Raw genomic sequence first — 244,971 nt, 5'->3', positions numbered from 1 at the left:
AATCCAAAGAGGAACTTCCCCATTAGGTAATACTTAAGCCTGATGGAGTTGATGCCAGCTTTTTTATATTCCTGCTCATGCAAATAGCTTGAGCAGCCATAAATCTGCTGTGTTATCTTTCCTTCCTCATTTCCACACACCCGCACGCATCTCACACACACACAGTTCACGGCACACAGTGGGCCCAGCAGGTGGGATGCATTCTCTTGTCCAGTCAAGTGCAATAAGCTGTTTATTGAACACCTACTGTATGCAAAACAGTCCTCATAGCTTTCGAGTGTGGAGAGATGAGGAAGGCATGGTCCTGCCTCGGAAGCTTAGGGTTTTAATAAAGCTAATTTACTCTGTAGCTAAGCCTAAAATAAGCTTAGCTCACCATCTTGGCATTTTATGAAAGTCATAATTGTTCAATAAATTTAAAATAAAACAAAGGGATCTGAACCAAGTGCGCAGTTCCTTCTCCCGCACCAGTGCCACTCCCCAGAGGAAACCACTGTAAACAGTTTGCATATGTGATCCCAATTTTTCCATCTCCATATAAGTAGATTTAGAGAAACCAAGGCAGAATGGCACTGACGTATTTTGTAGTCTCTGACTCAACAATAAGGACCTCTTTCCATTTTAGCGTCTGCAGATTTGCCTCATTCTTTTTAGAGGCAGAAGAATGTGCGTGTTGTGTCGTACTCAGCCGTTCTCCTCGTTAAGGACCTGCGGTTTTCCCAGCTTGCTGTTATTATAAACAATGCCACACTGAACAATCTAATAACTTTGCTGACGTGTGGTAGAATCTTGCGGGGATAGATTCCTAGAAGTGGGATTTCAGAATCAAATAGTGGAAATATTTACGTGGAATAAATATGGCCACATTTTTTTTTCAGGGGTCGGGGGGGGGGGGGGTGGAATCTGACCATTTTATTTATTTTTAATATATTTTTTATTGTTGATAGTATTACAGATACCTCCCATCCCTCTCCCCTTTGCCTCCCTTCTTCCAGCCCCTACCCACCCCCTTCCCAGGTCTTCATTACCCTATTGTCCATGTCCACTGGCTATGCATATAAGCATATAAATTCTTTGGTTTATCTCTTCTCGTCCCCCCAACCCCACATCAAGGTATGTCAGTCTGTTCCATGCCTCCATGCTTCGGGTCTTATTTTGTTGGTCAATTCATTTTGTTCATTAGATTCCACAAATAAGTGAGATCATGTGATATTTATTTGTCTTTCTCAGTTTGGCTTATTTCAGTGAGCATAATATTTTCCAGGTCCATCCATGTTGTCCCAAAGGGTAAGAGGTCCCTCTTTTTTACAGCTGCATAGTATTCCATAGTGTAAATGTCCCACAGTTTTTTTTACCCATGTATCTACTGATGGGCACTTGGGCTGTTTCCGAATCTTAGCTATTGTAAATAACGCTGTTATGAACATAGGGGTGTGTATATTCTTTCTGGTTGGTGTTTTGGGATTTTTTGGATATATTCCCAGAACTGGGATCACTGAGTCAAACGGAAGTTCCACTCTTTATTTTTTTGAGGAAACGCCATACTGTTTTCCATAGTGGCTGCACCAATTTGCATTCCCATCAGCAGTGTACCAGTGTTTCCTTTTCTCCACGTGCTTGCCAGAACTTGTTTGTTGATTCGTTGATGATAGCCATTCTGACAGGTGTGAGGTGATATCTCATTCTGACAGGTGTGAGGTGGTTTTAATTTGCATTTCTCTGATGATTAGTGACTTTGAGAATTTTTTTCATGTGTCTCTAGATCATTTGTATGTCCTTGTTGGAGAAATGTTTATTCAGGTCTTCAACCCATTTTTTTATTTGGATTGTTTGTCTGTTGTTGAGTTGTACGAGTACTTTATATACTTTGGATATTAACCCCTTATCAGATGTGTCATTGGCAAATATGTTCTCCCATACAGTGGGTTCCCTTTTCCTTTTGATGGTGGTTTCTTTTGCTGTGCAGAAGCTTTTTATTTTGATGTAGTCCCATTTGTTTATTTTCTCCTTAGTTTCCTTTGCCCTAGGAGATGTACCCGTAAACATATTGCTACGTGAGATGGCTGAGATTTTACTGCCTTTGTTCTCCTCTAAGATTTTTATGGTTTCATGCCTTACATGTTAAGTCTTTTATCCATCTTGAGTTTATTTTTTTGTATGGTGTAAGTTGGTGGTTTAGTTTCATCTTTTTGCATGTGTCGGTCCACCTTTCCCAGTGCCATTTGTTGAAGAGACTGTCTTTATTGTATGTTATGGCCTCTTTTGTCAAATATTAATTGACCATAATGGTGTGGGTCAATTTTTGGGGTCTCTGTTCTATTCCATTGGTCTATATGCCTGTTCTTGTGCCAGTACCAGGCTGTTTGGGTTATAATGGCTTTGTATTATGGTTTGATATCTGGTATTGTGATCTCTCCTACTTTGTTCTTCTTTCTCAAGATTGCTGCAGCTATTCGGAGTCTTTTATGGTTCCATGTAAACTTTTAGAGTATTTGTTGCCATATTTTCTTTCTAAAAAACTATCAGGTGCCAGTAGGATATAGTATTTGTAGTATTTGTTTTCCTCTACCCTCCTAACACAGTACTATTAAAAACTTTTTTTTGCCAATCTACTGTGTGAAATACTTTCTTTTATATGCATTTATTAACGAGATTGGGTACTTTCTCATCCACCTAGGAATTGTGTTTCTTCTCTGAGTTGTTATTTATGGCAGTTGCCGATTTTGCTATTCGTGTCTTTCATTATAATTTATAAGAGCTCAATGTGTATTGGGATATTAGTTCTTTGTCCTGTACTGACAATGGTTCCTCTGGTTGTCCATTAACTTTATTTTTTAAAAGTGTTCTTATTGATTTGCAAGAGAGAGGAAGAGAGAGGGAGATACACCAGTGTGAAAGAGAAACATCATTTGGCTGCCTCCTGCATGCCCCCTACTGGGGATCGAGCCCACAACCCAGGCATGTGCCTGACCCAGAATTGAACCAGTGGCCTTTAGGTGCATGGGATGATGCTCAACCACAGAGCAACACCAGCCAGGGCCATTCACTTTAGTTTTCATGACACTTCTGAACCCAAGTAGATTGTTTGCATCTTGAAATAAAGAAAAGAAATAAAGCCATTTTTCCAATGTAAGTCTTTGCTCTATCTGGAATTGTGTTAATAGAAATCTGATGGTACTATTTAAAAAATTTTAATGTTCACAATTGCTAGCTACTTATGCTAGCATCATTTATTGAATGGTTTATTTTCCCCTGCTGATTTGAAATGTTCTCATTCCCATAAGACTTCGGCTTATTTCTATACTAAATCATCCCATTGATTTGCCAGTAAAATATTAATTTTTGTTGCACTCTAAAACTTTTAGTATCCACTGGAGCTAATCTGTTGTGTTCTCTTGGATTTTTCTAACCATTATCCTATGTTTAACCCTCCCAAGTACTTGAGAGTCCTCTCTTGGCCTTTCCCCACCTCCCATCTCCAAAAAGGCTGTTGTGATATGAGAATTGCTTTGGAGTCAGCGATACACAGAGAAATGACCTCTTCTATCCAATAATGTAGTGTTTACCAATTTGTGTATGTTTTGCCTCAAAAGGGCTTAGTTATGTTTATGTAGGTAGTACACATTCCCCTTAACACCTAGATTTAATGTTTCTATAGCTACTATGAATCAGCTTTTCTTCCATTATGTTTCGTAACTGGTAAGTCTGACAAGTTCTCCCCATTTATTTTTATTAAAGAAAATAAAATGTGAAATCTCAAAATAGGCATGTTTGAGCCTGTTTTTGTCACTTTACTGCATATTTGTATTTAATATATTTCTTTTATTATCTTACATTTTTAAAAAAAGTTTCTTCTCCAGCTCTGTTTGGAGATAGAGGTCTACTAGTGTTTTCTAAATTATATAAAACCACTTTTTCTGTTTATCAACCAAAGAAAGAAAACAGTCTATTTACCCCGTCCATGAGAGAGAAAACAGATTAGAGTGTGTACCTGTTCTCTTGCCGTCTACCGGACTTCTCTCCATTTTCATTGGCATTCTGTCTTTTAAAAATAGTACGTGGCTTTTCTTTCAAGAACTATTGTTTTGTCGTCACAGTCAACATATACAGAGATTTGTACGTTTAACGGGACATGTGCCACCTCCTTTCACCCTCGCTTACATTCTTCTCATTGTCATCATGTGAACCACGCTGGGACCTATGTAGGTGAACAGTAACTGGTCTAGTGCCAGGGCTGTACATGGGTTACTCCCAGCCGCGGTGCCGTCGCCCTGGTATGTATCAAAGCCCCATAGTGTCGGCCCTCATCACCAGGGTTCATTGTGTGCGTCTATGGCAGCTGGTGGGCTGGAAATAATAAGGGTGGGGCCGCCGCCTTCACGCTAGCGATGAGTTGTGCTGCTCTTAATAACGTTGAAAGACAGAAACTACAAGCTGGGTCTTGTCTGGCAGCCTGGTGCCTGTCTTGTGCAGGTGCACACTTGGGGTCTGGGTACATGGCAGTTGGGGGAAGGGACCAGGCGCCCCATGAGGGTCATCACAGCATTTGTGAGAAGGCTCCGTTTCCGTGTCGCCTTCGCTCCCTCTGCCTAGCGATCATCCCACTCAGATATTTTTTCCAACAGTGACGACTCTGGAAATAGCAAACTAATTAGTGTGACCAAGTTATACAGGAATAAAACGTGGGTAGAAATAAATGGGTGTTAGAACACTGAAAAGTAGATGTTCTCAGGCCTTTGAAAATAACCCTAGACGAGATGGCTGCTTTCGACAAAAAGCGAACACACATAGTACAGAAGAGAGAAAACGCAACTGTTTTTCTCTGGGGGGGAAAAAAAAGTTTATTGCATATGTAAATCAATAGATATCTTTTATAAAAAAAAAAAGGTTAGAATAAAGATCTCACATTTGTAAAGGCACATATGAAACATTTCACAGCCATGACACGGGCAGTGAGAACATAAACAATAGGCAACTAGGACCAGTATCGAAATAAGACGTTATAAAAACAGATAGGAAACAGTGCAAAAAATACTGTCAAAAGTCAGTTTTATACACCGCATAACTGTGTACAAAACTGCCAAGCATAAGCTTATTTACTGATATAAAAAAGCACATAGAATAGCATGCATAGTTTTATTTAAGGCTTTTAATATTATTAAATTGAGAGGGAGTGTAGAACAAAGTCGAGTTGACATGAACATTGATAAACCACTTCCCCACTTAGGGAATGTCCTATGAACTCCTCACTCCCTCTCTCCCCTTACAAGTCGGTAATAGAGAGACTGGGCTTCCATTTGTAAGGCGGCAACTCAGGATCCCAAGTCCCAACCTGGAATGCATTTCTCACAGCAACAGCCTATCAGGCGGCTACATTTCCAGGTCAGCCCTGGAAAGAATAATAGCCAACCAGCTCTGGCTGACCCAACCCGAGATTTCAGCTGCGCTGGAAGCCAGGCTTCTGTGGGCTGACCCACACACCTTCAGAACCAACTGGTTTCTAAGCTGGGGACGTGTCTCTACATCCTTCGGACTTGAAACCTATTCAGTGTCAAGTGGTTTGGAGGATACCACAATGCACAACATTTTATAAAACACAGACCAAGGAAAGCATCAAAATACTGAACGAAGTCACGGAACAACAGTCCAGTGAAACAAACTAGATAATAAGCCTGTTATCTGAAGCAACACAAGTTACATAAGGTTATAGAGTCAAGAGTCATCTGCATATGTAACCCTTTCTTTTTCCACTTAAGACTCCTCGAAGGAGTGAGCTATTAGAGGAACAAAGGAAACCCCAGGGAACCATCTCTACTGAAGAGGAACCTCACTCCTGAAAGGATCCAGTAGGATTTTGAAGATTCCAAGCAGTGGCAAGAAAGTTCAGCGAAAGGGACCGGCAGTCATATTTTACAACGTTCAAGTTGGGGGGGAAAAATGGCTCTGAATGACAGCTTTCAGCTCTCAGCTGAAGGTAACTAATTAGCTACCCCGCAGTCGCAGTCGAGGGAGGAGGGAGGCCCCTGAGGAGTGCCCAGAACGCCGGGCACCCCGGCCCTGAGAGCCACCTCCCTAAACTCAAAGCAGGATTCCTGAGATTTCAGCAAAACAGCACCACCCCGGCGCACACAGAGACCCCAGGCTGATCTTGGCAGCTTTCTCCTTGAAACCGTGTCAGGTGAGGGGGCGTGTGGGTTTCTCTGGAGGAGGAGGTTGGGGGAGAAGAACGGGGTTAAGGCAGAGAGTGGATGAGCAGCGTGCCCTGCCCCTCCCTGGGTGACAGGTCACACATACGTTTTGTGGAAGTGCCTGGGGAGCCCGGCGCCGCCCCTGACTCTGGCTAGGATGGAGGGAGCATGGGTGCAAGGAGGAAGCTAGAAACAAATGCATCGGACCACACACACCATGTGCCAAGTGCAGCCGCTGGGAACCCATGTAGGTTACCTTGAAAGGAATAGCGGGTGCTGCTGCAATCATCACTGTACCTAGGGCCGGCCATCGAATCCATCCTTGCTTTCATCTCTAGTGCTGAGAGGCGAGGGTGGGGGGTAGGGGGGGGAATCGCCAAGTGGGAAAGAGTGGGTGGGTCGGGCAGCGTCCTGGCTGCTGACAGCTTCCTAGCTGTTTCCATTCAGGTTATTTCCATCTGCCAGATCTTATACTCCTTGAAACGACGTAACGTTTAAAAATTAAAATCCGATTTCCTAATTACACCGTTCGGAGAGGTTTAAGAGTGGTTCTCTATGACCAGATTAAACCATTATGTAGGGGTCACCCTGACAGGGTAGGGGAAGAAATGGTGTGCTGGTGACAGCAGTGGAGAGCAAGCCGAGGTCCGCACAGCCCTGGGTGAGGGAGGTGCTCTTGGGATGAAGAGGGTGACATCACAAGGTAGTCCCCCCAGGCCCCCCAACAAGACAAGGAACAATTGCAGTCACTGTGCTGACACCTCCCAGTTCTGGGGCCCTGATCATAAACACTTGCACAAAGGACAGGAAAGAGGAATGAAGCTGCCCGGGAGCTGCAATGGCTAACCCTGGGAGCCCCGTGGAGGAGCAGAACCACCCCCCTGCTCGTCAGGCTGCCGGGAAAGGATCCGTTACCAGCAGCCAGGGGAGGCGGGATTCCTGAGCAGCAAACGCAGGCACCACCCGAACCCACGGCACCATCGAGCTCTATGCCAACAATGAAGACGCGGTTTAAAACCACAAACAAGGATGAAACCGACGCCAGGGTGGCCGCCTGGCCTTCCCCAGGGAAAGGGAGGTAGGGAGCAGGACAGACGTTCCCGGGTCCGGAAAATGATTTGTGAATGTTCTGATAACTTCAGGGCTGATCTAAACGCCTCCCCCTCCTCTCCCCATCCCTAGCTCCTCTCTGGGCACGCTTAAGGCACTTTCTGGACAGAAGGATCCTGACGGCCCAAAGGGTGGCAGAAGGAGCAGTGACTTCCAAGCAGCTGCTTGTCCAACCCGGGCTGCACTTCAGCTCCAGCCCTGCCGCCTTACAATGCCATGCCCTTGAATGTGCTGTTCGGATGGGAGGGCTGGCGGGAGTGCTGGACAGGAGGACCTGATGTGCATCCTCCCTTTTACGGCACCAAACCGCACAATCCCAGGCTCGTGGGCATTTTTACAGAGAACCCTTTGGTGTGGCCTTGAGAGCAGCTTGCAGCTGTATGAAACCTACCAGACCTGAGGCCCTGAACCGAACGGTCCCCTATACCTGGGCTCCTGAGCATTAAAGAGAAAAAAATCAACATGATATAGATAAATGTTAGTTACATTCAAACAAGTGGTTAGAATGAGATGGAACTTGGAGACATTGTAGAAAAATAGGTCTAGGCAAAGTACCAAAAATTAGGTACAGCGATATAGCGGCAGATTCGGAAATGACCGAAAAATCGGTACAGCGGTCTGATAGGGTGAAGCTGGAAAAGATAAGAAAGGTGGTCTTGTCTGGATAAAAATGCTGACCCACTCGAGTTGATGGGTTGGCCGAATTGGAATGGATACACCTCACATTTCTCCCAGGCACGTTGCTGCTACGTACAACAGATGGTCACGCAGGCCTTTTGCCCCTCCAGGACCTTATAAACAGAGGCAAAGCAGAACCATCCTGCTTTCTCGCTTGGAGCTCAAGGGAAGTGTCAAACACAACTGAGCGCCCTAGCGATTCCCCACCCCACAGGGCCAACCAGTTTGTGAGTCACAGAGCTGTGGGCCACTGGGAAAGGTGTACAGTGTCCGTGGAAAACCCCAACTTCTCCACTTGGAGGTAGTGCTAGATGGGTTGTTGCTTTGCTCACAAAAAAGGAATCACTACCTAAGAGCATGAGAAGTGTCTGATAAAAACCACAGGCAATGATACAAAACAGCAGCAGCACAATCTTTGGTAAAACAAGAGAAAGCTGAATTCCCACCCAGGACCACCCCAAGAGCCCGACAGTGACCGTTGGGTGCCCCTGGAAATGTCCTACAGCTATCCCTGACACTGAGGTGGAATGAAAGATAGAGGAACGTGGGTCTGACCCAATCCCAGTCCTTGAATCTAAGCTCCCTGCACCTGCCTCCTACCCCAAGTGGTTGACTACCTGCCCCAAAAGCATCACTAGACCCGTTTTCCCCGCCAAACACGCAGTGGAAGTCGGAGAGAGATTAGAAAACATTCTGGAGTCAGCTGGAGGCAGCCAGAGACAGCAGCCTCCAGAAGCCAGGACTGTGTGACCTGAGGGGCTGCAGGCAGCACGGGACAAGGGGAGCCTCGAGGCGGACATGGGCCTGGGGGCGGCGAGGGGGCCCTGAGGCGGCTGAGCCCGCGGGGAGGAGCCGTGCCGGCGACCTCAGAGGGCAGCCCCGTGGGGAGAAGTGCTCACTGCGGGGAGTCAGTCAGCTTCTGCGGGAAGATGGCAAGTGGGGGCCTCGGGGCACCTGGGGCGCGGGCTGAGGACCGGCCCCGCTCGGGCTCCGGGTCCTCTGAGCGTTGGGCCCCACTCTGCTGCTCCAGCGGCCGGCCGAGGGGGTGCCTTCTGAGTCAGGTTTTGTTTGTGAGAAAGACTCCTCCGCACAGGCCAGGCCGCCCTCCCTGCAGAGGGCAATGGAGCCCGGCGACTGCTCTACCCTGCGTGGGCCTCGCTCAGAGAGCTGCTCCAGAGCGTTCCCGGCCCAAGGCCTCCGGTGTCGGACCCGGATCCTCCTCAGCCCAAGGGTTGGGCTCAGACAGAAAGTCACCGGCGGGAAGTAAAAGCCATGGACCCGACCACCTGCTGCAGGTCAGGCGTCCACTGGACGTGGGCCCAGGAGGTCATTGTCCTCTGGGCCCTTCAGCCTTCCCCACGGCGGGACGGACACCGGAAATGACGCCAGGGGCGCCATGGAGCTCCAGGTCTGTGGTGCCAGGAGCGTCCTCTTGGGACCCAGAGTGTCACAAGCCCAAGGTTCCTCACGGAGCTGCACCTGCTCATTTGTCCATCAGACATCAGGTCTCTGCAGATCTGTGTGTAAGTCCCGCCGGAATTACTGTGTGTGCTCACATAACTTCAGCAACATGGATGATTCTCTCTTTGGGAGAAACCAAGATGGCAGCATAGGTAAACACCTAAACTGCTGCTTCACACAACAGTATCAAAACTACAACTAAAAGACAAAACGGACACCATCCAGAACCACAGGAAAGCTGGCTGAGTGGAAATTCTACAACCAAAAGAAAAGAGGAAAGCACACTGAGACTCAGAGGAGATGCAAAAGGCTGAGGTACGGAGACGCGCACGCGGAGAGAACGGGCGACTGTGTGCACGGGCGGCTGAGTGCGCGGCTGGCTTTCTAAAGCGGTAGGGAGACAGGGGCTCCCAACTGTGAACTCCAGTTCCGGGCGAGTTTCTGGGTACCCCGACTCATTCAGGGAGAATCTGGACTGCCTGGCAGCGGTCCAAACTTGAGGGCGGCTTTCTCTCAGAGGTGCTTGCAGCGATTACCAAGGTACACTGAGACCCAGGGGCTGTCTGCTCCACCCTGAAACTCTGCCCCATCCAAGCTGAGCACAGAGGCTTTTGCATTTTTCAAGTCTTGTCTCATAAGAGTGTCTCCAGCACAGAAGTTCTTCCAGCATAGACACAGCTGATCCTCACAGCCAGCTGGCCTGGAGGTCAACTCCTCCCAGTGATACCAACAACAATCAAGACTTAACTACAAAAAGGCACACAGTCCACAAAGGGGTGCACCAAGAGTGTCCACCTCAGGTAACTGGGGAGGCTGAGCCACTATGCCCTATAGGACACCTGGCACACAAAACGACTCTACCAGCTCAGGGAAGCAGCGAAAATGTGGAGACAAAGAAAAAGATCACAAATGAAAGAAATGGAGGAAAGCAAATGACTAGATATAGAATTCAAAACCACAGTTATAAGGTTTTTCAAGAATTTCCTAGAAAATGCCGATAAATTTAGCTAGACCCTTGAAGATATGAAAAAGGACCAACTAGAAATTAAACATACACTGACTGAAATAAAAAATATCATAAAGCGACCTAACAGCAGACTAGAGGACCACAAGAATCAAGTCAAAGATTTGAAATACAAAGAAGCAAAAAACACTCAGCCAGGAAAGCAAAAAGAAAAAGAATCCAAAAATTTGAAGATAGTGTAAGGAGCCTCTGGGACAACTTCAAGCATACCAACATCCAAATTATGGGGGTGCCAGAAGAAGAGAGAGAGCAAGATACTGAAAACCTATTTGAAGAAATTATGACCGAAAACTTCCCCCACCTGGTTAAAGAAATAGACTTACAAGTCAAGGAAGCACACAGAACCCCAAACAAAAGGAATGCAAAGAGGACCACACCAAGACACATCATAATTAAAATGCCAAGAGCAAAAGACAAAGAGAGAATATTAAAAGCAGCAAGAGAAAAACAGTTCCCTACAAGGGAGCACCCATACGATTGTCAGCTGATTTCTCAACAGAAACTATACAGGCCAGAAGGGAGTGGCAAGAAATATTCAAAGTGATGAATAGCAAGAACCTACAACCAAGATTACCCAGCAAAGCTATCATTCAAAATTGAAGGTCAGATAAAGAGCTTCACATATAAGAAAATGCTAAAGGAGTTCATCACCACCAAACCAGTATTATATGAAATGCTGAAAGGTATTCTTTAATAAGAGGAAGAAGAAGAAAAAGGTAAAGAGAAAAATTATGAATAACAAATACATGTCTATCAACAAGTGAATCTAAAAATCAAGTGAATAAAAAATCCGATGAACAGAATAAACTGGTGAATATAATAGAATCAGGGGCATAGAAAGGGAGTGGACTGACAATTCTCGGGGGGTGTGGGAAGAGACTGGACAAAAAGCATACACCTATGGATGAGGACAGTTGGGGGAGGTAAGGGTAGAGGATGGGGTTGGAACTGGGTCGAGGGGAGCTATTCGGGGGGGAAAAGGGGGAACAATTGTAATAATCTGAACAATAAAGATTTATTAAATTTAAAAAAAAGAAAAGAAAACATTCTGTGCTCTGACAGGCCACCTTCGGGGGTCGCATATCACGTTCCCTAACCACTGGGCTGAGGACAGCTAATACTGATGGCACAGCCAGGAAAGACAGCAGCGGAAAAACCCAGGGTGACGCCCCTGATGGCCAAGCCCGCCCATCAGAATCAACATGTACTGACATCTCTGCAGTAACTCCCAAGCCCCACGAGATGGCCCACTCACCGAGTGAGGCAGCAATCACCAGAGCAAGACGGTGCGTCCGCACAGGGCCACGCTGCCCACAGCACAGGCCTCCGTGAGCTACAGCACTTGTTTGAAAAAACGCCATCTTTTTGTGTGTTGGGAGCTATACTGTGTTGGGGGAAGAAACACACTACAGATTAGGTTGATCCATGTAAGTAAAATATGGTCCAACTATTGGAAATTTCATATGGGTCCTGTAGTAAGCTGGGAAAGATAAGAAAAGGAAGCAACTGGAGAAAAACGCTGACCTGCCGTTACCCACTGGAGCTTATAACTGAACCACAGAAGCTGAGGGCAAACAGGATGAAGGTGAGGTGAGCACTGGGCGAGCCCATGGTTAAATCTCAGAGAACAGCCCACAAGGAAGGAGCCGACGGACAAGTGACTCCCTAGGCAAACAAGGACATTGATTACAGTTAAAAATGTAGTTCCTCTTCTCAGTCTAGGAACACAAAAAAGTATGAAAGTGAAATTACCTGTATTTGGGCTCCTCGGAAGTCTATTACTCCAAGTATTCCATGTGGAGAAGTTTTCCCCTCCCCTGATCTTACTGCTCCCCTCCAACGGAGGGGAGCAGCTCATTCCTCTTTGTTCTCCTACGAAGAAATCAATGTGCGCTACTTCCTGTCCAGGGAAAGAGGTGTCAGTAAATAGAAATGCTACTGAAAGGTGGTGTCTCCTTGGAGAAACCAATGAAGCTCACGGGCTCAGCTCAGCTCCAGGATGAAGACATCAAACTCCTCCCCCACAATCCAGCGACCGTACTGAACAAAGACAAACACGGGGCCAAGGCATCCAAATGAGTGTGGATTAAAAAAACAAAACATGTCACCTGGAGAACTTCAGAACCAGAGGCCTGGATGTGTTTGAGGGCTTGGTGTTGAGAAATTTTTTTAATTTTCTCTTTTCAAACCCAAACCACAGCAACAGACTCCAACAGCCCCGGCTTCAGACTTGGTACATCATCAGGAACTCATTCCAAATGCTCTAACTAGATAACTAATTTAATACACTTTGCTTCAAGGTTTATTCCTTGGCAGGCGTCCCAGATACAAAGCATCTCTGGGCAATGATTATGCAGATGCCACTGAAAGAACTTTAAGTGGCGGCCGCTAATTGAACAGGAGAGGGGCTGGCATTTGCTGGGAGAGGTGAAAAGGAATGCAAAATGTGCTGAAGGACCCAAAGCACTTGTTTTTCAAAAGGAAAGATGGGGCATAACGTTCAATGTTTGCCTTTGGGTTTCAACATAAACTTTGGCTAGGAAGCTGGATATTAAACCCATTTATTTCCTGCATTCATGAATACTCCTGGAGCACAAGGTGGCAACCGTGGACAGGTTGAAGAGGGGACCATAAGTGATGAGCTCAAAGAGACAGCAGATCTACGGGCTGCCCACACGAGACCTGTCAATGGCGCCCACGCTGGGGCCCATGAGATGAAAGAGACATACTGACAGTTCATCAAACAATAAAGCAGGAAATTGCAGACCCACTGTTCAGACATCCAAGGATGGACTATATCTAAGGAAAGGAAACCAATACCTCTCTGCCTGTTGATGATCCAAGTCCTGAGCGCCTGAGTGAGGGCTGTGAGCTCTGTTCCGCTGAAAATACATGGCATGCTAATGGCTTTCTTTTTCAGAATCTAGACCAAAATCCCGGAACCTATAGAGCTCAGCTGAAGTTATTAGACTCCTAGACTGATTCTTTAGACCTTGGGGTAGAAGACAGAAGGCCCTCCATCACCAGAGACTCTTGAATCTAAAGAAGAGAAAAATCATACCATCTGGCCAGATGTGAAACTGAGTTGATTCCTATGCCAAAGCAGTTCATGGGGACCTGCATCCACACCCATCCGTTGGTGTGTGGTGACCGAAGTTACAGAGGCACACTCTTCTTCCTGGTTGATTTGAGGCCTTCTTTCCTTGTATTTCCAGCCCAGGAATAGACAAAGAAGAAAATAAAAGCAGCAGTGGAAGAAGGCATGGCAGAATACCACAGTGATCAATTCAGAGAACAAAACAAATTTAAAAGTTACATTCAAGAAAAACTAGAGAAGACAATCCCCCCAAATTCAGCAAGATGGAAAGTGCGTGGACTATCTGTGTACTAACCTAAGAAGTTCCGAAGCACAGGGGCCAGTGCAGGCCCAGGAAGAGACAAAGTGGGGACCGAGCTTCACTGAAGGCAGCGTTGACAGCACAAATGACCAGAGTGGGTTGTATGGAGAAAGGAGGGACCCCCACAGGGCTCTGTGCGTGATGAACTCCACCAAGTTCATCATGGGGGCCAGGCCTACGATGATAGAGCCCCGAGCGGGCCGAGTTCTACTCTTACAGACCAAAGTCTGGAGACGGCATTAGCACAGTGGGGTCACACTTGGTGTGGCTCCTGGCCAGGACCCCTGCTGAGAGTCAGCGCCCCCGCCCCGCCATAAATCAGCATTCTCAACTGTCTCCTTTATAACCTTTCCGATGACTTGGTGGCTCATGGACAGACAGAACACCCCCAGCACCTTGACCTTCAGGCCCCTGTCCAGCACACCCATCCTAAATAAACATAAGATCAAGGGCCTTCCTGTCTCCTCTCTCTTCTCACTCTGGTCCATTAGCTTCTCTCAATCAGGCAAGAGGCCGAGCTGCACAGATGGCCTGGCCCAGGGCCTCCAAGGCCACCAGCCTGGCACCCACCGAGCAAATGAGGAGAAGCTGCAAATACTGAGGGTGCAGCCCCCGGCGAGGAAACACAACCTCCAGAGCCCAGATCAATGGGTGGTCGAGAAAGATGCAAACAAAGCTCCCCATTCAGCCTGGGCAAGGATTACTGCACCGTAAATGCAGCCTTTCCACTAGCTGCTCCGGCTGTCACTCAAGGTTGGAGGAGGGACTGGGGGAAGACTACTGAGAATGAGGACAGAAGGAAGAAGGGAGGAATCTGTCCATCAAGGCTCCCGAGCCCAAAATATAAGAGAAGAGCGTTTCTTTTCCTTCAGAAAAAAGGGGATTGGCCCTAATCTTTACATTTTAGGATACATTCATTTTCTTGCCATCTTTGATTTGGACATGAGCAATTAAGCTGATGAATTTCAGGGTTGGTTACCCATCTGGCTGCAACTTCACCAGAGATGTGTTCCCTTCTGCCTCTGTCCCCCAAATGACCCACCAGGCGACCTTTTCCTACCAACATGTTACAATGCAGATCAGTCAAAATGTGGTTCCAATGAAAAGCACTACATTACCGTGAAAACTGCAATTACAATGATTCACACACGTTATTCCAAAGGGGGGAAAAAATAAATTATCTCATATAAAATAATACATGATGTTTATGAAGAATCTTGGCTCCCGTGATGAGGGAGCCCGTGTCCTGCCGGCTCCAGCCATCTGTGCCCCGCTGGGGGAGCAGGCTGCGTCTGGAGGTGCCTCCCCATCTGCCAGATGGAGCTGGGTCCCTCTTCCCAGGGGCTGGGTCCGGGGGTTAAATGAGTCTGGAGTTTTGGAGGAACTGAATGAGGACCTGGTAGACAAACTTGTACTGAGCGATGGTCTGGATCATGAACATCCTTTGCTCCCGGAGGAGTCTCAGCATCATGGGCACTTCCACTTTCTGCAAGAGAAAAAGCACAAGGTCCTGAGAGGGGGGGCTTCCCCTGGGTAGCTCCTCATTCCTTCGTCCACGAAGCATTCCCTCACTGTCCATGCGCAGGTACAGGAGACAGCAAAGGACTCAGCTCCCTGTAGATCTTCCCAATCAAAGACTTGATACCAGCAGTTGGAGAACCTGGTTGGCATGTGCCACTGATGTGCTATTGTATTTTACTTTTAATATGTTTTTATTGACTTCAAAGAGAGGAAGGAAGAGGGAGAGAGAGAGAGATGGAAACATCAAGGATGAGAGAGAATCATTGATCGGCTGCCTCCTGCACAACACCCCATATTGGGGAATGAGCCTACAACCCGGGCATGTGCCCTGACTGGGAATAGAACTGTGAACTCCTGGTTCATAGGTCAACGCTCAACCACTGAGCCACACTGGCCAGGGATGTGCTATTTAAAATACAGACCAGTGTGTTAGAGAATACAGAGAGGCTGGAGTTAAACCCGACTGTTATCCTCAACTCTATCGTGGCCCAACGGTAGGATTTATGCCATCTCTTGATCTTGGTTTCTTCACCTGTAGATAAGGATAATGGTGCTTTCCTCCACTCAGATGCCCACTTCCAATGGCACAGTGGCCCTGCCCAGGTTAGTGACTGACATGGGGTAGAAGCTCCTGGATCACATAAAGTACCCACCTCCTGGATCATAATAAAGACATGCATGTAAAGCACTGAGCACAATGTCTGCACACAGTTCTTAAAGACCACACATGATCGTTTTATAATGTTATGAAATGAACCATCACCTGCTGAAGCACCAAGCACCACTCTACTTCCTAGGTGTGGGATATGGACCCATTCCTCCTTCATTACCTGTGTTACACAAGGGTGCGAATAAGACCCTTCCCACAGAGTTAACTGTAAAGGCTTCTCGAGTTGGGAAAACTGTTAGAATAGTGCCGGCACATGTAAACACGAAATACAGGTTAGCTGTTGTTATTGCGTTTTCATTGTTGTCATCATCATCACCATCACCTCCACTTCCATCTCTGCCACCACCATCACCATCATACTACCTCCACCACCACCCCCTCCACCACCTCCACTTACATCCCAACCAGCACCACCACCACCATCTCAAGAGCCTGTGAGACTCAGCCCCAAGGACAGATTATCTGATAAGGTGCAGTTTGGAGATAAGACAAAGAAGGGTCCCTTGGTCCTCAAGGTAAGAGTCCCCGTTGCCTTGAAGATTCACTCTCACAGGCTCTGAGGTCCACTGGCCCTAACCCGAGGAATTATGAGGCAGCTGATGCTTGCTCAGTCTTGCCTGGAAGGCATTTTCTCCTCCCTACTCTCTGAAGGAGGGATAACCAACTCAGAAAAGCAGGGAGACCAAGCCACCTTGCTACTTGGCTGGTGATAACCTGGTCGTTTGTAATTAACTCCAGGGGCCAAGAGAGAGTATTATAAACCATAAAATGCGTGGGCATTAAAACGTGACAGGTAAACATTCTGTGACCAAAAGCAACGGGCCACCAAGAGGCTTTCTGGAACAGCCTGGGTGAGTCCCCTCCCATCCCTACCTCACAGGTGCGCTGACCTCACACATCTTTGTTTCAGGGAAAAGAAAAGGCATTTCACTGACAAAATTAAAACTGCATGGACTAGAGAAGAAAACATAAAGGGAGTTAATCCAGAAGCCATGGAAAGGAGGCAGGAAAGTTTAGACAGGAAAATAATAGGACATGCAATTTCATATTTGTCCAAAAAAACACACCCAAATGAACGAACTAAACGTGTTCCACTCGTCTCCCAAAATAAGGGCTTGGAGCTTACTCGTCAGGCCTGAAGCAGCACAAAGCGGAGAACTTTTTTCTCCCTCACCATCTACCAATAGCACTGATGGGAAACGGGCAGATAAGGCCAGCTATATTTGTGCTGGGGAAGGGAAGTGAAAAATGAGTCATCCAGCTATCTTTGAATATCAATGGGAACAGAAGTCCCTTTTGGACTGACCACGTTCCGGCAAAGAATGTTCTGGCGTGCGACTGGGCATGGAGGAAATCCGCTCTGTTTGGCCACACCAGAGAGAATTTAATCGCCCGCGCCCTCATCAAGTCCACGCGAGGCCCCGGTGGCCGGGTCCCGCCCCCGGTGCCAGGCTGGCTCTGACATGTGCTGTGTACGTTCTACTGGGCCAGGAACATCTGGTGATCAATGAGCCTTCGTGCCATCGCCTCACTGAGGCTTGGCCTTGGATGGGTCTCCAAAGAGCTCAAAACGGAACCATCGTTCATGTCAGACAAGACGGGCAGAATAGCTTCTCAGGTTAAAAAGGAGGACAGGGGAGCAGAGGTGTGCACAGGGAATAGAGAAGGGGAAGAAAGTGATAGGAGTAGGGAGAAAGAGACATGGGTGGGTGGGGGGCAGGAGATGATGAGGCCCTTCCTTCACCCCTGGAGCCCACAGCACCCCAGTGGAGCCCACGGTACCCCAGGGGAGCCCACCGTATTCTCAAGCCATGGGTCCCCTGGTTCCATTCCATCTTATCCCATCTCCCAGTGCTGAGTGGATTTGGGACTTGGTGGCAAGCTCTCCACTCTACTAGAGACTTCCAATAGTGACAGAAATAAACAATCCAGAACCCTCATGTGAGACACAAGGATACAAACTCCTAGAAGATGGCGAAACCTCTGTGACGCAGTCTCAACTGATTCCATGAGGGGCATTTTGCTCCTCAACAGAACGTTCGGTGTTTTCCAACACTAGGCCACATTATTCCGGACTCCTCTCCTCCCCAGCAGCACAAGCATGCACCCTACAGACTGGAAGCTTCCAAAATGAACTTTTATAGGCAGGGAGGGAGTTTACAACCCTTTGAACATGTTTAAACTTCGCATTTATTGTTTTCCTGCAAGTTACACTATAACCAATTTCGTGGGGTGGTACTCTGATCTTCAAACCACGGATGGTAATGAGTAAATACGTGCATTACTATATAAATTCCTTTGCAGAACGTGTGTTGTAACTTTCCCGAAAAGCTACCGAACCACTTGGAAAGTGTCCTCAGATCCTCCGAGCTGTGTAATTTGGAAAAATGAACAAGAACCTAAGGACACTTGAAGCTGGAGGCAGAGTGGAGAAGGAAATAACGGACCCGGGGCGGGGCAGGGGGGGTAAGAAGATCTCGTTTCTCACCGTGGCACCACTGCTTCGGAGCCACGTGGCTCCGGACAAGCCACTGAACAGTGTCTGGGCCTCGGTTTCCCCATCTATAAGGCAGGAGGACTGGCACATGCCCAGCCCCTCTACGTGGCTGCTATGAGGACCCCACTAAGACAAAAAACACGACAGCCATCCTAAGGCCCATATAAATAAACAGCGGGCGGTCTCTGGCCCCCATTGCTGCTTGTTTCATCTTGAGGAAATCTAAAGCCCCGCAGAGGAAAGAGCTGGCTGGAGCGGGAAGGGGATGCCACGCACCATGTGGGCACCACATTGGCCACAGCCCCTGCTTCAGGGAGAGGAGCTGGGCGTGACCTCGGCAAAGGCACTCAGATGCCCACTTCGCTCTGTCACTCCAGCCACTGCCAGTCTAGACCGGAGCCAACAACAACCCCCTTTAGAGAAACCCCCCTCTGAAGGATGCCAAAGCTCTGTACACTACACGCGTTTTCACATAGGCTGGAGGCCAACACATCCCACACACGCCAGACGCATCGAAACTACATGTGACCAAACCACGCACCACAGGAAAGTCCCCACAAGGAAGCCAGACTGCCTACACAACACTGCCGACTTCTGGAAGTCCATGCCGACGAAGATCAGACTTTCTAACGGGCCCCTATGGCACACGCCGACCTCTCTATATGATACGGGTGTCAGCACAGGGCAGTGAAAGACGACAGATACCCGGGGCTGGGAAGGTCAGGGCCAGAGCAGGGATCAGGGCTGTGGAAAGCTCTTGTCAGGACAGAGGGAATCGGGCCCGGGAAAGAAGGCGCAGGCCTGGCCAGGGCGCAGCTCTGTCCCCAGGTGGAGGGCTCGGGAGGCCCCGGGTGACTCACTTCATTGTGCTCCAGGCAGTAGATCATCAGCTCGGAGAGGATGACCACGCCGGTGCGGCCCACGCCCGCGGTGCAGTGGACCACGATGGGCGGGTGCCGGCTCTGGGTGCCCTCCAGCATGCTGTTGGTGTGCCGGCGCACCGACTGGATCTCCTCCAAGTAGGCTGCAAGACAAAGGGCACGTCCGTCATGGGAGCCCCACGTGGCTTTGCATCCAGGAGATGGGGGAAGCCAAAACTGACGGGGAATCTTTCTTTCTTTCTTTCTTTCTTTTTTTTTTTTAAGTGACAATGATTTACAGTTCTTACAAGACACTAATTATTTGGCTGGTACCCACGGTACAGTCCCGGAGCCAGAAAGGACCAGCTGGGAGTCAATTAGTCCATGGGAGAATTTGTCCTTTGAATTAAATAGTTCTTTTTTAAAAATTAAATTCGGTTTTCCCCTCTGCAAATCCCCAAGTCCCCCAAGCAGATGAGTCTCGACATTACTTACAGCAATTCCTCCCATTAACAGACGGGGATCAGAGCACCAGCGAGGTCCCCTTGAAACGCCCGCCTGGCAGCGCCAGTGTCTGGTGGGAAGAGCCTCCATCTGCCCTCTCCCTTCCCCTCACTGAATGAGCGAATGTCAACCGAGGCTCGACTTCATTTTTAGATTTTAAAATAGACATGGGGGGGGGGCTGCTTTACAGCTTGGATTCCAACTGGTTGAGTAGCTCAAGGTAAGCCACCCCCCTGCCCCACTTCTGGAGGCCACATGTTTGGGGGGAGTCGTGCCACCTTCCCCATCCCTCCCAGCATCTGCCTAGCTCAGCAGGGCTAGGGGGAGAGAGGTCTGTTCACTACTCCATTGGGGCACAAGTGAAAAATTACACTGTCCTTCATGACCGTAAAAAAAATAAGGGTATAAATGTACTTCTCGAACTGTCCAGGAAGTGGAGAAAGTCGATTAATGAATGAGATTTTGTAGCCGCTGGCTCAGGGAGAAGCAGGTCGGAAGGCCTGGGCACTCAGAAAAGAAAAGCTCACCCTGATGGAGCTACATACACGGGACTCGGGGAGACGCTCCAAATGGCGAAGAGGAAAAAGGGCATGGCACCCGGTCTGGCTCATCTAGAAGCATCTGTTTTACATACAGTCAGTGAGAACTGTTTTCCTTATCCGCTTATCTCATTACAGAGTCATTTAGTTTACCAAATAAACAACTATTCCTGCCTGGTTGGCGTGGCTCAGTGATGGAGCGTTGACTTATGAACTAGGTCACTGGTTTGATTCCTGGTCAGGGCACATGCCTGGGTTTCAGGCTTGGTCCCCAGTGTGGGACGTGCAGGATGTTTCTATCTCTCGCCCTCTCTCTCTAAAATCAACAAATACATGGAAAGAAACACAACACCTATTACTACTAGCACCACCAGCCGTCATGTAAAATGTGAGAGAACAAAACAAACAAACCAAAAAAACAAAAACAAAAAACAGCCGAAACCGGTTTGGCTCAGTGGATAGAGCGTCGGCCTGCGGACTGAGGGGTCCCAGGTTCGATTCCGGTCAGGGGCATGTGCCTTGGTTGCGGGCACATCCCCAGTGGGGGGTGCGCAGGAGGCAGCTGATTGATGTTTCTCTCTCATCGATGTTTCTAGCTCTCTATCCCTCTCCCTTCCTCTCTGTAAAAAATCAATAAAATATATTTTTTTAAAAACCCACAAAAAACAACAGAGGGAAGACAACCTGAGATGACTAGACTGGTTGCTACTGGGTACCAGCATGAGCTACACTGTGCATGGCATTCTCTTCCCAGTGTTTCTGTGAGGGGGAAGGGATACTGGGCAACTGAGCATTCTGTCTGACAAAAGGCAATGTTCCCGAACAAGAGACAAGGGTTTTCTTGTGCTAAATTATAAAGTGAAAGAAATGATCAATATGGCGGATGCTACCATCTAATGGTGTTTCATAAAACACAGAGGAACTGGATTTGAATGGATGCTTCCTCTAGCACTTGTACTAACACCTGTGAAGACCTCTGGAGGCTGGCCCTCGGCCCTCTGTATCCAGGAAATCGGATGGAAACACGGGCAGAAATCTTTTCGCGTTCTCAAAAAACTTGAGAGAGAGCCAACATTTCTAGGACCCAACTCGACACACTTATCTGGAGTCCCTTAGACATGTAAATGAACACACTCAAACTGTTTAAAAATATTTTATATATTTTCTTCAGTAATTTAGATTGGCCTTCCCTCAGTTGGTTCTGATTTTAAAGATTTGGTTATCATTTTAACCACCTTATAGACTCAACCTTATGTTATCAGGGCTGTTAGTCAATCATCAAACTGGTCTACATTTTTTTTTTTTTAACTGATCTACTTTTATTGTTCCCACGTTCTGTGTCTTGGAGAAAATTCTAATTAGTCAATTAGGGAAGGATTACTAGAAAGGAACCAAGAGAATACTATTGTGAGGAAAGCGAGTTCTGCGGAGGTCTGTGCCCTCCCTTATTAATATCTGAGCTACAGGAAACTGACCTCAGCAAATCACAAACCCTCTCGATCACGCTCTAGATTCTTTGATTCCAATCATCTTTCTCTTTCTCTTCTCTACTTTCAGTGTCCAATTCTCTACTTTCAGTGTCCAATTCCAGTACCATCATCGCTTTAGTGGGAAATTAAACGCCTTTATCAATGTATAAGTATGCATAGAAATCTTTCTGTTGGAATTTGTGAAATGGTACATTTAGATATTTAAAAACCTATCTTCTCTCTCTTCTCCCCCCTCCCCCCGCCCCCCGCTTCCCATTTTAAATGAATATCAAAATGAACTCAAGGTGTTGACATGGCTCAACATCCCGATGATGGGCCCTTCGCAGTGGTCACAGGCACTCCACCAGCTGGAGGGCCAACAACACAACAGGTGTAACACTAAACCTGCAGAGAGCCCCAGGCCTCTTCCCAGCTGCGTCAGGGAGGAATGGGGTTTCCCCTCAGGGGCAGGACATTGAGGCAAGGAAGGAAGGGGGAGCCCTGCAGCCGTCACCACAAAGCAGATGACTGTACTGATCTCACCCCTGGACTGGAATCCCTGGCCTGCTGTTCTCATGGGACCTGGAGTACCTTTCACATAAAGACCACTACATGCATGTCTGCGTTCTCAGAGCCTGACCCAGGGCCTGGCGCGTGGGGAGCACACACCCAGCGTCTGGCCTTGCAAATAAAGTACTGCACGTAACCTGGGTGACTTCGCTTCCAAGATAAGCGTCTCCTGGAAAAACATAAGTGAATGAAGCCCAAATTAAGAGTTTCAAAGCTACGAGTTGATTTCCAGAACTCTTCGTGTCTTAATCACCGTTCCTGACTGAAACTTACTGCTATCGGGAAATACAGGGCGTGTGAGAGCAATAAATAAAAAAATAAAGGTCTCTGTAAAAATGTTACCGTGGTGTTGTGTTTTTTTTTTGTGGTAAAATATACATAACATTTACCATTTTAGTCATTTCTAAGTGTACCATTCAGTGGCACTAAGTATGTTCACAATATTGTGCAAGCATCCCCACTATCTATTCCAGAATATTTTTTGTTGTCCCACACAAACGTTGTACCAGTCACATAATAATTTCTTATTCCCTTCCCCGTAACTCCTGGTAACATCTTCAATACTTTCTATCTCTTTGAAGCTGCCCTTTCTGGGTACCTCATGGAAGTGAGTCATACAATATTTGTCCTTTTGTGTCTGCTTTGTTTGACTTAGCATCTATGTTTTCTTTTTCTTGAAGATTTCTTATTGATTTTTTTCTACGAAGTGAAGGGAGATGGGGAGAGAGAGAGAGAAACATCGACCTGAGAGCCAAATATCAATCAGCAGCCTCCTGCATGCTCCCTACCGGGGATCGAGCCCACAACCCGAGCGTGTGCCCCGACCGGAAATGGAACCAGCAACCTTTCGGTGCAGGGGACGATGCCCAACCAACTGAGCCACACCAGCCAGGGCTTACTTAGCATGTTTTCAAGGTTCAAACATGTGTCAGAATAATGATTCATTCACGAGGAAAGTTCTAAATCAAGGTGGAATCAATTAGTTTACCACAGTTTTAGCTTACTTGCATAAAAGGTAAAGAGAATAAGGTAAGTGACCTACAGTATATTTGTCTTCTCTGTCCCGCATAAGAAGGGATGGATACGTCCCTCTTATAATACTTTTGCCACTTAATAGAAAGCGTCCTCTCTTTCCATTTCACCTCCCAACAGATCAGACCACTGACTCAGTTGGTAAAACCCTGGCTGGGAAGGGAACACTTACACAAAAACCCTTGGACATCCTCGGGGCAGCCGTGATCTGGCCAGTCAGTATACTGCAAATGCCACACCGTCCTTTCCTGCCCAGACAAAAGGTGCTTGACCTTCAAGCCGGTGGTTGCATAGCAACCAGAATCTGTCCGGAACTTCGTGGTGACCTTGAACTTGCCATAGGTGGCTGAGCTGTGCTTGGAACCCAGCTTGGGCCAGTAGCGGTGGCTCTTGGTGCGTCCGCCCTCCTGAATCACAACACAAAAGTAAAGTTGGAAGTTAGTCAGGGGAAGCAAGCGCTTATCCTCTTAATCTTAAAATCTGAGCGTAGGGGAGAACGTGAATAGCTTCTAAGTCACTAACTCAGTAGCACCGTGCAGTGTCTATCGCAGATTAGATCCTACAAATCTTAGCTAAGACCCATAAGGAGATGTACAATGGTAGCTACGGCAACGGAAAATTTAAAAGATTCACAACTGAGCTGCAGTTGAATGTTCGAGAGAGAAGAGCCAGAGCGGCGGAGGCTAGAGGTGAGAACACGCTTGGGGTGTTAAAGAAACAGGAGGAAGGTGGTGGGAGGAGGTCGGAAAGGCCTCCTGGTCCATGGGAGGCAGTTTGGATTTCACTCCACGGACAGTGGGAAGCTGCCCAAGGGGATGGGGCCACCTTAGGCAGGGGAGTGACAGCGTCTTAGTGGTCAATCTGGGTCACACTCTGCATTTCCGATGTTCAGCCCAGGGCTCTCTCTCTTAGACCACACTGAGAGAGAGAGAGAGAGAGAGAGAGAGAGAGAGAGAGAGACATCTATGTAAGAGAGAAACACCAATCGGTTGCCTCCTGTATGTGCCCCAAATGGAGATCAAACCCTCAACCTAGGTATGTGCCCTGACTGGGAATCGAACCCGCAAACCTGGTGTACAGGACGACGCTCCAACTGAGCCACCCAGCCAGGGCCACCACTATCTTCCAATGGGCCGTTCTGGAAAGCAACTGCTCGGAACAGTCCATGTGACTTTTTTCAATTATCTCTGTTCCCCACCTTTAAAAATTATTAGCAAGGGGGCAACACCATAAGTATTGGTAAAAACCACATGAAGCTATTCCCTTAAATGACTTCAAAACGTAAGTTAAAATGGATCGAAAGGAACAAAAGGAAGTGGTTAAGATAAAACACTGAGAATCTGACAAGAAAAGAAACATAAAACATCTTCCCCCCCAAAGACAGCAGCTCCCGGTGAACTGCTTGGTGGTGTGTGCCCATTTTCATAACGGAGACGTCTCTAGTTACAACAGAACAACTGTGTGACTTGGCAAAGGAAGAGAACACATTTTTTTCTCTCCTAAAGCATAAAGAACCTCTACAGGACCCACAGCTCCCGTCTCCTTCTGCGATAAGCGTGACGGACGTCAGCTGGCCATGGCCGTGGTTGGAACAAGTGCCGATGCACCCACAGCAGCCCAGGTTCTCGAGTCCCAGGGCAAAGACTATGGATGGTGTTGTCTGGCACACAAAAGTGAGCTGGTTCTGTCTGGTTTAATTTCCTTTCATGGCAATGCAGGGAAAAGAGTGAAAAGCTGATGAAAACGGGAGCCAACAGGTTATCTTTGGGAAACGAAACCCATCTACATGGAAGTGAGAAGAGGAGACACGTGCAATGCCCACGGAAGAGGATTTGCAGAGAAATGGTGCCGCAGGAAGCAGTACGGCGCAGCCAAGTCCCCGGCACAAAGCACATTCTCTGGCCACCCCTCCCCTCCCCCTGGGACAGGGGGCTGCCGGCCACGCCCTTACCTCCTCCGCGGTGACCATGGCGATCACGTTGGCTCCCTGCTCCCACACCATCTGCCAGAAGTCGTGGCACGTGTGCGGCAGGGGCCCCTGCGTGGCGATGTAGTGCCATTCGGCCCCGCCAACCACCACCTACAAACCAAGGAAAGCATCGGTGAGGCAGCCCCCAATCCAGGACGGCGTTACCTGCTGACCACGGGGCGGCCACATGGCTCTGTGCCAACATCAAAACCCCCGAGGCCACAGGGGGCTACGGAGACATTCTCACATGAAAATGCTATCAACCCTTTTTTCTTACTGCAACCCCCAGGAGTTAGGTACAAACCAGTGCGTTTTTTAAAAGCACACATATACATAAACATATCCACACACACGTTAGATGAATATGCATGTGTGTGTGAGTGTGTGTGTAGCCTAACAGAATTTATTACAAAAACAAGAGTTATGCTTGTGTGCCATGCACTTTGATCATTTCCATTCTTTTCTCTATTCTTCTATTTACAAAAAAAACCACCAACAACACCCAAACTGGTCCTGACTCTAAGTCAGTGGTTCTCAACCTTTCTAGTGCCGCGACCCTTTAATACAGTTCCTCATGTTGTGGTGACCCCCAACCATAAAATTATTTTCGTTGCTACTTCCTAACTGTAATTTTGCTACTGTTAATGAATCGTAATGCAAATATCTGTGTTTTCCGATGGTCTTAGGCTCTACAGCAGCGGTTCTCAACCTGTCGCGACCCACAGGTTGAGAACCGCTAGCAGGGTCGCCTAAGACCATCGGAAAACACAGTTATTTACATTACGATTCATTAACAGTAGCAAAATTACAGTTAGGAAGTAGCAACGAAAATAATTTTATGGTTGGGGGTCACCACAACATGAGGAACTGTATTAAAGGGTCGCGGCATTAGAAAGGTTGAGAACCACTGCTCTAAGTGGACTCTTCACCCCACTGCTATACCGTGACCCCCCCAGTTTGAGAAACAGTGCTCCGCGGCGTCCTGTCAAGCAATGACGACGTCCACTGTGGAATAAGACCCTCCCGGAGGAATGTCGTCCTGCTACTGCAGGCCTGATAAGAAGAGTGTCATGCACCTCGGCTGTACCCACCCCTCCCGGTACCACACACAGTGGAGGCGTCATGAAGGCACTTAAGTCAACCACACATGATATTTTGCCATTCCCAGCGTCCAGCCAAGCTCAGGAGCCGTGAGATGGTTTTAGAAACTAAAATCGCTACCCCATACAGCTCAGAGCGGCCTTGGGAGGAGAGTTGTGCAGCTGTAAATTCCAGCGGCGGACAGCCATAAGTAAGTTGTGAGCTGAGTGCTGAAGGCCGTGCCATCCGGGGGAGATGGCGGCCTTTGCAAGGATTCTTCCACGTCCCCTCCCATCCCTGCGCCTTGGCATTGCCAAGTCAGGCCCCTCCCACCCCACCAGGGCAGATCCCTACCTAGTTCTAGGAGCAATGAAGTGGTCATGGTTTGAAACTTTCCCCCCTCATTTGTTTTATGAAACTAGATGCTAACTTGATTCAAACAAAAACAGTGTCAGTGAACTGCCTCATTACACAAGGCATGTTTAGGTCAATGCTGGCAAGCCAGATCCGTAGTCCAAGTTCCGGGGGGAGATAACATCCATACAGCTGCTGGCTGGCCAGGCGCCGGGTTATCTGTGGAGCTGTGGCTTTAAACATTAGCCTCCCTGGCATCCGACATATAGGAACCGTAAATACTTGCAGAGCCTGCTGCCGCTGCCTGGGGCCTTCCAGCAAATTCCAAGTATTGACAGGAGGGTATTGAAAACTGCATTAAAAACACAACCACCACTGCTCCGGAGGTAGATTTCACAGATGTGGTTCCACCTCTGGAGCAAATAAATCTGCTCTGTGTTAACGGCTGCTCGGAACCCAGGGAGCAAACGCTGGCAAGGTACACCGCTCGCTTCCAACAGCACGGACAAGTTCTTGCAAGCTCTGCGGGTCTATTAAACGCACCCATGTCTAACCCAGATCCACAAGATGGAACGTGGGCCCCGGAGAGCACCGAGGAAGGGAATGCCTCTGCTCAGTACACCCCGTGGGCACGGCTGATGCGCGGGGACAGCTTTTTCCAGACAGCAGATGGGAAATGGGAGAGGAGACTGGGCCACAGACGAAGACAGTGTAACATCGCCACAGAAGATTTCCATAGACTTGCTATCAAGAAGCAGCTGTGGGAGAGGCATCCTTGCGTGACTACATTATTCTGGCCATGGTTTGTCAAGCCAGACGAAGCCCATGGCACGCACCATCGTCAGTTTACTTAAGACTGGTTTCCTGGGGCTCGTTTTTTTTTTTATTGTTTTCGTTCTCATTCTCAAAAATGAGAGCAAAATATGCAACCTGATCCAGGATAATACTCCTTTGTATTTCTTTTGACAGTACTTCCTGATACATTAAAAAAATATATGTGTTTATCTATGCCCTGTGTGCAAAAACACTTACACACCCCACCCTGGTTCACTTTTCATATTTTGATTCAAAACTGTTAGAACCGATACAGGAGCCAGACATCTGGTTGTGTTTTGGAGGCTCAAAGGAATCTACCAAGGATCTGGCTATACAGTTGAAAAGTCCAATGAAGAAAGGAAATAACTCTGGACAAAGCCAGAAACAGGTTTCTAAGGTTACCGATCATACCAGACTCATAATGTGAACCTTCTCCTGTTTAAAAACGTCCTGTAACAACGGCTCTAACAGCCGCACGTGAATAAATTCTTCTATTTCAGATGGGAGAGCAAATGGTGACGATCTAAACACATATGTTCTGTTATCAGGGACACGGAGGAAGGTAAGCGATTTAGGAAACATCTAACACGAGCATCCTTATCTCTGAATTCCAACTGGCGCCAAACTAAGCTGACTAATTTTAAAGTCTATGAAATACTGAGATAAAAAGGTTTACGTTTCTGAAATATTAACAAAAATGTAATGACCCTAACGCAGTGGTCGGCAAACTCATTAGTCCACAGAGCCAAACATCAACAGTACAACGATTGAAATTTCTTCAGAGAGCCAAATTTTTTAAACTTGAACTTCTTCTAACGTCACTTCTTCAAAACAGACTCGCCCAGGCCTTGGTGTTTTGTGGAAGAGCCACACTCAAGGGGCCAAAGAGCCGCAGTTTGCCGACCACGGCCCTAACACCCTGGATAAGGAGGCAAATCTTGCAAGAGTCACTAGCAAGCTCACCTCCATGGTTTATGATTACATTCGCCCACTCTTCTAAATATCATGAAATTTGGGACGTCAGGTGTTAAACGCATCACCTGTCGTATTACCAGGGAGAATGCTAAGTTTTGTGACTCCTGAGCATCATAAAAGCGTCAGTGACAGTAAGATAATGCCTGTGACTTCCAAAATCTCCACCGTCTGCTCATTACAAATGGAAAAGGACAGTCCTCAGGTTCTCCTGAGTTTGGGGGAGAGTTATAACCCACAGAGAGAAGGAAAAGTTAAATCCTCTGTAAAGAGCAAACTTCTGTAAAGACCCGAGGTTTTGCCAAGGCCGCCAGCTTCCTTCTGTCTGCAGAGCTGGGCCTGCCCTTCCAGTTGAGTCAGAAAAGCCCAGAAGTTCAAAAACATTCCCTCGGGGTCTGGGGACAAGCCAAGATGCACAGTGGCAGCCGTCCTACATCTTTTTCTCTCTACATTTTTACCTTTAACCCCGGCATCGTCGACAAACCCTCCCAGCACGCTCCCCGCTCACCTTGATGTGGGAGGCGTTGATGTAACCTGTGTTATTTTCTTTGGTTGGGATCAGCTCCACGCGATTCTCCTCGTAGGGGACAACCTCGCGGATCCGGCTGCGCTCGGCATTTTCTGGCAGAGCCGCTGTGCTGAAAATGCCGTTCGCCTTTTTCTTTGGGATTTGCTCGTATTCTGTGAACACCATTCCCTCTTCCAGCTTCTTCTTCAGGGTCCTGAACTGCAACAGAAATGAACCTTCAGCTCACTGAACGATCTCCCCCCCCCGCCCCCAAAATCCCAACAAAACCTCCGGGTTTCTTTAAATAGTGACAGGGAGGCTGCTAGTGTTAAGATGCCCAAAGAATGCTTGATTATTTGGTCTCATTAGTAACCACAGTGCTAGTTTCTGCTGTCCAACCACCAATTTCCTTTTCATTCACAGCTTCAACAGGACAAATCTGCGAAGCCAGGCAAGGGGTGAAGTTCAAAATTGGTATTTGTGTTACTAACACACTCTGTTTAAAGTCTTAATGTGAGGAGATTGTTATTCCTAATTATCCAAACCCCCTTTTCTCCACCTATACAGCCCATTTTACTGAGATGAATATTAAGAGGATGCTGGTCCATAGTCCTGCAGTTCTGGGGATTTATACCCCACCCCTCTCGATTTATTTTTCCTACGGCCAAACTACCAATTACAATAATAGGTACTGATTGGATTAAATCAGTGGTCGGCAAACTCATTAGTCAACAGAGTCAAATATCAACAGTACAACGACTGAAATTTCTTTTGAGAGCCAAATTTTTTAAACTTAAACTTCTTCTAACGCCACTTCTTCAAAACAGACTCGCCCAGGCCGTGGTATTCTGTGGAAGAGCCACACTCAAGGGGCCAAAGAGCCGCAGTTTGCCGACCACGGGATTAAATCATTCCTCTAAAGTCCCTTCTGGCTTTAAAAACATCCTAATACTTCATATATACCGACAGGAATCTAAAACCTGGATGTTATGAGCACTTGAAGCCTGCTTCTTTAACCTCTGATTGCAATTTCAGGAGCTAAAGGAACACACTCTCCACCTCGAAAACACTAACATGCACCTTATTCTGACCGTGGGTAGAGGGGATGGCGTTACAGAGAATTCTATAAATGCTAATCATTCATAAAAATCACAGACACCGAGAGCCACAGCAATCATTTTGCAACTTTCTCGGGTTTGCAAAAAGGGAAAGGGGCCTGAAGAAAATGAGCGGCTTGACCCAGGCCACATGGCCCGTGAGGGGCGTCAGGGGCTGGTCTCTCGGTCAGTCATCACTGCGCCACCTTGACAAAGAAACAGTAGGTACTTGGAAAGGGACCCACTGAATACAACACAGTGAGACCACGTCTTGCTAATCTCAACCTGAAGAATTAATTCATCACCTAAACCTCGGAGCTGGCATGTTGGGGCAAGGAGAGCGCTCAGGAATCCGAAGAGCACAGGGAATGAATCACATGCTTGACAAGCCCAGGGCTTACCCTCTCGTCCATGAGAATCCGGGTGCCATCAACTCGGCTGTCTTCCCGCCCCGAGACCCGCGCCACCGAGAGGCCATTCAACGCTGCCAACATCAGAGGCCGCTTCTGCGCCTCCAGGCCTGCCATCTTCTGCTTCTCTAGATTCTTGCGGCAAGAAAAGGCATGTTCTCATTGTTTACAATACCGGCAGAATGCTGGAATGTGTTTTAATCTCCCCAAATCTGTGACTCCCCAGCCAAGGAATGCAGACAACCACCATTAGTAGGGCGAATTCAAACACAGCCTGCCCATTACTTCCCACAGTGTGCCTGAGGAAGCCCGTCCCTCAGGACTCCTGTGCTTTTGGTTTAAAGCAGACGAATAAACGAACACACAACAAACGAATAACAGCAAAGGCTGTGCCTAGCCCAGCCGGCACGGCTCAGTGATTGAGTGTCGACCTATGAACCGGGAGGTCACGGTTCGATTGCTGGTCAGGGCACATGCCTGGGTTGTGGGCTCGGTCCCCAGTGTGGGGCCTGTAGGGGGCAGTCAATCAATGATTCTCTCTCATCATTGAGTTTCTCTCTCTCTCCCTCTCCGAGATCAATAACACGTTTTAAAAAAGATAAATAAATAAAGCATACAAACAGATGAGGGTTCCAGTTTGAGATTTTGATCCAAACGGAAGTGAAACCAATCTGCAGACTCTTTTGGCCACCACAGGTGAGGGGACCACCTTACCCTTGGTTTCTTTTCAAGCCTTTTAGGTATTTTCTTTCCTAGTCTATCATTTATAAATGTATTCCCCAGAGAGCAGTGTCTTGCTAGAACCGCGGTGCTAGCAGATGGCACGGAGTTGGAGGAATATCCTGACCGTGGGTGCAGGGGATGGCATCACGCTCATCCCCTCAGTGGCCGCCGCGGTCGGAGTGGAGCCCGGGTTTGTGAAGTTAGGACACTTCCACCAGGGCCGACCCCTCAGGCCTACAAACGGAGGGTCTCAGAGGAGGATTAACTGCGACAAAGTGAGAAGAGGACCCAGGAATGTCAGCCACAGGGCTAAGACTCTGACAAATAGTGACCCTGGTTTCTCTAGCCCAGGAAGATTTGAAGAGGTTGAATTTAAATCTGGGGATTTTTTTTATTTGTTGGCTTCCAAGTTTGTTTTTGTGAGAGAGAAAAACTGTTCTCCTGTTCTCTCTTTAGCTGGGAATTGGTTTCACAATTCTGCAAAGTTTTGAGAGGACAATAATTGGGGCCTTCCCAATGGTTCTGCTTCTGTCCCGGACGGGGCCTACGGCAAATGGTCAGGAACTCACCTAGTGAGAAACAAAAGCCCTGTGGAAAACTGTATCTCTCAGCCTCTTCTCACTTATCGTGTCAGCTTATTGCCAGAGATTTTAAAAAATAATAATAACTCAAAGATCTGAGGAAGCCTTTGCGCTTCCCTGCAGCTGATTCCTGGTTCCGGGGCTACAGATGTGAAATGTCCTTAAGCAGCAGTAGGAGCCAGAAAGAGGAGCTATGGAGACAGCAGGCCTGAGTCAACCACTCAACACACCAGCAGCTCCTGAAATATGGAGAGTTGGCTGCAGGGCAAATTCTCACCATGCCTGTCCCCTCGGGTTCCCATCGGGTGTAACTTTCTCATTGCTCTTACCCTGGCGAGGCCCAGGCAGCCTCCTCTTCTTATCTATCCCTGAGAAGCCCAGCAAAAGCTGCCCATCGGTGCGGAGGGCAGAGAAGCACCCGAGACGTGGGGAGGAGGTTGGGGTGGTTTCTTCATAAAAAGCCAGGTGCAGAACCGCCTGGCCCTGTCGCCATCGTGCCTGGCACACTGGTTTGCTGACGAACCTCCTAACCCTGCTCTGAGGTCCGGACCCCAGCCCGGGGAAGAGTCCTTGAGCTCCTGAGTGGACAGGTTTTGGAAAAAAGTTCAACAGTAGGGATGGGGTCACGATGTTCCTGAACTACGAGTTAAGGGGTAAAATCCGCTATTCACGATGAGCCCCCCGGACGGGATGGGACAGCACGTGGGACACACAGCGGAAACCCCGCTCCTCGGTGTTATGCAGGAAGCTCCAGGCAGGGAACCAGCGCGTGGGTTTGGCTGCAGGCTTTTGTTTAATGCAGGTAACGAGAGAAGTGGAGGAATTCGGCCAAAATGAGGCAACGGGACCGTGGAGGCAGCAATAAGGATCAAGTGAGCAAAGTTTAGACTGACAGGCTGAGGTGTGTTACAGGAGTCTGGGGCCAAGAAGTGCCGAAAACCCTTTTCTACCAATAAGTCCCTTTTTCCAAGCTGGGAAAGCGCTCCCCTGAGGCGGCCACCCTCGCACTTCCTCTCCCAGCCCGCAGGTTGTACTGCCAGAGGCCCAAGCACCTCTCCCACCATTTCCCTCTGGGTTTGCCGACCGTGGGAACAGTTACACCTGGGCCATTCCACGGATGGCCATCCTGAGAGGCTGGGGATGCTCGAAGGTTTGTCTGAAGTAGCGAAGTTGTTGCGGATTAGATTCTGAACCCCGGAACGTGGCTGCCTTAAACACTGGCCCTTGACGGTTCTTTCCAGGTTGATTCCCACTGTGCATGGGTGTGTGTGTGTGTGTGCATGTGTGTGTGTGTGTGCATTCACATACATGTATCTGAATTCTTAATAGACTAAGCTTAACGGGGAATTGCAGCTCAACAGTAAACTTCCAAGTTTACTGTAACTCTCTTGGCTTTGTGTTAACCGTCTATTGAAAAAAAAAATCTGAAACTCAAGCTGACTCGCTGCACGCAGGCCGGTCAATATTGGCGAGCCATCCTGACATGTAGATTGACAGACACGGAAAACTCCCAGGAGATGTTGTTCTTTTAATATCTAACTGGGGGGGGGGGGTAAGCTTTCCCCTGGGGAGGGGGAAACACAAATAAAACCCCAACAGGTGCAGGAAGGTGAACCCCTCGCAGCTCACACAGAAAGTCGGATCCTGAATAAACAGCAAAACACTGGCCACGACCCCAACCTCAGCTCCACCAGCCGGGAACATCCTAACTCCATGACTGCACTTTGTACCAAGCGTACCCACTGGCATCCGTGCAGGAGAAGGGAAGATGTATTTGAAGGGGCAAGCACGACGTTTTGTGAAATAAACTGCCACCTGTTTAAATGCCAGGTGACCCTCTACATCCCTAACCTGTCCCTGAACGCGCCTCGCACCTTCTTCAGTGTCTGCAACCCGTGCTTCCGCCGTGAACGTTCTCAGGGACAAGGAGCAGAGGAGGCTGCGGGGGAGGCCAGCGTGTGAACCGTCCCCCCCAAATGGCCCGGGAGGGGGCGGACACTTACCCGGATCATCATCTCTCTTTCTATAATGCTGTCCTCCAGGGAAAACATTTCGGACACCGGCCTCTCCTTCACGGGCTCCTTCTTGACCCGCTCCTTCACACTGGTCAGGTCGGGCTCCGAGATGGACGGCCCAAGGGAGGGCCCGTTGGTGGCCAGCTGGTCGGCTCGGGAGACGCTGACGGCCTTGGCCGGCCCGTGCCTCAGCACCCTGGCTCTGGCGATGGCCGGGGGGACGCTGACCTGGTCCTGCCTCAGCGCCCCGTTGCTGACACTCTTCCTGGGGCCGGGGTACTCGGGCGGGGGCTTCTTGGGGATCCGCGCCAAGGCCGCCTGCAGCTGGGCGCTGTACCCCATGTTCTCGCGGAGCCCGGGGATGCGGGGCGCGGGCTCGGCGGGCTCCTCCTCCTCCTCGCTCTCACTGCTGTGGATCAGCATCGTGGCGTCCGAGAAGGTCTTCTTGTGGTGATACTGGGGCAGCTGGGGGACCTCGTGGCCCCCGGGCACCTCCTTGGGGGCCCCCTGCTCCCGGAGCGTGTTGCGGCGAGCCATGGGGATGTTGAGCGACTTGAGCGTCATGGCCTCCATGCCCCGCACCATGCTGCTCATCACCTCCAGGCTGTGGCGCTTGTTGGCCGCGCCGTGGTGCTTGGTGGCCGTGAGCGGCTCGCTCACCTCCTGCAGGGACTGGTGCACCACCGGGGCGCTGTCCTCCTGGAAGGTCTTCACCGACAGCTGCACTTTGCGGGTCACCAGGTCGGGGCTGCTGCCGCTGACGTACTTGTGGCGGTGGCTGGCCAGGTCCGGGGTGCTGGTGGCGGGGCGGGGCCGCGGGTAGGGGGGCGGCGGCCGGAAGAGGTGGTTTTTGAGCATGTGGGCCGCGTTGTAGCTGTGCGTGCCCTGCAGCTGCATGTTGGCCAGCTCTGGGGTGCTCACCGTGTGGGAGATGGCGCTGGCCCCCGGCTTGCTGGGCACCGAGTTGTTCTTCGGGTTCATCTGGTCGGTCGGGCCCACCAGTTTGTTGCCGTAGCCCCCCTGTGGCCCATAGGGGACGGTGTAGGGGTGCCTCTCCCGCATCTCGGGCTGGCTGTACACCAGGTCCTCCGGCTGATTGTAGGCATGGGTGTTGAGGATGTTGAGGTTCCTCAGGGACTGGCTCTGGCTGTCCGTGTGCACGACCCCCCGCTTCATCTGACGCATGACCGTGTCGTAATCTGGGGTCGGCCGGTACGACGGCACGATGATGGCGCTGTGCCGGTGGCTAGGGATGTAGTCGGCCCGCATGATGTCGCTCCCGGGGATGCTGAGGTTGGAAGAGACGGGCGATGCCTGAATGAAGCTCTGGGAGCAGTTCAGGGAGTTGATGCTGTGGACGCTGCACACGCTGCCGTTGGTGATGGTGCCGTTTAAGTAATTTAAGTCCAGGCTGTTGTGAGAGTTGCAGTAGAAGGCATCTTCGTTCCCATGGAAAATGCTGTCTGCAAGAGGTCAAACAAAGGCACGTGAGCCTCCACGCCATCCTGCTTCGATCAAGTCTACCCTCACCTAAATCATAGCTTAGGTTATATGACATTCGACCTAAAGAAGACATAGAAAGTGCACAACCATGGGCTCCACCCACATTCCATCAAACCTGGACATTTCCTGGATGAGACGCTAATGTACAAAAGGGACATTCTAAAGCATCCTGAGCCCTAGCTGGTTTGGCTCAGTGGATAGAGCGTCAGCCTGTGGACTGAAGGGTCCCAGGTTCAATTCCAGCCAAGGGCACATGCCTGGGGTTGCCAGCTCGATCCCCAGTAGGGGGCGTGCAGAAGGCAGCCAATCAATGATTCTCTTTCATCATTGACGTTTCTTTCTCTCCCTTCTCCCTTCCTCTCTGAAATCAATACAAATATATATATGTATATATATATTTAAAAAAATAAAGCATCCTGAGAAGGAAAAGCGAATCTAAACAAAGAAAGCAATGAACGTTGGGAATAGATGGCCCCTTGGTAATTTCTCGATTTTGCCATGAGCGTTGAAATCAGGCAGGAAGTGTGGCCTCCGTGTTGGGTTGACCTGTTCTCTTGTTCAGGGCTCAGCTTCGGGATGGCTATCTGGGCCAAGAAGCCAAGAACTTTAACCATTTGTACGCCATTAGTGTCTATAGACGCAAGCGGCGGACCTTTTTCAATTAAATTCAAAATACCGTGCCAGTTAACTGGTTAACAGGGCAGTAGATCTGAAGTTACTGTGTGCTTGGAGCTGATCTACAATGAGAAAGGTCCCTTTACCAACCAGAGGGACTGCTAAGCCATCATAAAGACACAAGACAGATAATGTAGCCCGGAGATCAGCATGCATGGCCGACACCTGATCAGCAATCAACTGAGGGCAAAATGGAAACCAAGAGTTCTCTCAGCCACTGCCAAACACTCTCCCCTAGACCTGATCTCATCACCGAGCCCAAGCCACATAAAACTTACTCATGGTTTAAGGAGGTACCCAAAGAGCTAAAACACAGGTTCGTAAAGTAAGAACCATTTGAGGTGTCCAATGCTCCTTACACACACACACACACACACACACACACACACACACACACACAGCCTAGGGAGGCAACTTCTTATCAAAACTTTTCTGTGAGCAAACTACATGCATTGTTTACCCCACAGATTTAAGCATGAGCCAAGTAGAGAAACCAAGGCAGAAAAGGTGGCTGTAAATGCTCAGCCGCCTGAGGAGGAGGGGTGAGGTCACAGACCAGGTGGGATGAGACAGTCGAGATAAACCAGGCGACCAGAGACACAAAGGCTGTGTTTCTCTGCCTCTACTGGTAGGTGGGGGCTGGTGCCTGCCCAGGGAAGCAGGGTTACTGTGCTAGTCTGCTTATACACAGTAATGTTTTATTACATTAGATAGTCTCTTAATTATCTTTGTATTCATGCTCATACTGACAGTGCAGAGAGATTAAAAATAGCCAGCATACGATAACGTAGAAAGAAATTTTCCATTTCACGCTGTCAATATTCAACACCTAATACCATTCCTTCTTTGAGATGCAGTTGGTGTCATGATCAAGAGCACCGGCTTGAGGGTCAAGACACTGATTTTCGTATTCAAGCCCCTCCCATACCCTTCCTGCATCCCAATCCTATATTTGTAAATTGGAAATAATAGTAATCCCTATCTCATCTCCTAGGTTTATTTTGAAGATTATTGAAGGTGCTGAGAACAGTGCCGAAGGAGAGGACTTCCTCTATAAAAGTTAATTATTATTATTGCAATAATTATTGGAATGGTTTTTTCCCTCACATATTTTGCATGTGAGTTACAAGAGAGGAATCCTAATATATAAAAACCCTGGGTCGTAACGACCAGTAATGACCAGAGGCTGACCAACCGGAAGTCAGTGCTGGCCCCGCCCCCAAGCAAGCGGTAAGGGGCAATCAGGCAGGCAGACCAATGGTAAGGGGTGATCAGGTAGGCTGGCAAGCAGTTAGGGGAGATCAGGTAGGCAGACAGCCCCTCGCTGGGCTGGCCCCGCCTCCAAGCAAGTGGTTAGGGGCAATCAGGCAGGCAAAGTAGTTAGGGGTGATCAGGTGGGCAGACCAGCAGTTAGGGGTGATCAGGTAGGCAGACAGCCCCTTGCCAGGCTGGCCCCGCCCCCAAGCAAGCGGTTAGGGGCAATCAGGCAGGCAGGCAGAGTGGTTAGGGGTGATCAGGTAGGCAGACCAGCGGTTAGGGGTGATCAGGTAGGCAGGCCAGCGGTTAGGGGTGAACAGGTAGGCAGACGGCCCCTTGCAGGGCTGGCCCTGCCCCCCAGCAAAGAAAGAGGGAGGCCCAGGCCAGCCAAGCCATTGCACCCCAGCCTGTCACCTGCAGAGGGAAGCCACCGGTGGCAGGGGAGAAGGCAGTGCTGCACAGAAGGCAAGCAGTGGCAGCGGCGGGGGTGGGGCCAGCTGCCTGCAGCCCGGGGAAGGAAAGCCCTGATAGGCCCTGATCTCAGGCCAGGCCTAGGGACCCTACCTGAGGGGTCCCGGATTGTGAGAGGGTGCAGGCTGGGCTGAGGGACACCCCCCGCCCCCGAGTACATGAATTTTTGTGCACCGGGCCTCTAGTATAACAGATTTCCTTTATAAGTGCTAGGAGAGAGGGGCTGGTGGGAGAGACAGGAAGCAACAGCTAATGTGAAGGGTTGAGATTATTTATATATTTCTTTCAATTATTCTGGATGCCTGTATTCTCTGTCAGCACGAAAGCCTGACCGACTATGACGGGCTTTGTGATACTGGCAGTGAGGGTCAAGGGTACCCCGATGGGCCTTGCTGCCACTCCTTCTGCGAGCCCGCTCATGAGAGGGAGGAGAAGAGAGCCCTGCTCGCCGCCTTCTCCAACTCCCTTTTGCAGCCAATTCTGGGGCAATTCCTCTCTCCGGGGTAAACGATAGTCTATGCTTTTCACAAATCGAAGCTGCTGCTTGCTGCCATTCGGACAACGACAAGATTAGAAATGAAAGCATCACTATCATCTAACAAAGAAAAGTCTTCTTTACTGCTTCCCCGTCCTCACCCGTTCACCCGAGGAAGGGAAAATGGCAGGCCGGAGTTACCTTGCGAAGTGTGTGTTTCCGAGTAGTGTTCTCCACACTGGACGTGCATGGGAGGCAAGATGTACGGCTGCTGCCGGGGCTGAAACAGAGAACGGCACAGGTGGGCAGGCCTCTCACCAAGGACCCTCCGCTGTCACGGAGAACCAGCCGCGCACACGACAGTCTCCGGCGTCTGCAGGGGAGCAGGCTGGGGCTGCTCTGCCGTCTACCCTTGACCCACCCCCCTTCTCATCCGTACCCGTTCCTCATCACTATGTCAGGACTGAAGACACAAGATGGCCGGTTCAACGTGAGAAAGACAAAGAGGCTACAATCAACATGAACACATCTATTTATAATCTATTTTCTAATACACTTGCAAAGCTCCCAATGCCTCTTTTTAATAGAATAAAAGTTTACGTGTGAGTAAAATACCTCAAACATGATCCATTTTATTTTTATATTGGGGTTCCAGATGAGAGTTCGTTTGAAGAAAGAGTTCTGATGCTAAAAATTTTAAACTTTAAAGTTGTAAATCACCAAAAAGGATGATCTCTTATATTTCAATTTGATTCCTTTTAAATTAGCCTTATTAGATATTCATTGAAATATGACAACTTAGGAGAAAAGCTCAGATCAGGCCAAAAAAAAGCCAAAGCCAGTAGGGGCCACACTTTCTCAATGTTTCTCAACAGAAGATGAGCACTTCCCAAAATTTGAAATTGGATAAATAACTTATCATTTCCTCTGCTACAAATAACGCTTCAGCATCAAATGGGCAAATAAAGGAGGTAACGAAGACAAGGATCCAAAAACTAAGAAGAATCAGGGAGAAGAAAAATAGAACAGAAATCAATGTAGTGAAGTTCATGGTACCAAAGAAAAGGTGTAATATCAGCTCTCCAAAATATTTCCAGATCTCCCTTTGACTGGGCTTTGAGTTGCAATTTTAAAATATTTTTAAATAAAAATATTTTTTTGTTGCCTCTTCTTAGTTATACATAATTCAACTCGATTTTTCCAGGGTAGGACAACCAGGTTTGAGACTTAAAAAAAAACCAACCCTGGAGAGGGGTTCATACCAGGGAATAGAAATGAACGGCAGGCAATGTTGGCTCACTGCCTTTGTCTTGCTCTTTAAAAAAAAAAAATCCAGTAAGTATGGGACTGTTTATGAACTGGCATGAGTATACAGGCAAAGGACAATGATAAGGAATCTTCCTGACACCACTTCAGGATTACCTTACTTATTCCATCTCTTACATATTCTAATACATTATCCTATTTCTTTCCAGACCGGCTCACACAAAAAGCAATTAGCTGCCATGACACAGGCAGCAGACGGGCAAGAGAAGAGGAATCAGGCCTCCTGGTATCAGCGAGGAAGCCGGAGGAGACAGAGTTATCTGGCTTTCCTCCTACGCAGCCCAAGGAACTCGTGGTGAGATGGTTTAATCCTAAAGAGGAAACAGAAGCCTCGGCACCTTCTCCAGAGACTCAGAGTGAGATCAGCCCACAAGGAAGCCTCAGAACTCTGCCCCCCATGGTGCCCCATGGACCTAGAGGAAAAACGATCTCACTGATAAAGACATGTGGAATCTAAAGAAGGGAAAAGAAAAATAGTATGAACCAAGGAAAACAAAACCACGAACAAGGGAAGGGTTCAAAGGGATCCCCCTCAATCTCCAAATCACGGGCCACTTGTGAGATATTGTGCATCATGTCAAGATCAGTAACAGTCACATGGATACTCAGAACTTTTATGTGATAATGGCCCAACGCTAGAATTCTATGAGTTTAGGTCTATATATTTTCCAATAATAATAACAATAATTAATTAATTAAAAGATATACAATTCATGTATACCCTATATAGATGATGATAAAGAAAAATTCCATTTTATTTTCCTACCAACTCAAAGGAACTGTTCACCTAGAAAAATTAAAAGGGCACATGTTTATTTTAATTACGTATAAAAAATCATGACCTTAATAAGGAATTATGACTTTAAACAAGTAGAAAACCTTAAAGGAAATCAATTCTTCAACACCTTTTTGTTATATCAGCCTTAAGTAATCCTCAGAATAAAACACAGCCTAAGACAAAATACATGTAATGAAATCAGAGCTGTGTTTCCTTATTCACATGATGAGAAGAGCAATTAAAAAAAATAAAAGTTTGTTGCCCTGAAAATCAGAAAATGTACAATTAATCTTCCCTATCAAGAACTTTACCTGAGAACATCAACTAGAACTATTCCATTTCTGATCATTTAAAAAGCATTTTCTGCCCTGGCCAGTGTGGCTGAGTTGGTTGGAGTATCGTCCCATGCACCAAAAGGTGGTGGGTTCAATTCCCAGTCAGGGCATATAACCAGGTTTCTGGTTCAATTCCCGGTCGCGGCATGTGTGGGAAGCAATCAATCGATGCTTCTCTTTCACATCAATGTTTCTCTCTCTCCCTCTATCTCTCTGTCTCTCTCTCTTTAAAACAAATTAGTAAAAAAAAAAAAATTGAAAAGCATTTTCTGATTAGTTTATTAAGCTCTATCTATGGCAATGAATACCGAAGAACTTGTGGAGCTGATATCTGAAGGCATGCCTACATGTAACAAGCAAAAACGGTGATAAAACAACAGATGAGAACAAGCGGATTGAAATAGTAGGTTACATGCTGAAGGAACACGGTCTCATCCCCCTGACTAAGACTTCCTCACGGGGCTGAACCTTCAGCCTCACTTAGAGAAGCGATGGACATCGTGGGCACAATGGGGCAAAACGGATACGCGTCACACCTACTCGGAAGACTTACACCCTTCTGCATTCTCACCTGACCTCACCTGGTCATAATGCCCTCATCATCTCACCTCTCAAATTAGCAACAAAAGGACCCTCTATCCCCAGCACACAGACTACTTTCACCCCGAATGCTGAGTATTTTATACATACCAGAGAGGATCGGCTCCAGGTGGGCTGGCGTCTGATGGGGGGTGGAGAATTTGATTGTCTACATAAAAAGGTGCAAAGTAAGAAGGGTTATTATTTCCTAGATACAAGACAGACAAGAGAGGGAGAAAAGGGGAAAGGAGATAAGACGGTAAGATTCACGGCAAAACATCAATACTATTTCTGAGTGGTAACACTAAAAACAATTACGATTCCCTTTTTTATTCTTTTCTGTATTTTCAAAATGTTTGGGACCTAATGTACTTTTACAAACAGTTTTACAAAGCACTGCTAGAAGAATAAGGCTTATTTCTAAAGAAACATTATGAGGGAAATACAAGAAGCAGCCACTGTATTTTTTGTCCCTTTGTGTATGTGTAAAATCTTTCATAATAAAAAAGAACAAAAATATTTTTAAATACTGTCAGTAGAGTGAAAAAAAATAAAAATCCAAAATAAATATTTTTGAGGTATAAAGGTATTTTTTCATTAAGATCAGACGTATTGCAAATATTCATCTAATCAGATCCTTTCCAGACTGAGACTCAACATAATTTTTTTTTTAATGTAGACTAAAAATGAGCGGGGACTAAGAATATCATCAAACTCTTAAGAACTGGAATAAAAGGTGCCTTTGAGAAACAAGTCCCAAATTCCAGAATTACATTTTCCATTGTCCTCAATGAAAAATGCAATTCATTAAAAGCAAACAACAACAACAAAAAAAAAACAGGACACGTACAGTTGGCCATCAAGCTAAAATTCTTCAATTTAAAGCACTCTCCTTATTCTGATATTTCATTTTTTTCTACCATTTTGGTGATGAGTTTTTTAATGAAATGATGGAAACAATATAATAATGTTGGACTTTATTTAACTGGCCAAATACATTATTATTAGAACCTTCTCTCTCTCCCCTCTACATTTTTCATCCCCAAAGTCAAGAAATATGGGAACCACTCTCTAGGCTGTATCAGAGGTGACAAGCAGTAACTGTGAGAGAGTTAGAAGTCAGAGAGCGGAGAAGGATGGTGTTAACATGATGCTAGTTTCGTAAAACTACAGAGGAATGTCCCGGGGTGGACTCGGCAACTGTATTCAGAATGTACTGTGTAGGTGGCGGGGGGGGACGGGGGGGGCGGGGTGTACTTTTAAGAGAGTCCCAATTTTTATCAGATATGAAGTGAGGAACCTCCCATAACTGGTTAGGAAGAAGAAAGGCATGGTTATTAACAAAAGTAGAAAAGGAAAATATGATTTCTTTAGCTTTCAGTCTGATAGGTGATGTCTGCCGATATCCTAAGAGCACAAAAGAAATACAAATAATCGGTAAAGTTTATAGTAAATCCGCTTGCTGAGAAAATGGTCAGACCAGAATTTTATTACAGTAGAATTCACTTCTCCACAGGCTTTTTCATTCGCCCCACAGAAGCTGACCACAGGACTCTTGTTAATGTCAAGGACAACCCCCACAAATGGACGGCAACAGCAAAGAAGAACTGCAAAGAGCGAGCGAGCGGGGATCCCAGCCCCGGAGGAGAGCGAGTGTGCGCACGTGGCCGGGAGGCAGCTCTGGCTGCTGACTCTGCCGCCCCTTGGCCCACGCTCCTGTGATTTACATCTGCAAACTTGGCCGGCAGACCTGATGCTATCCACTACCCTCCCAGGCCCCGACAGCGGCCAATTGCAGCGGCTGCTGTGCAAGAGCCTCCGTCGTGCAGAGAAGAGTCTGCAGGCTCCGGCGATGCTTTTCTAAAAACACACGCTCTTCAGCAGCCGCTGCGTCAGGACCACACTCGCACGCTCGGGGACGTGTCCACTGGGGCAGGGGGAAGGCAGCCCTCCTCTTGCATTTACATCCCTCACGCTCTTTGAGACAAAATTAAACATGTTGGGCGCCCCAACCGCAGACGCACTCCGCGGAGGAGCCCCTTTTGAAGGCAATCAAGGTAAAGGCAACGCGAGCGTGAGCCCCCAGCACGCGGTATCCAAGGTCAGGTCACATTTAAGTTCCCTCATCAGACTTCCCTTTATCATCTTTATTTCCAAATTAAGTGTAAAACACACGCGCGCGGATGGGTGACATCCATTAGTGTCCTCCAAGTCCTCCCCTAATTACCCTGGCCCCTCGTTTACAGGGAGATGACATGACCCGCAGGCACACGCGGGGTTGCCCAACTGTGTCAGCGAAACGGGGCTGAGGATGACAGGCGCGCCTTCTCTTTCAAGCGGGCTCGTCACTGTGCCACACGCTTCTGAACATCCTCTGCGCCTGACACGAAGGGGCGCCCCGGCAAATTGGGAACAGCTCAGCTCCTCCAAACTCATCGCAGAGGTTGGGAAGGCACTAATGGTCGCAGTGCGCCGAGCCATCCAGGCAGTCCGACACTCACAAGTCAATTTGTGAACGATTTGCTCTCCAGGCACAGGCACTAACTACACCACACAGTCCTCATCATTAAAGCGCCCTCAGGCCCGCCTGGCGCTCCTTTAGCTTCTACAAGGAATGAGGGGAAGAGAGGGAATGGGAAAAGCCATCTACCACATCCCCAAAGCACATGCACTTAATCGGACCAAGCCATCCATTCGGAGGGCAGACGGGACGTTTACTTACTCGGTGCAGATTTTGTTTTGTTTGTAAAACTTGTGCCGTGTAGCAAACAACCGGGAGATATACTTGGCATTTTCAATATCATCCTTGGAAAAGACAGAGAAAAAAAATAAACATTCCTTTGATTATAGACGCATATGACAAGGATTCCCTAAACAGGGACACATCCCTTCCTCCCTTCCTGTCGATCACAAAGTAACACCCTGAGCCACACACCAACGTGCTGAGATTCAGTGGCAGCCACAGGCATGAAGCCCGTCAAAGGACAACGAGACAAGACTGTCTGCTAAAGAATCCTTTATGCCCAAGGCCTTGGGGGCGCGGTGATGAACTGGCATGTCTTCACATCATTCCAAACTAAGTGCTTTAAAAAAATGAATGAATGGCCCTCGCTGGTTTGGCTCAGTGGATAGAGCGTCTGCCTATGGACTGAAGGGCCCCAGGTTCGATTCCGGTCAAGGGCATATGCCCAGGTTGTGGGCTCAGTTCCCAATAGGAGGCGCGTGCAGGAGGCAGCCAATCGATGATTCTCTCTCATCATTGATGTTTCGATCGCTTTCTCCTTCTCTCTTCCTCTCTGAAATCAATGAAAATATATTTAAAAAAATAATTTAAAAAAATGAATGAATGAAGGCAGAACGTGGAATGAGCACCAAGCATCATTAAATGAGAGGCGGGGAGCTGCACGAACAGCCGTGGCTCTGGAGGAGGCCCTCAACGGAAGGGCCATCGCTCAGCTGACTTCAGACGAGGCTTGGGCGATGCTGGGAAAGAAAACCCAGGTCAGCCGGCAAAAGAAAGTGCCAGGCGACAGACTCAGAGGTTGCTTGATGAGGGCTGTCACTCGAGGGCCGAGGAACGTGGCCGGCCAGACAGACAATGCGATCCATCACACAGAAGGCAGGGGGAGGAACCCCAACCCGAGGGTCCAACCTCAGCTGGGAAAGCAGGGGTTTTGAATGTGAAATCACTACCAATATCCTGGAGTGCGCAATGACAGCATTGGGCCAGGGCTGGAAGTTTCGGTTCAATAGAATATTTATTTATTCGCTCAAGGTACGGGGAGCAAGGAAGGACACTACGAGTTGAGAAGGCAAGGGGCCAAGCTGCCGGCCGGACCCTGCCTTCGTGCGTTCTGCTTACCGTGTGAAAGAGCACGGTCTCCTCCTTGTTGATGAGCTCCACCAGAATGGTCGACTTGTTGTGAGTGATATTCCCCATGTCATTCCACCTGGGCAAAACAAAGGCAACCGTGTTGGCCCCGAGGCAGCCCATGCATTTATGAATCCTCACAGGCGGGTCACTGGCTGATGTTATAAAGGATGACTTAGCTATATTTTCAAAAGCAAACTGTTCCTTCTCTCAAGGCGGAAAGGAAAGAAAATGCAACACGAATCTACTGAAATAGCTAAAAAATCCTATGCAAACGATATCTAGATACTGTTGTCTAGTTAGGGGGGGACAGTTGCAAGGGACTTCGGCTGCCTTGTTAATCCCAGTTCCAAACTGACAAAGGATTCCCCACGATCCTGGCTTTAAAGGATGGAGGAACACATTATTGGAAAGGCCAATGTTCTGGAATCGAGGCGAAGAATCCACGTGGAATCTAGGCAAAGAATCCACGTGGATTCTGTGCTGTCATGTACATGTCATGTGCTGTCATTAATGATACATCACCTAGGAAACATGCCTGGAAGGCGAGTATCCAATGTGCCTACATTTCTGTGAACTACACGCACACAATCCTTCTCTTTCCTCGTGGAGACCTTATCTAAAGTGAGATACACAGAAATGACCACCAGACAAGGGGAGGTAAGCTACTGCTTCCCATTCTACTTGGAGCCCATTTCTAACCGGCTCTCACTACTGCCTACCCGTCACCCTGTGCCCCAACCTAGAATGCCTGCCCAATGACTGCTCTCCATCGTGCTTTTCCTCGTCACCCTTCGCCCTCTGCCTGGATGATCCGTATAACTCAGCTCAGGAGTCGCCTTCTCTAGGCAGCCCTTCCTCATCCCCAACCACCCACGTGCTGGGAAAGAGCCTGGTGTCGCCCTCTACCAGTTACCACGTTGCATCATGACTGCTTACTTCTGTGACTAGCTCCCTGACGAAACCAAACTAGACCATAAGCTCCATGCCCCGGGTAGATGCTGCTTTCCGCATCTCTGTATTCCAAGCACGGAGCCACATACCTGGCACACAGCATGCGCTACATGTTTGCTGAAAGCATTGAAAGTAATAATATTGCCGCCCATCTGTACAGAGTACGGCTCCTTGATCAACTCTCTACAGTAGAAAAGCCAGCGATTATTGCTTCTACTTTGGTGATGAGGCAATTTAGGCGCATGTGAGTACATGACTTCGCCACATTCACTCTGCTCACCAGGGATGGGTGACTTCTATACCTGGGGCTTCCAGATGTTCCTCCAATCACCTTTCCGTGACACCAGTACCAACTGTGTTTATGTACATCTGCTGGGGCCATACCGGCTCCAGGTGCCCAGCACAGCTGTCTGCCAACCTACCATCCCATCAGATCACATCTACCTGGACACAAAGCTAGCCGCTTCCCAGTGAAGGTCTCTAGAGAAAAGAGTATTTGGTTTCCTCTGGCTCCATTCCTTCAAGGCCACTGCCAAAACTCCAATCCACTCCTCACTCCACCATATGACTTCACCTATGGCATGACTCATGTGGCATTATCACAGGAATAAATTCCCGCCTTGTGAGGAGTGTCGCGGTAAGTGCTAAAGGAAGAGGTCTGGAAGCAGTTCCCGAGACTGAACACATCCTGTGTGTGGCTCGTGACCAGCCAACTTTCAAATTGCTGTTTTCTTCTATTTAACCTCGCTAGCTGTAAGGCAAGACTTGTCTACTTCTCCAGGCTCAAGGAAAAAAAATAAAATAAAGCATTGATTTAGCAATGGAGAACTCAGCACCACTATCTTGAAGTGAGCACTCGGCAAGTATTGGAAAGTTTCCAGTTCAATAATCTTTATTCTCTCATGCTATGGAGAACTGTGTGGGACAAAATACCTGGATAGCTTTAGATATGCCTAAAATGTTACAGTTACAACTCTGCACGTACAGTATTTCTATATTTTACTCAATTAATTTATAATTTCTTGTCGGTGTATGGGGTTGACTAAGTATATCCAGAAATCAAATTTACTCAGTAGCCCCAAAGATCTCTCTCCCTACTCATGCTTCAATGATGTCTCTAATTAAATAAAGAGCAAGAGAAAATAAAGGACAAAAGTAATGGCAGAGTGGAGACCTAGGGGACAAAAAAGCATATTAGGGAGCCTTTGGTAGGAAAAGTGTCTCAAAATGACCTGTAGCAACCACTGACCGAGAGAGTAGGTGGCTGGCCCAGGCTCACCTCCAGGGCTTCAATAGAATATTTATTCTCTACGTGTTTCCCTCTAAGACCCATCTTTGATCCTCTACCCTCATGCGCAGCTATGCCTGCCAGATGCACACACAGGAAAGCTGTTCTTCCAAAAAATAACAGGCCACATCTATTCCCTTGTAAATAAAAGCGAGCATGCGATTGTTTTAGATTGTTGACACTACATGGGATCTATGGCCATGGATACAAAGCAAGCTCAATAGTATGTAATTGAGGGGACACTCGGACATACTCCTATATTAGTTCTATGCATGTTAAATGGAAAAGGAGTTAAAGGGTCAAAATAGCAAAAAAGTTCCAATGCCCCTTAATTTGTAACAAATTGGTTGCTTTTTCAAAATATACCTTCGCAACTAACCCTCTTTTGTGAGTCTAGAAACCAGTTAGCGCTCTTCTAGCACCTGTGGTTAGGACAAGGGGGAGAAGCCAGTCTGAATGGAATGACTGGTCATGGAGATTCCAGCAAAGGGAATCAGCAAGAGACAACTGGAGAGCCTGTCTCCAGACAGACTCATAAAGTTTAGTTCCCATTCTCCTGGGTCAGTGGGGTTCAACAATGCACTTCCTGGGTCAGGTGAGAAGAAGGCCTCCCCCACCCCCATCCCCCGCTCCCAAACAGGCCTCCAGGAAAAGTGAGCTAAGTTTCCCCACAACCACTTAAATCCCACAAAGGGCTGATCTTAACTGAGTTAAGAAGAGCTCAACTCTGATCCACACTGGGATTCAATCATTTGTATAACTTTTCTATGTAGTTGGTTTTTGTCTAGTTCCTCAATGAAATAAAGGACAAGGCGGGGGGGAGGGGGGGCGAGGAGGGGGAAGAAGGCAAACAAGACTACCTGTGTATTACTGCTTGTCTTCCAATTCTGTTTCTCACGAAAATCCCCATGAAGAAAATGCCCAGGTGCACACTGTTTCCATGATTGTCCTGCAGGAGGTCAAGGAAAGATAGTGGTGATGAAACAGATGCCCAGCGGTCCAGCAGCACCCAGCCCTGGGCCTCAGCAACCCGTGGGGGGGCGACGCCCCGTTTCTCGCCCATAAATAAAAACGAGTCACAGCAGCATCATGGCAATCAGGCAACTAGATCCTGAAGGAATGCGCCCCACTGCACACCCTAACGTATGAGGTATCTGTTTTTCTCAATTTGTCACGACACCTTTCCTGATTGAAATAATTTTAGGGTTTTCTCAGATTTGTTGGCAGTTCGGACGTTCTCTTTTGGGAACACCTATGAGTATCTATGTTTACCTTGGTTTCTGTTTTTTAAACTAAGATTTTACATGCACATGGCTTGATTATATATGCACATTACATACATGTGATTATACATGCACACAGTTTGAAGAATTGAATATTCTTTAGAGCTTGTTTAAAAGAAGCCAACAGCAGGCCTGGATGGACTCCCAGTTTCCTCTCCCTTGGAGGCACCAACTTACATCAGTTAAAGCCCTACTGTGTATCTTATATGGACCCACTAAGCTTAGCTTTTTACTTCAGAACCTCACGTTCATCAGTTCTGGGATGTTTTCTCGAACTATTACTTCGTGCTTCCTCTGTTTACTCCCTGTAGAACTCCTATTATTCAGATGTTGGACATCCTACGCTGGCCCTCTAATTTTATCTTCTGCCTTCCCACGTTCCATTACTTTGCTTTTTGGTGAGATTTCCTTAATTTTATCTTCTAACCTATTACATTTTCCATGTCTGATATCACACTTTTAATTTCTGAGAGATGTTTTATTTTCTGAATGTTCCTTTTTAAAAGCAATCTATTCCTATAAAGAGGCAATAAATACGTGTGTGTGTGTGTGTGTGTGTGTGTGTGTGTGTGTGTGTGTGACAGGATGGTATTTTGGGCAGGGGGTTCTTCGCCCTACAGAATCTCTGTCTTCTAGGCTTTGCTCTCACCAAGTTGGCCACTGGGGTTCCTATTAGGGCATCATGTAAGGTGCTGCTTCACTATCTATTCACGGTCCAGCGTGGGATGCTCAACGCTGGCTGAGCACTTTATAAACATGGAAGAGGCACATGGACTGTGACTTCACTGCATATAATCTGCTTGGCCCCGTGTCCCCTCCCAGTGATCTCGTCTCAACCCACCCACCAAAGCTAACACTGAACAGGAGTCTTCTCACAGGGACGGAGAAAGGTGAGACCCTGCTGGTGGACAAAGCAGAAAGAGTCGGGAGAGAAAGAACTGGGAAGGGAAAAGGGGGCCTTGTCCTTATGAGAAATGAAGAGGGAAGTTATCCGACAGGAAAACATGTGGGAAAAGAAGGCAGGTGAAGTGGAGGTGGGAGGAGAAAGGAAAATCCTGGGGAAAGCGGCCCCGGGCACTCTGCCAGCAGATCGACCAGAGCCTGGTGGGGACGGGGACTCAGAAAGAGCAGGTCACCGGGTGGGAAAATCTCAGAACGGACGCCTGAGGCACCGCACTGGGCAGAACCGCAGGGCTCGACCTTGAACTTCGCCAAGGACCAAGGCTCAGACTCTGACTCATTCCAGAGCACCCTCCCCTTGCCATGTGCTCTGACTGTACAGGAGCCACTGAGGCAGCCGCCACACCTGTGTCTGTGGAGAGGCGGGCAGACCTGCTGGGAACTGGACTCACCCTCCTCCAGCCTTGAGGATCTTTGAGGAACCGCACATGGAAAAGCCCTCGCGAAATGGAAATGTCCTCCCCTAGGACTCCATCACAGGGTTTTATACTTTACTTGGTCAATAGGACCTGTACTAACCCAAAGGGACTGCCTCCCCACAGTCCGTCCGTCCCTGCATGCTGTCCTGTCTGCTTTTCCACCGTCTCAGCGCTGACCACATCCCTGCCCCCACTGGTCCCGCTGACCCGCCCATCATCCCTGCACCGGGCTGCCAGGAACCCTGTGGTGTGTAGGTGGTCCCCTTAGTCATGAACAGATATGTGGGGGGAAAGGAAAGAGGAAAAAGAAGCCCGGCTCGTTGACGCCCACAGGCAGTGAGTCAGCAATGCCTGTCGGCCCACGCAGGGTAAGGCCCAGTGTCCCCCTTGGGCTTCGTGCACTAAGGAACATACTAGAACCAAGCACAGTGGATTTCACATACTATCTCCGCTGCCCCTCCCTCCCACAATTCGGAAGCACGAAAAACAAAACAAGCAAATGACCACCACGACAAAACGCCCGACGTGCAGGGACTGGAAGTCAGCCTTCTGGAAGTGGAGAACAGCGCACTCTATTTCCGTGACCCCAAACATCGGGCTGCTGAAATGTAAGCGGGATGCAGATGGCGTCTAAGGCATTATGGCAAGGAAAATGGATTCCAGCCCTGCGAAGGGCGGCCATGAGAGAAGCGAAAGAAAATTAAACAAATCCAAAAAGGAGCCATTTAGCCCTTTCCACAAGCCGCGGCCACCCCGCCGCATTCCACTCGGTGCACGCGGGCAGGTCTCACTACGGCAGACTGCAACCGCGCAGCAGCGGGGACCGAACACTTAGGGCGCAGCCAGCGGAGCCAGCCTGGAGCGAAACGTTTATGCCGAAATGGCAGGCGTCTCCCAAACGGCTGAAATGTGCCAGTTGCTTTAGGTTTCTGATTAAAAAAATAAAAAACCTCCATCTTTTGCAAAGTTGGTCAGCAGAGAGAGGAACATGAGTTTGGCCTATGGGCTCAGCTGTATAAACGCCCATGCTCCATGACCTCCCCCCTGCCCCCGACAACCACACCCACTCAGGAGGTGGATTTTTTTTTTTTTTTTTTTGCAAAAGAGGTGACATGCTGTAACAGTTTCCTGTGCACAGTTTCCAGAGAACACCAGGGGGACTGGACACCCACAATGGAGGCTCTCTCGGACAGGAGAGAGAAAGCATGGGTGCATAAAGGACATGTTTCCATGGACGCCAGAAACCATGGGTGTCAGCTTAAAGAGGAGGCGAGAGAATACGGATGGGGAAGAGACCGAGACCGAGACCGAGACCGAGACCGAAGGGGGAGGGTCTTTATTAAGGCGCATGCGACCTTAGCTCCTTGTTCCGGGGCGAGACTGGATTTGGGCCTTGCACCTTTCGCTGTGCAGGATGGGCTGGTGTTTGGTACTCACTCTTATCAGATAAATGGGATATTCTTCTCCTGAAATCCATCCAATCAAAATCTCTCAGTTACAAAAAAAAATAAAAATCTTTGCTTTAGTAAACTAAACCGGACTTGCCAACTACTGCCACGTGGCAGAGAGAAAGCCAGGCCGTTCTGCCTGCTACTATCAACACCCGTTTCCCAAATGCCTGTCCCCGTCTCCGAAGGCTGACGCAAGGCCAGGCCAGCAGACGCTACCTTCACGGGGAAGATTTCCTGCCCGAATCCATCCAAGCGCTCCACTTCGTTGATGTACAGAAGCTCAGCTTCGGCGGGCAGGATCCCACTGCAAGCAAAAGGCACGGGAGGGGGACACGGTTAAGGGCGAACCCAGTCGGCGGGAGATCCTGCCTTCCCCGTGGCACATTCCAGAGCTGGGGTTCAGCTGCAATTCTGGGAAGAGGAATCACCACCCACCCAACCGTGAGGGCAGGTGCATTCAGTAATGCATTAACAGATTTCCCAGGAGTCTGTATTCACCAGGGAATAGTAAGAGGAAGGTGAAGTATTCAATAAAGAGCCGCGCCCCTAGAGAGCCTAAGTCATTATTCCAGACATCCCTAAGAATAATGCTGCTTGCTTCAAAAAAAGCTTTTCTCCCACCTGGGGAAAAAATCACAACGATTAAAAAGGAAAAAAAAAAACAATAAAGAGTTTATGAGGATGGCATTTTGGGAGCCACGCGGCCAAGAGCAGAGACCCTAGGACCCCTACCTGGGTCCTATGAGGGGGGAGGGAAGGGCGTGGTTTTCCTTTGCTCCCAAAGCGCTCCCAGGAGCCCTGGTCCCAAGCGCTCAGGACTTCCTTACTGTAAAGGCGCCCTCCTCTCCCCTTGTGATCTTGACTCTCCCACCCAAAGCAGCTCTTTTCTGTCTTCACTCCTAGTACAGGCAAGCACCAGGCTTCCCGGGCCGGGCAACAGGCTTTTAGGAAGGCGCCGGAGAGGAACTCTCCAGGCCACCAACTCCACATCTGTGCAGGCTTGCTGGTATGGAAGAAAAATTGGGGGTAGGAGCCCAGGTGGTTCAGTGGTTGAACACTGACCTGTGAACCAGGAGTTCACTGGTTCTATTCCCGGTCAGAGCACATGCCTGGCCCCAGTAGGAGCGTGCAGGAGGCAGCCGATCAATGATTCCCTCATCATTGATGTTTCTATATCTCTCCCCCTTACTTTATGAAATCAATAAAAATATATTTTTTAAAAGGGAGAAAGAGATAAGAAAACAAAGGGGAGGGAGGAGGGAAAAGAAAGGAAAGGGGAAGAGAGTGGGGAGAAGAGAGGGGGGGAGAGAGAGGGAGAAGGGGAGAGAGAGGGAGGGGGGACAAGTAGCCCAGTCTACACACACCTCTGAGAGCAGCGCTGACTCAGGCTGGAAGCCATAAAACTGTGTGGACTCCAGCCAGGGGTGGGGGTAGGGGCCCAAAGCCTCCGGCCGCGGACAGGATAGCGCTGGCACCGGGCCCAGCCGGCAGCCCTCCTGCCTTACCTGTGGGCTTTGTGCTCTTGGGCCACCTTCTGTGTCAGCTCCTCCAGAACAGCCTCTTCCAGGGCCAAATCCTATGAAAACAGACGGCAGCCACGGTCATTTACCAGCCTGCTCCCAGCATCTCCCGACGTCCTCATTCGCCTCCCTTCCTCCGTCTCCCCTTTGCGCCTTCCAACTCAAAGTTGTAGTTTTCAGGACTGGGGGTTCCTGATTACTTTTCTAACATGGCTCCCCATTATAACTTAAGACTATTTTAAGACACATTTAGGGTTGCCACGTAAACTAGGGTCCAGGAATAGCTCTTTTTTCATGAACATTCTTCTTCCCTATCAAACTCACTTTTATTAAAAACTAGAGGCCCAGTGCATGACATTCATGCACTGGGGGCGGGGAAGGGGGGTCCCCTCAGCCTGGCCTGTGCCCTCTCTCAGTCCGGGACCTCTCGGTGGACATTCCCCGAGGGGTCCTTAGCACTGCTGCGGAGGCAGGAGAGGCTCCCGCCAGGCTGCTGCACTCGCCAGCCTGAGCACAGCGGTGGTGGTGGGATCCTCTCCCGCCTCCCAGGCAGCGCCAAGGAGCAACAAGCCCAATGGGAGCGCACTGACCACCAGGGGGCAGCTCCTGCGTTGAGCATCTGCCCCCTGGTGGTCAGTGCACGTCATAGAGACCGGGCGTTCCACTGTTCAGTCAATTTGCATATTAGGATTTTATTATACAGGATGCTTTCTAAGAATTTACACGTTTTTAACCATCAGGGATAAGGCAGATGAGTGTCCAGGCCATCACCCCCTCAAAAGCTGAGCGAGGAAGGGACTGTGCCTGGCCTTTCTGTGCACCACCACCACCACCACCACCAGCAGCAAACCAAGTCAGAGCCACCTGCTCATCCCGAGCTCCCTGATGGAGCCTTGGGAGCCAAAGAGGCCTGGACGGCTAACAGGCCGCAAGAGAACTCTGGAAGATAACAGCCGGTGTCCCGACCTCCTGAAACCCAGGCCCCCTGGGACGGGTGGTGAGCCAGCTCCCAGGGGATTAGAGCCGATTACTCACATCTCGTCCCAGCTCCCTCCGACGCTGGAGGGAGCATTTACAGGGCTTGTTAAACATTTACCAGCGACGCCTTGTCTGCGATGGAGAGATGAAGTCTGGAGGAGGAAATCCCAGACAGGGAGACCAGGGCAATTGGTTCCTGAGACACTGACAGACAGTGATTCTCAAGCTTGTGGGGCCTGGGGAGGCTCAGGTGGTGGGGTCTGGGGAGGCTCAAGCTATAGGGCCAGCTGCCTCCACCCTTCCCAGCACCCCGGAGGGCACAGATGTGCACCCCTCTCCGCTGGGCTCCAGAGGGGGCGTCAGAAGGGGCCCTGGGCTGTGTGTCCTGGTGAGGCCCTCTGGGGCTCCTGCAAACACTGGGGGTGGGGGGTTTGTGGGCGATGTTTAGGCAGAAAACCTCCTTGATTCTAATATACCTCTTATATAGAGATCACCTCCAATTTAATAACTCTGCATCGATGAAACACTAACCCCAAAAAGGTACCCCTCAAAACTATCTCAAATTATGAAAGTGTGGCAACTCAGCGTTTTTTAGAGCTGAAGAATGGCAGTACGACCATCTCCTGGAAATCCTTTAGCGCTGCAGACGCTCGTGAGAAACCTTAGAGAAGATGAAGGGGATGCCTAGCAGTTCTTATTTTTCACGTGTTCCCTGGTGAATTTACTGTTTCCTGTTTAGCCGTCCATTGAACTGACTCCAGGCTACGGTCGGAAACCAGGCTCCACATTTTCAGTTTGAGGCTGTGGAATCACAAAGACACCACGTGGCTCAGACTCAGCTCTGTGTGTGCATCTGGGCATTGAGCAGTAGTAGTAACCCCATCCTAATTTCGAAACGCTGAGAAAAGGCATGAGGCAACAGAATAAAATAAAGATTAAGTGAAGATCAAAAAGGGCTCCATTGAGCCTCCGCTTCCTCCTTTGAAAGGAGGACACGTCCACAGGTACCCTCTGCTATTGTGCTCACTCAACAGCCTCCGCCTGGGCCCCGGCCTCCCTGAGGGGTGGGCCCCGCACCAATGACAAATGGCAGCATGCATGCCTGTACACAGCCGCACACCTGTGGAGCGCCCTTGTGTACTTAACTTTGTTCTTTTCTCTGCTGCAGAAATGCCATTTGACAAATTCGGTTGCTCTCTCAGATCAAACACAGCCATTCATCCCATCTGCCCTCCCCCACCAAAGGAATGCGTCCTTCCCTTTGAAAGCTCTGGTGGAACCAAGCGGGACGTTTACAACCTGCCGTGGCTCCCCATGGCCTGCTCAATTAGGTCAACACCTGGGCCTGGCATTCAGGCCTCCTCTCCCAAGGGCTCAGGGCTCAGGCAAACCCCCCTTTTACATCTCCGCTCGCGCTCGGGGCCAACCCTTCCTGGGAGAACCAGCCTGGCCCATCACATCACATCCTGGGAAATGTCACCCCGGCCTTCAGGACCCCTCTCAGCCATCACTCCCGGGGCAGGGCTTCCACATTCCCCGGGCTGGACGTCAGCTTCTCCTCCTCTGGGCCACCTCTTCCGCCCTGTGTCTCTCGTGGAGCCCTCACCTCGCCTGCCTACGTCTTCCTTACAGTGATTCAAACCCATCTCATGCCCTGACTCTGGGCAATAACTGCAGCCTAACTTCTCCCAAAACCTTTGTCAACAGACACCCGACTTTCTCCCAGATGCCACAACCGGTGAGAAGCCAAGTTCTACCCGTTTTACTTCTAAAATCTCTCTCTTGCTTTACTTTCTTGGTTTTATCTTCCCTGCTCACACCTACTTCGTATCTCTTGCCAGGAACACACCAGGTTCTCATCTCACCTGCTCCCACAGAACCATCTCACTGGTCTACACCAGCAGCTCTCAAATTCAGGGTCTGCCGGCCCTGGACGGAGCCCACGCGGTCTCATTCCTCAGACGCTTCGGTCTCATATGCCACCTTCAGGTCCCCTCCTGCACCCCTGAGTGACAGTCCGACTGGCCAGCGGACTCTTGTCCACCTGCCTCTGCTCCTTATCTCTGTCTGGGTCATTCCTTGCTCCCCTCCTCTCTGCAATCCTGCCCGTCCCTTAAGATGCAGCTCATGCAACCCTCTCTCCCCACATAAAACCCTGATGTACTTTAATACGCTTGACCTTGCCTTTGGATTTTGCAAACTCCCGATTGACTCAACCGCTCCGTGGTCTGCCTGAGAACAGGCCCTGTTTCTTGTATAACTCCATCCCCCGGGGGTGAGTTACCCAGGTCAGTGCTTTGGGCCAAACAGTGAATCAAAACAATCAGTGTTGACTGATTATGATTTCCAGACTCAGAGCCACAACGTGGGACTGGGCAGAGCTCCTCCCTAGCAGGGCTCTTCTGCTGTCTTAATCCTTCCTCGTTAAAACCCTTCTCATCTACCCCAAAGCTACCAAAAAACAAACCATCAGAAACTCCCCAGCCATTAAAACCTAGCCTCCCCCTAATCTGACCCAGGAACTGACATTTTATTTCACAACTCATTCAATGAGCCTTTATGAGCACCGGCCCAATGCCAGACGACAGTGGACAAGACAGAGAGGGTTCCAGGTTGAGGACCATGGAGCTGACATTCTAGGTGGAGACAGAGACAGGGGGAGAGACAGAGACGGGGGAGAGGGAGAGACAGGGGGAGAGACAGGAGGAGAGGGAGAGACAGGAGGAGAGGGAGAGGGAGAGGGAGAGGGAGAGGGAGAGGGGAGAGGGGAGAGGGAGAGGGGAGAGGGGAGAGGGAGAGAGAGAGGGAGAGAAGCAGTTCAGATACTGAGATCTCTGAAGTGCACACAGCAAAGGTGATCTAGCAGGATGTGGCTTGTGGCTGAAGTGCATCACACAGGTGGTCAGGGACAAACCAGTCCTGTCTAAGGAGGAGGTATTTCAGTCAGGATCCGAATGACAAGTCAGAGGAATATCTAGGGCAGAGCATTCCAGGCAGAGGGACCCACGTGCAACCAATCTAGTTTGGGAATAAGGTCTATGTGTCCAGAAAGGCAGAAGGCCATGGCATTGGCAGCAGCAGCGGTGGCACTGGCAGGTAGTGGTGGTGGTGGTGGCAGTGTGTGTATCTGTGTCACGAGGGAGAGGGGCGGGGAGAGAGGGCAGATAAGTGCCTTGAAGAGGTGGGAAGAGGCATCTTTCCTTGTTCATCGTTTTATAAACCTTGTCCGTACTTCATACATTCATGGACTCTCCTCCCCAGGAAGTGTGTATGTATGTGTGTGTGTGTGTGTGTGTGTGTGTGTGTGTGTGTCAAATAGCACGAGACTCCCAAAGGAAAGAATTAAACATCCAGAGAAGCTAGAAAATTAATTGCGAAAAAGAACATTACACTTACCATAGGAAATAGCACATATTCTCTGAGGAAATCTTGAGAATCAAACTGGTTATAGTCTCCAAAATCAGCTGAAAAGAAAGGGGAATAATTTCACTTTTTATAAGAAATTAAAGATGGAATAAAACAGGGTGCACGTATCACCACATTTTTTTCTTCCCACATCATCCTATTTCTGCACTATTACAGGAAAAAAAAACAACAACAAAAACAAAACAGTGCAGAGATGTGCTTGATACTGTTGCTACGTTTACCTAGCAATACTGCGAATGCCAGCGTGTGAGCACTGCTATGCGACTTTCTAGAAAGAATGGGAGAATTTGAAAGTGATTCTTAAGCTATTTTTAAAACTTACACCCAAACCTATATTTATCTTCTAGTTAAATATGCATCAACACAGCCCGTCAGAATATGTGCCAAGGGGACTTTCTCACTCAGGGTTCGTTTAGGCAACCGAAGAGCCAAGCCCATCTCTAGCTCCTCATACATCTGCAGCTGGAAATTCCCACTGTAAAGCACCCTTGGCAAGCACCCTTGCAAATCCTGACACCTCCTACTGAACATCTTCACGGGCTGCAAGATGCCAAAAATTCTGTTTTGTTCTGTTTTCATCCCACGGTGCTATGTCTGAGCCCATGCAAAAGAACACAGTGAGCCTGTATCACAAATCTACAAACCCCCTGCTTCCAGTCCCACTTACTCTCCAAACACACACACGCACACACACACAAAAAGAATGAAAGCAGCATGAGATTTCCTTTCAAGTAAAAGATTTAGCATCAGGTAGAAATGGATTCAGGTCACTTCAAGGTAACAAGAGACAGAGAGCGCCAGGATCCACACGGAAGGTCAGGGGAGAGGCACTGCCCGGAAGGGGTGGGTGGGTGGGAAGAGCTCAAAGAACTTGTAAGCATATGTGCATAAGCCATGGGCACAGACAATAGTATGGTGCAGACCTGGGGCGAGGGGGCAGGGGTGGCTAAAGGGGTAATGAGGGGGCTATGTAATACTTCCAACAATAAAGATTTTTTTAAAATAAATAAAATCTTATGATTCTAAAGTAAAAAAAAAAAATGAATCTATAAATCTCTTGCTTCTAATTCCACTTACTCTCCAAAAAAAAGAATGAAAGCAGCATGAAATGTAATTCCATGTAAAAGATTTAGCATCAGGTAGAAGTGGAGCCAGGTCACTGTAGGTAACAAGAGACAGAGAACGCCAGGATCCACACAGAAGGCCAGCGAGAGGCACTGCCCGGAAGGGGTGGGTGGGTGGGTGGGTGGGTGGGAAGAGCTCAACCAAAGAACTTGCAAGCATATGTGCATAACCCATGGGCACAGACAATGTGTGGTGAAGGCCTGGGCGGGGGCAGGCTAGAAGGCGTCAGTGGGGGAAAGGAGGACACAGAGGAGAAGCACTGCCCAGACACGTAACTGATTACAACTAGGGGAGGCCTCCAGGCAGAGCAAAGATCTCGTGCTCTGCCTGTGTTCACGTTTGGCCATCAGCTATCATATCTCATGCTGACATATCTCTACCGAGGTGTCTTTCTAACTGCCCAGCAAGGCTCTCAGGAAAGTGACTTACAAACATGACAGCCAGGGCAGCTTTCATCAGAACGAAGAGGAGCCAAAGGGAAGGTCCACCGACTTCCTTCAGCCTAAGAGCTATCCCCAGGGTCTTCACAAACCCAGGCAGCCGCACTGAGCCCAGTGACTGAGGAGTGAGAGGAGGGGCCCTAGCTGGTTTGGCTCAGTGGACAGAGCATCGGCCCATGAACTGAAGGGTCCTGGGTTCGGTTCCAGTCAAGGGCACATACCTTGGTTGCAGGCTTGACCCCTGGCCCTGGTTGGGGCCTGTGTGGGAGGCAACCAATCAATGTGTCTCTATCACATCAATGTTTCTCTCTCTCTCTGTCTCTCCCCATCCCTTCCACTCTCTCTAAAAAAAATCAGTGGAAAAATATGCTCAGGTGAGGATTAACAACAACATAATAGAGTAAAAGGGGAGAAAATTAACAGAAAGGAAAGCTTTTTAAAAGGAGAAAGAACGCATGTGAAGATGAGGCACATACAGGACCTTCTCTCTCTTCTCCCTGTGAAGGGTGTCTTTTTCCATTATTTCATGATTTTCTGTTACAACCACCGATTGTTCTGTTACACTGTTCTGGGCACTGTTCCTTCCTTTTCCGGTCGTTAAGTGGACAGATGAGATACAGGATGTTCTCTGTCCTTCCATCCACAGGGTAACAACTGTACAGCCAACAGACACCACTAACCTGCTACCACCCCGAAGGACAGAGGTCAAGGGAAGGCTGCCTCGAGAACATTTCGGAACCCAAAAGATTCAACTGCAGCTCAGAGTTTGGGATGGGAAGTCCAGTTCACAGCTTCTAAAAGAACAGCCCACCCAGCAAGGACGGGCAGGCTTACATGGGGACGTTCACTGATTTTAAAGTAAATGACTGAAAGGAAAACACGTTTCTCTCCAAAAATTATATTTTTATCTTGTTAATCCTCACCTGAGGGTATTTTTAATCCTCACCTGAGGGTATTTTTCCATTGACTTTTAGAGAGTGTGGAAGAGAGAGGGAGAGACAGAAATATCGATTGATGTGAGAGAAACACATCGATTGGTTGCCTCCTGCACACACCCCAACCAGGGCCCAGGGCCAGGAGGAGTCTGCAACCGAGGTGCATGCCCTTGACTGGAATCGAACCCAGGACCTTTCAGTCCGCAGGCCGATGCTCTATCCACTGAGCCAAACCGGCTAGGGCTTTATCTTGTTTTTAATATGACTCAAGACAAGCTATTACTCAAAAATGAGTAGAAATACATGTAAAAGAATTTATGTAACATCTGTTATATAAATATATGTAAAAATATATGTAACAACTTAGAGATGGTAAAAAATAGCTCTCTGATAAATCTAAGTGGGGTAGGTCGAAAGATAAACGTAGTCCAATACACGTTTGCAGTTCACATTATAACTAAGCATTTCCAATTTCTCTCTTTAACTGTAAAGAAATACATTATACTGTGCTGTTTAAAGCTCTCACACTTGAAACGGATGTGAAAGCCACACAGCCATCGCATTGAGCCACAAGATATGACCGCATTGGGCAGTGGAATGATTCTGAGAAAATGTTCCACAAACCCTGAAATGCAGCTTTAATTAAAGGCAGGATGAAAGCTGCTATTCTTTCATAAAAAAACAAACTGAGATTATACAAGCAGGAGCAATCTGCAGACAGCCCCGAGAGAGCCACCATCCTGCCACAAACACCACTTCCTCTGCATCTTTAACTTCCGACATCTCGAAATGAAAAGGGAGCACTCCTAAGGGATCTTGAAGCAAATGTCACTTTTCCCTCCCAGAGGCCAGCGACATCATCATCAAACAGATGGTGGGATTTCACACCGTGGGGGTCGGCCCGGTCTCTTACCTTGCACAGCTAAGCCGGCCAGCCGAATCACCTGCTCCAGCGTGCACCGCAGTCGCCCCTCGAGCACGTCTTTTTTGACTTGCAGGTAATACTGATACCTGGTGCGTGGGAACAGAGGAACAAATAACCTTAAAAAAAAACCACACACGTGGGATATATTCCCGTAACCTCGGTGTCTCTAGATAGAAAACCCTGTGTCCACAGCAAGATACGCAGGTGATGCTGATAGAGGTCAGCGCTCTGAAAGATGGGAAGTGACCCCGGCCTGGGTACCTTTGTTTGATGTGGCAGGGGCCACACCCCGCTCATTCTGAGGCGGAGCGCCTTCTCATCAAACCACCCCCTTGTGGGCCAGCAGCACGAACCACTGATAAGGGCCAGTGCCTCATTACAGAGACCCGGAGCGAAATCTGCGCTCCCACACCTGGCCGCCCGCAACAACACAGCTGCCAGAGCACATCCGACAGCGTGCTTCCTGGAAGGGTTCTGGAAACACACGGTTTGTTTGAACTCAGAAGTTTGGGAAGGGTGGATCACAAATAGGCCAAATATTTGGAATTCTGCGAGGGGACGGGGTAAACTCTTGGGAGCCAGGCTCGCCCGACATGTCTGTGACTCATAAAAATCGAATCAAATGCACCACTGAGCCTTCCCACCCCAAGTACATCCTCAAACCAGCCAGCTGCAGACGGACAGAATGTGTCCGTACACAGCCTCAGACCTCAGACCAGACCACTGTCCTCAGCAGCGAATACCGGGCATCGTTTCCTCGCCAGTAAAACTGCACTCTTAGAATTACCCCGACACTTAGAAATCTCCTCACCCCAATCCTTTTTTTTCCAGGACCCCACTTCCTTTGACCATACTCTTAAGACACAGTCACATCCACAACAGTCAGTCTCCTCTAGCATTACTTCCTGACAAATGCTAATAACCTTTTTAAAAAAAAAAATTTTTTTTTATTGATTTCAGAGAGGAAATGAGAGGGAGAGAGAGATAGAAACATCAAAGATGAGAGAGAATCAATGATTGGCTGCCTCCTGCACGCCCCCCACTGGGGACTGAGCCTGCAACCGGGGCATGTGCTCTTGACCAGAATCGAACCTGAGACCCTTCAGTCCACAGGCCTACGCTCCATCCACTGAGCCAAACCAGCTAGGGCATGCTAACAACCTTTTTGCTCCTGGTAACCATCCTCTCTCTTTTTGTTAAAGTTGGCATGTCGGTCAAGGTAAGTCTGGAGTGACCCAAATCCCAATGCCTTTGGAGAGAAGCAGTCAGCATTGAGAGCTCATTACTGTTGCCCCGCTTGACGGGGATATCCTTACATAGTGCCTGAATGCCTGTTGGAGGGAATACCAGGCTGCCCGCCCACTGCAGTGTAATCTCTATTGCTTCTTTCCTCTTGGGTCTACTGGACAGGATAAAGATAACCATGCCAGTCTCTGGTGGGAAACAACGATGCTCGAATCAGAAGGACCACCTTTGAAAATCCTTTTTAGTCAAAATTAATACATAGCCCTGGCCAGTGTGGCTCAGTTAATTGGGTGTTGTCCTGTGCACTGAGTGGCTGCCGGTTCCATTCCTGGTCAGGGCACCTGCCTGGGTTGCAGCGAGATCCCCAGTGGAGGTGGCTGATCAGTATCATGCCTCATATGGATATTTCTCTCTCTCCCTTACTCTCATTCTAAGAATTAATTTTTAAAATCTTTTTTAAAAAGACTTAATAGAAAAACAACCTATTTTTCCTATTTCCATCCTATCTTTCAGCTAAACGTATTCATAATCCTTTTACAGGATCCACTTTCAGAAGGACACTTTTACTTCCAGTCCACATCTAAATCCATTCATGTATATCCCAGACTTACGAAGCACTTCCTGTGTGTCTATGTGGGCTAGAAGCCAGGGCACATCCTGGAGAGGTCTGAGACAGGGATGCTCAACATTTTAAAAGGTGCTATCCTGGCATTACCTGCCATTGCTCGAGCCTTTTTACGCTTCTCCTCGGAGGTGAAAATGATCGGCTGATACCGCTGGGAACAGACCATCAACTAATTAATCCATAGGATCCAGCAAAACAATACATCTAGTGTTCTCACCCTGCTGATCCCAGATTCATTCTTCAACTATCGCTTCTATAATGCACAAGCAAGTTCCATAACAGAACCATCCCATCCCAGGCAACAGTGAATGCCGCCTCCTCACTAGCAAGGAACACCAGGATCGCGCCTGGTCCTGTAGGTTGGAGGGAGGTTGTACTGGGATACAAAACCGAGGAGCTCAAGAGTCTAGCACCCTTTCCTGGAAGTTGCCTAGACCAGCGGTCGCCAACCTTTCGGACCTCAGGACCGCCAGTGGTCCGCGGACCACCGATTGGCGACCCCTGGCCTACACTACAGACTACGACACAGTGCAATTACCCCAAGAGATTGGGAATACCACTACATGGGATTGCAGAAGTGAGAATGGAATCTGGACCACCATGGGAACCACTGGCCACATCTTTGCTCAAAAGGCACTCTGATAAAGTATATTAATTCTATCCTAGATGAAGACGAAAGTAGAGAATATGAGCTGAGAATCTATTTCTAGCGTGCTTGGCTTTTGCTTGTTTTTGATCAGCAATTTCATTCTAACAGCAGTAAAATGTAAGAGCGGATCCTATTTTGGAAACATGCAATTTCATGGAAGTATACTCCACCCTGTCACAGCTCTGGGTGGAGGGGAAAAGAAAAAAACGGATCCTCGTGCCAGGAAAGTCAGTATCTGCCAACTTTCCAGAGGGACCCTCTTTAAAACTCAAGCTCGCAAGGAAAACTTGTTCATATTCAAAGACCTGGAAGTCATCTGACTGCGGAGGTTCAATGGGGGGGTTTGAGGCTAGGACTCCGCCCTCCCTCTAAGAATTGGGGAACACCGTGATGCCTGTTGAATAAAGGCAACATTTCTACTTTCAAAGTTTCTTGTTCTGTTCTGACTCTAAAGAGGAGATTAACTTCTAGGGGAAAGGCAGGTTTCTGTGGGTGAGACAGAAAAGTTTTCCTGATAACCGGTGCTGACATTACAGCTGGAACCAGACGGGTTCTATGAACCAGTCTCCGAAGTCTCATCTACCCGGACCATTTCTAGCCCATCAAGAAATTAAGTGCCTTTTCTGTGCTCCTTCCTCCCCCTACGATTTTGAAAAGGCCATTTTTAAACTTCAGGCGAAGTCACTAGAGCATTCCGTCCACGTGACAGTGGCATCGAAAGACTTCCAAATCCCACTCCCTAGCATCGCCCTCCACGTTTGCAGAGGTACTGCTGGGATCTGCAGCCTCTCTTTTTCATTCGCACGTGAGGAATTTAGCTAAGTACTTACACCACCACAGTTTACTTGCAGGTCTGTTAATACTTCTCGGGCTGAGAAACTGCATGTGGTGTTCGGAAAGGCATGGACTGTGTGAGTACAGAACCCCCAATAATAGGGGAAGCACCCCTCCCACGAGCTAAATATTCCTTCCAAGTCCAGTTCAGTGGAAGTGCCTCAAACAGGGAATAGGGAGGAAAATATGAAAGCCTTCAGATCTGATTCTGGTCATGCTTCTACCCAGGACCCAACATCCTGAGCACCAACCACAGGACAGTGGAGACGGGAGGGTGGGCAGTGATTAGTACTGTTCCAAATATTTGCTACTGCTCTCCATGGGCCTTCCCTCTGAGAGGGACACACCTGCCTCCCTCATTCACTCTGACGAGCTCTGGGGTCCAGGAAATGGGGGTGGGAGTGACACGTACCACTCCCGAGCCCAGCCTTCTGCTGGAGTGCGCCGGGTTTCCATCTCCATTTCCCCCGCCCGGAGACCTGCGGAGTCCAGATAGGCTTCAGCTCGGTGAGCTTGAGCCCCGTGGAAAGGAGGCAGTGGACACAGCACGCACAGAGGTGGGCAAGGAACAAGCCTTTGTCTCTGGAAACAACAGAGGTCTGGGCGTCGTCTATGGTCGCAGCTTGAGCGGGCCTCGCTTGTTTACTAAGGGGAGGATTTCAAAAAGCCCAACCCTTTTGCTTTTAGAGAAGGGAACTGTGTTGAGGGAGAATAACTGCCCAAGGTAACACAGCCTCGAAGGCAGGGCCAGACAGACCAGAGCATGGAGCTCTTTCTCGGCAGGGCAACCGCCCAGGCGATGAGAGTGGCATCTGAATCCCAGTGACTGCAGGCAAGTCATCAGTGTCTCTGAAGTCCAAAAATAAACATGGAAATACAAACACCACCACTGCCCGGCCGGTGTGGGCTCAATGGTTGAGCATCCACCCAGGAACCAAGGGGTCGCCAGTTCAATTCCCCGATGTTTCTATCTCTCTTGTCTTCTCTATCTCTAAAAATCAATTTTAAAAATATATATTAAAAAATAAGTAAATAAAAACATCACTACCTGGTGATTTTTATGATCCACTGCTTCTAAGGAAGGACTTTAATAACCAAACTGCCCTCCCTCCCCCATCAGATCATCTGAGCCACAGCCTTTGAGGCAAACACCGGCAGGAGAAGTTGTTCTATGAAAACCCGGTACAGGACATGTTTCATAAGCTGGCCCATGGATTGTCCATATCTGTTTCTTCTCAAGGCAACAGCCTCTGGATTACTTCACTCACCCCTCTCAGAGGCAGAGGAAGGGGAAAGACTGGGCTTTGTATTCTAACTACGTGTGAGGAACTTTATACGACACATAGAGGACAAAGTAAAATCTAGAGATCGGGGTCTCTGACTGGAGGCTCCTATATGGAAGGAGAGGATGCCGGGCCAGCATGGCTCAGTGGTTGAACATCCACCTATGAACCAGGAGGTGGTTCACTTCCTGGTCAGGGCACATGCCCGGGTTGCGGGCTCAATCCCCAGTGGGGGGTGTGCAGGAGGCAGCCAATCAATGATTCTCATCATTGATGTTTCTATCTCTCTCTCCCTCTCCCTTCCTCTCTGAAATCAATAAAAATATATCCTACCTAATAATAGACAAATATGCAAATTGACCGCACCTTCGCCACACCCAAGCCACGCCCGCCAGCCAAGCCACGCCCACCAGCCAATCAGGACGTGCATGCAAATTACCCCAACAAAGATGGCGGCTAATTTGCATATCAAGACAGCGTAGAAAGAAGCCAGGAGCTGCAGAAGGGAGCAAAGCTGCGGAGAAGCAAGCAAGCCGGGGGAGGAGAAGGGAGGAGCGGAGGCGGGGCCGGGGGAGAAGGGAGAAAAGCAGGCGGGCTGGCGGAGAAGGCGGGGCGGGGGAGAAGGGAGAAAAGCAGGCAGGCTGGTGGAGAAGGCGGGGCGGGGGAGAAGGGAGGAGCGAAGGCGGGGCCGGGGGAGAAGGGAGGAGCGGAGGCGGGGCCAGGGTAGAAGGAAGAAGAGCGGGCAGGCTGGTGGAGAAGGGAGAAAAGCAGGGGGGCTGGCGGAGAAGGCGGGGCGGGGGACAAGGGAGGAGAGCAGGCAGGACGGGGTAGAGTGCAGCAGGAAACCCTATTGCAGGATTTTTCCTGCAACGGGAATGCTGTTTAAAAATAAAAGGTAAAAAAAGGGTAAGACTATTTTTATTGATTGATTGATTTTAGAGAGAGAAAAAGAAAGGGGGAGTGAGAGAGAGAGAGAATAAGAGAGAGCGAAAAGAGACAGAAACATAAATTTGTTGTTCCACTCATTCATACATTCAGTGGTTAGTTCTTTATGTACCCTGACCGGGGATCGAACCTGAAACCTTGGCATATCAGCATGATGCTCTAATCTACTGAGGTACCCGGCCAGGGCACTAAGGGTCAGACTTTACTAGTAAATGCCTGCTCCTCACTAGAAAACTTCCTACAGTCAGCAGTATCAGAAGGCTATTACTAGGTTCCCCAAGGACAGTGCAGTATGTACCCCAACACGTGCATTGCTTTCTGGTTGATATTATATTGGGGGAGGGGTGTGTGTGTATGGGGGCGGGGGGAGAATGTACATGCTTCTCTAATATAAAAGACAGAACAAGAGGGGACTGAGGACACGCTGTCCTAGCATTTGGGGGCACAGGGCAGCAACGGAGCATAATTTTAACTTGCAGACGGACAGAGGTACCATCAGGAGAGAAACGGCACATTCCAGCCATTCCAAAGGGTGTTCGCGGCTGTAAATCCAGATAATGGGCAGGGCGGCCCACCCTGCTCTCGGGCTGCCAGGGGCAGATAAACAGTCCGCAGGCAGGCATGCAACCAGATAAACCGGGCCGCCGCCTTCCCTGCGTCCCTCTCTCCTCAAGCCCCTGAGCAGATTCCCAGTTTATGATTATTCAGGGATAATAAGGTGGCTGGTACCTGGCCCGTGCGCTATCTCCAGGCTTTTCTATTGAATGTTGACAGGCAATACAAACCCTATGGCATTCGACAAGCCAACCCTCCTGCAACTCCGCAAACACTGAAATAACCCACCAGGGGAGAGAAGAAAACGAAAAGGCTAGAACCGTAACTCGACAAAGATCACCTTAAAAGGGAAGGTGGTTTGGTTTTGGTTTTTTCCTTCTGGCCTTTCTCACACCACAAGCCAATACACGTGCCTGTGGGAAAACACAAACACGTGCATGCACGCAAACACATCGAGACACGAGTTTTCAACATCCACCGATCAATACCCTATTTTGCCAGACACCCAGCTTCTCCCCGAGACTCCTTACGTTTCAGTGAGTCAAAGGATTGCAATTCTTTCCTTAAAAGGATGGTGTTTGTTTAAATGCACATAAACACACACGGGCCTTGACGACTGGTGGAGGGGGACCTGTGATAGCAGGGTGCTGGGAAAGAGAGAAGCGTGCCCCGGCCTGATCCTGGCTTGCTGCTCTTGAACTCTCGCATTAATTATAACAAATTACAGGGAACCCAAGTATAGTTTAGAAGTACGATAAACTCCCTAATAACAGCCTACCATTTAATCAGGGGTTCTCTTAAGAAAGAAAAATCCATTCCCTACAATATATGAGAAAGGGCGAGGGGACACCCTGACCTCCTCTCCTTCTGCCCCGTCCTGTGGAGCTGGGCACAGAGCCCCAGCAATCCCGCCGAGAGAAATTAAAAGAACCAACAGGTTGCACCGCTGTGGGCTGTGATTCCCTGGACTAGAAAAACCTGGCATCGGAAGCAGAAATACCTTAGCCTCAAAAGAAAACCCTGTCCTAAAGATGATGATGTTAAAATAGAACCTTAAGTCTGTTTTGCTCTGTCTTCAAAATCTCCAGGGACTTGGAAAAACAGTCTGGCAGTTCCTCAAAAAGTTAAAAATACGGAGTTACCACATGACCGGGCAATTCCACGCCTAGGTATATACCCATGAGAACTGAGAACACGTGTTCACACAGAAACGTGTACACGGAGAGTAACATTGTTCATAATAGAAAAAAAAAGGAGAATCTAGACAAATGTCCACCAACTTATGACCAAAAGTTGATCTAGCCATACAATAAAATATTATTTAGCCATAAAAAGGAATGAGATATTGATACATGCTACCATATGAACCGCCCCCAGCCCCCCAGCCCCCCAGCCTGTGGCAACTACTAAGCTACTTTCTGTCTGCATGGATTTGCCACAGGCTGAGGGGGGAGGGCCAGGGGGGGGATTGGGAATGATTGCTAACATTCTGAAATCAGACATGGTTGCTAGTTGCACAAACAACTCTGTGACTATACTAAAAACCATCGAACCGTGTACTTCACAATGGTGAATGTTCCATGGATATTACCATGGATGGAGGTAATATCCATCATCAGGAAATAATAATAACCCTCATCAGGAAATAAAGTTCAGAGTCCGGATCCAGCACCCCACAGTCTTCAGGACCCACTCAAAACAACTTTCTAAATTCTTGCCTCCCCACCCACGCCACATGCTTGAGTTGTAATAAATACCTGTGCTTCCCAATACCTACCATGTTCATCCCTGCCCTCTCCCCATTTCCTCTGCCTCATGCTCTTGCCCACCCTCCTCCATGTGCAGGGTCATCTACTCATCCTTCAAAGCCCAGATGAAATGTAACTCCTTTTGTAACGCTTCCCAAACCCTCTCCACCAGCCTGTCAAAGGACCCCTCTCCCAGGCCTCCTGCATGCCAGCAGCACGGTACATGAATATTACCTCAACAACACAAAACCCCTAAGAGCCCTAATCAAGGAAAAGTTCCGTGTCCTGATTCAGCACTCCACCATAACCTCCTCCCAGGCTGGGAACCGGGTCTTAGCATTTAATGTCACTAAATAAACACTCAATAAGCATTTCCAAACAGACAAAATGCTGACAGAAACAGAGGAAGGGAGAGAGATTCTTCACCTCACAGTAAGATTATGAGACGTTATTTCCACGGAATGAAAAAGAGTTTCAGAAATGGAACCCATTGCACATCAAGCAGGAAACTTGAAGAAGCTCTTTGTGTTTAGACAAAGGGTTAAAACAAAAAAACTCCTTCAAAGACCTAGAATAACCAACACAATATTGCAGAACAACGAAGTTGAAGGAATGATGCTACCCGACTTCAAGACTTACTGCAAAGTTGCAGTAATCAAGACGGCGTGGTACTGCTGAAAGAATGGATAGTGGAACAGAACAGAGAGCCCAGACACAAACCCCCATAAAGACAAGTCAGCTGATCTCTGACCAAGGAACAAAGGTGACTCAATGGGGCAGACAGTCTCTTCATCAAAGGGCGCTGGAACAAATGTGAATCCATATGCAAAAAAAACGCATCTAGACCAGACCCTATACCTTCCACCAAAATTACCTCAAAATGGATGACAAAACATAAATGCAAAATGCAAAACCACAAAAACCCTAAACCTACTAGATCAGCGGTCACCAATCTTTCGGACCTCACGGACCACCAGTGGTCCACGGACCACCGGTTGGCGACCACTGTACTAGATAACAGGAGAAAATCTAGGTGAGCCTGGGAATGGAAATGACTTCTTAGATACAACGGTAAAGACACAATCCATGAAAGAAATACCTGATAGACTGGGCTTCATTAAAATTAAAAACTTCCCCTCTGCCAAAGGCAGTATCAAGAGAATTGGAAGATAGCCACAGGTGAGGAAAAACTATTTGCAAAAGACACATCTGATGAAGAACTGACCCAGACACACAAAGATCTCTTAAAATGCAACAATAAGAAAACAAACAACCCAATTTAAAAAAACGGGCCAAAGACCTTAACAGACACTTCAGAAGGCAAACAATCAGTGTGTCTTTCTCACATCAATGTTTCTCTCTCCCCCTCCATACCTCCCACTCCCTCTAAAATAATCAATGGAAAAAATATCCTCAGCTGAGGATAAACAAAAACAAAACAAAAAGAAGCCTGCACCAGATGTTTATAGCGGCTTCATTCACAATTGCCAAAAGTTGGAAGCAACCAAATGTCCTTCAATAGGTGAATACATAAACAAACTGAGGTACATCTAGACAACAGAATGTTATTCAACATTAAAAAGAACTGAGCCATCAAGCCATGAAAAGACAGGGAGGAGCCTTAAATGCATATTATTAAGTGAGCGAAACCAATCAGGAAAGGCTACGTACTGTACGATTCTAACTAGATGACATTCTGGAGAAAGGAAATCAATAGAGACAGTGGCTGCCAGGAGTTGGGGTTTGGGGAGGATGAACAGACAGAGCACAGAGGATAGTTAGGGCACTGAAAATACTCTGTATGACATTATAATGATGAATATTTGTCATATATTTGTCTAAACCCATAGAATATACAACACCAAGAGTGAACCCTACTATAAATTATGGGCTTTGGGTGTGTCAACATAGGTTATCCTTGGTGAAAATTCTAGTGAGTGATGTTGATAAGGGGTGGAGACTATACCTGGGAGTGGGGAGGAGAACGTGGAAAATCTCTATAGCTCTCCCTCAATTTTGTTATAAGCCTAAAAACTGCTCTAAAAACATGGTCTTACCAAAATAAAAATACTCCTTCAGTGTGGACCATTTGTTTACCTGTGAGTTATGTAAACTGCTTTCTGAGCTCCCAAGCAGCAAAGAAATAACTTGGGGATGAATCACAGCCAAAGATCAACAATAGCATGAAATAAAGCCTCCTGGGGGCAAATGGAGCACAGACCAAGGAGGAGCAAGGCTCCGTGTGGGTCCCCACGGCCAAAGCCACTCCTCTGCATTACCACGGTACCATATGGAGCCGGATCCCTTACACTCAAAATAAGTATGGCTTGATTCATCAGCTCAAACCACATACCTGCCTGCCCTGAACATCATGTGTTCTTAATATTACCTACAATTCCACTGTGGGGAAGGGGAGCTTACTAGTAAACTGCATTTGGAAGTTTGGTGAGTCAACTGCCTCAAGATCTGTCTTCCTGGTAAAGAGCCAGGTTCGTGGCTAAGATGTTTGCACAACATCCTTCAAATTTTGGTGAGCTGGCAGATGGAAGAACAGTACTGTTGTTAGCAATATGTACGGTCTGAAGGAGAAAATAAATAAAAATCAACAAATATGAGGCAAGAGGATCATCTCTGTGGACAGGCATGAGTCCTTCCTTGTAATTCCTAATTAAACAAGTGAACAACTGCACAAGAAGCCACTTCTGCCCTGGCCAGGTAGCTCAGTTGGTTAGAGTGTCATCTTGATATGCCAAGGTTGCAGGTTTGATCCCTGGTCAGGGCACATACAAGAAACCAATGAATGCACAAATAAGTGGAACAACATATCAGTGTTTCTCTCTCTCTCTCTCTCTCTCTCTCTCTCTCTCTCTCTTCCTCTCTCTCTCAAATCAATCAATTAATTTAAAAAATTAAAAAAAAAACCACATACACACAACAAAACCACTTCTTCTGTTGATGATGTCATGTCTTAGAAATGAGCAGGAAATACTATGGGTTAACAAATGTTTGACAAATGAATGATGGAATGAATGAAAGTCAGTAATCAAATATATCCTTAGACACTATGATAGAAATAGAAGTTCCCAGCCTATATTAAGTCAGATGGCTAGATATGCAGGGTACCTGATCACTGGTGGTGACCAGAAAACTCAGTATAGATGGAGGTGAGTGGGGAGACCACTGGGTACTAGGATTCTAGCCAGTTTCCTACCATCAGAGCAGGACAGCACAAAGAGGAGGCCTTCTTCAGCTCTTACAAATGGAACGTGCTAGTCTCTACCCAACTCGTACACACCTGCCAGACTCAAGAAACAACCTATGATTCTATATTGGCCAGAAAGCAAGTGATGAGCCAGGCCAAGGGGATATATTCCAGCTGTGAGGACCTGCAGTCTAAGGTAAGTGTTGGAAGGGAATGATCTGTCATTGATTGTGATATTTTCTGTGCACAGGGATGGGCTGAGAATCTTTTATCTGTCTTCAGTACATCCTGTCTTTGGACTCTAACACGTCTGTACCCCACGTGAACAACCATCTATCTACATATTTCCCATTTCTACCAACCCATGCATATCCTATAGACAGGAACCACCCCTTTTTGTTCAATAATTCAGACCTAGTAGAAGACCTTAGCTTTGGTAACTATGCAAAAAGCATTATGATCGTCTACTGACTCAGAGAAACCCAGTGGGTAAAAAGAACGCTTTTTTGGAAGTTAGCCACCCAAATAGCTGGCATAGAACAATACTGGACTCAGCAGAAAAAAAGAAAAATCCCCAAATCACATAAACTCCAGGTACTGCAAAATAAAATGTCTTTCTCCAGCCACCAACTTGGAATAATTCATTCCATCCTCTGTGTTTCCACTGCATTCTTTAACTCTAACATGGCATTGACTAGGTATTGGTTTAACTATGTAGATCTATTTTTGCTTCTTTGGCTACTTTAAAAGCTTCTTTTGTTCTGTATTCCCCCCTCAACCTCTAGCACACAGGAGGTGTTCACCGTACGTTTCCATTAGACCAGCGTTACATTTCCATTACATCTTGGCAGCCATCTATGACATGGCCTTCTTTATGTCCAGCCAGTTAGTTACAGACTGGCTGGAAGCAACTTGAATTTGTTCCTAGGGCACTCTGAAAGAAATAACAAACACACACACGTGTCCAGGCAAAGCTTGGCACACTTGAATTCTCCACAATTGAAATTTTAATCAATTTCTCTGGATGTTAAAAATCCAAAAGATTCAATAATCCTTAATAATAACAGTGCTTTCCATTTTGGGAGTTGTTTTCCAACTGTTTTCATGGGTCATAATTCACATCGTTTCATATTTGCAACAACCCTTTAAGACAGCCACTACAATTTCCCACCTACCCACAAGGAAGTGGAGGCTCGGTGAGGCGAGGTGACTTGCCAAGTCTTCCAATATTAGTCAAAGGCTCTTTCATGACAACATGTGCCTGTGTAGCAAATTGGCACTGCCTGCAGTTTCTATAAGTCTGGAGCATACATCTCAAAGGAAAAATTGGAAGGAAGAAAAGAACTACAGAAGGTTGTAAACACATTCCAACATGAATCCGCTAACCACTTTCTGAATTTTTACTGCTGGAAATGAATACTTTCCTTCTGCAGAATCTTCAAAAGCAGTTAAGGATATCAAGTAGAGACACAACTGCCAGAGATAAAATCCCAAACCAGCAAACATCTCACGGCCCAAGAATCCAGCGTCTTCCTAGGCTGAGATTTCTGCCAAAATTGTGCTTGACAGTCTCAGGCATGGAAAATGTCCCCACAATTCCTCCTTTCAAAGCCCTTCTGGAGCTGTGGGATGAAAGGACTAGAGCCTCCTCTTGTTGAGTACAATTGGAAATCATTTTAGACGTCCTTTCTTCTTTTATAAAGCTGTCCTTCTCTAAATGCCCCCGTCTCTGCGAGGTAGTCCTCTACAACCCACAACCCATGATAAACTTTAGGTTAGAAAGCGCAACTTCCTAGAGAAGAAAATGAAGACCCAAAGTGACAACTGACTACACCCAGGTAGGAAGAAGCCCACTGTGTAGGTATGGGGACAAGGAAGACAGAATTGTCAAGCAGAGAACTAGAATTCTCACATCAGGGAGAATCCCTCATTCCCTCCATTTTATGGAAAGGGCTGCTATAAACACATTTTTCCTTTTATTTTATGCTTAAGAATTTAAAAGGATCTCATTAGAGTAGGAACACATCACATGCCTTCTTAGGAACCAAGAACTCGGAGGCATAAAACCAAGAAAGGACTATAGTTCCGGACAGTCAATGATTGTGCCAGGCATAAGGCCAGACTCAGAGGCCATGACTCCTACAGAAAAATCCCCCCTTAAACAAAAAGCTCAGTAGGCTTCTCCTTAAAATGATGACTGCAGAAAATATATGGCCTCCTATATCCTAATATGTTCATGAAACCAGCACAAAATCTATTGGTTAGAAATCATTACAAAACCTGTCAAATTCTATTACTGTGATGATTCCTTAACCTCTTACAAACTAAACCAACTTAGACCCAATTTGCTGGTAAAATATTAGAAATACACCAGTAGATACATTCAATTATTCATCCATCCATTCAACAGAACTTAATGAGCATCTACTACGCGCCAGGAGTTGTTCTCAGCACCCGGGATATAGCAGTGAACTAAAAATCCCAGTCCCTGTTCTCGTCCACGGAACTTACCTTCTAGTGGGGATACCAAGCAACAACTAAGTCCATAAGTAAGTTTACTGAGATAAAATTAGAAAGATGTATGGAGAGTAGTGAAGTGGGAGGTGGTCAAGCAGGGTCTCTGATAAAGTGAACCCTGAGCGGAGATCTGAAGGAAGTGAGGAGCTGGCCATGTGGGTATTTGGGGAAAGAATGCATACTTGAGCAGATCCAAGGGCCTGCAGGAAAGCGTGTGGTGGGCTGTTGGAGGATGTCAAGGAAGCCAGTGTAGCTTGAAGTTCAGATATTTGTAAGGGACCATCTACTTTTCCCTAATAGACTGGACATCCCATTCAGGATAGGAGTGACATCTCATCCTCTCTGCATTTTACAATGTGCCTTCTACTTAGGAAATACTGTGTTCAATGAATGCCCAGAAGTGAGTCTCCAAGGCAGAGGGGAGAAAGGAAGAGGGAGATGCTTCAAGAACTGGCAAGGAACAGAGGGAGGGCCGAGAAACCCAGGTGCCAAGCAACAAAGAATACGACCAGTCAGACAAGTAAGGAGGGTTTGTGGAAGGAAGTAGAAGGCCTTAAGGAAGATACAGCCTTGCAATGCTTCAAATGCCTCTGAATGTTGGTCTCTGCCTTCTAGGCAATGGTTAGCCATTAAACATTTTTGATAAAAGGACCATGATGAAGCAACAACCCTTAAGAAAGACGCTGAGAGTTGGTACGTACACCCCAATAAGCAGATGGATAGCAGAGATACAAGTCATGAGGCCAGATAATAATAGTGCCAGGCACTGTAAAGCATGCCTTTCCATTTACTAACCAGTTTCATCCTCAACAGATCTTTCTGTTCATGAAGAAACTGAGTCTTAGGGAGGATAAATAACCCATCCAAGGGCACGCGGAGAGCAAGTGGTGGAGCTAGAATTCAAAGCCAAGTCTGTCTGACCCAACGCCTGTACTCTCCACCAAGCCACTGTGTTTCAGGCCAGAGGTTAAGAGAGCAGAAAGCAGGGCGGAGTCGGCTGGAATGGATTTGAACGGAAAGTGGAGCTGCAGAGTGTTCCACGTGTGTGGATGCTGCAGCCACGCCGTGTAAGTTCCTATCCCAGCTCTGTCACTTACTCACAGGGTGATCCTGAGCAAGTTACTCAACGACTCTGTGTCTGTTTCCTATTCTGTAAAATCAGGGAGATAATGGCACTAACTCTAAGCATTGTTGTAAGGACTACATGACCTAACACATAGAAAGAGCTTAGAATTATGCCCTGCCATAAAGGACTCAATAAATGTTAGTAGTCATCCATATTATTAATATTAAGAAAGATCATTAATCCCAATTAAGTGCTTGCTTTTGTGTTTACGGACGTGTCCTGAGGGGCTCAAACGTGAATAATGAATTCAATATAGGGAGCAAACGAAGCCAAGATCAAGTACCTAAGGTGTTTCAGGCTTAAATGCTGCTTTTCATTTTTCTGGGAGTAATAAAACTTTTGGAGAACTGTTGGGTAAAACATACTCAGCAGAAATGAGTACGCTCGTCAAGGCCATGTGCAAGAATGGCCATAGGATATATACTAGAAAGTCCTCAATACATGTACTAGAAATGGAAACAGCAGCACAGTTCACAACAGCTCCAAAATGGAAACAATCCAATGACCTTCAACAATGGAATGGGGAAACTAGTCAATTCCTGTGGGGGAATATTACGAAGCAGTGAAGGGGGAGGGGTGAAGTGGTGGCTGGAGTGTGTTAAGTGGAGGATGTGAGTGAGTATGGGACACACGCCAGAGGCAGACACAAGGTGGTCTGCAAAGACGCAGCTCAAGCTCTGATCACGCTGGTTTCTTTTAGGAGACATCGGAGTTATTGAATTGTGATGGCCTTTATCATTACCAAGTTCTGGGTTTCTTCAATTAAAACCTAAGAGGAGAATCTGTGCAATGCTCAAATGAGCCTAAGATTAGCTCATCTTCACAAGATTAGCAAACATGACTCTAAACGATTAAATACACATATATATTTCATTCTCCACGACCAAAAGCTAGATTGACTCTCTCACTTATTTTAATCCTCTCTAACACAATTACTGATACATTGGGTCAAGGGTAAAATGTTTCGTGTGTGTGTGTGTGTGTGTGTGTGTGTGTGTGTGTGCGCGCGCGCGCGCGTGCATGCGTGTTTCTAGGTAAAATGCAAGTATCACAAGATGACTCTCATTCAATTCTCTCATTCTTCTACAGATCATCAAAGCTCTAAATGGATTCTAATTGTACTGTAGTTATAATTATACAATGTTACAAACTAGAAAATAATCATATTAAATCAGAAAGGAAAAATACCTACTGTAGGGTAGAACAGTTAAATAATTTCAGATGCCCTTTTAAAAATCAACCAGGTGTAAAGAATACAGCCTTCCTATATCTGGTATTTTCCAACTTCCTGTGGATAAACTACTTCCAAGCCAAATTTTTAAAAATAAGAGTGGAATATTTTTTGTGAAAAAATATCAGAGTATTAGCTCTCAGGATAATGCTTTCATACTCATAACAAGAGGAAGCACATTAAATTATGGGCATGTGTGTGCACATGCATCTCAAACACAAAAATCTCTCAATTTATAGTAAGAAGGTAGTCACCGAAGTTTGTTTGGAAAATGAAGATACCTGCTATCCAGAAATGAACCTTTCTATTTTTCAATTTTTCACAAATATATTGTGCTTCTGGTTAGTAGCTGGAATCAAGGATTCTATTAAACAGTATAAAAATAATGTCTTTATTTAAAAAAAAACTGATCATGAAAAGAAATCAATGTTTTCACAATTTTGGAATTTTACTTGGCTGAAATTTTATTTTTCTCAATTTACCTTTGTTTCATCTTACCTTTACCTAAATGCAATAGAAATCGACAAATCAGGGAATGGAAAGAGAATTACTGAAATCCAGTAATTCTCAGTTTTGAAAAATTCTCATGTTATAAAATTAAATCTAAAATTTCACAGCCTGGGGGACTAAAGAGGTCTTGTTTAAGATTTTAGGGTCCTAAAACAGCTGTTATGACTTTTTTTAAAAAGATGCACATGATGCTAAATTCTTATACAATAAACATATACCCTTATGTTTATATATGCATGTAAACATACATTATATTATGCATAATCTGTTATGCCTTATTAAAGTTTCACTGAAAGGCTTAAATGTTGTATTCTGAAATAGAGGAAACACAACCCGACCAATTACCTCTGCAGAACCTTGGGTTAGTCCATTCTGTTTGTCCCATCACCACTACCCCCATTGAATATCTATTTTACTTACTTAGCAATTCTTTAATTCCTTCCCAGTTCCTCAAAATCCACCCTGAGAGTCTCTAACATCTGTTTCCTAACATCAAACACCAGCTGTAGCTGAAGGAACATCAGGATACAGTTGCATTCCATTGAACCAAAGGGAAGAGTACAAATCACCTGTAGGACTGATTAAAGCCAGATCAGATTCTGGAAGTCAGTACTAGAAACTGCATTTCTAAAGAATGCCATGGGCAATTCTGATACAGGCAGATTAAAGACCACACCTAAAGAATCAAAGGGCCCCCAATCTCTTAGTTGTTTTTTCTGTCACAATCATCGCTTACCAAGAGTCCATCATCTCCTTAAATCTTTCCCTGGAATCTGTTTACCTTCCTCAGATGACACCCTCTTCAAGTTACAAGTTCTGCAAGATTAGCATCTGGTCAGCCTGGCCGCTCCTGCTGCAGCTCACCTGGCCTCCAGACCCTGAACAGCTGCTCTGACCATCTGGGAGGCTGGTGGCCAGGCCTGCCTTATCCAGTTTCCTCGCTCTCACCTGATAACCTCAGCAGTAAGCAGGACCGGCCTGGGCCCTCAGGACTGGATCTGCCCCCTTGCATGGGGTTGGGATGAGGGCAGGGCACCTCCTTAGGGAATACCTGGTTATGATTACCATAATTTTGGCAACTAAATTTTTTGGCTTAAATTCGTTTTGCCACTCCATCTTTGGGAAGTGCCTGAGAGAGTAAGGGACAAATCTGAAGTCATCTTCAGCATCATCAAGTCCTTTGTCTTTTGAGGGTGATTTTGATTTCTGGAACTCATGAGTCACTACCAAATCTGAACTCAACATGTTGAGTTCCTCCTGAAACAGGGTTTACAGTGATTTGGGCTCTGCACTAAGCCCCTTGGTGGCACTGTAATATCTCCACTTGGCTAGGGCAAACTATTTCCCAGAATGCTCTTCAAGGGGATGTTTTCAGTTAGTGACAACCAGGAGTGATTCTTCTACCCGGTGACTCCCACCTACCTGCACAGCTTCCTAAGGAATGCAGCAATTTCCCCAATACCTTCTGATATGCCTTTTGCATTTAAAAAAAAAAGCACTATTTGATCACCTGCTATGATAGGTGCTTTCCGAATTAATCCTTATTAGTAGCCATGCTGGTATTTTCTCCTGACTATCACTCAAAGGATGAGTTTGGGGAATCTACAGAGCCTGACCAAGAAAAACAAATACTGAGAGACAGGTCTTCTCACTTCAGGGCTGTGCTTCTACCATAGCAGAGTTTTGTCTTTGAACTACACTTTATTCCTAGCTATTATTTTCCTTGACAATTAGGCTGAATACCAGTTCTTTGCTGACTCCATCGATCATTCACAACAGACAACACAGTCGAGCAGATGCATAACTCGCATTCAAATGTTTCCGTCAGCACCCGTCTTTTCACAGTTGGTCATTGATTTCAAGGATCCAAATGACTGACCTTTCTGAGTTTCCCTCAGACCTATGGGTTTCTCTCTTTAGTTATCACCGTACACATCTTCTACCTTCTTCCAAACGTATGTCCTGGCCCAAAACGTCTGTCTCCAACACTGCATCATCTCCATGATTTCCTATGAAAGCATCATGTGTCTGACTTGCCTTTTAGCTAAAGTTGACGTGAAATTTGCCGGACTGGACTCTGAAAAACGTTGACACACGTTTATGCTGGCGACAACTCTACTCACTCTCCCCCAGCTGCAGGCACAAGAGTGACAGGCTGACCTTGAGAGAGAGTGCAGCTAGAACCTGTTGCAACAGGTCCCCTCTATGACTCCTCCTCCTCTACGTTCACGAACTAGAACTACACCATTATTATTACTCCACAGTCACACCTGGTAACTTGACACTGGCTGACACCTTCCCAGTGTGTATTTCCAATGTCTCCGTTTCCCACCCTTCTGAAGGGCTTAGTGTCACCGGAAAGCTTGGCACCTTCCCTCCGTGCCCAGGGCTGCAGATCACTGATAAAAACGTTAAAGAAAACCCATCTTAGCTCCAATCTCCACATAATGCTCGCTATTTAAAGCCTGTTCAAAGAAGCGCCTGTTCCCCCCTACCCTTTGTTTCTTCTGTCTCAACGACTTCCTTCCCTTTGACAAAACTCATCCCTTCCCATTCCACGGCCTGTCTCTTTGGTGTGGCAGGGGAAGGGAGGGGCGGGTGGGCACAGGCTTTTGGGAAGTTTCAGTAAATCGTCTCTATGGGCTTTCCCACGTCACAGGCTTGGTTCACTTAAAGCCAACCATTCTAGTACCGGCTGTGTGGCTGTGGGCAATGTCCCTTTACCTCCCTGGTTCTCAAGCCTCTTCATCTATAAAATAAAGCAACTGGCCTTTGTAATCTGTGGTGTCCCACGTCCAGATAGAAAAACGGAAAGTAGACCTTAATCTGTCTTGATAGATGGCAAACTGTACTTTCTCAAATAGGCTGCGTTGTTGAAGATTTGTGATTTTTTTTGTTTTTTGGGTGTTTGTTTGTTGTTGTTGTTTTGCCTACAGGACATATGATATCTCTCTGGTGGATGGAACTTTTCATAGGTAATCAGAGATGATGCAGATATTGAAATAAATAAAGAGGAAATCTGAAAACCTTGAGCCACATCTCTGCCACGTAAAGTACAGGGACGTGTCACTGGGCACTCTGGAGTGATTTCACATAGAAGCCAAGTTTTCCAACGGACTGAGGGAAATGACACATCCAGTTGTACCATCTATGGTCTTTGTGGGCGGCTGTGTGAAGCCAGCTGGACTCTGAGTGGCATCCAGCTAACGGAGCCAGCGAGGGAGGGGTAGACCCAGGGCTGAGAAGCACTCTGAGTTATGTGTGCAGGTGTCAGAGGTCACCACCTAAATGCCCGCAGGGCCATGCGGTCTCAGGAAGGGAGTCAATGCTGCTGACTGCATCACTGTGGGGCGCTGGGGACCTGGGGCAAACTAGACAGTGTATGCCTATCTATGAAGCATCCAAATTCAATTCTTTGAAAATGGGCCAGGTGAAACGAAACCACCTATAGACCAGAATCAGCCCTCCTGGGACCAGTTTATAATCTCTGACTTTACAGGTACTCTAGTCCTCTGATTTCTCTGCACTTCAACAGAATCTAAACTTGCTACTCTACTAAAGCTGGAGAGAGGAGGCACGAGGGGATGTTTTTCTCTGGCAACGTAATATAAAAGATTCCATTTATTTAATGGATGAAACCTCTACTTGTGAGTAATAAAACTTTTTTTAAAAAAATCCTGTTTTTATTGATTTAAGAGAGAAAAGGAAAGGGAGAGAGAGAGAGAGATACAAAAATCAATGGTGAGAGAGAATCATTGATTGGCTGCCTCCTGCACACCCCCTTCTAGGGATGGAGCCCACAACCCGGGCATGTGCCCTGACCTGGAATCGAACCACGACCTCCTGGTTCATGGACCTATACTCAACCACTAAGCCACACCAGTTGGGCAAAAACAATCCTTTTTTAAGAGAATAAAAATAGTGCCCACCCTGTTTTCCTAGGGCCCCAGTAAGGACTGAACATCACTGAGGATACGTAGTATAGCAGCTACCCAGAAATGCCAGCCGCTACCATCATTACTATTACTACACCGCGCCAGGTGATGGAATGTAGTTCTTCCACAGAACCACAGAGAATCATAATATCCTCAGGCTGGGGAGGGTTAGGTCTTGTACTGGTCAGACAACAGCCATACCAGAACGCACAGAAAAAGGATTCTGTGCATTCTAGCTCCTGCTGCCACTCAAGTACTGTGGACCAGTTTAATGTGGGAATACACAGCACATCTGTCAATTTCCTTCCCCACCCACTTCGCTCCAATTCAAGGTCCCAGCACTGAGATTCCAGGGATAATGTGGAACAAAGAATTCTAGAACATCTACTCCCCGTGCCTCCTCTCCCCGCAAGGTGTGTTTTTTTTTAAAAAATCCATTATTGAAATTAACACGCCATTCCCAATCCCACCCATTATAATGATACCCCTCCAAATTCTAAGAATCCCTTATAAGGAAGTGGATGTCTTTTAAAAATTCAGATAGCATAGCTGGCGTGCTTCGACATGACAAAACACCTCTTCCCACAGCTCCTGTTTGTTTTTCCCCTCTCCCCACCCCTCGGCTGAAGGTAAACACGGCTGTGTGGGATCATCACGTTCTACTCAGCTTTTGCATACATAGAATAATCTAAATTTTTAATCCATGCTCTACTATAAACCTTTATCATTCCATGGGTCGAATGTGGAATCATTTGGAATCGATAAGTGAGTGAATGAACAAATGAATGAATGTATCTTTGAAAATCAAGGAATACACGTGGATAAAATTAATACCCTGGCTTAAGAAATTGTTATTTTCAGAATGGCTCAACAGAAACGCATGATTCTGTATGCTTTTGAGCAGTTCTGAATAGATCACCAAATACTAGTAAACACACACTAACCATCTGATCAGAAATGAGATCATTTTAACACTTTAAAGGCAAAGGTGCTTTTAGAAGTACTACACTTCACCTAATTTTTTTTAAATGTTGCTTTACTATTTAAAACAGAAGTATATTTTGCTTTTTATAAAGGGTGAAAATCAAATGTCAGATGCATGGAAAACCCTAACATTGCATGAAAGCTCCCTTTGAAACATAAATGTCCCTGATGTATTATTTCCTTGTGAAATTCTGATTTTTCCCCTCATTGACAGGGCACCTGAAGAATAATGTCAACTGCTAGTACTCAAGGATACTGATTTATTTCACTCGTTGTTTTCTCTCCCCTAAAGGGAGCGAATACCAAAAGCAACACCCAGGTTAGGTTTAAAGGTTAACTTCATTTTATTTGTCTACACCTCAGTGCTCTAGAGCAGTGGGTTGCCTACACAACTCCCTACCTCCCTGCATGTTTTTGCAAACTGTAGCTTCTTCCTGGGGGGACAGGAGGGGGAGAAAGCAGCAGCTCCATACATTGGGAAGGCTCGCACCCCGAAGCAGGCCTGGCACTCAGGTGTGCTCTGGACTTAATTAAGACAGGTATAAACTCTGCGCGGTCCTCTTCTTCGCAGTAAGACTTGAGGAAATCCTAGTTGAGGATTGGGAAAAGCGAGTCCATCGGCTTCCCTACAGGAAGTTACGTTGGTTTTGTAACAGCTCCCCAGACTCTGTAGGATGTTCCAGTGAGTCAGGTCCAGGAGCGGAAATGGTTACCAGGGCCACGTATCTACGTCCATATTTGCATAGATAGGGAACATTTTCCTTTTGTTCCCCTGCAGGCTTTTTGTACTGACTTGGTCTCTTTGATCGCACCCATCAGATCCACCCAGCTGAGAGCAGCTCACAAGGCAACAACCACACAAGCGGAGGTGCATGAACAGAGGTGGGCCCACGGCTGTCCTGGGCAGGGCAGGCTCCCTAACTTGCAGAGTCCAGTGAAAAATGAAAATGCAGGGTCTGTTGTGCAAAAATTAAGAATTTCAAGAGGGCAACAGCAGAGATTAAGCCGGGCGCAGGGCCTCCCTGTGGAAATGAATGCACGGGTCTCGGCCCATGGAGCTGGCCCAGGTCCTGGAAGACACTTGCCAGGCTCCCTGGGTTTCAGTAACCTTTAAGGACACGCTCAAATAAGTCTCCAATACATCAAACACTCGGACATGAAAGCAAAGCTGCCTGGAGATCCAGCTCTTTGGGGGAGCGGGAAAAGTGCTGAGGTCTGCTCATTCTTCCCCTCCTACTGACTAGCGAGATGCCCACCTTGCTTAATAAAGGTTGAAATCAAAAGCCAGGTGGATGGCAGCTACCATTTTTCACCGACTAACCTCCTTGTGGGCAAGCCATTCTTCTTGCCTCCAAGATTGCTCTGTGGCTCACAGACAGCCATTTTCCTCTGTCATCTCATCATACATTACACGAACCACACAGAATCATGTTGGAGGTTAAGTCCTAGTATCAACAGAGTCTGAAAATATCCCAACTATCTGGCAGGAACAACCACGTCCTCAATCATCTGGAGAGAGAACAAGCTCCCATTCACCAGATGGGGCTGCTCGGAAGGAGGGTCTGCGATGCTCAGCAGATTCTATCCTCCGCGGGAACTCCAACCGCCTGGGACTGGAAGGGAGTCCCTATTCCCCAGCCCACGGGGACACTTTAAATAGCCATTAAGATGGCATTTCGAAATAATAAAAGCACTCAAAGAACCGGAGGAACAGAATAAATGGTGTTGTAAAAGGAAATGGGGACATTACCATAATTAGAGCTTCTAAAAGGGACAGTAAACACTGGTTGGACGCAGACTTACTTCCAACAGCATTCAAGGCAGATGGCAAGAGCTTAAGTGGGGACAGCACCGGTATTTGAAAGAAAGGAAAGATGAAGAAAGCCTTTGTATGATCTTTGGACTACCTCCTAAAACCTAGTTTATTAAAAAAAAAAGTATATATTTATTCAAAACACCCTTCTGGCCTTTATGAGGATGCTAGGCTTCACCTCGTCTGGCTTGATGATCAATACACCATTGGGCCCTGGCTGGGTGGTTCAGCTGGTTGGAGCATCGTCCCATGCACCGAAAGGTCACGGGTTGGATCCCAGGTCAGGGCACATACAGGAGGCAACAGATGGATGTTTCTCGATCTTTCCCTCTCTCCCTTCCTCTCTCTCTAGAAATCAAGAAAGCATACATATCCCTGGGTGAGGATTAAAATGTGTGTGTGTGTGTATTTATTTATACACACACACACACACACACATATATAGACATATATATATATATATATATATATATATATATATATATATATATGGCCCAAAAATGTAATTGGAAGAAAAGGGGGCCCCCATCATAATCTAAAAATGTAAGAACCTAACTCCTTTGCCATTCACCATCACAAAAAGATGCACACGCCCTCTTAATGGTGCAGTTTTCAATGTGGAAAGACACCTTTCCAGTGAGTTCTTCCCAGAGAGGAACGACATTTAACACTGAAGAATGTCCCCATACAATCCCATACAGAGAGCAAGCATTTTTAAAATCTTCCCTGGAATGAGTGGGAGGCAGCCTGACCTAGCAGACTAGCACAGAGCGTCACCAGAGCCTGTGGGAGGTGCACAGAAAACGGGGGCAGCACCCACTAGCTGGAGGGAGCCTGGGACAGGTCCTGCAGACCAGGACTTCTGGCCAGATGCTGGGCCCGTCCTTGGCGTGCAGAGTGGCTGCGCCGGGTACAGCAACGGTTCCACTGCTTTGCTTCTATACAGAGCTCCCCTCGAGGAGGGCGGGCAGTCCCACCTGAACGCCAGGCTGCAAACCCGTCCTGGAAAAGAAGGAAAGGTTATCTGCCCTCACGCGGACAATTAAAAGCTCCTTTGCACGAGGCAAACATACCATTCCACGGTGAGCAATGCAAAGGCAAACACGTTCTGGTACAAGAAAAATGTCCCAGAAGTAAATGTTTTTCAAACCATGCATGCATGGGGTCAGCAGCTTCAAGTTTTGAAGCCTAAATTCCCTCTTCAAAAATGACTTTTTCGTTGGAAAAGTTTTCTCTTTCATATTGGGAAAAAAAACAACACTCAAGAGGGACTTCCTTGCTGGAGAAAGACTTGGAAAAAGCCCAGAGCTAAACTCAAAGCAGTGATCTTGGCCAGGAGTTCCCCGGCTTCCCTTTGCTATTATTAAGTACCCTTCTGTTTGACTAAGAATGTCTCCACCTCTCACAAGCCATCTTTTTTCCTTCTGTGTCCAGAAAAAGCTGAAAACCATGTGTTTATAATGAGCCTGTTGCTATGCAAATGATTAAAACACATTACAAAAATCTTTCCTTTGAGTCAGGGGAAGATGAACTGCTAGTAAGAGTCCCTTTGCTGAACAGAAAAGCTGGCAACAAGAATATGAGAAGCTAAGCGAAATGGAAAAGGAAAGAAAAAAAAAAACTATGATGGCCCCATCCCTTGAGTCATTTTAACCAAAGGTTTAGAGGGAAAATGAACATTTTTACAGCCCCAAGGTACTGTGTCTTACAGTTTGGAGTGGGGTTAACAAAATTTATTCTTAATCTCCTTAATTCCTATGGTTTCATGACTCACCCTCCATCTGTCTATGAGGGTATCCTTTTCACCAGTTTCTTCGCACTTCTGTAAGAGTATCAAGAGATTTCTTTTTCCTTGTATGTGTACTCCTATGTGTATTCTCCTTTTAATATCTTTTGTCTTCTCCTTCAATTATCACCTAAAACTAGGGCCTGAGTGGTTCATTTCTCCCCCAACTCAATCATAGTATCTTGGCCGATTTCCCTCACTTATGAAGAGATTTGTTCTTCAAAAGGTATATCCAGGAGATGAGACACAGTATGTCAAAATTAATGTCAAAAAACAGAGCTTCTTAATTTTCTAATTTAAAAAAGATCTTGACTTGATCATTTCAATAAAGTCCATTGCTTTTTTAAACAGTTTGCAGCCAACAACATTCGCAAATTTTTGTTGTGTTGTTTTGTATAGTCCATTTTTTGTTGTTGTTTTTAATCCTCACCTGAGGATCTTTTTCCCATTGATTTTTAGAGAGAGTGGAAGGGAAGGAGGGAGGGGAGGGAGGGAAGGAGGGGACAGAGAGAAAGAGAGAGAGACAGAGACAGAGACAGAGAGACAGAGAGACAGAGAGACAGAGACAGAGAAAGGTGAGAGATACCAATTGGTAGTATGTTTGTATGTATCCCAACCAGGACCAGGGATCGAGCCTGCAACCCAGGTACGTGCCCTTGACCAGGAATCAAAACCATGACCCTTAGGTGCACGGGCCGACGCTCCAACCACTGAACCACACAGGCCAGGGCTGTATAGTCTATTAATCTGCCAAGTTTTCAAGGGAGGGATTATCTGGGGATAAGAAATGAAATACATGCCTTTTAACTATAACTTCCTTTCACCCCTATGTGTCTTAATATACATGGGTTGTCACACACATCAAACTAACAGTTTACTTCTAAACTCTCTTTCTTCCGAGAGGAGAAATGCTGGTCCTGAGGAATTCTATAGAACCTGCTTCCCTCTCAGAGAGAGGGAGCCAGACCATTGCAAACACGTGTTGGGGGAAAACAAGTTTGGTTGGCTCCAGACAAAGGCTTATTTTTTAAGCACAGATGGTTGAATGGTTGCCTCCTCCAACGGGTTTGCCCGCCGTGAAAGACAGATTTCTATTTCTAATCTATGCAAATATCTTTCTCTGTGGGCATCACAAAGACCAACTGTTTGGTGTCAGACTCGGCCGATCCCAGGTGCTCGCAGATGCCAAAGCCCATCTCCCACCTGAGCCGCCTGGAAACTGGAATAACAGCGGCTGGCTGCAGAGTTAGTCACTACCCTCCTCCTCCTGTGAGGATTCCTCTGGAACCCCGCCCCACCAGGCTGCTCTGCCTCAGGAGTTTCAACATGCAGATGGGACCCCAGATGCTTCTAAAACCTCGCGAAACTGCTCAGATTTCCGCTGCCCACCTTCCCCCCCCCCCCCCCCCCCGCCACAAAGGCTCCTAATGACTCTTCACCTTGAATTCAGCTCATCTATTTGCCTCTAACATCAAACCCAGAAACCCTGAGCATCGAAAGATGCGATTCTGTCCAACCCATGTCTCCTTTATACTCTAGCCTTCCACCCACGGTAGGTCTCACTGAATCACACCTGAGTCACTGTCGGTGGCCCTCAACTTTCCCACGTGTATGTTAGTCCCTTTTGCTTTCCTTTCTCCCTCTATAAATGTTCCTTCCTGTACCTACAATCCTTCTCTCTTATTTCTCCATCTCCCCAGGTTAAGTCTTTGATTTGCTCTGACACCCCTTGAAGCATTCCAGTTCTAAGGCACCTGGGGGCAACAAAAATTCCTGAAATACTCATTCTCTCTCTCTCTCTCTCTCTCTCTCTCTCTGTCTCTCTCTCTCTCTCTCTCTGTCTCTCTCTCTCTCTCTCTGTCTCTCTCTCTCTCTGTCTCTCTCTCTCTCTCTCTCTCTGTCTCTCTCTCTCTCTCTCTCTCTCTCTCTCTCACACACACACACACACACACACACACACACACCCCTCCTCATGCTAACCCAGATCCTAACCTTAAGCATCCTTCACCATAAAAGGTTATATCAGAAACCTACATAGTTTAGTGCCAATGTTTGAGCCTAAAAGTGTCCTCAAAGTGTTGCATTCTTTTCTTTGTTAGTTTTTCTGAGCAAATGGCAGTAAGAGAGTTTGCTTCAGAATCTTGTGTTGGAAAACACTGTCCCTCCTCATCGAACTTCATCTTAAACGGACCAAGCTCACTGAACAAAAAGGAATTCTAAAGGAAACGGAAAGACGTGCCCCCTAATCCCCAGCCCCATTAACCAGCACCACCAAAAACTCTTACTCTTTACCTCAAATTTGAAGTGTCAACACTTTTTGCTTTGTTTCAGCTTAGGAATGCAAATATTGACAGCCAAATAATGCAGCGTTAAGTTTACTTACCTGGAAAATCTAAAACTATAAAGAACTTCAGACGTTAATTAATGTATTGATTCCCAAGTATGAACGAACATCAGAACCACCCGAGGAATTACTATTTTAAACAATACATCCTCCTGATCCCCAGCCTTAGACATTCCAATGCAGACTTCTGGTACAGCCCTAGCATCCATATTTATAATAAACACTCCGGGTAATTAGGATATAGCAGGCCCTGGTCTGTTTAAGCAACTGGTCTATTCAACATCCCACCCCATATGACAGTCTCCTCCATGGGACACCACATCACTACCTGCTCTGTGCCAGCAATTCCAGACACCAGGGACCTTGCCCTTCTATATGTCTGCTTGCTCCACGTTTTTATGGACTTAACTATTAGAAACCATGTTCTTATGTTGAGCCAAGTAACCAAAGCCTTTCAATTCCCTGAACTTCACTATCAGCCCTAATTTTGTGTCCCAGAGCAGACACATAATTCCTTCCCCACAAGTCTTCATACATCCCAGGGCAGCCACCACACCCTCACAAGTCTTCACAAACTGATTTCTTTAACTTCTTAAAGCACAAGGCCCGAGTCCCTCGCCATTTCAACTGCTCTTCTGCAACAACAGACCCAACAGAGTAAGTCTGTCTAAAGTAGCAGCACTTGGTTTTTTTCTCACGATGACTTTTTTCAATAGGCATTAATTTATAGCCCGTGTTTCAGTCTTGTTACTCATTGCCTTGCAGTTAATGGTCCGAGAGCCACGGATCGGCAAGTACTTATTAACCCAATGCTATGTTCCTAACTGCGTAAGTACTCAGCAAGGATTCATAAGCCAGCAGGAATTGTCCACATTTGAGGCGTAAATCATTTCTTGTACAGAAAGGGCTTAGCCCTAGCCGTTTTGGCTCAGTGGATTGAGCATTAGCCTGTTGACTTGAAGGGTCCCAGGTTCGATTCTGGTCAAGGGCACATGCCCAGGTTGTGGGCTCGATCCCCAGTAGGGGGCATGTAGGAGGCAGCCGATCAATGACTCTCTCTTATCACTGATGTTTCTCTCTCCCTCTCCCTCTTTCTTCTTCTCTGAAATCAATAAAAATATATTTTAAAAAAGGACTTCGATAAGTGAAATAACTTGAAAACAATGGATGGCAGTATACAACCAAGTGCTTCAAACGAATGGCACCTGAAAGACTGAACACGGGTTTCCTGGGTCGGACTGTGAGCTATCTCAAGCCTCTGTTTACATAAAAACCACCTATTTAACAAGTTTTTTATTAAAAAAAAAAAGATGGAAGCCATTACCTCAAAATGTATATATAAAAATGTCAAGTACATTCTATCTCAGAAAGTTAAAATCTAAGAAACCACACATGCACGCATCGAGTCAAACGCCACTTGCTCCTTTGTCTCAGCATGTCACTGGCCCTGCTGCCCACGCCCTCGGAATGCCATGATCCGGGGAAAAGGCAAAAATCAGAGAATTCAAGCAATTCCTTTTATTACTGCAAATAACCACTGGACGAGATAACCCCCCAACAAGGACAGTTTAATGGAAAACTCTTACCAATAAGTGAACTATACCACCACCAACAAAAATGCATTTGTTTCACTCATAGAATCACAGATTATCAGAACTTGAGGAACTTATCCAAATCCCTCTCTTGACAGATGAGGGGAAATACCACTTCAAAGACGGCAGGTGATTCTCTCCAAGGTTAAGCAGCCAATGAGCAGGAGGAAGGGACCAATCCCCGGGTGGGTCTCCCCTCATTCACCCTCAGACAATCAAAACTCTTGTCCCCTCAACGTTTTCCTCAACTCTACTCCCGTCTCCCAATACCCTCCCAACCCTCAAATCCAAAGTCTGAAGGCACATTTTGTTTGGGGACATTTTGAGCGAAGGCATGGACTACCCAGTAAGTAGGAGGTCCATTTTTTTTATTAGATTCTAGCCTATTTTCCCCACAGCCTCCAATGAATACTGCCGTGCTGCTAGACACGAACTTCTACCTGACTCAGGATCACTGCTGTCTTATGAGCATTGTAGGGAACAGTTGAGTCGGAGTTAGCAACATGAATTCAAACAAATATTCTAAAGCTGAAAAGCAACTGGGAAAGAATCCCCATCTACTGCCCACAAAACACACGCACACGTGTACAACACACACACACACACACCCTACATGAACCAGCTCATGTCCCTCATCAGAGGCCTCGCCGCTCATCCACGCCCTGACACGGAATGCGGGGAAAATGCACCTACCTCGTGGCCTCCTGCTGAAGCCATGACACATTTGGCACGTAGAACATGACTCCGAAGAAAAGCAGAGGCTCATTAGCGAATTTGTCCAGATGTTTCTTCAGCGGTTTCTCCAGCTCCACCCATCGTGCTTGCTGGCTCTTGCTGAGAAACCAGAGGCCAAAGTAGTGCGTCTAGATAAAAGGGCAAAACAACATCAGTTCACGCTCACGAGGGCCTTCCCAAGACCACACAGGAAACGAGGCTCCCAGCCTCCCGGCCCCCGCGGTTCCCCAGCCCATACACAAGCACTCAGCTGTCACTTTCTAACGTTGGGACGACTTAAAAAGAAACCACACGTATACATGTATTGTGATCGACACGGAGTATCCAGAGGCAGTATCCACACCCATTGCTGCTGTTTGCCTACGTGGGTGCCGATGCACCTGTGTCGGGGAGAGGGGGGGGTGCAGGGTGGGGACCTCACCGACTTTTTCCTTAGATCTCAAGGCTGACTTTCCCGTGGCTCCTGGTGCCTCGCGCTCTCACACGGCACAGGCCGGCCAAGGCAAGCACAGTCCTTGCACCTGCTGCAAAGGAACCGATGACTCAACTCCTAGGACAAGACCTTCTGCTGACAGCCAGCTCCCACAGCGTGAAACGTTGTCATCCAGCCCCAGATTTTAACTGAAAATGGATTCACTCCTTTGGAGCTTTACTGGAGTCCTTCAAACCACACTGCCTGGACCACTTCATTGTACATGAACCGCAGCAAATCTCTCCCCCGCATCAAGCTTTCAGAGTGGTGGGGGTCTCCTCTTGGCAGCTGCCACAGGGTGATTATGGTGGCTGTTCTTGGCCGATTATGGTGGGATTTGATGGATGAAAGTGAGGTTTCTCACCCTTGGACATGAAGCCTCACCCAGTTTAGTTGTGAACGACGTGCTCCATGATGAAAACGGGTGCTTTCAGGCATCCGATCCTGCCTTCCTATTAACTGATGCTCAGATTTCAGGATTAGCACAACAATCGCCAAAAAAACAGATCACTGCTTTTGAAGCCTTCTTTTCTATTTCAATTACAGCCTCGAATGCTGTACAGCACACCTGGAAAGCTACCTTCAAAAGAATGTTTTCAGGACGATGTTTCATTTCCAAAGGCATTCCTGGGCAGATGTTCCCCCGCCAGCTGGCCGCCCCTCCTCCTCCTCGATACTGTGGCTCACCGGGGCCACAGCGCTACCCAGGCCTGTGGGAAAGTTCTGACTCGGACTTGACTGGAAAACCAGACCCGGCCTCGCCTCCATACAGCTAGAGACCCAAAACCTCTACAGGGTGTTTTTAAATGATACTTTCAGGGGGGAGCAGTAATCTGATCCTATTTCCTCCAGGAGGTCCCCAAGGGCAAGTTCACACCAGAAGTCTATGCATTTCTCGAGCAAAGAAATGCCAACAAACAGAGCCAGAGCCAAGGTTCTATTTCTATCAACTCAGACAAACTGGCTTGCGTGAATTCCGACCCTATTGTTCCTCGCCCAGCTTCGGGGAGTCCGTGAGCTGTTCCCATGTGACCGATGACGGATGACGTAGAGGAAGCGAAATGTGGCGGAGTTGAAGAAAACAGGCTCTGAAGTCACTCATCTCCCAGCTCTTGCACTCACTGCCTCAGGGACTGTGGCCAAGCTGCGATGCCTCCTCCCGTCTCAGAGCTTCCTCATCTGTAAAATGGGGATGCTGACGACGCCTATCACCCACAGGCTCCTTGGGGTGTCAATGCGGTGACGCCGATCAACCGTGCGGGGGGGCGGGGGGACACCTGTTAAGTAACCACTTCACAATGTTGTTTTCCGCTGCTGTGGATGCTACTTCCACCATCATCATCCCTGGGAAGTAAAGCAGGCAAGCCTCAAGAACCTTGTTCATCAGCTACCCCATGAACCACTGGATCAGAAAACAGCAGTTGCCTGCACTAAATGAGAAAAGGCAAGCCAAAGTCAAAGCTGGAAAGCCTGCCTGTCAATCACACAAAAGTCTAAAAGGTGTAAGAGCCCTGGCCCATGTGGCTCAGGTGGTTGGGCGTCATCCTGTGCACCAAGAGACTGCCAGTTCCATTCCCAGTCAGGGCACATGCCTGGGTTTCAGGCTTAGGAGGCAGCCTACTGATGTCTCACTCTCACATCGATGTTTCTCTCTCTCTCTCCCCCTTTCCCTTCCTCTTTCTCTAAAAATCAATAAACACAAATATAATAAAATAAAATAAAATAAAATAAAATAAAATAAAATAAAATATGCAAGAAAAAAAATAGTCACAGAGCAGTGCCTCCCACAGAACTTCCTTGAGAGTCTCATTACAGATGTTGGTGGGACCCGGGCACATCACTCGGACGCTGTCCTGGGGGATCTATGATGGAGGCTCGGGTGAATCTTGAAGTGAGGTAACCTGGGCACTTAGTAAGCTGGGAAAGGGGCCAAGGCGGTTCTGCAGGATACTAAAATCCGTTAAGGAGCGCAGAGCCGTAGAAGGGTCTTTTGGACGGCCAGCGCTGAGTTTGCATAGAATAAATGAGGTAATATATGTAACCAGTAATGTGCTATGTAGTAAGTATTTTAGTTGGAAAAGAGCCCTTTTATAAGCATGGGTGGAGAAAGGGAGGGCAAACTTTACAGTTACTTAACAGGCCGCCCATGATTTGTGTCTTTTGCTCAAAGTAGTCTTGACTTTTGGGGGTATAATTTATGGGCCTCGCTTCAATCAGATGGTAACACTCACTCAAATTAGTAACATTCAAATTATAAAGGGCCCTCAGTAACTGCATAAACAGTCTACGGTTGATATTTCAAAAGGAATTTTTTTTAAAAAATTTGTTTCCTGCTCCTATGCTTTAATAAAGGCTAGTATTTTAAATTTCCTTTTCTCATTCCCATCCAGCCAATCATTAAACCAGACCTGATCTTCTCCCAAAAAAAAAAAAAGCCTGAGACAGAATATTCCATAGAGTATACATACACACCCACACGCATGCACACACAGGTGCGTACATTGAAAGGGGGGATGATGAGGTGCAAGAGAAATCATGGTAAGGTAACAGGGTTGAGCCATCATGGATAGCCCAGAACTCTAAATAACAAGGCAAACGACTTCGAATACAAAAACACACACCCTAATTCATGGCCTAAGATTTGTGCTGTTGTTGCAACACTTCCTTTTCCATAGGACACAGCATATTTCAGGGTGACTCGTGCACTTACCCAATAAAAAAAAAATTACAGAAAACTACTCAAAATATGGGGTTTCCAATGCAAGGTAGGATTGGAGGAGACAGGTAACCTGCCGGACCCAGTTTCTACCTACTCACAGCCAGACAACCTAATTTTACAAGTGCTGAGTTCATTTGTCAAGTACAAAGCAAAGTCCATTCATGAGCTCCCCCCATCCATACACTTCCAGCTGAATTCTGGAAGCTGAGCCTCCCTGCCAAACATTGCCACATGGTTGGGGGGAATGTGGTGGATGACTCTGAACAGAAACCAGCTCCTCCGTGAGCAAAAGGATCCCACCGTGTTTCCTGAGTAAATGCGGGGAATGCTTGATTGGTTTATCTCGGAGGCACCCAACCTAAGCCAGGTCCACCTCCTCCTCACCATACCTCCTGGGGACCTGTCAATCCCTTTTCATTTCTCTCGTCTTCTTGGAAAAACAGCTCAAGTGCGCTGAATTCTGCAATGAGTTCATTACAAATGAGGAGAAAAGAAGACAGGAGAACCAGCTTCCAGGGAGAGGAACCGTACCTCTGAATCAGTTACTAAAAAGGCACCACTAAGAAACAACACAGGGGAGCCACATTAAATTGTCCTTTTCATGAGTCGTTCGCTTGGCTTGGAGCTTTGCATTTGAACAGAGGAAGCAAACGTATACACAGGCACTCAAAAATATGTTAGCTTCTTCAGTGATATAGAGTGGTGGGTGACTATTTTAGTGTCAAAGGCAGGTCTCCCTTTTGGTATCATGAAAAGACTGTAGTGAGTCATGGTCTTTCAAAACAGTCTGAAGCATTGTTAGTTGTTTTTTAAAATATTGATTTTTTTATTGATTTTTAGAAAGAGAGGAAGGGAAAGGGAGAGAGAAAGAGAAACATCAATGTGAAAGAAAAACATCAATCATTTGCCTCTGATGTGTGTACTCACACTGAGGACCCGGATATGTGCCCTGACAAGGAATCGAACCGGTGATCTTTCGGTGCATGGCATGACATTCAACCAACTGAACCACCCAGCCAGAGCCACTCTGGAGAATTTTTTTATTCATTTGTTCATTTATTTGTAGAGATGGTGTTCTCCTCCTCCCCAGCCACATTGGCTATTAATAGGGAAAGATTTCTTAAGGTTGGTGTTTTTTTCTAATTTTGCGACCAATGGCACAGCTTTAGTGCTATTTGTAAGGGTTACAGACAGGGTCTTGGCAATTACTAGGGATTAAGTCCATGATCTTATCTCAAGCATTCTGAAGAGTTAATCATCCAGAAGCAAAAGTTTAAAATTTCTTGCACGAAGTTGTAACAGGTTGCCTGCAGTATTTCAGTTGTAAAGTTAGAAATAGAGAGTTGGTATGCCTCCACATAAGAGATACAGGAATTAGGTAAAGCACTAAACCTTCCACTGAGGCCAGGGAAATACTTCTAAAGATGTACAGGCAGACTCTGAAACTGCACTTCGTGCAATCACATTCCAACGGCTTTGGAAAATAAGCCACTGTTCACCAGGCGGATAATTGTACAAAACAACCTGTGTGCAATCAACCTCTTCTCTAGGTATGTCTGAGATTTCTAGAGCTGACACATCTATAATTTACTACTGCACCACCTTCATTTTCCTAGCCAATCACTTCATAACAGTACAGGAAAAAAAACTGCAGAGTAACATAGACTCAAGAAGCAAATCTCATAGCCACGAAAAAAATCACTCCGAATATGCAAAAAGGATGAAGACTTACAAGTTAAGACTGGGGGAATTATTTCACCTACAGTTTCTATGTCTAGAAAACAGACACTGGTGTCAATGTACCTCGAAGAACTGACATGAAGCTAAAAAGATTATTTTCCTTACAAAGACAAAAAGCAATACAAACTGAAAGACTGGGAATCTCCCGAGCAGACTACTTTTCAATGGATGCTTTATCAGTGTTGATTATTTTAGTCCACTGCACATACAAAAGTGCATGGATGTGGTTAAGCAGGCTATAAAGTACAGCAAATGCCACTATTATCTGACAGGGTCAGGAAATTAGGTGTTCCACTGAATCAAGCAAATACTCCCACAATCACACTTAAGTTACCAATTCTGAAAACATTAGCATAAAAGCAAACCACAGAAGTATCCTTAAAGTAAGTTAGCTTTTCTCTGATGATAGGAAATGCATGTTAAGATTCCATATCTTTATAAACTCCAGCCACGATGAAAATAGCAAAATGTAAGGCATCTTTCCTGCAGCCAACAGCTTTGGATAAATCAGCTTTTAGGAAAGACAAAAATAAAAATTTTCAAATGAAAAAGGGGATACATTGGAGATAATCACCCATCCTAGGAAATGATTATCGATTTTTTTCTTTAGGTTTCTTTTAAAAACCAGTGTTCTTAGTTCAGCCTTGGAGAGGCCCAGGAGTTATTGAATTCACATTCCCAAGAAGGCTGGACTTCCTCATAGAACAACAGTTCTCCAAGTTGAATAGACTTTTGCTGTGAAGAGTATCTCAGGCACCTTTGTTCAAGTATTCACCCCTCCTTCATTTATTGCTTCCTAATTAAAATGAGAGTCAAGATTACCCCTAAAGGAAATAATGCTAGCATATTTTTACCTTTTATTAGACTTCCTCATATTATTTACTACTAGTAGCAATGGCTCCCTTGCCATGTTTAGTAAAAATAATGGGAGCCACATAATTAATTTTAAACGTTCTAGCAGCTAGATGGAAAGGTACAAAGACATAAAGTTAACTGTAGTAACTTTTATTTTAAATGATACATCCAAAATATGATGCTTTTAACGTGTAACTAACATAAAAATGATTAATGGACTATCTTAGCTTTTCTTCCACATTAGGCCTTCAAAATCAAATGCATATTTTACACTCACTGCACATCTCAGTTCAAACTAGCACACTCCAAGCGATCCACAGCCGCCTGTGGCCAATGGCTATGCCATCCAGCAGCGCAGTCTTAAATGAAGAGTAACTGTTCAAGTCATTGCAAGATTTTGGCTAAAGGTAAGGTCAGTGTGTAATAAATGGAACAAGCCATCTATAAATGGAACGAGCAGCCCAGCTGGCGTGGCTCAGTGGTTGAGTGTCAACCTATGAACCAAGAGGTCAAGGTTCGATTCCGGGTCAGGGCACAGGCTTGGGTTGCAGGCTCGATTCCCAGTGTGGGGCGTGCAGGAGGCAGCTGATCAATGACTCTCTCATCAATGGTGTTTCTATCTTTCTCTCCCTCTCCATTCCTCTCTGAAATCAATAAAAATATTTTTTAAATGGAACAAGCAGACTTATAAAAGGGGGAGAGCCAGGTCCCTGGAAGCATAGAAGCAGGGTCCAGAGAGCATGTGTGGTGTCCTGTCGAGGAGACTGCCCTATTGAAACATGGATAGTTGCCCTAACTTGTTTGGCTCAGTGGATAGAACATCGGCCTGTGGACTGAAGGGTCCCAGGTTCGATTCCGGTCAAGGGCATGTACCTTGATTGCGGGCACATCCCCAGTAGAGGGTGTGCAGAAGGCAGCTAATTGATGTTTTTCTCTCAACGATGTTTCTAACTCTCTCTCCCTCTCCCTTCCTCTCTGTAAAAAATCAATAAAATATTTTTTTATAAATTAATTAATTAAAAAAATAAACATGGATAGTTACTTAACCATCCTGTGCCAAGCACTGTCCATACTCTGGCAAAAACCAACTCATTTAATGCCCCAACAACTCATGGAGGCTGTTACTAATACATCTCCATTTACAGACAAGAGAACTGAGGCACCAGCAGTTAAGCAACTACCCAAGATTACATAGCTAAGAAGTGGCAGAGGCAGGATTCAAACTCAGGTAGTTTGATCCAAGCTCAACTTCCTAGCCATTCAACTCTGCTGCTTCTCCATGTATTTATTTTAAAATATGAGGATCGGTCATAAGGCCACATTGTTTTAACGATTTCTCTCTTAACCCAGGCCAGTGATTTTTCAAACTGTGTTGGAGGGACGGAAGGACACAAGGAAATGGAATTCCAGCCAGCCATCCCTTCTGCAAACAGAACAGCTGCATTTTATACATTAAAAGTGCCACTGAATATTTCATTTGGGGAAAAGAAAGGGGTGAAATCCATTGATGCCAATATGTTGTAGTTCTATTATCAGAATTCTAATTTTCTGAGCCTCTGTATCTCTTAAATCCCTTCCTTTAATGAAGTTCCTGGCCAGAAACTCATACCTTGTGGGGTTTTTTTTTCCTGAACTTAAAACAAAAAATAATCCTGGCAAGGGGAATTCATTTTATTTCCTCTTGCCCGGATTATTGTTATGTCTGCCTGATGGCCATCTCTATTGCTCCTGTCCCCTCAACCCCCATTCCTCTTCGGCTCTTTGCTTCTTTTCCTAAACCCAAGGTGGTCAGTGTCAGGCTCCGCCTTGAAATCCTTCCACGGCTTTCCATCTCACGGCAGCGTTTTATTCCCCAAACAATGCAGAGAGGATTTAACAGAAAACTAAAATAAACGTGAAACACTGATTTCAGCATTTCTCCCCCCCTAACCTATAGAACTTACAAGGGCGTTTCCCAAAGCGTGTACCACGGGCCCCTCCTCTGCCACTACACATCCCTGGGAAAGAGAACGGTGGGGTCGCCTGCCTGGGTGGGAGCCAGCCCAGCGAGAGCGGGCAGGGCACCCTGAGCTGTGGTCCCACGTCCGGAAACCAGGGACAGCAGGAGAGCCGCCTTCCAGGCTTGTTATGAGAATTAAATGAGGTGACACATGGAAGGGGCTCAGCACGACAGGCAGCACGTTAGAAGGTGGCGGGCGGTTGCTTTCATTATTTTGGTGACACGTTTTGGAAACGATCTCCTACAGGATCTGGCTAAAATTCCCTAATCCAGATACACTCGAACCTTCAAAAGCCGACGCCTGCCAGCCGTTCCACACGCCTGTCCTCCCCGCACTGACCCCTCCACGCACACACAAACGGATCGGTGCAAACTGAACTCTGCCCTTCCCTGAAAATTCCACGGGCTTTCCTGTTTCTGGACCTCGGGACGGACTGTTCCCTGTGCTTTGCTGCTTGTTTGTCCTGTTCTCTACACTCTGGGGTTTCTGGGAGCGGGGACCCTATTATATTCAGCTTCCCTGGGCGGGACTGTATGTGCTGACCTAGGAACCCAGGCCTAGGCCATCTGGATGCCATTGGACATGGCAGCACAGCAGTGCATTCAGAACCAGACTTGACCCTCAAAAAGCTTCCCACGTGGACACATGTCATTACACATTTGTCAAAATACAACACCAAGAGGGAACCCTAATGGGCCCAGTTGGTTAGAGCATCATCCCAATACACCAAGGTTGCAGGTTCGATCCCTGGTTAGGGCACATACAAGCATCAACCAATGAATGCATCGATAAGTAGAACAAAAAAAAAAATCAATGTTTCTCTCTCTCCCCCCCTCTCTTTCTCTCCCTCCCCCCTAATGTAAACTGTGGATTTTGAGGGACAAGGATATGTTAACATAGATTCACCAATTGTAACAAATGCTCCCTGTGATTCGGGATGTTGATAGCGGAGGAGGAGAGGAGGTCAGGTGGGGGCAGGTGGTACATGGAACTCCGCTTTCCACTCAATTTTGTTATAAACCTAAAACTGCTTTAAAAAAAATAAAATTATATACTAAAATTAAATGGTGAAACACAAATTATAATTAACGCAGATCTAAACTTAAATCAAAATTAATTTTCCTTTCCTAATATAAAGCTATTCTCAAGTTTAGGATACACCTAAACCACAGGGCACTTCTAATGGCAAAACGAACCATCCGCCCGTATCGGGTCTCCAAGCCTCATCGAGACCAAACGTTTCGTTATATTTTAGATGGATGTCCACTTTCTCCTCTGAAGCGCCGAAGGCTCTATTTGGAAACGGGTCCCAATACAAAGTCAAGTGAGTGGAACAGGCCCTGGTCACCCCTCCGACTGGGGCTTCGGAGTGGAGAGTGCATTCCTCCTCCAGATGTGGACGCACAAAAGAAGAACAAAGTACCGGACTGCTCTAGCTCACCCTTCAGTTCAGAGGTAGCTATCGGACTGTTTCACAAAAGGCCATACCTCAGACGCCATCTGTCACAGAACGAAAGCACACAATGAGAAAAGAAAGTGATGTGCCCTCATGCGGACGCACCCGCTCGGGGCACGTCAAAATAAAGCCAGCGTGAAGCGCGCACCACACCTGAGCATTAGGAGATCAGTCACCCTGCCACACACACCTGACAGCAGCATGTGACTTCCCTGCTTTAGCCTTGGTGACAACACCGTTGTGGGATAATCCGGGCTTGACCTTTGCCCTCTCGCTGCCAGAAACAATGGTTTGCGGAGAGTAATGACTAACCCTACGCATCTCCAGGCACGCCTCACCTTGCGCCTCACACCGTAGCTCTACCTGGTGATTGGCAGAGGTGGCTTTTCAGTCCCCAAGAATGTGCTGCTGTTTCACATCCTTGGATCTGCAAAAATCCAGTTCCCCACGCCCAGGATGACCTCACCTTCTCTTCCCCCTGCTGCTCTCCTCGGTGTCCTTCAAGTCCCTGGTTAAAGAGGGAAGCCTCCTTCTTTCCCTGAGGCTTCCTCTCCCTTCCAGGGCTGCGGTGTTCAGTGGGGCGGGAGGACACGGATGGCCCTGCATTGCATCTCAGCGTGGATCACACTCGTTCTCAGCTGTTCGTGTAAATGTGGGGCTCCCCTACTAGTCTGTGCGCATCTTTTTAAAAATATATATTTTTTTTATTGATTTCAGACAAGAAAGGAGAGGAAGAGAGAGATAGAAACATCAATGATGAGAATCATTGGTTGGCTGCCTCTTGTATGCCCCCTATTGGGGATGGAGCCCGAAACCCGGGCATGTGCCCTGTCCGGAAATCAAACCGTGACCACCTGGTTCATAGGTCAATGCTCAACCACTGAGCCTCACCAGCTGGGCAGTCTGTGCACATCTGAACAACAATGTCTGATGCACTGCAGTTGCTCAAGATTTTCTTCATTGAAAAAGACTCTCCAATTGGAACAATCACATGTTGTTATGTTATTAGAGACAGCACCACACATTTCCCATACTGTATCTCTTTCAATATGGACAACAGCCCTAAATAAAGTGAGTCTCATTATTCCCATTTTCCAGAAGTGAAGTCACTTTTCCAAGGTTACCTAACTAAAAAGCAGCAACTATAAGTTCAACTCAAGTCCAAGACTCCAAAGGCTACGCCTGTAACTACTTAGCCACATGCTCTATGCCTCCCAATGTGTGTGAAGAATACTTAATTACTCTAATGTGACTTACTGGGAATATGCAAAAGTAAATTCACTGCATATATTTTTAAATGATCTCTGTAACTAAATGTCTGCCAAGAATTTAGACCAGCTTCCTGCCCAACTGATCTACAGTATTAAGGTTCTTCCTTTATATTCATGCACATACCTATGTTTAAATATATATTTCCAGCCCTAGCCGGTTTGGCTTAGTGGATAGAGCGTCGGCCTGCGGACTGAAGAGTCCCAGGTTCGATTCCAGTCAAGGGTACACGCCTAGGTTGTGGGCTCAATCCCCAGTAGGGGGTCATGCAGGAAGCAGCCCATCAGTGATTCTCTCTCATCACTGATGTTTCCATCTCTCTCTCTCTCTCCCTCTCCCTTCCTCTGTAAAATCAGTAAAAATGTTTAAAAATAAATCAATAAATCTACCTAAATGGGTTACTAAAAAGCAAAAAAAAAAAAAAAAAGAGCCAGCCATTGACCAACAAGGTCAGAACATGTTTATTCTAGTGTGTCAGCTACAGAGCTAGACATGTCTGCTGGGCAGGACGGGCTCCTACACAGGAGAATGAACTCCAAAGACCTGACCTCTGAGGCCAGAGAATAAACATGAAGGCCAGCAGGAGGCAGAAGTGCTCAGGCAGAACAGCCCCTCGGGGCATACGAGTCGGCCTGTGGAAGACGCCAAGGGGAGAAGACGACCTTCCGACCTTCCGTGACCCCCACATCCTAGATGCACATGGAGAGAAGATGGATCGTGAGGGGCGGGGATCAGACACCATCACTCACTCACTTCCAACAGGCACCGCCCCTCTTCTCCATCACCCTGAGGCCTTGGGCAAGGGTGTCACATGACCTAGGAGTAAGGCTTGACTCTCAGGAGCTGTAGTCATTTCAGCTCCGGCAATCACTCAACCATACCCTTCCCCACTAGCCGGTGTGACATGTGGTTCTCAAGACAAAAGCTGTGTGCACTCCTCATCACGTCTCCTCTCTGGAGTGTCTGAGAGACTGGAAACTGCAGGGCCTGCTGGTTCGGAAGGACACGCTGCCCTAAGTGAGAGGCTCTCCTAAAGAGCAATGCCATGACTGGCTGTATAGTCAACCCTGGGTTTGCTTAAAGCCCAAAGAAGTCTCACAGACGGTACAAAGGAAACGAGGGTCAGGAGGAATCTTAATGGGAACCAAAGTCCATGTTCCAAGCTCCCACAAAAAAACCTCTCTGCTCACACTCACTCTAAATGCTTATTCTCTTTTTCTTCCCTCTGAAGAGGAAAACAGAGAAACAAACGAGCAAAAAAAGGAAAGCAGCTGCATCCCTTCCTACGTGGGCGTTGTCGCCTTGACGCGCAGCCAGAATGCCACCCCGGCTGCCCACTCCACCCTTTTACAGACAGAAAATGACGCTGGCGAGGAGAGCCTCTCGTTTCCAACTCCCCCTAACCCTGGCCATCAGTGGAAACAAGAGGGAGGCCGTCACCCCGTGGAAGCTCTAGGTGTGTTCTTGCTTCTCTCCACGGAAGGCTGTCAGATCAAGGCCCTGCTGATACAACAGGGTTCTTCTTCTAAACACCAGGCTGAGGCGGAAAGGCAAGGCAGGTGCCCAGACAGGGGGGCAGTCCCTTGGGTGAGTTCTCCCTCGCGCACCCGCCACACACACCCCCTTACCTCCCGCAGCTCCAGCCTCTGGGCCACAGCCTCCAGGCACTCCTGCCCCGTGCTTTCCACGGACAGTGTGCACTCGATGACATTGCTGTCCAGCAGGCGGATCCGGGTGACAAAGCAGTTCTTGCTCAAGACGTTGTAGCGCCGTGTCCGGCGGAGCTTCAGGCCGAAAGGCATGGCTCTGGCCCGCGGATGCCGCCCTCCTCTCCTGGCGCCCACGCCCCTGAGATGGCCTTAGCAGGCTGGGGACCCGGCGATGGCACTACCAGCCGTGCTCCTCCAGACACGGGAGAAGGTGTCCATGCCCGGTGTGGCACGCTGCAGGGTCGCTGCAGAGAGAAAAGCAGCGAGGTCACTCGGGGAGGGCAAGTTGTGGGTGGGTGATAGGGCACGTTTTTCACATGCACAGACACCCTCTTCCCCCCGATAAACATCCAGATTCCAGAACCTGCAAGACACCTGGGAGAGTCCATGCACTGTATCTTATCTTGCAAGGGTGACATGATCAACTCCTGTTAGAGCCAAAGAAATGGACATTCGGAGAGATTAAAAGAACTCATCCAAGCCCTGGCCAGTGGCTCAGTTGGTTGGAGTTTCATCCCACTGAAGGTTTCAGGTTCCGTCCCCAGTCAGGGCACATACCTAGGTTGTGGGTTCGATCACCGGCTGGAGCGCGTACTGGAGGCAACCAAGATGTTTCTCTCTCCCTCCCTCCCTCCCTCTCTCTCTAAAATCAATAAATATATCCCCAGGTGAGAATTAACTAATTAACTGATTAAATAAAGGAACTCATACATGGCAAAGAATTCACACCAAAATCTATGCAACCTCAACTCACATGCTTTTTTCACTGTACAATCCTGTCTGCTCAAGAGAGCAATCGGAGTGGAATCGACACTGTTTCTTTAACTTCTAAATATGTATGATCTCATTTCAACCCCGTGAACAACCCTGTGGGGTAGATTTTAGCACCTGTTTTGCAGAGAGAAAAAGCGAGGTTTTTGTTGGTTTAAAAGATTTGCTGATCCTGACATTAAAATCTCAGCACTGCCTCCTCTACCTTCAATAACATGATTTGCCTTTGTTTTTATTTTAACATTTTATCACTTATTTTCTTGTGTATTTACTGAGAAAGTATAATAGAATATGGAGGAAATACACAATTAATACAGTCGGCAACTTCCTACTTTTAACAAACATTTTAAGTATATGTATTCTTTAATATGCTTAAAATTCTTTCATGTCCTTTTTTACCAAATATTTAGACAGTCAGATATGGGGAACCACCCTAGCAACATTTTGTTCTTTTACAAAATGCTTGATGCAAAAGCCCTGTGACCAAATGACCGATCATTTAACTTACTAAAAACGAGATTTCCTGACACCCTGGTGGTCCACCAAATGCCAGTGATGACATCATTGCCATGGAGAACCCAACAATAAAACCACCACCACCAAGCGGCTTTACCGTCCCACCCTGAGCCTGCAGCGCACTCACGGGGAGGCTCATACCCTCCAAAGAAGCAGAGATGGCCAGACAGCCCCTCTGTCCAACCCTCTGCTCTCCATCAAGCTCGCAGGACCATCTCCCGTTCCCATGATCCCCCTCTGGTAACCTGATTCCCTGTGTCGGGCAGTTCAGCCAGCCTTCAAACCCTTCATCCACAGAATTACCTCTGAGCCCCCCGACACTTGAATGGACAAGTAGGAATAACTACTTGCAGGAATTCTGGAACTAATCAATAAAATGGGCCCAGCGGTGTGGCTCAGTGTTTGAGCATCAAGCCATGAACCAGGAGGTCCCATGCCCAGGTTGTGGGCTGCATCCCCAGTAGGGGGCGTGCAGGAGGCAGCCAAGCGAGGATTCTCCCTCATCATTGATGTTTTTATCTCTCCCTCTCCCTACCTCTCTGAAATCAGTAAAAACATAGAAAAAAAATAACTAAATAAATGAAACGGCTTCAACATTTAGCAACCACTCCGTGTCAGTACCCCAGGCCTCACGGAGGTTGTCAGGGCATAAACCTACAATACAGCAAAACACACTCCCCACACTCCCTCGGCCAGTCTTTGATGCCTGCCCTCAGCACATTCCTTAGCATGACAGGGATATGTTTTATGATGGCTTAAGATGTACACGCCAGTAGAGACTGTGACTCGGTAAAATAGATTAACATTTCTAAATCACTTTATGTTGGCAGAGTAGCATGTTTACTTCCAAGGTAGGCCAACCTGATGATCTCCTGATATCTACAGAAAGGAGGATGGAGAGACCCGCCCAGAAAAGACCAAAAAAAAAAAAAAAAAAGAACCAGAATTCAAATACAGAGCCCTGAAGAGTTTACTACTCACGCATTCCCACAACTTGTTGAAACACAGGGCACAGAACACCAAGATTCAATTCCTATGTTAGCTGGGGAGCCTCACACGGAGGAAAATATTTGCTCTGTGGGCACAAGCCACATAGCTAATCCTGGGCCAGGCCCTTTGCAATTGGGTGTGTCTCGTCTTAAACACCGATGAAGGAATGTGGCTGGCTTGGTGCACATGTATCCCAGCCACTACTAAAAACAACCCCTGCTACCTATTTCGTGGGATTCCGTCCATAACGCACAGTGAGTGGGGCAAAAAGTAAGCTGCATAACAACAGGTTTTTTTTAATTATAAAAACGGTGATCCTCTGTACACCGAAGATCACAGTTTTTATAATACATAAACAAAACAACTCACAGAAATGAGAAAGAAGGTAAGTGCACCAAAGCGATTAACTGTTATCTCAGGACTACACAGTGGTGATATTAAATAGAACTCTCGCTTTATAGTTTATAGATTTCTAAACTGTTCTAACATTTTATAGCTGCCTTATCTTACTGTTGCAAATAAAGAGTAAAGTGCATTAGATACTGAAAGTGGTATATCAGGAACAACATCGGACAACCTGCCAAGATATCTCCTACACAATACGTGACTATTTTAAGTTTTTCACATCTTCAAGTTGCAAGAAACCTCCCTGGTAAGGTAGCAACAAAAAGGTTATAAGAAAACCGGTCCAGCCCTAACCGGTTTGGCTCAGTGGAAAGAGCGTCGGCCTGTGGACCGAAAGGTCCCAGGTTCGATTCCGGTCAAGGGCATGTACCTTGGTTGCAGGCACATCCCCAGCAGGAGGTGTGCAGGAGGCAGCTGATCGATGATTCTCTCTCATCAATGTTTCTAACGCTCTATCCCTCTCTATTCCTCTCTGTAAAAAAAATCAATAAAATATATTTTTTTTAAAAAAAAACTGGTCCAGTCCTTGTAAAGGTCAATGTCATGAAACAAAAACTGAACAGGTCAGATTAGAAGGCAGCTGCTCTAGGGTAAAAGAGATTTAGGGGATGGTTGGGCACACAGTGCAGTATACAGATCTTGTAACACAGAAACCCACACCCGAAACCTGTGTGATTGTATTAACCAATGTCACCCCAATACATTTAATTTAAAAAGGAAAAGAGAGAGAGAGATTTAGGAGTTAGAAAAACAAAATGCAAGGTGGGACCCTTCATCAAACCCAGGTATGAGAAATAAAAAGACGTGGACAATTAGGGAAATCTGAAATAGAGAACAGGAATTGGATATAATGTATTGTTGTTAAATTCCTTCCATTTTTTTTTTTTTTTGTAGTGGAAATACGGTTACGCAGGTGAACGGCTTTAGGCGTTGCCGATGGATATACGGAGGGGTGGAATGGCACGGTGCCTGTGACTAACAAATGGCTAAGAAACAACACACGCACGTGAGTACATACACAAGTTCAGAGCTGAAACAAGTATGACGAAACATGAACCGTTGCTGAATCTAGGTGGTCGGTGTCCAGGCATTCGTGGCGCTCTTCTTTTAGCTTTTCTGTGTACCTAAAAGTTCTCACCATCAAAAGGTTAAAAAAGAAAGGCAACCCTCCACGCAGGCACTAAGCAGATTCCAGCCACACCTACTCCTGGCGGCTCCGTGTCAGTGGCACTGCCTCTCTCCAGGGACTCCTCTGAGCCTTCCCTCAGATCACCTCGGCTGAACTCCCACGGGCATGGTCATGCTTATCGGACAGAGCAAAAACCGATGTATGTCAAGAAGTAGCCACACTTTTTGACTCTAAACTCCTTCAAAACTAGAAGCACATTTCCTCCATCTTTCAGACCCACACCATTGACCTCCATTAAAAGCTCATCACGGCATTGACAGCCAGATCCGTGTGCTCACAGAGCTGGGCTTCTGGAAAGAACTCCCAGGCTGGCTCTCATTTACGACATTCCTTACCCTCAGGAAGGGCTGCACCTGAAGTATCCCGGGTAAACAATCTGGGTGACACTCATCTGTCACGAGGGGGTCAGAGATGACCGCCCAGTCCCTGTCAGTCTCAGCATTTTAAGAGTCTATGAATGACCTCGCATATTTAAGGTCCTGTCACTCACCCCCCTCAGAACTCTCCGGAGGAGAGTATAGTCCTACCTTAAACACAAGCCAGCTCCCTGCTGTATTTTAAGCCCAATTCCTCTGCTTTGTCCTTGAAAGACGGAGAGTCAAGGATTCTGATACCCCACCGTATCACAGAATCGACATGAAGTCTACTAGCAAGTCCTGTGTTACACAGCCTGGCTCCTGGCGCCTTCCTCACTTTCCCCATGTGGTTCGCTGGGGACTGATCATACTTCCCACAGGAACATTATAAAGCCTAGAACTAGCCCGGCCGAAGTGGCTCAGTTGGTTGAGCATTGTCCTCCTATGCACCCAAGTGTTGCCGGTTCAATTCCTGGTCAGGCCACATACCTAGGTTGTGGATTGGATCCCATGTAGGGGCGTGTACAGAACACTTCTCTCTCTCTCTCTCTCTCTCTCTCTCTCTCTCTCACTCACTCACAATAGACCCACCGATGTGATCAATGGTGTTATAATGTGCCGTGACTGCCGAAAGCAATTTGTTGGGGCATTTGCTCTGTAAGCACCATGCTGGTCAAGGCCTTTTCCAGTACATGCTACAGTGGGAGAGGCATTCAGAAAAGACCAGTCACTTCTAACACCTACTGCTAACCAGTCAATCGGCTTCCGGAAAGCTCTCATGTGGAAGCTTCACCTGGAACTCCCAGCTGTGGATTTCCAGCACCTTCTACGGTACTTTCATTTCTTTCCCTAAACATGTCACCAAAAAAAACCCCGCTAAGTTAACAACACAACGCAAAGACAGCTTTCTCATAATACAGAAAAATCCACTCGGCTGACCTAATAAATCTCTGACTATGATGGGTGAGAAGTGGAGGGATCTTTTATATTGTCAACCAAATGCAGTCTACTCCTCTTCACTGGATTGTGTGTGATGTCTTTAGGGGAATGAAAGAGACACTAAAATCCAAACCTCAGTTTTGTGTGGTGAAAATTAGACTATTCGTTTCTTCTATACATTTTATTGTTATGGAAAACCCAAATTAAATCCACACATCAAATTATTTTTGGCCAAGTAAAAGTGCGGAGTAACTACAACAAAAGCAGAATGGTCACGTTGTTTAATTCCTTCATTTCTCGCCTCCTAACTCACTTTGAAAATGCAGTGGTGAGATGGAGAGAAATTTGTCCCGAAACACATTTTCCAACGTTCCTGTGTGCTACCCACGCACACGACCTTTGGAGACCTCCTTCAGCTAGGTGTGAAGTGAGAGGACAGAGTCCTGCTACACCACGCCCATTAGGCTCACCTGCATGAACGGTGGCTACACAACCACCTCATCCACGCAGAGGATCGCTGGAAACCGGGGACCAGCACCCACACATCTGCTGAGCAGCCAGTCCACTACCACAAAGCTCTTCATCCAACAACACACACTGTGCTCAGAAACAGGAACACCCGTACAGTCGGTGCACTCTGAGCCCCTGTGAGCTCTGCACCTTGCTTCGTAGCCCTTGGCAGATTTTAAGGAGACAAGGAAAAGCACGTTTTCAGGATAAAAAAGGCAAGGAGGCAGGTGACAGGTAAACTACACTGAGTGGCCAGATTATTATGATCTCTGAACGCATAATAATCTAGCCACTCAGTGTGTGTGTGTGTGTGTGTGTGTGTGTGTGTGTGTGTATGTGTATATATATCTTAGAGGCCCAGTGCATGAATTCGTGCATGGGTGGGGTCAGGCCAGCCTGGCCAGGGGGAGGGGACATGGGCGGTTGGCCGGCCTGCCTGCTGGTCGAACTCCTGGTCGAGGGGACAATTTGCATATTAGCCCTTTATTATATAGGCTATACACTGAGTGGCCAGATTATTATGTGTTCAGAGATCATAATAATCTGGCCACTCAGTGTATAAAAATAAGCACTCCACAGGAGGGCGGACTGTGTCCAAAAAACTCCCTATAGTAAATGGAAACAAGTAATATCCAGCATATTCTGGTTAAAAGGGCAAAAAAAAATGTATATTTTTAAACAGCCCCCACCCATGGTGGTTAAAAATAACAACAAATTGGTTCTTGTGAGGTAAAGCTCCTGTTGCCTGGAATCACTTTTACCCGCAAGCAGTGGTCCCTAGCTTTTATTCCCGCTCTAACACTCAGAAGCAAACCAACTCCACAATGTATCAAAGGCTGAGATTTTCAACTGAGGGGGGCTGGAGACTGCAGAAGCAAGCTCTGAGAGGACAAGTAGTTTGAAGGCTCCCCCAGGTGATTGTTTTAAAAAAAATCATTTCCCCACCCCCAGCTTTGAGGATGACCACCTTGTCTAAATAGGCAAGATCTTCCCACCAGAAGGATCTTCAAATAGGAAAGTTTCCATTTTTGACATTACTGGATCTTCTAAGGCAATCAAAGTCCACACTGAATATTTACGAATAAAATAGTAGGTTGTCTGGGATTTTTCTCCACAATAATGGGGTGGGGGAATGTGAAGGGTACAACATTGGGCATGTTGACAGCTGTTGAAGGTGGGAGACAGGGGTCACACCATTCTCTACAGCGCTGTGCATGCTTGAAATTTTCCATCTTAAAACGTTGGATTTTTTCTCAATAAAAAAAAGTTTTTCTTAAAGGGTAATTTTTCAAGTAATCTGGTAACATAGATTACAGGGCCCAGGTTGCTGATATGTTACAGAAAAAGGGGGGGGAGGATTTTCCCTCCAACTGAACCCCTCTGCCTTTCCAAAATAAAACGTGTGTTCAACTAGACCAAACTGACCGTGTAAGCTCTTCATGTTTAAAAGAGGGCGGGAAAAAATTCTTTCTGGAGCTACAATGACGAGTTGGATAAAATGCAAAGGCCGGTCAATCAGACACAGGATAACAGGGGAGTCTCTCCCCTGTCCCGTGGGCATCAGGCAGCGTGTCAGCATACCTGAGTCCGGCTTGCTTCTCAAGTGAGCCTTCTCTGCCTTTCATGCCAGGAATGCTTTGCCCCAGAGGACTCCCTCCTTGGAGGCCGCGGAAGCTACACCTCTCCAACTGCAGCTCTCTTTGCCGTCCGCGTCTACACCCCCAGGGATGCGGGTCCGGCGATGCCAGAGCTGCTCGCAGCCAGGAACCAGAACGCAAGCTCCCCTAGCGTCCGACACCCAGAAGGCGGTGATGAGCACCCCCATTTTCAGAGCAGACACAAAGACGGGGCCACTGCTGAGCAGTATTTCCCACAGCCCGACTGCCCTCAGATGAGTCCGAATGTCCCCACTGTACAGACGAGGGCACCCGGGCTGCAGAGGTGAAGAACTAGCCCCACATCATCCGGACGCGGACATTATCTGACCCCAGGTTCTGACTCAAAGAACCGTGCTCACACCATCCAGAACGGGGGGGGGGGGGGGGGGGGGGGGCTGAAACCACAACCTGGCGATACAAAAATAACCCGACAATAGCAAGCTCCCACATTCTATGAGGACGACTGTGAGCCGGCCGCCCCGGGCGGTCTACCTTTGCTGGCCCGCGGTGGACCTCATTCAGATATGGCAGAGATGGCCCCTGAGGCTGGTGACCAGTGTTCAGCCCTGGGATGTCCTATCCAGAGGGCCTGGCACAGAACCCTCAGCACCCCGTCTCCCCCCCCCCCCCCCCATGCCTCCTACCTGGACGCTTGCTTTCCTTTCACAGCCCCAGTCTGTGCTGCAGAGACACAATCCCAGCGCGTCGCACGCAACCTCTTCAAAAACCAATTCCAGAAACCCGATCACAAGGGCAGCCCCAGAGGCTTTCCAGCTCGGTCATATGACTCACTCATCAAAACAGAAGACACTCCGGCGGGCGAACACACCTTTAACTTGCTTCGCCCGCCCCTGCCACGTGCGCCCCGAGGGACCACAGGGCCGGGGAGAGGGGCTCTCCTCTCCCCCGTGAGAGCCTGCTGCAAGTGACCTCCCCAGCCGTCCTCCACACCTCCCTCCCCCGTTTCCTTCCTGCCCGGGCCCGAGCTCCCTCCACGGCCCGCACAGGTCCGGGGCTCTGGGAGGAGAGGACTCATGCGTGTCACTTCCCCTCCCAACAGAAGCCACAGCCAGCATCTCTGCCAAGTCTCGGCACCGGGCCCGCCGGTCCGGAGCTCCGCTCCCGGGGACAGCGCCTGCTTCCCCGGCTCCTCGAGCTCCACCAGCCAGCCTCGCCCCGATGGGGAGTCATTTCCACACAGGGGCCACTTCCCAGCGGCAGAGCCAGGCAGGGCTCCGAGGCCACCTCGCTTTCTGCAGGGACAACGCGGGGGCGATAACAGTGTCCGCCGCTAGCGCCGTTGGGAAGATTCCGGGAGTTAGGAATATCCGCGTGCTGGCACCATGCACATGTGTGTTCTCACTGCCCTTGGAATTACGGGTGCCATTTCACCCAGTGCTGCAGGAAATGCAAGGAAACCGAGCGCCTGCTAAGCAACACAAGGATAGAAACTGCTTTCCGCCAAGCCAAGCGTCGGAGGGTTTTTGAAGTGCGGGAGACAAAACATGAGCGCAAAACAAGCAAGTACAGGTCCCACCGCCTGGGAACCGTGACAGGGTGCCCGGTGGGTTTCAGGTATGTGACCACTCCGGTGAGTCAGGGGACAGCCAAGCGGGTTCGAAACGTTACGGGGCAATCGCTTCCCCGGAGCCAAGACTCTGAATCAGAGGGGAGAAGGAATGAAAACAGGTACGAACTAGTGTCAGCTGTAAAGAGTTGCATAATCCCAACTGAAGTAACCAAACGTTAATGACTGATGGGAGAACGCAAAGCCTCTAAACAGAGACAGTCATGCGACATGCAGACACCTCCATGTAGACAGACTAAAACACCCATGTACACATGTACAGCCACGCCAAGCATATGTGTCCTTCCTTCTCTCTCCATCCCCTGCCTAGCAGACACACACACACACACACACACACACACACACACACACTACCTAAGTGGAAAAGTGGGAAATCTCAGTTGTACCACTCAGCTCTGAGTGACATTACGAAGAAATGGCATTACCTGTCCACCCGACGGCAGTAAATTCACTGTTTTAAAACCCTTGTGTTAGCCTAGGACAGTGGTCGGCAAACCGCGGCTCGCGAGCCACATGCGGCTCTTTGGCCCCTTGAGTGTGGCTCTTCCACAAAATACCACGGCCTGGGTGAGTCTATTTTGAAGAAGTGGCGTTAGAAGAAGTTTAAGTTTAAAAAATTTGGCTCTCAAAAGAAATTTCAATCATTGTACTGTTGATATTTGGCTCTGTTGACTAATGAGTTTGCCGACCACTGGCCTAGGACCATTCCTGTCACCCTTGCTGACCTCGAGCTGAAGATGTGCTCAGCTGCCCCGCCTGGGGCAGAGCAAGCCTGGGCCACCGGAGACAAGATGCTGCGCGTGGGATGGCTCTCCAGGCCTGGGGGGGGGGGGGGGGTGCCTGCGGCCCTGTAGGGTAAGAGCACAGGAGCAGGGACAGGAGGACAAAGGTCAAGTGCTTCAGTTCCCAACTTGGACTGAGCTCTTAAAAGCTGGAAAACTTAAAACATGTACAATTGCTGACAAATTCATTGCTAATGAACACAGCAAACTTTAAACCACTTAATCTCTGCCTTTCCTCAATACTCTGTATAAGAGAATTTGGAATGAGTAGCATTATATCAGCTGTCATTTATCATTTCATCTATAAAATCATCTCAGTGATTTACATGCATTACATCATCTAATCCTCACGATCCCAATTGACACAGTACACCTAATGAAAGAGGCTCCCTCCGCTCTCTTGACTTATACCTGTTTCAGAATGTTAAGGATTTCAAACTTCTCTGGGGAAAAAAAATCAACCATCTACTGTAATCTTTATACAAGAGCAAAAAAAAATAAATCCCTGGGAAAGGAATGCACATCATCTGTTCTTCCACTAGACTGTAAGAGGGCAGGAACCAACAACGTTTTAAACAGCTTTTGTAACCCCAAATCCCTCCGCACTATAATTAACATGTACTCTGACTCAGCAATGCCACTTTTGGGAAACTTTCATAGACAATAAAAGCAATGAATCTTAAGGGTTGGGTATAAGGGTCAACAAACACCCTGAATATCCATAACAGAGTTATGTTCAAAGAAATCTTGGCATAAGAAATTATTTAGGGTCTTATGTAGTTATTAGTAACTAGTTAGAACAGAATCTATTGGTTCAGAGTGACACCAAGGGGGTACTGGTAAGAGGGAAAAGTTGCAGAGTAATATGTAAGGCAAAAAAAAAAAAAAAAAAAAAAAAGCCAAACCAGTCATTCTATATGTATCTGTGCTTACACGAGCTTGGAGAAAGGCATGGAACACTTCTGACCTCAGAGGGAGGAAGGCAGAAACAGAAATATCTACTTTGCCCCTATGCAATCTTTGGAGTATTAATATTGTATTAGACCCCCCCAAAAAAAATACTTTAAACCAGTTAATCTCTGCCTTTCCTCAATACTCTATATAAGAAAATCTGGAATATGTCTTCCTTCAGGAGTAGCATTAAATCAGCTATCACTTATCATTTCAGCTATAAAATCATCTGAGTGATTTACATGCATTCTATCATTTAATCCTCACGACCCCAATTTACAGGTAAGAAAACTGAGACCATATGATCTGGCCCAAGTCCCAAAGCTAGCAGGTGGCAGAGGCTGCCTGAAGATTTCATCCTACGACCTGCGCCTGAATGCTCTCAAGAGAGAGTGCACTAATTGAGGGGAAAAAATGTAATGGCACTTAGTCACTTCTATACTAAGTCAGAACTTTTAGATGGTGTCTAACCACATCAAAGAAAAATCACTCAAGGAGATCATATCTTTTTTTTTTTTTAATTTTTATTGATTTTTTTTTAACAAAGAGAGGAAGGGAGAGTGGGAGAGAGAGACATCAATGTGAGAGCGAAACATCAATCAGCTGCCTCCTGCATGCTCCCTACAGGGGATCAAGCCCACAACCCAGGCATGTGCCCTGACCAGGAACCAACCAGTGACCTTTTGGTGCACAGGATGACACCCAACCAACTGAGCCACCCAGGCCAGGGCGAGGCTCATTTCAGTAACAAGCTTCTTGAAATATCACCTTCTTTGTAAAATATACTTAAATCTCTGCGTGCTAATTTTACCTATTTCTTCATAAAGTCTTTCACTTTGAAAAGGGCCAGGGGGACCCATCCTCTCTACATTACAAATTCATAAATTTAACACTCTTATTAAGGCACTCACTGACAACATACACTATCCCTCCCTTTCTGACCTTCTCTCTTGAGGTCCTAATTCAACGCCCTTTCATTTTCTCTGTGGTTCCCTAGTAACTCTCACCTCTCCTTGCGCTCCTTTAGCTGCAGAACTAAAATGAGACACGTTATCTTTACAACCTGCCTCATTCAGATGGGCTTACTATTCACCAGGCGACACAGAGCTCAGGAGCGGGACTTTCCCATAAAATCTTCACTGGAAGGAAAACTCTCGCTAGAGGAAGGACGCCAGGAGAAAACCTGAGCCCACTCTCGTTTGTATCAGATAAGAACAAAGACTAAGACAAAGGGAAAACACATACAAAATGGGTCTGGCATATCGAGGCTAACTTCCTCACTATGCCTGGTGACTTTCGTCCAGCCAATAATTAGAAATTTGGAGCTGGAGGCCTGGGAGGCTGCTGGGTGTAAGTCACAAAATACTGACGTTTTCATCACGCTTTTCGCAGCTGAAAAATCATTTCCAATCGAGGAGGGGAAGAAGACACACATGCTACACGCTCCATGCTTGACGAAACCAGGGGATTTCAGGAACCCCACATCAACATCTATATACATACAGAAGGAAAAGCTGGGCGTGCGAGCTACCTGAGCAGTGAGCTTCTGCAAGTTCAACCTGCGAGGCATAGGTGCCAGGTGTTCTGCTCTGTTTGGTGAGGTGAGGGGGTGGTTTTGTTTTGCAAAGTGTGGAGGCTGCGAGTAGGGAAGGACCTAAAAGTGGGGGAATTTTTAATGTTTAAAAGTCTTTATAAGAAGTGTTACCTGTGCCAGTCCTTACCTAAGAGGAAGCTGGGGGGAAGGGGGGGTCCCCAGGGCAAGAAAAGAAGGGAAGGGGTGAAATTATCTGATGAGGTTGGATCTTGTGGAAAGTTGGGCAGGAGTTTCATAAAGCAGTGGAAGTGTGTGGGGACACTTAGTCAGATGTTTATTAAGAAAACCAAGCAAATGAAAAGGTGAACACTGACCAGGGTGTTACTGGCAGGGTGGTGGCAAGGAAGATGGGAGTATAAATGAGCTTCAGTCCTGATCTCCCCCACCACCACCACCACCACCACCACCATTTAGCTAACATTCTTGAGCACTTGTTGTGTTTTATGATTTTTATTCTGAGCACTTATAAGTGGGCTTCCTGCCCCTCCCAGGAGTCAGGAGGCTGACACAAGGGCACCATGAAGCCAACAGAGGAAGAAATACCAGGTAAATATGGGAGGTGATGATGTGTTCATTACATAGAAGGGGGAATTGCCCTAGCCGGTTTGGCTCAGTGGATAGAGCATTGGCCTGCGGACTGAAGGGTCCCAGGTTCGATTCTGGTCAAGGGCATGTACCTTGGTTGCAGGCACATCCCCAGTGGGGGGTGTGCAGGAGGCAGCTTATCGATATTTCTCTCTCATCAATGTTTCTAACTCTCTATCCCTCTCCCTTCCTCTCTGTAAAAAATCAATAAAATATATTTTTAGTAAAAGGGGGAATCACTGCACTATTTATATACAGTATATATACACACACATATGTATATGTATATATATATGTGTGTGTATGTATACTAGTGTGTGTGTGTGTGTGTGTGTGTGTGTGTATAAAATCACCACAGTGGTTTCTTACAACAGTTGAGAAAATATCTTACAACAGTTACACCTCAATAACGCTGAAATTTAAAAGATTCTTAAAAGAATAATCCCAGAAATAAACGATATGCTTTTGCATCTTTAATACTTTCATGGGGAAGCACAGAAGTGAATGCAACTGCACTGTGGCCTCTGATCCTGAGAGTCTATAGGACGTGTGGCCTCTCGTGACACGGCTAAGGCCAAGAGTCACCACTACACGAGTGGGTGGGAGAGAGGGAGTGAAGGAAGGTGATTCTGCTCCTTGAAGTGTAATTAGCAACGCTGACCACGTCTCAGGTTCCCCACGAGTGAACTTAAAGGAGAGAGATGCCTGCAAGACCTGGAATTCCTCTCGTCCGACCCATGAAAATAAACAGGTCTTGGAGATGACTACTTTGGGTGAAGCGGCAACTGTCTGAAAATTGGGACCAGCACTGGTGGCAAGAGGCAGCCTCTCTTCTTAGCCTCAGCCCAAACAGGGACGATACGAAGCGCTAAAACTTACTTAGTACCTTCTGAAAAACAAATACAGTTGACCCTTGAACTACACCAAGTTTGAACTTCAGGGGTCAACTTATATGCAGACTTTTTTCAATAAAGACATACAGTACTGTACCGTTTTCTCTTCCTTATGGTTTTCTTAATAACATTTTCTTTTCTCTACCTTACTTTACTGTAAGAATACAGTGTATGTTACATACAAATGTGTGTTAACCAACTGAATCCAAAGTTTTATGCGCATTTTGACTGTGCAGGATTTGGGGGAGAGAGGGGTCTAACCCCCTACATTGTTCAAGGATCAGCTGTTCCATTAAGGTGAGGAGTAAGAATTAAACAGTCAAAAAAATCTGCAGTAACTCAATGGAGTCCAAATCCTATATAATAAAAGGCTGAAATGCAAATAGACTGAACGGCAGAATGACCAGTCACTATGACGTGCACTGACCACCAGGGGACAGACGCCCAATGCAGGAGAGCTGCCCCCTGGTGGTCAGTGAGCTCCCACAGGGGAAGCACCGCTCAGCCAGAAGCCGGGCTCTTGGCTGGCGAGCGCAGCAGTGGTGGCGGGAGCCTCTCCTGCCTCCAAGGTAGCGCTATGGATGTCCAACTGACGGCTTAGGCCCGCTCTCCAGCAGGCCCAAGCCATCAGCTGGACATCCCCCAAGGGCTCCTGGACTGCGAGAAGGTGCAGGACAGGCTGAGGGAACCCTCCCCTCCGAGTGCACAAATTTTGTGCACCAGGCCTCTAGTAATAAATAATGTGACATTAATCCACTCCAAAGAAATGTATTAGGACAAGACTGAAGTTATCAAATTAAGATGGGGCAAGAAAAACGGTGCTTGAATATAGTTATGATATGCTATTTTAATATATTTTTCACACCCACAGATAAACAACACTTCGTGTTTCTTTTCTAAGCATAAAAATAAAACTCCCCTGTCATTCCTGGGTCTGAGTTTGTAATGTACTCAGTAATTTTCCATTTCACTGGTGTTCACAGATTTAGAAATGTGCTTCAGCTCTTAACAAAAATATTTATGCTCTAAAGTATTTATTGCTTCTGCATAACGAGATCCCAGTGTACAGATGAGAAAGGTATCCAAGAGGAAATGGGGAATAATAGTGTGCAAAGTGTCCTAGAGCGGAAGGTCAGACTGCGGAACATACTTTAACTGTAACAGGATAGGGCTGGAAACAGAGGGAGGCCTAGCCTAGCCCTGCCCAGGCTGCTCCGCCCAGGTCCTCAAGGCAAGGAATTCTAGCTCCAAAGCACACTGACCACATACATGAGCAACACCAACACACTGGAATCCCCCAGGGAAACCCTACTCAGCTCCCCAAACTTCAAATCATTGGTTTTCTGGGTCTTTTTAAAAGAAACACCTTCATTTTCAAATGCAACATTACAATAAAAGCAGAACTGAGTTGTACATCCTCCAGGACGCCCCAGTCCCAAGTCTTAAGATGCCTAAAGTGACGAGGGAACATGATTTGAAAAGCCAAACTAAATGAAAGCGGGAGAGTGATTTGAAAATCATCAAAAAATATTCATCTGTAGCATATAAACTTCCACCATTCAATTTTAATTTGATCTATTATTATATGAAACTGCTTTGGTAAGTCATAAAAATACTATACAAAAATATACCAATCTTCAAGATTAAACTACAGGGGAAAAGGAATAGTAGAAGTCAATCATTCTATCAATCTAGCTCAGTCTAAATGTAAGAAAACAAAATTATAAAAGTGCCAGAAGAAAATACATTATTAATGTGAAGCTATGCAAGTCTCTCCTAAATACTATCAGATTTTATTACATAATTTTCAATGCCTCTATGGCTAAAGACAATGTAAAGTGGATTATAAGACAACCACCTGAAAAAAAATACTTGCAATATATGTAACAGACAGTTAAAAATCCAATAAGAAACTTAAAAAAAAAAAGACACTTTATAGCTGAAAGACATCGAGTTAAGAAACATATGAAGATACTCAACCTCACTATCAGTAAAATATAAATTATACATGCATAAGAGGCCACCTTTTCCCCTCTTGAATTGAAAAAAAAAAAAAGACTGATCATTCCAGTGCTGATGAAGATATCACAATGTTATTTACTGGAATATACACAGGTAGGACATTTTTAAGGGGAAATTTGACATTACCCTTAGTAAAAACTTCGGCATGCATGACCTTTCATCACACTCGTTGTAATTCCACTTCTGGAACCTATCCAAAATTCGACATGTATCTATGTAAAAAGATATTCACCTCAGCCTTAATTATAATAGGGAAAAGTGCATACAACGGAGATGTTGTGTTGTACGGGACATGGTACACACGTTTAAAAGAAGTAGGCTCTGTACATACACACGAGGAGCTGACCACAGCTCTGAGTGGCAAAAGCAGGTGCAGCATTATGCTCAGCGTGATTTAGTTTCTAATTTATTTTCTGAAACTTTCTTTACATTTCACATTATGTATGATGTGCATCGGAAAAGCTCAGGGAGGACGTACTCAAACCGTCAACTGTGGGCAGGGTGACAAGGAGAGAATATAAAACTACATCGGCATGTTGTTCCCAATTTAATTAAACACACACACAGAAAAGGACAAAAGAATTGATGGGGTGATGATCTCTGGAAGGTGAAATTCTGGGTGATGTTTATTTGTTGCTATACAAAATTTCCTATATTTTTTACATTTCCTACAATGGTCATTATTACTTTCCTACTCTGAAAAATATTAAGATTTATGCTTAAACTGTTATAATAAAGTACTTGAGAGGGCTTTTAAAAACTTGAGAAAATAGCATTTGTTGAGTGTTATTGTTTCAGTCCCAACACAAAAAAATCACAGGGCAAAGTGATGAGTTAAAACTGCTCCTAAACATCTGGTCTCCCGACATGGCTCATAAACATGCTACAGATTCCTTTTAATGAAAGCATGGAACAGAGTACAGGGTGTAAATGCTGTCCCAGGCCAACAAGACCTAGACTAATTACAGGTTCCATGGAAGAAGGCAACACTGAGCTGAATCTTAAAGAATTTTGAGAAGCATAGACAGAAAGTGAGGACATGAATCCAAAAGCTCCTCAAATTACCTCCTTGTTCATCCTTTCACAATCTGATAGATAGCTCTCAATGTGTTAAACATCTAACTTAAACATCTAGCCACTTACACATCCAACTTCCAAAGAAAGACGGTCTATGACTACACAATAATGAAATATTGATAAAGTATATTTAAGTATGCATACATTGTATATTATATATTTACACATATATTTTTTCAAATTACCTGAATATTTTCAAATTCTCTAATTCCCACCCCCAAGAAAAAGACTTCAGAGCCAAGAGTCTACCCTGACCCCTAATACATTGCTGGTCGTATAACTTCCATGGCAAGCAATTTGGCAATATCTATTAAAATTACAAGGGGCAGAAGCCTTGAACCTAGCAATTCTACTTCTAGAAATTTATTTTAACACTCTTACATGTGTGAAAAAAATTACTGGGTAATTACAAAACCCAGACACAACCTATAAGCTCATCACAGAAGACGGTCAATAATGGCACATCCACATACTAGTCAGAGAAAAATGAGTAAGGAGGACTTCTATCCACTGAAATAAATGGCTTCCGGGGTAAGAGACAACACTGACATGGAACAGGAGTGGTGTATGTACTAGATGTGTGGAAAAGCGAGGGCAGGGGTGTATATGTTTGTATCCACACAAAATAGCTCTGGAAGACTATCTTAAAAACTACTTACAATCCTTAGAGAAGAGGGGACCTGAGACTAGAGATCAAGGGTGGAATGAAGACTCTCTATTGCATAATCTTGTTGTGTGTTTTTTTCAATCCTCACCAAGGACATGCTTAGAGAGTGGGAGGGAAGGAGAGCGGGAGGGTGAAAGGGAGGGAGGGAGGGAAGGAGGGAGGGAGGGAGGGAGGGAGGGATGGAGAGAGGGAGGGAGGGAGGCTCATCAATGTCGGGGACCAAAGACACAACCCAGGCATATGCCTCAGCCAGGAACAGAACCAGCAATCTTTCGGTGCACTGGAGGAAGAGCCCTCCAGCCAGGCTCTTGTGTACTTTGTAAATTCTGCATTATATTCACCTTTCACCTACTCACGCAAAAAATAAATTCAACTTAAAAGTTTAAGTTGAATACATTTTATCTCTGCCCTCAAAAGGAAACTTCACAGCCAGCATTTTACAGAGAAAAATGATCCATTTACGTGAACTCAGAAAGTCTGCCGAAGTTCAAGTAACTGTAATTTTTTTTAATGTTAATCTGTAAAGTTGTTATATTATTTCTAATTTAAGTATAAATGTTCTAAAAATGCCTAGGAGACAACTCCTAAAAAAGAAAATAATACTCAGCTTTGTTTGATGTCTCTGAATATAGAGACACTCTTCACGTCACATGAAACTCAACTTCAAAAGCCACTACATTTCCCACAGGGGCTCTTGCTCCTGGCGACACATCTGGACCAGTCACCTGAGGAGGCGAAAGGGCAACTGGATCTCCATGAGAGTGTTTCTGGCAGCAACTCCTGTGTGGCATTTCAGGCCATGAGTCACAATTCCAGGGGGTGGTATTTGGGCTTTATACTTAACTATAGGCCCGGTGCACGGATTCGTGCACTGATGGGGTCCCCCGGCCTGGACTACACCCTCTCGCAATCCGGGACCCCTCGGGGGATGTCAGAGAGCCGGTTTTGGCCCAATCCCCACAGGCCAGGCTGAGGGACCCCAGTGGTGCACAAATCCGTGCACTGGGCCAATTTCAGCCTGATTCCCGCAGGCCAAGCCAAGGGACCCCAGGTGCACAAATCCATGCACCGGGTCTCTAGTATGCATATAAGATCTTTGGTTAATCTCTTCCAACCCTCCCCCCTCTCCCTTCCCTCTGAGATTCATCAGTCTGTTCCATGTTTCCATGCCTGTGTGTTGAGCGTCTGCCCCCTGGTGGTCAGTGCACATCATAGTTACTGGTATAACGGTCAAACGGTCGGCTGGTCGCTTAGGCTTTTATATATATAGATTCTAAGACATCAATGAGGACGTGCCCAAGAATAAAAGTTCTCTGCAGAATGTCCTCCCAAGAAATAAAATATACCGATGTTGTCCATGGTGTTGACATATTTGTCACAATAATGAAAGATACCTTAAAAAATCATCTTAGCACCTGGGGCGACAGATGGACTCAGGTTCCGGATTCCCGATTAGGAGCCAGCCACAGATCTCCCCTGTTCCCCTCCCAGGAGCACTCCTCTCCAACATCGCTAAGTCAAATCAAACTCTGTCCAACACCCTGACTGCCCAACTCCTCCCATACAGCATGGTGTCACCTCTCCAGAGCGCTGTCTACTCAACAGCCTCATTATATTCAGTGCCACCCTTTTTGCCACAGAAGAAAGCCGCCAATACCCTCCTCCTTGAACTCAGGAAATGACAACTCTCTTTTGGTTCCAAATATAAGAGAGATTTTGATCGCTCTAGAGAAAAATATCATCCTGAGTGTCAGAACCACTGAGCAGCAGAGAGAAAGAAATGGTCAGGAATCGGTCTATCCCAGGCCTCACCAGAATCCGATGCACCGGGTGGGGCAAAAGCAGGTCTGCAGTTTATTCTTGTATTATTATTTATTAATTATTGTTATTATTTTCCTTACGAGCAACTGTAAACCTAGTTTTGCCAACCCCTGTGCATAAGGAACCTGAGCTATCACAGAAGGGGATGAAGGTATCATTTGTTACAGCCTGTCTAAGGTTTTCATAAGAATGTATGAACGACCTGGCCGGTGTGGCTCAGTGGTTGAGCATCGATCCCTGAACCAAGGGGTCACTGGTTTGATTCCCTGTCAGGGCACATGCCCAGGTTGTGTGCTTAATCCCCAGTAGGGGGCATGCAGGAGGTAGCCGATCGATGATTCTCTCTCATCATTGACATTTCTCTCTCTCTCTCCCTTCCCCTCTCCCCTCCTATGAAATCAATAAAAACATTTTAAAAAATAATAACAGAAATATATATGAAAAACATAAATGAAATAGAAGTGGTGAGACTCAGCCGTCCAGCCTGCTATGTGGATGCCATCAAGTTCCTGGACATTAAAACCTGGTGGCTGAACAACTCAGCTCCTATCAATTATTTGCATAGGAGGTAACCAGATTTCCCTCCAAGTTTTTAAAGATTATAGAATAATTAAATCAGTTGCTCAAATTTCTAATTTAAAAAAACTATTAGTCTAGATTACTGATGATATATACATTAGCAGCTTAGCCCTACCAAAGTACACAAAAGCATCTCAAAAGAAAGTTCCAACCAAAAAGGCAAAATCCAACGGGGAGAATCTTGAGTTTTAAACCCAAGTTATGAAAATCGTAATATTAGTTTATACTTGGAGAAACATACCATGCAAAGTAAAATTTAAATACAATTCTGTTAAAAAGTAAACAATAAAAAATTTGCAATGAAATGGCAAGACAAGTGTTTACTAAGACAAACATTTCTTCTGAGTCCTACTCATTAAATCCTCAAAGTAATCTCCAATGGCATGTAATCTGCCTAAACACATGCTGTGTTGGGGCTGGGGTGGGAAAGACACGGACAGACATTCCAGGCACGGCACCTGGACCCAGCTCAGTAATCAGGACAGAGAACCTTATTCAAACACAGCCATGCATTTGTCATCAGCGGCCCTTCTTCCATTCTTATCTCCAGTGTGCAGGTGTGTGTTTGCAGGACAAGATAAACTTTAAAAACAGGGTTTAAAAAACAGAGAAATCAAAACGAGTGGTCAATTTTCACTTTAAATCTCCGTGCAGGACAGTTCCATTTCCACCAGCTCTCCGGGGCTCATTCTTCCCTCTCTCAGCGCAAAGTGCCGCACTTTTACCGTGTGCTCTCGTGACCCTACTAGTGTAATGCTGGCCTATGAACAACCCCAAGGGGCAATCAGAGGAAATCATGTGACATATTTAGCTGCAGAAGAGCACAGACTAACCTCAGCAATAATTTAGGAGTCGTTTTTCTTTTACCTGCGTAGGAAATATTTCTACCTGTCCAGCAGCAAACATACATGACTTCACCTACTCCAATAAGTTTTGCCTTATGCCTTCTTAAATAATTTTATGTATTAATTTGAGAGAGAGAGAAAGAAATATCAATTTGTTGTTCCACCTATTTGTGCATTCACTGGTTGATTCTTGTATGTGTGCCCTGACCAGATTTCAAACCCGCAACCTTGGCGTATGGGGCTGATGCTCTAACCAACTGCGCTACCTGGCCAGGGCTGGTTGGCCTTATGTCTATTTACTTATGTGATCTCACAGGTGAGTCTCTGAGCTTCCTCAGTAAGGACAAGCCTAGAGCAACTGCTCCCCAGGACTCGAACCATTCTGTACACAGCGTTTTCTGGTGATGAGGGTGTATGAGAAAAAGGACACTCAGGTACCTTCTCCAAACTGTAGAACTAGGACTTGGTCATTACAATGCTGCCAATGATGTCACCACTTTCCGGCTCTTCCCCACTGGTTACAAAAACGGCAAAGTCCATTTAAGACTCAAGAAAAGTCTCCCAACTTACATGACGGAACAAAAGCAGCCGCCTCTGAGCACCAGCTCTGAGAAGACCCGCCTTCACACGGCACCGGGGAGTCAGAGAGCAGGCGAGGACTGTCACCTCAGCCAACTGCCACTGAGCCGGACACGGAACCTCTTTGTCCCTGTTCCATCCAAGCACCCAGCCCAGCCCCTGGGTGGTTGCCCCAAGCATATCGTTATTGAGAACCAGCTCTTATTAGGTGTTCCTCGTGCATTATTCTTCCCTAGCCCTTAGGGCAGAGTTCTGGAAGTCCATGTTCTTCCCTCCTGCCCTCTGTCACCTTCCCATAGGACCCATCCAACTCGAAACAAATGACAGAGATGGCTTTCGGGGCCAGCAAGCCCACAGCCGATGCCCCAGCCCCATCTCTGCATGAAAAGGGCAGCACACCCATCAGCCAGAGTAGCACTCAGGCACTTCCAGCAAATTACACATCTCCAAGGTCCCACTCTGCTAGCCCTGGGGAAACCACGGCATGACCTTGGCCACAGCTAAACTCAATCAAGTTCGGATCAACAGGTAAACAGGACTTATTAAACCCCAGGACGAGGGGCTGTGATGGAATCCTGAGGATTCCTTCTGCAGGAGGTAAGGTGATGCTGACTCTGAAGGACAGTAGGATTGGCTTGGACTGGGGGAAAAGCAGCGACCTTACAGTAAGGAAACGGGCTTGGAGCTTATGGGATAAGACACGTGAAGAAGAATGAGAAGTTTATTTGGTTGCCTCAAGCCCCCCGTTAACTCGGTAGGAGGTGGCACAGTCACCAAGGTAGGGAATGCAGGAACAGGGACTGGTCTGCGAAGAAATCAAATGAATTCTGCTTGTGGCATTCTGAGGTTAAGATATTTGCGGTCCACTGCATGGAAAACCCAGTGGGCAGCTGGAATGCGGGGGCCTGAAGAGAGAGGGGTCTGAGGTACAGATGAACGCCCCTGAGAAAAGCGTCAGGAAGGCATGGAATCAGACGCTAGACCACACCTGCATCCCACAGTGCAGGAGCACCCTCAAAGGACAGCGAAGGGGAACACCCAGGGGAGGAGGAGGAGGAACGTCAGGGGGGAGGGGGGCGCCAAGAAGGTAACGCTTCCAGGAGGAGGCCACGGTCAATGTCACATTCCAAAGGAAAGTCAAGTAAGATAAAGACAGAAATATGCACTGCGGCGGTTAAGAAACGCCTGGCCCCTTGCCCAAGGCAGTGTCTGAGGAGAGGTGAGGATGCCAGCCACATGCACAGAGCCAAAGCCTGAATGGGAGATGCAGCCAGCCCTCAGAACTTTCTGGAAAACCTTCGCTACCAAAAAACAAAATAAAGCCCAGTCTTTTTTTTTTTTTTTTTAACTTAAGAGATTGTAATAAGCAAGAAATGCTCCAACCCAGATCCAACCGTCAGTGCAGACCAGATTTACAATGAACTCTCAGGGGTACGCGTCCAAGCCAGAGAGACACCGGCTGTGCCAGCCAGCCACCCTCCGCCTAGACAACAGACAGATTCCTATGGAGAAAGGAAACCGAGAACAACTGCTTACACAGATTACCAAGGAAGGAAGCGGGGACCCTGATAACGCGTGTGAAAGCATTAGAGCCTTTAGGGACACACTTCTCAGAACTGCAAACACTAATTTTCAGCCAAGCTTTTTCTTTCTTTCTTTCTTTTTTTTTTTTAATGACATAAAGGCTATTTCGAATGTTTATAGAAAAGTTCCTAAGTGGGCAAGAGCTGCAACAGCTTCCGCTGGCCGTAACCAGGGTGAGCCTGAAGCCGCACCTGCAGGGCTGCGGCATTCCACCTGGTGGCCCAGCTCTGTACCCCGCAGTGAGGTGGCTGAGGCCTCCGAGACCGCCACCAGGTCACTCGCTGGCCATGCCCCGGCGCGAAGCAGCCCCTGGGAGGGGAGGGAGACTCGAATCTCTCTTTGCTTCCTTTGTTTGACTTGATTTTTTTATCTTTTTCCAGCCCGGATGGCTGTTCCCATAAAGAAGAAAATCTCAGTCACATGCAGCACAGCAGACTTTCAACAAGACTCTTCTGCCCTGGCCAGGGTGGCTCAGTTGGTTAGAGCATCGCCTGAGACGGCCAAGGTTTCGGGTTCAATCCCCGGTCAGGGCACATGTAAGAATCAACCAATGAATGCATAAATAAGTGGAACAACAAATCTGTCTCTCTCTCCCTCCCTTCCTCTCTATCTAACAGCAATCCAATTTTTTTTAATTTAAAAAGACTCTTCTGCTAACAAAAGCACTATTTGTCTTTTCATATATATTTGCACTGAAGAAAAGTATTTCATATTGGTTGGTCTCTCACCACACAGCGGGGAGAGAGTTATATGAAAAACTGGTAGAATTATTCTACTCGTCCCTACAAGGTGGCAAACTACTCAGGGACACCACCTGCTCCTATGCAAGGAATGAGTCATAAAACGTCTGTGCTATGTAAATGTTATTTGCAAAAGAAAAAAAAAAAAGAAAAAGTCCTTCACAGTGTCAGCTATTTAAGAGAACAAACTAGGGAAGGTATATGGGCTGATTAGTCAGAGGTAAGGCATGGTTAACCATTATTCATTCTGAGCAGTAGGTCTCATCAAAAGATTAGGTGTTGTGTCTGGCGTGGTGTAGGAGTTAACCATTAACCGGCTGGCTCACAAGAGCCCAGACAGTCCCTCCCAGACCTGGGAGAGGCAGGAACGCCTAGTTTCTGAGACTGCAGCTGTGGTCAGCCCCCATGAATGCGCTATCAGAAAAGGACCTCAGGAAGGCACGACCCCAACATGGGGGTACGCTTTTTTAATGAATCCCGAGTCCACAGGGGTGCACCCTAGAATATTAAATTCTAGAATGAAATTTTCAACAGGTGGGCAGAACACTTCTTAACCCTGAAACTCCTCATTCGCTGTCACTGAGTTAAATGTACTCTTCTCCAGGATCTGAGGGCTTTAGACATTACCCTTATTGTCACCAGACTGACGCAACCAACTTCCTTTTGTTCCAGTCAGTATCCTATATAATCCTATATAATAAAAGCCTAATATGCAAATTGTCCCCTCGACCGGGAGAGTTTGACCGGGAGTTCGACCAGGGGGCAGGGCCAGGCCAGCCCCGCCCCGACCGGCAGTGGCAGGCAGCCGGGGAAGGGAGACCCCGGCCGGCAGCCAGCAGCTGCTAGGGACCCTACCCACGCATGAATTATATGCACTGGGCCTCTAGTTATCTAATAACATAGTAGGGGAATTATCTAATAACATAGTAGGGGAATTACCTAATAACATAGTAGGGGGAAAGGATCATTTACTGACCTCTCTTATATGGCTAACTTTAGCTTATCAATCCTCCCCAGGTACATTAAGCTCTGCCACTGTCAGATGGTTCAGCATTCTGGGGAAAAAGCTCAGTCACTTCAACTTCTCCTTTTCCACCTCCCTCGCCGTCCACAACCTCACCTCAAAAAGCTTAATCACAGTCCACAGCACAGTGCTCTCGGGATGAAAAGTGGCCCCTCGGCACGGGACAAACAGCAAGAGATCCTCTCCATTTGCTTGTACTTTATCTGGGCAGGTCCAAACACGGGCCAGGACACAGCAGGTCCTCGGCTACATCCTCCAAGCCGTGAAAGCCAGAAGCAAGGGTTCGTACTTCAGCGCCTGGTTTCTCCGATGGATCCTCGAGTTAGGCTGCTGAGGTAAGCTCTTGTGTCTCTGTGCAGGAATATTCTCCCTTGTTACCCCAAGGCAATACCAGGAAGTACATTCCTACAACTCTTGAAAGCTCCCAGGTTTATAGCTACTAAGTAGTAAAATACAAAACAACGGCCTTAAGAAGCACCTGAAAAGATGCTCCACATCACTCGTCAATGGAGAAATCAAAACCAAAACCATAGTGAGATACCGCCCCACAGCCATTAGGATAGCTAGCATTAAAAAAAGGGGGCGGGGGCGGTTGGCAAGAACGTGGAGAAATTGGGAGTCTTATACACTGTTGATGAGAATGTAAACGATACAGTTGCTATGGAAAACGGTATGGAGGTTCCCAAAACAAATTAAAAAAAAAAAGAGCTGCCATATGATTCAGCAATCCCCCTTCTGGGTCTATTTCCAAAAGAACGGAAAGCAGGATCTCACAGAGATTTTTGCGAACCACGTTCACAGCAGCACTATTCCCAGGAGCCAAGGGGTAAAAGCAACCCAAGGGGTCCCCTAACGGATGAATGGATAAACAAAATTGGGTCTCTACTTACCATGGAATGTGACTCAGCCTTATGAAGGAAGGAAATCCGGATAATGCTGCCACGTAGAGGAACCTTGGGGCAGTATGCTAAGTGAAATAAGCCCGTCACAAAAAGACACACACTGTAGGATTCCACTTATGTCAAATTCCCAGGAACAGAGCGGCGGTTACCGGGGGCTGGTAGGAGGGAAAATTAGTGTTTCGTGGGTTTAGGGCTGCAGTTCTGCAAAATGAAAGCTTTCTGGAGATCCGCTGCACAACAGCAGGAGTCTCCTTGACACGACGGAGCTGTGCACTGAAAAGTGGTTAAAACGATAACTTGGATCTGTTTTCTTACCACACGTTTTTTTTAAAAAAGAATCTAAGACCAACAAAACCCCTAAAAAAACAAAAGCAAAAAACCACCAGGAATGCTGGTCCGAACACCAACTCAAACTAAAGGGATTTTAACCTTTGAAGTATATCTGATTTATGTATCTAAATTAAAAATGATCTGACCTGGGGTAGAAAGCAGCAGAAAAACCTACACGATAGTTGGAGAAAGCAGTAGAGCAGAGGCTGAACACTGGCAGCCTACGAGTGTAATGCGGACACTAATACCAACTCATTCATCTGTTCAACAGCCTTCACTGAGCATCTACTATATGCCGGCCACTGTTCTAGGTGCTGTGCATACAGCAGTAAACAAAACATGATAACCCCTGCCTACATTCTTATGTTCCGTTTGGCCCAGATAATTTTATATTGAAATCTGAATTTGTTGCCACAATTTCAAAGTCAAGAGGTTTCACACAAAAACAGAGATTTCCACCCGCTCTTGAAAAGCAGAGCTCCATGGCCGGTATAGCTCAGCAGTTAAGCATGGATCCAGGACCAAGAGGCCACCGGTTCGATTCCCAGGCAAGGCACATGCTAGGGTTGCGGGCTCGATTTCCCCAGTGTGGGGCGTGCAGGAGGCAGCCAATCAATGATTCTCTTACATCACCTGATGTTTCTCTCTCTCTCCCCCCCTCTCCCTTCCTCTCCAAAATCAGTAAAAATATTTAAAAAGTGCCTTTCCTCCAGTCAACAACAGCAAGCACCCATCTCCCTCCAGTCTCCCTCCACCGGCCACGCCATGCCCCAGTAGATCTAATAGCAAGAAAAGATTCTCTGTCGAATATGTCTTCTGACTCAATGAAATGGCCACGTGGTCCAGGGAATGGAATCCCTGCAATGCCTTGTGACCAGTCAACTACCCCAAACCCCACAGAGCGATCCTTCTAGAAGTAGAAAAAGCTTTACCTCGGGGATTAAAAGATAATGACAAAATACCCTGGCCAGTGTGGCTCAGTTGGTTGGGCGTCATCGGTAGTTGCCGGTTCTATTCCTGGTCAGGGCACATGCCTGGGTAATGGGCTCGATCCCAGGTCGGGGACATGCAAGAGGCAGCAGATCGATGTTTCGCTCTCACATAAATGTTTCTTTCTCTCTCTCTCCCTCTTGCTTCCTCTCTCTCTCAAAATCAATCTAAAAATCTTTTAAAAAGACAATGACAAATTCACACACTATTTCATTGAGTTTTTGTAAAAACTGAGTTCAGCATATTCATTGCATTTTCAATCCCACAGAACGGCTTTTGCTTCCTTCTCTCACAAGTGTGTTGCTCTATCACCTCCCTTGGAAATGGGACATTTGGCAAAATACAGCTTTCTTAGCCAAAGCACCATGGGGCCGATATTCTCACGGAGGCCTCTGTCCCGTATCTCCCGTATCTGATCGAGAGGGTTGTATCCAACTTTTCAAAGAAGCTCCCGGTATCTGGGTATAGCTCTCCTGAACCCCTCTTCCCAAGCCATAAAAGCAGGAAGTACACCTCACCCCAGAGGAGGCAGACTCACCCCACCCACTCCGCCCCCACCCCCAGGTTCTCGGGGGGAAAATCTCCTTCTATTGGCACATGCATAGCAGACAGGCCCAGTCACCGAGAAGCCATGTGCCTCTGCAGTTCCCTCACCCTTTCTTCCCCACCCACTTCTGACAGGTGAAGCCACGGTACCAGCCAGGCAGAAATCACTTCTGTCCGATGTTTTCTGTTGGGCTTGGTTGCTGTTTTGCATGCTGACCGTGGAAGAAGCTGAGATACGTCTACAAGCTGAAAAGCAATTCCCAGCACTTCAGACGATCCTTTGCCAGGACAGCAGTGTCTCCCCCCTCTCCCGCCCCCCCCCCTCCCTGCCACCCGGGACAAGCTTAAAAGAGTCATCACCGAGAAATGTGTGCGAGGCAGATATTACAGTTGCTGAAACCTAGCATTCCTGTAACACTGATGATTTATTCAGATATGCTGACTTTCCTGTGGGACATCATTCTTGCCAGATTAGCACCAGAGCAAAACAAACATAAAACGCGGTTTCGTTGAGTGTGTCTGAAGTTCCCCATTGCTGAAGGCTTGCCCAGGCCGTCCACATTGCTACCAGGACTGGACATATTTGTTTTCTTTGGGGACAGAATCAGATGGAAACAGAAAGACAAATCTGTGTTTGAAAGCACTGGACTCACTTTGATGCAAGAAATAGATGCAGTGAGACCGGCAGGTACTAAGTGTCCCATCTAGGTAAATTCTAATCTTTCCAAAGAGAAAACTCACACACATGCCTTCGTCCCCTGGGGTTCTGGGAGCGAGTATCCCCAAATGTGCCACCTGGCATGCAGATTATTTCCAGCTGAAAACAATTAAAACCCAACAAAGTCAAGAAGAGTTTTTTTTTTGTTTTTTGCCCTGCCAGTGTAGCTAAGTGGTTGAGCGTCAACCTATGAACCAGGAGGTCACGGTTCGATTCCCGGTCAGGGCACATGCCCAAATTGCAAGCTCAATCCCCAGTAGGGGGCGTGCAGGAGGCAGACAATCAATGATTCTCTCTTACCATTGATATTTCTATCTCTCTTTCTCCCTTCCTCTCTGAAATGAATTTAAAAATTAAAAAAATAAATAAATAAAGTGAAAGTTTTCTCTACTGTCCACACCACCATTAGGAATCTGCCAGTAACTCCTCTACTTCAAGAGGAGTAATGGAAAGACCAGTTTTTAAAGTTGGAAAGACACATGAGATGTTGCTGCTAAGCCAACTCACCAAATTTAATGAGGATAATACAGCTGAAATAGCTAAAGAAAGAACTACCAGTTAACCACCCACACTCAACAACCTTATCACAGCAGTAACCAGGAACCACAGTGCAAATTTGCAAAAACACACCAGCAAAGTAAAATGCATCCTTCTTCTGAGATAAAATGGAAAGGAAAAGAAACTGAAGGCAGGGGGAGGAGGGAAGGAAAGAGAAACACTTAAAATATGTACAGTTTATACTAAAGGCTTCGAAAACGGGGACCTAAAATACAAAGAACTTGTAATAAAAATCCTCTAAAAATGGAACCTTGCTTTGGTATCTTTTCATGACCCCTCAGCTACTGCCTGCACTCCATCTAGCACACAGTTAACAACGTTTGTCAAAAGATGGAACTGGGGCCCTAACTGGTTTGGCTCAGTGGATAGAGCATCGTCCTGCGGACTGAAAGGTCCCAGGTTCGATTCCGGTCAAGAGCATGTACCTTGGTTGCGGGCACATCCCCAGTAGGGAGTGTGCAAGAGGCAGCTGATTGATGTTTCTCTCCCATCAATGTTTCTAACTCTCTATCCTTCTCCCTTCCTCTCTGTAAAAAATCAATAAAATACATTTAAAAAATAAAAAGATGGAACTGGGTATTGAAACTCCAGCACTGATGGACTTCTTTTCCCAAGGATGAAATTGCTGTCACAGGGGGGATGAAGCACATCAGGCAACCACGTTCGAGCTCTTTCTCCCCAGTGAAAATGTGACTCCAGCCTATCAACGCCACTCGTCTCTGCTCCCCAGTACTAATAAGAGACACCTCCTAGGTAGATTCAAGACAACCTTCGTTAGAATGATATGAGTTATTTCCCAGAGCAACAATACTTTATTTCACTTCTTCATTCATTGAGGGCATTGAATGGGTTAAATGTTGTATTACACTAACTGCTCCCAATATAAGCTTTTTTTTTTTATTGGTCTAGAATATTATTATTCTGCATCATCCATTGTGGTAGATGATGCATTTCACAAAGAATGAAAAACAGTAGATAGTGATCAAGTAATTTATCTACATAGAGAGGCTGAATCTCCAAAAATGAATTTCTAATGGGTTCTGTTGAGCTGAGGACGCAAGAGAAACCATCCAAACCATGCAAAATCCCACTGGGCCGTTGGGTCAGCTGGGTCCAAGTGAGAGAATAAGGACGGGTGGAGTCGTCTGTTATTGCCTCTATGTCTAAATACAATAGCTATTCATTTTATTTTAAGTAACGTTAAATTCAGCAAAACAGAAACAACATAGAGGCAAAATTATAAAGCTGAACTACAAAATGTGTGTAGTCTTTACCTTCAAACAACAAAACAAATGGTAACCTGACAAAAATGTCCTAAGAATATCTGCCCTATGTACTCTTTTATATTCCAGAAATGTTGGTTTTAAACTACTTCCCTAATTAGATCAGTGCCTTACTTTTAAAAGAAAAAAATCCCTGAAGAAGCTAGATAGAGGAAAGCATGTTTCTACAGCAGTACAACTGTGTTCCTATATCAAAGCCCTCACCATTTATTTAAATGATCTGATTCTGCTCTGGCTGGTGTGGCTAAATGGTTAGAGGGTTGGCTCAAGCACCAAAAGGTCAAAGGTTCAATTCCTAGTCATAGGCACGTACCTGGGTTGCATCAATGTCTCTCTCTCTCTCTCTCTCTCTCTCTCTCTCTCTCTCTCTCCCTCTCTCCCTCTCTCTCCCCCTCTCTCTCTCCCCCTCTCTCTCTCCCCCTCCCTCTCTCCCTCCTTCCCTCCCTCCATTTCCCCCTCCTCCCCTCCCCCCTCCCTACCACTCTCTCTAAAAAATAAATGGACAAAATATCCTCAGATAAGGATTAACAACAAAAATAAAGTGACAATAAAAATGACAAAACTTAGAAGGTATGAGAATGCTTTTGCTTTAAATCCGACTGTGATACGCAATGAAATCATCAACTCCAATACCACAGAAAACTCATAGAATCCACTGGGAATGGTGGAAGAGAACGGTTAAAGAAAAACAACTGAGAATTTTCAGCAAAACAGAAGCCAAACCCTGAGGCTGCCTGGATGCTAAAAGCAAAGCGTCCAGGTCCAGTAGTTCAGCAGCAGGTGGGAACAGAACGGGTGTCATCCACTCCTCGCCAGAGCACCCACGACCTGCACCGGAACTGCTGATGGCCTCTCCACCGTGGGGACAGGAGAGCATGCTCAATGCAATCCAAAGGCCCCCAGCCCCCACGCTGACTGCTCTGCACGCCTCATATACTTTCCTCCATCACTGTGACTTGTTGAGTTTATTGGGATCAGTCTTGTGATTAAGAGTCTTGTAAATAAATACAAAACATTTCAGCAGTTCACTCAAATGTTTTACTGCCTGACCTCCTGCTGAGAGGTCACACATGGAGCTGATGAGAAGAATGTCATAAGCATTCTTTCCTACCCACCTGGCCTACATGGTGACTTAGCCCAGGCTCCTGTCTCTTTAAAGAGGCGACATGCCTTCCAGTGCTTTGGGTAACGCAAGGAGGAAACAAAGCACACTCCCAGTGGCTGCAGGGTCCACATGCCACTTCACGGAGGAACTGCAGGGAGATAGGAATCTGTTCTCCTAAGTAGAAAACAAAACTGATCGTTGGAAGTGACAGTTTAAAAAAAATTAAGCAAAAGAGGGGGGATAAAAAGAAAAATAAATAAGGAAGCAGCTAGATGCATTTTTTTAAAACTTTTGTTTAAAAGGCATGAATCAGCCGGGCAGGCGCGGCTCAGGGGTTGTGTGTCGACCTATGAACCAGGAGGTCACAGTTTGATTTCTGGTCAGGGCACATGCCAGAGTTGCACGCTTGATCACCAGTCGGGGGCGTGCAGGAGGCAGCTGATCAATGATTCTCTCTCGTCATTGATGTTTCTCTCTTTCTCCCTCTCCCTTCCTCTCTGAAATCAATAAAAAAATATATCTTTAAAAATAAAATAATAAAAGGCATGAATCATACAAGGTCATTGGTACACATGGCATGCTAATAGCATGCATAAAAAGACCTCTCATAGAAATGCATACACATGTGTGCTGTTTTTGTAATGTAGGTGACAATCCCTTAGGTAGTGACAAAAAGGACCTCTTAGCCCCCTACCCTGGCCCAGGTACAGGAAAGAACTTTCCAAACAACACAACTAACATAATTAAAACAGCCGATCCCTGCCTTGTGAGAAAAACATGCATAAATACAAAACTGATGACAGTGTAAATAAGTACCAATAGGCACAAGAAAGAGCAAGAAGGGTTCAATAAGAAACCTATTAAAAGAGGCACAAACAAGCAATTAGGAAAGTTTGTGCAACACTGGTCCACCACGTGCTCTTCACACTGTCAGAGGCGTCTAAAACCATGCTTTGAGTTTCTTGTTTGTTTTTATTTAATTTGCAAGAAAACAGAAATCAGAAGCTTCTTAGATCCCTTCAAGTATGAGATCAGTAATGCAGCCTCTTAAAGATTCATACGTAGCTTGAATAGGATACCGAACAGCCCATTTGGGGATCTGGTTCAAGCGCTACTAAGGCAAGCTGTTGACTAAACCAGTATCTCCTTTTCAAAAAAGATAACTTGCAACGTGACTGACCAACAGTTAGCTAATTCAACAGACTCAAATAATTATCTATGTTCAGCAAAGGAACGAGCAGAGTATAAACATCCAGACCAGTAAAATGAAACCAAAGGATACACATGCAATGGATGTTTACATCGGGTTCTGAAACAAGCTCACTTTCCTAACTGCGTTTGGCTTAAACCAGCATTTAAAAAAAAAAAAAAAAGTTAACATTCTTTGAGTCCAAAACACAAATGGTGCGAAATGGAGGGGGTTGCCTAGAGAGAGCGGTTAGCAGACTCAGGCTATTTTATTCAATTTTATTTTTCTTTTTTTATCCTCACCCAAGGATAGGTTTATTGACTTGAGAGAGAGAGAGAGAGACAGAGACAGAGACAGAGACAGAGACAGAGACAGAGACAGAGATCGGTTGCCTCCTGTACGCTCCCCGATCAGGAATTAAACCCACAACCTAGGTATGTGTCCTGACTGGGAATCAAACCTGCCACCTTTTGGTGTAAGGACGATGCTCCACTCAGCCAGAGTAGCAAGACTCGGGTGATTTTAAGTAAAGGACCGGAAAAGTATAACTGAAGACAACCAGGAAAAAAAAGTAGCAAGAAAGCTGTAAAAACTTTACTTGTAAACAAAGAAAACCAATTGTGAAAATAAATGCCACCATGTTTTAAATGATTTAATGTACAACTTCGCATTTAATATGCAATAAAATTGCAGGTTCTATCCATTACATTTAAAATGCTCAACCGGTTACACTGAGGAAAAAGGAGGCAGCTGCTAGGCCTAGTAAGAAGCAGGGAAACATCAACACAAGAGTTTTTTTTAATTTTTTATTGTTTAAAGTATTACCCATAGTAGTACATATGTCTCCTTTTTTCCCCCATTGGCAAGATTTTTTTTTAATTGCAATGGTGATCAGGAGCAGACTACATACCAAATACTGAAAATTATTCTGACTTTTAAGGCTCAATCACAGGTATGTGGAGACTAAGAGCTTACAGAAGGCTAATGAGCTATTAATCCTCGGGGGATCCTGACATTTTTACAGTAAGGGATCAGGGACAGGCATGACCCATCTTTCTAGAAGCAGTGTGGCCTTGGATCTTGCATTCAAAGGTCAATCTCTCATACGAGCACATCGACTGCCCACCACCTCGCCTATCGTCCCATTTGCCTTACACATCCCTTACTGGTCATATTTCCTAACCAAGAATGAACCCAGACTAACTGCTTTAACTGACTCATGGATGTGACCACGCGGGACCTGCAGGCAGTTCCTGTGAAAGAGCCCAGCAGCATTCCCCAGGCGGCTGGGCCTAGGGGCTCCGGCCACAGCCACAGAGCCCCGGCCACAGCCACAGAGCCCCGGGGCCTTCCCTCCTGCTGGGTCTGACCAGGAGCCTCAGGGCTCCTGCTGGCGAGCAAGCAGCTGGGAATCTCAGCTCAGAACTCAAGCACCAATTTGAACATCTTTCTACAGGAAAATCAGTTCTTGGTTTGGGGCTAATTGATTCACAAACAAACTTTCGGAACCAACCCATGATAAAAGTCTGCCTAGAAGTGAAAACACTACACGTGTTTCAAGGCAGTAAAAGGGAAAGAATGGCGATTTGTGTCAATAAAAACAAACTCTGTGTGTGTGTCTCTGTGTGTGCAATGAAAAAAAAAAAAAGACCTTTGGTTAAATTAAAATCCAATAATTTATATAAGCAACATACCGCGTGCTTTTAAAAATATGAAAGGACTCAAAATATAATAGGGTTTTAAATAAACGACTATATGGACTCTGTGAAATTTACTTTTTCGCTGACCCACCTCCCAATCTTCTCTCACCTCTCTTCTCCATCACGTACTGCTTTCTCTGAAACACCCCTGAGCACCTCAAATTATTTTGAAGTAAGTTATGAAATTCCCAAAACATCCATGTAATGAGCGTACGCTAGAAAGAACTCTGCCGTGGAGGGTGTCAGGAAACCTAAAACCCCGGAGAGGATGTTGCAACGCCCCTGAGGATACAAATCACAGCTCAGGACAAGCCCAGGGGGCACATACGCCACAGACGGCAACGCCGCACACTTTCAAGACCTGCACAGTCACGGCCATGCCGACCCTAAGTCTCTGGGGAGAGACTTGGACGTTATGCCTGCACTGTCATAAAAGGTAATGTTTTGCAGAGGGCAACGGACAGACAGCAGGATATGAATATCCTCTCCCACAGCACCGAGAAACTTCTGCTAAATTCCTCCCGTCTTCTCACCCCCAGGATTCCCAGCCTTGGACAGGCCAACATCTAATACTGTCTAACATGACCTCAACGACCAGGGTGAAGCTCTGAAAATACATCCACACCAAATTAATACTGACTTAAATAAATGCTGTAGCAAATATACTGCCTACAGGACAGCCCCATTTTTATTTTTCCATAGGACGGACCAGGGGTGCATGCCACAGAGTCCTTCAAATAAAATGAACGATGACTGCAAGAATTTTTTTTTTCTTTCATTGAATATTTACATGTGCCACTTGAATCTGTTCCTGGACAAAAATAAACCAGGCAACTAGTAGTTTCTTCTGAGAGGACTAACAGCACCGAGGTTTCCTTCTCGGCCTGACCACAGATCCAACCACAGAGCTGGAGCAGAAACTTTTGCAGAACCATTGAATTCTCAGAGAAGTGTGGAGCGAGGAACCTAAAAATCACATTCTACGAGACCGACTAACTCACCGTGAAGACAAGGAAACTGAGTCATGAGTGACTGAGTGCCCTGCCAAAACCCAAAATAGCTAATTAGGGGCAGAAGTCCGACTCAAGTTTCTGAAATTCCACAGGAGTGCCCTTTCCACCGGGCCACATGGGGCGACGATGGGGGACGGTTGGAGAGTTTGCAAAAATGCAACATGGACTTGGCCCATTACACATCTGCCCAGCGCGGTTTCATCTTACATGGCCTGAGGGACTCTCCTGGAACAGGTCCGAGTCACTTCATAATGGGGCTGCCTTTTTAATGGGGAGTTGCTTTTTTAGGCAGAGGTGTGATCAGAGTGATTAAAATCAAGCTAGAGTTAGTGTACACACACCAAATACCATTCGAAGAAGTCACTGTTTGGTTTTCTAGGTCAAAGAGTAATACTACATGGGAAAATATCATTTTAATGTACTTAATCACCAGTGAAATATGCACTATAGGAGATTACCTTTAGAATCTGCCTAGTAAGGACTCCAGATCCCCAGACACTACAAGAAAAACCATATATATATATATATATATATATATATATATATATAGAGAGAGAGAGAGAGAGAGAGAGAGAGAGAACTTCAGTAGAGAAGTTCTTTGAACACCACTCCCAGAAACAAAATATAGCAATGAAAGGAAACCAAGATTACAGTCCAGTATTGACTGGCCCAGACACAGCAGAGAAGAAGGGCCATTATTACGGGTAAAACATTTGAAAATCCAGGGATTTTTGAGGTGTGGTTTTTTTCCCTTTAAGCCCGAGATGTGTGTGTGTGTGTGGGGGGGGGATGATAGTTGATAGAAAAGGGAGAAAAAGTAGGAAGGAAGAAAAGAAAGCACCCTGGCCAGTGTGGTTCAGTGGGTTGGGTGTCCCACGCACCAAAAGGTTGCCAGATGCCGGTAAGATTCCTGGTCAGGGCACATGCCTGGGTTGTGGGCTCGATCTCTCACATCAACGTTTCTCTCTCTCACTGGCTTTCTCTTCCTCTCTCTCTCTCTTAAAAAAAAATTAAATACCTTTTAAACTATTGAAGGGTATTGAAAAAAAAGAAGAAGATAAAAAATATGAACAATAAAATGGCAATAAATACATATCTACCAACAACTAAATCTAAAAATCAAAATAAACGAACAAGGAATCTAATGGACAAATGGAACCAGAGGCATGGAAACATGGAACAGACTGAGGAAGGGGGGAGGGGGCGGGAAGAGATTAATCAAAGATCTTACATGAATACATGCATTACCTATGGACACAGACGAATGGGTGGTGAAGGCCTGGGGTGGGGCAGGAACCAGGTTGAGAGGGGCAATGAGGTGGAAAAAGGGGGACATCTGTAATACTCTCAACAATAAAGATTTTTAAAATAAAATTAATTAATTAAAAATAATAAAAGTAAAATAAATAAAAGAAAGTGATGAAGTAGTAAACAGAGCAAATGATATAAGTAGGGAAAGGCCAATCCCTACCGCGGAGGAGCAGAGGAAAGTTCTCGTCCAAACATAAGAATCAGACCAGATGCTTCAGAATTCCCAGACTTCTGTCTGGGTGCGAACAGAAGCTTCTGTCTATGTATCCGGTCCGGTCTTTGGCTTTGCCTCTTAAGGAACTTGATCTGATGAGTTCAACCAGGAGCGACTCGTCCCAACTGAGCAATTTTACCAAGAAGCCTAATTGTCAAGGGGACTCAGCTCATTCTCAACCCAATGGACTCCTGTCTGGGCAAATCAGTTTAGTCCTCAAAAGTTCTGAATAAAGGGAACTGAGCCATCCTACCTGTTGGAATAAAGCGAGGCTAGCCTATTGCATGCATTGCTATTTCGGCTGCCTATTCAGGGAGTCTTTAAACATTAATTACATGTTTAACTCTTTCTTTCTTTTTTTTTTTAGCATTCCTTTTCATTAACCACAAAAATCCTATCCGTCTAACAATATTTCCTTCCAGCAAGTACATCCAGGATGTCAAATAGTCATGTAGTTAAAAACAGACTGGATTTCACAGGAGCACAGAAACGCATGCTGAGGAACACCTCGCCAAACACAACCCATCAGGTAGAAAAATCTAAAAGGCAGCTGGGGCAAGTAGTTAAGCCAAGTTTACAGTGTGTCAGCCAAATGCAGTCTGGTGGTTTTTAAAACTTGTTCTCTTCATAGTTCCCCCCGCCCAAGAATGAAGGGGTCCTAATCTCTGTATTATGGATACCTGATCACAAGCAAAGTAGGTGTTGGCGAGACCAAGGTCATCAAAGAAGCAAAGGAGAGAAGATGATGGGTCCCTTACAAGGTGGCTACCCACAAAAGGCACTTGTATCTGACAGCTGAGCACACCAGCCAAACAGATGCGTCCCTGGGGGACCTACAGACCTGCAGCAAGGAGGCATGAGGGGAGTGAACAGCTTTACCACTGCCCTCCCTATAAACAGCCTCGAACAACTCATGGACGTCAACCAACACATACTGATTACAGTATCACAAACAATGGGTTATAAGAACCACAAACCTGTCCGATATCTAAAAAGCTATTGGTTGCATTTAAGAGTCGATGTTAGTGAAGGAGCCAGATGGACACCGGTTACAAGAGTCTAGTAGTCCTAGACCTTCTTAGGTCAACAACAATAACGTTCTGCCAGACAATGACCCAGCAGGGTAAGCTCCGTGTCTTATTCCATATGGTGCTTGGAATACGTGTTCTAACAAAATACCACAGACTGGGTAGTGTATAAACAGCATAAATGTATTGCTTACAGTTCTGGTGTCTGGAAGTCTAAGAGCAGGGTTCCAACACGGGTGAGGACCCTTTTCTGGGTCACAGACTTCTAGTTATGCCCTCGCATAGCAGATGGGGCTAGGAAGTTCTGCGGGGCTAGGGTCTCTTTTGTAAGAGCACTAATCCCATTCCCAAGGGCCTCACCCTCAAGACATAATCACCTCCCAAATCTCACACACACACACACACACACACACACACACACACATCCTTCCTAATACCCTCACCTCTGGGGATTAGGATCTCGACATCTGAATTTGGGGTGGGGCATATTCAGACCACAGCACCACATAAGTGATTCCACAGGTAGGCCAACGTACAGGCCAGGAAGAAAAACAATGGAAAAGAAATGAGAAAGTCCAGGGGAGTCGACCAGGTAACACTATCTGATTTGGGGCAACACTGGACAAGGTCCCACATTTGGGACCATCCACCCCAGACCTAAAAGTCACACACACATACATTTTACACCCTTGCCTCAACTCCCCCAACATACAGAAATCAGTGAAGTGAAACACACCACAGGGATAAGCACTTCTTTTGTCTTTAAACTATCAGCAGTTCAAGAAACATTTTCAATGCACACAACAACCTTGGAGAAGAGTTCAGTAGTAACCTTCTTTTTATAAATTCATCCCAGATATGCAACAACTGAATATGAACAAGCATCGTCTTCAATGCCCTGCATTCTAGAAGCTCCTATTCCGAACTTACTTGGTTTCTTCTATATTCACATAAAGCATCCTCATTCTCACTTACTTTGAGCCTCAGAATCCAGTTTTCCCCAACTTCATAAACAATGGGTCCTCATGGTCCAAAAAATAAATAAATAAATCTGCAACAAATTCTACGAAGACTTATACAAAATGATGTTTAGATTGAAGTAAGAAACCGCTTCAGGAACAAAAATCCAAAGACTTTCCTGGCAAATCGATCCAAATTCGTAACTCCTCCACACTAAGAGGAGTCTTCACAGTCACACTGTGAAGACTCTAAACACACTTCTTAACATTCTGCCATCGGCAACTACTGTTCAGATAAACTCTGGTCCACACGCTGATGTCTGGATCATGCATCGACTTGCTTCTCACACAGTTGGACTTGCTTCCCACTGAGCTGCAATATTTCTTACAAGCTTTTACCAGTCTGTTTCACAAAACACAGAGTGGATTTCTCAGTTCCGAGGATTTTTGACATTCCTCCGCTAAATGAGGTGGGAGGCATTTGCACTGCAATGGTACTTGCAAAATCCAACTGTCATTCCCAAAGCCGGCACCACTTCCCGTCCCACCACACACACACACACACACACACACACACACACACACACACACACACACACCACTCCACCCCATTCTGCCTACAGGCCTGAAGATTTCTCTTATCTCCCTTGCAAGTGTTTTTGCCTCCGCTGTGAAGTCTCAAAGCCTCACGTGAGGAAACAGAACCAAGGATCCTTACGGGAATGTCGAGATTCCACTCTTTCTAAGCAGAGGCCAAAGACAACCGTAGCAGCAGGCAACATGACAGTTTGTAAAGTAAGCCCATGAGAGGATACAGTTGGTAATAAAAAGTTTTAGTTTACAGTTGGAGGGGGGAAACTGTAGGAAAGACTGGTTCTTAAGTTTCAGTTGATCTTTTCTGCTATATAAACCATATGGCCATAGGTGAATCTGAAAACCATGAAATTAAAGCCATTAAATGTTAGGCAAGAGGACAATAAATAAATCCCCTTTCCTAAGACTTGAAAATATGCAACAAAATCCAGCGATCTGAATGGGTTCCGTCACTTACCCAGGTCCATAGTAATAATTACTAGGATTTGATTCAGATAAAAGTTATAAAACCTCAAAAATCAAGCTTTGTTTTTACTTTTTTCATTGTTTTTGTTTTAAAGTCGGGATAAAGATCTATTTAGGAAACAGCATACTGAGAAAAATAGGGGGCCAAGGAAACAAAGGAAGGGTAAAAATGAATCATTTTACAATGACTTTCAGAAACAACAAAAGAAAGTTATAGGTGGCCCTTGTTTTATTCACAAATAGACGAGTAACAATATAATTTGTTCTGACAGTTTTCATTTTAAAATACCATCATTACTAATGACAAAAACTAAGCTGTAAACAATGACGAAACTAACAAAAAGAGTGGCAAAACCCAGCACCAGGAGGATATGCGGGAGGCTATATACCTAAATATTAATGATGGTACGATAAACCGACAGTCTTTGGAGAGAGCAATCTGGCCATAGGTAATAAGATCCACAAACAATTCATGCCCTTCGACCCAGAAAGCCAACTTTGGAAACTGTATCCCCAGAAATACTCTCCAAGTTAATACACGTAATTTGTTCAACAACGTTTAGAGCAATGCTATTTATACGTGTTAAAATTAGAAGCAATTCAAATACCAAACCAGAAGGGAATAGTTAAGTCAGTGATGGCATAAAAGACGGGATTATCCCATCCAGGTCCCTCTGACTGGCCTGGGAATCCTGTGGGGTGAGTGTAGGTCTCCGACTCAGTGATGTTTGGCTTGGCCAGGTAATGTTCTTTGGCCAATGAGATGTGAGCAGACAGCGTACTTGCCACCTTCATGAGGCAGCTTTAAATGAGATTGCATGCTTCTCACTACATTCCTGCCGCCAGCCGTCAGAACATCAAGACCCAGGTAGGGCTGCCCTTTAGCCTGGATTCCCAAATGAGAAGACACGTGGAGCTAAACCGAGTCCAGTCGAGCCGCTAAGAGCTACAGCCCATCCACAGAAATATATAACATAGACAAAGAATAAATGTTTATTGTTGTAAGCTACTAAGATATGGGAACTTTTTGTGTTACCAAAGCAAAAACTAACACAACAGTTATCAAAATACAGCAAGTAATAAGAGTAGCTGATATAAGAAAACGTATGGTGAAAAAATAGCATCATGGACAGATAGCAATGACATCCATATAATAAAAGCCTAATATGCTAAGTGCCTGGTCGACTGGTCAGCCGTTCAACCAATCAAAGCATAATATGCTAATGATATACTAAGGCTGCTCAACCGCTTGCTATGACGTGCACTGAGCACCAGGGGGCAGTCAACCAGTTGACCAGTCACTATGACATGTACTGACCACCAGGGGGCAGACACTCTGACCAGCAGGTTAGCTTGCTGCTGGGGTCCGGCCAACCAAGACTGAGACGGGCCAGACATACCTAGAGCCCTCCCGTGGTCCCTCCCCAGCTGGCCAACCTTCCCCGTCCCTTCCCTGGCCCCGACCATGCACCGGTAGGGTCCCTTGGCCAGGCCTGTACCCTCTCACAATCTGGGACCCCTCAGGGGATGTCAGAGAGCCGGTTTCGGCACAATCCCACAGGCCAGGCCGAGGGACCCCACTGGTGTACCAGTCCTCTAGTACATGTGAAATGAGGCAAACAATTAACTTAGAATGATGTAATAATTTATAATTATTTATTTTTGCCAATGAAGTATTTACTCATATATCTCTTTAATTCCAACTAAAATGCTACCTTTTTAGAAATGTTTCAATAATTCTATACATATCATATTCATAACTGAAATAATTCTACCCAATACACTTTTTTCTGCTCTAAATGATGTAAGGATTAGCAAACACTTACGCCAAAAGTGAACCTAGTTCAAGTGTCGGTATTCAGCTTCTGAATGTATGAATTTATGGCTCATCAATCCTCTTGGCAGACTACAAGGGAAGGAACTGTAAAAAGAACAAAAGCCAGAGTTATTTGCTGCGAAAATCGACTTCCTAGTCACCAAAGCAAGATCTGCCAGAGTATAGCTACCTGAAAATAAAGTTGTGTTACTTCTGAATTTATCTTTATGACTTATGCTTAAAATTCTATTGCATTTGTATGATTCAAGAATAATAAAAATATTCATCTTAATAAGCTATCTCACTCATGGAAATTTATCCTAAAATAAAATCAACAATTATTAATGGGAAGATTCTCATTATCATCTATGGGATAGCAAGAAATGCAAAGGTATGTATTTTCAATAATAAAAAAATAACAAAGGGATTTATACAATATCAATTATATGCAAATATACTAAATATACTAAAATATTATTTCTAAGACAACAAGTACGAAAAACATGCACATATGTGAAGTATATGAAACTACAATTACGAAAATGTCTACATACAAAGATTTAAAAATATGGAAAAAATGTAAACAGCTAGAAACAGATTTGTGGGTCGACTTTTACCAATTTTATTAAAGTACTGTTGAGTACATTGAGGGGAGAGAATGATCTAATGCTTGAATTAACAAAATCTGAACTTGCCATGAAATACATCAAGGTCTCTGCCAAAAAGCAACCTGTGCCCTGGCCGGTGTTGCTCAGTGGTTGCCCTGGCCCAAGCACCGAAGGATCACAGGTTCAATTCCAGTCAAGGGCACGTACCTGGGTTGCAGGTTTGTTCCCCCAGCGATGGTCAGGGCACTTGCAGGAGGCAACCAATCGATGTGACTATCTCACATCAATGTTTTTCTCTCTCTCCTTCCTTCCCTTCCACTCCCTGAAGTCATGGGGGGAAAAAATCTTCAGGTGAAGATTTAAAAAAAAAAAAAAATCCATGGAACAAAGATCCTCAGAGGAGGATTAACAGCAACAAAAAAAAGCAACCTAAAGTGCACTTAAAGTCTCTAAAATCAATGTCTGATAATATCTATCTAATTTAAGCAACTTAGAATTAGTAAATGAAGTATATCAAGCATCATTTCATCATTTTTTCTTTTCTCATATACAGTCAATGTTCTTTTAAATTAAACTTATTGGGGGTAACATTGGTTAACAATAACGTTAAGTTTCAAGTGTACAGTTCTGTAACACATCATCTGTATAACTGCAACTTCATCATTTTTTGATAATTTGAGATCATTCTTAGGAACATCCATTATTGTACTATACTAGTATTCCCCAATTCAAAGATGGTATGGGCAGTGCTGGGGAGAAGAATACACACCCTTCATAGACACCGAATGAATGAAAGGACCGCTAGTGAGTGGTCCCAGGTCTGCTTTCTCTTTCACCTTTGAGAGGCAGTGATGCCCAGACCTGACGCTCGGCTCCATCGCTGATTAGGGTTTGCATGCCAATGGTGTTACACAGTAAACTAGTATTTACTAGTTGTAGGATCTGGCGCCCGCCTCGGCCTTCCTAAGCCTTCATTTTCTCATCTATAAAATAAGCCTACAAAAGTGCTTACTTCACAGGGTTGCTGCAAGGATCAAAAAGCTAATCCACTTAAAGTGCTTGACAAAGTACTTGCACATGGGAAGTGGTGAGTACATGCCGCTAATATTACTCTCTCTGCTGGTCACCTAAGGTGTCATCATCAAGCTTGCTTCTCACCGTCACCAATAACACTTTCTAATCGCCTCTCTATCCCTGTCCCCTGATCCCTATGAGGCATCGCTCGGCAACCAGAGCTCCCAGGAATAGTTGTATAACCATCTTTAATAGTATTGCCCTTGCCCTAACCCGTTCGGCTCAGTGGATAGAACGTTGGCCTGCGGACTGAAGGGTCCCAGGTTCGATTCTGGTCAAGGGCATGTACCTTGGTTACGGGCATATCCCCCCTAGGGCGTGTGCAGGAAGCAGCTGACCGATGTTTCTCTCTCATTGATGTTTCTAACTCTCTATCCCTCTCCCTTCCTCTCTGTAAAAAATCAATAAAATATATTTTGGGGGGAAAAAAAAAAGTGTTGCCCCAAAAAAATACAATGGGGACCACAAGTGCAAACCACAGCAGTAATGCTAAATTTCTCAGGAATCAAATTTAAAAAGCAATTAATTTTAATAATAGATTTTACTTAACTTAATACATCCAACATATTATCCCAGCACGTCATCAATCTAAACAATTACAATGAGATGTTTTACATTCTTTTCTTTTTGTCCCAAGTCTGTGCAGTCTGGCGTGTGTTTGATACCGACAGCACATCTCAACTCAAACTAGTCACATTTCTAATGCCAAATGGTCACGTGGCCAGAAACTTATGTAATTGTCAACCAATGTTACCCCCAATAAGTTTAATTTAAAAGGGTATTAGTTTATTCTTCTAAAGGTTATGACCATAGAAACACAACCCCACCTTCAAAAACATCAAAACACATTTATTAAACAAACTGATGGCTGGATGAAAGGAAAAAAAAAACAAAAGAAAAAGAAAGCGGGAAAGAACAGATGTGCCTGGGCCTAATGTTATGATCAAGAACTTGAGGTCAATATAAATATTGGGGTCAGAGCGCAATATAAATACACTTAATGCAGACCATCGGATTCCACTTCCTCCATTCACTACCTGCCAGACTTCAGTGAATAACCCGTTTCACATTTATATTTCTCAAGAATAAAACTATAGATGAAAATGACATCGTTTTCATAAGACTGCTGGGAGTATACACGGTTATAGAGGGGAAAAGGTTTCCAGACATGAAGCTCTGCTCAGTCAAAGGTCAGAAATGGGAGTGGGGGAAATTGGTGAAGGAAATACTGAGCCGATCCGCCTGGGAAAATAAAGAGGCTGGAGAAAAAACTGTTCGTGCTGCAGTCATAATGCCTTTGTTAAATGCCCACTTACACAAAACAACGTCCACAGTGGCCGCTATTAAGAAAACCGCTGCAATGGCATGTCTCAAGCCCTCCGTGATTTATACCTCCTTGCCCTGCCTGCTTTCTTCTTGGCAGTCTTACAAGTGAGGGGGGAGGAGGGCTGATGGCCAGAACTTGGAGAACCGAGGTTTTTCCGTCCTGTATATATTAACCACAGCGTCTGGCCTCAATAAGACAGGCTACTGAATATAGCTGGATCTTTCTTTGAAGGATGAAGTTTCCATAGTGCCTCAAATTTAACCTGGACATTATTCTTCACTGTATTATACATACATGAAGTTAGACTACGTGTTCCTGCCCCTAACACTTGCCCTGAAAATTGGCTTTGTGAATTTTAAACTTACTCTTGTTCTGTGCTACCCTCCTCCAAAAAAGTCCAATTAATAAAAAAAAAAATTTTAAAGTTAGCCTGATATGCTAATGAAGACTTTCAATGTTTAAAGTCTCTAATACAGGAACCTTCTAAACCAAGCTTTTTCCAGAAAGTGCCTATATGCTGTGAGTGTCCCTTGAAATTATATGTGTTCCATAAAAGCAAATTAAAAAAAAAAAAAGAGGTCCTTACTAAAATGAATCCGGTTTTCACACGCTTTGGTTCCCTGCAAGATTCCTTGGAGTCTGAAATACGCTCACATACGAGTACACAGATTTCAGATTGCTGTGCTCACCATTTTATCAGTCTACAAATGAAAAAAATAATAATGCAAATGGAGAATCCAGTGACAGGGAAACCGCCCTGATTATCCCATGGAAACAGACACCTTTACGCACCTTTGCTCTGAGTGCCTGGCCTGGTGCGAGGTGCACTGTGCCTTTCTCCTCTTACCATCCCTAGTACCAATTTTGAATACAGATACAGCAATTTACCTATCAGAATCCTCCAAATGAAGACAATCCTATATAATAAAAGGCTAATATGCAAATTGACTGAGTGGCAGAACGACCGGTTGATATGACATGCACTGACCACCAGGGGGCAGACGCTCAAGCCGGGCTCACGACTGGTGAGCAGAGCGGCGGCAGCGCTAAGGATGTCCGACTGCTGGCTTAGGCCCGCTCCCCACACTCAGACATCCCCCGAGGGCTCCTGGACTGCAAGAGGGAGCAGGCCAGGCTGAGGGACCCCCACCCCAAATGCACGAATTTCGTGCACTAGGCCTCTAGTCTACTATAAAGAGAGGGAGGGAGGAAGAAAGAAGGGAGGAGGAAGTAGAGAAGAAGGAAGGAAGGAAGCAATTTCCTTAAATAACTTAGTATCACTTCCTGTTCAGGGGGAAAGCTAAAACTCCTAGAGGCATTCATTCACAAGACTGAAGGGACATGGAATACACGCTTGTACCTAACCTGGTGCTTGGAGACTAAGGCTCATTTTGAAAACCACCGAAACAGCTGCTCCGCAGAAGCACGGCACAAATCATCCTTTCTAGCCCTTATTTTTAGATGCCTCTTAAGTAAACAGTAATTTTCTAAAGAATAGCATTAAGACGGGTAGGTGTCATTTCATTATTTTGGAGTTTTCATTCTTTTCGCATCAATCACACTACCCCCCCCCCCATAAACCTCATAATTACATAATATCCCATAACAAATTCTTGACTTTAGAATAAAAGAATCTACGCGCTCTTTTTAACATGAACAGATTTTTTTAAAGCACAATCTCCCAGAATGTTAGTTAGTATATATAACCCACGCATTTAAACACAGGGACTCCTAAAAGTCAGCCCGGTTTGTCAAATGACAATCCGGAGACTTGTGTGTGTCTTAAAAAAAAGAAAAGGAGGGTGCCTTCATCATCTACAGCACATTTTACAACATGCATTACGAAAAATACACTTACTACAGACCATCGGATTCCACCAGAAGCAAACGCTGCCTGCCTGCTGGGGTCTTGAACGAAACCTAACTGCTGGCTTGAGCTGCCACCACTGATGCTGGGAACAGACTAGGATACCCTTCCTAAGCCTGATACAGCAGAATCCCCTTCATTACGGTTATTCTAGCTCTGGAGGGGGGCGCGTCTGCCACACAGATAAACTGTGCTGCCGCTCAGCTCATGGACGTGCTGCCTCTCCATCCCGGGGCAAGCAGTGCTGATGGCAGAAGCCACCCTCCCCAGCGGCGCCACTGGAGGCCCAGGTCCACTTCCACCCCGGGCTCACACTCACCCTCGGCCAGCGCTCCGGAAACCACCCACACACTCCATGGTGAAGGCGTGGGGGACGGGGGCTAAACAACAAAACAACCCTCCCCGCGCCCCTCAGCGCCAAACCATCGCCACCACCATGAGGTAAACCGGAAAGGTGGAAGAAATCATATCTGAAACAAATCATGGCTTTGAATTAGAAAATCCGTCGGGTAAATCCATCCCGTGTACAGTCTACATTTCAGATATTGAGATATTCCCTTCAATGTGAGTTGAAGTTCTTTTGGACACACCTTAAAAAAATGACTTGAGCCCGACTGGTGTGGCTCAGTGGTTGAGCCTCAACCCAGGAACCAAAAGTCACAGTTCCACTCCCGGTCAGGGCACATGCCCGGATGGCAGGCTCCATCTTAAGTAGGGGGCGTGGAGGAGGCAGCCGACCAGTGAAGTTTCTCGTGGATGTTTCTCTCCATCCCTCTCCCTTCCTCTCTCTCTAAAAATCAATAAAAAGAAAAAAAAAACATATTTTTTTTAAAAAATGACTTGAGCCCTGGCCAGATAGCTCAGTTGTTTAGAGCATCATCCCCATAGGTCAAGGTCCGGCACATATAAGAATCAGCCAATGAATGCATAAATAAGTGGAACAACAACAACAACAACAACAACAAAAAAAAAATATATATATATATATATATATATATCTCGCTCGCTCTCTCTCTCTCTCTCTCATATCAATCAATACATATTTTTAAATCACTTGAATTAAAAACATTAATCTTACATTTACTACTCAACAATCCCCACTTACTGAGCATCTACCTGGCAGCAGGTGCCAAGAACTCAAAGGTCAATAAATCATAAAACACATCCCGGAAGAGCTTACAACTTCAGGGAGACAGATGAACAAACAATCCTAATGCCATTGTGAAGTATATCACGGTAAAGAATGCCAAGTACCAATACCAAGACAGGTCAGGTGGCAATGACCTCTCCCTACTGATAAAAAGGAAGGTCAGACAAAAATATCTAAGAAGACATAAAAATCATACTAGACATTAAGGAACAAAAGAGGAGATTATGTGAGCAGACGTGAGAGAGAACTCCAGGGAAAAGGAACAGTCACAGCCCGAGTCAAAACCACAGGTTTCAGCCATGGGAAATGCTTGGAGCAGGGGGACAGGGAGCCAGCAGAGACCAGCCGAGGCCGGAAGTTGGGTTAGTGGGAACAGGGGCTGTGCGTGCAGAGCCCTGAATGCTCTGCTGGGGAGTCTGCATTTAACCGTGGGCCATGGGGTGTGTTCCTAAAATGAAAGAGTTTCCACCTTTGAGAGACTTATGGGAGAAGAGAGTACACACCCATGTCCCCACCACCCAGCTTAGGAAATAAAATACCGCATCTCCATCTTTACCTCCTCCACGCCTCACCCCCTGTACCTGGTGTTTATCCATCTGACATTTCCTTACAGCTTTTGCTACAGACATATGCATCTCTAAATAACATAAAGGAGCTCAGTGGTTGAGTGTCGACCTATGAAGCAGGAGGTTGCGGTATGATTCCCAGTCAGGGCACATGCCCAGGTTTCAGGCTGGATCCCCAGGAGGGGGCGTGCAGGAGGCAGCCAATCATTGATTCTCTCATCACTGACATTTCTAACTCTCTCCCCCTCTCCTTTCCTCTCTCTGAAAAAATAAAATAAAATCAAGCTTCCTTAAAAATAATAACAACAATAATAATATAAAGTGGCAGTGAAGATTTCAAACAGGAGACTGTTTAAAAACAAGACTCTGTAGTGTAAGGGGGTGGTCTGGTGTCCGCACTGGCAGCCCTAGGACAGGAGAGAGCAGTGGGATAGGTGACCAAAAAAGATAAAAGATGCTGAGATAGCTGGCTTCACTGAAGGACTGCCATAATAAAGGAAGAAAAGTCAGCCTCGGAGGCATTCCTGGGGCCAGGAGGAGACGGACTGGAATGAACAGCTTCAGGTGGCCCGCAGCAGAAAAGGGACAGGCTGGGGGGGTGACAGGTGGCAGCTGTGGGTGGCTGGCAGGCTAACGAGAGGCCTGAGGCAGGTTAGCCAGGACACCGAGCACGGAGGGTGAAATGCCAAGAGCACAGTGGCAGAAGGGCCTGCCCGTGGAGCGAGATCAGGGAAGGCACCCGGAGAGGTGGCCTATACAGTGGGCCTCCGGGGACACTGTGCAGGGCAATGCTAAGCGTTGGGATCCCTGGGCGAGGAAAGAGCATCAGCAACGATTGGGTCTGTTCAGGAAACAGCTGCAGCTGGGCAGAGCCTGGGGAATCGTGGGACATAAATCTGCGGAGAACCTTACCTATCAAGTTGAAGTGCGGATAACGTGCACACGTGATTCACACCCAATTCACTTTCACGACCAGGAAATCCGCCCTAGGGCGTTTTACTTGAGAACTACAAAACGGGGAGAGCCCACCTTGAGATTTGGGGGATAACATTAATGATATCCGTGCTGCTTGTTATGGTTCTAGATGGTGAAGAGCAGGTTGGCAAGTCTCCGGCGACAGTGTCATGAAGGGTCTCTGTCTGTCTGTCTCTCTCCCTCATTTAAACACTGGTCACTCAGAGTTCGAATACTGAGCATTTCTGCAAAAACAATTCTGTTTCATGCCTCAACCCCAAATGTCCCTACTTACGAATTCTTCTATGGTCGTCACACTCCCTGGATCTGCAAGCTTTCCCCGGTTTGAAAAGTCAGGGAAGAAAATGATCACCTCTTTGAAAGTATCCAAGTAAAGCAAAACAACATTAAGAATCAGAGTACCAGCCTAGGGATGCGACTCCATCTCCTCAAGGGAACAAATAAGATGTGTACAGTAAATAGCAATGATATCGGTTTAAGTTTTAAAAATCAATACAGTCATGAACATGATGTAATTTTCAGAGAGCACTGCACCTCCTGTAATAGAATCAATAAGAAATTCCAAACCAGGCTGGGCTCTAGACCCTCAGGACTGCGTTTCAGAAATGCATTCATCCATTGATCTATAAACACTTTTAAAAAATCAACTCGATTTCACTCTCTGCAAGAGAGCGATAATAATAGTACTTTCTTCGCAGGGTTGTTGAGTGATTTAATAAAATCACCTAACGTGCTGAGAACACGGGGAAAGAGTGAGCATCAGTAACCTTAAGGCATGGCTACTACTGACCAACCTCCATCCATCTAGGGTGGAGATTCCGATTCTGAACCAAGTGAAACACGACTGCTGTAGAGACACTTACAACTTACTTAACAAAGGAGACAGGGAGGCAAACATATAATAGGGCAAGATAAAACTTACCAATATAGGTAAGTGCAAGGTGCTATGATGTGCCGCGCCAGCACAGCCAAGGGTTCAGCAAGCCTGAGGGAGGTGGTGAAGGATGGAGAAATGATAGACAAAGAGAAAGAGCTGGGTCTAGGTGGATCTTCTGTGCCTTGCTGAGGCCCCAGACAGATCCAGACTGCAAAGCTGATGCTTTATTTATCATCAGGGACAAACAAGGCAATTGACAATGTTCTTGTAAGTTTCACTTGTTTTGGCAGCACGTGCTGCCCCTCCCACAGCCCACTAGCTACCCAGGAAAGATCTAGGGAGCAGTCACAAGATCAAGCTTAATTATGCTTAGAGGACTGTGCCCTCCAAGCTTGGGACTTGTTTGTGACTTTGCCAGCAGGTCAAGTCTGAGGCTTAACCCTATAACCGCTCCCTACACTATGAGACTATAAAGAAAGGAATGCTAACTGGTGGTGGGAAGAGGTGTCAAGGAAGGTGGACCTTTGGCGGAATGACCAGCAAGGGGGAGAGGGCAGTCAGGGTGGGAATGTAGGCAACCAAGGAGAGGGGGAATTAAGCACCCCCAAGTGTTAATGAGGAGAGGGGAGTGGGAGGAAGGAGAGAGGGAAGCAGATGAGAATGGGAAGGTAGTCTGGGAAGGTAGTCTTTTTACTTTATCATACAGGTAAAAAGAAGTAAACAAGGAATCTAAATAACATAAAAAACAGATGTGTGTGTTTTTAAAAACTCTTTGGAAAAGCAGATGAAGGCTATATGAAGCACTGCCTTTGAAACTCTTGAACCATCCCAAGAGGCAGTGGGGTTGGAGGGATGGGAGCAAAATGAAGGTATTTTAGAGACAAAATCTCAAAGGATCTAAGGGTTTGTTAGTGGTGTCTGAGGGTCGAGATTGGGGGTGCAAGGAAAGAGTGACAGGAAGAGAATTCCAAGGGCCTGGCTTCAGCAGCTAATTCAACAGATGGCAGTGCCCTGACTAAGACAGAAGCAGCAGATTCCGTAGCAAGAAACTCGTGAGTTCATGTAAATGGCCTACCCAGATGGATGGAAGTACCAGATAAACCAAACTGTCTGGAGCCAAGTGGCGGGGTCTGGATTGGAGATGACAGCCAAGCAGTTCCACCAAAATGGAAACCTCTAATTCAGGATCTCCACGGGCCTGGGTAGGCAGCCATACGTACTCATTAAGTGACTCCGGGCCTCTCCAGAGCCCTCAAACAACCAGGAACAGAACTGGTCAAACCAATGCAGTGAAAAACTTCAGTGACTACCTACCAAGCCTGGGGACAGGGGTGGGTTCCTCAGCTCCAGGATTCTCCAAGCGCAGCTGGTCAAGGACCAGCAGTACTAGCACCACTGAATTCCAAATTCTCGGGCCCCACCCGAGACCTACTGACTGAATCAGAAGCTGGAGTGGGTGTGGGGAGTGGCCCTCTGAGCTTTAACAAGCCCTCCAGGTGATTCCAATGCTCACTGGCCTTTGAGATCTGTTGCCTTAGCGAATGCCCCAACTACTCAAGGGGAATGGAGTGTGAAAGAAAGGACTCCCAGAAGATGAATTTCCAAAAGACTTGAGGAAATGAAGTGTTAGTCAAGGATCTGTTGTGTGCAAAAAGAAGCATTAGGAACTTCTGCTAATTTTTAACATGAATGATTTTTCCTGGGAGCTAAAAAAATACACACACACAAAACTTGGGAGGCAACTTAGATCCAGTCAGTGGCCCAGCCAGGAAAGCTTCCGAATTTAGGAATATAATTCACTACTGAAACCTCAAGCATCACAGATGTGAAGAGGATACTCTGCTTCTGAGAGGATGCCATGGCCCCCCTCTCATTTTCCCCCAGACACCGCCCTGTTGACCAACATCAAGCACTTATGGGGTGGCCGCCTACAGTTACAGGATATGCCATAGGCCTCTGGGTCAAGCCAATTATAAGCCTAATTAAGTCCCCTAAGGAACTACGCTAAATCAGCCACGTATCAAATTTTACACACGAGGTTGATCTAAGAATGGCCACAATATGTTTTCTTCCGATAGCAAGGCCCATGAAGCCAGCCAAACAAAAGCCTGACGGGAGAGCAAGACAAAACCAAGCCAAGGAATATAGAACCCACAGGAAAAAGGGAAAGGAAATTAAAACAATGTTAGTATGCCATTTATAATCCAACTCAGACACATAACCACCCCTATGCCACAGAAAGGTACTTGGAGTCCCCATTACCTTTTATCTTCAGCAACTGGAACTCCTATCCATAAGTATGGCGTCATATCCTTTCATTCAGAATTATAAATAATTCGGAGATTATTTATTGTCATAATCAGCATGCATGCAATGTATGGCAAAGGCATGGCTGGTCTGGGTAGCATGGATTTCCTCTCCCTTCCCATTGTGGAAATCCCAGCCAGCTCTGCTTTTTACCTGGGCTTTCTCCTCCCCTTCAAGCCCCCCCGCCCTCTACCCCCGCCCCTAAACCCCGTCCTCCTGGCCTGCAAGCAAACTACACGCAGGTTAACCGGTTCTAGGCTAGGACAAGCCACTCTGCTTCAAGAACACATGCTACACACCTGCCCTGCTGATGTGTTCTGAGTTGTTCTTTCTTCTAACATTCCCTCCTCCTGGGAGGATGATATGAAGATCAAGGAGTTAATGTTTGTCAAATACTTTAGGCTTCTCAGATGAAAGGCAACATTTAAAGCTCAAGCAACCTGAGGCTGGCATTCCAGGAGAGGAGTTGAAGTTGACTCTGTATTTGGGCTTCAAAGAAGGAAATGAGGTTGCAAAGACATTCCTTTGGGAAGTTTTTGCCTTCTTGCTAAAGGCGGGCATATGTACTGGAACATTCTTTCATTCACTGGATTTCAACATCAGAAATGCCAGGATCCTGCCTAGCCAGTGTGGCTGAGTGGTTGAGCATCGGCCTATGAATCAGGAGGTCAGGGCACATGCGTGGGTTGGGGGTTGGATCCCCTGTAGGGGGCATGCAAGAGGCAACCGATCAATGATTCTCTCTCATCATTGATGTTTCTCTCTCTCTCTCTCCCTTCCTCTCTAAAAATAAAAAATATATATTTTTTTAAATGCCAGGTTCCTTATATTAGTCCTGCACCCTGTAACAGTAATTAGTACACAGGGAAAATGACCCTCTTCTCAGCCCTTCTCCAAGGGGCTTTCCTTCCTCACGCTTCCCTACTGCCTGGTCTTGCAAATGTCAACCTCCTCTCACAGGAGGGGCTGCATGGCAGCTGCCAGCCAACACATTTGCGTTGAGCCAACAGACCAAAAAAAAAAAAAAAAAAGTCAAAGACAAAGCTTTATGTGTATGTTGGCACGCATGTGAATTCAGGCTGCTGGGGGAAAAAGTGACACAAAGAGCACATTCATGGCCACATAGAACTCCTGGAACATATAAATAGCCATCCTTGACCCAACACCTACTCTATGTGAGGAGGGGGGCATATAGCATTACACTGAATTCCCCACAAAGATTCTGCCAAGTTAGATACCACTGGCCCCGTCATGTAGATGAAAAGAGATGGAGATTGAATTTGAGATTCTGAACGGCTGCGAAGACCTTCCAACATCACGCAGCTGAAACGATGGCAGCGCTGGAATGCAAGCCTCGCTATACTCCTCCTCCTGGCTTCCTGACCCTGCTCACGGATAGCCGGGAAGCTGCAAAACTGGCCACCACCACCACCACCACGCCCCCCTGGATCATGCAATAAGCCCTCCATGGGGCTCAGACAGGGGAAAGGTAAATCAAGTCATGAGGAGAGATCACAGTCTTCTTTTAGACATTCATCTTAACCTCCTTTTTACCAAAACGTGTTTGTCTTCCCGTGTTCTCTTTAATCAGTGCAAGCAGCAATAATTTAATGGGCTAATTAAGTAGTTCATCTTATCTCTTTTCCTCTGTCTTATCTCTAACAAAGTGCCTAGCACTGTTCCGAGGCTTAGAGTGAGTTCAGAAAAAAAAGACACAGGCTTGGTGACGACGTCAAGAAGTTCAAATGCAGGCTAGGAGAGGAACAAGGACAAGAATTTGAAACCCGGGTAGGCTACAATGTGCAATCAAAGGGCTTATGTTTGCTTCCCATTTTAAGAACAAAACAAACAACAACAACAACAAAAAAAAAAACAACACATAAGCGCTTAATAAGGCTAGAAAGCACTAGGGAAAAAATCGTCATACTTCTTGACCCCTGGCCCACCCATTCAGGACAGTAAGAACTCACCTAAAAAAAAATCTGAATTCTAAAATAGTCTAACTGGTCTTCCCATCACAGCTGTCCATGCCACACAGCGTGCGCAAACCTGAATAACGGCGGTGTTACGAACAGCCGTGTGTTTGAGCCAGCCGTAGAAACTGGGAAGGTGCGTGGGGTGAGCAAGAAAGAGCTGCTCTTCAGCCGTTTCTCTCCGGCGGGTCCTAGACCTTCAGGAAAGCCGTTCTTGAGATCAGCATTGTGTGGAGGGGGCTTGGAGAAACACCCCAAACGGTAGGAAGTCAGGGCGCTCTTCCCGCTCTGATGCACTGGCCTGAGGTCACTGGAAGCTGGCCCCCTGCCACCTCAGCGGGGACTCAGCCACCAGGAAGAATACTACACCGCCCCTCCGGCCCGGGGCAGAGGCACCCTTGAAAGGCAAACCACGCAGAGAATGCTCCTGCTCTGGAGGGAACTTTTCCAGGCAGGAGCTGCTGAGTCCAGGACCATCAGGCCACAGCCACCGGCCAGCAGTGTTTATATAAAGTTTCAGAGGGAGGAAGAGTCGTCCTTACAACCGTGCGGGAGCAGGAACGACTTTTTAAAGGAGAGCATACGCTAACCCGGTGGTCGGCAAACTCATTCGTCAGCAGAGCCAAATGTCAACAGTCCAACGACTGAAATTTCTTTTGAGAGCCACATTTTTTAAAAACTTCAACTTCTTCTAGCGCCACTTCTTCAACATAGACTCGCCCAGGCCGTGGTATTTTGTGGAAGAGCCACACTCGAGGGGCCAAAGAGCCGCATGTGGCTCGCGAGCCGCAGTTTGCCGACCACTGCTTTAACAAACACAGAGACGCATAGGTAAGCGCACTCTGCACGGCGTGGCCACGCATTCAGATCTGGGCAAAGAGCACCGTGCGGTTCAGGGCCCAGGCACTAAGGCCAGGCGGTTTTCGGCACACACTCTTAACCCCATCACCAAAAGATAGGTACCTTGCATCCTAGAGTCTGTACCGCTGCAGCATTATCACCTGTGGCAGTCAAACCGCTCTCTTTAAAAGGGGATCGATACCATTCTAATGACCCCCCCCCCCCCCCCCGCATGGGCCAATTAGCGCCAATTAAAATTTCGATGGTCCCACCACCGCTGCTCCCAGGAGAAACAGCCTCAGGCATGCAGGTGTGTCCAAAAGGAGGCTGTGCTCCTCGGAGAGATATCTGACTCCCATAAGTGGGTAACATGCTTCCAGTTTAATTTCTGATACATTAAAAAAAAAATGCTGTCCGTGCAACACTGGCTGTAAACCCCCTCCGGCCTCTGGACAGGTCTGACCTCTTGGTACATGTTTTTTGGATGACTATCCCTTCGCACCAGCTGTTTCCTCTACCCATTTCCTCCAGGTGAGCGCAACCTCACCTCCAGGACCAAGCTTTCCCTGGCCGTTCTCACAACACTGCAATTGCTCCCTGGCCTGGGGGTGGCCTCCAGAGGCTGCACTGAGATCTTGTTACAGCATCTTTGAGTCCCTGGTTCCTAGCACAGAGGAGAAGTTCAATGCTAGGTGTGTCGAATGAATGAATGAACCAATGTATTTTAAGAAGTTCGCACATGGGTGGAAACCCTGTAACCCATATATGCAGCCTGCAGTCTAGAGATTCCTCACCTTCACAAAGAGCCTGCCACAGCCAGTTCCTGAAAACCCCACAAGCCCCTTCAAGTGTAGGAGGGGTGGGGGTGGGGGTGGAGGTTGGGGCAGAGCTACCTCCCTGCTCCTTCAAAAAGGTGGAAACCCCACTTACAAGTATACAAAACCCAGATGTCGGAGTCATGCCAGGGAGAGAGTGTATGACCACCACCCTCAGAAGTGAATACACGGAGGTTGGAAAGTTTGGGGCGGAGACCTAATCGGAAATTATGTGGCCACAGGTTTGCCCTAGGAGCCAGCCTGACCACCCAAGCAGGGGCCAAGAAGCCCAGGAGTTTGGTGGCACGGCGGGGCCTAGTGGGATGGCAGGAAAACTCTCCCTCACAAGAAGATCCTGTCCTCCGACGGGGCAGAGGAGGGTCGGGACGCCTGTCTGGTCTCCGCTGGAGCGACAGCAATGTCCTTGTCTTTCATCCCCCCTGTCCCCAGCCCCTGGGTATCGCCAGCTGCCCTTTCGAGGCCCTGTCTCATGCCCAAAAAAAAAGCAGGAGGGAATGAGGAGGAGGACGGGGCGAGGGTGTGGGTTTAGCCACGAGCTCTCCAGACAGCTCTCACCTTCCCCCTTAACTCCCCAGACAAGCGGTGCGCCTCACAGCGGACGGCTCCCGCCGCAACAGAAAGCTCCTGCGGCCCGGCCACCTCGCGCCCCCGCTGCCCGGTCCGCGTCCGGAGCCGCCGAGCCCAAGTCCGCTTTGCCAGCCTTTGCCCAAGTCCACCGCGAGGCGCCCTGGGCGCCCGGGCGGCCCCCCAACCTCGGGCCCGACTCCCCCGCCCCAGACGGCGCTTACCTGCTTACACGGCCCGGTCGGAGCCCTGGAGTCCCGCGCAGAAAAGCTGTCCCTCCACGGCCGCGGCGGAGCCCCAATTCCCCAAGGAATTGGTTCCAGTGGCCGGCGGAGGAGGGGCGAAGGGGAAGAGCCGGAGGAGGCGAAAGGGGAGGGAGGAGGGTTCCGCCGCGATCCGGGCGCCAGAGTGCGCGCCGGGGCGCACGGAGCCGGAGAAAAGGAGAGCCACCTAAAGCCCGAGGGTGTCCCGCCCGCTGGGGGGAACAGGGGAGAAGCCAGCCGGCCGGGGAGGATGGCTCGAGTGGGAGGGGAAGGACCGCCAGAGGCCACTTGTGTCTGCGGCTCCCCAAGGACCAGGGCCGGGAGAGCTGGCAGCAGAGCGAGCCGGAGCGCAGCAACCTGCCCCTGCCAGCGCCCGCTCGGGAGGAAAAGTTGGGAAGAACTTTTAAGGGCCAGAGAGCCCGAGTGGCAGGAAACGCGAGCAGCCGGGAGAGGAGGGAGGAAGGGGCCGTGCGAGTGGGAGGGGACGGAGCAGGCGCCGGCGGCCGCGATTCCCCCACCCCCGGGCCGGCTCGGTGGCGCTGGGGGCCGGGGAGGCGGAGGGAGCGCGGGGCGCGCGGCCGGGGCGGGAGGAATGCGGCCGGGAGGGCGCGCGCAGGGGGGCGGGCGCGCGCGGCGGGGCGGGGCGGGGGCGCCCGGGGAGCGCGGAAGCGGAGCCCGAGCTCGGGAGCGGCGGCGCGCGGTCCCCGGGGACGTCACGGCGCTGGAATCCGAGGAATGCCGGGCTGCCCGAGCTCCTTCCGCAGGCCCCGGAGAAGTCGCGCACTTTTAACGTGGCAGGTTTGGGGGGGGGGGGGGGGGGGGGAATGTTTGTAAAGGTGGGGGCTGAGCCGGGGGGGACGGGATTAAACTCCCTGGAGTGAGAGTCGCAGGGGTGGCGAAGGAAGAGCCACCATCGCCAACCCCCACTTCTCGGTGGGGGCGGCAAGCGGGAAAACGGAAAAAATCCCACCGAGACCTCGGAAAACCGCAGGGGCAGGACCGCGGCAGCAACTTGCCCACTCCGGCCTGGAGGAAGCACAGTCCGCCCTGTATCGGGAAGCCCTCCGAGCAGGACGTGCCCCTGCAGCCACTGCACTGGGGACGTAGACCAGGGGATAAGGGGTGGCTTCACCGAGCAGCCAGTCTCAGAGTTCTCTCTCCTGGACACCCGGCACCTCAGGGCGCTGGACCTGCTGTCTTAATCCACCCACCCCATCCCACATACACCCCTCTCCTGGAATCGCCAAAGCCGTTTCTTCGCGCCAGGAGTTGGGATAGGTCGTTTTCCCGGTTCTTTCCAAGCCACAAACTCGCCCCACCCTGCCAGGGGGAGGCACTGGGAGGCAACTTCCTTAGCACTTGCGGAGGTGGAGTTAATGGCCCGCAGCCGGGTTGATGGGAAAAGCACGGAGCCAGGAGAGGGACCCAAGGCGTTAGGCCTTGCCCGGCTGGTGACCGATTGGATGACTGAGGAGTATTCCAGCCCAAAGCCTTGGCTACGGTAGCTGTAGAATGAAAGAGTTTGCCTACATTTCTGTGGTCCTTTGCATCACTTGAAACATGCCTTAGGAATCTACCAGGACTCAAAGCCCCGTCCTTTCAACCTTTCTTAGATTGAAAAGCGTCCTTGAAGTCATTGTCACAAGATACTGTGCCGAATTACTTCACTGTCCCACAGTCACAAAAATTCTGGGCCTCTTGGGGGAAGAGAATGGGGAAACCAAAAAGCAAGACCTATTATACCCATCACGTGCAAGTGTGTGGTGACTGTCTTTTCTGAGCATTTGACAATCTCCAGAACTCTAGGAAGCAGAGAAGACACCAGAGGGAGAGAAGGGGGAGGGTGAAGGGAATGAAGATCCGTTTCTCAAACTTCCAAGGAAACAGCTGGAGAGCTTCAATGTGGACTTGCTGGGTTTCCAAAGAAAATTAGGGAGTGCCTTACTGTGGCCCAGGAAGTGTGGAAAGCGCTTTTCGCTCCTCCGGTGTCATTATCCCCATTTCCTAGATAAGGAAAGTGAGGCATGGAGAAATTCCATATCTCACCCAGGGTCACACAGCAGTCAAATCTGATAATGGAGCCTAGTCTGGTCTGGCCCAAAAATGCAAGCTACTTATCTCTTCAATGTTTGAACAAAACAGAATTAAGGTTAAAGATAGGGAAATACCTGCAGGCTTCCCAGGTAAAACCCAAGTGCCTGCTCTTTCCCTGAGATAGAAATGCCTCTTGTTGGTCTTAGAGGAAAGGAAGTGGCATTTGTGTGTTGTTCTAAAATCGCTGTGATACCAAACTCCCAGCACAGCAGCTAAGACAAGTGTGGTGAAGAATGAGCAAAGGACGTACATAGAGACAGGCTTCCTTTTTTAAATCGGAAGTCCAGCTTGAAGTGACAAAAAGCCTTTCATTCTCTGGGTAAGTATGTAAGAGCGAGTCACAGGCTTCTTTCAGAAAGGAGAAAAAAGCAACCCTCGTCTCCTCAGTGTGCAGCAGAGTGAACGGGAGCTTGGCTGAGGGGATAGGTCCCAAATACATCACTTCGGATTTACTTGAAAGCTTTGTCAGAACCTGTCGATACAAATAACTCCCAGAGTATTTCAACTTGTTGCAAGCCTTATTTAAACTACAAATACAGGCAGAATCTCCTGGGCCTCCATGATTCCTCCTTCCTCAGTGTGTTCCTCATGTCAGTTTATTAATGTTATACCTTCAACACATCAGAATCACTGAAAGCAACACAAAACAAGCTCCCCAATCCAAGCACACTGGAGAGGAAGCAGGCTCTCTTAGGAAAACTGATGATCTCTAGGGATCTACTCATTTTTAAAGTCTTATGTATGTAATTATTATTTTGTTGGTTTTTACCCTCCATCTAATTCCAATTCCTAAATGGATATTTGGCAGTAATAGAGGGAAAGGAAATGGGGAGCTTTTTCAAGATATACGTCCTCTCTGTACCCCCTGCTCCCATAGCTTATTCAGCATATTCCCTGGGTCTAAGGTAGAGACTTGGATGGTGTGTACATGTGTACTTATAATATTTTAGACAGTATTGAGATATAATTCACATGCAATAAAAAGCCCAAATCTGGCGTCCATACAATTGATGGCTTTTTCATATGGATACATCCACCACCCAGGAGAGAAAATCCACCACAGAAATTTCCCTTGTGTGACATCTTAGAAAGTATCACCTCTCCAGGTTGACTTCTACCACCGAAGAGGAGTTCTGCTAGTTCTCGAACGTCATTTAACTGGAATTATATTGTGTGTGTACATGTCACAATTTGCTTCTTCATTCTCCTATTGATATATTGGGCAGGTATATTTTGAAACATCTCCCAAGTTTTCCAATTCAGAACCACTGACATAGCAAAAATATAATAAGATAAGCCTAGATTATTCTACACCTAAAAAAATTATTAAGTGACAGACAAGGAAAGAAAAGGAGATTTTAGAACAAATTTAAGAGGGCTTTAATGGTCATATACACTGAGTGGCCAGATTATTGTGATCTCTGAAGGCATAATAATCTGGCCACTCAGTGTGTGTGTGTGTGTATTAGAGGCCTGGTGCATGAATTCGTGCATGGGAGGGGTCCGGCCAGCCTGGCCAGGGGGAGGGGACATGGGCGGTTGGCCAGCCTGCCTGCTGGTCGAACTCCTGGTCGAGGGGACAATTTGCATATTAGCCCTTTATTATATAGGATATACCAGTGATGGTGAACCTATGACACGCGTAGCCATTTCTGATGACATGCGGCCGCCGAGGATGAAACATTTGCTGCTCCTGAGGATGAAACATTTGCGAAATAATGTTTTTTCCTCAAAGTGACACACTACCCGAGTTATGCTCAGTTTTTTGGCGAAGTTTGACACACCAAGCTCAAAAGGTTGCCCATCACTGGGATATACAATGAGTGGCCAGATTATTATGTGTTCAGAGATCATAATAATATGGCCACTCAGTGTATATTCAGAGCTTCTTATCAATAAAAACAAAGTAGGAAATTAACTGGAATATGAACTTCTTATCAGCTAGTGATTTTTTTAAGCTACCTGATTCTAAAGAATGGTCACGTACAGCCACGAACGCATACACAGCACTCCTCCCAGTGCTAAAATAGTCCACAGTGTGAATGGCATCCCCAGAGTTGTACAGTGTGGAGTCCCTGAGGTGAGGAGTTCTCCCTTTAGAGAGAAGTCCATAGGATCTGCTTGGGAAGAATCACTTCTCACACAGAAGACAGCCCTTCCTCCTTCCTAGTTGCATCTTTGAGGCCTTTCAGTTTGGGGAATTAACGGGGTCCTCCAACGCCCAGCCTTTCCACAGATTGACTAAGCCAGGAAGCCACACTACTCTCAAATATTGGTAAAATGATAGGCTTTTGTGGAGGCATGGGTAAGATACTAGTAAAAGTGCACAAGGTATGTTTGGGTTTGCTCTCCAGGCTCGCCTGTCTCCATTTCATCATCGTTCCTAACGTCTCAGCTCTCATTCCTGAAGCCCCCTCATCTCTGGCCACCAAGCCTTCTGGTCATTACCTCTCCAGTTCATTTTCCTTTCTTTTTTCCTTCTGTCAGGAAAAGGCTCCCTGCCTTCCAAAGGGGCTACTTCCTGACCTGCATGAAAGGAGAGAGGGCTCCCATGTCCGTACCTGCCAACCTAGGCCCCAAATGAATTATTTTCTCGTTACCTCCTTCAGGAAAGAATGCAAAGGTTTTTTAGGTTGTATTTTTTCAAGCTGCTGGGAGAAAGTTGGATCTGTTTTCCTGGATAGTGTGCCAGCTCCATGGGGCAATGATCCCGGAGTCAGGTACAGTGGGCAGACGGGCTCTAGACAGATTACAAGTTTTTTCAATAAAAATCTGCACAATTAAACCAATTGTTTACTTTTTAAAAGTTCCACAGGACAGCAATATATATTAATCAGGCAAATCTAGAAAAGGTAATTCACACACATGATTGGTACTTTTCAGGAAGTTGTAAAAGAAATAAAACCCAGGCCCTATTAAGTTTCTTTCCATGTTCCGTGTATTCATTATCATTCTCTCCTAATTTCACCTTAGGTCACAAGCACCCTTTGAATCATGTCTTCAAGGTATGAGCTTCCTGATCACATTCGCCAGGCTCAGCTTGCTGACTTCCCCGCCCCCGCCCCTCACCTCCCTCAGCACCAACCTTGCTTTCCAGCTTTTCCTGGCTTGATGGGAACACACACACCCGATCACCACCATATCCTCTTTGGGGCAAACTGCCACTGAAGAGTGTACCCACCCCTTATTGCTGAAAACCATCTATTATACAGAAAGGGCTTTTACTACTGAAATCTCTTCATTTTTTATGTGAACACTTTTAAACTTTGTAATGGAATAGAGTCATTTAAAAAATCACTCTCCACAGTCATTTACATATGGTTGTTAAAATAAAAAACATAATCTAATGTTGTGTGCAACTGATCTGGTAGATAGGAAGAATTGTCTTAGTACAAATCCTTCGGTTTACAACGAACAAAACCCCACTTCAAATTGTTCAAGCCAAAAAGGAATATATTGGCAGGATACTGGAACGTGACATGGAATCTACGAGAAAGAAGGATAGGACCAGAGAACCAAAAAGGTACTCTACTTCTCTCCTCCTGGCTGGGGGTAATACCCTCCTCTTGTGGGCATATCCAGGTTCCACAGCCATGAGACCCTGGGCAAAGAACTAAAGCTCTCACACCTGGATGCCCTCACCTGTCAAGGGGGAATGGTGAACATATCTACTTCGTGGGGTTGTAGTAATGATGAGTCAATGTGTGAAAAACCCCTAGAACAGTACCTGGTACACACTGAGCTCTCAATGCTACCTATTAATACCATCATCGACCTCATTCTGTGTCTGCAGGCTGGATTTCTCTCCTTCAACGGGGATTGTATCTCAAATCCAAATTGCCAAGAGAAAGAATATGGCTTGAGTCGTCAATCTTATGTCTTGAGGAAGGACAGGCTGCTGGGGCTGAGCCTAGCTCTTTGGGAAGTCACTTCTCAAGGAGTGGCCCAGAGGGGCATCTGAAACCACACCCATAAGAGAAAGGAGAAACATCTTGTCAAAGAGGAGTCCTGGGAATCCCTCCATTCACTCTGTAACGTTCTACACCATCTATGCAAAGGTGATTTCTCCTGTGGAGAAGGAAGTCACCTAGGAAGGTGAGTGGCAGAGGGAGGAGGTAAGGGAACCAATGTCCAGTAAACACTTGCAGTGCTCCAGGAACAAGACTAGGTCTTGTATATGCATAATTGGAGGTAATCCTTATTGCAGTGTTAGTGTTATGGATTGCATGTGTCTCTCCAAAATTTATATGTTGGAGTCCTAGTATGGTTAGATTTGGAGATAAGGCCTTTCAAGGAGATCAGGTTAAGTGAGGCGGAGTCCAGGGGAGGCAGCCAGGAAGCAGCGGGGTGTTAAGGGAGATTTTGATTTAATGGTGAAGTCACACATTCTGGGAGTGTAGAGTCATTTCTGTCCGCAACGTTAATCTCAAAAGGTCAGAGGTACCCTCATTTCTAAGAATAGTTATGAATCTGTCATCCATGAAATGAGCTAAACTGTTCTTCATCCCATTTATGTCCCCACCTGGGCCAGCTCTCAGGAAGGTACACAGCTCTAGAATTTACCATGGCTGGCCAAGGAGCCATCAACACCTTCATGGAGTTGCATGAGGGCAGGTAAATGATAGCTGTAATTATCCCCGTCTAATCTCTAAAATACCTGCCTGTTGCCATTCTGTGGCATGATGCTAGGAACAGGTGCCAGGTTGCTGAGAATAACTGGAAGAGAGAAATTCTGAGTGGAACCTTGAAATCATGGTTCATGGTACATAAAGAAAGGATGGTTAGGCACACTATTGTAAGAAGCCAAGTAAGCCAGGATGTTTCTGAGTAAAAAGTCAATAGATCCCCCTTTTCTTTATGTACAGGGGTGGGTTAAAGTAGGTTTACACAAAACACAGAGTTAATTCTTTAAAAAAAAAAAATATATATATATATATATATATATATATATATGCTTTTTTATTTATTTCATAGAGGAAGGGAGAGGGAGAGAAAGATAGAAACATCAATGACAAGTGAGAATCATTGCTCGACTGCCTCCTGCTTGCCTCACACTGGGGATCGAGCCCTCAACCTGGGCACGTGCCCTGACCTGGAATCGAACTGTGACCTCCTGGTTGTTAGGTCAACACTCAACCACCGAGCTATGCCAGCTGGGCTATTCCTGTATTATTTATTTATTTATTTACTTACTTATTTATTATTGTATTATTTGTCTTATTGTTGTTATTATTTCCTATTCTTACTTATGATTGATCTTTTAGTTAATGATGGCTGGTAATTTAACCTACTTTTGCCCATCCCTGTACATTTTTCAATGCTTTTCCACCAACTTCAGGAGAAAGATATTTGAAGCTAGGGGTCTGTCTTTACCTTCTCATAATGACAGTGTTCAGAATAAAGGGGTCTGTCCAGGTGTGGCCTACTTTCTGATACTGTCTGTGTTTGCTAATATTTGTAGCTGCACTAAGCCTCTAAAACTGCATCTGAAATCTATCCAGCCGGAGAAAGCTAGATTCCAATGTTATGGGCCTCTGACACCATCCTATATAATAAAAGGCTAATATGCAAATCGTCCCCTTGGGAGTTCGACCGCTTGCTATGACATGCGCTGACCACCAGGGGGCGGTGCAGAACAAAGAAAGGCCCCGGCCAGCAGCTGGCAGCCAGGGAAAGGAAGGCCCGGGTTGGCCCTGATCGCCGCCCAGGCCTAGGGTCCCCACCCATGTACGAATTTCATGCACTGGGCCTCTAGTACTTAAGTAAAGCCCCGTAGGTGGCGATTCATTAGTTTGTTTTTTCTTCATCTCTTTGGGTTCTGGGCTTAGTTTATTTTATTTTTTACTGTAAATTAAACAGCCAAATGAAGTTGTCGATTAATAATAATGCAAATGAAAATACCAGATTTATGGAGGTAAAAACTGGACAGCCTTCCAAACGTATTGCAAATTCAGAGATGGCTGGAAAGGAAAACCAAGAACGGGGTGCCTTTGATTCCGACACGGGCAGCTGTAGCCAGAACACCCCTCTGAGAGGTATGGGACATCAAAGGAATCTTCTGCTGTGATTAGCGACAAGGAACAACCTTTGCTGGGGGCGGGAGAGGTCAGGTCGTGTTTGGGATGCCTTTCTAAAGAACATGGACACCCCAGCCTGCAGGGGTGAGGTAGGGTTACCTCGGGTATGGGCATGGCTGTGTAGGAGAGTCCAAAGCAGTAAATCAAAACCTCCCCTAAGACCTGGCTGCTTCCTGGATGCCTCCCCGGGACTGAGGGGTGACTCAGAATGTGACTGGCTCTGGGACTTCAAACATTTCTGAGTTATTCCCACGGACCTGGACAAGGGCAATTAGAGGACTGGTTTGGAATGACTGCTGAGGACCGAAAGATCCTCACAGGGAAAAGCAATTGCCCAGGAAGCTCAATTTCGAGGCGTCTTCTGCTACAACCAGGAGGCAGAGGTACCTTCTGACATACTTAATCGTAGAGGCTAGGAAATGTTTACTAATGCAAGAAGGCACATGCTGGGCTTCCCTCCTTAATCGGCACCTCTGATTTTGTGGGACAGGCAAGAACGAAGTTTTCAAATGGTGAAAGAGAAACTGAATGTTTAGTAACGTATGAGAACACACATGATCTGGCCACTGGCTATATTTCTGATCCGATTTGCAGCTACTCTTCGCTGGGACACTCTGCCCCTGTCATACCCACACTCTGCCATTCCTTGAACATGCCAAGTCCTCTCTCACCTCAGGACCTTTGCAAGTTTCTGTTCTCTCTGCCAGGAACTCCGCTTTCTGGCTGGCGCACACACTTCATTCCTTGGACAGACCTTCCCCAGCTGTCCTGAACCTTTTCAAACCCTATTCTCTATCCCTTCACCCTGCTCTAATTTCCTTGGTAGCACTCACACTCCCTCATATTATATTATCTTTTTATGTTCTTTCGTTTATTACTTTTCTCACCTAATATAACCCTCCGCCCTCCACAGAAGTTCCATTACAGTAGAGATTTTTGTTCGGTTGGTTCACCAGTGCATTCTACTGCGTGGTGCATAGAATATCGTCAACAAACATTATTGAGTATTTGAATAAATTTTTAAAAATATTTTTATGTGAGCATATGCAGTTATTTCGCTGTGCTTAGATTCTACATATATTATGTTATTTAATCTTTATAACCACCCTATTAGATAGGGGTTACAGTCTCCCATTTATAAAGAAATTGAGGATTAGAGAGATGAAGTAACTCGTCTGTTTGGGTTATTTTTAGATTGTGGTTTCTCTGTTGTTTTGTTGTTGTTTTGTTTGGGGTGGGGGGGGTTGATGTTTGTTTAAAGGACCTTGAGTTGACATATCCAGACTTACTCTCACTCTTTTTTTAATATAATTTATTGATTTTTTACAGAGAGGAAGGGAGAGGGATAGAGAATTAGAAATATCGAAGAGAGAGAAACATCGATCAGCTGTCTCCTGCACACTCCCTACTGGGTATGTGCCCGCAACCAAGGTACATGCCCTTGACCGGAATCGAACCTGGGACCCTTGAGTCCAAAGGCTGACGGTCTATCCACTGAGCCAAACCGGTTAGGGCTTACTCCCACTCTTAACACACTGTCTTTCTCAGTTCTTGAACTGCCCCTCTCTCTACTTATTTTATCGTTTTCCTCCCTTTAGGCCCTATTCCTAACTTAATTCTTCTTCTCCAAACTGACACCTGACAGAGTAGATCTAAGAAAGAAACTAATAGTTCAGGTATACACTTCAGCTACATCTCTGGCTGACCTCCTGGCTTTACCATTGACTAACTGTGTGACCTTGGGATATTCTTGGCCATTATTGCTGGAATGATTGGCCTGCTTCAATTTCCTGTTACTCTTCTGGTGTGCCTAACAAATACACTTTGACACCTGATTCTCCAAGTTTCTTTTTTCTTTCTTTTGTTCTTTACCCTGTCCTTTCCTGATGTCTCCTGGGGGACCCCCTCAATCTAATCTCCAGCTCATATATTTACTAGATACTTTATTTAAGCAACCCATTAAAATCTTTATTCAATAACTACAGGATTTTTTATTTTTTAAATTTAATTTTAATTTTTTTTTTTTGCCCTGGCTGGGTAGCTCAGTTGGTTAGGGCATCGTCTCAATATGTCAAGGTTGGGTTTCTAACCGCAGTCAAGGCACATACAAGAATCAAACAGTGAATGTATGAATGGGTGGAACAACAAATCAATGTTTCTCTCTCTCTCTCCCTCTGTCACTCTCTCGCCTCCTCTGTCCCTCTCTTTCTAAAATCAATCAATCAATAACTCTAAGAAAATTTATTTTTTTAAACTTTATTGAGAGATAATTGACAAGACTATAAGATATTTGAAGTGTACAACATGATGATTTGAGGTTTGGTTTGGTTTTTTAGATTCCACTTCTAAGTAATACCAGGCAGTATTTGTCTTTCTCCATCTGGCAGGATTCATTCTTAGTATTTTTAATTCTTTTACTGAACTGCCTATTCTCACTCCATGTTTCCAGTATCTTCTGTCATGTCTTCAAGCATATTTATTATTCTGGTGGTAAATTCCTCTCCTGTTTTCATGAGTTCTGCGTTCTCTGGTATCCCTCACACTTGCCATGCTCAGAATTTGCCCTCTGAGCTCACCTCTGTTCCTGTGGGACCATGAGCCGCCTTGATGAGTGAGCTGCATCGTGGAGAGGGAAGAAGTCTAGCCAGCTTGTGCTTCCCCGGGTGAAATGGTGTGTGTGTTTATTGCTGTGTGCGTTGGTGGGAGAGGTATCCAAGGAACTCTGAACCATCTTTTATTGGAGGCAGGAGCTCTGTATTATAATGGATGCCCACAGAGGGGTAGGAGCAGCGCGTGTGTGGAGGGGGCTTTCCAGGCACTGGGCAGACCAGCTACACTGACCACCATGTGCTCATAGAGATGCCAGTCAAACCTCTGCCTTGAAGCTGCCCATGGCTTCTAGCCTGTGCTCTCATCTCCTACCTCCGCAGTACCAGGAGGGGGAAGCTGCCCACGGCTTTGCAGGGGTGGGGAAAAGGCGGAACTAAGAATTGTTTTCCCGAACCTGGTTCCTATTTGTGACCCCAGGCCCTCCCCATCTCTGGCCACCTTCCCTGCCAATGGACCGAATCTACGTCTATCTGCTGCTGGTTACTGAGCACAGCTCTGAGGTCTCTCATCTCCTCTGACGTCCCTCCCCAAGAGAACACTCCTATTCAGATAAACCAAGTCTAAAATGAAAAAGCTGTCAATGCCGCTTCTGAGGGCCTTTGAACACTGATTAGATATTAAGGAATAATGAAGTGTTTTAGACATGATAACCGGTACTGTGTTTATGTTAAAATAAAGAGTTCTCCTCTTTTAGAAATAAATACTAAAATATTTACAGTTGAAATGTTGTATATGGGTTTTGCTTCTGAATAAAACAGGAGGTGGGAAGTGAATGGAAATATAGATAAAACAAGATTGGCAATGAGTTTATGATTGTTGGAGATGGGTGGTGGATATATGGGAGTTCATTATACTATTCTGATTAATTCTGTATAAGCACAAAGTAGTAACATTAAAAACCTAATAGTAAAAAGTTTAATATATATATATATATTTCAAAAATAGTATGTTCTTATTTTCAACAATATTGAAGTACATAATTAAAAGGTGGGTTGTTGCCCTGGCTGGTGTGCTCAGTTAGTTGGGCGTTTCCCCACACCCTGGAAGGTTGCCTGTTTGATTCCTCACTGGGCTGTGGGATAGATCCCCAGTAGGGGGCGTGCAGGAGGCAGCCCATGTGTCACTCTCACAGCGATGTTTCTCTTTCTCCCCCCCTCTCTCTAAAACTCAATAAAAAATGTTTTAAAAAAGGTGAGTTGTCTGTTTTCATAACCCATTTTCATCTGAACATTCCCTGAGATAATCATTATAATTTTAAACTGATACAGACAAGGTTTTTTTGTGTTGCTACACACACACACACACACACACACACACACACACACACACACGGGTGTTTTTTTAAGTGCAAGAAAAAGCAGAGGCTGAAACCGGTTTGGCTCAGTGGATAGAGCGTTGGCCTGTGGACTCAAGGGTCCCAGGTTCGATTCCGGTCAAGGGCATGTACCTTGGTTGCGGGCACATCCCCAGTAGGGGGTGTGCAAGAGGCAGCTGCTTGATGTTTCTCTCTCATCGATGTTTCTAACTCTCTATCCATCTCTCTTCCTCTCTGTAAAAAAATCAATAAAATATATTTTAAAAAAAAGAAAAGAAAAAGCAGAGGTTAAGCATAAGTTATTATAATATGTAGACTGTCAGTCATTCCTACATTTTGGGTGGGACATACACAGTTTTTTTTTTTAAGTCTATAAGTATACATACCAAACTGTTGACAATATAGGGGAGAAAATGACATTTTTATTTCTGCTCAATTTTGTATTTGAATCTATCAGAGTAAGTTCAAAAGTACTTTGAGGAGAAAACACAATATAATAATTCCAAACTTAGGAAACACATTTGTTTTGGAGTAGGTAGAAGGAATCTTCACTAAAAACAAGTAACCATAAATATAACCAATGTCTTCATTGATTGTGAACACCACCTCAGACTTAGATTTTTAAATTTTATCAAATTTTTACATAACTTTTCCAATGCACACACCTGCACAAACCTCATGGCCTATGACCTCGATTTGATGTCAGGTGACTTGAGTCTTTAGGTCAGCTCTGTATAGGGCACCAAATAAGTAATCAATCCTATCAATTCAGTTTTTTCAACCATTCATTTCAACTAGAATTATTTCATTAGAAATAGCTGATAAGTTAACCACAGTAGACTCTTTGAGGAAAGAGAAAGAGAAAAGAAAGTTCAGCAAGCAAAAAATATAAATAGAAGCCAAGTATCATAACTACATGGACCTTATTTAAAAAACAGAGAAACACTCTGTGTGTGCATCGATCTTATCTCTCTTTTGACAAAGAGCAGGAAGATGGACATGTAGGGCCCCTCTGAGTGCCAGGAACCACCTACTCCCACCCATCTGCCAAGCCAGCTCCATATGTTCTAGAAAATCCATGCAATCTTTTTGTCATATTTTTTTCCAATTAAGGAGAGCAGCTTTTCTTCCCAGTTTCTCTACAAACTCCTTATAAACACTTACATGATGGTGTTTGTGTAAAATTTTATTTATTGTAGACTATACATAGATGGATATTGACTAATGTTAATTATTTTTTTCTATGTACATAGGTGATATTAACATTAATTCAAAAACATTTAATAACCCCCTACTATTTGCTAAGTGCTGATAATACAGACTTAAGATGTTTTTTGGGGGGAACTTATTAAACATCTTCCATATTTAGACTGAAGCAGTCCTTGTTGTCATCTTTAGATACCTTCCTGTACTTAACGCAGAATTTTGAATGAATATATGGTTTTTGATAAAGATACAGGGTCTGGTTTTTTAAATTATACAACTTGTGGAAAACGGTGCATAGCTAGTTTTCTTGAGATATCATTATTACTGCCATTTTCTATATTATTTAATTTAAAACATTGTTCAAATGATATGACACTTGTCATAAAACTTCAAAAAATAATATGACATCATTGAATCATGAAAACAAAATTAAGGTTTAAAAAAAGTGATCCTAAGCATGGAAACACCATTTTTGGCAAAAAAAAAAAAAAATAGCACTTTTCTGTAAGATCTGTAAAAGGATAAAAATGGATTCTAACTTCAAAATTCCTAATATCTGAAAATTATACAAAGGAAGAAAACAATGTTAAAATAAGGAACAAAAAATTTAATGTAAATAATGGCTGTTCTATAAAGTAAGTTACATTTTTGTTATATATATATGTAATATGTATGTGTGTGTGTGTGTGTGTGTGTATATATATATATATATATATATATATATATATATATGAATGACTGAATATTTGTATTGATTTGCAGCCAGCAAAGTCATTGGTACAAATTTTAGTGTAGAAGACAAGTATTCTAGAAAAATCAGTTTGAGAAATCTCCCCCATATTTGTGGAGGAATAGTCATTTCTTAATCAAATTCTGTTACTAAGAAAGTAAATATTAACATATGGCCACACAAATCTATCCATTTCCTAAAAAATGCACAAAAATAAGCGAGTTATAAAAAATTGGCAGGATGGGGATATATGATTCACGTATAAGAGACCCTCCACTCCAGCTGTTGGTAGCCATGCCTGGGCCACATGGCTCTGACCTCAGTGTGTGACACATGGTGAGCTCACCCAGGTCTTAGCAAGAGTTTGTAAGGGGAGAAAGTGACATTTTCACTTGTACTAAAATTGGGATTTCATCCGAGTGGTTCAACTGTGCTTCACTTTGGAGAAAACCTAATAAAAAAAATTCCAAACTTATGAAATAAGTATATTTGGGGGTGGTATCTCATTTAAGGTAAATCATCAAGGCTATCACCATAGGCTTATTTATATCATGTGTACCAGTATTGATTATAAAAAAGAATTCAATATTTACACAAACTCAGTATTTACATACACACACACACACACACACACACACACACACACACACACACTTTCTGATCAGGACCTGAGGTCAGACATTATTACAGGTTGTAACCATTGGTACGGGCCGAAAGCCCCTTTAACTCTAAAACTGTATAGTTCTCTGATAGTTCTCTAAGTTGTTTCCTTCTGCACCAGTGGCATGAGGAGCTCAGTCTCCTAATATGTCCCTTCCCCAAACCTCCTATTTGAAGAGTAGTTGTTGGGCCAGTGCTTGAGGAACTACACAAGTAGTGGACTTCCCGTAGTTCTAGAACTATGGCTATGGTACATCTGGATTTTGCTGGACATGTCAGTAAAAAATATAACCTTTCAATCCCCAAACACCAGTAGAGTACTGAGGTAAAATACACATAAAAATGTTGTCTTTTCTAAAATCTCTGAAAAAATATAAGTTAATACATAAAGTTTTCCCAACTTCCTGTGTTTCTCCCATGTAGTTTCTTAAATTTCCAGTGCCTCCCAACACTTGTCTATTAGTGAAGGATAGCAGTGCAAAAGAGTATGAAATTATATATATGGAAATACATAAAAGACCACTGATTCTTAGTTTACTAATTTATTTATGCCTATAAATTTAAGCCTGTAATTTTTATTCTTGCATAAACTATCATCATTTAATTCAACCCCTGTATCTTTTTAAAAATATTATTTATTGATTGATGTTAGAGAAAGAGGAAGAGAGAGAGAAAGAGAAGTATCGATTTGTTGTTCCATTTATTTATGCATTCATTGGTTGATTCTTGTAGGTGTCCTGACCAGGGATCAAACCTGCAACCTTGGCATATCAGGATGACGCTTTAACCAACCTAGCTACTGGGTCAAGGCTCAACATCTATATCTTGAACTTTCTATGTGCCAGGGCTTGTGCTGAACACTAGATATAAGAGGGTGCTAGACATGCTCTTTGTGTCATGAATGTTAGAAGTAGTGCAGACAGAAATGTTAAATAAATTATTACGCCAAATATATTCACATGGACAAATTGTGCTAAACATAATAAAAGGGAAAAATAATATTGAGAGAAAAATGTGTCTCCTAACCTACAATTGGGTATACTTGAATCTTCAGAATAATTCATCTTTTATAGAAGGTGTTTCTTATCGATCCGCATGATCTCTGAGTCTGGGCTGGGGAATGTGGAACATCCTGTCCCTCCTTTTCCCATCTCTCTTCCTTCCTCTCCCACAGGTGCCAGGTACCAATTTCTTTTTTTCCCCTCCCTCCTTCAGAAAAGACAAACAGACAAACAAAACAAAACAAAACAAAAATAGGCCCCACGTAGATCCAATTATGAAAACCAGTACCTAGAAGAGCCAGCGATCGTCTAGAATTAGCCATGAGAGTGCTCTGCCTGCTGTAAGTGTGTTGTGAATGTTAAGTGAGAAAGCATTAAGTAAATAAGCAGACACACCAGATATCAAGACTCAGGGGGTTGGCCATGGGCCCAAACCCTATGTTCATTTTTCTGTTCTCCTTTTGCTTGGCCCCTTGGCAGCATTTCAGAGTTGACTGCCTCCTTCTTGAAACCCAACGCCTCCTGGCACACTTATTTCACACCCCACCTGCCACCTCTCTAGCCACTCATTCTCCACCTTATCTCTAAATGTTGGAATGATTAGTCCCGAACAGCAAAGCCCAGTCTGGAAGGTTGGAGCCTAGCCCCAAAGAGCCGAGCTGAGCCCCAAAGAGCCGAAGCTAGCTGGGTTGTGGATCATGTGGGCCACTTGCTTTGCATTCTTCTTCTAATAATGAACTTCACCCCACTGACCAAGCACTGGGGGCAGGGGGGAGGGGGGACAGGATATTATCTTCAATTTGGTCTACCTTGGTTTTCTTTAGCAATACCAACAGAGGGGAACAGGGGTTGAAGTTAATGAAGTGGAAATGAGATTCTGAACGATCAGTGCATTTCAATGATTTCTGCTCACCCTTGCAGGCTGATGGCCTGCAATTTCCTTTAGACTTCCCTGGGTAGAGTAGCCTAGACTCATGAGAAGAAATTACCTGTCTCTCGTGGAAGCTCTATTCCCTCTATCTACCTCTATCATTGTAAAGGAAGACTTAATAACTTAGGGAGGCTTGGCACACCCTCCTTGGGGCATGCCTACTCCAAGCCCCTTTTCTTTTCTTTTTTAAATATATTTTTATTGATTTCAGAGAGCAAGGGAGAGGGAGAGATGCAAACATCAATGATGACAGTGAATCAGTGATTGGCTGTCTCCTGCACGCCTCCTACTGGGGATCGAGCCCAAAACCCCGGGCATGTGCCCTGACTGGGAATCCAACCTGGTTCATAGATCGACACTCACCCATTGATTCACACCAGCTGGGCTTGAATCTCCTTTTCAAGTGATTTATTTTCTTTCTCCTAATCTCTAAGAGTCTTCACAAGACTTGCAATCACGGAAGCATTGGGCAGCAGCAGCTTGTCCCTGAACCTGTCTCCAAGGCCCCCTTTTCCTCTAACTTTCCAGAGAGCTAACGGTAGCCCTGCCGTGGGTCCCTTCTTTCCTGTACATTTCCAGAGAGTCAAAGCGGCCCTGCCTCGTCTCTCTCCTGTTCGCTTCGTCTATCCTAGCCCCTTCCGTGTTTCACTGTCCCGGGCTTTAATAAACAAACAAGCAAATAAACAAAAAACTTAGGGAGGCCTGGAGCAGAAAACATTCCTACTTTCTGTTTCTTCTAAAAAGCCTTTGAGATATTTTTGTTAAGAGAGAAGGGGTTTCCCTAGTGTCTTTGGACCCATATTTCTGAAAAGTCCCTCCATGTTACTTCTCTGCATATGGAATGTAAGTAACATCATATATCTTCTATGTACTAATTTCTTCCTCAGTTCCTCCTGTCCTTTTTGGAGAAATAGCTTTCATTTTTTTCAGAATGCTTTTAAATTCTAATGTCAGAGAACTTCTGCAAAAACCAAATATAGGCTTTGTTGATGTGCCGTGGAGGGAGAAGTTGAAATAACATCGAGGCTGGATGATGTAAAGCAGCAAAAAGTCATTGATGTTCTACCTATGTGGAACAGTAAATGACAATAAAAGTCAGCAGGAAAAAAAAAAAAAGAATGAAAAGGATAGCCAGAAAAGAAAAGAAGGGCTTTTGTCTTTAATTGACCCTCTAGCTCAAAGGTTCTACCAGAAGTAGTGGAAATTATAACAGCTCTATGTAGCGAGAGTGCCATGGGTTGAGGTCCTTTATAGGATATTTTTTGAGGACCTAGAGTTTGGCCTGGAAAGAGGTGAAAGGTTGGGCTGAAGAGAGGTTGAGAGAGAGAATTCCAAGCAGAGTTTGAAAGGGGACATAAAGGTCAGAATGAGCCCTAGCCGGTTTGGCTCAGGGGATAGAGCATGGGCTCACAGACTGAAGGGTCCCAGGTTCAATTCTGATCAAGGGTACTTGGGTTGCAGGCTTGATCCCTGGCCCTGGTCAGGGCTTGTGCTGGAGGCAACGAATCAATGTATCTCTCTCACATCAGTGTTTCTCTCTCTGTCTCCCCCCCTCCCTTCCACTCTCTCTAAAAATCAATGGGAAAATATCCTCGGGTGAAGATTAACAAAAAAAGAAAAAAATGTAAAGGTCAGCATGAGCACAGTGGCGGTGACTGTGGTGGGGGCACTGAGGAAGGTGGTCTGCCTTACCCAAGGGAGGGGCTGCCTCAGTGGAAAAGGATGAAGCCTCTGAAGCTTGAGGGTTAGGGACAGGCCTCAGTGTGACTGGGTAGCAGCCTGCTCTCAGTCTGTCTGGTAGAAAGCCTTCATTAAGAGCTTTGTGAACTGCCAAGGAAATTAGTTCCCAATTCCTCTGAGTTAAAGTTCAACTCCCTTCCCCTCCCCCACTCCTTCAAGATCCTGTCCTTTGGCCATAAGACCTTACAGTTGCTAGAATAATGAGGCAGAGAAGAAACGGTTGACATGTTTTCCCTAAGCAATTAATTTGAATAACTAGTGTTCTAGTATTCTGTTCATTTGTTTTCCACTTGAAATTCAAAACAGTCTCATAACTGCTCCACACAAGGACAAGTTCAGCCATTCTGTCTCTCCCTCTGTTACACACACATACACACACACCACACACACATACACACACATACACACACCACACATACCACACATACATACACACACATACACACACACACCACACACACCACACACACACATACACACATACACACACACACACACATACTGCCGGAGTTACCACCTCCTTCCCTCCCTCAGTTTCCAGTAGGTTCTGACCCAGGCCCCTTTAATAGCACTAGCTGGTGAAGGCAGTGGAGGAAATCTTAGCATCTGACCTTCAGCTCATAAATAAGTATGGCTGTGTATATAGTAAGTTGCAGAGGAAAGCAATTAATTGTCATACCACTTAAAAATGCATGCAACATGCCCCCCACCCCTGAAAAAAAAAGATAACGTTGGCCCAAGAATCTTGTATTGTTCTTCTTCTTCTCCCCGTTCCCCGCCCCCCCCCCCCCCCCCCCCCACTTAATTTCTGAAATCTACCAGGAAGATCTCAGAGAGTGATTAGAGTTTCACAATTCTGGTCCTTCATGAGGTTCTGAAACACTCCTTTTTGGGACATACATGGCTGTGTTGATCTCTATTAGATATGGTCTTTGCCCAGATGCCTAACTCAGTCTGCTCTCCCGCTCTTATCTTCAAGTGAAATCCAAATCTCCAGGAGGAACTTGAAAAAAACACACCACACAAACACCTGGTCTGGCCCAGAACCTTAAGGGCAGAAAGCCAGAGTAGACTCTCCAGCTGTAAGAATCAAACCATTCATTATCTGGCCTCGGGTCTGCCAGCCCAGAGGGAACAGGAAGCTTGCTTGTGAGTCCAGGGCGATGGAATGCAAAACCCCAAGCAGTTATTGCTGTGGTTTTAAGCTTTGTCCTGGGAGTTAAGAACAATCTGAACTTTCTTCTAAATAACATTCTAGTCAATAAATACCTACCTAGCACCTACGGTCTTTGAATTTACTCCAGTACGAACCCTTTACACAGTATGTTAACACCCTATTAGTTTTTTAAAGCCAATCTAATAAGGGTACAGAGTGCCCAGGTCGCCTGGCTGATTAGGTTGCTATTTAAGACAGAGCAGATCAAATACCCTCCCTAAAAAGCCTCAGTAGGCATTTGAATGCCTTACGTAAACCTCAGCCAGCTACTGGACAACATTGCCCATGGGTCGCACTTGATTTATAGTTTACAGATTCATCTAGGCGTGAAGAGCCCATTTCAGAGGAAGGGTCTGAGTTTACCATAGTTAACATAGATGGGCTTTGAGACTCCAGGCTTGTCAGCAATCCAGTTTAATAGCTCATTTCCAAATCCCTTCTTGGAAAAGGAATTCAGATTACATAATCATGAAAAACAAACCTGTTGCCACCCAGCATGAACTAACATGTTACAGTACTTTATGGCCGAAGGTTATTAAGCCAGCACCCAGCTTCATGCACCAAGGAGAACAGTGGGAAAATGAAAACCTGCCAATTTTAAGTTATGCCACTTAGTAGTAGTGACAGGGGCAATTCACCTTAGGACTTGGGGTGGATTAAATAGGTGCTCATTACTGCTGATTAGGACTGTATAGTCATTAGCAACCTAGAAGCCTATTAGAGCAATTCTTTAGATGAGCTCTTGTTAGGAGGAACACCACCTTGGGAGTTTCTAGTCAGCCTCAAGATTCCCATCAAATGCCTCCTCTGCTGGGCAGCCTTCCCTGACACTGTCCCCCTAGGCAAGTGAAGCAATGAGCTCTGATCTTAGAACATCTATTGAATTTAACCAAAGAATTCTGGGGTTGTGGGTTTTTAAATATTTCATTGAAGGTGAACTTGGAGATAAAAGACCCTAAATTAAAATTTAATCTGCCCTGGCCAGTGCTGCTCAGTGGTTAGAGGGTCGGCCCCACACTCTGAAGGATCACAGGTTCGATTCCCAGTCAAGGGCACATACCTGGGTTGCATGTTCGAACTCTGGCCCTGGTCCGGGCATGTGCGGAGGCAAACAATCAAATGTGTCTCCCTCACATTCTCTCTCTCTCTCTCTCTCTCTCTCTCTCTCTCTCTCTCTCTCTCCCTTTCCTCCCTTCCCTTCCATTCTCTCTAAAAATCAATGGAAAAAATATCCTTAGGTGAGGATTAAATAAAATATGTATTTTTTTAAATCTACACTTCCTGGTTTAAGAGCCATACACAGATTCTGTCCTAAGAGTCCTGCTTCAGGTTCCCAAATGAAATCTATCAACATGAGGCTGGGTAGACAACCAGACATTAAGGAGGTTACCTTCTCATTTCATACAGGTAGCCAAATGAGAAGGCTTTTCTGCCTCAAGCAAAACTTTGACCTAAATTTCTGTTTTCAACACAGAAGTGAAAAAACCAACACAATTTGATTCATCACCAACTCAGCACATAACCTTTCCCTATGGCTAATACACTTCATAAACTTACTATGAGGTGTAAAAACCACCTTAGTTCTTCCAGCAGAAATTACAGGTGAGTGAATGACACGATAAGTACCAATAGCTATCTATTGACTACACACCATGTGGCATGGTACGGAGAGCTTTACACAGATTATCTCACTTAATCCTCATAACAGCCCCAGAGTGAAGACAGGTTGAGCAATGTGCCCAATGTCTCAAAGAGGGTAGGTGGTGGGGCTAGGAGGTTCTGCACTGTGCAACCTCCTGGTTATCCAATGGCATTAGAATCTACATGACAAGGAACAAATACACTCTTTAATTGCTATGATCAGCAGGTCACCTTTATACATCCTGAATACATATTCTGTCATCTTTGCCTTTTTCGTGAAATAATACCCTTTCTCTTGGGAATTAAAAATAATATGCACCCCCGAAAAGTGTTGATTGCCTGTTTTATAAATAGTCAAGGGTTCCTGTTTTCTCGTTCTAGGATCTCAAAAGCACATTCTCCTGGAAGGGAAAATATATAAGGGATAATCTGGTTAGCAGATACCAGTCAAGAGAGATGCCGAAGTCAGATGCCTCCACTGCCTTTACCTTTAGCTGCTCCTGCTTCTCCAAATTCCAAGAAGCAAAGGAGACAGGAATACACAGTTTTCTTCAGTTCCTTTGTGGGTCATTTGCACTTTACCTCATCCACTGAGCTTTTGGGCGGGGCAAAAGAGAAATGGTTATTCTCCAACATTTTCTCTCCCTTCCTCTCCTAATAACTGTCTTTCACCAGGTAGCTGGGAGAGTACCGTTTGATGAGTTTCTACTATTTGGGGGCCCTTTGGTCTCTCATTCACACATTCTGCATATATCTATTGAATATTTACTATGTGCCAGGCATTGAACTAGTCCTCAGTGTTCAATGCCCAACGTTTTTGGTGGCTACTCAGAGGACTGGTTTCCTATGAAGTCGGGCAGGCTCCAGATGCTGTTGAGATAGCTCATCCTCTCTCAAAATCAGGAGTAGTTTTAGGGTTGGGAGTGTGAAGAAGCAGAAGTCAGGACCCGGGTAAGAGGGGAAGGAAGTGAACCATCATAAGATGTTTGTCTAGGGTTTGAGAAGTGAGGAATGTATGGGAGCCACAAAAGTTGCTGCTTAGTTATCTTGCATCATACTGAAGGTAAAGAGTACCTTTTCTGAAACCACGGCTCAGAGGCTCGGTATTTATGACTTCCCTTCTCCACAGGCCAACGGGCCTCACCTAACACATTGGGATCTGAATGCATGTAACAGATATAGGGAGACCATCAATCTCAATTTGTCTGAGACCATCTAGGGCTGTTCAAAACATATATTATCCAAGCAAAATTTTGAAACATTTTTAAAAAACATATTTTAATTGATTTCAGAGAGGAAGTGAGAGGGAGAGATAGAAACATCAATGATGAGAGAGAATTGTTGATTGGCTGCCTCCTGCACACCCTCTACTGGGGATAGAGCCCGCAACCCAGGCATGTGCCCTTGACTAGAATCGAACCCAGGACCCTTAAATCTGCAGGCTGACACTCTATCCACTGAACCACACTAGTGAGGGCTTGCAACATATTTATATTGATTATCAGAATATTAAAAATAATATAAGCAGAATAACTGTTATATATATAATAACTGTTATTTATATATATTTATTATATACTAGAGTCCCGATGCACGAAATTTGTGCAAGAGTAGGCTCTTGAAGCCCCGGCTGCCTCAGCCCTCACAGCTCCGGCTGCCTCACGGCCCCACGGCCCCACACTCTCCCTCCCAACCCCGCCCACTGGTTGTTCCGGAAGGTTGTCCTGCCATCCAGTCTAATTAGCATATTAGCTCTTTATTATATAGGATAATACATATATTATATATATTATTCGGTTTCTTAGCATTTTCATTTGCTAGTGCTCTGTTATTGAGATATTTCTGAAGAATGTAATTTTTCAGTATGGTCTTATTATATACATATTTTTTTCATAAATTTGCCACAGTCTTTCTCACTTGACACTTCTCTGTAGCCCACAGTATTTTCAACTGAGAAATCTCTCTTCAGGTGGTGAGGCTCACGGTATTCTCAGAACAAATTCTGCTAAATGGAGGAGATCCCCAATTCTATTCTTTTTAGTTTGAAATGTATAAATATTTCAGCTGAGATATTTTCACAGATCCCTTATGTTTGGCTCTATTCAGAGTAAATTTTTAAAACAAATACATTTACAAGGCAAAACTTGCCTATAAGTTGTCTCTATTTATATTTTTTTAAAAAATCTATATATATAAAAGCCTAAGCGACTGAATAGTCGACTGGTCGCTATGACGTGCACTGACCACCAGGGGACAGATGTTCAATACACTGGATCGGGCTCCTTCCTGTCTGGAGGCTAGCGGGGATCATGTCAAAACCAGCTATCTGACATCCCCCGAGGGGTCCTGGATTGCAAGATGGTACAGGCCAGGCCAAAGGACCCCTAGTTTTGTATAATTTAGATGCTTCAAAATTGTTAGCTTTTGCAGTTTCATTCCATCCTGGGATAAGATATACATTTGTGAAATAAAAACAAGGAGCTTCATCAAAATATTATCCCACAAGTCAGGATATTTCAGGGCATAATTATAGAATTCATAATTAAATCCTATAAATTGATTAAGTGCTCAATGTTTAATTTATTCAATTCTTCCCTTGCTTTTATAGCATAAATTTCAATATCTCCCCATTTCCAAATTTTATTGTTAATAACTGCAGTTCTCTAAAAGCGTATTAGAGCCCAGCTGGCATGGGTCAGTGGTTGAGCATCAACCTAGGAACCAAGAGGTTGTGGTTGGATTTCCAGTCAGAGCACATGCCCAGGTTGTGGGCTCGACCCCCAGAGTGGGGCACGTAGGAGGCAGCCAACTAATTATTCTCTCATCATTGATGCTTCTCTCTCTCTTTCTCCCTTCCTCTCTGAAATCAATAAAAATATTTTTTTTTTAAAAAGCATAATAGAACATTTCTACTCTATAGATTTTTTATTTAGCAAAAAATTTATTGACAAGAAATAGAATATATGAAGAATTTGTATTTCTTTGATCTTCACAATAAAAATTTTTTATCTTCAATGTTAAGATTTTTAACTGAATTTATGATAGCATTCATAATAAACTCAGATGAATTTTTTTACTTTGATTCTATGAATTTAATGGAAAAAATTGAACAATGATTGGAATAAATTTTAATTTGAAGCATCTGTTGACACATAAGAATGGAGTCATTTAGCTGTCTGCAGAGTTCTTCTGTTAATTAAACGAAACACATTAACAGCTATTGCTTCATATTTCATGCTTGTTCATGAAAACCTTAAAATAATGTCTAAGGTTTAAAGTAAATTCTGGGGCCTCGGTAGTATATTTATGACTTATAGTTTTCATTACTACAGGGCCCATGGTAAATGGTAAATGTTGGCAAACATTTTATTTATGTTATGTACTCATCATCAACTTTACTGAGAAATTAAAATTGTGTACTTAATTTTTCACTAAATATGCATTTTTGTTTTGGTTCTTGAGCTCATTGCTGCTGACAGAGTTCATTAAAAAATCTTGAAAAAGATGAAATAGTAATAAACAATAAAGTAAATAAATAGAGCAGTTGTAGATTTATACTATTTAGTATATAACAAAACCATTTTAGCAGGATTGTTCATGCTACTCTATATAAGCTCTATGGCAGGCATTCTCTTTTTATTTGTTTGTTTTTTTGTTAATCCTCACCAGAGGATATTTTTCCATTGATTTTTAGAGAGAGTGGAAGGGAGAGGGAGAGATAGAGAGAGGAACATTGATGTGAGAGAGAAACATCAATTGGCTGCATTCTGTGCATGCCCAAACCTGAAACCTGGGTTATGTACCCTGACCAGGAATCGAACCGGCAACCTTTTGGTGCACAGGACAAACCTCAACCAGCTGAGCCACTCCGGTTGGGCCTGTGTGCTATCCTTAAAGTGAAGAAGTTAGTTTCCTGTGTCAAGAAAGGTTTTGAAAAAGTGGGAGGGGTTATCACTGATAGTTTGGATTTAACCACTTGTTACATGTCTTTGCTTAGGCTATCTCACATACTACCAGAGAACACCATGGTAGAAAGTAGAAGTACAAAGTGATCTACCAAACCAATCTAGCATTATTTTTGATACACCTATTAATAATAATATTCTGTTAAAAGCAGTAACAACAACTCTGGGACACATTAAAACAGACAGATACCAGGACAATAGAAGTAAACCAGGAAGTATATTCACCTTATCTATTGACCACAGGAATGTTTCATAAATTAACTTTTTTTTTTTTTAACAAGCCAAAGTTTATTTAGAAAGTCACAGAGGTAGAAGAAGTGAGTCATAGAAGAAATGGACTCAGGAAACAAATTACAGAAGCAAAAGAAAGACCTATGAATGGATTTCTGTACTACACCCCAAACCTTTTTCCTTTTAGTGTTAACGGTTTTATTGATTTTAGAGAGAGAGGGAGAAGGAGAGACAAACATCAATTGGCTGCCTCCTGCATACTCCCTACCAGGGATTGAGCCAGCAACCTTTTGGTGCAAGGGAGGACACCCAATCAACTGAGTCACACCAGCCAGGGCTACACCCCAAACCTTTAAATCAGAACTGGGTATAGCCTAAATTTTTGCATTTTAGAAAATCTTTTCATGATATTCTTAGGGACACTAAAATTTTATTCCTGGTTTAAGGGAATTTCTTCACTTTTCATTCTAATTAGTCAAACACCTGATCATAGGGATTGGGAGAATCATGCACTTTATTTCATGGTGAACCTAACACCTGGATCAAAACTATTATTGAAAATGAACTGGGGACCAATTGAACTGTCATCTCCTTGAACAAACTTGTCTAGCAGGTTGAGAGACTGACTTTTGACTATATGTATATTTTCGTTTTGGAACCTTGGGCCTGTACCAGCCACTTTCTTTCTTTGGGCATCAGGTTTCCAACAAAGGAATAGAAAATATGATAAACATTGATTTTTAACACTTTGGCAGAAATAATTACCATGTAAGCATTCTGTCCATAAGAAATGCTACTGAAAATTTAAAATTATATAAATAATTCCACTTTATTCATAAAATTGCTGTTTCAAGACTCATTAGAATGTGTTTTGAATTTCTATAAGGTAATCGATTGCAGAATGATGAGGGTTTACCTGTTTAAGCTGTTTTCTTTACTTGCTTTTTTTTTTTTTTTTGCCTGTGAATTTTTGAAAATAGCTTAATCTCATTGACCTCAGCTACAAAATGAGGATTTCAGTCTAGAGGGAATCCAATGCTTGTTCTACTTTCCCAAGTTCATCTTTTATATCTTTCTTGAATGTTTGGAATTTCTTATTATGTGCATGTGTTATTACTTTGTTAATAAGAAAGACTATATAAGCAGTAGGATTATGGGCCATTATTTTTTCTGTGGTTTTCCTCTACTCTAAACAAACAAATGTTATATTAAAACAAAGTAAACAAGAACATTAGATACATTGAAGGAAGAGGGAGAGACAGAGGGAGGTAGGAAAGAGAATGTAGTGAGTCAGGGTGTGGGGCTGCAGTGACTTTTAAAGATTTTTCAAGGCATAGGGAATCACCTAGTGGTTGGAATAGAAAAAGCTTTTTAAAAGTTCAAGATCCCTTTGCTTGTGCTTTAGTTCACATCACTGAGTCCTGTCCATATGGCTTGTAATCAATTTGCTTAAAACATATAGCCTTGGCTCATTTGGTTGAGTGTCATCCAGTTCACCAAAGGGTTTCTGGTTCCATTCCTGGTCAGGGCACATATCCAGGTTCCAGTCTGATCCCTGGTCAGGGTATGTGCATCGATGTCTCTTTCTCGCTCTCTCCCTCCCTTCCTCTCTTTCTAAAATCAATAAAATAAAAAAACCCACCAAAATGTTGAATATTTTTTGGTAATCAACTTTATTTAAATCATACAAATGAGTTGAATATGTAATATTTACTACCCTGAGCTTTTCTTTCCTTATCAAAAATTCCTTAACATCAAACTTTGAAATTCTTGTCCCAAAGAATGTGTTAAGTTCACTGGTACTTTAGTCAAAAGAAGTCCAGATATGCACAAACCAAGCATAACCCTTATCTACCAGAAACCCCTGGTTCTAAAACCACCCGCTACCAGGCAAATCTATTATAATTACACTTCGAATATCACAGATGAGGTAGGTGAGGTTCCATCTACATAACAGAAGCTTCGGATACATTTGGGACACCAAGACTGATTTTTCACTCGCTGAAAATAATAAATAATATGTGCAGTTTGGGTTATGATTTATTAATAACCAGAGACTGAGATAAGGACGGAGATGGAAGTTGAGTTGGGTGATGATTCCAGGAAGCAAAGTGAGGAGAAGGGAGAGTGACAGGGAAGGAGGAAAAGCCAGTCGTAGGGTGCTGTTTCACAATTGTTGCGGTAGGTGCCAGGGGTCTGATTCTTCCGGGATCTCTCAGAACAGCCCACGTGAAAGATGCAACACAAGGCCTTTCTTTATCCACTCGTTCCTGACCCCACTCATTGAGGATTGCCCCTGGACGCTCTAACTGCCCTCAAAATTCCTGGCTGTTCTTGTATACTGGCTTAGCAGGCTGCCTTAGTTTCAGAGACAGTTCTAGAGCAGGGGACTGGAGTGATCCATGGCTTGCACTTGAGGTGGAAACAGTCTGAGCCCACACAGAACTACCTACCTACCACAGCTGTGGCTGCCATCAAGGTGGGCCAAGGGGATGGCATCAAAGTCCTTGCTATAGAACATACCTTAACCTACTCCACTTGTCTTTGTGGTTTTTTAAAATATATTTTTATTGATTTCAGAGAGAAAGAGAGAAGTAGAATCATCAGTGACGAGAGAGAATCATCGATCAGCTGCCTCCTGCATGTCCCCTACTGTGAATCAAGCCCGAAACCCGGGCATGTGGCCTGACCTGGAATCAAACTGAAACTTCGTGGTTCACAGGTCTACGCTCAACCACTGAGCCATGCCAGCCAGGCTATCTCTCTCTCTTTAGCATGCTGTCACCTTTTCCCACCCACTACTTTTCCCAGGAGCACCCTCTCTGAAGCACACCCACACTTTCCCCATCGTCTTTCCTCAAGGCAGGTGAGTACCTTTGCTGGGTCTCTCTCTGTCTCTCTGTTTCTCTTTCTCCTAAGCTCCAAGGGCCCTTCTTTTGCCTCTGTAACAGCTGGCTCACTTCTACCTCTGTGAATTTCTAAATAAACTTTTGCTAGTATTAAAAAAATTAAAATGTAGAAATATCACAGAAGTTGCTAGAATAGTTTCCATTACATAATTGTTCAAGAAGTGAATGTATTTCTTCACTATTACAGAAGAGCATAGCATAAGGCTTGGCCACATCTAATAGCAAATGTAAATTTCTCATTCAAAACACTCTATTACATGTCTTTCTATTTCTGTTTTCTTCAGGCAGCTAACAAATCTATATATATAAAAGGCTAATATGCTAAGTGTCCCTCCGTCCGTCTGACTGGTCGCTATGACACGCACTGACCATCAGGGGGCAGACACTTAATGCAGGAGCTGCTGAGCTGCAGAGACTTGGCAGCAGCAGTTCTCGGGTGACGCACCCTGAAACCAGAGAGGAGGGAGCCCGATTCCTCGAGGGCCGTGCAATTCCACCTTCAGCCATGGGTTATGTTGTTGCTGGGACACTGTCGGCCCGAATCTGGTTTACTGCACACTTGCATTTGTGTTTCACACCCTGTACAACAGCAACTTTGCAGAGTGCCCTCTCGCACTCTGGGACCTCTTGGGGGATGTCAGAGAGCCAGTTTTGGCCCAATCCCCACAGGCCTACCGGAGGGACCCCGCTCACTCTGCAAACTCAAAGGAGGAACCGAAGGAGGCTGGCTCCAGGGCGTGTCTGGCCCATCTCGCCAGTCCCGCCCCACTGGCCACCTAATTAATTTTCTTTCAATGTGCATGAATCCGTGCACTGGGTCACTAGTAGTTGAATAATAACCTGGGAAGCAACGGGTTTGTAATTGGTGTTGGAGTCAGAATTTGGTTAGAATCCCAAAATGACCAGATACTAGACTGTATGTGCGAAGTACAGGGAATTACAAGAGACACAAGGATGAACTGAAACAGATTTCACTCTATAGGAATTTTTGAGTCTGGTGGGGAAGCCAGACATAGAAATAAATATAATGTGTCAGCATTATATTTTTAGGAAGTAATTATTTCTAAGATTGGGTGAGAATAGGAATGTTTTATGAAGAAAGTGGCATTTGAATTGGGTTCTGAAGTAGAATTTCAGTGAAAGGATAGGGGCAATATAGGTTGTGCTAACCGTCTAAGGAAAGGTAGAGAGAGGTTTACACAAAATTTAGACTCTATTGAGGAGCATAATAACCCCAGAGATATATTAATTTAACAATCTACCCTAGCTGGTTTGGCTTAATGGACAGAGTGTCGGACAGAGGGTTGGATTCTGGACAGAGGGTTGGATTCTGGTCAAGGGCGCATGCATGCTGGGGTTGGGGACTGGATCCCCAGTAGGGGGCGTTCAGGAAGCAGCTGATCAATTATTCTCTCTTACCATTGATGTTTCTCTCCCTTCCTCTCTGAAATCAATAAAATATATACTGTATATTAAAAAATAAAGACAATTCATTGTTTTGCTCCTGCCTTCAGGAGCTTCTTTTTAGTTGAATAAGGAAATAAAACAAATACATAAACACACACAAAACAGTGGGCTTCATAAAAAAGGAGAGATTACACCTTTTTGGAGATTCTTCTGGCTTCAATGCCCTCCTGTGGAATCCCAGCTAACAAGTGTCCCGAATCACTCTTTAGAATATGATCAATGCGGGGAGGGGAGGGGTAGCTACGAAGAGCAGAGGGGGCGGGTTTCTTTCTTTCTTTCTTTATTTTAAATAATATGATCAATGATCATAAAGGACAGCGGTTAAGAGGTCCTGGGATGGATTTCAAATCACCTAGCTTTTGTGTGCCTCGCTTAACTTTTAAATAAAATGAGAAGGCTTACCTAAAAGAATGATTAAGAATGACACTGGATGAAGAATGCATGGCAAGCACAGCACCATGCCGTGAATTCTATTTAATAAACAAGTAGAAAAGTAGGTGCAGTATTAAATGTTTTCACCAGAGAGCACTCTCCCGCTGGCAGCAGGTGATAGACCACACCCGCCTAATCAGCGGCCGGGTCCCCAGGCTTTTGCGGAAAAAGCGGTTCAAAACTTCCTCCAGCAAAAGCACGTGGGCTCCGCCTCCCGCTCCCCCCCGCCACGCCCCTTTTCCAACAACAAAAAAAGCCCTGGAACTCCGGCGCCGGTACCTCACGTGGGGGAAAGGGGGGGGGGACTTGATTTTTAAATCCATCCGAAATGGCCAATCAAAGGCGGCAATCCTAAAGCGCGGAAGCGGATTGGCCCAGCGCTGCTCCCAGCGACCAATCGGTTGGGGAAGCGAGTTTGGTCGAGACCGGAAGTGGGCGAGTCGTAAACGGGTGGCGGCCGCGGGCCGTTTGAACTGGGGTCTGGGCTCCGAGCCGCGGAGGCTGCGCCGGAACCCGACGCTGCGAGGGCATGTTTTTCCTTGCCCGCTGGTGAGGTGAGCGTCCTGCGTGGGTCCCGGCCGCGCGGCGGGCGTGTGGGGGGGGAACGGGGAGGGGATGCCTGTGGGATGGCGCCCCCCCCGGGGGTCCCGGAGGTGCAGCGGACCGCCCCCTCCCACCTGACCCGCCTGGAGAATCTGGTCCCGGGAAAGCTGTGTTCGCGCTGGGGGCCCGACACCCCGCTCGGTCGTGAGCTCGCCCTTTGGGGGACCCGTTTCCGAGTCTGTGAGGTGAAGGAGTTGGGGGTCAGCGTGTATTTCCTGTAACGCGAGCCAGGGGCTCCCATTTGACAGGGGGACGTGGGTTTTGGGCTGGGCGGCGGCGGGCGGTGCGCCGAGGGTTCGTCGCGAGAGCACGGCCCCGTTGCCTTCCACGTTGTGTGGACGCGATTGTGCTCCTGGCTCTGCTCTGCTCTGAGGACCCAGACAGAGACGGCGTGGGCCCTGGCCTTGGGCGTGGTCTGGAGGAGCAGGTGTTTTCATTCTCGGACTCGGCACTGGAGGCGGGGAGTGGGGTTTCTTGGTGGAAATGGAGGATTCTGATAAGGGGAAGGCGTACCAACGGGCCTGCAGTGCTGGGGTCTGTGCGGAGTCACACGTCGGCTTCCTCGGGCGCCTTTCGGGGTGGGGTGACCCGGGCAGGAAGAGTGTCCTGCAGATAGACCTGAGAGAGAGCATTTTCTGGAAGGGACGATGGTCCTGTAAATCCTCTTTGCAGGAACTTTGACTTTCAAGTTCCTGCAAAGAGGATTTCTACACCAAGCCCCCCCCCCCCCCCGCCCCGTTCCTCATCCTTTGCCCTCTACATCTTATTTTTAAGGTTTACATAGTTTTTGTCCCCCTCCTCCCCCCGTGACTCCATACAGATTCTTGATGCCTTAATCAGAAGAAGTCTGCTCTAATCAAAATTAGCCTTTAACGCCTTCTTTATCGCCGTATCTTAGATTTTTGAATTGGGAAAGCATCGGACTTGCCAGCCTTCCTTGCTTATTTCATAACCTCCTCTCTGTCATCCTTCTACATTGCTCCTTTTTTTTATATTTCGATGTCTGTGGCGTCTTGGTGGTATGGTCTCAGTGACGGGCAGATTGTTGAGGTGGGTCGCAGTGTGTGCCTCTGGGATCTGTACCCCCCCCATCCCTGAATGAGCAAGCTGGGTTTGGAAGGGACCGAGCGCCCTGCTGGGACAGTGTACATTGTCCTTTGTTGGTGGAGAGGCTTGAGACTCCCTTCAGGAGTTTTTTGGGCAAATGGGAGGGGAGTTTTAAGATGTTGCGTTCAAAGAACTGACATCTGGAAGCCAGAGAATTAAACAGGCAGAGAAAACACCGCTTTCCAAAAGCGTGATGTCTGAATTGTTTTCCCAGACCTTTGCTTCTCTCTCTTAATAATCAAAAATCTCTTTTTTTTAAATCATCCTTAGTACTTTCATCAACTATTGATTAGTTTTTCTGATAAAAAATTTCATTGATACAGTCGATTGAAATAAAACACTAAAATGGTTTTGGGCTTCAGTTAGTAAAAAAATTTTTCACTCTTTTGCCAAAATAACTGTAAAATGAATGTTTTTTTTCTTTCACTTAAGTACTAAAGGCTAAGGAATAAAGAACAGTTACCATGCTTTTTTCCCAGCTGATTTAAATGTCCTAAGATTTGGCTGAGAAGGAGGTAGGCCACTTCCCTTTTGGTACCGTAAGCTGAAATACAGAAATGAGAAAGTGTCCTAAGGCTATAGAAGTTGCCATCATGATTATCCCCATTTTGCAAAGGAGAAGAACCACGGCACAGAGCACGTTAAATGACGTGCCCAAGGTCACTGTTTCCTGGTCAAGGTCTGTCTGCACATGACTTGACTGCATTTTGCAGTGGTTCTAGTACTAACATGTAGTCATAGCTTTGCCACTCATTAATTCAACAAATGAGAACGGGGAAGGTGAGGGAGGTACCTTTGTCACGAGAAACTATGACCAGGTTGTGGATCTCCCAGGGGAAGAGGGGACAAAGAGGGAGTGGGAATTGATCGCATGAAGAGGGGGGAAAAGAGCATTTACAGAATAACTTGTGTATTTTATTTGCTTATAGAGCCCACTTCACCCAAAACATTATGGCAAAATATTCATATTTTGTATAATGGAAACAAACAGTAGTAGAAAGCAGGTAGCAATCTAAAGTCAAAAAGGAGGAATAAAAACAGAAAGCAAGGGGATGCCAAACAAGCGTACTACGTGCTTCACACATCAGGTTTATTGGTAATCACCTTCAGAGGATGGGGAAGACAGATGTTATGCTTTGTATCTTTTGCAGTGAGAAGTTTTCAAACTTGATTCTTAGGAGTGGTTCCGTAGACTCATTAATCTCTGAGACTTGAAGTGTCCTTTTCCTATCTATAGTTAGACCAGCAGCCTGGTTCTTCTCTCCAGTTCACTGACAGATGTTTGAATAACAAAGAAAGGAGTCAACATGAGCTGGGCTTTGGAAGAATGGAAAGAAGGCCTGCCCACCAGAGCTCTTCAGAAAATCCAAGAGCTCGAAGGACAGCTGGACAAGCTGAAGAAAGAGAGGCAGCAGAGGCAGTTTCAGCTGGAAACCCTGGAGGCTGCGCTGCAGAAACAAAAGCAGAAGGTACCCCTGGCACGCTGGTGTTTACAGCCCGGCACTCATTCTGTGGATGCATTGTTTCATCTTGGCCTGTTTGGTTTAGAGCAAAATGATTTTGCTATATCTTTAGGTGGTAATGACCCCTGTCCTTTTTAGAGTCATTTTAATTTCATTTACCTCGTTTTTCTCCATCCTCTGTTCTCATTTCTGCTTACCTGCTTGTATCTAGGGGGGACAGGACAGAACACTTTGTGGTCCAAATAGCAACCACTTTTTGAGAGTGGGCTTTTCAACTTGATATTCCCAGACCTGTCTCTTCAGGGCTAGTAAATGAAAACTTAAACAGCTCCTCTTTCTTATCTCTTCACTAACCAGCAAAGTGGTGGTACAGTTGCTGCTTCTAAAATGTTTTAGCCAGTGGGATAATTTTCCAGTTTCTTACAATAATGGATTTTAGCAGTCAGTTTTGAAAATGAGTTGCTAAGGAAGATGTATAGGGCTTGTTTTTGTTGTTTTAATTCTTGAAAGCGTACATGTAGCCCTGACCAAAGGTAATGTAATGCATGACTTTGTAGAACTTTTCTCTCTAGAGGCTTTAAAGGGAGGTCTTTTAAATATCTGCATTCATCAAGCATTGCCACTGGATTATTGCAACCCTGTCTCAGAAAATGAGTCGTCAGTGTTAAGCTCAGATTTATAAATCATACCCAGCAAGTTCACGAAGTAAGAGACCTCTTTCCTTTTAAATAATCCCCGTTAGGTTGAGAATGAAAAAACAGAGGGCACAAACCTGAAAAGGGAGAATCAAAGCCTGATGGAAATCTGTGAAAACCTGGAGAAGGCTAAGCAGAAGATTTCTCACGAACTTCAAGTCAAGGAGTCACAAATGAATTTCCAAGAGGGACAGCTGAGTTCAAGCAAGAAACAAATAGAGAAACTGGAACAGGAACTTAAAAGGTAATTTTTTAATGGTATTTATATGGATGTCTGTGTGTATTTATCAGATGCATTTCTCTTTCCTTCAGTGATGCAATTATTTTTCCCAGTGGAAAAAAACCATGATCTAAGGAAAATTGATTCTTATATACTTCAGTCCTATCATTGCATAGCTCAGTACTATTTAAATTCATTAAATGGTTGCTTACTTCATTTAAAAAGATATATTTTTATTGATTTCAAAGAGGAAGGGAGAGGGAGAGAGAAACAATGATGCGAGAGAATCATTGATCGGTCGTCTTCTGCACACCCCCTATTGGGGATTAAGCCTAGTGTGCAACCCAAACAGTGCACTGACTGGGAATTGAACCTTGACCCCCTGGTTCATAGGTCGATGCTCAACCATTGAGCCATGCTGGCTGGACTATAACAACTATTAAGAGTATAGTTTTCTATAATCTAGAAACTGTTAAGAGTATAAAAACTAGACTACAAGAACTATTGAGTACAGTGTTTAAATTCTCACTGGTAACCTTCAAGTGCAGGGCAGGAACTTAATTTCTCCATCAATATCCACAGATGTTTCAGGAACATCTCAAAACATGTTAAGTTTGAAATGTGGATCGAAAACTGTTGACTATTGACAATCTTGTGTAGTTAAACTTAATAGGAAACATCCTCATTGAGGGCTTTTGGTGGTGGTGGTTTTTGTTCTCTCCCTAAGAAAAAGGAGAAACAGGTTTATAAAAATAATAGGGTATACTTTTATTTAATATTTAAAATAAACTTTTTGTTCTTTAATGAAAGGATAGGAAAAGGGGGTAAGATGTGAATTTGAGAGGGAAAAGAAACACCGATTTGTCAAGGTTTTTAAAAATTCATCTCTGGAATTATTACCAACCTTGTGACATGGTAGGTGGTCTGTAGATACAGCTCCACTGTCCAGTATGGTAGCCACTGCTACATGTGGCTCTTTAACTCTTAAAATGTGGTTAGTGAAAACTAAGATGTGCTCCAGGTTCTGAAGATTTAGTAAAAAAAATATAAAATACCTTATTAACAATTTATTGATTACAAGTTGAAATGACAGTCTAGAAAACATTGAGTTAAATATTGAGATGAAATTCACTTATTTCTTGTTCCTTTTTTTTTTTATGTGAATGGAACATTTCTGTTGAACAGTACTGTTCTACCTACTGAGAGTTCGAATCTGAGATCTGATTTGCTGAGCAGTCATTTCCAGCTCTTACATTGCTTCTTCCCAGGTTGAAGTTGAGGCTGGGGGAGCTAGGGCACCGAGGAACTTTCTTCACCCTCTGCTTTGAGGAATGCGCCCATGGTAAAAAGAATGGTGCACATCGCTAGCCATCCTAATAGGATGTTCATTATATTTCTCTGTTAAGCTGAAATCAGAGACATTAGAGACTTGCGAGAATCGAATCCTCTTTTCACTTAGGTTGCTTGATTCTGAAAGTTGCTCAGAACTGAAGTGGTAGGAGATTTTGTACATATATACAATATATAGCTTACTTTCCCCATTTCTTTGTAACTGTTTTCAGTCACATATTTATGCATTATGTTAACTTGATTCTTTTTTTTTTAAAATATATTTTATTGATTTTTTACAGAGAGGAAGAGAGAGGGATAGAGAGAAACATCGATGATAGAGAAACATCGATCAGCTGCCTCTTGCACAACCCCTACTGGGGACGTGCCCGCAACCAAGGTACATGCCCTTGACCGGAATAGAACCTGGGACCTTTTAGTCCGCAGGCAGACGCTCTATCCACTGAGCCAAACCGGTTTCGGCTTAACTTGATTCTTATATCTGTTTTAAAAATGTCATAAAGCACATGGTACATATGTCACATCTACTATGCTTTTGTCATGCCTTGATAACATATACCATCCAGTTTTGTGATTTCAGCCCATGCTTTAGGGATTCCAGTTTTCTGTTTCTGAAGTTGTGGGTTCTTTATATCCCTAGACTTCAAATATAAAATTTTATTGGAATATATCCCCAGCCTCCTACTTCTTGCTTGTACTATATAGTGGATATTACAGATCTTCATTATAGCCTTTATGACATTGTATTTATTGGTTTATATTTCTGTTCCCTAACTAGTCTGAGTTTGTGTGTCTGTCACATAAGCCAGGTTAATTAAATGTCTGTTGGGTAAATGAAGAGGTTAGAATTCTTAGGGTGGATTTTGTCAGGTTATTGCTCTCTGGGAATGTATGGTATTGGCTTTCTGTAGCTTTCGCTCTGATTTGGCATCCTCTTGGGTCCTTTTCTAACAGGTGTAAATCTGAACTTGAAAGAAGCCAGCAAGCTGCACAGTCTGCAGATGCCTCTCTCAATCCATGCAATACACCACAAAAAATGTTCACAACTCCACTAACGCCAAGCCAGTATTATAGCGGTAAGGATTTTTTCCCTTCCGATAAATAGTTCTCTTATTGAGATTTCAGTTCTGCCTGAGAAATGAGTTAATTCAATTTTGAATTAAATTTCTATCTGGGCATTAAAAAAATGCAACTACGTGCTATAACATATACATTTGTTTATCTGTTGAACTATATTGAGACATTAGGTTAATAAGTATTTATGCTTTTTACTTAAACATTTTTTTTTCTTCACCTGAGGATATGCCTTTTATTTATTTGAGAGAGAGAAACATTGATGTGAGAGAGAGAAACATCAATCAGTTGCCTCCCGTATGCCCTGACCAGGGATCAAACCCACAACCCAGGTACGTGCCCTGAAAGGGAATTGAACCTGCCACCTTTCAGTGTGCAAGACAATGCTCCAACCCAACTGAGCCCCACTGGCCAGGGCTTAAAATTTCTTTTACTAAATAGGAATTCCACCAAGTTGTTAACACTAATTAATAGGGAAGCTTTAAAGGAAGCTCCCATTTTCAGGGAACGTAATGACTTCAATGTCCACTATTGCCACGTTCTTCTAAATTTCTGCAGAAACACATTCAGGTAGCAGACTTGTTGACTGGCTTACACTTTTCACTTTATCCTTCTATGGTGTGTTTCAAAAGTAATTCAGTTTCAGAATATTCAAAGCACCTGTGTTTCCATGGATTTTGATACTTGAGTAATTTGATCAGTATCTGTTGCCCGAACTGAACTGTTCTTTTTGGTATACTAAGGTAGTCATTTTTCAGCCATCTATTGCATTCATTATTGATCTGAGAATTCCTTCACGGAATCAGTGATCAAAATAAAACTGTTATCTCCTTGTGTGTGTTTAGGTTCCAAGTATGAAGATCTAAAAGAAAAATATAATAAAGAAGTTGAAGAACGAAAAAGATTAGAGGCAGAAGTGAAAGCCTGGCAGGCAAAAGTAAGTCAAGTATGAGCCTTATAACAGAGTATGCAGTCAAGAAAGTACTTTGGTACAGGCTAGAACAAGGTTAGAAAAATCTGCTTCGCGTAGAGCTGGTACATTTTTCTTACACCAAGAAAATAAGTTCCTGCCTCACTGGTTATGATATTTCTTAATTTAAAAATAGATAAGGAGTGAGTAAAATAGAGTGGGAGATTGCATTATCTCTAAATGTTAAATGTTCACCGAATGCCATAGAAACTAGCAATACCGTATGTTTATTTCCCTGTTAAGGTCTAATGATAAGAATCATGTTTGGAGAGGGTAGGACCAGTTCTTCCGACACTGGCGTTGTCACCTGGAGGAAATGGCTTATGAGCAGAGAGAGGTGGATAGAGAGATTTGTTTAACGTCAACAAAATAAAATAAAAAAATGCATATTTTAGAAACCCTTCCTTCTAGTTTAGGTACTTACTCTAAAATATCTGGTATCTAGAATTTTCCTTCACCATTTTTGCTCATGTGATATTATTTCTTTAAAAAGTACATTTTGGCACTTAATAGTGTATTGTATTTCTGCTAAACATAAGAACTTGATAAGATACCACAGTTTTGCAGATAGTTGAATGACAGATATATAAGTGGATACCTTAAATATTGAGGATCAAAAGTTCTTAATAGAGACTTAACAATTTTAATTCTTTTTGTGCCTTTAACCCTTGTTTTGGAGTCACCAGAATTTTCATTTGTGACAACAGCATTGCTTATGAAGATGAATAATTATTAATAATTCTATGGTTTATCCTAGAAATATTATATGCTTCATTATCCAGTTCAGTCATTGTTATCAATTCTGCCCCTGATTCCCAGCTATTCTGTGGAGGAGTGGGAGTCTCCATAAACATTAAACCTCTCGCTGTGGCAAGAAAAGCACTTGCTATAAAAAAATGAAATGTAGCATCTATAGCCATGTCAGAGTAGAGTCTGAAAGAAGAACCAAAAAATCCAAAGCATTAGGAAAATCCATAGATGCCTATTATATAACATAAAATATCTTACAGGACGTTTTCGGGAAAGTGAGATTCTTGAAAGTTTTTTAGGTTAATTTTGATTCTCTTTGTGTAAAGCTACTGCAGGGGGTAGGGAGAGCGGGTATGACCAAGGACAGGGGGGGAAAAAAATCAAATTTCAGAATTCAAAATTGCAGTGAATACTCATGTGTTTAATGGAGTATTTGAGGGATGTAAGCTAAATACAAAAACTGAGCTCATGTGAAATAGCACTGGCTGAACCCTTCAGTGCTGGTCTGACCATTAGAAAATCTCACTGGGTATTGGAGCTTAATGGTTCCCTTGACTTGATCAACGTTCTTCCTTGGTACCCAATGGAGATGCTAACCTCTTGGCATGACTTTACGTTCTATTTGAAAATAAGTAGTCTTGAATATTGATTTCTGAAGGGCTCTAAAGAGTTTCTATCTTAATAGAAAGCAAGCCAGGCTATTCCACAAAACACCATGAATCACCGGGACATTGCCCGACACCAGGCCTCGTCATCTGTGTTCTCATGGCAACAAGAAAAGACCCCAAGTCGTCTTTCTTCTAATGCTCTACAAACCCCGAGTAGGAGAGATTTCTCTGTATCTCACTTCTCTGGGGAACAAGAGGTGACTCCGAGTAGATCAACTTTGCAAGCGGGGAAAAGAGATGCTAACAGCAGCTTCTGTGATAATTCTAGCAATTCTCATCTTTTGGATCAGTTAAAAGCCCAGAATCAAGGTAAATTAAGTTTAAATTTTCCTGAGATAATTTTAGAGGTGATTCCAGACATTGTTGGTCTGAGAAAGTGCTCATGTGTTTCGTTAGACACATCAATGGTGAGCATCCCAGTCTGATGATGTTAAATACTATCTTTTCAATAATGAGAAAAGATATCACAGTTTTGGAGTGTATCTTGATTTGTACTAAAAAGCTGGGCCCCTGAAGCCTTCAAAAGTAGGATGAATGGCTTTGATTGTCTTTCCAGAAGCCGGGTGAGTAGGTTGGTTGCAGTCAACACTCCCCACGCTTCTCATCTGGCGCCTTTTGTGCCCCATGGAACAGCCTGTGTTCTGGCCAGTTTGGGCCAGAGGTGTGGCATGTGTCTGCAGAACAGCTTTGCTCTGTACTGCCAGCTTGTCCATATGGGAGAAAACCTGTAACCTTGGCTGCTGCACCACTCTGCAGCTGACAGCCAAGGGTACCAGGTGGTGTTTTGGAATCTTCTCTGCAGACTACAATAATTTCCAGGGCTATGATATATTGAAAATCACCGTCAGTGTTCACTGGTGAGAGCTGTCACACTGCCAGTGCCATTGGAACCAATAGTGTGTATGTGGGGGGAAAATGAGAAAAAATTATTGTTAATTTTGGCAGTATAGGAGGCTCACACTGTCTTGATTTTTAGTGGAAGTAAAGCTACCCCAGGATATGGGAGGGTGAATTTTTCACTGTTTATCATTTATTTGCATTGATATGGGCACAGAACACATATTAGTCTGCCAGTGTGTAAAACCAGGTGGTAATTTAAGTAAGGGTGTTATATGTGATGCACTTTTTGCAGCCTTGATCAGGTAATATTCATGATTTTAGAAAAGCATTTTCTTCCCCAAGTTTCTCTGGTAAGAAGAAAATCTGTTTCTCCTGCTTTCTATAGGTTATTTAATATAAATAATAATAGAGACTAACCATTGAAATTAAATCCAATGAAAGTAGCTTCTGTGTTTAATGTGAATTGACTTATGTTTATCTCACCAAAGACTTCAGAGCAGAGTGACATAAATGATAAATTCTGAATTGAGTTGTAAGTTTTTTGTGAAAAGTATATGTTAATTGAAGTATGGGTTTTGTTTGTGATTTAAGAGCTTAGGGGCAAGATTGGTGAGTTGGAACTACGTCTACAAGGACAAGAAAAAGAAATGAAAGGCCAAGTGAATAAATGGCAAGAACTACAGCTCCAACTGGAGAAAGCAAAGGTGGAATTAAATGAAAAGGAGAAAGTTTTGAATAAAAGTAGGGATGAACTAGTGAGAACGACAGCACAGTACGACCAAGCCTCTGCAAAGGTACGTGACTGCTCATGAGTTACTGAAAAATCTCCACTTTTTATGCAATTATTTGGGAAACACACTTTACACTTAAATTATGAAATAAATGATAAAATGGACCTTATTAATAAATTCCAGGCAATATCGATGCCCTTGAACTAGTAAGTTCTTTTAGAGTTGGGTATATCAGGGCTCAGTTCTGGATTGCCTGTTTTCCCAGCTGAGGGACTTGAGCTAGTCACTTCTCTCTTACATCTCAGAGGATGAAGAATAAGATTATGTATACACAATACCTGCCACAGTTCCTGGCCCATATAAGAGACTTAAAAGAAATGGAGCTTTGAATGACATTTAGGAATTATGATAGAATGTAATTGAACTACTCTTGGGATCCAGTACCCATTTACTCCTAAAGCTCCAATTAAGGCCTGTTATTTGAGGGTTGCTTTTTTTTTTTTGTGGTGGTGTGTTGGGGGAATTTGTTGCTTTGGCTCCAACCTATCTCTCTAGTCTTCTGTTTTTTCTGTTATTCATTCATTCACTCACTCATTTGACAAGTATTTATAGACTGCCTACCTATGTCAGCCATTGTTCTAGACTTGGGGATGGAGCAGTGAGAAATTAGACAAAAATCATTGTCCTGTGGAGCTTCATCCTAATGGATGTATCCTTAATATAGAAATCACAGGTAGTGTGTTGTATGGGGACGAGTGTAGAGAAAAATGAATTATCTCCTAGAACCACCGGCCTTATTTGATGTCTCCTGGACGTAATCTTTATCTGGGCCCAGTGTCTTTCTGCTTCGCATACTCGCCTCTTGGAATACTCTTGACATGCTCCTCTTTTCATCCTTTTATCTCGCCCCACTTTTATGTAATTTTACGTGTTTTCTCTACATATATTTAGAACCATATCTGACAGTGTTATAATTTTTGCTTCAGCCCTAGCGGGTTTGGTTCAGTGGATAGAGTGCCGGCAGTCAGACTGAATGAAGAGTCTCGGGTTAGATTCCGGTCAAGGGCACATACCTTGTTTGTAGGCTCCATCCCTGGCCTGGTCACAAGGATGTTTATGTCATAGGGATGTTTCTCTCTCTGTCTTCCCCCATTCCCGTCCACTCTCCAACAACAACAAAAAATTATTGGGTGAGGATTAACAAAAAAAATTTGTTTTTCCCTTCAACTGTCAAATAACTTAGAAAACTAAAGAGAAGGGGAGCCTTTTATATATACCAATAGTGTTGCTTCCCTTCCTCTTCTTTTCTGGTTCCTTTCACATGTCCTTTCATCATTTCCTTTTTGTTTAGACAACTTTTTAAAACAATTTTTTTAATGTTGGTCTGTTGGCTATGGGTTGTTTTACTCTGCCTTTCTCTGAGGATGTCTTGGTTTCCTCCTCATTCCTAGAAAATACAGCCTCAGGGTATAGGATTCTGGGTTGACTGAATTATTTTCTTTCAGCACCAACATGTTTTTCCCTTGGGTCCCAAGGGCCCCAATCAATCAGTCTTCTCTCCTTTTAGAGCATTCTTTTTTTTCTTTTTCTTTTTTTAAATATATTTTATTAATTTTTTTACAGAGAGGAAGGGAGAGGGAGAGTTAGAAACATCGATGAGAGAGAAACATCGATCACCTGTCTCGTGCACACCACCTACTGGGGATGTGCCCGCAACCAAGGAATCGAACCTGGGACCCTTCAGTCCACAGGCCGACGCTCTATCCACTGAGCCAAACCAGTCAAGGCTAGAGCATTCTTAGGTCTGTTTTACTAAACAGGGTTTTTAGTTGTTCTTGAAGGGAAAAATAGGGAAGTGTACATCTGTTCTGTCTTCTTGGAAGTGGTAGTCCAGGTTCATTTTTAGATATTCTCCGAGTGCAGGACCTGGCACAGAGAAATTCTTGATAAATATTGATTAGATCTATGAAGGTAAAGTGGAGGGTCAATGGGACCATAGCCTGCTTTGATCCTTATATGTATTCTCTTTGTGCAGTCTGAGTTGGTTTTTTAAGTTAGAAAGACTTGGATTTGAGTTCTGGCCCTGCGACATCTCAATTGTATTGCTTTTGGAGCTATTTAGTTAACTTCTGAGCCTCAGTTGTCTAATCAATAAAATGGTGTTAAAAATGCCTGTGTCATAGGATTGTTGTTCTTATTGAAGTAATTTTCATAAAGGCTTTAGCATAGTACTTGGCACATGTGAGTTATATTAATATTCGTAATGATTTTTGTTATATGGAGTTCTTTGTCAATTAAGCTCATTTTCAGTTGCATTTCTGCCAGCTCAGGCCTTCACATATGTAAGAATTACACTTACCCTTTCACATTATGTGCTGTTGATTTTCGTGTAATAAGATCACTGAATCCTTGTTCCATATGACACATCTGATATAGTGACTTCTACCAGGTCATGATTGAAATATTTGACTGGACAGTGCTGAATGCTGAGAACACAGCTCTGGCTTTCTTTCTATTAGTCGTCCCTCCAGGTTAAGACTTGTTTGTTCCGTGTTTCCTGGATTCCATTTTCCCGTGAGCTACAATCCACCTGACTGAAAATTTAGTCTACCTCTCTCCGCCTTGCCTTTAAGGACAATATAACCTTGTCAGATATGTTGCTGAAATCAAATTATGCATTGTTTATGCTCTCCCCTGAATCTAACCTTAGAATTACCTATTAAATAAAATGGAGCTAATTAACCAAGTTCAATACCATGTTCTTTAGTTTTAGTGAACATATGCTGTTTCTGGTATGCTTCTTTTCCAAGTTTTTGTGAACCGTGTGGCATATAAAGCTGTTGAAATCACATAGAAACAAAGTGTTGGGGCTCACAGCAAACCCGGAGTTGAGCACCCACATTTTAGAGATGAAACACAGGCCCAGAGCGGTGAGTGCTAGTTTCATGTGCTGCATATTTTCATGGACTTGAGCTCTGGACACTATTTTAGAATATTATGGAACATTCATGACATCTAGTGGTAAGCTACTCTTACATGGATTGTGCATGAGAATGCCATTTAAAAATTTTTACATAAAATATAAATATCTACTGAAAGCTCTTTTCTAAGGTATTGCTTCTAGTAATAAATTATTGCTTCTGAGAAACTTTAATGGAATGAGTTGCAGATTGAAGGAGGGCCAGCAGAGGGCGCCAAGGGTTCAGTCCTCTACAATGCCTGCCAAGTGTGGGGGGTTTTCCCATGATTGTCAACCATCAACATTTTGGACCATGTGGGCAATGATTTTTATCTGAATTGTTTACTCCTGTATCTCCAGTATCTGGCACGGTGCTTAACATATAGTAGGTTTGCAATAAGTATTAAATTCATATTATAAATAATTTCTATAATACTTTTTCTTGGGGATTAAAAAATTCAAGAACAGTTAGGATAATGACAAAGGTGTCTTAAGGTCCAAGGCAATGTATTAATTTTTTAAAAATATATTTTCATTGATTTCAGAGAAGAAGGGAAAGGGATAGAATGATGAGAGAGAATCATTGATGGGTGCCTCCTGCATGCCCCACACTGGGGATCAAGTCTACAGCTGGGCATGTGCTCTGACCAGGAATGGAACTGTGACCTCCTGGTTCGTAGGCCATAGTGTAAATGAGAAGTATTAAATGGTCTAAGGCTTTACATCCTTGCTACTATTTCCCAAACATAAATTTTATCTGTTCTAAAATAATTATAGTGCTTTTGGTATATGGCTAATAGTTTGAAACCCAACTTTTTATGAAATATAAATGTCAAAGCATAATGTTAAACTTGAACCAGAACTTGGTTCTAATTTTTTTAAAGTTCAAAATATTCTTTCCTTGAATAGTTTTGTATTGCACATTTTTATTTGTTGTTAGTGTACTGCATTGGAACAAAAACTGAAAAAATTGACTGAAGATTTGAGTTGTCAGCGACAAAATGCAGAAAGTGCCAGATGTTCTCTGGAACAGAAACTCAAAGAAAAAGAGAAGGAGTTTCAAGAGGTAAGGTAAATAGATTCATTAGGAGTTTATCAGGATGTCACAGTTCACTCATTAGAAAAGAGCCATTTGTCATTGTTGGGTGTTCTACTAGGGAAATGCTCTGGGCGGGGGGGAGGGGGGGGGGCGGGGGGAGGTCACTGTATTTTCCTTCAGTTTTTTCAGCCAGTTTTTGATCAGAGAAGGAACTCAGTAGTTAGAATGTTCTTTTTTATCCATATTTTCCGATTAGTTTGAGATTATTATTCTGAGTAGGAAAGGGTCATATTTCTTCTTTCAAACACTCTCCATTGTGAAAGAAATTGAATTACAATCTCTGGCTGTTTGTAAAGCTTGTGGGTTGGCAAATACATTAGAACAGTAGCTGATGAAGTGGGCAAAGGCTTTGGCAGGCAGGTTATAGCTGAGGATGCCCTTCTGTAAGTACAGCTGCCAATGTGAGGCGAGTTAGCCGGGAAGTGTGTGTGTCATACAGATTGAGGGTCTGTCTGCAGACTTCCAATAGGAGTGACTGCAGACTGGAGCTCACCTTGGTCAGACACCGCCTCATACATTCGTTAAACTGTTTATCCCTTTATTGTTTTTCTCACCAGAACTACTGTATACAGCAGGCATGATATACCCAGAAGGAAGTAATTCTGCCTCCTGGGGAAATTATAACCAATTGTGTATTTAAATTTTTTTTAAATTTAATTTTTAAAACAATATATTTTTATTGATTTCCGAGAGGAAGGAAGAGGGAGAGAGAGAAACATCAGTGATGAGAGACAATCATTGATTGTTGCCTCCTGCATGCCCCCTACTGAGGATGAAAGAGAATCATTGATTGGCTGCCTCCTGCACGCCCCCTACTGGGGATCAAGCCCGAAACCCCAGGCATGTGCCCTTGACCGGAACCAAACCTGGAACTCTTTAGTCCACAGGCCAACACTATCCACTGAGCCAAACCAGCCAGGGCTAATTTAATGTTTTCATTTCAGTTGACATTTAGTATTCTATTAGTTTCAGGTGTACAGCATAGTGGTAAGACATTTGTAAAACTTACACAGTGATCCCCCCGATAAAACAAGTATTTAAATATTGTGTCTATTATTTATTGACCAGATAAGATACCAGGTGCTTTGCTAGTTCTGGGTGAACGGGATGATTAAGATCATGGATTTTATAGTATCGAACGGTGGTTTTCAACCAGGGGTGATTATTTTCCCCTTCCCAGGGGATATTTAGCAATATCTAGCAACATTTTTTATTGTCACAACTGGGGTGGGGGATTTGGGGTTCACTACCTGCATTTAGTGGCTAGGGGCCAGGCCTGCTGGTAAACACCCTGTAATTTGAGACAGTCCCTTAGATTAAGCATTGTCCCCAGCCCAGAATATGAGTAATGCCAAAGCTGGCAATCCTCGTGCAGTAGTGGGGTGATAGGGAAACCCCCCCCCCAAAAAAAAAACAACAAAAAAAAACACACAAGCACACATACATATAAAAAAGTGACTTGCAAATGTTACTCTAGTATCTTTACCTGGTTATCCAAGTTCATTGGTGACATACACTTTGTGTCATTCTTAATTATAAGTGGTGTGTGGTATTTCAAATTTTAAACCCCATTTTTGAGTGCCTTTGATTGCTCAGCTCTCCTCTCTTTTGCCCCTGATGATTGATTTAAGAGTGGGGAAGAGGTGGACACAGGCTAGCTTCCATGTGGTCAACTGGCTCCTTCCTGGGACCTCGGAGACCTGGATTTGAATACCAGGACCAGTGCTCCGGCTGATTATGTTCATCATCAAGTGGATGGTCCTCTAGGCTCCCTGTTGTGTCTGGCATTTCCTGTGGGGTGTCTGTGTCACCCTGGTATCTGCCTGGGAACCATCAGCAGTGTGACGCGTGTGTCTTTTGCTTTTCAGGAGCTGTGCCGTCAACAGCGCTCCTTCCAAACACTGGACCAAGAGTGCACTCAGATGAAAGCCAAACTCACGCAGGAGCTGCAGCAGGCCAAGAATGCTCACAACATCCTGCAGGCTGAGCTGGACAAAGTAGGCGCTCCTTCCTCTCTCCTTTTCCTCGTGCCTGGTATTTCTGTGCCGCAGCTGACATAGGCTACTTGGAAGGAAAAAATGCTCTATCCTCGCTTTCCTTTTCAAACAGGAGAGCAAACGGACCCTGTCTGGGTCTGGATTCTCTCATTTAGAGAAGAGGACAGTGAATGAGGAGGGGTTCTTAGATCTGAAAGTCTTAAGAGCTCTGATATTCTGTTTCTTAGTCATGTCACTGGGTTCCCGTCCCAAGTAATTTATGCCCTCAAATTGACAAAGCACTGAAAATTACAATCTGTTTACTTACTTAACACTCACTTCAAAAATGATGTCCAGTATTGTGGCTTTGCGTTTCATCTGTGTGGTGAAGGCTCCCATATTTATATCTCCGGCCTGGACATCTGTTCTGAACTTGAGACTCATGGGTTTGTATCTGACATTGCCACTCGCATTTCTAACACATCTTACTTGTTAATAATGGAACTCCAGTAAATACCTCATCCCAGTAAATATCAATTCTGATATTCACATTGCTCAGGCCTAAAGCTTCCTGTTATCTTCACGTCTTCATTTTCTCTCACACCTCAGTGTCATCCATTAAAACTCTGCCAACACTACTTTTATTTATTTACATGTACACACGTGTGTATTTGTATATATCAGTGTATATGTGTGTGCATATGTATATTTCTGTGCATAATTGTATGTGTATGTGAGTATGCATCATAGAGTGCATTTAAACTTTTGTGTTAAAACACAAAATCTATATAGAATAAAATTTTGATAAGTCATTATCAGGCGTGCTCTCTTATAAGCATTATCTGTGTTGGGATAGAATATTATCAGCCACCCCAGAAATCCTCCATGTACTACTTACCCCTCTGCTTAGAAGAAACCTGACTTTACAAAGTCTGTCTGTAGTTTATATTGAATATGACTGCTTTTACCATTTCCGGTGCTGGTCTAAGACGACATCGTCTCCCTCCTGGGTTACTGTTCCAGACTCCTAACTGTCTCCGTGCCCCACACTTCTTCCTCAGTCTGTCCACAACCAGCGGCCAGAGTGAGTCTGTTAACCTGATGTCACCCTGCTCAGAGCTCCTCAGTCTCTCAGAGTGAGGGTCTTGGCCAATATGGATGGATCAATTCTTTTATTCGGTGACTTTCTTCTTATTGGAGAAGAAATTAACATTAAGGAAATAAAGAACAGGAAACTGAACCTTGACCTTATTTTCTCTTTGTAGGTCACATCAGTAAAGAACCAGCTAGAAAACAAATTGGAAGAGTTTAAGCAGAATGCCTGCCGAACCGAGCAGTCGTTACAGGCAAGTCAGAGCAAGGAGAATGAGCTGAGGAGGAGATGTGAGGTGAGTGAGAAGCAGAGATGAGTGTTTGACAACTTCCGTTCAGGATGTGCTGGGAATTGCTACACCAATTTTCAGTAGCTTATCATGATCATTTCATTGTCTATTTTATTTGCCAGAAGTATGACAATGTATTTTGTATATATCCTATGACATCGAACATAGTGCTTTCCCCCCCCATTCTATCTCTATATATAAAAGCCTAAGGGACTGAACGACCAGTCGACCGGTCACTATGATGTGCACTGACCACCAAGGGGCAGACACTCAACACAGGAGCTGCCCCCTGGTGGTCAGTGCACTCCCACAGCAGAAGCACCACTTAGCTGATCCAATGGGCACCAGACACCAGGCTCAAGTGCGAGCCTCTCCCGCCTCTATGGCAGTGCTACCCAGCAGTGGTGGTAGTCCCGGAATGGTGGTGGGGGCAGGCACAGCGGGGCCAGGATGAGCGGGAGTGATGCGGCACCTAGCCTGGGCTTGGGCTCCTCCCTGGCCGCCTGCCGCTTCGCGTACTACTATATCCCTCAGGGGATGTCGGACTGCCAGTTTCGGCCTGATCAAACTGGCAGTCCGACATCCCCCGAGGGGTCCCAGGTTGCCAGAGGGTGCAGACCAGACTGAGGGACCCCACCGGTGCATGAATCCGTGCACTGGGCCTCTAGTTCTGATATAATTACTAATATGCATGTAGCAATTACAGGAAAACTTGACTTGTACTAAGGACATGTACTACTCTTTTTTTAAAAAAAAAATGTTTTAGACCATTTGGGAGGTAGAAAAATAGAAGAAAATGAGGGGTTTTCTAAATGGCAAGAAACAAAATTGGGGAAGGGGTAAATTGAAATCCCTTTTCCAAGGGTTGGCTTTTGAATCATCAAATATTAAAAACCTGGTGGAAAGTCAATGATTTAAATGAGCCAGAGTAATGACAGATGAAGAGTTTCTAGATTTCAAGTTCTTGTGAAAATATCAAGTAATTGTAAATTATGTTACTCTGGCTTCAAAAGTCAGCCTTAGGCTCAGTGTTGAGCATGGTTGTCAGTGTTTTCATAGATTCGTGCTTTTGTGCACAATGCTGGGTGATATCCCCAGTGGTGTGAGTATAGAACTACCCTGACATTGCTTCTACTGATAGGGTTTTCTCCATACTTACTTAATTTGGCTTCTCCCTGAATTTACTTAGTGGCCTGGAGTTTATTTTAAAGGGCTTAATGAAGAGCCATTTAGGGGCGCTAATTAGCTTGAGACAATTTGAATAGTGACATAAATCAGTGTGGCATTATTACAAAGAAGCACAGCAGAAGTTTCTCCCCCATCAAATGTCACAGTAAAGAAATTGTTCCACTCATCCTTTAAATATTTTGCAGTCACTTACTAGATTGTAAAGATTCTCTCTTTGAAATTCTCTGTAAAGAGCAGTCATTTATGCAGGTGAGTAGAGTCGAAAGGTTTTTATCCCCCAGCTTTGGAGAGAGAACATGGTTGTAAAATCTGAGCATCTGTCAGCACAGGAGCATGCAGCTGCCTCAGAAGGGTAATACGGCTGGAGACAGGCGGCCCCAGTTCCAGCCACTGGAGTGGAAGGAAGCTTCGTATCAGATGATGGTTTCAACAGCGAACGTTTTCAAATGGAAGTGTTTTGTTTCAGCAAAACAAATGTTTGCCTTTTGGCCACTGGGGACCAACCAGCAGATGCTTCTGCTAACATTTCCACAGGCAGACTGGCACCGAACTCTTCCCTCTGTGAGGTTCCCTTTCAGCCAGGAACTCTCCCACGACGCTGGTGGAAGCGTTTTGTAAAAGCAGTCATCTGGTTAAGAGGCCACAAACACTTTTAAAACAGTCTCCTTGGCCGAGGCGCAGTAGTGGGCTAGGCGTTGTCTTGCAGGTGTTTCTGAAGACTTGGGTGAGCCCACAGGGTCTGGTGTGCCAGCTGAGGAGCTCTCCTATATACTGTGAACTCGCCTATACTGAGCTATCTGCCCACCGTGTTGCACTAATATTTCATCGATCTCTGGGTCCAGTGAGGGCAGTTGTGTGCAAGGGCCTAGCACAGGGCCAGGGAGTTTATTTAGTGTCTGTCTTCATTTATGTGTGTGTCTTCATTTGAAGATGATAAGAACTCACATTGAGCTGGCTCTTGCATTTTGAATTGGGATTGGTATCAGAAAAGTGATTTAGCTACTTAGAGCAGTGTATAACTTAATGGTATAATTTTGGCAGCTTTAGTGTGAGCGAGAGCTGAAATTGCATTGCTTTTCTGCCACCTACTTGCTGAATGACCTTGAGACAGTGACTTTCCTCTTCTGAGTCTGACTTTATTCATGTGCATATAGGGACAAATAATACCCCTTCCTTTTCAAAGCTTCATCAATGATTAAATTAAACCCTGCCCAGTACATAAGTGCTCAGTAAATTATTGCAGTCCACCTGCTCATCGCTTTGGTCTTCACAACTGTTATGACCTGTTTGCTGTCACCAATAGGCACAGAAAGCGATGAGCCACGGGACAGTGCATTTGAGATTTTACACATTTAAAATTTGCCTGTTCTATTCTATCACTGTGGGTCTCTTTCTGTATCTAATTATAAGTAAGTACTAACAAGTTTAGCACGCCGATAGGTTTTGGATGCCGAAATAATGTGACAGTTGTACTGAAATTTTCCTTGTTCGTGTTTAGCAAACTAATATGCCACTCACAATGAGAAATCATCAGTAATGGAAACGTGATTTAATGGTCCAATCAAGGGTAAAGTTAACGTTTAGTATCAAAGTGAATGGAGAGTTCAGATACACTGCTCATCCAGCATTGGCTGCCAGCCCCATAGCATTGGGTTAGGCCATCATGTACCATCATTTGACAGCCAAGGTAGGGGGAACACTTGCTTGGGGACCTTTCTGAGCATGGGGTCTATATTGCACCAGATCCTCTAAGGGGCTTGTTCTGGCAGACAGGAATGATGAGGTGGAAGGGAAAAACACATCCTTTGCATCCTTCCCTTGTTCATGATACAGACTTCGCCCCAGCAGGGGATGTATTAAGCATCAGTCATGGATGGGATCATGAAATAGTGCACAGTAACTGAAATTTGTTTTGTCTGGCCCTAGGAAAGGATGCTTCCCTTGCTGCTCCTAAACCGAAGTTGATTTGGGTGGAATAGCTTGCTAAGCTCAGATGCTGGCTTGTGTTTATAGGGATTTTTGTTGCATTTATTCAGACTCGTGCCCAGTTTTGCACATCATGTCAGGATGCAGGAGATGCCTAGGAGAATGTATCCTTGTATGCTTAACTCGTTGTTGATAATGAGCTACCCAATCAAGTCTTAAGTGGCTGTAGCCTTGCAGAAAACTAATTGCTGATGGATAGCAGTCTTCAGCTCCATTTTCAGATGTTCATTTTCTAAATTCTGGCTTTTAAAAATTCTTGGGTTGGTCTTAGCCATAGCATTACAAGCCTGCTGGGTCCCAGGATTGGCTGAACATTTTTTTGTTAGAAACAAATATTTACGGAGCTAATGCCAGAATAGAGAAAGACATGGTAATCTTGGCATTTCACTTACAATTCCTGTAAATGTCTCCAGTTACGGACAGAGGCTGTGGAGATCAGCAGACATGTAAACATAAGTTGTCCCCCTCCCTCTCTGGGATGCCCCCAGCTTTAGCTTTGCACATGGTGTCTTCTCAGTTTTCTTGTCACCTCCAGATGTAGATGCCATTTAATTTGATTGGTTTTTTTAGGGCAAGAAAATATTTTATAGGTTGTAAATAAAAATGCTGCGTCAACCCAGGAGGGTGGGTAAATGCTAGTTCCTCTCTTACCTTGAACTCATTCAGCTGATCTTAGCACTGATCACACACATCTGGCTGCTGTTAGATTTTGGGAAGAAATATTAATGATGTCCCATTCACTTGTTAAGGTTCTTTAAGGTATTTTTCCTTTCCCATTTGTGATAACTTTTGATGATGATTATCCTGTGTTTGAAGAACAAACAAGTGATTATAGTGCCTACAATTTAATGATGTTAGTTTAAGTCAATAACACTTAACATTTTAAATATGTGTGTGTGTATATATATATATATATATATATATGTGTGTGTGTGTGTGTGTGTGTGTATATATATATGTGTGTGTGTGTGTGTGTGTGTATATATATATATATATATATATATATATATATTGATTAATTTTAGCGAAGAAGTGAGAGGGAAAGAGAGAGAGAAACATTGATGAGATGAGAAACATTGATCTGCTGCCTCCTGCATGCCCCCTACTGGGAGATCCAGCCTGCAACCTGGGCATTGATTGCCCTGATCGGCAATCGAACTGGCAACCTCTCGGTACATGGGATGATGCTTGATCAACTGAGCCACACTGGCTAGGGCACACTGTTGTATCTTAATGATCATTTTTTGTATGAATGTCAGCCTCAGTCTTGAGAGTTGGAGCGGTCCTTTAGTTCTGATTGATGTCTTAATTTGCCAGCAAGGAAGGGAGGCAGGATTAGGACAAAGACAGGAGTTTAACTACAATGGGTTCTGTCTTATCTTGATGATGAAATGAGCATATATATATATATGAACACAGCAGCTGCCAGCAAGTTTTCAAGTACTTTCTCCTAGCCAGATTCCCCCTCTTCTTGAATTTGGCTTTGCTACCTCGGTACCCATCTGCTGGTAGTAACCAGACTGATAATTGAAGGCAGCTTTCCAACACAACACTGCCAGGGCCATCTGTTTTCTAACGTGCAGTAGGGTTTTGGAGGCTGGGTCTTAATTGTTTCTTTAAGATTCAGAATTTTCTCCTACTACTCAGAGGGGTTATTTTTTAAGTGTTGTTTTTTTGTGTGTGTGTTTTTAAGTTAGCCTTATGAATCCCGCCCCCCCCGCCCCCCAAGGATGTGAGACCCTTAATTCTGTCAGTATATGCCAATTCTTTGTAGTCCAGAGGGTGGCATATCATATAAGCTGAGATACTTAACAGCTAAAAAAATCATTGAAGGTGGAAAAACAGGTTGAGGAAGTAGAGGATTTATGATACTGTGTGTCTTATATGGTTAATAAGCAATAGTACTTTTCTTTGGCATACATATATTGCTTGGTTTTAAGATTCCTCCCCTCCCCCAAATATGTCTCCTTAGATAATACAATGGGGCTACATCTGCATCTCTGCTACTTTATTTACATTTCAGTACATGGATACTTCATTTAATCAGGTGCCCAAAGAATCTATTTTTACTGGGAAAGCTCAGTTTCCTCCATCTAGAATGAATTCTTCCTTTTGTGCTCCAGCCCGATTTCCCATAGTACTCGCCACCTCTCTTTAGCAGTTAGCACATCCCCATGTATTAAGTGACTGGTAACACATCTTCCCTTACTGGGTTACCTGCCCTGAGGGCAGAAACTGTCTCACTTAAATTTACATCTTTTATAATGTTCATTTCAGCATGTGGTTCATTGTAGACTTTTTTGATAAACACTTACTAAAGGTAATTTGCTCATAAAGACATCCCTTTAACAATCAACCTCAAGATGTAGAGTCAAAATTTGTAGTGTGAATTTTTTTGTTCCTTAGTACATCAGGTATTTGCAAAAATATATTTGATATACATTCAGATATGGTAAGAACTTGGAGCTTGTGTCCTTGAGGATCTTTTAAATAGGATTTTTCTTATGAGCTAACTCTTTAACAAGCTTAGGGAAAACCAGAAAGCTCAAAGAAATATATTTTTGAAGGAAAACGATAATTGTCAGATTTTTTTTTTTATTTGTTTTAACTTCTATTCATAAACTCATTTGGGTTAAGAGTTTCTAACTTTGTTAAGCACTCAAAGGAAAGTGTGATTCCTCCCCTAGTGAGATACACAATCATTTCCATTAGGGCCTTTCCTAGGGCAGAAGTCGTAGTTTGAGCATTTGTTTTGATTTAACCAAGAAAATGTGCACTTTAGGAAATGAAGAAGGAAAACAGCTTCCTTAAGAGCCAGTCTGAGCAAAGTGCCAGAGAAGTCTGCCACCTGCAGGAAGAACTGAAGAAGACCAAGCAGTGTTTGACTCATAGCCAGAATTTTGCAGAAGAAATGAAGGGTAAGGAAAACTTGATGTTTTATAATTATTTCTCTAAGCTACCATTCCTGAGAGAGAGGATGGATAGCATTAGAAACTTTGCATTTTTCCGTATATTCTCCTAGAAAGATGTCTGCATTCGATGTGGAGAAAGTTTTCTCTCATCCACTTTTTAGTTTCCAAAGTGATAGTTGGACATTGTTTTATTGGAGCACATTGAGTCCCCAAACGCCTGGTTTTCAGCACTTTGAAACCAGAGGGGTAAATATTTCCCACACAAAAGTAAATTGTCAGTGCTGACTGTTGCCCGAGAGTGCTATTGATTGTCTCAAGTGTGTTTGTTCGTTACATTCAGACAGCTCATCTCCTCGCTCATTACCATTTCCCATATAATGGAAAATCCCTTTATGAAATGCATGTGTCCCAGCCCTTAATGACCATTGATTTTTGATGACTAGTTTGACTGAATGATTTTATTTCCTTACTTTAGAGCTACAGAATTATGCTATACACACTAAATGAATCCACTGCTAGTTTCCCATTTATCAGTGTACCATATGTCTTCTACTTCATTTATTTTCTCACCTGGGGTATTTGCACATCTGAGATTTTTTTTTTAAATCCTCAACTGAGGATATTTTTATTGATTTTAGGGAGAGAGAGAGAGAGAGAGAACCATCAATGTGAGAAACATTGTTCAGTTACCTCCTATTATATGTGCCTCAACTGGGAATGGAACCTGCAACCTTTTTTGGTGTGTGGGACAACACTCCAACCCAGATGAGTCGCCTGGCCAGGACTCTAGGATTTCTTTTAACCTGACCTGTGGATTATGTGTCACACTTGCTGGTGACTGTTTTCTTTTTAAAATTTCCATCTCCCAAAGATGGCTTTCAATTTTTCCACAGCAGTGGTAAAAATGTCAGTCTCTCTTGAAAGAAAACCATGGCAAAAGTGAAGGGTTGCAGGCATTTTCCAGTGTTAGTCATCAGGGTATTGTCTCAGGTCCTCGTGAGCAGAGGTGATTGATGGCCCTTGTGGTCAACTGAGAACCCTCATCCAGTAGGTAGAATGAGGTTAGCATTAAATATAGGAGCTGTATTGTAACATCTGCATTTAGAATACATCCTGTCCTTATCATCTACCATTAAGTTTCTCAACTTATATTCTCCCTCAATATATTTGGGGTGTATAAAGCCTTCCCACCACTGTTAAATGAAATCATTGAGCTTATTCTCAACTGGATGGGACCATTGGGTAGAGTTGTGTTGTTGGACAGAAAACAAGATTTTAAAGGAGTTTGAAATTTGGATAATTCTTGAATTTATAAACACCACCCTTACTACAAGGGGCTGGGATGTGGGTGACATTGTTCCTAAGTAATATTCCTATATAGGCCTCAAGAGTTAGTGATTTTAGGATTTTTTTACTCTTTTGTATTTAATTCTATAGACTTTGGCTAAAATGGTGCGTAGTTACTTATTTTCCTGGAAAATCAGTATTTTTTTTTTTTTTTTTGAAAATCAGTATTACTCCACAGTAACATGGGTAATTCCATTTCAGTGCTGCTTTTGACACAGTTTTCTTTCTTTAAATAAGTATATCAAAAGAGTTGAAAAATATAGTCAGAGATGTGGTGAGTTTGTATCCAACCATTGCAAAAAAGCAAGTATCACAATGATCTTTTACTGGTGGAGGGTCTTGCCTTCAGTTTATAAAACATGCAACATCATTGAAGCACAATAAAATGAGTATTCCTGTACACATATACATAAACATGTACACAGAAGAAGAAGAAAAGCAAGTTGCAACACTTAGGAAAATAATCTGTTGGTATTTTATATATTTTATGCAACAACCCTTTATTAAGCTGCTTAGAAGGAAGATGAACAAATGTATTACCACCCCTAAAAGAACCATGTCTCTCATTGCTGTAATTGACTTTATATGATGATTGTCAGGTGATCTATTTTGCAGGAGGTACCTGGGCAATAATGCCAGTTTTTACAGGGCTGAGAAGTTGTTTGTTTAGGTGTTTTGTTTTTTTTCAGTTTAAAATTTTTATAAAGTAAGTATTTAAAACAGTGACAGTGCTTTTTATTATTTTATTTTCAATAGCTAAGAATACTTCTCAGGAAACCATGTTAAAAGACCTTCAAGAAAAAATAAATCGGCAAGAGAATTCCTTGACTTTAGATAAACTGAAACTTGCCTTGGCTGACCTGGAAAAGCAGCGTGATTGTTCTCAAGATCTGTTGAAGAAAAGGGAACATCACATAGAACAACTGAGTGAAAAGTTAAGCAAAACAGAGAGAGAGTCTGAAGCTTTATTGAGTGCTTTGGAGGTAAAAAAGAAAGAATTTGAAGAATTGAAAGAAGAGAATACTCAGTTTTTTCGTTGGAAAAATGAAAATGAACAACTTATAAAGCAAATGGAATCAGATAAAGAAAGCTTGCTGAGTAAAATTAATCAGTTGGAAACTTGTCTTAAGACACAAAAAATAAAAAGCAATGAATACAACGAGAGAGTAAGCATATTGGAGATGGAAAGAGAAAACATAAATGTTGAGGTGAGAAACCTCCACAATGTGATTGATAGCAAGACTCTCGAGGTAGAGGCTCAGAAACAAGCTTATGCAGAGCTACAGCAAAAAGCCGAGTTCTCAGATCAGAAACATAAGAAGGAAATGGAAAATATGTGTGTGAAAGTTTCTGAGCTTACTGGGCAAGTTGAAGATCTGAAGCACAAGCTTCAATTACTTTCAAGTGAAATAATGAACAAAGACCAGCGTTACCAAGACTTGCATGCAGAATATGAGAGTCTCAGGGACCTGCTAAAATCCAATGATGTTTTGGTGGCAAATGAGGCTCATCACAGAAATCTTTTGGCTTTTGAGCAGCAGTCTGCAGTGAATAATTCCTTTGCAAATATAGGGGAACAAGGAAGTATGCCTTCAGAAAGGAGTGATTGCCATGTAGAAGCTGACCAAAGTCCAGAAAATTCATCCGTCTTACAAAATAGAGTCATTTCTCTTGAGTTTTCATTAGAGTCACAAAAGCAAATGAACTCAGATCTGCAAAAGCAGTGTGAAGAGTTGGTGCAAATCCGAGGAGAAATAGAAGAAAACCTTGTCAAAGCAGAACAGATGCATCAAAGTTTTGTGGCAGAAACAAGTCAACGCATTAGCAAGTTACAGGAAGACACTTCTATCCATCAGAATGTTGTTGCTGAAACTTTAATTGCCCTGGAGAACAAGGACAGAGAGGTGCAGCTTTTGAATGGAAAATTGGAAAGTGAGCAAGCAGAGATTCAAGAATTAAAAAAGAGCAACCATTTACTTCAAGAATCTCTAAAGGAGCTACAACTTTTGTCTGAAACTCTGAGCTCAGAGAAAAAGGAAATGAGTTCCATGCTTTCTCTAAATAAAAAGGAGATTGAAGAGTTGACCCAGGAGAATGGGGCTCTCAAGGAACTTAATGCAACCTTAAATCAAGAGAAGATGGATTTACTCCAAAAAAGTGAGAGTATTTCACAGTGTATAGTTGAAAGGGAAAAATGTATTTCAGAGTTATGTAATAAGTATGAGCAAGAAAGACTTATTTTATTACAAAAATGTGAAGAAACAGGAAATGCATTTGAGGATCTCAGTGAGAAATATGAAGCGGCACAAGAAACAAACTCCAGATTAGAAAGCATGCTAAATGAATGCATTAGTGTAAGTGAAGATAGTAAAAATGAGTTGGAACAGCTAGAGGAAACATTTGCAAGGGAACACCAAGCATTTGTAGCAGAATTAGCTTTAGCTAAAGAAACTCACCAGAATCTAAAACAAAAGTTGGAGTCATTGCAGGGAGGTCTGAGAGCTGAGATTGAAGAACTTCAAAACAATTCCAAGAGCGAGGCTGATGATTTAAAGCGAGAGATCATGACTTTAAAGGAAGAGCACAGCAAAATGCAAAAGGAACTGGATGCCTTATCACAAGAGAATGAGCAGCTGAAAAACTTAATGAAGATGAAACATGAGCATCAGAATCTAGAATTGGACCTAAATAATGACTCCATGACAGAAAGAGACAGTGAGAAGAGTAAATGTCATGTCCAACTTCCAATGGAGCTTGAAGTTAAAGATACTTCTCAGGACAATTACGTTGCACAATTGGAACAATTAGAAGCTAAGCTAAGAAATATGGAATTACAACTTGAGGAAAGTGAGAAGGAAAAGAAGTACCTAGAGCACGAATTACAGAAAATTAGAGAATTAGAATCTAGAAATTTGCAGCAAGACATTCAATCACGAGAAATTAGTGGCCTTAAAGACTGTGAAGTAGATACAGAAGAAAAGTATATGTCCATGCTTCATGAGTTGTCAACAAGTCAAAAGGACAATGAGCAGCTGCAGTGCTCTCTACAAATGGCATTGAACAAGCTGAATGAGCTAGAGACAATGTGTGAAATGCTGCGCAGTGAAAAGTTTGAATTAATGTCAGAGCTGAATGACTCAAGATCAGAATGTATCACAGCAACTAGTAAAATGGCAAATGTCGAGAAACTAGTCAGTGAAGTTAAAATATTAAATGATGAAAATAGTCATTGCCAAGATAAGTTAGTGGAAGAAATGCTAGAAGGTGAATGTGGTGAACAACAAAATTCAGAGACATCTGTGTCCTTAAATCCTTTAGATAACAGTCACATCTATGAGCACTTGACATTGTCGACCAAAGAAGTTCAAATGCACTTTGCTGAATTGCAGGAGAAATTCTCATCTTTACAGAGTGAACACAAAACTTTACATGATCAGCACAACCAAATGAGCTCTAAGATGTCAGAGCTACAGTCCTATGTTGAAGTGTTGAAGGCTGAAAATTCGGTTTTGTCAATGAGTCTTCGAAACTCTCCAGGTGACTTGGTAAAGGAAGGGAAGATAGAATCCAGGGCGAGCCATTCGCTGTCACTGTCATTCTCTTGTGTGGCTGACAGCCCTAGTCTTACTAGTGTGGGTGAATTATCATTTTGCAAAGATCTTTTAGAACAGACAGGGGAAACATCCCTTTGGAATAGTTTGGAAGGGAATGTTTCTACAAACCAGTCTAACCTAGAGGAGGTATCTTGTAGCAGTCTGGAGGAGGAGGATCTGCCCAAGACTGCTGTCCCATCAGCCTCAGAGAAGAGTATTGAAGAACTTGAGATCCTCTGTCAGATATACCAGCAGTCCCTTAAGAAGCTAGAAGAAAAAATTGAAAGTCAAGAGATCATGAAAAAGAAGGAAATTGAAGAGCTCAAACAGTTATTAAGTTCTGAAATGGAAGAGCTTGACTGTCTTAGGAAGCAGCATTTGTCAGAAAATGAACAGTGGCAGCAGAAACTGGCAAGCGTGACGATGGAGATGGAGTCCAAGTTGGCAGCAGAAAAGAAACAGACAGAACACCTGTCACTGGAACTTGAAGTAGCACGACTCCAGCTACAAGGTCTGGACTTAAGTACCCGGTCTTTCCTTGGCACCGACCTTGAAGATGTAAGTACATGGATTTACATGCTGTTTCTCTAATTACATGTCTAGCAGATACTCAATAAATGTTTGTTGAATGGAAATCAATGTTGAATTGACCTTAAAAGTAGTTTTAGCGTTTGAGGGCATTAAATATCCCAAAGTTTTTTTAAAAAAACAATCCAGAACTTTACGAATATGAGTAAATCTTTTTGGGAGCTATATTTCTACAGTTATTACATTTAAACACTATTATATGGGAAATTACTAAAGAGGGCTTTTAAACTCTCCTGGAGAAAATTATATGGCATCAGAACAATGTCTTCAGGATGTGTATGTTGTGTGTTTTCATTCTTTGTGAGTTAATAAAACACACTTATATATTAAATTAGAGCTTAGGAATGCTTTTGTGATATGAATTTTAAAGTCTCTAGCCCTTTCAGGCTATTTTTAATGTTACAGAGTTACAGTAATGACACTAATAAAAGAGTATATTACATGTTACTGAATCATTTTCTAACAATTTGCTCTGATACAAATCTAATTTGGTATCAGTCGTTTAAAAAGACATTTCTTTCTTTATAGAATAAGAAATTGCTTAGTTACTTATAACTTTGTCCTTCTAGTCTGCCAGCTAAACTAATAATTCTTCATGGTCGACGATTCTCACTTTGTTCCTTCTGCCTCTGTAAGATAGGAAAGGCAAGTGGTGAGGAGTCAGCAGGAGTAGTCATAGCAGCTGATTCCCATTTTACAGATGAGAGGAAGGTGATATCCAGACATGTGATTTTTCTGAGAATGTTAAGCCCTTCGGCTGGAATTCTGCTCAGAAAACCTTATTGCCTTTTCTTGAAGAATATCAGAAATGCTTAAGATGGAAGCTGAGCATGTCATGTGGAATTGGTTAGCCTCTTGTTTGATAATCACAAAGAGATATTTTATATTTAGGCTATGTGGACTATTTCTAGCAAGAAAAACAATATATGAAATTTAAGTGTATGCCAATGTGGATGATTAAATAACTGGAGGTTTGTCTTCATGATAAAGACCTTACCAGTGCCTTGCCCAGAGAGAACACTTACTGAATGTTTGTTTAATTGTGGAGTATTTGGATGGAGAGAAGGGAATATTGTAGGAAATATTTTATTTGAAGAGATGTATTTAGCCAAGGTAAGAAGCCAGTTGCTGTAAAATAATAATTAAGCCTATTTATTCTATTATGATTCTTCCTGAAACATAAAAAGCATTCTTGTTATGTATTACAACTGCAGGCTATTCAGGGTGGAAATGATAACTGTGACACTAACAAATCAGAAGAATGTACTACTTCAGAAACTAAGAGAGCACCAAAGCAGGACATTCATCCAATTTGTGAAAAAGAGGTTCAGCAAGACCTCAGTCTAGAGGAGGAGAAAAGCACCAAGCCTGAGGCAGTTCTGCAGGCAGGAGAAAGTCCTCAGGAGCTGTCCCGAGAAACCAGCTCTGATTCCCCACTGGAAGACAAAACCCAGGACTTTCCAGAATGCATTTCTGAGTCATCCCTTTCTGATCCTAATCCTTTGGTACCTATGGATTTTCTAGAGGCTCAGGTAACCACTCAGAATCTCCAGCTGCAGGTAAAAGAGATATCAAATGAGAATTTGAGATTACTTCATGTCATAGAGGAACGGGACAAAAATGTTGAAATTTTGCTAAGCGAAATAAAAGAGTTAGATTCAAAACTCAATTTACAGGAAGTACAACTAACTACCAAGATTAAAATGTGCAAAGAATTGGAGGAAACCATTGAGAAACTTAAGAAAGAAAAATCTGATTTAATGGAAAAATTGGAATCCTTTTCTTGTGATAACCTGGAGTTCCACCAGAGAGTAGAAAGTTTGGAAGGCCTCAACTGTAGTTTAGAAATGGGCACAGCTAAATTGTCACATGAAGTTACTCAAGATAATGTAGCCAAGGTGAACGACCACTGGAGAGAGAGGTTTCTTGAAGTGGAAAACGAGCTGCAGAGGATCAAGTTGGAGAAAGGCAGCATTGAACATCATGCCCACTCTGTGGAAGCTGACATAGAGAGAGTTCAAACAGAGAAGCTGCAATTAGAAAAAGACTATGAATCTAAGCAGCAAGTTATAAGCCATCTTGAGGAAGAACTCTCTATGCTCACAAGTGAGAGAAACAGGCTTCATGGGGAATTAGATACTTTGTCAAAAGAAAATAAAGAATTGGACTTGATGTCTGAAAAAATGAAGGAGAAAATTCAAGAGCTGGAATCTCATCAAGAGGAGTGTCTACAGCACATTGAGGTGATGGGAGATGAGCTGAAGGACAAAACACAGCTCCTTCAGAATTTGTCCTCAGATAATGTCCGTCTGCAGGAGCAGCTGCAGAGTTTGGAAAAGGACTCACACGCACTGTCTTTGGGAAAAAGTGAGCTGGAAAACCAAATCGGACAATTGAATAATGAGAAAGAATTGCTTGTAAGGGAATCTGAAAGCCTAAAGACCAAGTTTCATGAATTGGACCAGGAAAAGCTGACCATTGCCAAGGCCTTGGAGGCTGCACTAATGGAAAAAGGCGAGGTCGCCATGAGGCTGAACTCAACGCAAGATGAGGTGCATCAGCTGAGAAGTGGCATGGAGAAACTGAGGGTCCGCATTGAAGCTGATGAAAAGAAGCACCTCCACGTCTTAGAGAAACTGAAAGAAAGTGAGCGTAAGAATGATTCGCTTCAGGATAAACTTGAGAATCTTGAAAGAGAATTGCAGATGGCGGAGGAAAACCAAGAGATGGTAATTCTTGATGCTGAGAATTCCAAAGCAGAGGTAGAGACCCTAAAAACACAAATAGAATTGACCACTGAACGCCTGAAAGCTTTAGAATCAAACCTTGTCACAATAAAGTCTGAAAAAGAAAATCTGACTCCGCAACTACAAGAAAAACAAGGTCAAGTGTCTGAATTAGACACGTTACTCTCTTCATTAAAATATCTATTAGAAGAAAAAGAGCAAGAAAATATGCAGACAAAAGAAGAATCTAAAGCTGCAGTGGAAATGCTTCAAACAGAATTGAAAGAGCTGAACGAGGAGGTGTCAGCTTTGTTTGATGACCAAGAAACCAGGGAGGTCAGAGCACAGAGCCTGGGCTCCCCAGTGCAGGTCGTGCACCAGCTGAGAAACAGCATCGAAAAGCTGAAAATCCACCTAGAAACTGGTGAAAAGAAGCAGCAGGAAAGTAAGCATCATGCAGACTTGCTTAAGGATAGAGTTGAAAACCTTGAAAGAGAACTAGAGATGTCAAGAAAAAACCACGAGCGTGTGATTCTGGAGGCTGAGAACTCCAAAGCAGAGGTTGATACCCTAAAAGCAAAAATAGAAGAGATGGCCCCAAATCTGAGAGATTTGGAATTAAACCTTGTCAATATAAGTTCAGAAAAAGAAAATCTGACAAAAGAATTACAAAAAGAGCAAGGACGAGTATCTGAATTGGAAACATTAAATTCTTCATTTGAAAATCTGCTGCAAGTAAGAGAGCAAGAGAAACTTCAGCTGAAAGAAGAATCTAAAATTGCTGAGGAGAGGCTTCAGGCACAATTAAAAGAGCTAAAGGAGAAAGTGGCAGCCTTGTGCAATGACCAAGAGACCTGGAAGGCCAAACAACAGGATCTGAGTGGTCAAGTAGATTATCTTGAACATGAGAAGTCTAAGTTGCTGCAAAGCCTTGATGAGGCCAAAAGTAATTACACTATTTTGCAATCTTCTGTGAATGGCCTCATTCAAGAAGTCGAAGATGGCAAACAGAGACTCCAGAAGAAGGATGAAGAAATCCATGTACTCAAAAATCAAATCCAAGACCGAGAGCAGCTTGTCTCTAAACTGTCCCAAGTGGAAGGAGAGCAGCAAGTTTGGAAGAAGCAAAAAGCAGACTTGGAGAATCTCACAGTGGAACTGGAGCAAAAGATCCAAGGGCTGCAGTCCACAAATGACACTTTGCAGGACACCTTCGAAGCGCTGCAGACTTCTTACAAGGACCTGGAGAAAGAGCTTGAGTTGACAAAAATGGAAAAAATATGCTTTGTTGAAAAAGTAAGTGGCTTTATCTACATTTTCTCTTGTCATGAGGGAGGGAAACCACTGGGTGAGTTATATTTCCCTGTGGATGGTGTCTGCAGTATTGGACCAAACTTTTTAAAGGTCTTCAACTTGGGAGACATTGAGTTGGCTCCAGTAGTAGTGACTCTTTTGCTTGGGACACATTTGTCTGGGACTCTTCTAAGGATTGGTCCAGGTTTTCAATGTGGCACCTGGACATGGGAGAAGCTCTGGGTCATGCACAGTTCCTGGTTCATTACACTTCCCTTTCTCACAATGCATCAGAATAGTACCCTCCAAGGCACAGGTGAGAATCTGCTATAAAGGGTATAACATATACTAGTTAGAATCAGAAGGGATCCCCTTTGTCCCTGGGCTGCCTTTAGGAGAAAGACCTATTAGGATGGTGATATAATTGTCAGGGCAGAACCTTCATGGCTCCTAGTGTGTATCCTGGGGATTTTGTGCTTTCAGTTCCCCTCTCTTGTATTTTCTTATTTAAGTCTCCTGTTATTTGTAAGCTGATGATTAAAGGGAAGATCTGCCCTCAGGAGGCTCACTTATTAATGAAAAATTAAGTTTTTTGCCTTCTTTGCTTGCTTACTGATCTAGCAAAGTGATTTCATCGAATCACATTTTTATTGGACAAATATTAAAGGAGAAAGGGTGTGTCCAGAAAATGCAGTCAATCATAACTTTATTTTCCAAGAATTTCAAGTTTTTGGATGGCTAGCAAGAGATGGCGGTTCTGGTAGAGATGATTAGAAAAACTATAGCAGGCTGTTTCAACGTCACGGAGCAGATGCAAACAAAGAGAGCTTTAGCTGGCCGGAACTGATCAGAGTCATGTTTCTTGCAGAGCAGTATGGCATTGGAGGATTAGTAGAGATCCAAGAAATGATAAAAATCTGAGACGCTGCCTCATACAGTATTCTCTGAGGTTTAAGTTTAATTCAAATTAATGCCTTTATGAAGGATTTTAATACTGAGTAATATTATCTTTTCTTGTTATTCCTTTCCTTATTTCTGTCTTTTATTAAATCTTTGCTGAGAAGAAAAGGTAAGCTCCCCAGTAGGATTTGAGCGTATTAATTGAGTGGATTAGTAAAAGGAGGTTTAGCTGGGTCCCATTTTCTTACTGAAGCCTGAAGTGATGTCATGAATATGTTGTATCTGAGGGATTAATTTGATCAAAACAGAAAACTAGAAGCAGGTCCTGATGAAAGATTAAATTTCAGGTGGACGCTATGACTTTGAAGGAAACTGAGCTGCAGAGGGAAATGCACGCGATGATGCAGAAAATGACGGGTTTGGAAGAAGAATTCAATGGGGAGAAAAACAGGCTCACTGAAGAATTAAATTTAATGTCGGAAGAAATAAAGAACAGCAAAGTAAGCTTTTCTGTGACAGATTGACAATTCAATGTGCACCCTCTCCTTGTTTGTTTTTGTAAGACCTTTTGTAATGTACCAAACTTTCTTAGCTTTTGAGAAAAATAACCACACGCGTATGTCACAATCAGGTTTGCAGTCATCTCCACCAGCCAGCATTGTCATGAACCCAGGAGTCATAAGAGGCCTCTGAACACATGGCCAGACCTGTCATGGAGCCCAAGTACTTTTTTTTCATGGAAGGGGACCCTAAGTACTTTTTTCTCATGGAAGGGGACCCTTATACTGTAAAATATATATATATATATATATTTGATTTCAGAGAGATGAAAGGAGACGGGGCGGGAGGGGAGGGGAGATAGAAACATCAATCAGAGGGAGTCATCAATTGCCTGCTTCCTGCACACCCCCTACTGGGGACCTAGTTAGCAACCTGGGCATGTGCCTGGGAATCGAGCTATAACTTCCTGGTTCATGGGTCGATGCTCAACCACTGAGCCACACCAACCGGTCGTGGATGCTATTTTAGAGCCGGGTTAATGTGACAGATCTATAGCATCTGGGCTGCCACTCCCCACTGCTGTTCCCATAGCAGACACTGCCTCCCTTCCTCCTGAGTTTCTTAACACTGAGTCCTGGGTAGCAGCCACCGTGCATGCAGAGCTGGCAGATGCAGGGAAACCTGTTTGCCACTCCCAGATGTCCATATGGTCCTCATGCAGCTTCATCCCTAAGGAATACTTAGGAAAGGATAGCGGAATAGAGTTGTGATTATGAACCTGAATAATCACAAAACGTTGAAATGACATTTGTAATAGCCTGTATCAGAAAGAAGTTGGGGAAAGTTGTACTTTTCTTTAAAGTACTATATTTAAGCTAATGAAAATTTAAATTTTTTGGTGTTTAATCTCGGAAATTGACAAAGAATTTTCTGGCAATGCTGTGTAGGAGTTCCTATTGATAAGTTTGAGTATCGCATCTGCTGAAATCTTTGGCATTGAGCATCTTGGGACTATCCCAAGAATATTGTTATTCGTACTTCACTTATAGGCTCTAAAAATTGCTAGGTGTTTAACCTTAAGTTTATACATATGAGAGTGTTAGCTTGCTGTGGCTTCATTCATTCATTTTATTCATTCTATAAATAACAAGCACTGGTAAGGTTAGGGGATAGAATGTCGACCCGTAGCTCTCCTGTGCTGCTTGTATTCATAGAGCTTGTGGTTTAGACACACAGTAAGGCATTAAATAAGAAATATGAAATAATTATAAACGGTTAAGTGCTATAAATGAAAGAAATAAGATTCTTGGGATTGGGCTGTGGGGATAGGCAACAACCTAATTGAGATCGGGTGATCAGAGAATGTTGCCTGCAGGATGAGGAGTCAGACCCGCAAAGAACCAGCTAGAGCATGGAACCTTGTGGGTCTAGGGGGCAGTGTGGTAAAGTCTTTGTGTTTTTTAGAAATTGAAAGGAAGCCATTGTGGCCGAAATCAGATGGAAAGTGATCTGTGATCTGAGAAAAGATTAGGGAGGAAGGAAGGCCATGGTAAAGTGTTAGAATAAAGTCTGAAGTGACCAAATACATGAGGCAGGAGTTTAAAGGAAAGTTTTGGGGTGGATATATTCATTTGGCTAGTTCAGAATATAGGTCATATTTCAGAATTAGGCAGTGGTAGAAAATACAGACCAAGCCCAGAGATCCCCCATTGTGCAGCGTGATGTGGAGGAAGAAGAGCAAGCCGGGAAACAGAAGCCATGGTGAGGCCAAGCAGGAGCGAGTCGTGTTCCAACAGCCAAGAGTGGAGGGTCAGAGCCTCAGATCCTACTTACAGGTCAGACGAGATGAGGACTGAAGCGTGTTCCTTGTATTTACAACGTGGAGGTGGACGATGCCATGAAAAGCTATTTCAGGAGAAGTTGGGATGAAACGAGGTGGAGTGGGTTGAGTGAATAGGAGATGAGGCAGTGGACATAGTATGTGTATAGACTCGTATAGAGGCAGCTCTCTCTGTGGGATCAGGCACAGGGGAGGCAGGTGCCCCCAGGGCTGGGGTTCTGCCTGTCCTGCACAGAGGAGGGGGGCTAAAGAGTTCAGGTCATTTGGAAGGAAATTCTTAAAGTGATAAAACATGGAATCTAAGCTGGCCAAGGAAGAAAACTGTAAGTCTGGAATGTGGAGGTCGTCATGGTGGTGCTGTTGATGAGGTCAAGGAGTTACTGCAATGGAAACACTTACATAAGCGAACCTGGTAGCCAGGAGGGTATAGTCCCAGAGTGGTTTAGTGGAAGTCAGGTTTCATAGATTCTGTGGTCCCACTGGAAGTGACCTAGGAGGTGGCTGGGCTAGAACAGGGGATATGTCACTGCAGATGAAGTTGCAATTTAAAGTGAATACACTGCTAAGGATTATAGCATTATTCTGTATAGATTTTTGTCTTGCCTATAAACTATTCTCTTCCCCCTCAGTACTCATATTTCCTGAAGACATATGTCAAGGTTCTTAATTATTTTCCCATGATTGTATAACTTTATTTATTAGGGTCAATTGAAGGAATTCATGCTAGAAAATCATGAATTGAAAAGGAGCTTGGATTGCCTACAAAAAGACCAGATGGAAAAGCTAGAGAAAATGAGAGAAGAAATAGCTGGATACCAGCTACAGCTCCAGGAAGCTGAAAAGAAACACCAAACTTTGCTTCTGGATACAAACAAACAGGTGACCCGCGAAGTTTGGTTACTGGGGGAGCTGGATTGTGTGTGTTGACCATGGAAGTGAGGCATTTTTTTGCAAGAAGGTCAAAGTTCTGCATCATTATTATGCTATATGACCTTAGGAAGGGTGCCATCATGTTTTTCTCACTACCTTTCCCTCCGTTACCTGCACATGTCTCATTCATCACTGCTTTTTAAAAAATACCTTTCCATCTTGGAGTGCGAGGCGCAAAGACCATTTGAATTGGCCCTTGAAACAGCAGTTCTATTTTTAGTTCACTTTGCTTACAATGTTTTTAGCTGAGCCTCCTGGCTAAAGTAGCATTTTCTGCCCCAGCATGAAACGGAAATCCAGACCTATCGGGAGAAGTTGACGTCTAAGGAAGAGTGTCTCAGTTCCCAAAAGGTGGAGATCGACCTCTTGAAGTCTAGTAAAGAGGAACTCAATAACTCTTTGAAAGCAGCCACCGAGCTTTTAGAGGAATTGAAGAGAACCAAGGTATGTTTACTCTTTTTTAAAAAAATATATTTTTATTGATTACAAAGAGGAAGGAAGAAGGAGAGAGACATAACTGAGAGGGAATCATTGATTGGCTGTGTCTCCTGCACACCCCACACTGGGGATTGAGCCCACAACCAAGGCATGAGCCCTGACTGGGAATCAAACCATGACCCCCTGGCTCAACCACTGAGCCACACCAGCAGGGCAATATGTGTACTTCTCATTGCTTCATGACCTTGAATGGCTTATGCAGAATCACCGTGGTTTTAATGGTATTGAATTACAAGGTTTCATTTTAATTTTTGTGAAAAAGTTTTTTGCAGTTAAAAATAATATCACTCATCAATTTTCTGCTGAGTTATTTTTAAAAGTCAGTGGATGGCCTACAGTCTCATTGCATATATGAACTTCATCCACTGCTCAGCGAATTCTCTCAAACTACTTCAGGACTTCTCAAGATGGAGGTGAAAGTTGTACCACTGACAGATTAGGGTGGGCCCCTAAGTAATAATTTGGTGGTAATTCCAAATTCTTGCTTGATGGGTCTCCACGTTCATTGCTGTCACCAAACCCACTTTGGCAAAGGTGAGGCAGAGCATTTGGTCAGGCACAGGTAGGTGTGCATTCTCCTCTTCCTCTCCACACAGGGATTCTAAAACTGTGTTCTTTAGATAAAAAGGAGGTGAACCCTAGTCCCAGGGTTCTTAGACTGGAGGTGGTGCTTCAGGAATTCTACTTGTAAAGGGATGTTTTGATTTCTACAGATAATTTTCACAAAATGAATACCATCCAGAATGTATAATAATGAAGCTGGATAATAAATATTGTTCCATAAAAGCCTTTGTTAAAAGATGATTTAAATTTTAAAGATTATGATACTAATTGTATATTGAATATATTCAAACAGAAAACTAGGTATTAGCTTCTTAGGTTTATTGCTCATATACACTTATCAAGGTGAAGGAAATATACCAATAAAATATATACCAGCCTGGCTGGTGTGGTTCAGTGGTTGAGCATCGACCTATGAACCAGAATGTCACGGTTCGATTCCAGGTCAGGGCACATGCCTGGATTGCAGGCTCAGTCCCCAGTAGGGGGCGTGCAGGCTCAGTCCCCAGTAGGGGGCGTGCAAGAGGCAGCTGCTCACTGATTCTCTGTCATCATTGATGTTTCTATCTCTGTCTCCCTCTCCTTTCCACTCTGAAATAAAAAAAATATATATATTAAAAATAATACATACTCACAAAATTTAGAATAACGTTAATGATCAATGATGTTCTGTTACAAAATGAGATATGTTAGTTTTAATAATGGAAAGATGTAGTTTCAGGTCTACTTTTTTATTTATTCACTTTCTGCCTTTTTATTTATTTATTTATTTTTATTTTTATTTTTTTTAAATTTCTTTATTGATTAAGGTGTCACATATTTGTCCTCATCCCCCCATTCCCATCCCACACCCCTCCCCTTGGATGCCCCAACCCTCTGTTGAACTTAAGCATTGGTTAGGCTCATATGCATGCACACAAGACCTTTGGTTGATCTCTCCCCCCTCCCCCCACCCTCCCCTATCCTCCCTCTGAGGCCCGATAGTCCGATCGATGCCTCCTTGTTTCTGGTTCTGTTCTTGTTCATCAGTCTATGTTGTTCATCATTTCCCCTAGATGAGCGAAATCATGTGTCACTATAGATATACTTATAAGAATTGAATGTGCGACGAGCAATAATAGTTATGCTGACAGGCAAATGAATCAGTCTGTAGTGAGTTTCTTTCTGGACCAACAGTTCTTTTGAGACCCAATATCAATGTCCACCGGTTCCCTATGAGTACATGTCGGCACTGACCCCTCAGCTCTGGATGGTGGACAAATGGTGGTAATGCAGGTCTGACTCCCTCTGGTTTGGTCTCGGCTGGACCCAGGGGCACTGCTTCACCCGGATCCAGGGGCCCACGGCCTCGCCCGGACCCGGGGCCAGGCTCACCCGGATCCAGGGGCCCGCGGCCTCGCCCGGACCCGGGGCCCAGGGCTCACCCGGCTCCAGGGGCCCGCGGCCTCGCCCGGACCCGGGGCCCAGGGCTCACCCGGCTCCAGGGGCCCGCGGCCTCGCCCGGACCCGGGGCCCAGGGCTCACCCGGCTCCAGGGGCCCGCGGCCTCGCCCGGACCCGGGGCCCAGGGCTCACCCGGCTCCAGGGGCCCGCGGCCTCGCCCGGACCCGGGGCCCGCGGCCTCGCCCGGACCCGGGGCCCAGGGCTCACCCGGCTCCAGGGGCCCGCGGCCTCGCCCGGACCCGGGGCCCAGGGCTCACCCGGCTCCAGGGGCCCGCGGCCTCGCCCGGACCCGGGGCCCAGGGCTCACCCGGCTCCAGGGGCCCGCGGCCTCGCCCGGACCCGGGGCCCAGGGCTCACCCGGCTCCAGGGGCCCGCGGCCTCGCCCAGACCCAGGATTCAGCCTCACCCGGACCCAGGGGCGCATGGCCTCGCCCGGACCCAGGGGCACGTGGCCTCACCCGGACCCGGGGCCCAGCCCCACCCTGACCCAGTTCCCAGCCTCACCCAGACCCAGGGGCACGCGGCTTCACCCGGATCCAGGACCCAGCGGGGTTTCGTCTTCTTGATCCCATTTCCTGTTGGTCAATTCCATCTCAGTAATTCCTTCGGCCATTTTCTCAGAGCTCCAGGGCAGCCGCCGCAGAACTCGTTGGGCGGCGGGCTCGGCGAAGCTCCGGTGTGTCCGGTGCGCGGCAGCGGGCTGGTCCGGGGTGGCTGCGTCGGCCCTTGGGTCTGCAGCGGTGGCCAGTCACCGAGCGTGCGCACCTGGCCGCTTCCGGGGCGTTGAGATTCTTGAAGGACTCGGAGGTCAGCAAGCGCGGAGTCTCCCACCCCATGACTCCCAGGGGCTCGTCTGTCCGTGCTCGGCAGCGAGTGGGGCCTTCCCCTCAGCCGGAGACCGCCGGGGGAACTGCGCCGAGCACGTTCCAGGCCGCCACTGTGTCGTCTGAGCCGTAGTTCTTAAAGTGTGATCTTTGGGTCGCCGGCATCAGCATCACCCCGAGTACCCCTCTCTTTTATTCTAGTTGTAGAGCGTCTGCTCAGTCAGCCCTCCGGTGGTTCTGGATGGTGTCTGCTCCGCCCTCCCGTCGTAGACTCAAAATTGTTGTGGTAGGCAGCAATCAGGCTTCCGCCCTATGCCTCCATCTTGGTCTTCCTTTGTATAGTTAAGTCTTGATTGTTGTTGGTGTCGCTGGGAGGAATTGTCCTCCAGGCCAATTGGCCGTGCAGATCCTCTGTGTCTATAAAGGAAGAGTTGCTATGTAGGAGACAGATTTATGGGCCGGGTCTTGGTGCAGCAAGGCTTTGGCGCTCATTGATTCTGCCTCTGGAATGTGTCCTTTATGCGAGTGGTTGAAATCTGGTGTCATCTCACACCGACCACTAGATGCCCTCGTTTCTGGGTCTCCAATGGTGTGTAGGTCAGCTACTACCTGAGACCACTCAGCAGGACTTACGGCAAAAACTGCAGTTTCCTCCTCCTGTCTGAGCGTCCCTAGAGCAGTCCGACTAGAACCGCAGTTTATCTGGTCAAGCTGCCATAGGGCAGGCCACCCACATGCAAAAGCCGTTGCTTGGAGCCCAGGTGTGCCTGCAAGACGTGCAGGGCGGACCTGCAAAACGAGCGGGGCGGGTCCCAGGGCGGGGCGGGTCTCAGGGCGGGGCGGGGCCTCAGGGTGCCACCAGGCCATGGCGAGGCGAACCGCACTGGCTGCAAGTCTGCTTTTTCTGTTTTCCACGTTCCCAAGCCCCCTCATTCCGCACTCCAGCGCAGCAAACACTGATTGCTGGGCGCACCTCCACAAGGAAGTCACTCCCACTCTCCGACAGGAAGGCCGAGAGTCCAGCCTCTTCCCGCAGGCGTCTGGGGAGCTAATCTCCCCTAGGGTTGGAACAAAAGCCACAAGTCCCTTCCCCCGACCCACGCGCCTCCGCACCTCAGCTTCTCCAGAGTTCGCTCTTTCCTCTTCTCTCTTAGCTGTAAATCCACCATTCAGCCAGCTCTCCTGTGGTTCTGGGTGGCAGACGCTCTGTGCGCGGCGAAGTTCCTTTGTTTAACTTTGAAATTGTTGTGCGCGAAGTTCCTTTGTTTTACTTCGCTGCCTTCTTAGTTCTCCTCTCTCAAAATGGCTAGAGGACTTGAGTGTAAGACAGGAAGTCTTAAGAATCCTCTAAGTCGGTGTTGGCGGTCTCCGGGGCCCCGAGGATCTCAGTGGGGAGCTGGGCCAGGTCGGTGACGCGGGTGGGCCCGTCTCGCAGAAAGATGGTCTCTTCCTTCACCGAGAGCCGCTGCGCCGAGTCCGCGGTCGCCGCCACAGCAGCTGCCGCGGCGCCCACGAGCTCATGGCCCCGGCTGCGGTGCTGGCTGAGAGGAGCCGCCACCCGGTCTGGGGAGACGCGAGCAGGAGTCGCCGTGCTCACCAGTCCATCTTTTAGTTGTTTTTCCAAAACTGCCATGCGAGGCAGCAGATCAGCCGTTCACCTCCGCCGCCATCTTGGCCTGTAAAATCTTCACTTTCTGCCTTTTTAATCTTTGACAGTTTTACTGTGGGGAATGTCTGTGTACATACCATGTACAAAATGGTACATTGTTGAGTCTATTCAGATCACATGTAATTTTAATGAAGTACCCAGTTGATAAGCATTGTTGAAATGGAACTAATCCATCTCCAATCCAATTATGGTTGGATTCAGAAATAGAAAATTTCACAAGTGCAGATGAACTGCAACATTGCTAATACAAGATCTCAAGGTGAAATACACAGAGAATTAAATCACTAGCAACATGATTATGGTGCTCAAGTTCTTTTATTTTAATAGTTTGGTTTGCCTTTATATATTCATGATCTCTTACCAGAAACTCTTAAAGCTAATTTATTTTAGAATTCTGCATTTTTTTAGATATTACATAATACAATGCACATGCCACATCCTCCTATATAATAAAAGGCTAATATGCAAATCGACCAAACAGTGGAATGACGGGTTGCTATGATGCGCACTGACCACCAGGGGGCAGACGCTCAACTCAGGAGCTTCCCCCTGGTGGTCAGTGCGCTCCCACAGGGGGAGCGAAACCAGGCTCACAGCTGGCGGGCGCAGCGGCTCCCACCACTGCGGCAGGCAATGCTAAGAATGTCCGACAGTCAGACATCCTCCGAGGGCTCCTGCGAAAGGGTGCAGGCCGGGCTGAGGGGCCCTCCCACCCCCCCCTCACCCTCCCACCCCCGAGTGCAGGAATTTCGTGCACTGGGCTTCTAGTATTATACTAGAGGCCCAGTGCACGAAACTCGTGCATGGGGGTGCAGGAGGGGGGGGGGTCCCTCAGCCCTGTCTTGGCCTGCAAAGACGCCAGCATCCCTCACCCCGGCCTCTAGCCAGAGGTTCCTCCCCTCCTTCTGCACAGCCTCTGGGAAGATGCTTGTCCTGGGGCCTCCTCAGGGCCCTGGCCCACGACGCCCTACAGTTCGGGTACTCGGGGGCTTGGGCTTTCAGGTCTGGCTTCCTCACCTGGCATGGTGAACATCAGCTGCCATGGGAGCCTTGCCTTAGGAGTCACCCCCTTGGACCATACTACTTGCGAGTGTGTGTGTGGGGGGTGGCCTCGGTGGCAGTGATTTGATGTCTGTAGCATGCCCGCTGACACCCACCACCGCGGCGCCACACTGGTCCCATCTGGACTGCCGGCAGGAGGCTTTCAGTCTGCGACTGGGGCTGATGGGCTGCGACTGGGGGCTGCAGGTGGAGGACCCCGGCACCCATAGGGCTGTCAGCATCTGGAACTGGAAAGATCCATTTTTCTGGTTCCTTCCCTGCCGCGCGGATGCTGAGCTCCGGGCCCCAAAGGCCTGTTCACTCCCGCCGCACGGCCGGCCGGGGCGGGGGCGTGTGCGGGCGGCGCCAGGGGACCCTTTAAGTCCCGCCGCACGGCCGGCTGGGGCAGGGGCGTGTGCGCGCGGCGCTGGGGGGCCCTTTAAGTCTCGCCGCACCGCCAGCCGGGGCGGTGGTGCGTGCGCGTGGCACCGGGGAGGCGGGGGAGCCTGTAACTCCCGCTGCACAGCCGGCCGGGGCGGGGGCGCGTGCATGCGTGCGGCCTCGGAGGCCCGTTTACTCCCGCCGCACTGCCCGCTGGACCGCAGCACAGCCATGCGCAGACGCTGAGCTTGCGCTACCGCTGGCGACGCGAGCTCAGCGTCCTGCCGGCCCCATTTGGTCCCTGCCCAGCAGCGCAGTGGCCGATCGCGAGTCCCCGCCCCCCGCTCCTCTCACCAGCCCAATCGGCTACCCCGGCCACCCCAAGTCCCGCCCCCCTGTGCCTCCCGGCCCAATCGCGGGCATAGCGGAAGTACGGTCAATTTGCATGTTACTCTATTATTAGGTAGAATAATATCTTAGCAGGCTCTCGGGTAGTAATCATACCAACCCCTATTTCTGTAGCAAAATATGTGACTGTTCTCACAAGGTAGGATAAATAAAGACTAGAAATACTTTGGTATCCAATCAAGTTTTGCCTCTAAATTATTTTCAGAGTTTTTTTTAGGATGTTGCAATTGTGGTGAAGGAGCTTGAACTTGCATTGCTGAGAAGTGCATGGTGCCGTAATTCTCTCACCATTCTATTCACTTTGTAGTTGAACTATATATAAGACTTAAATTTGTATTGTGAGCCTTCACTTGGTGTGACTAAGACAAATGCTATCTTAGGTATTGAAATTTTGCACCAGCAGGAGATTACAAATGCAAACATAATTCTCTGAGAATTTTTGATCCACCAAGAATATGTCCATGGACTCTTATCCATGCCTCGTGTTGGATAAACACAGGCAGCGTGAGCCACGTAAGAGAACATTATCTTAGCACCATGCTCTATGTTTGCTGATGCTAAGACGGGAAGTGACAAAACCATTGTCTATTGGGGAGACCTGGAAAACTGAGTAGAAAGGGTGAATTGTTTCATTCATCTTTAGATGTTTCAGTTTGAACATAATCTTAGATTTACAATATATGATTCTTAGTTATATCTCATGGTTATTTTTCTATGTGCTCACTAAAAGAAGTTGAAGGTTTTAAATTCAAGGTTTTGCTTTGTAGACGGACAATCTAAAGTATTCCAGTCAGCTGAAGAAGGAAAAGGAGCGTGCCCAGGGGAAAATCAAGCTGTTGATCAAATCCTGTAAGCAGCTGGAAGAGGAAAAGGAGCTGCTGCAGAAAGAGCTGTCTCGCCTGGAAGATGCTGCGCGGGAGAAACAAAACTCAGGTGGGGTCAGCTGGGCATGGCCAGGCCAGCTCGCTGGTGTGTGTGCCAGGCATGGTTTTAGCACTCTGTTTATTACTGCCCGCTGGTTCTCAGCAGTTGTCCATTTCCAGTTTTCGAGTTTTGTGCTCAGCTTGGGGTCATTCATAGAATTCAGAATGAACCCTGAACTTTGAAATAGGATGTTCTATGAAACGTAAAAAGCTTGGCAGCACTTTTTTGCTAGTGAGCCATTCCAGGGTGAGTTTTCATGTGATGATGTCCCTCTCAGTAGCTCCTACGTCACAGGCAGATTGGCCTCTGAGCTGGTGCTGGCAACTTACAAACAGCTGGTTCTGGTCATCCTGGGCCCATCCTCATGGCTCAGCCACATGGGAGGGTGGGAGGCTTATTTTTGGGAGTGGTGATAAAAAAGAAAAGAAAAGATAACCTTTCTCCACTTATGCCCGAGGGGAATGCCGCTTGCCGTGTGCAAAGATGATGGCGAGCATTGTATGCATGGCTCTGCTGGACCACGCTGGGCAGGGTGTGTCAGTGGTCTTCCCGCTGAGAAGAGTCCTCAGTATATGGGGCTCTAAGGAGGTTTTCTAATGGATTTAATGGCAGCTACGAGTTGCCAAGACTCCCACTTCATAGCCTCCCCCAAGCTTTTGTCCATCAGACTCTCCATTGTTTACAAATGGTTTTCAGAGCCTTTTGGACCTGCCTTGTCACAGGTCCCCTCTGCCTCCCAGAGCTGTCACGACTGGGACTTCATATTCTTTACCAACTTACGTTGTTCATTCACGTATGTTGGAAAGAATGGACTGGGATCATAAGGGATGTGCTAAATTAGTCCATTTGATCTCATGAACAACTACAAGAAAGTTTGATAGGCTGGAAGAAATACATGCTCAATTTGGGTATGTAAGCTGTCCTAATAAGAATATTACCTTGATGTGATCCTTCCCAAATGAGGGTTGTTTAAACTCTAAGAACATGTATAGATATATCTCCCCAACTTGTGAAAAATAAAATAAAATAAAAAATACAAGCCTAAGGTTTTCTGCTTTATGATGTCCAGTGTCAACTAGAAGAATGTGAAGTGACGTGTGTGATTTCTGACAGGTCCTGTTGTGGATGCTAATGTAGATGAATTAATGACCGAGGTGAAAGAACTGAAAGAAACCCTTGAAGAGAAAAGCAAGGAGGCAGACGAGTATCTGGATAAATACTGTTCGCTGCTTATAAGCTATGAGAAGTTGGAGAGAGCCAAAGAGATGTTAGAAACACAACAATCTCAACCTAATGTCCAAAGTTCTCCTTCGCCGAAGTCAGTTGTCCCGGGATCGCCTCCAGTCCCTTCTGTTACTGAAAAGCAGAAGTCATCCGGCCAAAGTAAAGGTTCAGGCAAAAGGCAAAGGAACAGTGGGATTTGGGAGGATGGGGGAGGGACAGCACCGTCCACCCCAGACACGTTTCCTAAGAGAAGCCGGAAGGCGGTCCGCAGTGGCGCTCACCCTGCAGAGGACTCAGAAGACGCCGAGTTTGAGCCTGAGGGGCTTCCAGAAGTTGTAAAGAAAGGTATGGCTTAGTTGTAGAATAAGATTATCTGTGTTCTTTTCAAAGTCCACATGGCATTTCCCATGCAAAAGAGAAGCATTGAGTTTTAGGTTATTGTGCAACTGTACGAACTAAAGTTCAGAAGCAGTCGCCTACTTTTAAGGCATGTATTTTCCTTTCTGTCATGAGACCAAATAGGACCTAGTTGCTCATGTCCCACTATAGAAACCGCTGGTCCATTTGCAGAGTGACTATTTGAAACTTGTTTGGAATTTGATATTCCTGTGCTGGAAAGTCCCCAACTGTAGGACACCCTCCTAGCTTTCCTGTCTGTAGTAAGGGCTGGAGGATGGACCCGAATATGCTGGCCCCCTGGCTGGAGCCATGTACCACCTTTTTTTTTTTTTTTGTTAATCCTTACCCAAGGATATTTTTTCCCTTTCTTTCTTTCTCTCTTTCTTTCTTTCTTTCTTTCTTTCTTTCTTTTTTTCTTTCTTTCTTTCTTTCTTTCTTTCTTTCTTTCTTTCTTTCTTTCTTTCTTTCTTTCTTTCTTTCTTTCTTTCTCTTTTTAAGAGAGAGAGTGGAAGGGAAGGGAAGAGACAGAGAGAGAAACATTGATGTGAGAGACACATCGATTGTTTGCCTCCCACACACACACCGACTGGGGCTGGGGATCAAGCCTGCAACTGAGGTACGAGCCCTTGGCTCTTTAGTCCTCAGGCCGATGCTCTATCTACTGAGCCAAACCAGCTAGGGCAAGGCTTTTTTTTATTTATTATTAAGTTGTCCTCCCAAGTGTGGCCCAGGGACGGGGAACTGTTGTTACTGGTTCATGACCCCTCCACCCACCCCCCCCCCAAAAAAAAAAATGAACACACCAATATACAAAAATCAAGAGTTAGAGTTTCAATTTTTCATAGCAGTTTGACATTGTCACAACATCTAAGCACATAATCATTTCTCTATTGATTCATTCTTACTGTATTATACAACAGTGTCATTCCATAGCAGATTTAGAAATTACGGACCCCCACACCCCCCAAATTATCAAAACTGATTCTTTGCCATAGATGGGTTGAGAAGAACTGTTCTAAGTAACTCTAGCCCTTAGGAAATCTAACTCCAAGAAAGTGATATCTTTCTCCTTACTGGTTTTTATTTGTAGTTAGAGTTAAAAACAAACCAAACCAAATGTTGCTTTAGTTAGTTTAGTTTAGTCAGTGCCACTCCATAGTGTGTGATAATCCTGTCCATTAGTGTCCTTGGGTTGACTTTCTCTTGTCATCACAAGTCACGTGGGGGCCTTCTGTGGAAGGAAGGGATGGATGCAGAGTGAGATTGAAATCCCGCTTAGCAAGGTCAGATCTCTGCCCCTCCTGGTCTTCACCCGAGGGGAGTCACTTGAAGTAGCTGTAGCATTTTACACTTTCCTCCAGAAACAACAACTGGCCTTTTCATTTTTCTTTTTCTTTCCATTTTACCCTCTTCCTCACCACCCCCTTCAACCCAAATTTTACAGGGCCTACCTGGTGTGTTCTTTCGATCTTAGAAAAACACAAGTATAGAGATCCTCATAGAAGCAGGAAAATATTTTTCTGTTTTCCCCTTCTTTTCCCATTGTGGTTTTTTATGTTTCTAATAAAAGAAAACCTGTTAGTTAGTTAGTTAGTTAGTTAGTTAGTTAGATAGATAGTTATTCATTCAGTGTGACGACTCCCAGGGTAACTGAGAAGGTAATCTCTGTTCTCTGTAGCTAGGAGAAAGCGTTTCGGAGTCCCGCTTATCTGTTAAAACGTGACCTAGTGCATATCTTTTCCATTATGGATAGAATTGGACCTGGCAGTGTTGACAGGCAGTTTTTTTTGTCCTTAGGGTTTGCTGATATCCCAACGGGAAAGACAAGTCCCTATGTCCTGCGAAGAACAACCATGGCAACTAGGACCAGCCCCCGCCTTGCTGCCCAGAAGTTAACTCCATCCCCATCCAATATCCACAAAGAGAACCAGGCTGAGGCCTCCAAACCAACAGCTGGTGGCAGCAGATCACAAAAGGTAAACGCCTGTGAACAAGTATCTGCCATTTGAAATCTAGCAAATGATAGTGCTACCAGGGCTAGGGTTTGACACTGCGCCCTCTGACTCAGGAGCTCTTAAAGTTCAGGGGTGAGGAGGAAAGGTCTGAAAGTTTCTTTCACTCATTCAGGTCTGTATTAGAAACATTCTGTCATTTTGTGCAAGGATTTCCCCTCCTCCATCAATTACCCCCATTCCTTCCTCTCCCTCTCTCTCCCTCTCACATTTAGATTTAGCTTTTGGGTGCTGGTAACAACAAAACACTGCAGCGAGCATACTGCGGTAGGCCCTGGCTCTCCACTGACCATACGAGAGCTTTTCCATAAAGCAACCAGTGCTCTAAAGAGTGAAGCTTCCGAGCTCGACCAAAGCTGTTACCTGTAAGATGAGCCCTGACCTCAATCCAGGAGTCAGGCTTTTAGGTCCTGACGGGGCCAGGCCGGTTCCTCATGGCTGGCTGGCAGCTGCTCCTTCCTCAGTGCACACGAATACCCATGCTGCTGGTCCCACACTTAGGGGATCAAGTGAAGTATTTGGCTCTTAAAGCAGAAAATCATGACTAGGTAGTAAGTACCCCAGACTCCCATTATGATATGCCAGTCCACTTTATTGTAATTGCCTGCTTGAAAGTCTGCCTTCTAAATTGCAGAGTGAGTTCTGTAAGCTTCTTTTTTTTTTTTAAATATATTTTTATTGATTTCAGAGAGGAAGGGAGAAGGATAAAGAGATAGAAACATCAATGATGAGAGAGAGTCATTGATGGGCTGCCTCCTGCACGCCCCCTATTGGGGATCGAGCCTGCAACCCCGAGCATTTGCCCTTGTTCAGAATCGAACTCAGGACCCTTCAGTCTGCAGGCCGAAGCTCTATCCACTGAGCCAAACCAGCTAGGGCTGTGAGGTTATTGATTATGTTTATGCTTTCCCAGTGTCCCATGTCGAATGCAGCATCTCACATTCAACAGATGTTTGTTGAGTGGGTGGAGCTGTTGCTGTTGTCCTGAAATGACTGCAATAATAAATAGAGGTTTTAAAGGTGTGCTAGGAAATTATCTCACAAAATCATCAACGGGTCACTTTTCCCTCCTCTGATGAGGAAGTAAGTGATGGTACAGCAGTTTGCGTGTGGAGTTCAGACTTTAGAAAACAGACTTTGCACACTAGGGGGCCTGCTCTCCACACTGCTGTTGAATCTGTTGAGCGCAAAGTCGTAACCATGGTTTCCTGCAGATCTGCGACCCCTGTATTAGCTACAGGCGGCAGGAGGCACCAGCGGTTATGAATTGCTAAGCAATTTTGTGCACGTGTGCAAATGAATGGGGGGGAGTCCCTCTTGAGAGGAGGTTATAGGAGACTTCGTGATTAGATGCAAACTTCAAAACCCAGCCTGCTGAATTTTAATTTAATTCAGCATTTTCCGAGTCGCCTTATAAAATGCTTGCCTCATCTGTTAAGCATATTTTATTATTCAGTTTGAAAAATATAGAGCAAGGCATCATTTTCCTAAAGCGGCTGCTCAGAAACCCAGGACTATGAGCCTTCACCTGAAGCCACTGGCTTGAGTTTTGAGCGAGATGATTCCCTAGGTCATTTAGCAGGGCCCTCAGTGACATCTGACAAGTTCAGAGGGGAAAGTGGGTGAAGTGCAGATTAGGTGAGGGTCAGTCTCTGTTATGTCTCTGGTTGAATAAACCCAGGCGCTCCTAATTTGCTGGGGACCAGGGAGCCTGACGTGTGCGGAGTTGATCTGAACCTGGGGTTGGTTGGTGCTGGTGGATGGGCCACTGAATTGGGAAGATGGTGAAGCGTCACTGCAGCATCAGTCAGTCACCACTTTAGTGGGACTTTTGAGTTTTTTCCTTCTAATGAGGTCCATTTTCACCAAGCTGTCCGCATCCTCGGCTTCTCCTCCTGTGGCTGCAGACATAGTTTGTAAGACAGTCAGGGTTTCTGTGCCCTTAAGGAGTTTAAGTACCTGGTGCATTTGACCTCATCTCATTGTTCACAGTCTGAGGCTAACTGACCAACATGAGGATCAAATCCATAGTTTAAACTGATCACAGACTCTAATTTCCTCAACCCAGTATCAGAGAAATTGAACCTAGAGGTGGGGGAAGTCCAGGAATGGACCTTGGCTATTGAACTGGGGGTAAGGAAGAATTTTATTAGTGGACCTAGAAATTTGATTCTCCTGCATCTGATGGGTTCAAGGGAAACGCCTGCCTTTTATATCACTTTCTACTTTTTAAAAAAGTACCATAAAACTCTGTTTTTTCCCTTCAACTTTCCATGACAGTGATTTTCCACTGAGTTCTGGTCCTGGCCCTTCAGGGCTGCTGCTCCTTTTACGTGTCCTGCACATAATCTGAGGTCGGGGTGAGCTTTCCAGGGATTTGATCTGTTGGCCAGATTTGCTATGTTTTCTGTAATGAAAAGTATTTAGCTGCCTTTTAAAGCCACATTCTTCCTATGGAAAGAATATAAATGGAGACATAATTTCCATTCTTTCTTCTTACTGCTGCCGAGGGAGGGCCCTGGCGGCCGCCGTGCAGGAAGTGACTGTCGCTGAGCTGCTTCTCAGTCGGTGCTGGGCACGCGTGGCCCTTGTCAGGGCCCGTCCTCTCGGTTTTTTAAAGATCTTCCTAACTTTGGTTAAGTGGAGTTTTTGTGCCCGTCAGCTGTCTTGTTCCTCTTTCTCTCCAACCCCCTGTCTTCTTTCGCTACTGGGTAACCCTCAAAAAAGTCTTGACTCTCGTTGGCTTCTAAGTCTCATATTTTCTGAGATCCTCCTGGCTTTTAAAAGACCGGTCATCAGAACGGAGATTTACTAACATCAGACGTGATTATTAGATGGCTGCCCTTCGGCTCTAATCCAAATCCAATATGGAAGCCGACAATGATGCAGGGAGCAGGAGGAAAGCGCCGTTAAATGAGGAACAGGTGGTGGGCCATTGAAATGTTGTAGATCAAGCTTATGCCCTGTGGAAGTGGTACTTCTCATTGGATTGTTCTCATTTGAATGACAGAAGTGGTTCAGTTAGGGTAAACGGAAGCTGGTTTGGGTTCTCTGAGGTGTATATTGAAGGTTTGCTGGGTAGTCAAGCATATTGTGGGCACAAGAGGTAAGGAGGACATAGTCTTTACCCTCAGAGAGCTGCCCTCTGGTCTGATGGTGTCACACTGGCCTTGGGAGCATGTCTCTGCCCATCAGAGGCATCAAGGACAGTTTGCAAGGTGACTCGTCAGAGGTCCTGTTTGACATCGTCCTAGCTGTTAGGTAGGGCCTGTTCTTAGGTAAGAAGAAATGGTAAAACTATGTACAAATCCTAGGGAAGAAGAATAGCCTAAATTTTGATGACAAAGGATTCTTCATGCTGTACAAATGTGAATGTGATCGAAACTCTAACAAAGGTGCTTGTGTTACAGGTCAAGGTTGCTCAGCAAAGCCCCGCGGATTCAGGCAGCATCTTCCGAGAACCTCCCTCGAGACCTCTCTCGGTCAGTAACCTTCCTGAGAGACGCTCGGCTGGCAGCCCCAGGGAGGGCCTGAGGTCCAAGCGAGGCCAGCTCGCCCCCAGCCCAGAAGCTGGCACCAAGTCCAATGAGAACTGTCGGGTTCAGTAGAAGAGACTTGTGTGTTAGGACCCCGGCAGGTGGCCGACAGGGGCTTGTCTGTGGTCAGGGACACATTGTCAGTGGGAAGAAAACAGTTCCTTGTCCATCTAACTACATTGTACTCTTTGGATCCCCCGTTAGAAGTATTAGGAAAGTTTGGAAGCCCTGGTCACCTTCCTCATTATACTCCTCTTCAGAGCTGGAAATTGTAGTGTAGAAGGAAGGCTTTTTGTAATGTTGCATTGAGTGGCAAAGCATTATATCATATAACTTGTGTTTGTGTGTGGATTTTATACTAAAAAAAGCAAAACATTTTATACTTCCAGTGAACACCTCCCAGGGAAATGCAAACTTGCCTGTGCTGTTTCCTCTATTTAGTGTTAGGCATGAGATAGTTTCAGATGGAGAATTTCTTTGAGCTGAGTAAAATGAAGGAAAAACCATGTTACATGTTCCTAAGGAAAACATGCTCACATACACACATATGGCTGTGTCCACCCTTCTCTTCCAATGTGTTTTCTAAACCTTTGCTTATACAACATGTACATATTTGTGTGTGGTGGTGGTGGGAGCTGTATGTTGATTTCCAAGTGGCCTGGTTGCAGGCTCCTCAGAGATGTAATATATCAAATTTTCTGTCATTGTGATTTTTTTTTTGTTTGTTTGTTTTTTTAAGACCAGTTTGATGTACATTCTCACAAGCAGTGGTGTTGTATTAAAATAAAGCTTTTTTTTCTTCCTAATAAAAAAAAATCACCTTTGTTTCTGTAAAAATGATTCCTAAATATAAATGCATTATGAATATTGTGACCACTTCTTGCCAACTTCTAACACCTCTTACAAAAGTGAAACCAGTCTAGCAAGTGATACTAGTGTATGTAGTGGGTAAACATACTCGGCTATAGTAAAAGGCGATTCGGAATATAGGCCATGAAGATTATATGGGAATGTACTGTGTCCAGCCAGCATCTACCATATTGTATCTCCCCATTAAATCATATCAGCAAGGATATAAGTATGTGGTATTTTCCAGCTCATTTTGACGACAGGCTTATTTTAAAAATATATTTTTATTGATTTCAGAGAGGAAAGGAGAGGGAGAGAGAGAGAAACATCAGTGATGAGAGAGAATTATTGATCGGCTGCCTCCTGCACACCCCACACTGGGGACCAAGCCCTGACCATGAATTGAACTATGATCTGGTTCATAGGTCAGCGCTCAACCACTGAGCCACGCCAGCTGGGCTGATGACAGGGTTTTGAAAATATGCAGGCATTATGAGCCATATCAAATCTAAAAACTTTGGACCGAGACCTTGTGTCCTTGAATCAGGGTAAAAAATTTTCCAGGACACGAGTTAGTAAAAGATCATTTGCTCTTGGCTTTCGGTTCAGATGGATGTATAAACCCTGACCCGTGTTCATTTGTATTTTAACCTCGTCCTTTGCAAGGTGGCCTCTGTTGGATAATGCTGCTGTGACACTATGCTGCTTGGTATTCATGTACTGAAAGCTGATACCCTGACTTCCCTCCTGTTTCTCCGGTTGCTCGAGGCCATGGTCTGGTGCAGGGTCCTTATCACAGATCATCCCGAGGCTGCCATGTGCTCAAGGGCATGGCCCCGTACAGACCTCGCTGGGGCCAGCTCATCAGCTTTGTTGGCTGTCCTCAGTGACTGGAAGATTCCACTCAGAAGGGCTGGATGAGTCGTCCTGTGGGTCCTTGAAAGCCTCTTCACCTTTTCCTGGGTGGGCCGGAGCTGCGGCTCCTTCCTCGTTACAGGGCATCCTCGGCGTGCCTGCCATTTTCATGTTCATAACCCTGCGAAGGGACAGCCAGGACATTGTTCATTCCCTTGACCTAACAACATGTGTAGACTAGGAGCTGAGCTGCATGTAAGATGAAAAGTAAGGCCTGGCCAGCGTGGCTCAGTGGTTGAGCTTTGATCAATGAACCAGGAGGTCAGCGTTCGATTCCTGGTCAGGGCACATGCCCGGGTTGCGGGCTCAATCCCCAGTGGGGTGTGCAGGAAGGCAGCTGATCAGTGATTCTCATCATTGATGTTTCTCTCCCTCTCCCTTCCTCTATGAAATTAATTAAAAAGTTTTTTTTTTTTAAAGAAAAGTATTCTACAGTCCCAGCTCTGAAATACCTCACAAACAGTCGAGTCACAAATAAAATCCCAGCTGACAAATCTATGAGGAAATAGACCAAGCCCAGAAGTCTAGGAATTGAATTCTCATCTGCACTATATGGGGGTTGGCTGAGATGATTCTTTCGTCTTGAATATTCTGTAGGCACTGAGACGGCTGTGTTTTGGGGGATTATCAAGAGTCCAAAGGGACTGCAACTTCAACGAGAAGGGAGTAAAACCCCACATTTTAACAGAGTCTGATTTCCTAAGAGTCACCCCTCCACCCCTGCACACATGCGAACCTTTAGAGACTTGTGGTTTTCCTCATTTGATGACAATCTATTTTGTTGGAACCACAGTGTCATTTTCACACATTGGTTTGGATCTGGAAGGATATCAGGGCACATCTTACCAGGGCCCCCTCAC

At 45.3% G+C, this 244,971-nt stretch overlaps 2 protein-coding genes across 8 annotated transcripts; one reads left to right on the top strand and one right to left on the bottom strand.

The window, feature by feature from the left end:
- Positions 1 to 4,825: 4,825 nt before the first annotated feature.
- On the bottom strand, positions 4,826 to 160,170 carry PTPN14 (protein tyrosine phosphatase non-receptor type 14). 3 transcript variants are annotated; one of them, XM_079761911.1, is made up of 20 exons: positions 159,474 to 160,170; positions 144,296 to 144,390; positions 102,819 to 103,144; positions 90,638 to 90,807; positions 61,009 to 61,106; positions 57,566 to 57,633; positions 53,177 to 53,247; positions 51,888 to 51,975; positions 48,419 to 48,507; positions 45,308 to 45,395; positions 44,168 to 44,250; positions 41,557 to 41,614; positions 38,629 to 38,707; positions 34,035 to 35,509; positions 30,719 to 30,862; positions 29,221 to 29,439; positions 25,473 to 25,601; positions 23,694 to 23,928; positions 19,408 to 19,571; positions 4,826 to 15,345 (listed from the first exon to the last, which is right to left on the bottom strand). In XM_079761911.1, exons 3-20 carry the CDS (start codon positions 102,990 to 102,992, stop codon positions 15,217 to 15,219), a joined length of 3,561 nt encoding a protein of 1,186 aa, XP_079618037.1. In that variant the 5' UTR covers positions 102,993 to 103,144; positions 144,296 to 144,390; positions 159,474 to 160,170; the 3' UTR covers positions 4,826 to 15,216. The 3 variants fall into 3 exon arrangements, with proteins under 3 accessions (XP_079618037.1, XP_079618038.1, XP_079618039.1); XM_079761912.1 differs by lacking the exon at positions 159,474 to 160,170 and adding an exon at positions 147,881 to 150,031; XM_079761913.1 differs by lacking the exons at positions 144,296 to 144,390; positions 159,474 to 160,170 and adding an exon at positions 110,878 to 111,010.
- Positions 160,171 to 190,178: 30,008 nt separating this feature from the next.
- On the top strand, positions 190,179 to 243,125 carry CENPF (centromere protein F). Of its 5 annotated transcripts, none has more exons than XM_079761352.1 (20): positions 190,179 to 190,291; positions 192,685 to 192,916; positions 193,653 to 193,849; positions 196,130 to 196,251; positions 197,095 to 197,186; positions 198,655 to 198,946; positions 200,069 to 200,271; positions 204,108 to 204,233; positions 206,135 to 206,263; positions 207,508 to 207,588; positions 213,581 to 213,716; positions 215,814 to 219,208; positions 220,453 to 223,260; positions 224,505 to 224,657; positions 227,201 to 227,377; positions 227,711 to 227,872; positions 235,020 to 235,185; positions 236,290 to 236,745; positions 238,597 to 238,775; positions 242,222 to 243,125. In XM_079761352.1, exons 2-20 carry the CDS (start codon positions 192,755 to 192,757, stop codon positions 242,417 to 242,419), a joined length of 9,234 nt encoding a protein of 3,077 aa, XP_079617478.1. In that variant the 5' UTR covers positions 190,179 to 190,291; positions 192,685 to 192,754; the 3' UTR covers positions 242,420 to 243,125. The 5 variants fall into 5 exon arrangements, with proteins under 5 accessions (XP_079617478.1, XP_079617474.1, XP_079617476.1 ...); XM_079761348.1 differs by having other exon boundaries at positions 207,508 to 207,630; XM_079761350.1 differs by having other exon boundaries at positions 190,188 to 190,286; positions 207,508 to 207,630.
- The last annotated feature ends 1,846 nt before the right edge of the window (positions 243,126 to 244,971 follow it).

The sequence above is a fragment of the Cnephaeus nilssonii genome (assembly GCF_951640355.1).
Source record: "Cnephaeus nilssonii genome assembly, chromosome: 21".
Classification (NCBI taxonomy): domain Eukaryota; kingdom Metazoa; phylum Chordata; class Mammalia; order Chiroptera; family Vespertilionidae; genus Cnephaeus; species Cnephaeus nilssonii.
This window is presented reverse-complemented; position numbering and strand designations above follow the sequence as displayed.

What these genes read in the sequence shown, in the direction of transcription:
- PTPN14 (XM_079761911.1), bottom strand. Translation starts at nt 102,992, where the DNA reads ATGCCTTTCGGCCTGAAGCTCCGCCGGACACGGCGCTACAACGTCTTG. An exon ending in CAAAACAAAATCTGCACCGA is followed by an intron (nt 41,615 to 44,167) that starts GTAAGTAAACGT and finishes CTTTTTATGTAG; the next exon opens with ACAATCAAATTCTCCACCCC. An exon ending in TCAACGCCTCCCACATCAAG is followed by an intron (nt 25,602 to 29,220) that starts GTGAGCGGGGAG and finishes CTTGGTTTGTAG; the next exon opens with GTGGTGGTTGGCGGGGCCGA.
- CENPF (XM_079761348.1), top strand. Translation starts at nt 192,755, where the DNA reads ATGAGCTGGGCTTTGGAAGAATGGAAAGAAGGCCTGCCCACCAGAGCT. An exon ending in TTTTGCAGAAGAAATGAAGG is followed by an intron (nt 213,717 to 215,813) that starts GTAAGGAAAACT and finishes TATTTTCAATAG; the next exon opens with CTAAGAATACTTCTCAGGAA. An exon ending in TTCTGGATACAAACAAACAG is followed by an intron (nt 227,378 to 227,710) that starts GTGACCCGCGAA and finishes TTTCTGCCCCAG; the next exon opens with CATGAAACGGAAATCCAGAC.